Consider the following 287764-nt stretch of genomic DNA (forward strand, 5'->3'; position numbering starts at 1 on the left):
CAAAAAGGAGAAGGCAATGGCACCCCACTCCAGTACTCTTACCTGGAAAATCCTATAGACAGAGGAGCCTGGTGGGCTGCAGTCCATGGGGTCGATAAGAGTCGGACACGACTGAGGGACTTCACTTTCACTTTTCACTTTCATGCATTGGAGAAGGAAGTGGCAACCCACTCCAGTGTTCTTGCCTGGAGAATCCCAGGGATGGGGGAGCCTGGTGGGCTGCTGTCTATGGGGTCGCACAGAGTCAGACATGACTGAAGCGACTTAGCAGCAGCAGCATCCAAAAATCTTGATGTGGGGCTTCCCTGGTAGTCCAATAGCTAAGATTTGGGCTCCTTATCAGTTCATCTATTCACTCATTCAAAAATATTATTAAGTCTCTACTCTGAGCCAGACACTGGCTTTTGAATTTATTCACTCAAAAAATATTTATTAAATCTCTACTCTGAGCCAGTGAGGTGCTGGTCATAGACCATGAACAAGATGTATATAGTCCCTGCCATAATGGAATCTACAGTCTAGTGGGGGAATCTTTATTAAGCAAACATGCGTGCCTGCTAAGTCACTTCAGTCGTGTCTGACTGTTTGCGACCCCATAGACTATAGCCCACCAAGCTTCTCTGTCCATGGGGATTCTCCAGGCAAGAATACTGGAGTAGATTTCCATGCCCTCCTCCAGGGGATCTTCCAGACCCAGCGATCAAACCTGGGTTTCTTAGGTCTCCTGCATTGACAGGCAGGTTCTTTACCACTAGCGCCACCTGGGAAGCCCTTATTAAGCAAGAAAACAAGTCAAATAACTCCCAAAACTGATGTGTGCCTGAAAAAAAACTAACAGGGCACAATGATGGAAAACAGCAAGGAGGACCTATTGGAGAGTGGTCAAGGGAAGGGATATATTCAAACTAAGATGTAAAAGTTAACAAGGATCAAATAATGCTGAGAGGAAACAGCCTGTGCCAAGGATCTGAGGTATGAAAGACCTTGGCTTCTTTGGGTGGTTGTAGTTTAATGGCCAAGGGAGAAAGTGCAGAGAGGTCATGGGAGCCAGATAATGCAGACTCCATGAGGCAAGGAAGGCATCCAGAGTATTCCAAGCTGTCAGGCACTGGAGGGTTTTTGTAGAGAACTAACATGGTTTGCTTTATGGAGTTACCCTTTATTTTTATTAAGTATTTAAAATATTTAGGGGGGGACTTCCTTAGTGGTCCAGTGGTTAAAAATCTGCCTTCCAGTGCAGGGGACCCCAGGTTTGATCCCTGGAGGGGGAACTAAGTTTCACATGCTGCAGGGCAACTAAGCCCGTGTGCTACAACTACTGAGCCCCTGCACTCTAGAGCCTGGACTCTGCAACAGGAGAAGTCCCCGAGCACAGCAACAAAGAGCCCATCAGCCAAACTAAAATATATACATACACATTTATAAAAAATTTAAATATTTAGGAGAATTCCTTGATGATCCAGTGGTTAGGACTCTGCTCTCTCGCTGCCAAAGGCCTGGGTTCAATCCCTGGTCAGGGAATTAAAATCCCCCAAGTCAGACAGCGTGGCCAAAAACTAAAAATAAATAAACTAATAATTAATTAAACATTTAAAATAATGGAGACATCTAGCTAATGTGTAAAGAATAAGAAAACAAGGACTTCCCAGGTGGCTCAGTGGTAAAGAATCCACCTGCCAATGCAGGAAGATGTGGGAGACTCAGGTTTGATCCCTGGTCCAGGAAGATCCCACATGCTGCAGAGCAACTAAGCCCCTTCCCCACAACTATTGAGCCTGTGCTCTCGGGCCCAGGAGCCGCAACTGCTGAAGTCCCCACACCCTAGAGCCCATGCTCTGCAAAGAGAAGCCACTGCAACAGTTAGAGAGAGTGGCCTGGGCTCATTACAACTAGAGAAAAAAGCACAGCAGTGAAAATTTTGAAAATTAAAAAAAAAATTTTTTTAATAAGAAAATAATCATGTAAATAGCACCCAGTTTAAAGAATAGAACATAATCAAACCACCTGTGATAAGCACCCCCCTCCTTTATCACATTCCCACATCCAGAGACGATTTGCTCTAATCATGCCCTTATATTTTGTTACAGTGTTAATGTATATGTATGAATCCTAAAAAATCTATTGTTTTACTTTTTTTCTTTTTTTGCCTGTGCTCCTAGCTTGTTGGATCTTGGTTACCTGACCAGGGATTGAACCCAGGCCCTGGAAATGAAAGCACCAAGTCCTAACCACTGAATCACCAGGGAATTCCCTATTTTTTAAACATCTTACAAATGAACATTTCTCCTTCTATTATTTAGAAGTTATATCATCTAATTGTATTCACTCCAATCTCTGATCTTCAGTTACTCTCTTTCAAAGTATTTGCTGAGTTTGTTTAGTGTTTTAATGCTCGTTCTTTCTTAATCCCGCAAATTACATACCATGGTCACTTTATACAGTCAGTGTCTATTCAGCAGTACATACATGTTCACCATTTTCTTTACTCTTCACTCTTTCTTGCGTCAAAATTTTCTTTTGGGACTGTTTTCTTTTTTTCCGATTCCAAAGAAAATCTTTGAGAATTTCCCTTAGTGAGAGAGAGAGTATGCTAATGGTAAACTCTCTGTTTTCCTTTACCTGAAAATATTTTTATTTTATGCTTTTATTGAAAGAGAGCTTCATTGAGTAGAAATTCTAGGTTGGCAGGTTTTCCCCCTAGCATTAAGGATACTCCGTCCCTGGTCTTCTGGCTTCCACTGAAGCTATTGAGAAGTCAGCTGTCAATCAAATACTTCTTTCTGTACATAATCTGTCTTTGGGGCTTCCTTTCAAAAACCAGCAACCCAAATTTAATCATGAGAAAAACATCAGACAAATCCCTATGGAGAGACATTCTACAAAATAGCTGACCAGTTCTCAAAACTGTCAAGGTCATCAAAAATAAGGAAAGTCTGAGAAACTGTCAAGAGGCAGGGATCAAGATGATCCCCAAGGAAAAGAAATGCAAAAAGGCAAAATGGTTGTCTGAGGAAGCCTTACAAATAGCTGTGAATAGAAGAGAAGCGGAAGGCAAAGGAAAAAAGGAAAGATATACCCATTTGAATGCAGAGTTCCAAAGAATAGCAAGGAGAGATAAGAAAGCCTTCCTCAGCAATCAATGCAAAGAAATAGAGGGAAATGATAGAATGGGAAAGACTAGAGATCTTTTCAAGAAAATTAGAGATACCCAAGGGAATATTTCATGCAAAGATGAGCACAATAAAGGACAGAAATGGTATGGACTTAACAGAAGCAGAAGATATTAAGAAGAGATGGCAAGAACACAAAAAAGAACTATACAAAAAAGATCTTCATGACTCAGATAATCATGATGGTTTGATCACCAGCCTAGAGCCAGACATCCTGGAATGTGAAGTCAAGTGGGCATTAGGAAGCATCACTACGAACAAAGCTAGTGAGGGTGATGGAATTCCAGTTGAGCTATTCCAAATCCTGAAAGATGATGCTGTGAAAGTGTTGCACTCAATATGCCAGCAAATTTGGAAAACTCAGCAGTGGCCACAGGACTGGAAAAGGTCAGTTTTCATTCCAATCCCAAAGAAAGGCAATGCCAAAGAATGCTCAAACTACCGCACAATTGCACTCATCTCACACGCTAGTAAAGTAATGCTCAAAATTCTCCAAGCCAGGCTTCAGCAATATGTGAACCGTGAACTTCCTGTTGTTCAAGCTGGTTTTAGAAAAGGCAGAGGAACTAGAGATTGAATTGCCAACATCCGCTGGATCATGGAAAAAGCAAGAGAGTTCCAGAAAAAATCTATTTCTGCTTTATTGACTATGCCAAAGCCTTTGACTGTGTGGATCACAATAAACTGTGGAAAATTCTGAAAGAGATGGGAATACCAGACCACCTGATCTGCCTCTTGAGAAATCTGTATGCAGGTCAGGAAGCAACAGTTAGAACTGGACATGAAACAACAGACTGGTTCCAAATAGGAAAAGGAGTACATCAAGGCTGTATATTGTCACCCTTCTTATTTAACTTATATGCAGAGTACATCATGAGAAACTCTGGGCTGGATGAAGCACAAGCTGGACCCAAGATTTTCAGGCAGTCAGTTCAGTTCAGTCGCTCAGTCATGTCTGACTCCTTGAACACCCCATGAATCGCAGCACACCAGGCCTCCCTGTCCATCACCAACTCCCAGAGTTTACCCAAACTCATGTCCATTGAGTCAGTGATGCCATCCAGGCATCTCATCCTCTGTTGTCCCCTTCTCCTCCTGCCCCCAATCCCTCCCAACATCAGGGTCTTTTCCAATGAGTCAATTCTTTGCATGAGGTGGCTGGTAGAAATATCAGTAACCTCAGATATGCAGATGATACTACCCTTATAACAGAAAGCCAAGAGGAACTAAAGAGCCTCTTGATGAAAGTGAAAGAGGAGAGTAAAAAAGTTGGCTTAAAACTCAACATTCAGAAACCTAAGATCATGGCATCTGGTCCCATAACTCCATGGCAGATAGATGGGGAAACACTGGAAACAGTAACAGACTTTATTTTGGGGGGGCTCAAAAATCACTGCAGATGGTGACAGCAGCCATGAAATTAAAAGACGATTGCTCCTTGGAAGAAAAGTTATGACCAACCTAGACAGCATATTAAAAAGCAGAGACATTGCTTTGCCAACAAAGGTCCATCTAGTCAAAGCTACAGTTTTTCCAGTAGTCATGTATGGATATGAGAGTTGGACTATAAAGAAACCTGAGTGCCAAAGAATTAATGCTTTTGAACTATGGTGTTGGAGAAGACTCTTGAGAGTCCCTTGGACTGCAAGGAGATCCAAGCAGTCCATCCTAAAGGAAATCAGTCCTGAATATTCATTGGAAGGACTGATGCTAAAGCTGAAACTCTAATACTTTGGCTATCTGATGGGAAGAACTGGCTTATTTGAAAAGACCCTGATAATGGGAAAGATTAAAGGCAGGAGGAGAAGGGGATAACAGAGGATGAGGCGGCTGGATGGCATCACTAACTCAATGGACATGAGTTTGGGTAAACTCCCGGAGTTGGAGATGGACAGGGAGGCCTGGTGTGCTGCGATTCATGGGGTCGCAAAGAGTCAGACACAACTGAGCGACTGATCTGAACTGAGAAACTGTCAGAGCTAAGAGGAGCCTAAGGAGACAGGACATCTAAAGGAAATGTGGCATCCTGGATGGGATCCTGGAACAGAAAAAAGACATTAGGCAATAAAAACAAAAGTTTTTTAATTAAAAAAAAAAAATGAACTTCCCTAGTGGTCCAGTCGTTAACACTATGCTCCCGATGTAGGGGGCACAGGTTTAATCCCTGTTCAGGGAACTAAGATCATGCCATGAGGCAGGGTCGAAAAAGAAAACAAAAACCAAAAACAAGGGGGCTTCCCTGGTGGCTCAGTGGGAAAGAATCTACCTCCCAACGCAGGCGACATGGGCTTGATCCCTGATCCAGATCCCACACACCTCAGAGCAGCCAAGCCCATGGGCCACATATGGAGTTATGCTGTAGAGCCCAGGAGCCACAAGCACTGAGTCACCACACTGAGACTCCTGAAGCCCGTGGGCCCTAGAGACGGTACTCTGAAACAAGAGAAGCCGCTGTGATGAAAAGCCCGCACACTGCAGCTAGAGTAGCCCCTGCTGCCTCGACTAGAGAAAGTCCAGGCACAGCCAAGATGACTCAGCACAGCCAAAAACAAGCAAATACAATTATTAAAAAATAAAAATCAAGAAAACCTCTAGCCGATGTCAACATCAAAGAAAACAGTCAAAGTATCCAACAAATGTGTGTGAAGGTCTACTCTTAATTGGTCAAGGAACTGCACCCTCAGATCACAAGACAGAAAAAGGTAAAACCTATATTTTTTTAAAAGTTAAGAGGTTGTTTAACAAAATAATTCCAGGGACTTCCCTGGTGGTCCAGTGGTTAAGAGCATGCCTGCCAACGCAGGGAATATGGGTTCGATTCCTCCAGGAAGATCCCACATGCCGAGGGGCAGCTGAGCCCGTGCTCCACAACTGCTGAGCCCACATGCTGCCGAAGCCCATGCACCCTAGAGTCCGTGCTCTGCAACAAGAAAAGCCACCGCGGTGAGACGCCCACACACCACCGCTGGAGAGTAGCCCTCGCTTGCTGCAAAGAGAGAGAGCTCACTGGCAACAACGAAGACCAAGTGCAGCCAAAAGTAAACTAAGTAAATAAACGTAAAAAAATAAAAACAATTTCAGTTTTAGGGTTAGGCAGTTCCTTAAATGTTATAAAGCATAGTTATCATATGATCCAGCAATTCTATTCTTAGGTATATGCCTGAGAGACATGAAACCAACTGATGAGTGGATAAACAATGTGATATATTCATACAGTAGATTGCTATCAAGCAATAAAAAAAAAAATACTGATACAGGATACAACAAGAAAGAACCTCAAAAACATTGTACTAAGTGAAAGTCTCTCAATCGTGTCCGACTCTTTGCGACCCCATGGAATTCTCCAGGGCCGGAATACTGGGGTGGGTAGCCTTTCCCTTCTCCAGGGGATCTTTCCAACCCAGGGATCGAACTCAGGTTTCCCATATTGCAGGTGGTTTCTTTACAAGCTGAGTCATAAGGGAAGCCCAAGAATACTGGAGTGAGTAGGCTATCCCTTCTTCAGGGGATCTTCATGACCCAGGAATCAAATCAAAAGACCCTGCATTGCAAGGTCTCCTGCAATGCAGGCAGATTCTTTACCAACTAGCTATCAGGGAAACCCAAGTGAAAGAAGCCGGTCACAAAAGACCGCATACTGAATGATTCCATTTATGTGGAAGGAATAGGCAAATCTATATCACTAGGCAAATTTTTAGAGACTGAAAATAGATGGGCAGCTGCCTAGGCTCGGATTGGGAGAAGAGAGTCTATCAAGGGGTGAAAGGGTTCTTTCTTTCTTTAACTGGGGTGTAGTTGCTTTACAATGTTGTGTTAGTTTCTGCTGTGCAATGAAGTGAGTCAGCTGTATGTATACATATATCCCCTCCCTCTTGGGCCTCTCCCCCTCCCCACCCATCTAGGTCACCGCAGAGCACTGAACTGAGCTCCCTGTGCTATACAGCAGCTTCCCACTAGCTATTTTGCACATGGCAGTGCACACACATCAATTCAAATCTCCCAGTTCATCCCACCCGCTCCCCTCCTCATGTCCATGTCCATCCTCTAGTCTGTGCATATTGGGTCATCTGTACTATATTAGCAGATTCCACGTATAATGTGTTAATATACGGTATCTGTTTTTCTCTTTCTGACTTACCTCACTTAGTATGACAGACTCTAGGTCCATCCATGTCTACAAATGATCTAGCTTCATTCCTTTTTATAGCTAAGTAACACTATGTGATAAAAATGTAATGAAAATCCATTTAAAGTATGGTGATCATCACACAACTCTGTAAATATAATAAAAATGATTGAGTTATACATGAGTGAACTTTATGGTAGATGAATTGTATCTTGGGCTTTCCAGGTGGTGCTAGTGGTAAAGAACCCACCTGTCAATGCAGGAGATGTATGAGACACAGATTCGATCCCTGGGTCGGGAAGATCCCCTGGAGGAGGGCATGGCAATCCGTTCCTGTATTCTTGCCTAGAGAATCTCATGGACAGAGGAGCCTGGCGGGCTACAGTCCATGGGGTCCCAAAGAGTTGGACACAACTGAAGTGACTTAGCATGCATGCAAATTGGGTCTCAGTCAAACTGTCTATCCATAGAGTTTCAGTTTAACTACAATTAAAAATTTACAATTTTCAGAACCAAAGATTCTACTGTCATACTTGACTCATATTCTCCAATATGATAGAAAAGGTCTAAAATGGATAATACAATAACTCTTTCCAAAAATGTTTGAGATTTACATGTAACCATCCTTCATGAGTTGATTTTCATGAGTTGATTTATTTTCATAAGTTGTATGACTCAGATGTTGCAGAAATACTTGTGCATGAAAATAGTTTTTGCTCTACCCCTTTCATTCTTAGCTGCTCATAGTGTATTTTTAGGTTTTACCCAGCACTTTTAGATTTTTTTGAGCAAAAGAGTTGTTCAGAAAAAAAAAAAAAGAAATAGAGTTGTTCAGAGTTATCTAATCCACTAAACTGCTGGCTGATTTATGCTTTTAAAATAACTCTCTGGCCACCAAATAGAATATGGACAATATGGGGGGAGGGGGGGTGGATTAGAAACAAGGAGAGTATTTCGGGAGGGAGGCCCTAAAGAGCCTCACTAGCCCTGTTTCCGGAGCCCAGTATGGGTCACTCACAAAGGACACTGTCAACAAGCAGGAGCCAGGCTGATGCTGGGGGTCATACGGATTCCACAGCCTAGTGGCACATCTGGCAGGTGCCAGCAGAGGGCAGCAGAGAGCCAGGGCTGCAGAGTCTGCAGGCTGGCCATCCAGCTCTGGCACAACAGAGGGAAATCTAGGAGAGGGTGGGAGGCAGGCATCCTTGAGGTTGCCACTTCTGAAACATTTTCTTCTCTTCTGCAGATCAGAATTACAAATTCACTTCACAGATGGTGGTAATTATTATTGTAACCATATTATACCAGTCACCATTTGTTGAACCCAACCCAACGGCACACTCTCAACCCCCCTCAGTGGAAAGAGAACCCATTTGGGTGTCAGACTGACTTGGCCTCAACCCTGGCTCTTCCATTAACATCGAATGTGCGTGTTAAGTCGCTGCAGTCATGTTCCACTCTTTGCGACCCTATGGACTATAGGCTCCTCTGCCCATGGGATTCTCCAGGCAAGAATACTCGAGTGGGTTGCCATGCCCTCCTCCAGGGGATCTAACTGACCCAGGGATTGAACTCACATCTCTTAACATCTCCTGCATTGGCAGTCGAGTTCTTTACCACTGGTGCCCCACTAACATCATACGACCTCTAATAGCTTTCTCTTTGGAGAAGGCAATGGCACCCCACTCCAGTACTCTTGCCTGGAAAATCCCATGGATGGAGGAGCCTGGTAGGCTGCAGTCCATGGGGTCGCTAGGAGTCAGACACGACTGAGCGACTTCACTTTCACTTTTCACTTTCATGCATTGGAGAAGGAAGTGGCAACCCACTCCGGTGTTCTTGCCTGGAAAATCCCATGGATGGAGGAGCCTGGTAGGCTGCAGTCCATGGGGTCGCTAGGAGTCAGACACGACTGAGCGACTTCACTTTCACTTTTCACTTTCATGCATTGGAGAAGGAAGTGGCAACCCACTCCGGTGTTCTTGCCTGGAGAATCCCAGGGACGGGGGAGCGTGGAGGGCTGCTGTCTATGGGGTCGCCCAGAGTCGGACACGACTGAAGCGACTTAACACCAGCAGCAGCAGCAGCTTTCTCTTTGAGTCTACTTTCCTTGTCTATAAAATGAAGATAATAAAACAAAACGTTGGAGGGCTCTGAGAGAATTAAATGGGCTCTGTGTAGGTGCCTAGCACATGGGAGGAACTCCATAAATTTCAATCCCTTCTCTGGCTTCTATAGATTATTTTATTTAGATGAACGTTATTGATGTTACTCAATGGACATTCTCTTGGTGCATACTCTATGCCTAGATCTATCCTGGGTACTTGGGGACACATGGGTGGATCTCCCGGATTGGCAGAAGCCAGGAAAGCACCCACGAAGACTATCTGATTAAAAGTCAGGGTTCCAAATACCTGTTGCCTTGCATTAAATTTATGTTGCACCCCTCAGTTTATGACCTTGGGCAGGTGATCCTATCTCTCTGAGCCTCAGTTGTATCATCTATAAAATGAGGATAGTTGCAGTACCTAGAGGATCAAGGTGACAATTAAGTGTACAATGTACAGCAAATGCACAAAGTAAGTGCTCAGTAAATTTAAAAACAAAACAGTGTCAGGAATTCCCTGGTGATCCAGTGGTCAGGACTCAGTGCTTTCACTTCTGGTGGCCTGGGTTTGATCTTTGGTTGGGGAACTAAGATTCCTCACGCGGTGGGGAAAGAAGCAAAAACAAAAATTAAAAAACAGAGTTAGCCTCCCTTAAAGTTTCCTCTCCTTTTACTGCTCACTTTGGCCACCAAACACCTCCTCAGATTTACCAAAGCAGGATGGCATAAGAGAGGGAAAAAAACCCAGCATCTGAAGACTCATTCTATCACCGACCCACTGTGTGACCTTGCACATTCATTTGGCCTCTCTGTTCTTCAGTTTCCTATCCAAAAATTGGGGTCATAACAGTAGATACCTGTTAGGGTTTTGTGAGGGTTAAATGAAGATAATACTTAGAAATTCTTAACACAGTGTCAGACAGAGTAAGTGCACAATACATGTTCAGTTGCTAGTATTATTATTATCAATATTATTATTGTTACTACTACTATCCTACCATGCTATCTTCCACATCCACTCTGGCATCAACTCCTATGGTTCAGCTTCCTCAAAGCCTCTCAAAGCAGTCTCCATCCTCAATTCCTGAGCCTAGCCCTGTCTATCATTTCAGGCCTCTATTAGGGGCTTATTAAAACACCAATTGCTGAGCCCCATTCAGCCATTAATAAACCCAGAGTTTTGATTCAGTGGGTCTGCCATAGACTCATTTGCATTTTTAGCAAGTTCCCAGATGACAATGATGCTGTGGTCCAAGAATTATCCGTGGACAACCTTGACTTCTGAGCTCTTCTCAGCTTCTCTGATTCAGGAGTCTCCCACCCAACCCTTCTCCGGCCAGTGGTCCCAGAACTGGGGTGACTTGGGGGTGGAGATCTTTCAATGAGGGTCAGAGGTTACAGACTAGGCTATGAAAAGGGGATTGGCCTCTGGTTCCCCCATTTGTTCTTCACCCAGCCCCCTCCCCAACACACACACACACACACACACACACACACACACACACACAGCTCTTCTCTGCCCCTCCTGAGGAATATGTATACATACAGCTCTTCTTCACCCACTCCAAGAAGAGTTCCAAGCTGTGGAGGGAGCCCCCCTGGGCTCAGAGCTCACCCGTCCTTGTGCTGTGTCCAGAATAACCCTTCCTTCCTCTCCACACAGATGTTTCATTCTCCCTCCTCTCTGGTCTGAAATTCCCTCAAAAGCACTCACTAGTAATTTTTCCGAATCACAGTAATTACCTCATTACTTTGATATTAATAGACTTCACTTGGCATCAAGGAGCCAGTTGAAACATGCCCAGACCCTGTGTGGGGAGATGGATTCCTGGAGGCAGGACCTCAGGAGGGCCGGCCTGACTGCAGTCCCATGGCTCAGCTCCGCTTACCTCCCTCCCCACTGCCTTCTCCCTTCATGCTCTTGCCCACATCAGAGACTATTCTGGAACCACAGACTTATGAGAAACAGCAGAGGCCAAACCATCCACTCCCCAGAGGCCTAGAGTCTCCCAGCAAAATAGTGGTGCATCCAGAGGAAACCCAGGGCTCTTGATCATCCAGAGCAGCCTGTTCCCTTCCTTCCCTCAGCTACGCCGAAGATCTGACTTGGAGACCCTCTGAAACCCAGCCTGGGTGAGGAGGCAGGGGTGACTCCTAACCTCCTAATAGTAGTGATGAATACTTACTGAATATGGTTCATAAACCTTCCAGGTGATAGCTTATTTCATCCTCATAGCCTCCTAGGAGATAACAGTTCTCATTTAACCCATTTTACAGATAAAGAAACAGAGTCACAGCCAAAAAAAAGGTTGCGCAAGTGTAATTGGGGGCGTCCTTGGGGAGGACTCCAGGACTGAATCAATCACCTACAGATGCTCTGGGATCCTCCTCTCCCCACCCTGAGGCTTTCTCGTCTCTAGCAGCACCTTCAACCTCTTCCTCGTTTCCAGGGACAACAGTGAGATTTAGTTCATATGTATTGAGGACCAACTCTGTACCAGATGCTTTCCTTGCCTTGTCTTCCCTCTCCCTCAGGACTGTTCTCTATGATAAAGATTTAATTAGCCCCATTTCGGATGAGGAATGAGAGTTTAGGTGATCTGCCCAAGGACTCACTCTCAGTAATAGATCTGGATTAATTCAGGTAGGCCTGACTCCCAAGCTTATTCTTCTATCCATGAGACTCTCCTGCAAGCACCCTCCTCTGTAGGCTTCGGCTTCCCCACCTGCAGTAATCAGAGGGGCCATCAGTGAGGGCCTCCTGAGGGCCAGGCACTGGTTTGCCACAATCCCTCCATGGCCCGTTGCACTTGATCTTCTTAGTATATTTGAATTGGTGACCTGTTATAAAAACAGAGCCATACTCAGTCACATCTCCCCACCCTCAGATGGATGGTAAGTGGGTTTCCAAGTTCAAGGCTCTCCAGGAACACTGCTTGGGAAACTTCCTCCACAAATAGCACATGGGGGAGGGACAGTTTCAGCAGAAAAGCTATGCAGGGCAAGGCAGGCCAAGGCTGAGAATGACTGGGCAGCCAGAGACTAGACTAGCCAAGCTGGTCAGGGAGAGGGGGGGCAGGGAGGCAGTACAGAGGATCCTTTGTCAGACCAGAAGCTACAAGGCTGCCCCATCCCCACCATCTGGCTCCAGCTCCAACCCAGTGATGCATGATGGGGGAAATGGGGGTGGGGTGCTGGGGGCTGCCCACCTGCTCTGCCTCCTGGGATAAACCCAACCCAAGACCTCCCAGGCCCATCTGGCCAACATATCCCCGAGCCCTGACTACCCCTGGGGACTCCTTTCGACAGGCTGGAATTGGCCGGGAGTGTGGCCAGCCTGTCAGGGTCACAGGTCACTGTTAATCTGCTAGAACAAGGGAGGGCAGGCAGGCAGGTGGGCAGGCAGCCAGTGTGGGCAAAGCCCTGGCAGTTCCTGCCTTCTGCTCTGGTGGTCTCGGAGGGAGATTTTCCTCTTCTGAAGTCAGGGAGGTGGGTTAGAAAGAACACAGACTCTAGGAAAGTTGCAAACGCTCATATCTAGCTACCTAGCAATTCCTCTTCTAGGTAAGGACTCCAGAGAAACTCTCACCCGTATGCTCAAGATGTCATTGCAACACCATGTGTAATAGCTGAACACTGGCAATAACCCAAACACCCATCAATAGGTTCTGGTAAGTCCCCCACATATGAACCTTCAAGTTTCGAACTTTCAAAGATAGCAAATGTGCATTGCATCAACGTCAGGCGTGAGTGAAACTGCAGGTTGCCCTCTGTCTCCTATTGTTGATGACCCTTCCATTCTAACATCTCCCACCTCCTCTCCATCCTCCAGTCAGTCACTCTTCTTGCCTGCTCACTCGATGCCAGCCCTGATATGCTAGCTGTTGTTCGGTACTACTGTACTTTTCAAGATACTGTACTATAAGATTTAAAATGTTTATTTGTGTGTGTGTGTTGGTTTGTTAGATATTATTTGTGTAAAAAGTATTATAAACCTATTACAGAGTAGTACTATATAACCAATGGCGTTAGTTGGGTACCTAGGCTAACTCTGTTGGACTGACAAATTGGACTCATGAATGTGCTTCCTGAAAGGAACTTGTTCTTAGGTAGGAGACTTAGTGTATAAGAACCTAGATCATTTCCTCACTGTTACTCAGTTATTGGGTCTGAGAACTGAGGTCCCCCTATGTCAACAGGACTTGACCATTTGTTCCAGGAAATTCTTGCCCAGAAAGATAAGACTGTAAACCAGTAAATAACTTTGCTATTTGCCTCAGGAAATTCTTGCTAACCAGTTTGTTTGGGCAAAGTTTGCTCACCTTGGCAAATACCTCTCTTATCAGACGTCAGTTCATTTGTCGAAGTTTCAAGAACCTCTTCTCAGGTGTCCACCAACTCCAAACTGTTTTGTCACAAACTTTGCACAATCGCAGCCAGTTTTCTGCTTTAAAAGACTTCTACTTGGGAATTCCCTGGTGGTCCAATGGTTAGGACTCCTTGCTCTCACTGCTGAGGGCTGAGATTCAATCCCTAGTCAGGAAACTAAAATCACATAAGCTATAAATAACCCTATAAGTGTTCTTCCCTGATCACCCTTTTTTTGAGGCACTAAGACTCCCTGGAGATACTGCTCCCCCTTACTGTTATTTAGTCACTAAGTCGTGTTCAGCTCCTTTGCAACCCCGTGGACTGTAGCCCACCAGGCTCCTCTGACCATGGGATTTTCCAGGCAAGAACACTGTGGTGGGTTACCATTTCCTTCTTCAGGAGATCTTCCAACCCAGGGATGGAACCTGAGTCTCCTGCATTGGCAGGCATATTCTTGACTGCTGAGCCCACGGGAAACTCACTGCCCTTGCTGCAACAGATTTCATTAACTCAATTTTACCTAAGAGCAACAGATTTTCCTGGTGGTCTTTCTAGAGAAGTTGACAATAGACAAATAAAATGTGGTCTCTTTATATGACACAATTACTACAGGTAAAGAAATTGAACTAGAAATGGATGGATCTTGAAAAAGATAAGGTGAAAAATTCAAGTTGCAGCAAGATGTGGCAAACAATGTGACAAATTACATAACACTTTTAAAACACACAAATAATATTGTGTATGATTTGAGGACAACTCATAAAAAGGAGTACAATTATAAACAATGCATGGTGCTTGTGGAAACCCAGACTCAAGGCATTTATGAAAACCAAACTCCCCCGTGGAGGGCAGGAAGGGCAGTGGGATAGAGGAGTAGAGGAATGCAATGGAATGGAAGCTCTACTGTTTTATCACTTCTGTAAAAAACGAAAATAAAAAAATTTGAAAAAACTTGTTTAAAATGGTAGTACTTGATTATTTGGGGAAATAGGTACTCATGTGATCATTTCATTTCCAAAAATTGTTCTTTTTTTTTTTTAACTGTCTACTGGTCAAAAGCTTACTCTTTAAAAAAATTCTAGTAAAACATATAAAACATGAAATTTACCAATTTAATAATTTTCAGTTGTAGAGGTGTGTGGCTCTTTTTTCCTTTTTTGAGAATAATTGCTTTACAATGTTGTGTTATTTTCTGCTGTACAATGAAGTGAATCAGTTATATGTATACACATATCCCCTCCCTCTTGGACCTTTCTCCCACTCCCCCCACCTCCCATCCCACCCATCTACGTCATCATAGAGCACCAAGCTGAGCTTCCTGTGCTATACAGGGGGTTCCCACCAGTTATCAATTTTATGCATGGTGGTGTATATATGTCAATCCTAACCTCTCAATGCGTCCCGACCTCCCCTTCCCCTGCTGTGTCCACATGTCTGTTCTGTAGGTCTGCTTCTCTATTCCAGTTCATTCACATTGTTATGCAAACAGCACCACTATCCATCTCCAGAACTTTTGCATCTTTCCAAATTGAAACTCCATACCTATTAAATAATAACTTCCCATTCTTCCCTCCCCCATCCCTGGCAACCACTATTCTACTTTCCATCTCTATGAATTTGACTACTCTAGGGACCTCATATAAGTGATATTATACCATATTCGTCCTCTGTGACTGGCTTATTTCACTTTGCATAATGTCTTCAAGATTCATCCATGTTGTGGCATGGGCTAGAATTTCCTTCCTTTCCAAGGCTGAATAATCAGTTCAGTTCAGTTGCTCAGTCATGTCTGACTATTTCTGACCCCATGGACTGCAGCACACACTGTCCATCACATACTCCCGGAGCTTGTTCAAACTCACGTCCATTGAGTCGGTGATGCCCTCCATTGTATTTATAGACCACATTGTGTTTATACATTCATCCATCAATGGACACTCGGCTTGCTTCCACTTTTTCACTCTACTGAATGATGCTGCTATGAACATGGGCGTACAAATACTGTTTGAGATCTTGTTTTCAGTACTTTTAAGTATATACCCAGAAGTGAAATTGCTGTATCATTGGTAATTCTATGTTTGATTTTTCAAGAAATTACCATGCCATTTTCTGTAGCAGCTGCACCATTTTCCATTCCCACCAGCAGCAAGTGCACAAAGGTTTGAATTCCACATCCTCACCAGCCCTTGTTGTTCTCTGTTACTTAACAACAGCCATCTTAGCGGGTGTCTGGGGCTTCCCAGGTAGCTCAGTGGGTAAAGAATATGCCTGCAGTGCAGGAGACACAACAGACACAGATTCCATCCCTGGGTCGAGAAGATCTCCTGGAGAAGAGTATGGCAACTCACGCCAATATTTTTGCCTGGAGAATCCCATGGACCGAGGAGCCTGGTGGGCTAAGTCTATAGGGTTGCAAAGAGTTGAACACGACTGAAGCGACTGAGCACAGCACATTGGGTGTCTGAAGTGGGCTTTTTTTTAAGTGCAAATAATCTTATATGCTTTTCTATATTGAAAAAAAGGCGGGGGGAGAAAGTAAAAAGGAAAGAAAGAAAAAGTAAAAAAGAAAGAAAACATTTCCAAAGTTAAAGAAAGGAGGACAGGTTGGCTCAAATCCATAATCAGTAGTTAGATGAACAGCAATGAACAAACACCACTTCACCTCTCTGAGCCCCAATTCTGTTACCTAGGAAAATGGAGGACTAGTAATCCCACTTCTAGAATTAAGGAAGTAACAGTTGTGCGGATATTCATGCAAAGAACGGAATCTGGCCAGAAAACCAGTACATCTCCCTGCAAAAGTCGGGAACCAGGATCTGCGTGAAGGAAATGGAACCTCACTAGCCCCTTACTGAGGGCCAGGCACTTCCAAACTTTAAAGTTCTCCCCATTGTTCAGAAAAGAAAGTGAAGGTGCAGAGGGTCCAGGGACCTGCCCATAGTCACATATGGCAGAGTGGGGACCTGACCCCAGACTGAAACTCTCAGCCCCTGCTTTGTATGTGACCTGATCCTAATCCCAAGTGTTCACTGGAATAGGGCCCTGTAGATCAGAAAGTTTGAGTACCTCCATAACTGTAACTAATATTTAAAGAGCACTAGTCCTATGCTGGCGGAGAAGGCAATGGCACCCCACTCCAGTACTCTTGCCTGGCAAATCCCATGGACGGAGGAGCCTGGTGGGCTGCAGTCCATGGGATCGCTAAGAGTCGGACACGACTGAGCGACTTCACTCTCGTTTTTCACTTTCATGCACTGGAGAAGGAAATGGCAACCCACTCCAATGTTCTTGCCTGGAGAATCCCAGGGACAGGGGAGCCTGGTGGGCTGCCGTCTATGGGGTCACCCACAGTCAGACACGACTGAAGTGACTTAGAGGCAGCAGCAGTCCTATGCTAGGGCTTCCCGGGTAGCTCAGCTGGTAAAGAATCCAGCCACAATTCAGGAGAGCCCAGTTCGATTCCTGGGTCAGGAAGATCCCCTAAAGAAGGGATAGACAACCCATTCCAGTGTTCTTGGTCTTCTCTCGTGGCTCAGATGGTAAATAATCTGCCTGCAAAGCGGGAGACCTGGGTTCAATCCCCTGAGAGGGGCATGGCAACCCACTCTAGTATTCTTCCCTGGAGAATCCTCATGGACAGAGGAGCCTGGAGGGCTACAGTCCATGGGGTCACAAAGAGTCGGACACAACTGAGCCACTAAACACAGCACAGCAGTCCTGTGCCAAGCACCACTCCAAGCTCTGAATCCTCACAATCACCTTGAGTAAGTGTACTTCCTGATCACTTATTTGGAAATGGAGTCTCAGATAAGTCAGAAGATTTGCCCAAAGTCACACAGCTAATAATAGTGTCTGGTCTATATGGCTGTAAAGCCACAACTGCCCCACTAAGTGGAAGACTCAGTATTTGAACTCAGAACACATCAGGACTCTAAGCCAGTGCACATTCTTGGTACCCTCTGTCTCCCAGGGAATGAAGTGGCCTCACCTTGCTCCCAGTCCTGGGCAGAATGCAGGGAGAGGCTTCTCCTTCAACTTGGAGGCTGGACCTGCCATAGGTGCTTTTTAGGCCACAAACCATTTTTTCTTTTTTTGGCCACCCCATGTGGCATGTGAGCTCTTACAGAGATCGAACTCACCTCCTCTGCAGTGGGAGTGCAGAGTCTTAACCACTGGATCGCCAGGGAAGTCCCAAGAAACCATTCTTTGAAAGCAGGGGAAAGAGTGCTAGGCTAGAAAGATTATGAATAATTATTAATACAGTCTAAATAAGTAAATATTAAAATAAGAAAACAATAATAGCTGACCTTGAGAAGTTATCTATGTACTAAGCACACATTGTCTCACTTAATCATTTAATTCTGTCAAGAATGCTATTGAGAAAAGAAAAAAAAAAAAGAATGCTATGAGGTAAGGTTGCTCTGTTTGCATTTTGAAGAAGTAAAAACCAAGCTCAGAGCGGGTAGGTACCTTGCCTGACATCACACAGATGTCAGGTGGTAAAGTCTAAAGAGGCCTGGTGACCTAAACCTTACCCTCCCTGATGCTTCCTGGGGGACGTTGGGAAAGTTAAACGCACTCAGAGCCTCAGTTTGCCCAGATGCGGACAGGGAGAAAAGACAGAGAGGACAGGACCATAGAAGCATGGCGCCATGCAGTTCGGTGGACTGGGGCAGAGGGAAGCAGTATGCTAAAGACTGTGAGCGGAATCTACTTAAGCCTAGAGGTAGGAACTTTTCTTAGTCGCATTTCACAGATGAGGACTTAGAGGCACAGAGAGGTTACATAAATGCCCAGTGCCACATAGCTATTGGACACAGATTTGTCAGACTCAAAAGGCCTCACTTTGTGACTGCTAGACCGGAAGTCCGTCAGCACTTTCCTTATCCAAAACCAAAGACCTTAAATGCTGTGTGAGGTTTGGACTTTTTCTCTCAAGATCTGCACTATCCAGTACAGTAACCATTAGCCACCTATGAAGGTGAAGGTGCTTGTCACTCAGTCGTGCCCAACGCTGTGCAACCCCATGGACTGTAGCCCACCAGGCTCCTCTGCCTATGGGATTTTCCAGGCAAGAATATTGGAGTGGGTTGCTATTTCTTTCTCCAGGGGATTTTCCTGACCCAGGGATCAAATCCAGGTCTCCTGCATTGTGGGTAGGCTCCTTACCATCTGAGCCACGAGGGAAGCCTATATAAGCCACAGGTACTTATTTATAATTAAATAAAACTAACAATTCAGTTCCAGTGTTGCATTTGCCATGTTTCAGGTGCCCCGTCTCCATATGTGGCTACTGACTATATAGACCATTCCTGGCAACCCACTCCAGTATTCTTGCTTGGAGAATCCCAGGGACGGTGGAGCCTGGTGGGTTGCCGTCTATGGGGTCGCACAGAGTCGGACACGACTAAAACGACTTAGCAGCAGCAGCAGCAGCATCCAAGAAACCTCTGTTGGCAAGTGGTGATCTAGATGTTGCGGAGGGAAGGCATCAACCAGTAGCCGCAGCAGGAATGTCACCAGGGTAGGTCTTTGTGCTGCAACCATCACTAAGGAGTCAGGAAGGGAAACAGGCAGGTACCCAGGAGGTGACAGTGACCAGGTTATGGTGAAGAGCCTGAACCCAGACGGCAGCGGGGATAGAGAAGTGGACGCCAGGAGGGAGAAGGGAGATATTCCCAAGAGTTCAGCTTTCCTGGAATACCCTCCCTGTTACTTGCTGTGTGGCTTTGGGCACTGTGTGCATGCCACTTCTCTGAGCCTCAGTTTCTTCAACTATAAAATGAAAATAATTAAAGTACAAGCTGGGAATTCCCTGGCAATCCAGTGGTTAGGGGCTTCCCAGGTAGCTCAGTAGTAAAGAATCTGCCTGCCAATGCAAGAGACATAGAAGACACGGGTTCAATCCCTGGGTTGGGAAGATCCCCTGAAGGAGGAAATGACAGCCCACTCCAGTATTCTTGCCTGGAGAATCCCATGGACAGAGGAGTCTGACAGGCTACAGTCCATGGGGTTGCAAAAGAGTCAGACGTGACTGAGTGACTGAGCATTCTCACACCAATAGTTAGGACTCCACACATCTACTGCAGGGGGCACGGGTTTGATCCCTGTTCAGGAAACTAAGATCCCTATGAGCCACATGGCACAGCAAAAAAAAAAAAAATGTACCAGCTGCACAAGGGTTGTTGTGAATTTTGAATGGCTGATGTGAATAAAGCAGAGCTTTTCCTATCTATAATAAGGGACCAGCTTACTGTTTCCAATCCACCTGTGGACTGACATTTTATAAAATACAATGAAAATGAATTATTTGAAAAATAATCACATGCTCGAATGTCAGAGCAATGTCAAATTGCCATAAAACTTCTAGACATTCTTTTCTTACTCATTGTGCAGTAACAAACAGTTTAGGGACTTACAGTAGCAGTGATTATAGATCACTTGGTTTCAAGACTGGCACGGTTAATGGCAGCCATTGCTATCATTAATAATAATACTGATGGAGCAATGAATAATTGTGGGGATGGGGAGAAGAAGGGGTCTTGGATGATACCCTATTGTGGCTAATACTCACAAGGGGGAAGGGCAGGACCGAAGCCCAGATACAAGTCACTCCAGAGTTCTCTCATTCAATGCAGTAGGGAGAAGACTACAGAGGCCACAGGACTGACTGTAGGTGATGTTGTCTTGTCATTCAGTCGCTAAGTCATGTCTGACTCATTGTGACCCCATGAACTGCAGCATGCCAGGCTTCCCTGTCCTTCACTATCTCCCCGAGTTTGCTCAAACTCATGTCCATTGATTCAGTGATGCCATCCAACCATCTCATCCTCTGTTGCCCCCTCCTCCTGCCCTCAATCTTTCCCAGTGTCAGGATCTTCTCCAATGGGTTGGCTCTTCATATCAAGTGGCCAGAGTATTGGAGCTTCAATTTCAGCATCAATCCTTACAATGAATATTCAGGGTTGATTTCCTTTAAGATTGTCTGGTTGGATCTCCTTGCTGTCCAAGGAACTCTTTAAGAGTCTTCTCCAGCACCACAGTTCAAAAGCAATTGATGCTTTGGCACTCAGCCTTCTTTACGATCCAACTCTCACATCCATACATGACTACTGGAAAAACCATAGCTTTGATTATAGGACTTTTGTAAAGTGATGTCTCTGTTTTTTAATACATTGTCTAGGTTTGTCAGAGCTTTTCTTCCAAGGAGCAAGCATCTTTTAACTTCATGACTTCAGCTACTGTCTGCAGTGATTTTGGAGCCCAAGAAAATAAAGGTAGATGTGGAATTGGGGCCTGGCTCATCGAGAGGTATACCTCTGGGCTTGTTATTTTTACCAGCCTTGCTGCAGATGAAACTCAGGTGTTACGACTCAAAGGTGGAGAAATGGATCCTTTTGCGATAGTCTTTTCAACTGAATGCCTGGGTGAGGGGCAGGTTCCAGATCCCAGCTTTTCCACCTTCCTGGCACAAGACCTTGGTACATGCTGTGCGTCCCCTCCCCCTGAGCATTTTTCCTCCTTTCCCCTGGTTACTCCCACTGATCACTAAGGTTTTGCCACGCCCCCTCCATAGCTGGTTTTACAGGGAGGTTAGGAAATGGCAACCCACTCCAATATTCTTGCCTGGAAAATCCCATGGACGGAGGGATCTGGTAGGCTACAGTCCATGGGGTCGCAAAGAGTCAGACACGACTGAGCGACATTTACTTTTACTTCCCAATTGATAAGAATTTCAGATTCAGAGTTCTATGAGTTAGAATTTCACAACCAGAGAATTTTATTGACTGGAATTTTATGGCACCAGAAAAGTATTGATTAGCATTCCATGGTTCCAGAATTCTATTACTTAGAATTTCATGACTTAAGAATACCATTGATTCGAATTTCATGGTTAGTGTTCCGGTAATGAATACTTCCCCCAGATACCAACACAGACTGCTCAGCCCTCTGCTCAAACTGTCACCTGTCACCTTCTCAGGAGGGGCCTTCCTTTACCTCCTTATTTCAGATTGTCTGTCTGCCACTTGCTCTGTTTTATTTTTCTGCATGGTGGTGATCACCGCTCAACAGACCAAACGCGTTACTTTCTGCCCCCTGTAATAGAATGTGAGAAGATCCACTGGACAGGGATTTTTGATCTGGTTCACTGCAGTATTCCCAGGGCCTAGACCAGTGCCTGATGCCCATTAAATGCTCAATTAATATTTGTTGAATGTTTATAAATGAATCAACTGCAGAATTAATAAACTGTTTTAATTATTACACAGTTATCATATAATAATTTTTAAAAGCGTGACTGCCCATTTATCCACCTTCCTCCTTCAGCATGCTGCCTCTCACTCATTGCCTCAACTTACAATGGAGAGGAGAATGCCTCTCCTTTATCTGTATCTCACTGCCTAAGACAGGGTTCTCATTTGAATCAAGATCTATAGGCTTCAAGGAGAGGGGAAGGAATTGAAATGAAGGACAGACAGAGATGAGTCAAAAAGGAGATGTCCTAACATCTGCTGCTGCTGCTAAGTCGCTTCAGTCGTGTCCGACTCTGTGCGACCCCATAGACGGCAGCCCACCAGGCTCCTCTGTCCCTGGGATTCTCCAGGCAAGAATACTGGAGTGGGTTGCCATTTCCTTCTCCAATGCATGAAAGTGAAAAGTGAAAGTGAAGTCGCTCAGTCATGTCCGACTCTTAGCGACCCCATGGACTGCAGGCTACCAGGCTCCTCATTCCATGGGATTCTCCAGGCAAGAGTACTGGAGTGGGGTGCTATTGCCTTCTCCAATATCAGATCAGATCAGATCAGATCAGTCGCTCAGTCATGTCCGACTCTTTGCGACCCCATGAATCGCAGCACGCCAGGCCTCCCTGTCCATCACCAATTCCCGGAGTTCACTCAGACTCACGTCCATCGAGTCAGTGATGCCATCCAGCCATCTCATCCTCTGTTGTCCCCTTCTCCTCTTGCCCCCAATCCCTCCCAGCGTCAGAGTCTTTTCCAATGAGTCAACTCTTCGCATGAGGTGGCCAAAGTACTGGAGTTTCAGCTTTAGCATCATTCCTCCCAAAGAAATCCCAGGGCTGATCTCCTTTAGAATGGACTGGTTGGATCTCCTTGTAGTCCAAGGGACTCTCAAGAGTCTTCTCCAACACCACAGTTCAAAAGCATCAATTCTTCAGCGCTCAGCCTTCTTCACAGTCCAACTCTCACATCCATATGTGACCACAGGAAAAACCATAGCCTTGACTAGACGAACCTTTGTTGGCAAAGTAATGTCTCTGCTTTTGAATATGCTATCTAGGTTGGTCATAACTTTCCTTCCAAGGAGTAAGCGTCTTTTAATTTCATGGCTGCAGTCACCATCTGTAGTGATTTTGGAGCCCAGAAAAATAAAGTCTGACACTGTTTCCACTGTTTCCCCATCTATTTCCCATGAAGTGATGGGACCGGATGCCATGATCTTCTTTTTCTGAATGTTGAGCTTTAAGCCAGCTTTTTCACTCTCCACTTTCACTTTCATCAAGAGGCTTTTTAGTTCCTCTTCACTTTCTGCCATAAGGGTGGTGTCATCTGCATATCTGAGGTCATTGATATTTCTCCTGGCGATCTTGATTCCAGCTTGTGCTTCTTCCAGTCCAGCATTTCTCATGATATAAGTTAAATATAAGTTTAACTTATATTTAATTTATAACTATAACTTTATATATTTAACTTATAAATATTTCTCTGCATATAAGTTAAATAAGCAGGGTGACAATATACAGCCTTGATGTACTCCTTTGCCTATTTGAAACCAGTCTGTTGTTCCATGTCCAGTTCTAACTGTTGCTTCCTGACCTGCATACAAATTTCTCAAGAGGCAGATCAGGTGTTTTGGTATTCCCATCTCTTTCAGAATTTTCCACAGTTTATTGTGATCCACACAGTCCAAGGCTTTGGCATAGTCAATAAAGCAGAAATAGATGTTTTTCTGGAACTCTCTTGCTTTTTCCATGATCCAGCGGATGTTGGCAATTCAATTTCTAGTTCCTCTGCCTTTTCTAAAACCAGCTTGAACAACAGGAAGTTCACGGTTCACATATTGCTGAAGCCTGGCTTGGAGAATTTTGAGCATTACTTTACTAGCGTGTGAGATGAGTGCAATCGTGCGGTAGTTTGAGCATTCTTTGGCATTGCCTTTCTTTGGGATTGGAATGAAAACTGACATTTTCCAGTCCTGTGGCCACTGCTGAGTTTTCCAAATTTGCTGGCATATTGAGTGCAACACTTTCACAGCATCATCTTTCAGGATTTGGAATAGCTCAACTGGAATTCTATCACCTCCACTACATCAGGAACCACTAATTTTTTAGGCCTCGAATGTTACCATCACCTCCTCCAGGAAGTTCTCCCTGATGGCCAAATTAACTTGGCTCACCTGTCAAATGCTCTTCAACTTTCATGCACCTTGTCCACAGCACTCTGTACTTAATTTGTATTTCGAGATGTGCTGTGTGATTGATATCTGCAGATAAGGACCACATCTGTTTTTTTACCTCATGCGAGGACCAGTGCATAGCACACAGAAGGTGCTTCAACATACTTGTGAAATGAATGTATGAACACCGTATCACACTCCTGCTGGCAGAATGAAAAGTGACATGCTAGGGTCAATAGCTGTCAAGGGTCAGGGGATGTCAGAGGAAGAAAGACCCTCAGGAGACCAAAGCTCCCTCTGGAGTTATCTATAGGGTTAAGGGGAGGATAGGGTAAGAAACTTTTCATATGTCAATGGACAGATAGTAAAACATAGCCTGCCTGCTGTTGTAGCAATCAGCCATAAACAATATGTAAACAGTAAGCATGGATGTGTTTCCAAAAACTTTACTTAAGGATGCTATTATATAATATACAATAGAATTTATAAAGCAGACGCTTTACCATCTGAGCCACCGGAGAAGTCAGAATTTATAAACTTCATATAAATCTCAAGTGTCAAAGTAACATCTGACTTTGGTCTGTTCAACAGTTAAAAGGTATAAACAGTACAATACAGCAAGCAGCTATAACATTAAAGTTTTAAGTGGAAAAGGTGGGAGATGGAAGTGAAGAAGGGGCATTTTTGTTTAAATTTGCAAGGTTGAGCAAGTCACTTAACCACTCGCAGCCTCCTGTTCCTCCTTTGGAAAAGGGTGATAATGAAGTCCTTAGTTCCCAAAGCAGTTCTGAGGATTAACTGAGATAACGCCTTCAACCCAGCCAGGCGGGCTCAGCATGAGCCACTGGGCTGCTATTGTTAATAATAATCATTATTATTATTACCAGGGGGACTTTGGGAGGAGCCAACGGAAGGACATATGCAAATCCCACAGCACAAAGTCTGGCACCCAGAAGACCTCCATAGAAGATCCTAACCTCCCCTGGCCTCTACCCCGCCTCCACCCAGCCTAGGTCACTGGAGATAGACCTCCCTAGCATCCTCCACCAGCCTCCCAGGCTCTCCTGCTCCCCACAGGCCACTTTGGAGACAGAGAAGGTACCCACGGCAGCTGGCAGGGTGCGGGGAGGAGGGTTCTGACTAGGCCCCCCGCGTATTGTCTGAGCCCGCCGCCCGCCAGCCAGCTGATGTCCTGAGTCCCGACACCAGCTGGCCCGCCCCACCCCCATCCAGTACTCCTTCCTCCCAGGTCCCTCCTTGTCACTCAGCCTCCATCCCCACCCACCCGCAGCCTCGAGTCAGGGTGTGACCAGAGGGTCTGAGCTTTTGTCCCCTAGACCATAGGCTGATTTGCATTCCTGTAGCAATTTGCACACCCTATTCTTTTGTAGAGGCTAGACAACTGCAAAGCCAGCAGGGTCCTTGGGTTTATTTTATTTGCGAGGGGTTTTGAGAGCTGACTTTGGGTGTTCCCTTTCAGCATTTAGCACTTTCTCGTTCTGGGACCTTGGCCACTCAGATCCTTAGTTTCCTCATCTGTAAAATGGGTACAATAACGCCTTTCTTATTGAGTGGTTGTGGGGAGTAAATAGGGGCTTCCCAGGTGGCTCCGTGGTAAAGAATCTGCCTGCCACGCAGAAGAGGCAGGTTCAATCCCTGGGTCAGGAAGAGAAGGAAATGGCAGCGCACTCCAGTATCCCATGACAGAGGAACCTGGTAGGTATAGTCTATGGGGTTGCAAAAGAGTCAGACACAACCGAGCAACTAAACAGCAGAGGAGTAAGTAAGGGAATGCATGCAGTGTGCCTGGCATAAAGTATGTGCTCAACATATGACAGTTTTTTAAATATTTATTTATTTGGCTGCATCGAGTTTTAGTTGCTGCCTGGGTTAGGATGCATGGACACTCTAGTTGTGGCACATGGGCTCCTGAGTGCACAGGCTCTGTGGTGCATAGGGTCTTAGTTATCCAACCAGGGATCGAACCTACATCTCCTACATTATAGGGTGGATTCTTAACCAGTAGACCACTAGGGAAGGCCCAACTGTTACTACTTAAACAGAGTAGCACCCTCATGTCTTAAGAGCCAACTGTTAAAACTGGTGCCGTTCCATAAGACAGCCACTAGGCATGTGTGGCTATTTAAAGTTAAACAAGCAGTAAAGAATCTACCTGCAATGCAGGAGACATAAGAGATGCTTGTTCAATCCCTGGGTCGGGAAGATCCCCTGGAGAAGAGAAAGGCAACCCACTCCAGTATTCTTGCCTGGAGAATGCCATGGATAGAGGAGCCTGACGGGCTACAGTCCATGGGGTCCCAAAGAGTCAGACAGGACTGAGCAACTTAACACAATTAAATTATAATTACAGGTAAACTGAAGACCAGAGAAGGGGACAACAGAGGATGAGATGGTTGGATGGCATCTCTGATTCAATGGCCATGACTTTGAACAAACTTCGGGAGATTGTAGAGGACAGGGAAGACTGACGTGCTGCAGTTCATGAGGTTGCAAAGAGTTGTACACGACTGAGTGACTGAACAACAATTAAATTAAATTGGAACTTTAGTTCCTCAGTCTCACTAGCCTTGTGTTCTGGTGGCTGTCGTCTTGAGCAGCACAGATATTAAACATCCCCATTAGCAAAGAAAGGTTAGACTGTGTTGATTCAGGCCCTCTAACTCCCCTGAGCTTTTCTCGCTTTCCCCAAGGGGGCTCTCTCTTCTGCAGTCTTTCTCCCTGCCCCCATCAAGGTAATGACCTTGGTGAGTGGGTGTTCTATTGTTCTCAGCACCTGGGATAGAGGGTGGAGAACAGGTGTGGAGCTGTGCCCTGGAGCACCGAGGGGGTGGGCGCAAACTGTCCTTGTGCTAAAGCAAACAGCTGCACCCAGCTCTGTGCTGGCCACCAGCAGGAGCCTCCACGAGCCCGGATGTCGGTGAGGGAGGGGAGGTTCCGGGTTTCCATCCTCACCATCACCCAGAGGTGGTTTAAGGTCACACAACAGATCAGCGCCTCAGATGAGCAGCTTCCAGCGCAGCTGACACCTGAGGAAGGTGTGCCAGATGGGAGGCCTGGAGTGCAGGGGGAGGGGAAGATTAGCAACCTCTCCAAGCCACGGCTCAGCTGCACCAGAGATTGAAAGGCGGAAATAGGTCACATTCAGACTATTTCAAACCAGGTGGTCCCTGGGGTTTAACAACCATAGCAAGAAATGTACTCAGTTCAGTTCAGTTCAGTCACTCAGTCATGTCCAGCTCTTTGCGACCCCATGAACCGCAGCACACCAGGCCTCCCTGTCCATCACCAACTCCCAGAGTCTACCCAAACCCATGTCCATTGAGTCGGTGATGCCATCCAGCCATCTCATCCTCTGTCGTCCCCTTCTCCTCCTGCCCCCAATCCCTCCCAGCATCAGGGTCTTTTCCAATGAGTCAACTCTTCACATGAGGTGCCCAAAGTATTGGAGTTTCAGCTTCAACATCAGTCCTTCCAATGAACACCCAGGACTGATCTCCTTTAGGATGGACTGGTTGGATCTCTTTGTAGTCCAAGGGACTCTCAAGAGTCTTCTCCAACACCACAGTTCAAAAGCATCAATTCTTCAGCACTCAGCTTTCTTCACAGTCCAACTCTCACATCCATACATGACCACTGGAAAAAGCATAGCCTTGACTAGACGGACCTTTGTTGACAAAGTAATTTCTCTGCTTTTCAATATGCTATCTAGGTTGGTCATAACTTTCCTTCCAAGGAGTAAGCGTCTTTTAATTTCATGGCTGCAATCACCATCTGCAGTGATTTTGGAGCCCAAAAAGATAAAGTCTGACACTGTTTCCACTGTTTCCCCATCTATTTCCCATGAAGTGATGGGACCGGATGCCATGATCTTCATTTTCTGAATGTTGAACTTTAAGCCAACGTTTTCACTTTTCTCTTTCACTTTCATCAAGAGGCTTTTTAGTTCCTCTTCACCTTCTGCCATAAGGGTGGTGTCGTCTGTATATCTGAGGTTATTGATATTTCTCCCAGCAACCTTGATTCCAGCTTTTGCTTCTTCCAGCCCAGCGTTTCTCATGATGTACTCTGTATATAAGTTAAATAAGCAGGGTGACAATATACAGCCTTCACATACTCCTTTTCCTATTTGGAAATGTATTGGGTTGGCCCAAAAGCTCGTTTGGGTTTCCATCCCGGCTTACTGAAAAACCCAAACGAACTTCTGGGCCAGCCAGATAAATCTTGATGTGACTGTCAATTGTCATCTCCAAATCAACATCCCTAAAACTGAACTCACCCTTGTCTCCAGGAGGCATCTGTTCATTTTATAGTTGTCTCCAGCTTAGGCAATGGCTGCCCCATCCTTTCAGCTGTCCCAGCCCAAACCTTCAGATCAACCTTGATCCTTCTCTTTCCGCCACCCTACAAAGGAGCCCTGGCTTCCCAGGAGATACCAAGCTGATCCCTGGGTTGGGAAAAACCCCTGAGAAGGAAATGGCAACCCACTCCAGTTCATGCTTGAGAAATCCCATGGACAGAGGAACCTGGTGGGCTACAGTCCATGGGATCGCAAAAGAGCTGAACACAATGACTGACTAATCACACACACAAAGAAGCCATCAGCCAATACTGTTGGCTCTGCTTTCAAAATATACCTTGAATCTGACTCCTTCTCACCTTCTCTGTCTTCTTCGCTGCAGTAACCCCAGTGCTCAGGACAATGCTTGGCACAAAGTCAATGTTCAGTGTATGAAAGAAGGAAACACAGGCTCTGGGCTAGAAACCATGCTAATGCAGTGTGCATTTCTATAGGTATGATGCAGTTCATAATAAAATGTCTAAAAAGAGACCAAAATAAATAAAGAAGTGATGAGAGGACTTTCTGGTAGTCCAACGATTAAGAATCCACCCACCAGTGCAGGGAATGTGGGTTCAAGCCCTGGTCCAGGAAGATGCCACATGCAACAGGGCAATTAAGCCCAGGCAACACAACTATTGAGCCCGACTGAGGTCTGGAGCCCCTAAGCCATAAGAGAAGCACAGCAATGAGAAGTCCATGGACAGCAATGAAGACCTAGCACAAAGTGAAACTGAAGTCGCTCAGTCGTGTCCAACTCTTTGCGACCCCATGGACTGTAGCCTACCATGCTCCTCCATCCGTGGGATTCTCCAGGCAAGAATACTGGAGTGGGTTGCCATTTCCTTCTCCAGGAGGTCTTCCCAACACAGGGATCAAACCCGGGTCTCCCACATTGCAGGCAGACGCTTTACCACCTGAGCCACCAGGGAAGCTCGACCTAGCACAACCAAAAGTAAATAATAAAAACTTAAAAAAAAAAAAAAAAGAAGTTTTCCACTGTCCACCCTGGACAGTGGAAGCAAGTATAAAGAGGAAGCCATGGACTCAGGGGCATTTACTGGTGATGTCAATGGAATGGTGATTGGTTGTGGACGTTGACAGGAGCAAGCCTTTCTCTCATTGCCTGTCAGGCAGGAGGTGCACTGGTTTGGGGTAGCATCTACTTCTATTGGGCACTTCTGAGTCTTGGGGATTTACTCACTCTCGGGAATGGATATTGGCCATTAGCAATTGTCCACAGTTTCATCTACAAATTCGGAAATGCTGTAAAATAATTGTAATACCCATTGTTGGATGAGCATGCTCAAACCCTACAGGTGGAAAAAATGATTTGTTAAAATTGAAAATCCTGCTATTATTTGATCCAATACTTCCACTCTGAAAAACCTACTTTAAGAATCAAAAAAGAGGAAAAGCTAATGCACAGTGGTGTTCAATAAGGCATAATTTGTCATTGAAAAAATTGGATTCTACCACAAGAAGAATATTATGAGACCAACAAAGAATGTTAATGAGTAGTTTCTAGTGACATGAAAAAACGCTGATAGTGACATGAAAAAATACAGATAGAAAAAAAAAGATAATAGTGAAAAAAAGCTGGATGCAGAACACATTAACAGCATGGTCTGAGAAGACTGTACAGTGAAATGGTGAGAAAAATTTAATTCTCAGTGTTGAGAATTGAGTGGTTTTCCTTTTCTTCCAGACCGTGTTATGTAGTATTCAAATTCCTCACCTTGAGTTTGCTCACTTCCTCCTCAATCATAAACAATAGTGAATTTTAATGATATAACTTGCCTTGTTCATCTCTCCCTCAGGGAACTCTTGGGCTCTTCAGCCTCCAATGGAGAAAAAACTTTGCTTATTAGAAAACTCCCAGCCATACCAGGTATTTCTCTGGTGTATAGATAGGCTTTCTAAAGCACCATGAGCATTTCAGACTCCTGTTTACCCAACAAGGATCATATACCTTTAAATTGCTTCCCCTCGTTGACTGTCATCTGGCCAGGCCTTGTGTTTATCCTATGTTAGTGGAAGGGCATGGTCAGGGCAGATGGCAGGCAGCGAATATTTCTCTCTGCCACCCATCTTCATCTTCCTTGTCACCAATTAAAGAAGAATAATTCATTTGGTTTGGACAAGAAATAGGGTCCCCAGCAATTCTTTAGGTTTACTGAGTCTACCATTATATTTACTACTGTGAGCAGGAATCCCTTAGAAGAAATGGAGTAGCCATCATGGTCAACAAAAGAGTCTGAAATGCAGTACTTGGATGTAATCTCAAAAATGACAGAATGATCTCTGTTTGTTTCCAAGTCAAACCATTCAATATCACAGTAATCCAAGTCTATGCCCCAACCAGTAACGCTGAAGAAGCGGAAATTGAATGGTTCTATGAAGACCTACAAGACCTTTTAGAACTAACACCCAAAAAAGATGTCCTTTTCATTATAGGGGACTGGAATGCAAAAGCAGGAAGTCAGGAAACACGTAGAGTAAATTTGGCCCTGGAGTACAGAATGAAGGACGGCAAAGGCTAATAGAGTTTTGCCAAGAGAACGCACTGGTCATAGTAAACACCCTCTTCTAAGAACACAAGAGAAGACTCTACACGTAGACATCATCAGATGCTCAACACCGAAATCAGATTGATTATATTCTTTGCAGCCAAAGATGGAGAAGCTCATACAGTCAGCAAAAACAAGATCGGGAGCTGACTGTGGCTCAGATCATGAACTCCTTATTGCCAAATTCAGACTTAAATTGAAGAAAGTAGGGAAAACTACTAGACCATTCAGGTATGACCTAAATCAAATCCCTTATGATTATACAGTGGAAGTGAGAAATAGATTTAAGGGACTAGATCTGATAGACAGAGTGCCTGATGAACTATGGATGGAGGTTCGTGACATTGTACAGGAGACAGGGATCAAGACCATCCCCGTGGAAAAGAAATGCAGAAAAGCAAAATGGGTGTCTGGGGAGGTCTTACAAATAGCTGTGAAAAGAGAAGCAAAAAGCAAAGGAGAAAAGGAAAGATATAAGCATCTGAATGCAGAGTTCCAAAGAATAGCAAGAAGAGATAAGAAAGCCTTCCTCAGTGATCAATGCAAAGAAATAGAGGAAAACAACAGAATGGGAAAGACTAGAGATCTCTTCAAGAAAATCAGAGATACTAAGGGAACATTTCATACAAAGATGGGCTTGATAAAGGACAGAAATGGTATGGACCTAACAGAAGCAGAAGATATTAAGAAGAGGTAGCAAGAATACACAGAAGAACTGTACAAAAAAGATCTTCATGACCCAGATAATCACGATGGTGTGATCACTCACCTAGAGCCAGATATCTTGGAATGTGAAGTCAAGTGGGCCTTAGGAAGCATCACTACAAACAAAGCTAGTGGAGGTGATGGAATTCCAGTTGAGCTATTTCAAATCCTGAAAGATGATGCTGTGAAAGTGCTGCACTCAATATGCCAGCAAATATGGAAAACTCAGCAGTGGCCACAGGACCAGGAAAGGTCAGTTTTCATTCCAATCCCAAAGAAAGGCAATGTCAAAGAATGCTCAAACACACAATTGCACTCATCTCACATGCTAGTAAAGTAATGCTCAAAATTCTCCAAGCCAGGCTTCAGCAATATGTGAACCGTGAACTTCCTGTTGTTCAAGCTGGTTTTAGAAAAGGCAGAGAAACTAGAGATTGAATTGCCAACATCCGCTGGATCTTGGAAAAAGCAAGAGAGTTCCAGAAAAACATCTATTTCTACTTTATTGACTATGCCAAAGCCTTTGACTGTGTGGATCACAATAAACGGTGGAAAATTTTGAAAGAGATGGGAATACCAGACCACTTGACTTGTCTCTTGAGAAACCTGTATGCAGGTCAGGAAGCAACAGTTAGAACTGGACATGGAACAACAGACTGGTTCCAAATAGGAAAAGGAGTACGTCAAGACTGTATATTGTCACCCTGCTTATTCAACTTCCATGCAGAGTACATCATGAGAAACGCTGGACTGGAAGAAGCACAAGCTGGAATCAAGATTGCCGGGAGAAATATCAATAACCTCAGATATGCAGATGACACCACCCTTATGGCAGAAAGTGAAGAGGAACTAAAAAGCCTCTTGATGAAAGTGAAGGAGGAGAGTGAAAAAGTTGGCTTAAAGTTCAACATTCAGAAAATGAAGATCATGGCATCTGGTCCCATCACTTCATGGGAAATAGATGGGGAAACAGTGGAAACAGTGTCAGACTTTATTTTTCTGGGCTCCAAATCACTGCAGATGGTGATTGCAGCCATGAAATTAAGAGACACTTACTCCTTGGAAGGAAAGTTATGACCAACCTAAATAGCATATTGAAAAGCAGAGACATTACTTTTCTGACAAAGGTCCGTCTAGTCAAAGCTATAGTTTTTTTCAGTAGTCACATATGGATGTGAGAATTGGACTGTGAAGAAAGCTGAGTGCTGAAGAATTGATGCTTTTGAACTGTGGTGTTGGAGAAGACTCTTGAGAGTCCCTTGGATTGCAAGGAGATTTGGTTCTCATGATCTTAGTTCCCTGGCCAGGGATTGGACTCCTGCACCCTGAAATGGAAGCAGTCTTAACGACTGAACCGCCAGAGAAGTCCCAGAAAGTTGATTTTTTTTTTAAATTCATTTGGCTGTGGCAGGTCTTATTACAGTATATGGAATCTTCATTGTCTTTTGTGGGATCTCTCCTTGCTGCTCATGGGCTCTTTAGTTGCAGCTTGTGGGCTCAGTTGCTCAGCAGCATGTGGAATCCTAGTTCCTGATCAGTGATTGATCCTGTGTCCCCTGCATTGCAAGGCAGATTCTAGACATTGGACCACCAGGGAAGTCCCCCAGAAAGTTGATTTTTTAAAAGCGCAATCATAAGATCTGGAGAGTGCAGGATGGGAAGTGACTGCTATTAAGTATGGGGGCATGTCTCTTTGAGGTAATGAAAATGTTCAAAGCTAGGTACTGGTGATGGTTGTACAACTCTGTGAGTATACTGAAACCATTGAATTATGCCATTTAAATGGGTGAATGTAGGGTATATGAATTATATCTCAATAAAGCTGTTAAGAAACAATCATATAGCTAAAGTGATAGAACAGTGATGATCTCTGGGTGGAGTATTAACTGAAAAGGGACAGTACAGAGCCTTCTAGCGTGGTAGAAATGAACTTTATCTTGGTATAAGTAGTGGTTACAGGGTGTTAAGCCTAAAACAATTCATCAACGTGTATGCTTGAGATTTGTGCATATTGGTGTGTATGTACCTTGCACTTCAATGGTTTCACTTTTATTTTTTAACATTTTTTATTTGGCTATGCTAGGCCTTTGTTTTAGCACATGGAATCTTAGATCTTCAATCTTTTTTTGCAGCATACAGGATCTTTGTTCCCTAACCAGGAATGGAATTCGTGACCCCTTCAGTGGAAGCGTGGATCACCAGACCACAAGGAAAGTCCCTATACAATTTTTTAATATTCTTCTCCATTATGGTTTATCAAAGAATATTGAATAGTTCCCTGTACTATACAGTAGGACTTTGTTTATCCATTCTATACGTAACAGTTTGCATCTACTAACCCTGAACACTCAGTCCATCCCTCCACTACCGTCATTCACGCTGCTGTGCCTACCAGAAATGTGTCCCTTTTTAATGCTGAATAATGTTTGCTTGAATGATGATTGTACCATAGTTTATCCATTCACTAGGTGAGGAACACTTAGATTTCCAATTTTTAGTAATTTTGAATAAAACTGCTATTTACAACCATGCACAAGTTTTTGTGTGAACATAAGTTTTTAAATCAGCTTCGAATTTCCAGGATAATCCCAATTTGACCATGGTATATTATCCTTTTTGTATGTTGTAGAATAAAATTTGTTAATATCTGGTTGAGGATTTTTGCATTGTAAATACTTATTAATTTTCCTGTGACTTCTTCTTTGACCCACTGGTTATTTAGAAATACTATATATTTTAGTTTTCAAGTGGTTGGGAATTTTCCATATGTCTTCTCTTTTATAAATATTTATTTAGTGAATGCATTGATTCTCTCCTTTCCTAACGATGCTTGTATGACTCCCAAGGGCATGTGTTGGGGAAGGGTGTTAAGGGGGCTGACTAGAAAGGCTCTTTGTACTCTCACAGATGCCTGTGCCTACTTCCACTTTAATATTTCCCTTATTTATTTAACAGGTGTTTACGGTGGGCCATCTCTGTCCTAGACACTGGAGACATAGTGGAAAACAACAAAAAGGAAATTTTTATGGAGCTTGAGGTCTATAGAGGAAGATGGATAGTAATCCAAGAACGGGAAAAATACATGCAAAATGACAAATGGATTCTGTGCTACAAAGAAGAGCTGCATAGTACTACAGGAGTGGACACTAGGAGGTCTGACGGGTCTGGAGGGTTTCTCTGAGGAAGTACTAGATGAGATGATGCCTAACGGGTGTATAGGTGTGAAGTGGGGGCTGGTAGTGTGGAGGGAAGAAGGGGCTCCCAGAGGCGACGTGAGGCTAGAGACCTGGTACACAATGGGAATCACATCCTGTCTGACCAGCCTGAGAGCAATGGAGAGGCTGCCATAGAAGTAAGCCAGATTTGACTTGGCAACGACAGACAAGACTTTGGGAAGAGTTGAAAGTTTCTCAGTTGCGTCTGACTCTTTGTGACCCCATGGACTGTACAGTTCATGGAATTCTCCAGGCCAGAATACTGGAGTGGGTAGCCTTTCTGTTCTCCAGGGTATCTTCCCAACCCAGGGATCAAACCCAGGTCTCCTGCATTGCAGGTGGCTTCTTTACCAGCTGAGCCACAAGGGAAGCCCAAGAATACTGCAGTGGGTAGCCTTGGAAAGAAGTGGAAGCCCCTTTCCTTTCCTTCTACCTCTGGAGGGGAGCTCTTGTGGTTCCAGACCTGGGGGCTTTCCTGATCAGCAGGGCCTGTGAATGTGTGTTTCTAAATCAGTTTCTCATTTCCAAATGACATTGACAGTAGCCCACTTTGAGAACCACTGAGTTACGGGCTAGTTTCTCACTACATGTTTAGTAAATAAATTCATACTTATCAGCTTGAATGTGATATTGTGGCAGAAAATTCTGTTTAGCCTCTTTGACCAGGCAACCGCTTCATAGTATGTGGTCTTAGGCAAGTTAATTATTGTCCCTACTTCCTTCCTTCCTTCTGCTGAATTTTCCTTTAATTCAGCAAAAATTTCTTAAATATCTACATCATAAAAATACTTCAACTGTTGCTCAATTATTATATCCAAATAGCTAAGTGCCAAGACAAGGCAAGGCAGTATACAGCAGGATTCAAACGGTAATAGAATGCATTAGCAAGACTTTTTTTGAGCACCTACTTTGTGTTAACAACTTCCAGGCATGAAGGGTAGAGGCTCAGTACTGGGAGGGAAAAGAGATTAACAACAACAAAAAAGAAAGTGCCTATAATAATAAGTATAACATTTAAAAAATGTACCAGGCATTGTACTTTTCATGCAACATCTTTCAAGCTAGGTACTATTGTGAACTACTTGCCTAGGCTTAGAAATGTAGGATGACTTGTCCAGGGCTGTATAGCTGGTAAGTATGGAGCTATAATTTATATCCACTTTGTCTGGCTCTGGCATGTGGGCTTAGATTTAGCACAATTTTAGAGTGTACATAGTATGTAGGTGTTAAGAAAAATTATCCATTTATCCAAAACTTGGAAGTAAAGCAAAAGAATAACTATATGGAACTTGAATTTGCTTTTTCAGTTAACAAGTATGTCTTGGCAACCTTTTATTACAAGTAGATTTACCTACTTTTTAAATGTTGCATATTAGTCTCCATAGTTTGTTTTACTAGTTTTCCACATTGGACATTCTAGTCAATTCCACTTTTTGTTGTTGTAAATAATTCTGGCATAACCTTCTTTCCTACACAATTTTTTGTGCACATGAGCTAGTATTTCTTTGGGATGGAGACCCACAGTGGAATTTACAATCTATTGCATGAAATATGGCAACTCATTGTTTGGTGTTGTCCTGATTATTAGAAAGACTGAGCAGCTTTTAAAAATGTTTATTAGCTATTCAGATTTTATTTTCTGTGCATTGTCTATTTATTGTTTGTCCATTTTTCTATTAAATTGTCTTACTTTTCTTATTGGTTTTAAGAAGCTCTTTATTTATTTTGAATATTGATTTTTTGTTGAGTATGTTGCAACTATTTTATCTCAGTCTTTTGCTTGCAAAAGACAAGTCTAACTAAAAGAACTTTGCTTTTGGTATCTTTGTATATAGAAGAGTTTGGAAATTTTAATCTCTTGTTTTAATTTAGAGACTTTGGGAGGCAGAATACTTCAGAGTAGTTCAAAGTACTGGGTCTTAAGTCACAAGTTCCTAGCTTCCAATCCCATCTCTGCTATTTGTTAACTGTACCCAGTGAGCAACCTGGTTGGTGGGAAAGCCCTATTCGCTTGTATAGAAGAGGGGGAATAATAATACTTCTCTTGCTCATTGTAAGGATTAACGGGATGGAGTGTATAAAAATAGCTCGGTAATAATAATGACAGCTAACAGTTATTAACATTATGATCATGACATTTTAAATGCTTGGAACACTTTCGGGGGAAGTGAGTTGCCTAAAGACAGGCGCAAAGGCGAAAGGACCTTAACCTGGAGAACTCAGGTGAGGCAATTCGCCCTCCCCCCCTAAGCTCCGCCCCCTAGGGCTCCGCCTCTGGGTTCTGGCAGTTGCCTTGGCCACAGCTGGAATCCCTAAGCCTGAAGAGTGGAACTTGCACGTGATGGGCGCGCGTGACGCAAGGGGGCCGGGACTGAGAAGCAGGGTGCTCCGGGATAGGGTAGTAGGTTCGCGCGGAAGGGGCGGAGCAGGTCAGGAGGCGAGGTTTAGCGGGAGTCGGTCTAGGGGCCAGGCTTCCGCGTGCGTTGGTCTGGCGAGCGAGAACGCGCGGCGGGGGCGTGCCCGGCTGGCGGGGCGGGGCCAACTAGGGGGCGGGGCGGCGCGCGGCCTAACGGCGGCGGCGGCGGTGGCGGCAGCAGAGTCTCTGGGGTCGGCTAGCTTGGCGGCTACAGGTCCCGCAGCGGGGCCTGCGGGGGACCCGGGCCGCGAGTGGAGGCGGAGGTGCGCGGCAGCGGCGCTGGGCGATGGTGGGCGTCCCTGGAGCGGCCGCCTTCCAGCGTAAGCGGGGCGGGAAAGCGGGCGGCTGAGGGGGGCGTGTGAAGGCCTGCAGCTCCACAGGCGCGAGCCGGCGCGAGGCCAGGCTGGTAAACTGAGGCCCCAAGAAGGGCGGCAGATCCAAGGTCACCCGGCAGGCCGGGCCTTCCCGGGCTCCTAGGGCCGCCCAGGAGCCTCCTGCACCGCTCGAGAGCTCGGAGCTCGTGGTGTGCGCGAGTCTCTGGGCACCGCGGCCTCGGAGACCCGGCCGGGCCGGCGTCCATCTAACTTGCCGGCGGACAAGGATTGTTTTGTTCTCCTGGCGCCGGGGCCACTAAGTCCGGCCCTAGAGAAATATTACACACATCCAATTTCGAGGGATGTGTGGCGGATGGTGGAAGAGGCGAGGATGGCCCCTCTGAGGGGCCTGTTGAGTGCAGGCTCAGGGGTCTGACTGCCGGGGTTCACATTGCGGCTCCTCCGCTTACAGACGGTGACCTTGGGTCTCTCTGAGCCTCAGTTCCCCCTTCTGCAAAATGAAGGCGAGAAGAACATCTCCAGCCCTTCCCCACCCCGGTTCAGGGTTTTGTGAGGCCAAATAGGAGGCTTGATACGGACTCTGGCACATACAGGCGTGTAAACTGTCATTATTGTAATCGCTGTTAAACCTCATCCAGGGTGAACCTCACTCGGGAAAGCTCGAAATTCAGCTCTGATTGTGTATTTATTTGAGATTTTAATTTTATTTTAGGTTAGTCCTGCTTTATGATCCAGTTGTTTTTCTTACCTTCATTTCTCCTTTTCAGCATTTATTAACTGTACCTCCTAGAAATGTGAGATCTTTGGAGGAGGTGTGGGTCTCTTAATAAAATTTTCATTGTTTCTTGTTAGCAATAATAGCCATAATAGCCAACATTTTTTGAGCAACAGGCAGTTTGCATTCTATTCATTTGGTACTTACTAAATCATTTATTAAATAAAAAGAACCATTTTGGCCCTGGGAATATAGCAGCAAACTAGATAAACCAGACTCAAGATTTGAGTTTTAGCTGGGGGAAGGGAGAGAGACACGTTCAATGAGGAAACAGATAAATCCGTTTTGCATGTTTTCTGTCATTTAATCCTGGTAACATAGATAAGAATTAAGTATTTGTATATGCCCATTGTGCAGAGGATGAAGCTGAGGACGGGAGGAACCTTGTGGATTTAGCCTCAGAGCTCAGGTTCTTCCACCCATAAAAGGGGGGCTTTACACAGCCTCTCTTCTTTGTTTGATGCCCATTAAATGTTGGATTGAAGAAATGCAGAGTAGGTAGGTGGACCCAGCTAATGCCTCTTCATAGTCAAGTCTGCAGTTGCTGCTTTGGAAAGTTTAATCTATTCCTCTTGGAGTTTAACTCAGCAGAGACTAGCAGAGGTGACCTTTAGGTCTGACAAAGTTACACTATCTCTGTATAGTGGAAGGACCTTTAATATGAACTTAGATTTTTTTTTAATGCCCACATCCCTTTTATGCAGTTTTCTGTTTAAGCTCTAAAGTACAATTTTTTGGTTCTATTATGTAACTAAGGTTTGTTTTTTGTTTGTTTGTTTATAGTCTTCCTAAGAGAATTCTATATAACATTTCTAGGCAATGTGCTTAGTATGTTTTTTTTTTTTTAATCCGGAAGTATTTATAAGTTGCATTAAAATGTTGAGAGACTTTGTTTTTTTCCTGAAGAGAATTTTTTAAAATGAGGTTCTCATGATACAGTTAGGTTCTCATGATACAATGTATCTCATGATACATTGACCATCTGCTAAGCACCGGGACCTTGAGCTGATGTAGGGCTTCCAAATATAAATAAGAGCAAACTCTTACCTCTCTGAAGTTCACCTATAATCTTGATTGGCTAGTGTTTTTTAACTAAAGTGCTAGGCAGAGAGAATGGAGGAATTGAGTCCCTGGAGGAAATAGTCTAGAATAGTGGCCTCAAATGGTTTTAATGTTCTTTGTATCAGTAAATATGGTTGAGTATGCACACACATTATGTGTGTTTAAGTTACTATTACAGTGTTGACTGTACTGTCTATTATGTACATTTTATAACATGTGCAAAAATAGACGTTTTACAAAAGGATGAACTGAAACAAATATAAGTAGAAGTTCCAGTGTTTGGCTTTCCACACCCCAGTGTGTGAATAGTAACTGTGCTCCCTGTGGTGGAGACCACTGATCTTGTAGTTCGACCTTCCCCTCAACCCATGATGTCTGTTGAAATTCAGTTCTGAAGTTGTGCCTAGATTGAAATCCTGGGGTCTAGTCCTTACTAGCTTTGAGACTTTCAGCACTACTTAACCTTCCTGTGCACTTAATTTTCCTCTCTTGTAAAATTGAGAAGAGAGTTCCTGTCATCTCCTTTTCAGTTTTACTGTGATGACTTACTGTGATGTACATATTAGTAGAATGTATGTGTTAATATATGTAGAATACTTACACTGGGCCTGGCATACTGTTTTGAGTGCTATTAGTGGCTAAGGATACAGATGACTTGGAATCTCACAATCTAGTAGAAGTGAAGTGAAGTGAAAGTCGCTCAGTCGTGTCCGACTCTTTGCGACCCCAGTCCATGGAATTCTCCAGGCCAGTATACTGGAGTGAGTAGCTTTTCCCTTCTCCAGAGGATCTTCCCAACCCAGGGATTGAACCCAGGTCTCGCACATTGCAGGCAGATTCTTTACCATCTGAGCCACCAGGGAAGCCCCAATCTAATAGAGGTCCCGTACAAATACATGGATAATGATAAAGTTCTTTAAGTTCTCAAAGTAAAGGCTTTTGGGAATGCAGAGTAGGCACATTGTAATTGTTCTTTGAGGGTCCAAGTAAGGTTCAGGTAAGGAGGTGACATTTGGAAGGAGAGGGACTTCTTCCAGGAGAATGAGGCATGAACCTTTTTGGCTGAGGGTGTAGAGTGGAAACTGGGGGCTCTTGAGGGCTTGGTGAGTGGTTCTCCAGATCTGGACCTGTGGGAAACCTTGTTAATAGATAACAGTGAGTTCTGGCTGAAGTTATGCCTGCCAGGGGCTGGATGGCAACGAAACCTGTCCTCGAACTTTTCATAGCACAACAGCTCTTTCCTCTGGTGGCACTCATTCTGTCTTCTTACCATATCTTAAGATATGAGTGCAAACTCCTAAGTATTAAGTTCCTTGAGGGTTGTGATAGTATCTGCATTATTGTGATTTAATTTGCCTAGTAGGTAAGTGCAAAATCCACAAATGTGGAGAAAGATACGTAAATTCTTGAACCTAAAAGACTTCTGAACAGTTACAAGTGGGATGATAAATGACCATACTCAATTAGTGAAAAACTCACCCATAAATATTTTATGGTAGATAAGCAGTACTCTTCAAAAGGGGTGAGAACTGTCCCATTCAGTAACTCTTTCCTTATCTGGCACTTAGCCATTAGGATGAAAGAAGAGATGTGAAAGTGCACCAGGAAGACTCTCTGAGGTAGAATTAGGTCCCTTCTGTTGGCTCCTCCAGGTCCACTCTCCATCCTTTGCCACCCTGGGAAGCTGACTTACTTAGACTACATCAGCTGGCTTTCTTCCCATCTGAGGATATGGAATTTAATTATCCTGCTCCCTTCCTATGAGTGTTGTCTGTGTCTAGCTGTGTCCCTTGTTATTCTTCTGAAGGTAGTTCTCCCTACATGCATGACTCGCTCCTTCTGGTTTGGAAAGTTGGTATTTCCTTTGTTCTTCAGGCTTAGAGGTACCCTCACTAGTCCTAGGGTACTTATTCGAGCCCAGATCATAGCAGATTTAAAAGCAGCAAATGCACTTGGAGAGGAGAGAGGCTATTCCAGGTAAGAATACTGACAAGGAGAAACTGGGTCTCGTCTTTTCCCCTGGGTCATCACCTGCTGTGGCACACTGGTGTGTTCAGTCAGTTTTCCTCCCAGACTATCATGATATGAAAAGAAAAAATGGAATAAGATTAAAAACATCCATAACCTGTGACCACACAATAAAGACTAGTAAATTGCAGTTAGTAGCCTGTTTAAAACGACAGGGATAGACATGAGATAGGGCTTCCCTGAGAGCTCAGTTGGTAAAGAATTCGCCTGCAATGCTGGAGACCCCGGTTTCATTCCTGGATTGGGAAGATCCGCTGGAGAAGGGATAGGCTACCCACTCCAGTATTCTGGGGCTTCCCTTGTGGCTCAGCTGGTAAAGAATCTGCCTGCAATGCAGGAGACCTGGGTTCAATCCGTGGGTTGGGAAGATGCCTTGGAGAAGGGTACCCACTCCACAATTCGGGCCTGGAGAATTCTATGGATTGTATAGGCCATGGGGTCCCAAAGAGTTGAACACAACTGAGCGACTTTCACTTTCATACATGAGATAGATTGTTTGGCATAATGGAAAAAGCAGAATTTGGGTTTGAGGTTCCATTCTACTGGGAAGTTACTCTACCTCTGAGACCCAGTTGTTTGTTTATTTGATCTATAAATGAGGTTAACCCTTGCCTCATAATAATGATGACTAATATTGAATGTTTATTTTGGGCCACCTTTTGCCTTTTAATACTTTTATTTATATATCCTGTTTTACAAACTAGGAAATTGACTCAGATCTCACCTGTGCATGCTAAGTCTATTCAGTCATGTCCGACTCTGTGCAGCCCTGTGAACTAGCCTGCCAAGCTCCTCTGTCCATGGGATTCTCTAGGCAAGAATACTGGAGTGGGTTGCCTTTTCTTCCTCCAGGGGATCTTCCTTACCCAGAGATCGAACCCGCATCCCTTACATCTATCTGCATTGGCAGGTGGGTTCTTTACCACTGGTGCCACCTGGAAATACATAGAGCTAATAAATGAACAGTTTAAAATCTAGATCTTTTGTGACCACAGAGCCTGACTTCTTAACATTAAGGTAGCTGCTGAAAGCTTTTAGACTGGAAAGTGAAAGAAAGTGAAGTCGCTCAGTCGTGTCCGACTCTTTGTAGCCCACCAGGCTCCTCCGTCCATGGGATTCTCCAGGCAAGAATTCTGGAGTGGGTTGCCATTTCCTTCTCCAGGGCATCTTCCCGACCCAGGGATCGAACCCAGGTCTCCTGCATTGCAAGCAGACACTTTAACCTCTGAGCCATCAGGGAAGCCTTTAAACCAGAAAGGTGGTTTAAATAAGAGTACAGTGGATGCGTGTAGCACTAGGATAAAGATGAGTTAATTCCCTGAGTTCATACTTCCTCCAGGGTAAGGAAAACAGGAGGAAAGATGAGGAAGTAAAATTTCTTACTGCTGGTTTTAGCCTCAATTCTTAATTTTAGGGTATTGTTTTGAACTTCATAGAAAGTGATCATTCAGTTGTAAAGATTTACTTAAGATCCCTGAAAGTTTAAAGGCTGAGGGAGACTCTCTCCCCTAGTTATCGTTTCTGCTTTAGTAAAATTACAAAGAGGAGGGGTCTTTCTGGCGCTGTATTGACTGGCCCCATGTGCAATATGAGCTAGTATATTTACATGTGACAGAGTCTGTCTCTGGGTTTTATTATGGCTGGTTAAGTAACTTTTGCCTCTGTCTCTGGTTTTTGTCTCAGGCCTCTCCAAGGCCTTGAGGCTATCTGAAATTATAGCAGTTGGGGTATCATAAATTAAACTTGTAAAATGAGTCTATAGCAGATATGTCAACTGAATCTGACTTTAAGTCCAGTTGAATTCTTTAACAAAAAAGTCTTTGCTAGATTTTCTGCTGGGGGGCACTTTTCATATATGTTGTACTCAGTTGTGTCCAACTCTTTTTGAACCCATGGACTGTAGCCCGCCAGACTCCTCTGTCCATGGAATTTTCTATGGCAAGAATACTAGAGCGGGTTGCCATTTCCTACTCCAGGTGATTTTCCCAACACAGGATCAGACCCAAACCACTTATGTCACCTGCATTGGCAGGCCAATCTTTACCACTATGCCACCTGGGAACCTCCTTTCATGTATGTTATCTCTGTAATTCTTAAAACATCCTTGAGAGGGAGTTAGTATCTCTGTTTTACAGATGAGAAAATAAGTCTCAGAGAAGTTAAATAAATTCCCCTAGGTCACAGAGTTAACCAGTAGCAGACACACTATTCACACTTCGTTCAGTCCTGATAACTGAATTCACTGAGATCTGAGTCCAAAACCCACGTTTTTCACTCTCTGCCATGTGGCTGCTTCTTTTCACTAGCTAAACTATACGTTTTTAGACATATGTTCCCAAGGATCCCAGTGTTCCCTGAAGATACTTGATTTCCCGTCATTTTTCTTCAACACCTTTCTTTCCCTAACATCTTTTCTTATTTAAAAATATCCTGGGAATGGATATGGTTTAAAGAGTGCTGTATTAGATCTTGGTCTTGTTTAGAGGTATTCTGAATTGGCCTTAGCCCTGAATTAAAAACAGAAAACAAAAAGGCAGCAGAAACTCTCAGCAGCCTTTACCAATTCATCCCATATGTTTCCTGATTTTAGCAGTGAAGCACATGATGGCAGTGAACATCAAAAGCCCAAGAAATGTCCATGCTAATTTTGCATGGCCCTGTGAGGATCTGTCAAATATGGATCATCAAATATAGTATATGGACTATACAGTGAACCTTTACTTTGGAATGTGGCTCTTTAAAATATGGTTCTGCCCCTCTATTTTATATTCCTGTAATTAAATGCAGAAATCAAAGTAAAACTCAGAGGTACTCGAAGCTAGGTATCCTTCTGTCTGAATTGATAGCTTTGGAGTTGGCTAGACCTTTCAATTAAATTAGCTGATGGCGACAAATATGTAATCTGACCTCTCCAGCAATTCAAGTGAAATGTTAATACCAGGCATAGCAGAGTTCCCTTGACACACTGCTTTGACCTTTTCCTCTCATACAGATGTTTCCCTTATTCCTTTGTTAACTTAGCCATCTCAATGCAAAGGTCCTGCCTGCTTTTAATTTTTTGAAGCCACATGAGAACAGACATTCAGATAGCACAGATTTATTCATTGTTACCTTATATCCCTAGAGGTTCACTAATCAAAATCACCATTTCCTCTATTTCACATAGTTTTTAGCTGGTTTACTGTCTCCTTACCACTATCCTCTCCCTCTCCCATCCCCCATAGAAGTTAAAACACTAGTGATATTTTTTTCCACCAAAAATCTGGCAGTATTTCTTTGTCCTTAATATTGAGAAAGTGATTATGATTCATTTTGTTTCTCTCTTGAGAAGTTGCATCAACCTTACAGGGCAGAAGCTGGCAGAAAGCAAGTCTTAATGGCCTAAATTAAAAGTAGCAGTGGCTTAGAAGAGGCAGGTTCTGAGGTGGGGAAGAGGAGATGATGGTCTTAGCTCCTCTGGCATTCATTCACTAGCTGCCTGGAGCTGCTAGGAGCTTAGGAGTTCAAGTTTTCATAAGCTCCTCCTTAAGGGCTTTTCTTTAGTTGTGGCTCATGGGCTCAGCAGTTGTTCTTGGGCTCAGCAGTTGCGCCTTAGGGGCTCAGTGGCCCCAAAGCATGTGGGATCTTAGTTCCCTCACCAGGCATTGAACCACCATCCCCTGCACTGGAAGCTGGATTCTTAACCACTGGACCACCAGGGAGGTCCCTATATTCTTTTTACCTATGCATATTAATTTTTGAAACTAGAGTAAGTTACAAATATGATACTTCTTTACCCTAAATATGATAATGTATATTTTCAGTAAACTAAGACATTCTCTTATGTAACCACAACAATGTTCTTTCCAAAATCAGGAAATACAGATTGGTTATAATATTATTATCTAATATACTGACTTTATTCAAATTTTGCCATTTGTTTCAGTGTTTTTTATAGGGAAAATTTTTTCTAATCTAGGATCCAATCCAGGATCTGCATAAAATATTTGTTTAATCTCCAGTCTACTTAGTTTGAAAGAACCCTTCAGACTTATCTTTCATGATCTTGTCTTTTTTGAATGGTATAGGCTGTTTATTTCAAAGAGTGTCTCTCAATTTGAATTTGCCTTCCTTATGAATAGATTCAGATTATGCATTTTGATGGGAATATTGCAGAGTAATGTTATATCCTTCCCATTGCATCATATCAGGAAGCATTTGATATCCATTTGTTCAGTACTGATGATGTTAACTTTGATCACTTATTTAAGATGATGTCTGTCAGGTTTTTCCACTATAGAGTTTAATGTTTTCCTTTTTAGTTAGTAATGTTATGGGAGATGGTGAGTCCATGTAAATACCTTGATTTCATCAAACTTTTATCCAGTAGTTGTAACATCTGTTGATGTTTGCCTGAGTCAGTTATTACTATGATGGTTGTGCTTTCATATTACAGAACTGTGCTTTCAGTTTTTATTTTTTGCTTTTCAGCTTATCAGTTTTATTCTTTGCTTATTGGTTAATATTCTGCTGGAGAGCATTTTCTTACCTTTATTTGTATGTATTAATATGGATTCATATTTTATGCAGTAGGTCATAATCTGTTACTGTCATTATTTTTTGTGGTTTTCACATTGTCCCAGATTCGGCAGTGGGAACCCCTTCAAGCTAGCTTTTGACAAGTTCCTAACATTCTTGAACCAGTTCCTTTTTGGCACAAAAAAGATGTTCCAAGCTTATCTTCCTACCTGAACTTTGGAATCAGCTATTTCTCTAAAGTGTTTCTCTCCTAATTTCTGTTAGTGGATAAAATTATTTAGAAATCAAGATCTAGTTCCTATGTATGCTCATTGCTATAGGTTGTCATTGCTTTCAGATCCTTTCAATGGGCAGAGCTAAGAAATCTATGTCTATATATACACACATATATATATACACACACATATACACATACATATATATACACATATATCTAAGTTTATTTTTATTTTTATCTAAATATAATAAAAACTGAAACTGAGCAGAGAGCTCCTATGCCTGCAGTACTGAAAGCCAAACTCTGACAATAGGAGTTTGCAGCAAAGTATGGATTTCAAACCCACCTGGTCTTTGAGTTAGGGTTATGTTTTAGAGGAAGAACAAAGAGGCTGGGACTAATTGTTATGTGGCATTACTGTGACATTTCTTATTTGTAGTTTTGGGAAGTCAGGATGTCTCTGGTTTATGATTCTCCAGCCAAAGTGGTCCATGGCTCTGGGACCATTCATCTTGTACTGGAGAAGCAACCTGAGTTTGTACGTTAATGATGATGTTCATAATAGCAATTTTAGTTGCTTAATGATGTTGTCAGTAATAGCAGTTTTAGTCATCTGACTTTTGTTGATTAGTGTTCAGTTAGCACAAGCTTGAGTACTACAAGAGAGGGAATCAAATTTTGGATAGAGAGATTGATCATAAACTTGATAAGGAAACTTGGTTTCAGAATTGTGTGTTCATACTAACACCTCCAATACCACAGAGTTTATTTAGCCTTTATCTTATTTTTCCTGTATTTTTAAGCCCCTTCTCTTACCTAGGGATTGTAAACCTGACTCACATAATCCATAATGTATTTATTTGTCCAAACCTAGAATATACTGAAAATAGCTCCAAGATTGCTAACCCATGTTACTATGAAATTCAGTTTATAAACCTCTTTGTTTATAGTTTTTTTGTCTTTAGTCTAAGGGTATGTGGTCAGTATATTGAACTCAGAAGTTACTTTGGGATAACTTCTCAGTGATTTAAGAGCATTGAAACATGTATACTATCATATGTGAAACAGATCACCAGTCCAGGTTCGATGCATGAGACAGGGTGCTCAGGGCTGGTGCACTGGGATGACCCAGAGGGATGGGATGAGGAGGGAGTTGGGAGGAGGGTTCAAGATGAGGAACACATGTATACCCATGGCTGATTCATGTCAATGTATGGCAAAAACCACTACAATATTGTAAAGTAATTAGCCTCCAATTGAAATAAATTAAAAAAAAAATTAAATGTAACAAACATACTAAAAAATAGATGTAACTCAACTTATAGAAATTTGATGTATCAATTCAGTCCTCAGTCGTGTCGGACTCTGTGACCCCATGAACTGCAGCACGCCAGGCCTCCCTGTCCAACACCAACTCCCGGAGTCTACCCAAACCCATGTCCATCGAGTTGATGATGCCATCCAACCATCTCATCCTCTGTCGTCCCCTTCTCCTCCTGCCCTCAATCTGTCCCAGCATCAGGGTCTTTTCAAATGAGAAGTCAGCTCTTCGCATCAGGTGGCCAGAGTATTGGAGTTTCAGCCTCAACATCAGTCCTTCCAATGAACTCCCAGGACTGATCTCCTTTAGGATGGACTGGTTGGATCTCCTTGCAGTCCAAGGGACTCTCAAGAGTCTTCTTCAACACGACAGTTCAAAAGCATCAATTCTTAGGCGCTCAGCCTTCTTCACAGTCCAACTCTCACATCCATACATGACCACTGGAAAAACCATAGCCTTGACTAGACGGACCTTTGTTGGCAAAGTAATGTCTCTGCTTTTGAATATGCTCTCTAGGTTGGTCATAACTTTCCTTCTAAGGAGTAAGCATCTTTTAATTTCATGGCTGCAATCACCATCTGCAGTGATTTTGGAGCCCAGGAAAATAAAGTCAGCCGCTGTTTCCCTGTCTGTCTGCCATGAAGTGATGGGACCAGATGCCATGATCTTCGTTTTCTGAATGTTGAGCTTTAAGCCAACTTTTTCACTCTCCTCTTTCACTTTCATCAAGAGGCTTTTTAGTTCTTCTTCACTTTCTGCCATAAGGGTGGTGTCATCTGCATATCTGAGGTTATTGATATTTCTCCTGGCAATCTTGATTCCAGCTTGTGCTTTCTCCAGCCCAGTGTTTCTCATGATGTACTTTGCATATAAGTTAAATAAGCAGGGTGACAATATACAGCTTTGACGTACTCCTTTTCCTATTTGGAACCAGTCTGTTGTTCCATGTCCAGGTCTGACTGTTGCTTCCTGACCTGCATACAGGTTTCTCAAGAGACAGGTCAGGTGGTCTGGTATTCTCATCTCTTGAAGAATTTTCCACAGTTTATTGTGATTCACACAGTCAAAGGCTTTGGCATAGTCAATAAAGCAGAAATAGATGTTTTTCTGGAACTCTCTTGCTTTTTTGATCCAGCAGATGTTGGCAATTTGATCTCTGGTTCCTCTGCCTTTTCTAAAACCAGCTTGAACATCTGGAAGTTCACGGTTCACGTATTGCTGAAGCCTGGCTTGGAGAATTTTAAGCATTACTTTACTAGTGTGTGAGATGAGTGCAATTGTGAGGTCGTTTGAGCATTCTTTGACATTGCCTTTCTTTGGGATTGGAATGAAAACTGACCTTTTCCAGTCCTGTGGCCACTGCTGAGTTTTCCAAATTTGCTGGCATATTGAGTGCAGCACTTTCACAGCATCATCTTTCAGGATTTGAAATAGCTCAACTGGAATTCCATCACCTCCACTAGCTTTTTTTGTAGTGATGCTTCCTAAGGCCCACTTGACTTCACACTCCAGGATGTCTGGCTCTAGGTGAGTGATCACACCATCGTGATTATCTGGGTCATGAAGATCTTTTTTTGTATAGTTCTTCTGTGTATTCTTGCCACCTCTTCTTAATATCTTCTGCTTCTGTTAGGACCATACCATTTCTGTCCTTTATTGAGCCCATCTTTGCATGAAATGTTCCCTTGGTATCTCTAATTTTCTTGAAGAGATCTCTAGTCTTTCCCATTCTGTTGTTTTCCTCTATTTCTTTGCATTGCTGAGGAAGGCTTTCTTATCTCTCCTTGCTATTCTTTGGAACTCTGCATTCAAATGAGTATATCTTTCCTTTACTCCTTTGCTTTTTGCTTCCCGTCTTTTGACAGCTATTTGTGTCTGTATATATATATATATATATATATATATATATATATATATATACGTATGTTGGAGAAGGCAATGGCAACCCGTTGGAGAAGGCAACGGCACCCCACTCCATTACTCTTGCCTGGAAAATCCCATGGATGGAGGAGCCTAGTAGGCTGCAGTCCATGGGGTCGCTAGGAGTTGGACGCAACTGAGCGGCTTCCCTTTCACTTTTCACTTCCATGCACTGGAGAAGGAAATGGCAACGAACTCCGGTGTTCTTGCCTGGAGAATCCCAGGGACGGGGGAGCCTGGTGGGCTGCCGTCTATGGGGTCGCATGGAGTCGGACACGACTGAAGCGACTTAGCAGCAGCATATATATATGTGACTGGTTGGTTTTGGCACATAGTGAAATTTAAATATTTTTGTCTTGTGAAAAAGGCAGAGTGATTTGCTGTTGAGTGGTTGGCCTTTGAAATTCCAAGTAAGGAATTTAAGAGTGCTCATTTCTCAGATACATTTGTAGGTGAGAACTGTAGGTTGCCTTTTTTGGAGTTTTGGAATGGGGAGAGCATTGGAAGGAAGTAGGTGGCTGTGAATGAAAGTCAAGTAGTAGTGACTGCTGGAGTGAGCACTGTCAAAATAATGAAACTAGTGATTAAAGAGAGAGAATGGTTTCTCTGAAAACAGGGTATCCCTGTAAAGCCTCCTCAGAGAGGTTTAACCCAGCAGTTGTTAGGTGGTTTAGCTAAAATTTCTTAAGCAAATACTGAACCAAACTGAGCATAAATATTGTGATAATTAACTATTCCTTTTTCCCCCAGATGTGTAAACGGAGTAGTTTAGTTTTTCTTTCTCTTTTAGTCATGTTTTTGAGGTATAATTTACATATAGTAAACTTTATTCTTTTTTAAGGGTACAGTTCTGTGAGTTTTGACAAATAGATGCAATTGTAATCATCACACCAACCAAGATATAGATTATTTCCATCATCCCCAATAGTTACCTCATGCTCCTTTCCCTTCATTTGGCAGCCCCTACTAACTACTATAGGAGAAGGCAGTGGCACCCCACTCCAGTACTGTTGCCTGGAAAATCCCATGGACGGAGGAGCCTGGTAGGCTGCAGTCTATGGGGTCTCGAAGAGTCGGACACAACTGAGCAACTTCACTTTCACTTTTCACTTCCATGCATTGGAGAAGGAAATGGCAACCCACTCCAGTGTTCTTGCCTGGAGAATCCCAGGGACGGGGGAGCCCGGTGGGCTTCCGTTATGGGGTCACACGGAGTCGGACATGACTGAAGCGACTTAGCAGCAGCAGCAGCAGCAGCTAACTACTATACTAGTTTTTGCCCCTCTAGTGGTTTCTATCTTTCTCTCTAGTTTTTTGCCTTTTCCATGTCATATGAATGAAACTGTACGATATGTAGCCTTTGTATCTGATATCTTTCACTTACTATAATTGTTTGAAAATCATCCATGTTGTATATATCTGTAGTTCCCTTTTATTGCTGAGAAGCATTCCACTGTATGGATATATTGTAATTTTTTAAATCAGTCTGTCTACTAGTTAATGGACATTTGTGTTGTTTCCTGTTTTGATGATATGAATGAAACTCTAAACATTTATGTCTTTTGCACACATGTCTTCATTTCTCTTGGGTAAATACTTAGGAGTGGGTTTGCTGGGTTCTAGGTAATTTCGTGTTTAACATCTTAAGAAATGCCCAAAGTATTTTTTGAAGTGGCTGCACTGTACCATTTTGCATTTTTACTAGAGATCTATGAGAGTTCCATTTGCTGGTTGGGTGTTTTACTTTTAGAATTAGTTGTTAAAGAAACAGTGTATTTGGGTAAAATCAATTTTGGTTGTCTTGTTTCTACTTAAAGGCATATTCTCTTTTATAATATAGAGTCTGTCTTCTGTTGGAGTCAACACAGTCATTTCTTATTTACATATCATTAACAGAAATAATAGCAACTACCACTTAAATGTCAGAATAGTTTTCACACATCTGATTTTTACAGCAATCAGTGAGTAGTAGTATTCTCATCCTCTTATTTCATATAAAGTTCAGGAGTAAGGTGATTTGGTCACTATCACACAGATAGAATGCAAGGGTGTAGGTTTTTGGGAGTTGAATCTGTGAGGGGACGTTGTTTTCTTTTTGGTTAGATGTGTAATAAGTGAAAACATGGGTATCATCCCAGTGCTTCCTTTTATCTTCAGCTCACAAGCAGTGCAACCTTGGACAATTCATATTTGGATTTTGAATGGCTTTTATCATCTGTGAAAAATGGACAGCTATACCATCCCTGTCTACCTGACAAGATGAGAATCAATTGAGGAATTGTAAAAGCATGTTCTAGACACTATTTGTTATTAGATCAATGATTTTGTAATGCATGAATATATTTTAGATGTTTAAACAATACAGATAAAGTAAAAATCCCCTTTATAGTCTTAAGTGAAGCTGTTCATGTAACAACTATATTGTGGAGCCGTTAGCCGCAGGGATGGTTCTAGGTGCTGATGGTTCTAGGGGCTTCCCAGGTGGATAAAATTCAGTCCCTGTCTTCAAAGATCTTCCAAAAAAAAAAATAATAAAAAAAAAAAGATCTTCCAGTTTGTCTTGCCCTGTATGTCCTAACATAGATTTTTGTTGATTGCTCTTGTAGTGAAAGCTTTGACAACTGGGTTTTAATTAAGTTCAGACAGTGATTGTCCATCTTTTTCTCTTATAACTGATGCTGTTGGGGAGAGTTGTATTGGGAAATACTGAAGCAAAGATTCTGGTTCAATTGATGGAGGTAGTGAACTTCTTGGGGAGGAGATGGGATGCCAGACATGCCTCCGAGCCACTGAGCACATTAACTGTAGTCATGGATACCAATGCTTGAATTGTTCTGAGCGTCCTATAGGTCTCTAAATAGTCCATGCTAATTTTGTGGCTGTTGGACTCTAAGGAATGATTAGATAAATAAGGAGAGTTTCCATTAAAGCCATGGTTTTTAAATAGAAATTTGAAATCCTAGAATCAATTGTTGATTATCTTTTTCTTGAGTCTCTTGGTTCTCTTTATTCTGCTAATTGAGTTCAATAAATCATTTATTTCAGGGGCCGAAATGGCAACCCACTCCAGTATTCTTCCCTGGAGAATCCCATGGACAGAGGAGCCTGATAGGCTACAGTCCACGGGGTCGAAAAGAGTCGGACACGACTAAGCGACTTCACTTTCACTAATATCTGTATTCTACTGTGACCCAAGCTAGTTACACTAGAAGGTGAACTTTTTTTAAAAAGATATTTTGTTTATTTAGTGGTGGCATGTGGAATCTAGTTCCCTGACCAGGGGAACGTTTATTAAGCCCCTAGTACAGGACGCTGGCAGATATAAAGAGAATTCTAAAGTGCCAGAGAAGTTTAAAAGTTGTTCAGTGGTGGAGGGAGGAACAGATTGATGTTTCATTATCAATGGTAAGCAGTAATAATAGCATGATAAGAACCACCACCGATAGGCATCTGACCTAACGTATGTGCATGTATGTATGGGTGTGTTTCAGAAAAGGCTTCTCCAACAACTGTTTAAAAAATATCAGGTTTTGGTCTGGTAGTATATTTACATAATTCAACAATTAAAAGGTACAAAGGTTATTTAGTGAACTGTCTCCTTCACCTCTGTGCTCCAGCCAACACTTGCCTTCCTTGGAGGCAGCTAGCATTACTAGTCTCTACTGTATCCTTGCAGATATATTCTTGTAGGCCGTATAATACCATAGATAAAAGAACTTCCTCTTTCTGCATTGTATTTCATTGTATGGATGCATAATACTTTTTTTTCTACAGTCCACTACTGATGAACATTTTACATGCCAATCTTTTGCTGTTAGAAACAGTGCTGCATAGCTTTGTAAAAGATGCCATTTCATAAATCTGCTGACTAGATTCCTAGAAGTAGAACTGCTTGGACAAAGGGTACAATTTGTATAATTTTGATAGATGTTGCCAAATTACTCTCCATAGATGATATATCAATTGTTTTTACTTCTAACAACAAAGTGTGTGACCCAAGTAAAGAAAGGGTAAGAGATGGGAAAGCTGAGTCTGGACCAGGTTTTGGGGGAGGGATTGAAAATATGTTATTTAAAGTATAAAGTGCTAGGTGAAGAAGGGTAGAAGAAGATGAGAGTAGAGAACCAGGCAGGGAACAGGTTTATGCTTGGATTTTATTCCGTAGCTAATGGAGAACAACAGAAAGGATGAGGGAATGACGTCGTTACAATTGTATTCTAAGTAGAGCACCCTGGTGGCTCTGTGAAGTTGCATTTGAACGGGCAAGACAGAAGCAGTTAAAATAATTTTGGTTAATGCAATAGCTTTGTCAGACCATGTGTTTCAGTTTGGGGTTTGGAAACTAGAAGGGATATAGTGTGCTAAGGGAGATAGAGGATATGGATTTAAAAGAGGAAGAGTGTATCTCACTGAAAGTAGCAAGAAAGGCTTCACTGAATATTACTTAGTTGCATTTTGATGGGTGGGTCCATCTTGGATTGGTAAATACAAAGAGGGAGAAATGGAATAAAGAAAATCATGCCAGGGCCTGATACTGGAATAAGCCAGCAATAGGCAAACTTTTTCTATAAAGAGCTTAATAGTAGATATTTTAGGCTTTATGGAACACATAATGGATTCTGTCACATATTCTCCTCCTCTTTTTTTTTTAAACAACTTTAAAAATATAGAAATTGCTAGCCTATAGCCATTACTGAAATAGGCCATGGGCAAGGTTTGTATAAGAGTGGGATGGGAAATGGCCTTAGTTACTAACTCTTGGTCTGGAAGGTACAGGATGTACTAATAAAAGCAAGAGTAAAGGCAGGTTGAGGCAGAACTGTGGGACACTTTGAATATCAAGCTAAAGAATTTGTTCCTAGGTTAGACTCACTGAGGAATCATCTATCATATTGACTCTGAGATGGTGACATTTTGCCTGGTACTGTAAGCTTACTGTATTATCAGCTGTAAAAAGCCTGGCTGGGAGAGCTGTCTTGTGTAGACATTTGTGTTGCATGCATATACTGCTGATGAATTGCCCGATATTAGCATGAAGTACTGAGTGAGGTCTTACCCACTTACCGGGGCTTTCCTGGTGGCTTAGTGGTAGAGAATCTCTCTGCCAATGCAGGAGACATGGGTTCAGTTCCTGGGTCAGGAAGATCCCCTGGAGAAGGAAATGGTAACCCACTCCAGTCTTCTTGCTGGGAAATCCCATGAACAGAGGAGCCTGGTGGGCTGCAGTCCATGGGGGGGGGTCACAAGGAGTTGGACATGACTCAGTGACTAAACAACAACATCTCATTTTATGAAACTGCTTTTATCAGCACAAAGACCAAGACTAGGTACTCTGCTCTTGCTGCCTCTAAGTCCTTGAACTCATTTTGAGCACCTTATGTGTACATAGTGGGTGTGCAGGTTTTTGTTGAGGCAAAAGAATGCTCTAAATATAGGAAATTCAACAGATAAAGGATCTCTGAGATTCTTCTCATTCCACAGTCTTGTGTGTCCATGAATTCAAAGGCAATAAATCCTGAGGAAACCCTCAACATAAAATCCTCAGACCATCCACCAGACATGGTATCTGACAACCTTTAACAACTGCTTCTTTATTCCTTTTGGTGGCCAAAGTGAATAGGATAACTATGCAGACTATTAGGGCATGCAAAGTTTGGAGACAACAATTTATCCGTCATGTTTTTTTTTCTCTAGCTTCATTCACTTTATTCTTCTCATATAAAATTATGTGGTAGCTACAGCTGGAGCCTGGGTCCTCTGCACAGAGACTCTTTACAAGATGGGCAGTGAATTCTGATACAGAGACTTAGCGAATACTGTCTCTTTCTGGAGATCAGGGATGAGGTAACTGTGAGTCTTGGAAATGGTGTCAAAAATGGCCTTGGTGAAGTTGCCCAAGGTGGCAGTGCAGCCGCTGGCAGAGGAGGAGTCATCAATGCCAGCCATCATCAGGAGCTTGGGCACAGGGGCTGAGACAGTACCAGTGCCCCTGGGGGCAGGGATGAGGTGCACCAGCAGAGAGCCACAGCGGCCAGTCACCCTGCAAGGGACCATGTGGGGCTCCAATCTTTTTCCCCCAGTAGCCGTCTCATCACACAGGGATGATGGAGAGCTTGGCCAGGATGATGGCTACCTCCATAGAGTACTTGATGCCCAAACTGACATGCCCTTGAGTAACTCCCGACGGTGACAGATGCCTTGAACCTGGTCTGCTGGTCAGTACAGGTCTGCTTAATTAAGGGATGCTCCCAGGAAAAAGTGAGCGATCTCAGATTCCTTGATAGCAGAGAGAAGAAATAGATCTCCTCCAGGGACTTGATCTTCATTTCTTTGACCAGGCAGCCCAGCTTGGTAATGGGGAGCCACTTGTCCTCTCGGCCTTGCCTCTGCGAGGTCCACGTTCTCTGCCTTGGCCTCAACCCTGGCCCCAGATGCCACTGCCAAAGCCTCCGCAGAAGCTACCATGGCCTCCCATTCCAGGGCCCCCGGGGGCCTCCTCCGGGCCCTCCCACAGCACCAGCGTCATCTGCCATTTGGTGTTTTTACAGAGCAGTGCCATCTTTTCTAATTAAGGCTGTTATTTCCATTTTGAAGCAATTGAAATTTCCCAGTTTTTTAAAGCACATGTTGGTTGTGGCAGTGAAAGCTGTAAATGCAGTAATCAAAGCTTTTTTGATTGTAGCACATTTTCAGATTTGGAACTAAGTCTAACAGGGTTATATGGATGGTTGATAAAGATTATAAACTTAGAAGGATCTATTAAGACTTCTTTCAGAAATAAGAAATTGGGATCCCATTAGGGCTTAATTGGTTTCACTTCAGTTTTTACTTGGAGGCTGCTGAAGAGTTAATTTATTGTGCAAGGGTTTGGCCGTGTGTGGAGCACAGATTTATTTTAAGGAAAGGATCTCTTTGTATGTTTATGCATTTGTGAGATCAGTCCTGTTTACATATGAACCTGCTTCTCAATTATAGGGAAAACAGGCAGACAGTTGATGCCAATTAAATATTAGAACATGACACTGATTTTGGTTCCACACATTAAGGGGGAAAACAGGGCTAAAGGTTTTACTAAACTTACCCTGAATGCTGACATTCGAAAATAGAAACCATTGGGGAAAGGTCTGTCAGTAACAGATGAGTAAATTTTTCTCATTTGAATAGGTCCTTGTATCTAGTTAGATATTAACAGTATTGTGTAGTGAGAAAGGATCTTTAGGTTGATTTTCTTAACACTTAGGGGCTTCCCTGGAAGCTTCACGTTCTAGGAATTCTGGTTCTAGGTGAGTGATCACACCACTGTGATTATCTAGGTCGTGAAGATCTTTTTTGTATAGTTCTTCTGTGTATTCTTGCCACCTCTTCTTAATATCTTCTGCTTCTGTTAGGGCCGTACCATTTCTGTCCTTTATTGAGCCCATCTTTGCGTGAAATGTTCCATTGGTATCTCTCATTTTCTTGAAGAGATCTCTAGTCTTTCCCATTCTATTGTTTTCCTCTTATTCTTTGCGCTGATTGCTGATTAATTGATTAATATATTCAGGTGGTGATTAACTAAGTATTAACTAAGTGTGTTAGCTAGAGAGAAGAGGGTGGTGGGGAGTGCAGTTAGATGCAATGGTTAGGAAAGACTTCTGTGATCAAATGCTATTTGAGCAAAGACCTGGAGAAAATAGGCTGCTGCTGCTGCTGCTAAGTCACTTCAGTCGTGTCCAACTCTCTGGCAACCCACCAGGCTCCCCCGTCCCTGGGATTCTCCAGGCAAGAACACTGGAGCGGGTTGCCATTTCCTCCTCCAATATGAAAGTGAAAATAGGCTAGCTATGTGGATATCTGGAAGAGGAGCAGTCAGCAAAGGGAAGCAAGTGTCTAAAGCTCTGAGGAGGGGTATGCTCGATAAGTTCATGAAGCAGCAAGGAGGCTGGTTTGCCCAACAAACTGGAAACACTGTAGGGGCCATAGAGGTAGAATGTCAGAAGGTAAAGCGGAATCAGAGCGTGTGGGGTCTGAAGAGTCAGGGAAGGATTTTGGATTTTCTAAATGAGGTAGGAGACTGTTGGAGGGTTTTGAGTAGGGGGAGACTTGATCTCCTTTATCTATCTTTTAAAGAGTTCACTCTGCTCTTGGAGAAAATACTAATGGCAATGGTGGAAGCAGGAATGTAAATTCAAACTATTGTAAATATAAGAACAAGAAAAATTATTGCTATGGGCCAAGAGAGAGAAGTTGATTTGGATCAGAATATTTATTAATGGGGGAGGTAAGGAGAAATCGTTGAATTCAGGATATTTTGAAGGTGCAGCTGATAGAATTTGCCCCAGTGGCTTGGCTAGAATTTGCCTCAGTGGGTGATTGTGTGTCAAGGATGACTCCAAGATTATTGACTTAAACTGCATCTTTACTGATTTGAGAAAAACGAGTGTTGAGAAAGACTGGGGAGATGGTTGAAGCCCCAGGTAAGTTTAGGCTGGGATGGGGAACCAAGAATTTGAAATGGGACATTTTGTATATGGAGAAGGCAACGGCACCCCACTCCACTACTCTTGCCTGGAAAATCCCACGGACGGAGGAGCCTGGAAGGCTGCAGTCCATGGGATCTCGAAGATTTGGATACGACTGAGTGACTTCACTTTCACTTTTCACTTTCATGCATTGGAGAAGGAAATGGCAACCCACTCCAGTGTTCTTGCCTGGAGAATCCCAGGGACGGGGGAGCCTGGTGGGCTGCCGTCTATGGGGTCGCACAGAGTCGGACACAACTGAAGCGACTGAGCAGCAGCAGCAGCATTTTGTATATGAGGTATCTGTTAAATATCCAACTGGAGATGTTGAGTAGACAGCAGGCTATGTGAATAAGATGATGGGGAATTCCCTGGCAGTCTAGTGGATAGGACTCTGTGCTTTTACTGCCCGGGCAGGTTCATTCCCTGGTTGAAGAACTAAGATCCTGCAAGCCACACAGCTCAGTTTAAAAAAATGGTGAATGAAAATAGAGACTGGACCTAACAAGACCTTTGCAGTGAACAGATGAATTCTCTTTATCATATGAATGTTTGTAAAACAAATTATTTGGAATTTAGATTATGCAGACTTTTCTGGTGTTTTTGTGAGAGCTATTTGACAATGAAGTAATATATTAGGAATTTATTGAGAAAGTTCCTGGGTTGTTCTTTGCAAAATCTGTGGCCGAAATTTATTAGACTTTGTATATATTTAATTGGCAATTCCCAGGTGGCGTCAGTGGGAAAGAATCCACCTGCCATTGCAGGAGATGCAAGAGATATGGGTTTGATCCCTAGGTCTGGAAGATCATCTGGAGGAGGAAATGGCAACCCATTCCAGTTTTCTTGCCTGGAAAATTCCATGGACAGAGGAGCCTGACGGGCTACAATTCGTAGGATCACAAAGAATTGGACACATTTGAGCACGGACTCATTGTAGATTTAATCTACTCTACCATAGTTTATATTGTCGGTTATTCCATGTAAAATGATCATAGTGACCTTAGAAGATCTGTATGATTATTAAGTATATTGTGAATTATTTGAAGGAAGAAAGCTTTAACCATAAACATAAAGCTTTATGTTTTATCACATATTTGTAATTTGTACCTACATTGAAAAATAGTGGTTTACATGAGGATTTCATATAGATTATTTTATTCAATGCTCACAACAGGCTGATTTGTACTGTTGCCATATCCCACTTTATAGTTGAGAAAACAGAGGCTGCATGGATAATGAACTGACACTCAGGGCATGTCTCTCTGTTTAGGTAGTAGAGACAGGACCTGAACTCCTCAGAATTATATAGACTAACTCTGTTAGCTACCATGTTCCATTTCTCTGCTATGCTGAATCTGTGATAATTTATTATAATAAACTATAATTTATTATAATAAATTTTAATTTATTATAATTATATAATTTTTGAAAGATAGTTTACAAAAGTAACTTGACAGTCTCATAAAAAATTTATAGCAAATTGTAGTCAAAAGTAAAAATACCATTTCACCTCATCACTGAAAGTTTGTATTTCCAGACTTTTTGGAATACCTTTACAGACATCTGTAAAACATATGAATGTATAATTTATTTTATAAATGGAATCATAATATTTTGTGGAGTCTTTCTAATTTCCAGTCAGATGAGCAGTCCACAAAACCATTCTGTCAGACCTTTGCTTTAAACAAGAGCAAAGACATTTATCTCTTCTGCTATCTTAAGTACCTTGGAACATATTTTTATGAATGACTGCAGCTTTCAGTATTGATTTGTTCAGTGTTAGTAGTGAGATGTCTTCAAAGTGATCATACCTTTCATCTCAGAGAACTTTCCAAATGCTCTGTGAAAAAGGCAAATATATGACCAATTGCTTCTTGAGGTTGCCAAGAACCGTTCAAATCCTTTTCCCTTTCTCAGAAAGTGCAGGCTGGTCCACTTCGGAGCAGCTGGCTCTTGCAGATGCGCCTGTTACCTGTAGTTGTAGGAGATGATGTCTCTCCATGTGTCTGGTAGTAGAAAAAGGAATTAATGAACTTGTAACTAAAATAGAACAGTGCCAGAAGTGAAAATAGGTCCTTTCTGCTATTGATGACGTAGAGAAGGAAAGCTTCAGGTGGATCAAACTCTCCAGGCCAGTCACAGGAATCTTGCCATTTTTAGCTCATTAATGCCATAAAGGTATTTTGGTGATTATTTTCACCAATGTAAACTAATACATGTGACAGATCATGCATTTTGCTTTTTATTTATTTATTGTTTTTTTAACAAATACAGTTGATTTACAATGTTGTGTTAGTTTCTTATGTAAAGTGATTCAGCTATACATATATTCTTTTTCATTATAGTTTTTTACGAGATAATGAATGTAGCCTTCTCTGCTGACAGTAGGATCTTGTTGTTTGTCTGTTTTATGTATAGTAGTTTGTATCTGCTGACCCCAGACTCCCGATTTATCCTACTGCCACCTTTAAGGCTTCCCAGGTGGAGCTAATGATAAAGAACCCAACTGCCAGTGCAGGAGACATAAGAGACGGGGGTTTGATCCCTGGGTTGGGAAGATCCCCTGGAGGGAGGGCATAGCAACCCACTCCAGTATTCCTGCCTGGAGAATCCCATGGATAGAGGAGCCTGGCAGGCTACAGTCCATAGGGCTGCAAAGAATTGGACACGACTGAAACTGTTGTAGGAAAGGGGACCCCTTCCAGGGCCTGAAACTGGGCTCTTGTCTAACACTCAGAAATGAATTGTCCGAGAAGACGCGTGTGCTGACAAAGCAAGAGATTTTATTGGGAAAGGGTGCCCGGGTGGAGAGCAGGAGGGTAAGGGAACCCAGGAGAACTGCTCTGTCACATGGCTTGCAGTCTTGGTTTTATGGTGATGGGATTAGTTTCTGGGTTGTCCTTAGGCAATCATTCTGACTCAGAGTCCTTCCTGGTGGTGCACGCCTTGTTCAGCCAAGGTAGATGCCAGAGAAGGATTCTGGGAGGTGGTTGGACAGGTGGTGTCTCTTTTTGACCTTTCCCAAACTCTTCTGGTTGATGGAGGCTTATTAGTTCCCTGTTCCTTACCAGGACCTCCTGTCGTAAAACAACTCATGCAGATGGTTACTATAGTGCCTGGCCAGGGTGGGCGGTTTCAGTCACCATACTTCCCCTAACAAAACAACTTAGCACTCACACATGAGATCTGAGTCAATTTCCTAGTTTGTAAAAGAGGATATATATCGAACTTCAAAGGGAAGGACTAAAGGCAAAAGGTGGATATGATGCTTGTCACGGTTCACTTCAGTTCAACTCAGTCTCTCAGTTGTGTCTGACTCTTTGCGAGCCCATGGACTGCAGCACGCCAGGCCTCCCTGTCCATCACCAACTCCTGGAGTTTACTCAGACTCATGTCCATTGAGTCAGTGATGCCATCCAACCATCTCATCCTCTCTTGTCCCCTTCTCCTGCCTTCCATCTTTCCTAGTATCAGGGTCTTTTCGGATGAGTCAGTTCTTCGCTTCAGGTGGTCAAAGTATTGGAGTTTCAGCTTCAGCATCAGCCCTTCCAATGAATCATGGTATCTGCCCCAAAATTAACATTTCAAATAACTAGTAAATATAGGCTTACTAAAATAATGATTAAGGAGGAAAAAATAACTACGTGCCACGTACGCTTTCGTGTGCATCCCAGGCATCTGGGAAGCTTGTTAAATACAGCTTCTGGGACTTCACCTTCCAGAAATTTAAATTCCAGAATTTAGGATCAGGTCAAGAATCTGCGTTTTTTCATCAAACTTCCTAAGTTCTTTTAGGTGGTCTAAAGACTACTTTCAGAAATACTGATTTAGAGTATCTAAACCTGATAAAGACCATCCAAATCTAAATGGAGAAAGCATTAGGGGGAGGAAAAATTATTTTGATATAGGACATTGAAGTAGAGTTAAAGTGAAAGTTGCTCAGCTGTGTCCGACTCTTTGCAACCCCATGGACAGTCCGGTTACAGTCCGTGGGATCACAGAGCTGGACATGACTGACTGGCTGAGCACATCCACACCTAATTTAAAGTCCCACGGGGAGAATAAAAAAATCTCAATTGTAAAGTTTCTTAAGTGTAAAATCAGGAAGAAACTCTCATTTTTCACATGTTTATTTGGCGTTATTTCTTAATTGAGTACATTTACTAGTATTGATACTGCCATTCTTAATATAATGCACTGACTGCTGGGAGATAATGAGCTCATTTTACTAGGATTATCTTCCTTTAAATGCTCTGAATTAAGTAGTTTGTGAAGTGGTTAATGATAACCAAATTTGTAATCTAGGATTTCACACTTTATAACAATTCTTTAGCATTATTACTCTAACTTCTTTGACATTGTTGTATTTGTGTTTTGGATATGAAAAATATATTTTAACATCTTATAGTTAAGATGACGTTGGTCTTTACTTTTGGCAATAAGATGAAAATGCTGCCCTGGGCTTGCCTGATTGGTGACTAGGGTCCTAGCACGCTGCATGTAATGGGTGTGCAGAACCAGGTGTTTCACTCTAAGTGCAGCTGTGCCGTCTGTGGGAGCAGGTGGACAGAGTCTGTGTCATCAGGAAAACACAGCTGGTGAGACTTATGAGACGAGGTAATTGACTGCTTTTCCTCAGCTATAGCTCTCTCCAGTCACCTACACTTAAGCACAGCTTTTACCTGTGCACAGATGTTGCCTTTGGTCAGGAAAACAGCAACAACCCAAGTGAACAAAAAAGTGTACATTTGGCTGCTTGTATATTTTGGGGATTGGCACTGAGAAGGATAATTTAAGGTTTTATTTTTTTACTTTTTATTTTTGTTTTTACTTACATGAGAGTATTTCCAGTTTATCATATTAACTTCTCTGAGAGTTCCTTGTAAGGATAGTTAAATATAGTAATGTCTATATATAGTTTATGCAGGCTCCTTTCTCTGGAGAACTGGGAAGTAAGCAAAATAAAGCAAAATGTCATAGATCTCAAACACTAAATATTGGAAGGGAAATAAAAAGCTCTAGAGTCATAGATTCTTAGAATAGACTTACAAGGAATTATTTCTGTTTCACATGTAACAAAACTATGACTAAGAGAAAATAATTCCTCAGTACCAGAGCCTGATTCCTTAGAGAACTGGATTAAAATTCAAAGTAACTTGTAATTCTGAAAAAGTGGATCAAATCCAGTGGTATTTTACAAAGAGATAGCAAAGTGAATGAGCCAACTGAATATAGGGAGCAACTAGTTATGTACATAATTTCAGTTCATCTGAGACTGCAGTCTAAAAATGAGCTTATATTGGTGTTGTTTCGGAAAGAATCATCCCACTGGGTTGCATGAAGGGAGCCAGGACTTTGCTCCTTCCTACCTAAGGTTTAACTTAATATTTATGTACCTCAGTTTAAGAGATCTATGTGAACAGCATTTGAGAGATTCAAAGAAGATCCCTAAATGTGATTAAGAAAAAGAAACTCCGATTGATGAAGAGCATGCATGGTGGATTGATAGGCCTTTTGCAGAAGCTGGCTGGCTGTATGCCTCTTCACTTCAGACAAGATGGTCAGGCAACATCAACTTTACCTTAGCCATGAGAAAAGTAAATACACGTTGTCTGTGCTGAGGCTAGCAGCATCATTGTCACCTGGGAGCTTTTTAAAAATGTAGAATCTCAGGCTGTGTCACACATCTAGTGAATTTGCACTTAATAAGATTTCCCCAAGTAATTCGTATGTACTTAAATATTTGAGATGTACTGGGTTAGTTCAGTTCAGTTCAGTCGCTCAGTCGTGTCCGACTCTTTGCGACCCCATAAATCGCAGCACGCCAGGCCTCCCTGTCCATCACCAACTCCTGGAGTTCACTCAGACTCACGTCCATCGAGTCAGTGATGCCATCCAGCCATCTCATCCTCTGTCGCCCCCTTCTCTTCCTGCCCCCAATCCCTCCCAGCATCAGAGTCTTTTCCAATGAGTCAGCTCTTCGCATGAGGTGGCCAAAGTACTGGAGTTTCAGCTTTAGCATCATTCCTTCCAAAGAACAGCCAGGACTGATCTCCTTTAGAATGGACTGTTTGGATCTCCTTGCAGTCCAAGGGACTCTCAAGAGTCTTCTCCAACACCACAGTTCAAAAGCATCAATTCTTCGGTGCTCAGCCTTCTTCACAGTCCAACTCTCACATCCATACATGACCACAGGAAAACCCATAGTGGAGTCTAGGTAGACAAGGTGACTTTTAGATGACTTTTTAAAAATGTTCCTTCTTTTCTCCTTTTCATAATACTGTGACTTCCTGGAATTCAGAATCAGGGTTTGAACAGAGAAGTGAGTTACTCTGTTGCTTATGTTAACCATCTACATGGATTGGCTTTGGAATATCTAAGGGGTTTTCAGACTGAGTTCTTGAGTAATCGGTAACATTTCTCTCCCTTTGTTGTTGTTTCTTCTGGAACTTGTTTTAGATGGATGTGCTACAAACATGCAAATGTTCTCATTTTCAAATAAAACACTTTTGTTGCAAACTCATTTTTAGGTTTTTTCCCTCTCATCCATAGGCAATGGCCAAAAAAGAGAACAAACAAAAATACCCCAAGGCTCTATCTTAATAGGAAAGAAGTGTGTGCTTAGAGAAGGGCCAGTTTTAGGCTTGCTTTGCTAGAAGTGAACTGGTTAAGTTATACCCAAGTAATTGTATGATAAGGCACAATTTTTCTTTTGGTATTAATTTGAGAAGCAGGTCATAAGCATATTGCTATGCATAAGTCAGAAAATAATACAGGGAATAGTGTTTTTTCATTAACAGCTTTATAATAGATGTAATTCACATACTATACTCTTTTAAAGTGTACAGTGTAATGAATTTTAGTATGTATACAAGGTTGTGCAGCTGTTGCCATTGAATACCGGGACATTTTCATAATCCCCAGAAGAAACTCCATACCCATTAACAATCACTCTGCATTTTCCCCCTTTCCCATCCCTTAATCTATTTTCTGTCACTGGATTTGCCTGTGTGAACATTGCATATAAAGTGTTAGAAACATTCTTTGGCTTGTATTATAACTCTTTTCTGAATTACTTGTCAATATTTAGGATGGGGAAAACTACAGTATTTTGTGACTGTCAGTTTTTTGTGACTGACTGCTTTCACTTAGCATGATGTTTTTTGTTTTTCCATGTTGTAGTGCATGTTAGCACTTCATTCCTTTTTATGACTGAATAATATTAATTGTATGATACGCAGTCAGTCCTCATCAATCACAGATTCTGTATGTGTGAAACTGTATACCTGATAAAATGTTTGTATCCAAAAATCAATATGAGGTGGTCATTTTGGGACATGAACAGTGAAAAATTTTGAGTTGACCAGCACTCACATTCCCAGTTGAACTTGAACATGCATGATAACACTCTGCCTTCTTTCTTGCTTTAGTTCTCATACTGCAAACAAGTTGTTTTTTTTTTTGTTTTTTTTTACCCAAACAAGTTCTTTTTGTGGTCTATTTAGTGCCACATTTTTCACATTTTTCTGCTGTTGGTAATTTTTCTGTTTAAAATGGCCCCCAAGTGCTGTCTGGTGTTCCTAAGGAAGACTGTGATATGCCTTAAGGGAAATATATGTATGTTAAATAAGCTTTGTTCAGGCATGAGTTATATTGCTGTTGGGAATGAATTCAGTGTTAGTGAATCAACAATATATTAAATCAGATGGCTTTAAACAGAAACACATAAAACAAGGCTATATATTGATCCATTGATGGAAGTGTTTTGACCAGAGACTCGAAGGAACCTAACCCTGTGTTTATTTCCCCTGGGAGCAGTGGTTTGGTATTTGGTAATTCAATGTTTGCAGTAGCTTTACAGAACACAACTACTGTGAAAATGAGTATATGCTGTGTCTCATTTTTACTTAAATCTTTATCAGTTGATGGAATTTGGCTTGTTTCAACTTTCTGGCTAATAAGAATTGAGTTGTTATAAACATTTGTATATGAGTTTTTATATGGACACACATTCTCTGTTCTTTTGGGTATATACCTAGGAGTGAAATTACTGGGTTATATGGTAATTCTGTGTTTAACTTTTTGAGGAACTGCCAGGTCCCTTTGGAAGAGTAGCCAACTATTTTACATTCCCTTTAGCAGTATATTTGGATTCCAGTTTCTCCACATCCTCCCCAATGCTTGTTATTATCTGTCTTTTTCTTTATTATAGGCATCTAATGGGTTGGAAGTGGTGTCACATTGTCATTTTAACTTGCATTTCCCTAATGGCTAACAGTGTTGAGCATCCTTTCATGTGTTTATTCATACATCTTCTTTGAAGAAATTTCTAGTCTTTGCCCCAAAGATAGCTTTTTTGGAGGAGGGGGAATATCCAGGATTCTTGCTTGGAGAATTCCATGGACAGAGAAGCCTGGCAGGCTACAGTTCATGGGGTCATAAAGAGTTGGACAGGACTGAGTGACTAACACACACACAAAATATATATATATATATTTGGTTATGCCGACACATCTTGCAGGATCTCAGTTCCCCAACGAGGGATCAGACCCAGGTCATGGCAGTGACAGTGCCAATCGTAACCACTGGGCCACGTGGGACTCCTAAAGATAACTTTTTAATGAAATCAAAACATCTGTTTGATGAATAAATTTATGTCAAAACTGAAAATTTTAAATTGTCAACAACCCAAATTCAGAGTTATAAATTAGCTTTTTGCAAGATATTGATAGATTATTGATTAAAAATTTCTAATTGATTGTAATATAGGAAGTATACCTCTTAAAGCCGTATTTCCATGTGAAAGAGGACTGTGTTTTCAGTATGGTTTTGAGAGGAATTTAGCCCAGTCTGCTTCTTTGTGGTTGGAAGACTTAGAAAGTTCTCCATTTTGCTTTTCTAGCTTGCATTGCAATATTTAGGGTCAGAGTTGGGCCACAGAGCCACATACTCAAGGGAGTACAGATGTGTATTTGAATGGTACACAACTCCACACTTGAATAAGGCAGATTTCCACACTTGCCATATCTGAGTGTGTAATCACCCCAGCGTTTCCTAATTTTGTAAGATCAGTTGGTAGTAAGCTGCTTTCTTGTTCAGGTCTTCAGCTGTGTTATTATTACAAGACTTATGGGACCTTGTTGAGCCACTACCTCTTTGTATGTATATTTGGTAAAGTTTGCTAAATCCAGGAGCCTTTTGAAATTATTCTCCTTTATCTCCTACCTACAGTTATTATAGATCATTTACTTTGTGTGTTTTATAATTGTGTGTTTACTGGTTATTTAAATTTTATTTCTGAGTTTGGGATATTTGTGAGTTGTCCAGATTTTAAAAAGCAAACAAAATATATGTAGCATAGTTTTCATGAAAAGCAGAGAGCTAGGAGTTCTTCAGAAGACAAGCTTTTCAGGTCTTAAGAAACTTGATGCCTTGTGAGAGGTGTATGGCCTGTACACTTAAGTAAATAAGTGCGGTTCAGATGAGGACACATGAATGGAATAAAAGAGATAATCAGTAAAAGTTGCATGTGGAAGATGTCATCTGAATCAGATCTTGAAGGATAGCTTTCAAAGAGCAGATCATGAGTGGAATCCAGGCTTTTGGATTGGCTTGATTTGTTCAGTTGGCTGCTTTTCCTTCTGCTTTGAATCAGAGGATTCCCAGATGAGGCCTTTATCAACCTTTGATGCAAGTATTAAGTTTTATTTTTGCCCCCAATACTTGTGTGTAGAATTAAGACTTTATGACTTATAAGTTGCTTCTTAAGTGGTTCTTACACCTTTTTGCCAGTATTTTGTATATAACTAAGTTCAGTCTTCCTGAACATGTCCACTCTTGAGGAATTTGCTCAAGAACCAAACTTAATTAGCCCGTATTCAATACCAAGGTATTATCCATATCTAGGCTCATGGTGCCACCAGTTGACTGGTGTGAGGAAATGTTTTAATCTTTCTCCCCACCCCCACCCCTGCCCCCTCCACCGCTAACTTGCACTGCCCATGGCCTAGTTATTTTCAGATTATAACATTTCTCTCATATTCATGCTCTTTTTAGTAATCTTCCATTCCTCTGGAAACTCTAGTTTTATTACTGTAGGACATCTTCCCATCTCCCCTGTTTACTTTGTTCTCGTTGCGAGTTAAAAAAAAGTAAAAGAAAAAAACTAGGCATAAGATTACTGCCACTATCTTTGTATCAAGAAAGAAGAAAGCAGTCATATTAAGGGAGAATGTTAGCAAAGGCTCAGAGGTAGGAAAGCACAAGATATGTGCTTTCTGTACAGAATGACAGAAGCTCTAATTTAGGCCAACATGTATCTCATATACTACCTAGACATATTGTTATTGTATAGCCTCCTGATCTTGTGTCTGGGGATTTCGAAAATGCATTTTCGTTGGATTATTGCCCCACTAGGAAAAAATTTCAGTCTGTTGCAGTTCCACATTTGAACTGCTTCATTCTGGATTCCTCATCCTTGGACCTTTCTAATAATTTCTGTGGTCACACTGGATCTGATCTGTTCCTGTGCTAAGTGAAAGCACACAAGCTGTGTAGGCATAAATGAGAGGCATATGGGAGTGGTGTAAGAGGAACTCTAGGAGTCTTCATATGCCTGGGTGGGCAGGCTAAACTAATAGCTCCCAGCAGTTCTTCTGAATCAGACATTGTGGAGCCAAGAGTCTAGCATTTGGAATTCCACTGCCTGTGCAAAGGGTCTGTCTTTTATCTTCCAAACCAACATTTGTTAAATGGCTAATGACCCAGTGGACCTGTTGACAACAGAGGAAGGAGGCTGGCAAAGATCATATTTAAAGGAAAAAAGAAAGTTCAAAGGTACGAAAGTAAGAGCAAAAAGGATTTGATCCTATCTTCACCTACTCTTTATTATTATTTTTTAACAATGTATTGTGCAGAATTTTGAACATACATAGAGTAGATAGAATAGTGTAATGAACCTCCATGTACCTTACCCCTCAGCCCCAGTAAGCTGCAATTACCACACTTAATGAGCGGAAACCAGAAAGAACTCTGCTGAGTCTTGGGTTTGGTTTTCAGGCCTCTTTAGGTCTTGTCACCTTTAGCCTTAAGCCATCAAACTCCTCTTTTCTCTGTTTTAGCACCTACTCTGTATAGAACACTGAGGAGTAGGGCAGTACTTAATCTCTAATAGCTCAAGGAACTAAGTACTGCTGTTTAAGTATAGTTATGAGGGCAGAATAGTGTGATTAATTCTGTCAAGGGAGGACACTGTGGAGAGGGCTTAGAAAGGCTTTATTGAGAAAGTGGCATTTTGAATTTACTGTAGAAGGTTGAGGCATGGGAGTATGGACTGGATTCCTGATCCCAGATAGCAGTGTAAGCAGTCTATTAGTTCTTTTCACTGGACTGTTCAGAACATGACATTTTTGTTTTATTTCTAACACAAGATATATTTTAGATGAGCTTTTCCTCCTGCTTTAAGCAATTTAGAAATATAAGTCAGTTTCAGATATTTTTTTGATAAACTGTCTGTCTTCTTGAATGCATATTAAGATAAATTATTTAAGGTATGTTAGATTCTTTTGAGAAATACCATTCAAGCAAGCTGAGCCAAGTTGATTGTCTGGACAGGACTTGTGAGAGGATGTGGGCTTTGTCGGGATCTCTTGTTTCAGTTGTATTTATCAGTGAAATAAGCCAGGAGAGCAGTCTGACTTTTGCATTTTGGAAAGCTGACAGGCCAAGGGGAGTGCACCGTAAACAGCGTGTTATAGATGAATGAGGTATGGAGCTAGCCCAGCACCTTCTGCCTTGTGCTCTGTCCTCTGTTGTTTCTCAAGGAATGACTCCTCTTTGTGTTTCATATCCATGTTACTCTCTGCTTGCAGAAGATGTTTGGCTTGTTTCACTGTCTTCTCATATCCAGCTGTTTCTAACTGCATGGAATCCTCAGGGATCTACTCACTCCCTCCTGAACAAACAGTGCTTCTTCCTGACTCTTTTTAAAACTTTTTATTGCTTTTTTCCTTCAGTTCAGTTCAGTCGCTCAGTTGTGTCCGACTCTTTGCGACCCCGTGGACTTTTTTTCTTACATATACCTTGTTTTGTTCTTTTACTTTTTAAGAAGTGGAGGTATAATGAACATACAGTCACCAAACATGTTTAAAGTGTACTGTTTGAGTTTTCTTATAGTTACACGTGTGAAACCATCACCACAATCAAGATAGTGAACATATCAGTCACTGTCAAAACTTTTCTTGTGCCTCTTTGTTGAACAGTAGCTCCTCCTCTAGGCAAATCTGCTTATAGATTAGTTTGCATTTTCTAAAATTTTACATATATTTATACTTTATATAAATGAAATAATACTGCGTATCTTCTCTCTCTCCCTCCTTTTCCTTTCTTTCTTCCTTGTCTGGCTTCATTCATTCAGCATAACTATCTTAATATATTGTTTTATGTATCCGTAGTTTATTTCTTTTTATTGTTTTAGTATTCACTTGTATGGATATATCATTTGTTTGTTTATTCACCTCTTAATAGATGCTTGAATTGTTCCCAGTTTTTGGCTATTGTAAGTAAGTAAGGCTACCTTTGTAAATACATAGGAATGGCATGGCTGGATCGTGTGATAGTTGTCTAACTATTCAAGAAATGGCCCAAACTGTTTTTTCAAAATTTTTTCATGTACATTTACCATCCATATTTTTTCCATGGTGAAACGTCTATTTAAATCTTTTACCCATTTTAACAAATTGAGTTGTTTATTTTCTTATTGAGTTTTGAGTTATTTATGCTGGGTGAAAGTCCTTTATCAGATATATGGTTTGCAGATACTTTCTCCCAGTCCGTAGCTTGTCTTTTTGTTCTCTTGGTAGTGGTATTTAGTTGCTAAGTAGTGTTCAACTCTTTACAACCCCATAGACTATAGCCCTCCAGGCTTCTCTGTCCATGGGATTTCCCAGGGAAGATGACTGGAGTGGGTTGCCATTCCCTTCCCCAAATTCCTGTGGATCTTCCTGACCCAGGGATTGAACCCAAGTCTGTGCATTGGCACACAGATTCTTTACCACTGAGGCATCAGGGAAGCCTTAGTGATTTTTTTTTTTGGAAGAGTAGAAGCTTAGAAATTATTTGAAGTGCAGTTTGTCAGTTTTTTCTTTTATGGACTGGGCAATACTTTTGTTGTCATATTTAAGAAATATTTGCCTAACTCAAGATTGCAAAGATTTTCTTTTATGCTTTCTCCTAGCAGTTGTGTAGTTTTGGTTTTCCATCTGGGTCTGTTAATCCTTTTTTAGCTCATTTTTCATATGGTGTGAGGTATACATCAAAGGTCAGTTTTTTGCAGTGAATGTGTAGTTTCAGTGGCAGTTTTGTGAAAAGGCTGAACTTGCTGTGCTGGATTGCCCTTACTCTTCTGTCAAAAATTGTTGTCCAGGGACTTCCCTGGTGGTCCAGTAGCTAAGACTCCGTGCTCCCAGTGATCAGCTGTCCATGTATGTGTGGGTCTATTTCTGGACTCTCTTTATTTATGGCTGCCCTGAGTCTTTGTTGCTGTGCATGGGCTTCTTCTAGTTACAGAGTGCAGGGGCTTCTCCTTGTGGTGGCTTCTCTTGTTGCAGAGCACAAGGCAGTAGGGCATGTGGGCTTCCGTAGTTGCAGCTCTCAGGCTCTAGAGCGCTGGTTCAGTAGTTGTGGTCCAGGGGTTTAGTTGCTCTGCAGCATGTGGAATCTTCCTGGACCAGGGATGGAACCCATGTCCCCCTGCCATGTGGGCAAATTCTTAACCACTGGATCCACCAAGGAAGTCCTCTGTTCTGTTCTACTGATATGCTTGTCTTTATGCCTCTTCCATGGGATTTGATTTACCATAATTTAAAATCAAGTAGTGTTAGTCCTCCAACTGTATTTTTCTTTTTCAAAATTGTTTTGGCTGTTCTAGGTCCTTTGCATTTCCAAATAAATTTCAGGATCAATGTCAGTTTCCACACACACACACAAAAAAAAGCATGCTGCGATTTTGCTTGGGATTACATTGAATTTTTGGGTGGGGAGGGAGGAGAATTGACATCTTAACAATATTGAGTCTTCTCATCTGTGAACATAGTATTTAGGTTCTTTTATTTAGGTCTTTGTTAATTTTTCTTAGCAATGTTTTCAAATTTCAAAGTATAGGTCTTACACATCTTTGTCATTTATTGAGTATTTTACAATTTTTGAGACCATTTTTTAAATTTCCGCTTTTGATTGCTCATTGCTACTATGCACAAATTTTTGTATATTGATTTTTGTATATTGATCTTGCATCCTACAACTTTAATAAATAAATTCACTTACTATAATAGCATTTTTGTAGATTTCATTGGCTTGTCTATACCATCTGCAGCTAAAGAGTTTTGTTCTTAAGTATCATTTGATTGATGACTTGCTTGATTGTTGTATTCTGTACTGTTGTTAATGTTGTTCTCCCATCTCAGGGTACCCCTATAGGTTTTCAGGTCCTCTGAATCCTTCCTCATTTTTCAGGGTCAATTAAGTTTGCTTTAGTTACTCATTTCCCTCTGGTCTTTACATCCCTGTTAAGTTGACTTCTTCCTGAACTTAAGGACTGGGACTCTTTTTGAGCATCTTTGTATTCCTCAAAATGCCTTGCTCAGATGTATCATAGGTGCTAAAATGATTAGTTGATTATATGGTTAATTCAGCAATACCTGAACCGTGAACTTCCACATGTTCAAGCTGGTTTTAGAAAAGGCAGAGGAACCAGAGACTGAATTGCCAACATCCGCTGGATCATCGAAAAAGCAAGAGAGTTCCAGAAAAACATCTATTTCTGCTTTATTGACTATGCCAAAGCCTTTGACTGTGTGGATCACAATAAACTGTGGAAAATTCTGAAAGAGATGGGAATCCCAGACCACCTGACCTGCCTCTTGAGAAACCTATATGCAGGTCAGGAAGCAACAGTTAGAACTGGACATGGAACAACAGACTGGTTCCAAATAGGAAAAGAAGTACATCAAGGCTGTATATTGTCACCCTGCTTATTTAACTTATATGCAGAGTACATCATGAGAAATGCTGGGCTGGAAGAAGCACAAGCTGGAATCAAGATTGCCGGGAGAAATATCAATAACCTCAGATATGCAGATGACACCACCGTTAATGGCAGAAAGTAAAGAGGAACTAAAAAAAAAGCCTGTTGATGAAAGTGAAAGAGGAGAGTGAAAAAGTTGGCTTAAAGTTCAACATTCAGAAAATGAAGATCATGGCATCCGGTCCCATCACTTCATGGGAAATAGATGGGGAAACAGTGGAAACAGTGTCAGACTTTATTTTTCTGGGCTCCAAAATCACAGCAGATGGTGATTGCAGCCATGAAATTAAAAGGAGGGTTATGACCAACCTAGAGAGCATATTGAAAATCAGAGACATTACTTTGCCAGCAAAGGTCCATCTAGTCAAGGCTATGGTTTTTCCAGTGGTCATGTATGGATGTGAGAGTTGGACTGTAAAGAAAGCTGAGTGCAGAAGAATTGATGCTTTTGAACTGTGGTGTTGGGGAAGACTCTTGAGCGTCCCATGGACTACAAGGAGATCCAACCAGTCCATTCTAAAGGAGATCAGTCCTGGCTGATCTTTGGAAGGAATGATGCTACAGCTGAAACTCCAGTACTTTGGCCACCTCATGCGAAGAGTTGACTGATTGGAAAAGACTCTGATGCTGGGAGGGATTGGGGGCAAGAGGAGAAGGGGGCGACAGAGGATGAGATGGCTGGATGGCCATGAGTGAACTCCGGGAGTTGGTGATGGACAGGGAGGCCTGGCGTGCTGCGATTCATGGTGTCACAGAGTCGGACACGACTGAGCGACTGAACTGAACTGAAGGATGATGATGAGTTTCTGCTCCTGCCCATTGCTCAAGCAGTGATTTGACTGGTAGACAGTATGGCCTGTACATTCTAGTGTAGGCTTATGCCCAACCATTTTGATATATTCACTGCATGAAACCCCCGGCTTTCCCCTAGCCTTAGTTTTTTCCACTCCCCTTGGATATAGATGCATTTCTCCCTACTTAACTGAACTCAGGACCCATCTTTCGTCTCCATGAAGCACTACTTGCTTTTTGCTAGTTGGAACAGACTTTTCTTGTCATTTTTGGTGATTTTTATTTTATATCTCAGATTATTATATCTGGTGCTATATGTATATTTATTCCCTATTATCTTATAGTCATATTGAAGGCAGGGATTTGCCTTAACTATTTTTGCATCTTAGTGCCATGATTTTCTCAAATTTTAGTGTATAGAGGAATTGTCTTGAGAACTTATTAAAGTTTGGATTCTTGACCTGCTCTTCCCCATTCTGATTCATTGGATTTAATGTGGGACTGGGAACATGCATATTAACAGACTCCTTGAGAGAGTTTAGTTAGGCAGGTGGGCTAGGGTCCCCTATGGTTTACAGCATCTGTCAAGCTCAGTACCTTGTCTTGTTCTTCAGAGCATATAATATGATCTGTTGATTGAGTAACTAAATCAGTGGTCAGTCAAAACCAATAATCTACTCATTGGTATGTCTACTAGAAGTGATCTTAAAATCTGTCAAGATTTATTTTATTCCTGGCTACCTAATATTCTATAGATTTTGGTGAGTTGTATGAACTCTTTGGACCCTCAAAGTGCCCTTTGACTTATTTTTTTAAATTTCTAATTAGTCACTCAATTTTCCTATGCTGAAAGCTGATCATAGACATATATGCATTTGAGTTTTGTTTTTAATCTATGTCTTCTAAAAATAAGCTGTCTTTAGCATAGCTTTTTTACAGAAAACAATACTTTCAGACTTTGTAGGAACTAATAGAAGTCTTTATAATTCTTAACTTGCCTAATTAAATAATTTCTATGGATACAATGTGGTATTAGTTATTGGAAAACAAGTATAATTTAAGATTTTTCTGGTGCACTGTGGGTGCTTAAGGTAAACATTAAATTAGCAAAGGGAACACGTAAGGCAGTATGTGATGTGGGACCAAATGAATTGTCCATGTATAATAGAGGTAAGTAATTACTGGAGTTCAGAGAAGAGAGAGAACCTGGAAAGAGACTTGAGAACCTGAGAAGGTAACAGGAGCTGAACCTGAAGAATTCTGGAATTTGATCAGAGGAGTAGGGCATCCTAAGAGGGAAAAACATACAAAGATTCATTTTTTAGATGAAAAAAAATGGAGGCCCAGAAAAGGAAGTGTCAGGTGAGATACTGGTCTCCCCACCCCACCCCCTACTCTTTCTGTTTGTTCAGCATTGGGATGTTTCCAGTGTTACCAAGTAAAAGACAGGTAGTGTTACGGTAACCAGGTGTCAAAGCACTGAAAGTTCCCAGTTTTAACTGTGATAATCTGAAAGTTTAAAACCAAATTTTTTTTGTAAAAGAATTATTAATTTGACAGAGTTGATGTTTCATTAGTACATATTTAGTTTGCATTTTCAACAGTACATTTTCAGAAGTAAAAGAGAAGTTGGAATAATAATTAAATATAATAATTTTGTATTGTATATTCCTTGAAACCATATTTATTGTGATGAGTACATGTCTGAGGATATCTAGTAGTCAATTCTTAGTTCTCATCTTACTAGAAGAATTGACTCAATTGATCATACTATTTGTTTAGTTTCTAGAGTACCACCATACTGTTATTTTTCCTCCTATCTCACTGGGAAACTATTTCTTCTCAGTTTCCCTTGATGGTTCCTTCTTTTCTTCCTGATCTCTTTATGGGCTCCTAGAACCCGGTGCTCAGTCCTTGAATTTCATGTGTTTATCTATATTTATTCCCTTCATGAACTCATGGCTTTAAATACTATGCTGACAATTCCCAGATTTATATATTGAGCCCAGATCCCTTCCCAGAACTCTTGATTGGTTTGTCCACTTGTCTTCATGACATCTCTACTTGGATATCTTATAGCTGTCTCAAACTAAAAAATATCTAAATCTGAACTTCTGACCTTCCTCCTCAAATCACATCTTCCTTCCATCTTCCCTGGCCTTTAATCAGAAACCTTGGAGTTATCTCTGATTTTTAGTATATGTATTAAAATACATTTAACATAAAATTTACCATCTTAACCATTTTTTTTTAAATTGGAGTATCAAAGAAGGCTGGGCACTGAAGAATTGACACTTTCGAATTGTGCTGGAGAAAACTCTTGAGAGTCCCTTGGACAGCAAGGAGATCAAACCAGTCAATCTTAAATAAAATCAGTCCTGAATGTTCATTGGAAGGACTGCTGCTGAAGCTGATGCTCCAGTAGTTTGGCCACTTGATGGGAAGAGCTCACTTATTGGAAAAGACACTGATGCTGGGAAAAATCGAAGGCAAAAGGAGAAGGAGGCAGTAGAGGATGATATGGTTATATACCATCACCAACTCAATGGGCATGAATTTGAGCCAACTCTGGAAGATAGTAGAGGACAGAGGAGCCTGGCATGCTGCAGTCCATGGGGTCGCAGGCTTAGTGACTAAACAACAGCAGCAGTAATTACTTTACAATGATGTGTTAGTTTCTGCTGTTTAACAACATGAATCAGCTATATCCCTTCCCTCCCCCTCATCCCACCATCTTAAGCATTTTTAAGCTCGATGTGTTAAATACTTTCACATTGTTGGGCTGCAGTCACCACCATCCAGCCACATAACACTTTTCATCTTGTAAACTGAAACTCTGTACCTTTTAAGCAGTAACTTCCCATTCTCCCCATCCCCTAACTCCTGGCAACTATAATTATACTTTTTGTCTCTAATTTTAACTACTGTTAAGTACCCCATGTTGGAGAAGGCAATGGCACCCCACTCCAGTACTCTTGCCTGGAAAATCCCATGGACGGAGGAGCCTGGTAGGCTGCAATCCATGGGGTTGCTAAGAGTTGGACACGACTGAGCGACTTCACTTTGACTTTTCACTTTCATGCACTGGAGGAGGAAATGGCAACCCACTCCAGTGTTCTTGCCTGGAGAATCCCGTGGACAGAGGAGCCTGGTGGGCTGCCGTCTATGGGGTCGCACAGAGTCGGACACGACTGAAGCGACTTAGCAGCAGTGGCAGCAGCAAGTACTCCATATAAGTGAAATGCATAGTGTTTGTCTTTTTGTGAGTTCCTTACTTCTCTTACCATAAAGTCCTTAAGGTTCTTCCATGCTGTAGCATATCACAGAATTTTCTTCCTTTTAAAGGCTGAATGGTATTCCATTGCATGGGTGTACCACATTTTGCTTATCCATTTGTCAGTGGACATTTGGATTGCTTCTGTGTTTTTTAGCTCTTGTGAATAATGCTATTATAAACATACGATACACGTATCTTTTCAAGACTCTGCTTTCAATTCTTTTGGGTATATACTCCAAAGTGGAATTAATTGTGGGTTCAAATGGTAATTCTCTTTAATTTTTTAGGAACCTTTACTGTTCTCCACAGTACCATTTCACATTCCCACCCACAGTATATCCTCTTTGGAGAAATGTCAGTTCAAGTCCTTTGCCCATTTTTCAATTGGGTCATTTGTTTTGTTGTTGTTGTTAGGAGTCCTATATATTAATCTGGGTAGTAATCTCTTATCACATATATAATTTGCATACTCCCATGCTGTGGGTTGCCTTTTTACTCTGTGGATAGTGTATTATGTACAAAGTTTTTAATTTTTTATGTTTTTTTGTTACCTAGCTTTTAAACAAAAATGTTCAATTTTCTGTGTAACTTTTATTTTCATTACCCACATTGACTCAGGAGATCATGTTTGCTTCACCTTGAGAATATACACAGAATCTAAATAACAACTTCAGTCCTGCCATTCTGGTCCAAACCACAAACACATCTGACTTGGCTTAGTAGAGTTGCATGCTAGTTGTTTTCCCTGCTTCCATTCTTGCCCCTCGATAGGTTTTGAACATGGCAGCCAGAGTGATTCAGTTTAGTCAGGTCTTAAAAATTCTCTGCTTAGACCCCTGTTAATGACTCCCATTTTACTCAAAATAAAACAAGAGTTTTAAAAAAGACTTTCAAGGACTTCCCTGGTGGCCCAGTGGATACGACTCAGTGCATCTACTCCAGGGGACATGGCTTCAATCTGTGCTTGGGAAGCTAAGATCCCACAGGCTGTGTGGTGTGGCCAGAAGCAGAGACTTCCAAGCTTTCTGTGTTCTACACCCATGTGTTACTCCCCCTTGATCTCTAGACTCATACCCTACTGTTGATACTTTTCCAGCTCCAGCCACATATCTTCTTGCAGTTCCCTTTTCAATACTCTAGTCCTTGTCTTGTGTTAGGACCTTTACCTAGATTGCGTTTTGTTCACCTGCCCTGTGGTTCATTTCTTCACTTCTGTTCTCAATGAGGCCAACCAAGCTACCCTATTTTAAATTGTATGCCCTTCCCCATGGCCAGCTTATCACTTTCTATGTATTTTACTTATTTTGTTTATTGTCTGTATCCCCTTTCTAGAACGTAAGTTCCAAAGGGGACAGGGATTTTGTCTGTTTTATTTATTGATATATTTCCATTGCCTAGAACATTGTCAGGCGCATGGGAGGTGTTCGGTAAATATTTGTTGAATGAATGAATGGAAGAGGAAGCAGCGTAGCCGTGTGATCCTTGCTTTCATGCAGTTTTCAGTTTGTGGTTTGCTTTCTCTAAATGAAGTTGACTACATTTTCCTTACTTTTTGGTTTGGCTTAAGTATGTGTAATTCAGAATCTTTGTGAAATTATAGGCATTTAAGCTTTGGGAAGCAGTGTTTGTTAAAGACAATGCTATCTTGAGTTATGTTTTGAATGAAAGGAAAACTGTAAAATATTTAAAAAGTCATGTGCATGCATGTGCCAGGAAAGGTGATGATATGACCAGTTTTTGAAAAATACTGTTAGGTCACTTTGGGTCTTAAATCATTGCTATGGAACTCTTTAATTACATAATGTTTCATTTCCTTGAAGTAAAAAGCAAATTCTTTGGCTTATAAAGTGGACTCACAAACCAGATTATTTTAGCTCTCATTAAGATTATTTATCTTCTTGTAATCTACCATAAAAAAATCTTAAATTTCATTGAAACCCAGAATTCTGTGGTAGAAATCACATATGGAAGACTTTTGAACAAATATCCAGTGTTTAAGCAAACGTAAATAGTAGATATCATATTGATGCCAACTGAGGAAATATGATTAGACTTAGTCAATAAATAAATCTGTTAACATAATCTGCCATGTGCCAAATGAAATAATGAAAGTATTACTGTAGGAGGATGCTTTGTTAAATGTCCTACAAAGGCCTGTGTCTTCTCTGCAAACCTACCATGTGATAAACACTTAATAATGATTGGGAAATAATAATAAGACCAAATTTTCTATCACTTAAATTGTTTATCTGAGGGAGGGGGTATTTACTTATACATAAAACTTTAATAAGATGGCTAATATATCTTGTCTGTTAGTGGCTGATACTTTTTCTTTTCTTTTTCCTGAATATTTCCAGTGATTCCATAATAGAACATTTATATTTTGATGGTTTTTTTACTTAAAACTTTAAAAGAAATAGCCATACGCTAAAGGAAAAGGAATTTTCAATTGATATGAATTTTGCATTTCTGTTGGTTTACTCTAGAAAACTAGCTCATTGCTGTATTTTCTTTGCAATTAAAAGTTTACAACTTGTAATAGCAGAGGAAAATAAGTTTACATATCTCTCTTTAGTTTCATTTCAGAGCTAGAATTTGTTAAAGATATGAAATACCAGGACTTATTAAGAGAGTTTTCAGGGAATGTGATAAAAGTAAAATTTTCAATGAAAATGCAAGAGAAAAATGGGATGAACTGAAGAATTTGTAAGGTTTTCCAGCAGAATGTATGAATTATATATTTATCTGTAGATTCTGTAGTTACTTTATAAAAGTAGAAAGCTATCATTAACCTTAGTATTTTGTGTCTCCAACTGAAATATTGATTGTGTGCTTGAAATACCGAATGATTTAAGTTTTCTTATGTTTCATGCTTCCTAAGTTATCAAAAGATAGAAAAAAAAAGACTACCTGGCAGAAATTCAACTTAGGTGTATATAAAAATCTGTTATGGTCACTCCCACATTTGAGCAAAAGAATTTGAACAGAACTAGTTGTAAAAAATTTCTCTGAAGTGACTATTTTCTGACTAACTTTTGGTATAAAACCAGAAACACTTTCCTGAAGGGTAAAAAGAAATAATCCCAATGTATCAAGTGGGAAATGATAAGGAAAGTAGCATCTTTGTATTATTCCCGTTGTTGTATAAGTGCTAGACCAGTTGTGAGTTTTAATCTGTACCTTATGTTCACTTTTACCTTGAGAACTGGGAATTTAGATCTCTCTAACTGCTTGTGTGGTTTTTGGACATTAGTTTCCTCTAGGTAGTAATAGGGGCTTCCCTGGTCATGGTAGTTGTAAAGAACCTACCTGCCAGTGTAGGAGACATAGAGATACAGGTTCAATCCCTGGGTTGGAAGATCCCCTGGAGGAGGGCATGGCAGCCCACTCCAGTATTCTTTGCTGGAGAATCCGAGGGACAGAGGAGCCAGAGGAACCCTATAGTCCCTAGGGTTGCAAAGAGTCAGACATGACTAAAGCGGCTCAGTACATGTACAGGTAATAATAGACAGGCTTCAGCAATAGGTACTTGTCTTAATACTAATAAAACTCATATTTTAGGCTTTTCAACCTCAAATTTGAGTACCTGAAGAATATATAGATGTATTTTTTTAAATCTTTCTAAGTGAAGTGAAAGTCGCTCAGTCGTGTCCAAACCTTTGTGACTCGATGGACTCTACAGTCACAAAGAGTGATTCCATGTACAGTCCATGGAATTCTCCAGGCCAGAATATTGGGGTGGGTAGCTTTTCCCTTCTCCAGGGGATCTTACCAACCCAGGACTTGAACCCAGGTCTCCCACATTAAACATGACATCAAAATCAGGCAAACTTCTTGTAAGAGCATAATCGCCTCAAAATAATCAAGAGAAATTACCATGATATATTTTTAAAAACCTGTTTAAGGGTGAAACTTCCTGAATGGTGGAGTAAGGGGCTTGGCAAATTCCTTCCTCTCAAATTTTTGCAGTTAAATCTGGGCAGAATTGTTAAAAGCAGCCATTCTAAAACTTGTCCTGGCTTGTTCCCAGCAGCATTACTCAACAACCAAAAGCTGGAAATAGTCCAAATATCTATCAGCTAGTAAATATAAAGAATGTGGTACATCCACCAATAGAATACCACTCTGCAGTAAAAAGTAATGAATATTGATACTTGGATGAACCTCAGAAGCATTGTATTTGAGTTACGGTAGTCAGATACAAAAGACAACATATTATGATTCCATTTATTTGAAATGTCCAGGAATGGTTAATTTATAGGAGCAGAGTAAGCAGATTAGTGGTTTCCTAGAACTGTGGGTATAAATGGGATTTCATGTAAAGGACCATAAAGGATCTCTGGGGAGCAATTGAAATGTTCTAAAATGAGATCGTGGTGATGGTTATACAGCTTTATAAATTTACTAAAAATCATTGAATTATACATTTTATGGTATATTTTATGGTAAGTATGCTATGCCTTGGACTTCCCAGATAGTGCAGTGGTAAAGAGTTCACCTGTCAGGCAGGAGACTTTGATCCCTGGGTCGGGAAGATCCTCTGGAGAAGGAAGTGGCAACCCACTCTGGTATTCTTGCCTGGGAAATCCCATGGACAAAGGAGCCTGGTGGACTGCAGTCCATGGGATGGCAGTGTTGAACTCAACTTAGCAACTCAGCAGCAGCAGCAGCATGCTATACCTCAATAAAACTCTTACATTGGGTTCCCCCTACCTCCACCATTCTAAAGGAGTGGCCCAAGTATAGCACATTTCTGCAAAAGGGTTGACTTAAATGGCTTTTTTTCGGCCTATTCAATTCAGGTATTCTGAGAGCTTGAGGCCAGCAGGAGATAGAGCACTGGCTTTGTTTGATCTTAGGCACCTCAGTGACACTAACATTGTATGTTTTTAAATTTACAAAATAGGATTCAGTAAATACCCAACTTTAAAAAACCTGACAAGAATTTGGACATTGAGTTTTGTCATTCACATAAAGTCTTCTGAAAGATAGAGCTGTAGATTGTAGTAACTTGACAACTCTTGCACCTTCTTGCTAGGTATTCACCCCTGGGATGAATGATACCTTATCTGGGACAAGGCAAGGGTAGCAAAAATGGTCAAAATGTTTGGAGAAACCAATTCTAAGCTAGTAGTTTTTCGTAGTTATTAACAAAGTAGTCTTGAAATTATTAAAAGTTTTTGCCATTTCAAAACAGTAGCTTTCCCATAAAAATTCTTGGAGAGAACATAACTTGATTTGACCACAGCATATTTAATAGGAATTTAATCCAACTTTTCAGAACTTATCCTCTCCTTGCTCTATTTTTTAAAACTTTTTTTTTTTTTTTAATTAATTTTTGGCTGTGCTGGTCTTCATTGCTACAGGGGCTTTCTCTAGTTGCAGCAAGTGAGGCTACTCTTCGTTGCAGTGGACAGGCTTCTCATTGCACTGGCTTCTCTTGTTAGGCAGCACAGGCTCTAGGCACGCGGGCTTCAGTAGTTGTGGCACACAGGCTCAGTAGTTTTGGCTCTCGGGAACTGTGTCCCCTCCGTTGACATGTGGTTTCTTATCCACTGCACCACCAGGGAGTCGCCCTTGCTCTATTTTAGTTAAATGAACGAGTTGGATTTTTGTTTTGTTTTGCTATTTCTTTTTGGCCACATCATGCAGCTTGTGGGATCTTAGTTCTCGGGATTGAACCCAGGCCCACAGCAGTGAAAGCACCACGTCCTTACCAGCAGACCACGCAGGGACTCCCAAAGTGGCAATTGGATTAGATTCTTTCTAACATTGATATTCTGTGGTTCAATCCTGTTAAATTATTTTTGAAGCAATGAGGAAATTTCAGTTTATCTAACAAATAAACATTGAGTATGTTGATCAAAATATACCAGTTGTCCTCAGAGAATAGTAATAGAGACTCAGGTCAACAAAAAACGGAAAATCTTAAGTACAAGTGTGGTATTATGTTAGGCTTCTTGGACAGCACTGTGAGGGGCCGATTGTCAACTCTGCTTGCTTTGAGAATCATCTCTCCATAAGGGAAGGCCTCTAAGATAAGTCTTTAAAAGATAAATCCTTTCCCAGGTATGTAGAGAAGAGCTTATTTGACATGCTCTTAGTGAAGGAAAATGGTTGGTACTCTGATTTGAGTAGAATACCTGTGTATCATCCCTCGTGCCTTAAAATACAGGGTAATGTGTTGGTTTATTCTAGCAAATGAAAATTCCTGTTTCATTTATTTTCTGTTCCTCTGATCCATCAACTTTAAAAAAATCTACTATCACAATCACATTGAATTCTTGATTTTAAATAATGATCCACAGCTTGTTACAGTCTGATTTGGTCCCATAAGGGTCGATGACTCAAACATCAAGAGAATTGTTTCAGCTTTGTTTTCAAGATCTCTTGTAAATTTGATTGCTCCTCTGTTTTTTCTTTTAAAGTTGACACAAAATTCTTATAAGCTTTGTAATGGTAACTATGTAAAGCAAATAATCAGGAAATTATGAGATTTTTAATAATAGTAAAACAGGAACCTATACGTAGTCACATAAACTGGAAAGTTAGAATATCTTGTTTCTGGAGAACCTCCAAACATCTCTTTCATTTTCAGGCTGTTTTCAGGTTACTAGACTACATGGAAAATAAATTTAAATAAGACATAGAAACAAAGAAGTTTAAGCAAGAAGCAAAGCTATGAGACCTCCTAACACCTAGTTTGATATCTGATTTGACAGATGGAGAGGGTTAATGATTTAGATAATATACTTAGTAGCTGAATTGGCACAGGTACTCCAGGCTATTTTTATAGAATTGTGAGAGAAAATTAGTATCTCTTAAAATGGTTGTAAATAACCTAAAAAAGAGGACACTCCATAGTCAGATCAGCTGTATATTTCTTTTTTTTTTTTTTCAGCTGTACATTTCAAACTTTAAACATCTGTTGTCTCGTCCCATGGAACTGAAGATGAGAGAGACAGCTTTTGTCCATTGAGGTTTTTGCAGGATTGTCTGACATGGAAAAGCTGAGACAAACTGGCCTGTGTTATCTTCTTATTACACCCAATAAAGCTCTGTGTGGTCTAACCCCTTGCTTGTCACACAACTTCAGTCTCCTCCTGCAGATTTAATGCTGTCTAGTCATGCCAACCTCCTTCCACTTCTTCAAACTAGCCATGCATCAGGTTCAGTTCACTCAGTCATGTCCAACTCTGTGACCCCACGGACTGCAACACAGCAGGCTTCCCTCTCCATCACCAACTCCTGGAGCTTAGTCAAACTGATGTCCATCGAGTCGGTAATGCCATCCAACCGTCTCATCCTCTGTCGTCCCCTTCTCCTCCTTCCTTGAATCTTGCCCAGCATCAGGGTCTTTTCAAATGAGTCAGTTCTTCATATCAGGTGGCCAAAGTATTGGAGTTTCAGCTTCAGCATCAGTTCCTTCCAATGAATATTCAGGGTTGATTTCCTTTAGGACTGACTGGTTTTATCTCCTTGCAGTCCAAGAGACTCTCAAGAGTCTTCTCCAGCACCACAGTTCAAAAGCATCAATTCTTTGGTGCTCAGCTTTCTTTATAGTCCAACTCTCATATCCATACATGACTACTGGAAAAACTATAGCTTTGACTAGGTGGACCTTTGTCAGCAAACTAATATCTCTGCTTTTAATGTGCTTTCTTCCAAGGAGCAAGCATCTTTTAATTTCATGGCTGTAGTCACCATCTGCAGTGATTTTGGAGCCCCCCAAAATTAAGTCTGTCATTGTTTCCATTGTTTCCCCACTTATTTGCCATGAAGTGATGGGACAAGATGCCATGATCTTAGTTTTCTGAATGTTGAGTTTTAAGCCAACTTTTTCACTCTCCTCTTTCACTTTCATCAGAAGCTCTTTAGTTCATTGCTTTTTGCCAAAAGTGTGGTGTCGTCTACATATCTGAGGTTATTGATATTTCTCCTGGCAATCTTGATTCCAGCTTGTGCTTCATCCAGCCTGGCATTTCACATGATGTACTCTGCATAGAAGTTAAATAAGCTGGCTGACAATATACAGCCTTGATGTACTCCTTTACCAATTTGAAACCAGTCTGTTGTTCCATGTCTGGTTCTAATTGTTGCTTCTTGACCTGCATACATATTTCTCAAGAGGCAGGTCAGGTGGTCTGGTATTCCCATCTCTTGAAGAATTTTCCACAGTTTGTTGTGATCCACCAGTCAAAGGCTTTGGCATAGTCAATAAAGCAGAGGTAGACGCTTTTCTGGAACTCTGCTTTTTCGGTGATCCACCAGATGTTGGCAATTTGATGTCTGGTTCCTCTTCCTTTTCAAAATCCAGCTTGAACACCTGGAATTTCTTGGTTCACATACTGTTGAAGCCTGGCTTGGAGAAGTTTGGTCATTACTTTGCTAGTGTGTGAGATGAGGGCAATTGTGTGGTAGTTTAAACATCCTTTGGCATTATCTTTTTTGGGATTGGAATGAAAACTGACCTTTGCTGGTCCTGGGGCCACTGCTGAGTGTTCCAAATTTGCTGGCATATTGAGTGCAGCACTTTCACAGCACCATCTTTTACAATTTGAAATAGCTCAACTGGAGTTCCATCACCTCCACTAGCTTTGTTCGTAGTGATGCTTCTTAAGGCCCACTTGACTTCACATTCCAGGATGTCTGGCTCTACGTGAGTGATCATACCATCGTGATTATCTGGGTCGTGAAGATCTTTTTTGTACAGTTCTCTGTGTATTCTTGCTACCTCTTCTTAATATCTTCTGCTTCTGTTAGTCCATACCATTTCTGTCCTTTATTGAGCCCATCTTTGCATAAAATGTTCCCGTCAGATCAGATCAGTCGCTCAGTCGTGTCCGACTCTTTGCGACCCCATGAATCGCAGCACGCCAGGCCTCCCTGTCCATCATCAACTCCCGGAGTTCACTGAGACTCACGTCCATCGAGTCAGTGATGCCATCCAACCATCTCATCCTCTGTCGTCCCCTTCTCCTCCTGCCCCCAATCCCTCCCAGCATCAGAGTCGTTTCCAATGAGTCAACTCTTCTCATGAGGTGGCCAAAGTACTGGAGTTTCAGCTTTAGCATCATTCCTTCCAAAGAAATCCCAGGACTGATCTCCTTCAGAATGGACTGGTTGGATCTCCTTGTAGTCCAAGGGACTCTCAAGAGTCTTCTCCAACACCAAAGTTTAAAAGCATCAATTCTTTGGCACTCAGCCTTCTTCATAGTCCAACTCTCACATCCATACGTGACCACAGGAAAAACCATAGCCTTGACTAGATGAACCTTTGTTGGCAAAGTAATGTCTCTGCTTTTGAATATGCTATCTAGGTTGGTCATAACTTTCCTTCCAAGGAGTTAGCGTCTTTTAATTTCATGACTGTAGTCACCATCTCCCGTAATTTTGGAGTCCAGAAAAATAAAGTCTGATACTGTTTCCACTGTTTCCCCATCTATTTCCCATGAAGTGGTGGGACCGGATGCCATGATCTTCGTTTTCTGAATGTTGAGCTTTAAGCCAACTTTTTCACTCTCCACTTTCACCTTCATCAAGAGGCTTTTTAGTTCCTCTTCACTTTCTGCCATAAGGGTGGTGTCATCTGCATATCTGAGGTTATTGATATTTCTCCCGGCAATCTTGATTCCAGCTTGTGTTTCTTCCAGTCCAGCGTTTCTCATGATGTACTCTGTATAGAGGTTAAATGAACAGGGTGACAATATACAGCCTTGATGAACTCCTTAATGTTCCCTTGGTATCTCTTAATTTTCCTGAAGAGATCTCTAGCCTTTCCCATTCTATTGTTTTCCTCTGTTTCTTTGCATTGATCAAGAGGAAGGCTTTCTTATCTCTCCTTGCTATTTGGAACTCTGCATTCAAATGGGTATATCTTTTTTTTTTCACCTTTGCCTTTTGCTTCTGTTCTTTTCTCAGCTATTTGTAAGGCCTCCTCAGACAGCCATTTTGCCTTTTTGTATTTCTTTTTCTTGGAGATGGTCTTGATTGATCACTGCCTCCTGTACAGTGTCACGAACCTCCCTCCATAGTTCTTGAGGGCACCCTATCAGATCTAATCCCTTGAATCTGTTTGTCATGCCATGCGTGCCTCTTCGCATATATCCCATCCCCTCTGCCTGAAACACTCGAAATACTCTTCATCTCCTTTTGAAAAAGAAGCCTAGTTCACTTCATATCTTTTAATTATTCACTTTATCAGAGAATTCTCACTTCCCTCACTAACTCTCACTTCATCCCCTGATGGGAGGTCCATAGTTCCAGTCTTTTTCTAATTTTTTCCCCTTTATGTTAATAACAGTGGTTCCCACCTTTTTTTGCACCAGGGACAGGTTTTATGAAAGACAGCGTGCCCATGAGTCAGAGCTGGGGGATGCTTTCAGGATGATTCAGGTATATTACATTTGTTGATCAGCACCGCATCAGCTCCGCCTCAGATCATCAGGCATTAGATTCTCGTAAGGACCATGCTATCTATATCCAAATGTCACTGCTGATCTGACAGGAGGTAGAGCTCAGGCCGGAGAAGGCAATGGCACCCCACTCCAGTACTCTTGCCTGGAAAATCCCATGGATGGAGGAGCCTGGTAGGCTGCAGTCCATGGGGTCGCTAAGAGTCGGACACGACTGAGCGACTTCACTTTCATGCATTGGAGAAGGAAATGGCAACCCACTCTCAGTGTTCTTGCCTGGAGAACCCCAGGGATGGGGAGCCTGGTGGCTGCTGTCTATGGGGTGGCACAGAGTTGGACATGACTGAAGTGACTTAGCAGTAGCAGAGCTCAGGCAGTAATGAGAGCAATGGCTGTAAAGACAGAAGAAGCTTCCCTTGTTCGCCGCTCATCTCCTGCTCTTTGGCCTGGTACCTAATAGGCCATGGACTGGTCCTGATCCAATGGCCCAGGGGTTGGGGACTCCTGCTTTATTTACTGTTTATTATATATTTATGTGTATGATAATTAGAATACTTTTCCCTCCAACAGACTGCAAGCTCTTTGTGGACAGAGACTATATTTTTGTTCACTGTTATATCTCCAACATATAGCATAATGCCTGGCCCAAGTAGGTGTCTGAGTCTTTCTAAATCTACTCTGTTGCAATGAGACCATAGAAGCATAGTTTTATGTATAGAGCCAGATAGTAAACATTTTTGGCTTTATGGGCTAATACAATCTCTGTCTCAACTCTGTTGTTGTCATGGAAAACCAGTTATAGATCGATAATACATAGACAAATGAGCTATATAAGTTTTAGTAAAACTTTATTTGCCAAAGGAATAAAGAATTTACCAAAACTATAGTCTGCTGATCCCCACTCCGAATAGTCATCTTCTAAATTATTTTTGTGGACCTGAAAGTTCTCTCATTATGCAGTCTTGCAAACTTTCCCGAAAGGTTTTTTAGATGATTTCATTTTTGTATAGTACATGTTAGAGCAGTGATTTTTTAAAAGACTGGTGTTAAAATATTTTTTCTTTCAAAATATAATCTTTAAGATTTGTATTTTCTTATTATTTACTTGTATTATATTTTTTTGCTTTCCCCAATTTAGCAAGTATACTTGTACATTTAATTTTACATTTCTGTTTAAGTAAAACATTATTCTTTATATTAATTTAAAAATAAAAAACTGGGGGAACTTCCTTGACAATTCAGTGGTTAAGACTCTGCTTGCGCTTCAGGGGCACAGGTTTGAACCCTGGTCAGGGATCTAAGATCTCACATGCTGTGCAGCAAAGTAGAATAGAAGAAAGTATTTGGTTTTGGGGTAAAGTGTAGTTTGAAATTTTATAATGTGTTAAATTAAAAAAAATATATAATCTGATGTTTGAGATGAAATATAATATTGTTTTTAAATGACAAAGAAGATTCCAAATATGCAAGTAAATATGATCCACAGTGGGGAATTCCCTGACAGTCTAGTGATAGGACTCCGTGCTTTCACTGCTAATCCCTGCTCAGGGAAATAAAATCCCACAAACTTCATGGTATGGCCAAAAAAAAAAAAAAGAAGACCATCCACAATGAAAATATAGTTGACTGTAAGCATCAGTCTTTATTGTTATTTTTTGACACCATTGTTTTGAGGATCTAGAGTCATCTTTATGTGCTGGATGAGAGATAGTTTTAATCTAATGAGTCCAACTCAAAGGTCTGGATTACAAGCGTATTTGTAGTATCATTTTTAGGCTTCTCAATTTTATGTTATATATTTTTTAAAAAACAATTTTAAAATTTACTTATTTCTGTGTGTGCTGGCTCTTCGTTGTGCGGGCTGTCTCTAGCTGTGGCAGGCAGGCTGCTCTAGTTGCGGTGTGCTGACTTCTCATTGCCGTGGCTTCTCTTGTTGCAGAGCAGGGGCTCTAGAGCACGGATTTCAGTAGTTGTCACAGGGACTTTGTTGCCCCTCAGCAAGCGGGATCCTCCCAGACCAGGAATTGAACCCATGTCCCCTGCATTAGCAGGCAGACTCCTAACCACTGGACCACTCGGGAAATCCCTATTTTGTCTTTCAGCAGTGGCCCATTATAGATATGAAATGAACATTATTACTGATACATCACTAAAAATAACAATTTAAAATAAGTTACTGTTCAGTACCACCACCATGGCAGTAGTTGTGATCAGAGTAAGAAACCAAAGGAGAGACTGTCATGAGCATCTTCCTTAGAACCCCGTGGACTGCTGCACATGTTCACTTAATACCCCAGAGTTTTCAAACTGTTTTGTTGTCAGTGGGGACTTTTTTCCTTTTTGATAAGTGCTTATTTGGTGTTATAGAACATTTATAGTAAGTTGCAAGAATCACAAAACAGACCCTTGTTCACCACTTGTTAACATTTGTCCCATTTGCTTTATCATCATTGTGTGTGTATTAGGTATATATAATTTTTAAAACCACTCTGAGAATATGTGAAACAATGTCCCTCTTGCCTCCAATACTTAAATGAGACAGTGTCTAGATAATCCTGTTTTTCATCAAGTTTCTATTCACTCGTCTACCATGGTGATTTTCTGCTCCCATCATCCTTTCTGTTTTTATAGGTTGACATCTGCTAGAAGGGATTGCTTTCTTTTCTTCCTTATATATTGATGGATTTTTAAAATTCAATTTTTATTTCACATGTTATGCTTTAATCTATTATTGCCATTTATTTTGATGCTCAGATTGTCTCACAGTTGACCACAGTAGCCCTTTCTAACTGGCATCAGTATCTTTTTGACATGCCCTCATCATTTCTGAGTAGTCTTTTATTTTCTTACATAAGATGTTGCCTGCTTATTTTGTATTTTCCTGCCCAATCCTGGATCAGCCATTCCTCCAGGGAGCTCTGGTTTTACTAGAAAATGTGGTTTAGATATCAGGATCTGGATTTAAGATATGTTCATCGCTACAAGGTGTCATTGCTTCTAGACTCTGAGTGAACAGGTAGGAAGTATATGTATGAATGTGTTTGTGTGTGTATTCCTATGTCTATATGTTTTTATTATAAAAATTTGTAATATAGTGTGATATATAATATAATAGCCATGTGTTCATATTGATACCTCCAATTCAAATCTAATATCCAGGGGCATATTCTAATTTTCCTATAGGAGGACATTAAAAAAAATGTTTGTTCCTCCCCAAGTTTTTGGTTGCCCTGTGTGGCATTCAGGATCTTAGTTTCCACCACCCACCAGGGATTGAACCCATGTACCCTGCAGTGGAGGCACAGAGTGCTAACCACTGGACAGCCAGGGAAGTCTTGGGAGGACATAAAAAAAATCCTTTGAAAATTTCATTGTAAAGCAACCAACTAGCACCTGTGTTCACTATTCCTGATAGATTGCACTATCCTCCTTTATTTTTAAAAGCTGATGACATATCAACTCATGATGTAGTCAGTGAAGTAAATGTTAAACCTCATGTCAGACTTCAATTCATTTTGTCTGAGTTGCTTTAAAAAACTGTCTCTAGACATGGATACCAAGGGGGAAGGTCAGGGGAAAGTGGGATAGGATGAATTGGGAGATGGGGATTGACATACACACACTGTTGATACTAAGTATAAAACAGATAACTAATGAGAACCTACTGTATTGTACAGGGAACTCTACTCACTGCTCTGTGGTGACCTAAATGGGAAGGAATTTTTTAAAAATGGGGATATCTGTATACATATAGCTGATTCACTTTGCCATACAGTAGAAACTAACACAGCATTGTACAGCAAGCATGCTCCAGTATAACTGTTCAAATCAGCCTGCCCATTTCACCCATAATTGGGCACACTTTAAAAAAAATGCTGTCTTTATTTTTTACTTTGTGTTATGGAAAATATCAAACAGACCTAAAAATGGACCCTCATGTAAGTAAACACCATGCTGCAGTAGTCACCAACTCAGCTTCTCTTGAAGGAAATCTTAGATAGCGTATAAATTTATCAATAACAATTTCTGTAAAACAAAACAAAATTTCTGTATATCTCTTATGAAATACTTTTCTTAAAAATATAAATAATAAAAAATTTAAAACAATTCTTTAGTATAATTAAATTTCAAGTGAGTCTTACAAATTTCCCAGTCATAGGTTATTTTTTATGGTTCTTTCAAGTCGGAAGCCACATAAAGTCCACATAGTGCGTTTAAGTCTTTTATTTCTCTTTATTTATAGGTTTCTCCTCCAGTTCCCTTCCTCTGTCTCACCCTTTTTTCTATAAATCTAGGTTGTTTGCACTATAGATTTCTTCACATTCTGGACTTTGCTAATTGTACTTACATGCTGTCATTAACACGTTCCTATATTCTCTCAATGTCCAGCAAATCTGTTGTTAGATCCAAAGGCTTAATCAGCTTCAGACTTACTTTTTTTCTTTGGCTGCGCTGGGTCTTCGTTGTTGCGTGCAAGCTTTCTTTAGTTGTGGCGAGCGGGAGCTACTCCATTTGCGGTGCGTTTTCTTCTCGTTCCAGTGGCTTTTCTTGTTGTGGAGCACAGGCTCTAGTCTGGGTGGGCTTCAGTAGTTGTGGGCACAGGCTTCTTTGCTCCATGGCATGTGGGATCTTCCCAGACCATCTGTCGGTCAAACCCATGTCCCTGGCGTTGGCAGGTGGGTTCTTAACCACTGAACCACTAGGGAAGTCCCTGTATTTACTTTTTTTTTTAATCATGAATGCTTCACAGGTGATGGTATACTTCCTCTAGGAAGTATTAATGGACCATCAATGTCCATATATCTCTCATCTCATATGAGTGGCAATTGATTTATTACCTAGATTAATTTTTTTCAACACGGATTTGCAAAATGATTGTATTGTAAGTACATACGTACCTCAGAGATAATTTCGGTTCAGTTCTAGACCACTCCCATAAAGTGAGTATCACAATAAAGTGACTCACATGAATTTTTTAGTTCCTTAGTGCATATTAATGTTTACACTAAACAGTAGTCTATTTAAAGTGTGGAGTATCAGGCCTAAAAAATGTACATACCTTAATTAAAAAATAGTTTACACATGTTCCCCATCCTGAACCCCCCCTCCCACCCATGGCAGATTTATGTTGATGTATGGCAAAACAAATACAATATTGTAATTAGCCTCCAATTAAAATAAATAAATTTAAATTAAAAAAAAAAGAGCAGATATAAGTTAAAAAAAATAGTTTATTGCTAAAAATGCTAACATCACCTGACAATGTAAGATTGCCGGTCATTCACTTTGTTTAAAAAAAAAGAGTAGTATATGTAAAGTGCAATAAAATGAGTTATGCCTGTATATAATTTTTTCATTTTAATTGGACTATTTCAATAGGGATCAGCTTTCATTTCCTAGAGGTACAGCTCATATAGGAAAGCAGGTAAAATGCTTGATATATACTGGTTTCAGAATAATGAATTGGTTCCCTAGTATCCTCAAAAAGGTGAAAAATCACTTTTTTTCTAAGTTCTATTCTAAAGTCATGAATGTAAGTATTTTGCTTTGTTTCAATCCATTGCAGTTATTATTACTATTTTACTGATGCCCAAATTATCACATTTTAGTTAGTGGGAGTCTCTTCAGGTTGGCTTCTAAGTCCCTTGGACCTAACTCCAAAAGACTTGGATAGCTTAATTGATTTCTGATATGACAAGTTTTGTACATTTCCTGCCCTATACCTGGAGTCAACTGTTTTTCTAAAGAGCTCTGCTTCCTTTTAGTGGGAAATGGTATTTAGGAACTGTAGTCTGGGTGCTAGAAGTGAAAGAACCATCTTTTTTTCCTTTTTAAAATAATACTAGATTTATTTATTCTTTCCTGCACTTATTATAGGTCAAAATTCCAAGGTATTTTAATTGGGTGATTGTGGTTAGTTATATGAACAAGTTAATGCTGGCGTTGGCAAGAGATTTCAGTTCTTTACCATATAGACATCTTAGGGCTGCTGAAGTTTTTATGACGTGGTGGCTGGCTTCTCCCAGAGCTAGTGATCCAGGACAGCCAGTGCCATCTTTTGATTCATTTTTCTACTGGGCAATAGGCTATAGTTTTCTGGCTGTGAATCCAGACTACTTGGTGCTGACACTCGCTTTGTGGGCTAAATAACCAAGTTATGTAACTCTTTGTGCCTTATTTTCCTTAGCTATAACTTTGCGATAATGATAATATTTAGAAACTTTATAATATAGGGTCTTTGTAAAGATTCAGACAATTAAAACTGTCTCTGGCATTTAATACGCATGGTAAGCACTCAGCCGGCTGCTGTTGCTTCTATTACCACCCCCACTGGGATGGAACTACAGACATGAAACCTAGTCAGTAAGTTGCCCTTGACAGAAATAGTCTTTCTTCTTCTTTGCCCAAAATTGCCATGACTGAAAAATTGTTTACAGATTGCAGATATTCCAAGTATGATAGAAAAGGGTTAGAGAATCATAGCCACACCTGTTTTGATTATGTACATGGAGGATCTTTCATTCTTAATCTGTGTTCATGGAGACTTTAGTGCAGATACGTGTTGATGTAATGTGACCAGGAATCAGCCAAACATTCCCCCTGGTAACTTTTTGTTTTAAAATACTGATTTTCAGGGAGTTTTAAAAAAATGAAAAGGAGGTCCCGTGGACCTTTCACCCAGTTTACCTCAATGGTAATATTTTGTGTGTCAAGTACAATGTCAGTTTTTGATGATCAATTTTCATTTAGCAATAATTGACTAAGCAGCTGTTATATGCTAAGTATTTGGAGGTATAAGTGATTAAACTCTGACCTTGAGCAGCTCAGTCCTTCTCTTTGGGTTCTCATTGTTAATATTTCTAAATGTATGTTTTGTCTTTTCATTGTTGAAGCTTGCATAAGCGGCTCCTTAGTGTTAAGCATTATGTTATTTCTCACATTCATATTTGCCTTGTTTTAAAACAATTTTTTGAATTGTGTCTCCGTCTTTCATTTATAATCTTTACAGCATCAGAACCATGTTGCCTGCATTGTCTTATTTTAATCACGTGCCAGTTTTGCAGTGCTACCAAGTCTGGATCTGAGAGGCGGCTTGTGTGATTCATTTACATATATTCCTGTTAATATAGCTCCCCAAATTAATTTTCAACTTTGCATTTTACATCCAATTACATGTTCGTTTTAAGAAGGAATTTTTCATATGTAGAATTTTAAAACTGGTTCAAAGAGCAGAAGCTATTAAACAATAGCAGAAACCAGACAATATGTAGGACTTTAAATAGTAATTGTTAAACATTTGAATGTTCCCAAAAATATGAGTCTCTGTGTCAGTGTGTGTTTCTACATGTTATTCCACTAGGGACTTGCACAGATAGGTTTTGCATAATATCCTTGCTGTTATTGTCAGCCATAAACAAATTACACGTATTTAACAAGTTAATGTCAGATTGGCCAGGAGCCACTGGGAGGTGTGTACTTAGTGACATCAGCTGGCAAAGAGCCCTGGTAACAGGGAGGGTTGGAAGGGTAGTGGAGGGAGAGGAAGCAGGAGGGAGGGAGAAAAGGAGAGAGACAGAGAGACTGACTGTATCTGGGGATTCTGGCAAGGTGAAGAGGTGGTCTGTTTGGCAGGACCTTCCCATCTGGGATCCATCTGTGTTTCCCTGGAATGGGACAGGCAGCTCTAGTCAGTGAGAAATCGCAGATGTGAGAGAGCTGACACATGTCCAGCTAATGAAAGAAGGAAGAAGGCTGGTCTCACATTGGGCTTTGAAGATTAGGAGGAGAAAAAGAGGAGCTTTTCTGTATCTATCTCAAATAAATTTGGTATATTTTAAGACTCTGGATTGTTACAACCTGGGCATTTGGGGTAAGTACACTCTAGTTTTGGGGGCTAACATGGGCAATTATTTATTTCAGATTATGATGATATGAATCTTTTGATATTTGATGAGAGTTTAGCCTTTAGCTACTGTTATTTTGATACTTCATTTAGTTCATATTTTTACTGTATCATTTTTCACTTCCACCTTTATATTTGAATGCCATGCTTTCTTGAATGGAAACTTTAATCAGATGTTACATATGAATTCTATGGCTAGATATAGTCCCACAAATATTTCTTTAAGGTATTCTACATTGAGTCTTTCTGTGATATTTTGAGGGAAATTTTTTTCTCCTTTAGTATGCATAATACGAATAGTGTTAAAAAAAATGACTCATAAAATACTTTCTTATTATCACATTTTATTTCAACATATTTGGGTGAATTACAGCTAAAAGATAATTTTAATGTATTTAGCTCTTTGTTTTCCTCTCATAATTTCTTCCTATCTTGTTTTCTTCTGCTTACTTCCTACATGCAAAATAAATAACATCGACAAACCTGATTTGAATTGTAAGTTTGGAGTAGTTTTGTGATGCAGTAAATTCATGTGTAGTTAGCTACTGTGTTCTGTAGTCCTTTTTAGTTTGTGATCCATAATTTAATTTTTTTTTGGCTATTTCTGTACATTGTATTCATGTTTTTCCAGGCCCCCTAATTTGGACAACTATGAGAAGAGCATGGGTTTGGGAATTAGACATACTGTACAGCTCTTATTTGCTAGTTCTCTAATCTCAAGCAAGCTACTTATTCTCTTTGAGTCTGTTTTCTGAAATTCCTGCCTTATGTCATTATTGGCGAGATTTGTCTGGCACATAGAAGGCATACAAGTTAGTTTCAGAACTTTCTCGATGTTCATTATTTTGCTGTGATTGTCTCCTAAATCTTCTGCATTTTTAACTTCAGGCTCTTAGACTAAGAATAGATCTTATTTGTGTAGTTTTCAGGGTACTTTCCTCTCACTTTACTTACCTTCCAGATCATTTGTTTCTGTTACAAATGTTGTATGCCATCTTTTTTTCTCACTGTGATTATAAATGATTTGGAAAGTATTCTAAATATTGTAATGCAAATGAACCTGTTTTATTATATCAGAACAAAACTTTAAATTGTATTTCTTTTCTTTCAAAATGCAAATAGGAACTTAAAAAAGCACTTTATTCCTTAAAAATTCTTCAGTCTTCACTTACGTTAGTTGGGTAATTATTTTAAGAGCACAGTATTAGTACAATACTGTTCATTTTCTTCTTTCAGTTTTGCAGTCAGATTTCTTTAGCTGGGGGGAGACTTTGTAAATGAACTTTTAAAATGCATATTCTCTTACACCCAGTTGATTAAATGATTTAGTAACAAATTTCGAGTTTCTTTTTTTGATAGGTTCCGGTGTTCAGAATCTTTGGAGACTTGTTTGAATATTTGAGAGGGTATAGGATTTATATTGAATTTAATTGATACTCTTTCAGTGAGCAAGCTCTTTTCATTGTACTCTAAATGACGTGCTCCTAGGTTGAGTGGAGAGAAAAAGACTTAATGCTGAAGTGTAGTACAGGTTAGGGTCTACTGTGAAGTCATTCTCATACTGCCGCATGTCCTTACCAGGGATGCTTTTGATGCTAGAGTTTCAAGAAGCATATGAAACGATAAATAATATGCATTTTAATATGTGGAGTTACTCTGACTGCAAATAAGGGTGGCTTATTAAATACCCTGCTAGGGCCAACACAGTTCAGGAGGATAGCTGCTTCTTACTAAGGCAATAACCAATATTTTTGACTTGAATATTAGAGAAAATTATAGTATTGGGTTGGCCAAAAAGCTCATTTGGGTTTTTCGGTAACATCTTATGGAAGATGTTCATCTTTCTGAAGACTGTGAAAGCTTTCAAGAAACTTTCTTACTGTAAAAAGAGGAAACCACCTAAATTGGCTTCCAGGAATGACCCAAAAGAAAGAAAGAAAGAACACATGTACACCCGTGGTAGATTCATGTTGATGTATGGCAAAACCAATACAATATTGTAAAGTAATTAGCCTCTAATTAAAATAAATAAATTTAAATTAAAAAATATATATATATTGAAAAAAAAAAAGTGAAGTCACTCAGTCATGTCCGACTCTTTGCGACCCTGTGGACTGGAGCCCGCCAGGCTCCTCTGTCCATGGGATTCTCCAGGCAAGAGTACTGGAGTGGGTTGCCATTTCCTTCTCCAGGGGATCTTCCCAACCCAGGGATCGAACCTGGGTCTCCTGCATTGCAGGCAGACGCTTTATCCTCTGAGCCACCAGGGAAGCCCCGGGAATGACCCAACCAAGGCTTATTTTATAGCAAGGGGCCATGTTGGGTTGAAGGTATTTACAACAATAATGTCAGTAAACTAGAGAAGAAGATAATGACATTTAAATTGCATCTTTGGAACATAAAGGAAGAGTGCTTTTAAGTTTGAATGAGTATACTTTATACGTAACTGGAAAAATTCAAGTTGATCTGAAAGTCTAGTTGGATCATGCATTGAAGGTTTTTTAAGGCCAGTAATGTTCATAAGTCCCCAGTGAATACCTATTGAGAATGCTAGGACTGAAAGGGATCTTAAGGATAATCTAGTCAGTTGCATTATTTTATAGATAAGGCAAGTTGAGGAAGGGTGATAGAGTGGTAAAAAGTCAGCCTGGCCCAGCGTTTATTACCCTGGTTGGTAACTGAGCTTGGACTGGCATCGTATCCTGAGTTTCCAGGACATTGATTTTACAGTTTTTCATTGCCCATTGTGTGTGATAATATGGTAAGAGATAAAAAGTCTTCTAGAGGAAGTAAAATGAACTCAAATGAGTAAGTCCTGGAAATTACTGCCAACTCAGGCAATCAAGAGAATCTTCAAGAAGAGTTAGCGTTTGATTAGAATTTAGAAGGACAGGAAGAACTTGGACTCCTCATTTTTTTTTTTTGGAAGAAGCACAGTGGATAGATGAAAAAGTTCACCTTTCATTAGCTCCAAGTGCATTAACTCAGACTTTGTCAGATACATAACTACACAGTGTTAATTTCTACTGTGTTTTCAATTTGCCTAGCTGTTGTTGCTGCCTTTCCAAATCCAAGAGTAATTGTTTTTTTCTGAGATAATTATCTATATACATGATACCCCCTACCCCCTTTTTAAACTTAAGATTTATACAAGAACTCTATAATTTAAAAGGTTTCTACTTAGGTGGACTGTGTGAGTTGTTTAATTTTCCCTCCAAGTTCAAGTCAATAAATACAGGAATTAGGAGTGGCTGTGTCTTGCAGAAAAACAACCCACTATAACTGGGTTTTTATATTCTCACTGGTTGATGGGCTTTCCAAACAGTGTTTACCTTTTAAGATCTATGTGGCGTCATATTTATGCTGGGAAACTTAAAATGCATATGGATTTACTTTTCTCAAGCATGCCAAAACTTGCAAAAGCCACTCTTTGTGCTTTGTTTAAAGCAATGGCTAGCAGAAATCCTGTTATCATTCAGTCTTGAGCAGCTTGTTAGAGACGCCTGGCAAGGTGGAGTGCAGGTCTATATGGAATATATATGTGCATATGTCTGCAGTTGCTTCTCATAGCTGAAGTTCTGGAGTAATTAGGGTATGTATTTTCATTTGGTTATGCTAGTTAGGAGAGGTGGGGGAAAGTCAGTGAAAAGATATGTAGGCTTTGGCATTAGACTGTGTAACCATGAGCAAATTTAACCATCACTACTGACCCCCAGTTTTTTGCCTTGTAAAATGGGAATAAAGGTAGCTATTATTGTGGGCTGTAAGAATTAAGTTAGAAAGTAGCAAGCATGATACTAGCAGCATAAATACTCAATCAGATTTACCTTACCATGTGATTTTTCTCAGTTCCCCTAACATCGAAGTTGCAGTTAAAATGTGTTTCTTGCATTTTTAATAAGCCTCGCTTCAAGCTGACAGGGAGCCAGCCCTGCTTCCTTAACTAATTCTTAGTCATGGGAGAAGGGTGTGTAGAGAGAATGCATCAGCCTTAACTCAAACCTGTTGCTGTGTGGCAAGCTGTTAGTGCTTAGGGACCTTGGTTACTTGCCCTGCTGGAAGAGCTGGGGGATGGGCCTCTTTGAGGGTGACAGATGTGCCCTCTGCTGCCGGCGGGCGCGTGCCGGCTCTGTCCCTCTGCTCCCAACACCAGGTGCAGCCATTGTTCTGGCTGGTCTCTCTTCATCCGGCCTCGTCTGTTACTCTGCTCTTTCTAGCTCATTGTTTCTGTAGGAAATTAGCATTAAAAACCCATCTGAAACCCCCATGTCCCTCAACTGCAGGTGACTGTTATTGGCCCCAGCTGCCACCCTTGCGCTTGATTACTTCCATATGGGTCTGTGCAAAGAAGTAGTAGCCATTTATTGATTTCCACCACAACCCCCACCTCTATTACTCAAAGTGTAATACCCTGAAATCTATTAGACCCCCAATAGGCTGTATAGCTCAGTTGGCACTACAACTGTGATGAACGTTTTACAAGCAAAACTAATTATGCCCTCTTTCTCCCCCTTTACCACCTCCTACGTAAATATTAAATGTAAAAAACCAGAATGTCATTGTGGAATAGTAAATCTTTTAAATGTCTGGAGAAGAATCTTTCTGAGTAGGAAAGCTTTTAGATTTTGGATGGGCTTTTATGGAAAATTTTAGTCATTGCTTTAAATATTTCATACCACACCCATAACATTCAAGCAAACCATGGCCCAGTAGGCCCCTAGGGTGGGGGTGGGGGGACACAAACATTTTGGTCATCTGCTCTTTGGTTTATTAAATTTAGTCAGGGCAGGCAGGATGTTAGTAAAGGGACCTAGTTTTAAATAATAATATATTTTGTGGAAAACTGCACACATTTAGAACTAGCTAAGTCCTCTAATTTTGTATCATTTTGTTGTTTGCCCCACTATGTTTGCACAAATTTTTATTCCAGTTTATTTACTCCAATAAATACCACAGAGGGGAGATTGGCTTCCTGGGCTTTTCTTCCTTCATCAATAAATTAAGTGTTCTATTTTGGTTATTGGACTAAATCAAGATTATAATGTATAACAAGTTACCAGACTTAAAACCCTAAATCAAAATTGTTACATGGACAAAGTCACTACCCTTATCAGTAAAGAGAATCTGGTCCTGGTGGCCTTTACAAGTAAACAACTCAGAAAAATCAAGGCGGGGATAATTGACTAAGGTATTTTGACTGCTGATTATTTAGATGTGTCAACTCAGTCTTAAGGTAAACTCTTGAGTTTATAATATTTCAAATTAAGTTATTTAATCTGATATATAAAGTACCAATTTCAGTGTTTCAAATTTAGCTTTGTGGTGCTTATAACATAAGTAATTACAGAACATAAAGCCATTTCTGTTGGAGAAGTGTCCTTTTGCATTTCTTCCTTTTTTCCTTTTCCTTTCTCTTCAGGAATTTGGAGCTTGAAAAGTTCCTGGAGGCCCTGGCAGCCAACATTTTACCGGATAGCTCCTTTGGAGGCAAGGCTCCAAGTCAAGCTGTATGATTGTGTTTAGAATGGTTTATGATTTGTCATTTTTGAAGAGTCTCTGGAGCGCGTTTAGATTTGTCCCTCACTTAAGGAATGAAGAAATAGAAGGTTAGAGAGATCAAGAAAGGAGAGGATTGAGGTTTGAAACTGAGTCTTCTGACTCCAAATTAAGTGTGGGGCTAGTAAAAGTTAAGGCTGATTGTAAGCATGGCAGATGTTACTGTCTTGGAGTGTGCGTATGTATTCTTAGTTTTTCTTCCTTTATTAGTTTTTCTTCTTGATGCTCTGGAAGAACAGAATTTTCCTTTAGTGGCCTTTCTGAAGAGAGAAATATGATTCTTCTTCTACTGTCTTAGAGATATGTAAAATAGATAGCCAGCTGGAATTTGCTATATCGCTCAGGAAACTCAAACAGGATCTCTGTATCAACCTGGAGGGGTGGGATGGAGAGGGAGATGGGAAGGAGGTTCAAAAGGGAAGGGATATATGCGTACCTATGGCTGATTCATGTTGAGGTTTGACAGAAAACAACAAAATTCTGTAAAGCAATTATCCTTCAATAAAAAAATAAAAGAGATTTGCCATCTAGTATGAGATAAATTTTCTGTTCATCCCTTTTAATGATGTAAATTGTCCTATACCATTCACGGGTCCAATGCCATGATGAAGCTGGCACTGGCTTTGTTTTTGAATGAGAACTGTGATTTCAAAAGCAGTGTTCTTGGGTTGCCCCAAGTAGAAAAGCATGGCAAGTGACCATGTATGCTTGTATTGCTCAGATCACATTTATGATAGAGATTCTTCAACAGGACTGGGATTGGGGTAAGGCAACTGAGATGCCTAGGTGAAGAATATGAGGCACTCTCTAAGGGAGGCACTCAGCTAAGGGAACAAACTCTTACACCTAATTTTTAAAAAATGTATCAGGGACTTCCCTGATGGTACAGTGGATAGGAATACACCTGCCAAAGCAGGAGACATGGGTTCGATCCCTGGTCCAGAAGATTCCACATGCCACGGAACAACTAGACCCATGTGCCGCAACTCCTGAGCCCAAGTTCTGCAACTGTTGAAGCCTGGGCTGCCTAGAGCCTGTGCACTGCAACAAGAGAAGCCACTGCAATGAGACACCTGTGCACCAAAGTGAAGAGTAGCCCCCGCTTGCCATAGCTAGAGAAAGCCCTCACACAGCACCGAAAATCAGTGCAACCAGAATCTTTTTTTTTTTTTTTTTTTTAAAGGTGTATCTGGAAGGGGGGCAAGAGAACCTGTGATTGGCCTTGGGAACTTTAATTTTGGGAGTCTGTTTTAAACACTTTCGTGCACGTTTTTGAAGGTCGTTCAGCTTTCTTGGTTTGTTACATTTTAATGTACCACTTAATTTTTTCCCCTCATATTTTGCATACACAATATATACAGTTAATAGGATAACTGTAATTATGGGCAGTGTGAGGACAGACATGAGAGAATATCCCACACTGCATATTTCCTGCCTTTTTGAGGGTGATTGTTTAATATCCTTTAACTGCATCCTTCTATGTCATCTTCCTGTAGCTTTACTCCCATCTATATGCTGATGACTCCTAAAGTTACACTTTAAGTCATGTTTGTCTTTTGAACTCCAGGATCCTCTCATCTTGCTGCCTCATGACTGTTTCCACATGGCAGACTTGCTGACTGTGTTGCTCAAGTATACTGCAGCTGTAGTAATTTCCCAATTTTATTAGTTTTTAGAAAGATGTGTTAACACTTTCCACTGTGTTTTCAGTTTCTCTTTGCAGTTCTGTCAGATTTTGTTTTTGAACCTGTGTTGTTGTGTACATACTTTGTCCAGGATCATCATATTTTCCTTAGGACTCATTTCTTTATCATTTAGATAATGATCTTTTTTGTCCCCAATAGTGCTTTTTTATTAAAATCTGTTTTCTCCAGTATTAATATTGCTAATTCATTTGTCTTTGTTTAATGATTTTTTCTTAACCTTTCAGTATTATTATGGTTTTAACATGACTCTTATGAAATATGCAGATTTTGTTTGAATTCAATCTGAAAATATTCTCTTACTTTGTAACGTTGTTCAGTTGCTCGGTTGTGTCTGACTCTTTGGGAGCCCATGGACTGCAACACACCAGGCTTCCTTGTCCCTCACTATTTCCTGAAGTTGGCTCAAACTGACGTCCATTGAATCGGTGATGCCATCCAACCATCTCATCTTCTGTCATCCCCTTCTCCTCCTGCCTTCAATCTATCACCAGCATCAGGGTGTTTTCCAGCGAGTTAACTCTTAGTGAATGAGTTTGATACGTTTAAAGAGTAGAAAAGTGGCCAGTGTAGTTAAAATGGAGTAGATGATAAGAAGGGCTTCCCTAGATGGCTTAGCAATAAAGAATCCGCCTGCAATGCAAGAGACACATGAGACATGGGTTTGGTTTCCGAGTTGAAAGGATCCCCTGGAGAAGGAAATGGCAACCTACTCCGGCATTCTTGCCTGAAAAATCCCATGGACAGAGGAGCCCAGCGGGCTGTAGTCCTTAGGGTTGCAAAGAGTTGGACACAACTGAGCTACTTACTGAGCATGCATGCACAGATGAAGAGAAAAGGATAAAGAAGTTAGAGAAATAGGGAGACAGCTCCTGTAGAACTTTGTAAATCAGGGTGAGGAATTTGGATCTTGTTCGTAATAGTGAAAGGGCTATCAGTGGGGTTGTAATGTGGTCTGATTTATACTTTATGAGGGTTATTCTTCCTGTGATAAGGAGAAGGAGCTATCTGGGGGGGATGACTGAAAGCAACAAGGCCAGAAGTAAAAAATAAGTTTGGATTATGTTCATGACTTGGGAGATAGACAGGAGATGATTTGATTATGATTTGGATGTAAATTGAGTTTTCTGAATTTGTCAGTGTATTGAATTTTGAGAGAAGAGTGCTTTCAAATAATTGTCACATTTGTTCTCCTTGTTATTCATCCATTCATTTAAATACTTATTAAGTACCCATCGTGTGCCCAGGGACTCTTCTAGGCATTAAAGTTATATCAGTGAATGAAGCAAAGACCCTGCCCTTGTGGAAATTAAATTCTACTGGGAGAGACAAATGGTAAAGTTGTTTAATAAGTAATATATGTGACCTCAACTATATATGTTGTATATATTTAAAATGTCTGAAATATATGTTACAAAAATGGGAAGTGCTAAGGAATAAGGGAAAGAGTTTAAGAAGATCCAGGCTAAGTTGAGGCAGGTGTGTGTGTGTGTGTCAAGGGTAGTTAAGGAGAGTGGGTGTGGGTGTGTGTGTAAAGGGTAGTTAAGGAAGGTCCCTGCTGAGAAGGTAATGGTTTTGAGAATGCAAAGGTAATAAATATAAAAGTTCAGCATTTTTTTGCGGCACGTTGTGCCTCTCACTTTTTGAGTACTTATTATCATGAAGATTGAAGATGATAGTTGTTTATGGAGTACAGTCTTGACTCTGTGAAGTTGTGTTCATCTTTTTGAGCATAGGCAAGGACTCATCAACGGAGAAGGCAACGGCACCCCACTCCAGTACTCTTGCCTGGAAAATCCCATGGACAGAGGAGCCTGGTAGGCTGCAGTCCATGGGGTCGCTAAGAGTCGGACACGACTGAGTGATTTCACTTTCACTTTTTACTTTCATGCATTGGAGAAGAAAATGGCAACCCACTCCAGTATTCTTGCCTGGAGAATCGCAGGGACAGAGGAGCCTAGTGCGCTGCCATCTATGGGGTCGCAGAGAGTCGGACACGACTGAAGCGACTTAGCAGCAGCAGCAGCAAGGACTCACCAAATAAGAGCCTAAAGTATTTGGAGTGAGCCTTTAAGAAGTATAGGTCTTGGTGCGTGTGAAACATTCATAAATAGTTGGGGAGTAATTTAATAACAGAAATATACTCTTCTTTAGAAACAACTTGCAATGTCTTTTTGCTTTGACATTCATGTATATCCAAATGGGGTTTGAAGTGGCATACAATGAAAGATTAAAAAGAAGGCAGATTAAGAGCCAAGGATTTTGGACAAGTATCCTAAGTGGAATTAAGTTCTTGCCGCTCAGCGCTGCATTAAACGTTTAGCTAAAACGAAAAGGAAAACCCCTAGGTGTTGACTTCTCATCATCTGGATAGAGGATACATGCTTAGGAGAGCCTTTTATCCTGGCTTAGTGAATCTGGGAAGGTGTGTCATGAAAAGATGATACCCAGGTCACTTCTTTTGGAAAAGGTGAAGAGTCCCAGTAAACTTAGAGTTCAGAAGTATATAAGACTGATGTCTAGATTATACAACATAATCTGTAGAAAATGAGATTAAGATTCCTTTAAAAAAATTTTAAAGCAGGAAAGTATAACTTGTTTGTCATTTTTGATGATGGAGACTTCTGGGCAAAAGGTGAATTTCATGAGGGTAATCTTAGGGTTGAGAAGACCATTTTGAGATGATGGGTGTAGTATAGGCAAGAGATGATGAAGGTCTGTATTTTGTTTGTTGTAGACGGAGTAGAGAGGGCCAGAGGATTTGAACTTGGCAGGGAGTGGGTGGAGGATGCAAAGTAATGATTGGTTTTAAAATATAAATGAAAAGACTGAGCCAATCAGTTGTTGTTTTAAATGCAGCCTATGAAGGGTTTTATGAAAAAGGGAGGTTAGAGTCGCCAGTCCAGGTTCCATGCAGGATACTGGATGCTTGGGGCTGGTGCACTGGGACAACCCAGAGGGAGGGTATGGGGAGGGAGGAGGGAGGAGGGAGGAGGGTTCAGGATGGGGAACACAGGTATACCTGTGGTGGATTCATTTTGATATTTGGCAAAACTAATACAATATTGTAAAGTTTAAAAATAAAATAAAATAAATAAAAATTTTTTAAAAAAAGGAGGTTTAAAAGGGTGAATAAACCTTCGGTACTGTATGTATTTTGTTAGATATTTGGGGGTGGCAAAATAATTTCTAAATATTTCTAGCAACTTTATTTTCAGTTTTTTCCTGCAAGATGAAAAAGTAAATCCTAGAGTTCTTTTTGATTGAATTAGCAGACCATATGGTGTTTACACAGACTGACTGCTACACAAGGTAGCTGCGTTATTTTTCTCTTTCAGGATATAATACTTAACCTGATGCCATGTTCTGAAACATTTATTTTCTAGTGAACAGTATGTGAAGCAATTACTCTAGTAATTGTATTTTTTCTTGATGTCTCAGTTGATGTTACTCTTTGTGTAATGTTTAACCCTACTTGTTTACTTAATCTTTTTAAAAATTAAATCTTTAATCTGTATAGTGCTTTCTAACCTTTTCACATCATAGCACACAGAGAAACTGATCAATTCTGATTGGCCATCCCAGGCTGAGTAAATCATACCTCAGTACACTCATGACCATTCATACCTCTCCAGTGTGCCTTGCCACACAGCTGGGGAAACTGCCTTATAGAAAGATTCTTATACTGCTTTTCTTTCTTTCTTTTTTTGGCTGCTCTGTGTGGCTTGCAGGATCTCAGTTCCCCAACCAGAAATTAAACCCAGGCCATGCCATGGCAGTGAAAACCCAGGATCCTAGGCACCAGGGAACCCTCCTCCCCACCCCCCCGCCAACGCTGCATTTTAGTTAGCTGAAGTTAGGAAAGAGTTATGGTCTATAGCGTGTATCAGATATGACAATGAAGAGCTCAAAAGAACTCACATGGGCTAGTGGAGAGAGATGGGCACACAAAAAAAAGTTAGGTGGTACAGTACAACAAATGACATCTTATCAGTGTTTATAAGGAGTCGTGAGAGTGCAGCTGTGGGAAAGTTTAATTCTGTCAAGTTGCAGTTGAGGAGTATCTGGGAGGACAGAGTTCCTGAGAACAGGGAAGACAGGGCAGTTTAGGGAGAGAGGACAGCCTGTTTGCAGCCTTTATGCATCTTCAATTTCTGTCAGAGATCTTGCTCCTCTTACTGTATAAGAAGATTTTGAAACGTAAGAAGTTTGCTCTAATGGCAGATACAGTTATCTGCCCTGCCAAAATGCCCATTTACTTTCCATTTATGTTGTTTGGATTCAGTCCCTACTCTAATCCAGACTTATATTTGTGTTGTGCTTTTAATTTTCAAAGCTTTTTATCCCCCCATAACAGCTCCCCAGGGGCAGGAAATAAAAAACAGGTGGTAGTCTTTTTATTTTTATGGAGGAGAAAGCTGAGACATCATCATCATATCAGCATTTTTGTTTTCCAGGTCATTAAGAAGCAGGAATAGAATCCTGAAGAGAAATCCCTCTGTGATGACTGTCAGTTCCTAGATACAGTTTTTGTTCTTTGCTTAATTACAGAGGGTGCTGTCCAAGAGGAAGAACCTCTGGGCACAGCTGGAGTGCGGACTGCTAGGGCAGTGACCAGGGGGGAGTCAGCAAAGCAGACGGCATGGTTGCCGATCCCAGAGCTAACAGTCTGACATCTGCAAGCTGCAGCTCTAGTCATTGGTCACAGTGTATTTACGTACCTGCTCACACTTGGTGAGGAATCACTGAGTCTGGAGGAGAAATGGGACTATATAAGTATATACAAGAATATGTCACTAGGACTTCTACTCTGTGTTAGGTAGAGTTGTCCATGAGATTCCATAGTTGGTAGTTGTCCCAGTTCATTTATTGCTATGTTTATTCCATCTTCCTTGTACCAATTTTAGTTTAATGCCAGAATAAGATTGAGCTATCTTAACAGATGAGTAGGTGCTAATTGCATCACTGTGATACTTGCCAAAGAGATTTTGTTTTCTAGTTGCTTTTGATCTGTTCTATCTTTCAGACTCTCTTGGAAAACACAATACTTGGTTATGTTTTAGGGTATCATTGATAAAAGAGTCATTTCAATGAGTGGTAATGGCTGTTGACCCTTTATATTTCTATCTGAACATTGTATTTATCCATTTTTGTAAAGGTACTTGAAATTTGGGCTTCCCTAGTAGCTCAGATGGTAAAAGCACCCACCTGCAATGCAGGAGACCCAGGTTCGATCCCTGGGATGGGAAGAACCCCTGACGATGGAAATGGCAACCCACTCCAGTATTCTTGCCTGGAAAATCCCATGGACGGAGAAGCCTGGCAGGCTCCAGTCCATGGGGTTGCAAAGAGTCATATAAGACAGAGATTCACACACACACACACACACTTGAATATTTTAGAAAATAGTGAAGAAAAGGGCTTATTGGATTGTTAGTTTTGAGGAGTTGTTTTAGGAGGAAAAGGATGATCTTGGTGTGGAGTTAACAGTTTCAAAATCCTGAAAAAAAATTTTTTTAATGAGATAATCAGTGCATATGTTTTAATCTGCTAAATTTGTGGTAATTTGTTACATGGAAATAAAACAGTTTCTTTCCTGTTTTATCATGAGTAGATGTCAGGTAGTACATGAGGGTCTAGGACATTTATTTTTTCTTAATTCTTTGAGCTCTTTTTTTTTGGGTGGGGGGTCGTCTTTTATCAGAAGCCTCTCTGATTTTGGCTGAAGACGTAAATGGGTTCCTACATAATAACTTTTACTTTTCAGTCTCACTTCCCCAGGACCCACTTCAGCTACAGATGCTTTATAGTTACCATCATATAATTGTGAGGATGTCAAGTACTCTAGAAGAATATGAAGTCTGTGTGCTGTGATGAGTGTTCATTTATTGTATTCAATACTTTGTTACAGTGTGCAAAATTCATTGAGCCTTTTAATAATTCGTTCTTCTAGCATCTTTCAGTTTAGATTTCTTATGTTATAGTTATGGTCTCTGGAGTCCAGCAGAGCTATGGTTTCTTTTGGGGTAGGGAGTGGGTAGTGTTCTTGACACACAGCTTGTACGACTTCAATTCCCCAACCAGGGATTGAACCCAGGCCACAGTCGTGAAAGCCCAGAGTCCTAACCACTAGGCCAGCAGGGAACTCCCAAGCTGTCACTTCCTAACTACTGTATATGGCATTGAGCATAGTGTAACTTCCCCAGAGCCTTAGTTTCTATTGAGTAATGATGATGGTTTTTCCTGTCATTTTGGTGGTGTTGCATAAAGAAAATATTTATAGAATGCTCAGTACAATTCTTTGCACATAATAAATATTATGTTGTCATTTACAAATGAAAATAGAGGGTAATGGGAGATATTATTGTTGCCAAAATTTGCTTCCTGACTTCTCCTTTCGAGCAAGAAAGCCTGGCTGAACTCAATATATTGGATAAATTGGAAACCTGATTCCTTATCAGTATGAATTAAGAAATCAGATGCCCATGAACATGGGCATCTGAAGGCTTTTAAATCAGTTTTCCTTTGTTATCAGTTGCTTATGTTTATATCCATTGTTAAAGTGGATGGCTGCATGATACAGATAACATCAAAATATCACAAGTTAATGTAAGAATAATGCAAACTGTTACAGAAAAAACAAGGTAAGATCAAAAGTACATGACCTCTCTCCTGCCCCACTCCTTTCCTTTATAGCTGACTACTTTGGTGTTCGTACACCTAATTCAGGTTTTTCCACACCTCTAAAACTGTAATGTTTTCAAAGCAGTTTATGTGATTGAATTTACTTAAGAGTATTGCTTTCCTTGGAAATAATTAGTTTTTAAAAATAGATCCTAGGAGAGTAGTAAAGAATTGAGAAGTCACATCTAAGAATAGATAACTGGGGCCTAAGTTGAATTGGAAATGAGATAAACAACAACTATTTACTTGTTAAAAGAACCATAGGGGAATTTTATTAAATGAACTTCTGTGTGCACCCATTTGTTAGTTTCCCTTTGAGCTTTCAGCACTTTATCCATATTGCAAGGCTGTGGAGTTGCTATATTCTGCAGCATCACAAGGCTGGCATAGCAACTCTCTGCTTGCATTGCCTACAGCTATCATCCAAAGGGGCCAAACACATGGCATTGTAGTGTTATTTCCAGATGTCATTTGATGACTTAGAGTTTAAAGAAAGGTATTTGCTCTTGAACAGGAGAAAAAATTGTTACTTTGGCATAAGGTCTATCTTGGCACCATTCCCACATCTGTTATTGATTAGGAGTGAATGCTGGTCAGTCAGAATGCAAGAGTGGCAGCCGATTATCAGGCTCACTCTTCAGGGTGACATACTTAAGGAAATTGCAAGGGTGTCATAAGCTGGCTGAGCAAAAGATGTGAAAGACCCTCTGATAGATGTACAGAGACTTGATGTACAGAGACAGTCTGAGTGGTTTCCACATGCCAAGAAGATATCATAACATCTGCATGCAGAACCTGTCCTTAGAGTGGGCAGTGGAATAGGTAGTAGGATCCTTTCTTGCTGATTTTAAAATAGATTTGATTAACATAAAATGTGCAGATACTGTGTTCAGTCCATTGAGTTTTTAATAGTTGTCTACTCTTGTGTAACTATGCTGCTGCTGCTGCTAAGTCGCTTCAGTCGTATCCAACTCTGTGCGACTCCATAGATGGCAGCCCACCAGGCTCCTCTGTCCCTGGGATTCTCCAGGCAAGAACACTGGAGTGGATTGCCATTTCCTTCTCTAATGTATGCATGCATGCTAAGTCGCTCCAGTCGTGTCCAACTCTGTGCAACCCTGTGGACTGCAGCCCACCAGGCTCTTCTGACCACGGGATTCTCTTGGCAAGAATACTGGAGCGGGTTGACATTTCCTTCTCCATTGTGGAACTATAGTCTTCAATTTTAGAACATTTTAATTTACCAGAAAATTTCTATGTATCTCCTATAACCAGTATCTCACTTCTTCTCTTGTATTTCCATTAAATGGAGTCATGCAGTGTGTATTCTTCTATGTCTGATTATTCTGGTTTTGAGTTTCATACATGTAATTGCATAAATCAATGGATCATTTGTTTTTAATGTTTAATGTAGTATTCCGTTGGGTAGATTTCAATTAGTTACCTATTGATGGACATTTGAGTTGTCTCCAGTTCTGGCTCCTATAAATGTCTATATAATTTTGTAAATATACTCTTGAGTAGATGTATGCATGTTTGTTGTTGTTTAGTCGCTCAGTCCTGTCTGACTCTTTTGTGACGTCGTGGACTGTAGCCCACAAGGCTCCTCTGTCCATGGGGTTTCCCAGGTGAGAATACTGGAATGCGTTGCCATTTCCTTTTCCAGGGGATCTTCCCAACTCAGGGATCTAACCTGCATTGCAGGCAGATTACCACTGAGCCATCAGGGAAGCCCATTTAACATTATAGGAAACTGCTAAATAGTTCTTTAGTAGTCCAAAGTGGTTGTACCATTTACACTTCGCCCAGCAATTTGTGAGAATTTCATATGGTTCATATCCTTACCATTTCATCTTTTTTAGCAATTTTAGTGAGTTTATTTTTGGTAGCTCCTTGTGATTTTAATGTGCTTTTCCTTGATTAATGATGTTGGCCACATGTATATATTGGACTTTGCTACGTCTCCCTTTGTGAAGATATATTAATCTATTCCATTTGCACAATCTATATTCAAATCCCATTGTCAAAATGTAGATTATTTGTGTCTTTATTGTTAATTTGTCAGAGTTCTGTGTGCATTCTAGATATGAGTCCCTTGTTAGATATGTGAGCTTTAAATAGTTTGTGTTATGCATGGCCCATCTGTCCATTATCTTAATGATGTCTTTTTAAAAAATTCCCTGTTTTTGGTGGTGCTAGGTCTTTGTTGCTGCATTTTGGCTTTCTCTGCTTGCAGAGAACAGAGGCTATTCTTTACTTGCGGTGCATGGGCTTCAGTAGTTGTGGCGCACGGGCATAGTCGTCCGTCACCCAGCATGTGGCATGCATTGCAAGGCAAATTCTTAACCACTGGACCATCAGTGAAACCCTTAATGACATCTTTTGATGAATAGAAAACCTTGACTTCGTAAAGTCTAATTTATCAATTAAATATTTTTTAATAGTTTTTTTATAGTTTGTGCTTTTTTTCTTTTGTGACCTGCCTAAGGATTCTTTGCTTACCGTATGGTCACCGAGATATTCTTCTGTTCTTTTTCTAGGAACTTTGTGACCCTGGGTGTTAGTCTGAGCTCCATGTTGCACTTGTGTTTGTGAATGGACTGACATAAAATGGAGATTTTATTTTTTTTCCTACTTGGGTGTCCCCCACTGAATTGATTTGGTACCTTTTCTAACAGCCACTTGCCTTTGAGTAGTTTGTCCTCTAACCTTTTTTTTTTTTTGAGGTTGTTTTGACTGTTCTAAATGCATAACATATCATGTAAATAAGTTCTTAGTGTCTATCCCTCTTGTCTTTGTTTTTTAATGCAGAGATATTCTTAAATTTCTAAAACTTAAAAAATTGAGAATATACTTTTTATGTGGTTGTAATGAAAAGTTGTAGAGTAATGAATGCTGTTGCACAGTATAATTTCTTTTGTGCTTAAAATATAAAGGCATATGACAAATTATTTTAAAATAGAAGAGTGTTTTGAGTTATCTCCCATTATAAGCAAAGCTAACATTTACCTTGTTTTTATTTGGATTTAAATCCAAGTTGAAAAGTTTGGGTTCTAATTTCCCATCCTGATTTATTTTTTTAACCTAATTGTTCCATTATTAGGAAAATTCAATAATTCTTTGTAACCCACTAACAAATGCCTGAGAGTTGACTTAAACAGGTTTTTAAAAGTTAAATAAGCAAGTGTGTACTGGACTTGGCACTGGGAATATAGCAGTAATTGAGACAGCCATGGGCCCCAACTTTCAAGGGGCTTACTGTATAAGAGACAGAGGCTGGCCTCTTCGGGGGGGGGGGGGGGGAGACAAATTATGCATTTGGGGACTGTGTGACTGTGAACAGAAGTTTTTTGATGTTCTTTGTTTCAGGCAGCTGATAGAAACATCAAAACCATCACCTAAGGAAGTGATTTTTTTTTTTTTTTTTTTGCCATTTGGGTAGAACAATATCCAGCATAGATAACATTGCAGTGTTTTTGTTTTGTTTTTTAATGAAAATAAGGCCTGAAGCCATGGTATACAGCATGAACATTGGAATGAGTGGGTGTGTATGTCTACAATTTTCTTTGTCTATTATGTAGTTACTTAGTGTTTTGCACTTTCTAAATTCTCTTTACAAAGACTTGTTTTATACTGTGATTGGTATTGTATCTCAGGTTCTTTGTTTTTGTTTTTTTTAATTTTGGTTTTGTTTTGTTTTAATCCAGAGGAACCAGAGGTGTTAGCCTGTGTTTTAAAACTCACATTTGATAGTGGTACAAACAGCTGTCACACTGAATAATTGTCAAGTCATTCTGAGGGTTTCTTTTGCTCACTAATCTGTAGGTATAAATCTGGGTTTTAACCACATGTGATTGGTAAAAATTAGTTCTTGGGAGAGTTTATGCTGTGTGAGCCATCTGTTCCCTGTTCTCAAACACTGAATGAAGTTAGCCTTAAGATTTTCAAACCATTGAACTAAGATGTATATTAGGAAGGTAGGCTGAATGAAATCTCTAGAAGAGACACTTGTAATTTGGGATCTATATGTGGACACCACTGGATTTGGTTGTAGAAGCATTAATATATGTGTATATACTCTAAATTTGGTGGACAGAAGTCTTCATTTTTAGCTGATTCTCAGTGGTGACCATGAGCCAAAACAGGATCTTAAGCTGATAGTACAATATGATTTGTGTTTATAAGATTCAGCTAAATCTTCCTTTTTGTGTACATCCCCACTCCATCTTGGACTTCCCTGGTAGCTCAGTCGGTAAAGAATCTGCCTGCAGTGCAGGAGACCCAGGTTTGATCCCTGGCTCAGGAAGATCCCCTGGAGAAGGAAATGGCAACCCATTCAGTATTCTTGCTTGGAAATTCCTTTGGACAGAGGAGCCTGGTGGGCTGTAGTCCAAAGGGTCGCAAAGAGTCCGGCGTGACTTAGCAACTAAACCACCACCCACTCTCTTTCTATTTGAGGTTCCCTCCTTTGATTCTTGTCATCCATGTACACCATGGACTCTTTCTGGGTTAGAAGTGTGACTTCATTTTGTATTCTGAGCACTTAGTACAGTACTTGGGTCATGTTAGCCTTTAGCAGTGATGGATAAGATGAATCATCATGGTAACCTCTTGCTTTAAAAATGGCAGTACTACCTTCAGTTCAGTTCAGTTCAGTTGCTCAGTTGTGTCCAACTCTTTGCGACCCCATGAATTGCAGCACGCCAGGCCTCCCTGTCCATCACCAACTCCCGGAGTTCACTCAAACTCATGTCCATCGAGTCGGTGATGCCATCCAGCCATCTCAACCTCTGTCGTCCCCTTCTCCTCCTGCCCCCAATCCCTCCCAGCATCAGAGTCTTTTCCAATGAGTCAGCTCTTCGCATGAGGTGGTCAAAGTATTGGAGTTTCAGCTTTAGCATCAGTCTTTCCAAAGAACACCCAGGGCTGATCTCCTTCAGAATGGACTGGTTGGATCTCCTTGCAGTCCAAGGGACTCTCAAGAGTCTTCTCCAACACCACAGTTCAAAAGCACCAATTCTTCAGCGCTCAGCTTTCTTCACAGTCCAACTCTCACATCCATACATGACAACAGGAAAAACCATAGCCTTGACTAGACGGACCTTTGTTGACAAGGTAATGTCTCTGCCTTTGAATATGCTATATAGGTTGATCATAACTTTCCAAGGAGTAAGCGTCTTTTAATTTCATGGCTGCAGTCACCATCTGCAGTGATTTTGGAGCCCAGAAAAATAAAGTCTGACACTGTTTCGACTGTTTCCCCATCTATTTCCCATGAAGTGATGGGACCAGATGCCATGATCTTCATTTTCTGAATGTTGAGCTTTAAGCCAACTTTTTCACTCTCCTCTTTCACTTTCATCAAGAGGCTTTTGAGTTCGTCTTCACTTTCTGCCATAAGGGTGGTGTCATCTGCATATCTGAGGTTATTGATATTTCTCCTGGCAATCTTGATTCCAGCTTGTGCTTCTTCCAGCCCAGCATTACCTTTTATTAAAAACAAGTTCTGTTTTTTCCACATTTTCTTCCAGTTTTGCCTACAATTGTATTTATGTTTTTTTAAGTTTATGTTACTTCCATAAATACATTATATATTCTCTTTTCCTTTACCTTAAGGCCTTACTATGTTGTCATTATTTCAGTAGAAAAGTATACTCATAATGTGCCTTGTTTTTATCACATATCATTATTTCCATGAAATCTTGTTGCCATTTACCAGTCTTTTATACAAGAATACTATGGTAGTAATTTGAGAAGTCTTTTGTTTCAGTTCATTCATTACCATAAAGTTGTTCTAGCCACGTGGTAATAGGCTTTTCCCAGGGTCAGAGCCACAAGCTCCAAAGTCTTGTCTGGGCCTCATTTTCTTTGTCTGGAAGCCTGCCTATATGGCTTTTTAGCTTAAATTCCTTTAGTTCTGTACACCTTATTTTGGGAGGGGTAACTATTTTATTGTTGTTGTTTTAGTTGCTAAGTCTTGTCCACCCCCATGGACTGTAGCCCACCAGGCTTCTCTGTCTATGGGATTTCCAAGGTAAGAATACTGGAGTGGATTACCACCTCCTTCTCCCCGGGATCTTCACAACCCAGAGGTGAAACCCATGGCTTCTGCATTGCAGGTGAATTCTTTACTGCTGAGCCAAGTCAAGTATAAGAACTATTTTTATGAATCAATAATTTGAATACAATGTTTAATAAGGTTTTAGGATACTTCTTTTTGAGTTGAGTATGTTTATACAATGTCTTCATATTTTATGTTTCATAAAGCATAGTAAATATTTTGAAATCACCTTGTTTCTAAAAAAAGATAAAATTACATATAATTAAGAATGAATTATTTGTTGGATTTAAATAATGAATCATAGAGGGATGTTGATTGGATATATTTAAAGCCCTAAGTCACCTTCTTTGGATTTGGGTGGCAACCAAGTGTTCCCCAGCAATGCATTTTGAAACCATTTCATCAGATGTGTTCTTTCTGCAGGAAGTTCTGCTGTAGTATGCATTTATTTCCACCTGCAGAGGACAACTGTGAAAAATGCTATAAGCACTTTCCTGTACTCCTTCCACCAGCCATACCATGCGTTAGTTATGAACTTTCTATTTCCCCTTCTTGATTGTGTACTCTAGTCTTAGTTGTTGTTGTTGTTTTTTGAGGGGAGAGGTGTTTAAGTATCATTTTTGGATTAGAAGATTTCTTCTCAACCCATTAGGTAAACTGTAGCCAGCTTCTTCAGCTGGCTTCTTGGTAGGAACAGTAGAGTTAGTAACAACAATAACAGTGGATGATATTGATGATGACAGTGTTGGTGTTTTTGTAAAATGGTTTGCAATTTAGAACAGGACTACTCACTTCATTGCCTGATGACAAAACAGGTTGTAGAGAGGGGCAGATGTCATTGTCGGTTTTACGTAGACAGTGAACTACTGTTTTAGGTGTGCTTATTTGTTTAAGCGGTTACTGTGTACAGGAAAATGGTACCCTGTAAACCCACAGTGAAGTTTTGACAGGTTAACTGGCATGCCTTTGGTCATACAACCAAATTACTGGGATTATAACCTAGGGCAGTTGGTCTGAATTAAGAACCTATTTTTACCCATCTGTGCTGCTCATGTGGAGAAGGACTGGGATCTAGGGCTTCTGACTTTGAAGTCTTGGTTTTCCTGTCATGCTTCCTATTTCAGGTAATCTGTCCCATTGTTCCCTGACCCTAAGTGTTTGTCAAAATTTTTGTTTCTGTAATTAGGTCACTGTAACTAGATCATACTGCTTGTGTGTAAAAGAAGACTTAATATGTTAGGAATGCTTGGCAGCTCATTGGGTATCTTATGATTCCTCTGTAGAAAAGAAAATCTAGTGAGGAGAGTAAATGAAAATATTTCATAAGCAGTGTTCCAAAAGAATTCAAGAAATTGGTATTTACTTGCTGTGCCTGCTATATCCTCTGTTTCATTTTCATGCTCCTTTACATACTCTGTGTCCATGTGAATCAATTTTTAAAACAAATAATTGTAATCATACCGCATATATAACTTTATAGAAGGCTTCCCCCTCCATAGTTTTATTTTGTACTCATGTTCCAAGTGTTGAATGATCTTTATAATTATAATTTGTAATGGCTTCATAATTCACATTGTTTAATTAACCATTCCTCTGTGGCATAGATTGTTTTATCCCTTGAGTTATTTTCTTAACAAATTCCCAGGAGTGGGGTCACACAGTCAAATGGTATGAACATTTTTCTGGTAAAGAAATCATTTTTTAACCCCAGTAGCTGAAGTGGTACTTGGAAATATGTTTATTTCTGTGTTTTTTCTTTCTAGTACATTACTAATCAGATACTGGAACTAGAGGAAGATAACAAGCATATAGATAGTCCAGAAAGCCTTACAGTATGAGCTGGAAATATATCAGTATTTTCTCCCAGCATCACTAGCCATTTTCTTACACTTTGGCAGAGTGATGGAGGACTGGCTGACTGAGGAAATGTGGAAAATTGGCATTAAAACCTTGCCTGTGGCAAATTGAAAGTTAACTTTAGAAGAAAAGCTTAACAATAGAAGAAAGGCATGATTACTCTTCATGGTTAATTATGAAATACAGATTTAATCCTTTCGTCCTTCGTTGCGTGTAAGACTCTATTTGACTATTTGCCCCCTTTCCCTAAAAAGGTCGATATTAATGGGTATCTTACTTTACCATGTGCAGACAGACTGCAGGTATATATACACACACACGCTCATGTAATCCTATCAACACTGCAGTTAAGTATTATTATTTTTGTACATATTTTAGAGTAAACTGAGGTTCCTATTGGTATTGGTTCTTTGCCCAAAACAGTGAAAAAATGCTCATCATATCTTTCTCTGAAGGTTTTAAGCAGACACTGGACTCATGAAAGTCATTCATATCTTACAGCAGATCCTTTCATTGGGCATGGATTCAAAATTGTTAAAATCTTAAGATCCTTCATAGTCAGGAGTTTCTAAAATCAAAAGTACTTTGCCATAGGGACTGATATAGAGAAGGAGAAATAGAAAAGATGCTCTGAGTCAGGAAAAAGTCCCCACAGAGTCCTGTCCTGTCCCCACAATGGTATGTATTTTGACTCTTTAAAGTTTTCTTTTCCTTAGAATATTCATAATTAGAGCACAGAAATTTAGGATTATCTCAGTGTGGAAGCTGTGTACTTGATTGCTAGCTTCGTAAAAGTATATGGGATAGTCTCATAGAATTGTCTCTACCTAAGTCTAAACTTCACTACTAAACTGTGATTAATACTCTTTGCCTTTGTTGACTGGAATTAGTTTTAATTACATTCTCTTAAGTGGAACTTGTATGGAAAATATCTTAGATGTTTCCAAGACCTAAAGTTGAATTGTTTTACATGTATTTCATTTTAACTTGTTATGTCTGGGCTGTTTTGGCATTTAAAGCCATTAATCTTAACATTTGTATCCCAAGGCAAATGAGAGGCAGATGCTCACATCTGGACCATTTGTTCCAAACATTGTTTCATTCATGTAGGTTAAATTACACTAGAAATTTTTATAGTAATGAAGTTAGGAATTTAGAGTGAACCATTTTTTCTCATTGAAAGGGAGTGTTGTCTGTAATTTCAATAGAAATCTAGGTGTGAATAAATAGACACACACATATTTTTAAAATATTACCATTGTCATTCAGCTCATATTTCTTTATTGTTCCTTTTTTCTGGCCTGTTTGAAAGGCTTATACTGCCTGATCTTTTTCTTTATTCCTCAGTTTATTATTAAGAACAACACTGTGTTTAAGAGTAATAATAGTACACCCTAATCAAGCAAAGTGATTGCATCATGCAGGGATGGTTCGACATTAAGGCCTTCAAGGAGGGAAAAAAATTCTATAAATAGATCCCTTCCCCACATAAAAAAAAGTGTTCGATTAAACTGAAGACCTATTTCTAATAGAAACAAATAAAAAGGAAATTTGTTGTTGATAGAAACTTAAAGGGTGTAAATGTATAATGTATGGCTTTAACTAGAACTGAAACTTAATGATGGTGAAGACAAACATAGGACAGTTTGGGGCCATGGGAAACACACAAATGAATACTGATGTAGAACTTCAGGGTTAGAAGTCAAATGCCCAGACACAAATATCACGAGGAGGCTGAGGAAATACCCCCTTTAGTCTTTATCCTTTGTGGGGCTATTAGTCTTGATTCTGTTTCTGCCAGATGCGTTGTAATAAAGCATCTTGTTTATATATATATATATATCTTATTGCATTTTTTTAAGATTTAGGCCCATAAAATGATCAGTTAATATAAATTCTTTTCATTTTGAGCTTAAAGGAACTAAGAAGGAACAATAAATCAAAACTATCCCCCCTGCTTTTTTTTTTTTTGGCCACGCTGTGTGGCATGCGGGCTGGAATTGTAGTTCTCCAACCAGGGATCGAACCAGGGAATTCCCAAAACTATCCTGCCCTTAACTGATCAGCCCAAACAGTGCTAGGTCATTATTGTTCAGATTTCTCTCTAATTGAGTTTCTTTTTGTGGCATGCAGTTTGTGCTAGATTTTTCTATTTTTATTTCATTTTCGCTTGTCAGTGGCAGCCCAGCAGCTGGACAGTATTGACAGCATTTTATAAACAAGGAAACGGAGACTTTACAGGAAGAACTATTCCTACTATTAAAGAGTTAGAAAAGTAACAGAACCTCAGTTTGAATATGAATCTGTCTGAATCCACAGACCATGTTTGTTTTTTCTTGGTGTGTCATATTTCTACATCAGAGCTGTCCAGTTGAAATACAATGCACGCCATGTAGGCTTATAATAGGGGGCACATAATGTAAAATTTTCTGGTAACTTCATTAAAAAAAAACATTAAATTTATTTAGTTTCATTTTTTCTTTTTTAAATTATGAGATTATCATAATTATCATATTTTTTAAATATGATAACACATTTACAGGAGACTTGGAAAGTATAGAACAATGTTACATGTAGTTCTACTATATATTACAATTATTTTTTTAAGTAGATAAATGAAGACTTTTAGTTTGAGCTTCAATATCAAACTCTCAAAAATTAATAGAATGAGTATACAGAGAAGTAGAAGGATATAGTAGACCTGAAGAGCACTATGAACCAATTTAGCGTAATTAAGATTTATACAATTTTCATGCAACAGTAGGATACAAGTTCTATTCAAGTTCTCATAGACTATAAACTCAGAGACACTTGAACATACCCAGGGACATAAAACAAGGTGCAAAAATTTTCTGGTCTAAAGGTATTAAAATCATTCAGTGTCTGTTCTCATATCACTGTGGGATTATGTTAGAAATCAATATCAAAATGTATTTGAACAGAACCCACATACTTGCAAGTGCAATGTAACATTTACCAAGAAAGATCTTTGACTTAGCCAATTCGAAAGCATCGATTCCTCAGCACTCAGCTTTCGTTATGGTCCAACTCTCACATCCATACATGATTACTAGAAAAACCAGAGCTTTGATCAGATGGACCTTTGTTGGCAAAGTGATGTCTCTGCTTTTTAATATGCTGTCTAGATTTGTCATAGCTTTTCTTCCAAGGAGAAAGTGTCTTTTAATTTCATGGCTGCAGTCACTGTCCATAGTCATTTTGGAGCCCAGGAAACTAAAATCTGTCACTTTTTCCATTTTTCCCCATCTACTTGCCATGAAGTGATGGGACTGGATGCCATGATCTTAGCTTTTTGAATATTGAGTTTTAAGCCAGCCTTTCACTGTCCTCTTTCACCTTCATCAAGATGCTCTTTAGTTCCTCTTTGCTTTCTTCCATTAGGGTGGTGTCATCTGCATATCTGAGGTTATTAAAATTTCTCCCAAGCAATCTTGATTCCAGCTTGAGAGGTTGAGTTTTAGATTGTATATAGTAGGGGTAACCTTCACCTCAAGGCGTGATGCTGATCAAATGTAATTTTAAGTCATTCTGTTCATGTGAAAAATATTAACTTGATCGAGACTTGAAACAGATGGTGTGCCGTTGAAATAGATAACTTTATTATTCCAAATAAACATTTGTGGAGGCTGAGAAGCAACAATCCATATTTCACTTTTCCTTATTTACATTATCAAGTCAGCTGTGTTGCTGCTACTTTTAACTTGCATTAAGGTTATCAACACAGTTTTGATGTTGGCAGGCAATTAAAACATATCCTTAAATTTTTTAAATCAGTAGCATTGGAAGAGACCCTTCAGTTACTTTCAACATGTAGTGGTATAATGATTGTTAATACATTGCTGATGGATAGCTGTCTAATGATATCTCATACATGAGTCATGTAACGGAGCACTTTCTTAGTTGTTACTTCTTTGGCTTTTCGACACCTCCCTCCCATGTTACAGATGAGGAAAACCAGATTCTGGAGTGAATTGTACAAGGTCCCATGGCTGATAAATTGGCAGAACAATTAGGATTCAAAGCCACATCTTGTAGTTTCATGCCCAGTCTTCTTTCTGCTACAATAGCCTGCTTTTGACTCTACAAAGACTTAAATCTCCAGCTGGTTTGAAATTTGGTCCGTTTGTCAGACTGTCCTTTTCTTCCTACCTTTGCTGCAAACTAGCCTTTTTGTCTTTGTTATATATTCTGATTCAACTAAGAGTCTTAATTTGCGAGAGGAAGGAAGATTATATATTAACTGTTTGATATGGCCTAAAGCACTAACCATTGTGCTTGACTTGTTCCAGTTAAGTTTTGAAATGAGATTTATGTACAGTCTGTTAAATGCCTTTGTATCTTTGCTACAAATACTACATTAGTTTTAGGCTTCTTTGTAATTTTTTCTTGTTTGTTGATGGTTTGACAAAAGGCGAAGTTTTTAAATACTCGGTTTTGAAAGGTGTTTTTTTATTTTTTATTTAAGTGTATTTGAATTATAATGTATTAGTTGCTGCTGTACAGCCAAGTGGCATGTTGATATGTACATGCTTTTTCATATTCTTTCCCAGTATGGTTTATCACAGGATAGCGACTGTAGTTCCCGGTGCTATAGGAGGACCTGATTGTTGTCTATTCTGTACCACTTTGCATCTGCGAATCCCAAACTCCCGATGCAAACCTCTCCCACACCCCTCCCTCTTGGCAACCACCAGTCTACTCTTTATGTCCCCATTTCTATTTCTTAGATTCCACATTTAAGTGCTATCGTATAGTACTTGACTTTCTCTTTCTGACTTACTCCACTTTAATGTGAGAGTCTGTAGTTGCATCCATGTTGCTGTGAATGGCATTATTTGGTTCTTTTTTATGAATGAGTAGTATTCCATTGTATATATACACCACATCTTCTTTATCCATTCATCTATCACTGAACATTTAGGTTGCTTCCTTGCTTCAGTGGACACAGAGGTGCATGTGTCTTTTTGAATTATAGTTTCGTTTGGATATATGCCTAGGAATGGGATTGCTGTATCATATGGTATTTCTGCTCTTAGTTTTCTGAGGAAGCTCCATACTGTTTTTGCACAGCATCTTACATTTGAACTTACATTCCCACCAACAATGTAGAATTCCCTTTTCTCTACACCGTCTCCAGCATTTGTTATTTGTAGACTTGTTAATGAGGGCTCTCTGACTGGAATGAGGTGGCACCTCATTGTAGTTGTGACTTGCATTTCTCTAATAATTAGTTGAGCATCTTTTCATGTGCCTATTGGCCATCTGTGTATTTCTTCTTTGGAGAAATGTCTCTGTAGGTCTTCTGCCCATTTTTCAGTTAGGTTGTTCTTTTGTTGTCAGATTGTATAAACTGTCTGTATATTTTTGAAATTAATCCCTTATCAGTTTCATTGTTTGCATATATTTTCTTCCATTCTTTGGTTGTGTTTTCAGTTTGCTTAAGTTTTCCTTTGCTATGTATGAGTTTTTAAGTTTGATTAGGGCCCTCTTGTTTATTAAAAGAATATATTCCTACATGAGTATTTGTATATTTAATTTTGAAACTCACAATGTCTACAGTTTGAAAGATTATAGTCTTTACTTGGCTTCTGTGTTTTTCCCATTTCCCTGGCTGCTCATTTTCTTTTTTCTTTTTTTTTCTTAATTTTCTTTTCATTTTTATTGAAATATAATCAACATGCAGTTCTGTATAAGTTTAAGGTGTTCTGCAAAATGACAACACAGTGCTGCTCATTTTCTGTCTCCTTTTTTAGTTTCTTCTCATCTTGCATGATCCCCCAAATTAGAATACCTAAAAATCAGTCCTTGAACCTCTGTTCTTTACTCACTCACTCTAATATAACGTTTCAAGCTTTAAACAGCATCTGTGTATCATCATTTGACAACATTTAATCACGAGCTCACACTTTCCCACTTCATTTTCAGACTTTTATATCCACCTGCCTGTACAGCATCCCCATTTGAATATCTACTAGGCATGTCTAAGTTAGTTATGATCTCAAACTATACCTCCCACCCCGTCTTCTTTTCACATTTTCCCCCTTCTCAGAAAATAGCAACTCCATTCTTCCAGTTGCACAGGCTAAAAATCTCAAAATTGTTCCTTGAGCTTTGTCCTCAGCAGTAGGATACTTTGTGGATAGATACTCACCTATTTTCAAATGAATGAATGAGAGAACACTAAAATTCAGATCAGGAAAAGTTGCTCAACCTCCTCCACTATTAAAGGGCTGAACTGTAAAAATGTATTTGTTGGAGTCCAGACCCCGAGTACTTCAGAACGTGACTGAATTTGGAGGTAGGGTCTTTAAGGAGGTAATTGAGTTAAAATGAGACTATTAAGGTTGTCCCTAATCCAATATGACTGCTCTCCTTATAAGAAGGGAATTCAGAAACACAGATGTCTTCAGAAAGAACATGTGAAGACACATGGAGAAGAAAGATACAAAGGAGGGGGGCTTCAGAAAAAAACAACCCTGACAAAACCTCAAACTTCTGGCTTCCTGAATTGTGAGAAAAGAAAAATCTCTGTTGTTAAAGCTACCCAGTCTGTGATACTGTGTTATGACAGCCAAACTAACATGCCAAAAAGAACAGTTCCATAAAATTCAGCTATACACTTTTTTTAGGGTCGCACAGAGCCAGACACAACTGAAGTGGCCTAACACACATGCATACGCTTTTTTTTAATATTCCAATGTAGGGAAATAACACCTTTCTTACCACGTCCTTTTTTCTGCCCTCCTTTGTTGTCTTATTCATATTTCCCCTGAGAATCGATTTGCACTGAAAAGGCTTTGGTAAATAGAAGATGGACATGGGTGACTAATCGTGGCTGTCCAGAACTGGGAGCTGAAAATATCACCAGAGAAATGCAAAGTAGAATGTTCTGTGAAACAGTATGGACAAATTGCAGAACGTGGGAAATGGTGAGAGTGAGGAGCTTGTAAACATGCTATAAACCTTTGACTTTATGACTAATCCAAAGAAACTGATTAGTAACTTGAAGAAGAGGATGTGCGTAAACTATTAAAGTATGAATGAGTATATAGTGTATAAATAGTCACTGTCCTGTTTTTAAATTTATTTTTCACTGAAGTATAGGTGATTTATATTGGAGAAGGCAATGGCACCCCACTCCAGTACTTTTGCCTGGAGAATCCCATGGATGGAGGAGCCTGGTAGGCTGCAGTCCATGGGGTCGCTAAGAGTTGGACACGACTGAGCGACTTCACTTTGACTTTTCACTTTCATGCACTGGAGAAGGAAATGGCAACGCACTCCAGGGTTCTTGCCTGGAGAATCTCGGGGACGGGGGAGCCTGGTGGGCTGCCGTCTATGGGGTCGCACAGAGTCAGACACAACTGAAGCGACTTAGTAGTATAGGTGATTTATAGTGTTGTGTTAGTTTTTGCTATGTAACAGAATGATTCAGTTTTACACATAAATATTTTTTCGTATTCTTATTACAGGATATTGAATATAGTTCCTTGTGCTATACAGTATGACCTTGTTGTGTATCCATTCTCTGTACCGTGGTCTGCCAAACTCCCCATCCACCCCTCCCCTGTATTTCCTCCCTCTTGGCCCCAAGTCTGTGGACTGTGTCTCTGAGTCTGTTTCTGTTTCATAAAAGAGTTCATTTGTGCCATATTTTAGATTCCACGTATAAGTGCTGTCATATGATACTTGTCTAAACAGTCAACAAATCTTATTTATTGTAACTAAATAGTTTTTAAATCCATCCCCATTTTTCCATTCCTACTGCTGCTCCTATCCAAGGCTACAGTCGTCTCCCACTATAATAACCTTGTAAGTTAGTCTCTTCCTGTATCATGATCTCACCATTTCCCCAACTGTAGCTAGTGATCTTTCTTTTCTTAGGACATATTTCAAGTTTACAAAATAGGAAAAAAACAGTATAACAAACACCCATGTACCCACTGTTTGTCAGATTTTAATGTTTTGTCTTATAATTTGCTTCAGATCTTTTAAAGAAGTGAAATGTTAGAACTACAGCTTGTGACTGTACCTGATTCCATACCTTTCCTCCCTTTGCAGTAATCATTATCTTGAATTTGATGTTTATTATTCTCTTGGCTTAAAAAAGTACTTTACTACATATACATATGTAAATGTAAATCAATCCCTTATCACATAATTTTAAATGGTTTTTATAGAAGTATCCTACTATCCCTATTTCGTACAACATACTCTTTAGCAAGTATGGCTACACTGTTTGGGGATTTAACTTTTCAATACACAGAGCTTTAATTAGTTCACTTATTTTAACAGTCTTCACTGTTTTTTATGAATAAGCTACAATTGTCTATTCTCTGTTGCTGGACATTTATGTATGTAAATTTTGTATATTTTAGTAATTGCTCATCAGGTTACACCAAAAGTCTTGCGGGCATGTAGTAAGATTTACGTTGAATTTATTAATTAAAGTGAAGTGAAAATATTAGTGAGTTTTCCACCCATAAGTACGACAGATCTTTCCGATTATTTGTCTCCTTTCATGTCTTTCAGTCTACTTATATTCTTTATAAAGATTTTATGTATCTTGAGTTATGTTTATTTCTAAGTGGTTTATAATTGTTGTGTATTTGTATCTTTTTGAAATTACTGTTTATTTGCTGGTACATAGGAATGTAATTTTTAAAGCTGTTCATTTATTTTTGGCTGTTCTGGGTCATCTTCGCTGCACAGTTTTCTCTAGTTGGAGTGAGCGGGGGCTACTCTTGGTTACGGCGCAAAGGCTTCTCGTTGCAGACTCTGGGTTCTCGGGCATGCTGGCTTTTGGTAGTTGTAGCATGTGGCTGCAGTAGTTGCGATTCCCAGGCTCCAGAGCACAGGCTCAACAGTTGTGGCATACGAACTTGGTTGCTCTGTTGCACGTGGGATCTTCCTGGTCCAGGGATCAAACCTGTGTTTCTTGCATTGGCAGGCGGATTCTTTACCACTGAGCCACCAGGGAAGCCCAGAAATGCAATTAATTTTTAAAATACTAGGCTTTTATCTAGCACCCTTGCTAAACCTGCATTTTTTTTTTCTAATACTGGGTGGTAGAGTCTCTTGGGTCGACATAGAAAGTTATCTTGTGTGTGCAAAAGGATCATTTTATTTACTTCTTTCCAGTCCTTATACCTGTTACGGTTGGCTAACAGTCCTGCTGCCATGACTTGTGGTGGTGGTGTTTTAGTCACTAAGTCATGTATGACTCTTTCGACCCCATGGACTGTAGGCTGCCAGGCTCCTCTATCCATGGGATTTCCCAGGCAAGAATACCAGAGTGGGTTACCATTTCCATTTCCAAGGGATCTTCCTGACCCAGGAATTGAACCCACTTCTCCTGCATGGCAGGTGGCCTCCTGCATTGCAAGTGGATTCTTTACTGCTGAGCCACCAGGGATTCCTACTATGGCTTAACTCTTGAGTAAATATTGAAAAGAAGCATTGATAATGGACATCTTTTTCTTTGAGAGTTGAAAGGTGATGCTTATATTTCACCAATAAGTATATGGGTTTTTAGAGGAGACCCTTTATCAAGTTAAGGAATTGATCTTCTATTTCTAGTTTTATTCATGTTTATAAATGGAATTGGGTTTTATTGACTGGTTTTCTATAATTGTAGAGAGATCTTAAGGTGGATTTATTAAAAGTGATTTTTATTGGAGTATAGTTGATGTATACAGTTGTGTTAGTTTCTGCTATACAGCAGAAAAAATCAGTTACATTTATACATCCACTCTTTTTTAGATTCTCTTCCCATCTAGGTTATTACAGAGTATTGAGTAGTTTCCTGTGCTATACTGTAGGTTCCTGTTAGTCATCTGTTTTATGTTTGCTACTGCTAAGTCGCTTCAGTCATGTCCGACTCTGTGCGACCCCATAGACGGCAGCCCACCAGGCTCCGCCGTCCCTGGGATTCTCCAGGCAAGAATACTGGAGTGGGTTGCCATTTCCTTCTCCAGTGCACAAAAGTGAAAACTGAAAGTGAAGTCGCTTAGTCGTGTCCGACCTCAGCAACCCCATAGACCGCAGCCCACCAGGCTCCACCGTCCCTGGGATTCTCCAGGCAAGAACACTGGAGTGGGTTGCCATTTCCTTCTCCAGTGCATGAAAGTGAAAAGTGAAAGTGAAGTCGCTCAGTCGTGTCCGACTCTTAGCGACCCCATGGACTGCAGCCAACCAGGCTCCTCCATCCATGGGATTTTCCAGGCAAGAGTACTGGAGTGGGGTGCCATTGTTTTATGTTTAGTAGTGTGTATATGTCAGTTCCAGTATCCCAATTTACCCCATTCCCCCTTGGATACCATAAGTTTGTTTTCTACATCAGTGACTATTTCTATTTTGTAAATATGATCATTTGTGTCATTTTTTAGATTCCACATATAAGTGATATCATGATATTTGACTTCAGTACTGTGACATAGGTCTATCCATGTCACTGCAAATTGCATTATTTCATTCTTTTTAAGGTGTTTTTCAAAAATCTGTTAATGTGGTGAATTATTGGACTTTCTAATATTAAATTATCCTTACATTCTTAGATAAACTCAGCTTGATTGTAATTTTTAAAAAATACGTTACTGGATTTGGTTTACTAATTTTCTTAGCTTTATTGTGAGATAATTTATATATAATAAAATACACTCATTTAATATAAAAAATTTGAGTTTTAGCTATTGTATGTAGTTATTTTAACATTGTTACCATCAAGATGTGGAATATTTCCATCACCATAAAAAGATTTATCATGCCTCCTAATGTGCCCCTTGTGGTCAGTTTCTTCCCATCGGTACCAGGCACTGATCTGTTTTTTGTCACTCGTTCTGTCTTGTCTAAAGTTTCATATAACTAGGATACTCTAGTATATAGTTTTGTTGTGTGTCTGGCATCTTTCACTTAGCCTAATGCTTCTGGCATTCGGCCATGTTGTTGGATGGTAGTATGTTCCTTTTCGTTGATGTGTTACACTTTGTGTTTCTTTGATGGCTAGTATGTCTTACACCTTTTTATGTCCTCACCAGCCATTTATATATCTTATTTGAGAATTGTTCCTTCACATCTTTTTGTGCATTCTTAAAATTGGGTTGTTTGTTATCATCAAGTTGTTAGAGTTATTTATATGTTCTGGGTTATCTTTGTTTCTGGTGTCAGATGACACTAGTTGAAGACAGGGAAAGGTGGGATGACTAAGAGGGAAATGAGCATAGTCATGAAGCAAGTGGTCCTTCACAGGTATGCTGGTCATCTTTGAGGTTCTCCATTTAGATCTGTCTGAATTTTGGAAGAACATCAGATAACTAGCCTCCTTTTTGCAGCTCTTCAGCTTCATGTTGTTAGTGTTTTGTCTTTAAATAATTTTTTTTCTGTTTTAAAATAATTTTTATATGTTATTTTCTTTCACTGTCAATAGTAGAAGTCTCTTCACATCCAGGCTTTAGAAAATAAAACATTATTCAGATGAGCCACTTTGGTGGATGTGGTTTTTTACAAAAAGGTTTATAGGCATAAAATAAAAAATAAACTAAGAATTAGGCATTTGAATTTTTCCAGTTTTTTAATCAACCATAGTAGAGATCAGTAAACTGTGGCCCACTGCCTGGTTTTGCAAATAAAGTTTTATTGGAACACAGCCCAGTTCTTTGTATACTGTCTACTGTGCCACCACAGCAGAGTTGAATAGTTGTGACAGAGAGCATATGGCCCAAAATGCCAAAAATATTTACTGTCTTGCCCTTTACAGAAAAAGTTTGCTGATCCCTAACTGTAGAAATGTATTAAATTAATTTTTCAATGTATTTATGAATGTGGAATGGAAACATCTGTTTTTTTCAATCCTTATCATTAGTATATGGTAAAGCATTTATTTTGTTTCAGTTGGGTTCTGTTTTCAAAGTCCCTTGTAAAATACTTTCTAGTAGTTTCTTCACCTGAATACTTATGCCTCTGTTTTTGTTGAATAATAAATTATCTCTCATTGTAAACAATTATTCCTGGCTATCACTGCATATGAAGCCTGCATGTTGTTAGAAAGTTGAATATGTTGTCAGGTTTGTGGCAGAGCTACAAGAACGGGAAATGCTTATCCTTATAAAGCCTATAAGTGCGACAGTAATTTTGATGTTCTTTCCATGATCTTTAAAAGATTAAAATAGTCAGTTTTGGAGATGCTTCTTACCTGATGGTTACACATTTAGAACATTTACCTATCCTTGACAATTGTTAAAGAGAAATTGTGGTCAAGAAAATCTTTTTCCTGATTTTTCCTTGGTCTGATACCCACTTTTGGGACAGCATTCAAACCGTACACTTCATGCTTTTTGTCCAGATGTGCTGCAGGACAGCCCATGTAGCCTTCCCAGTAAACTACCTAATGGTCTATAAAGACTTCGCTGGCCTTCATGAATTAAGTAATGCTTCTACTTCTTTATTTTCTTAGTATTTTGTACACATTTAAATGTATCTGTCTTTCCTGTGACTCAGGGTCCTGTCTTCTTTCTCTCTCTCCCAGAGTCTTGCAGATACAGGGCAGTTGGTATTGTGGAAACTAGAGCACCTCAAAATTCAGCTACAAATGATTGCAAATAGTTCAGTTATATATCAGTCGAGAATTGTTTCAATACAAATGTACTGTGGTACACTCCCACAATGAACTGTCATGAATTGATTTTTTTTTAATTACAGTATAGTTGACTTACAGTGTTGTGTTTCTGTTGTACAGCGAAGTGAATAAGTATACCTATACTTATATACAGTCTTTTTTAGATTCTGTTCCCATATAGATCATTACAGAGTATTGGGTAGAGTTCCTTGTGCTATATATAGTAGGTTCTTATTAGTTATACAGTATATATTTATACTATGCTATATATGTTTACCGGAGAAGGCAATGGCACCCCACTCCAGTACTATTGCCTGGAAAATCCCACGGATGGAGGAGTCTGGAAGGCTGCAGTCCATGGGGTCGCTGAGGGTCGAACATGACTGAGCGACTTCACTTTCACTTTTCACTTTCATGCATTGGAGAAGGAAATGGCAACCCACTCCAGTGTTCTTGCCTGGAGAATCCCAGGGATGGGGAAGCCTGGTGGGCTGCCGTCTATGGGGTCACACAGAGTCGGACACGACTGAAGCGACTTAGCAATATATATTTACTATATACCATAGATATTTAAATATACTATATATATTTATATATAGTAGTGTGTATATGTCAATCCCAATTTCCTAGCTTACCCCTCCCCCACCCATCATTCATTTGTTTATTTAAAAAAAAAAGTTGTGGAATTAGAACTTTCAGGACATGCTGTTAAATTAGAAAATGAAACAAAAAAACAAGGAGCAATACAGTTTGTATGTGGTATAGATCAGTTGCCTGTTGTTTTATGCTACAACAAACCATGCTAAACCTTAGTGGCTTATAAATCCATGAGACAAGAGGTTCTGTTCTTGCTCGTGCTCATTTATTCATATGTCTGCAAGCAGTTAACTACAGATCATACTCATTAGGTTAGGCTCTTAGATGTTTGGGGATCAGCTCATTTGTAGAGAGAAAGAATGGGTGGATATACAAGAAACAGATTTAAGTGGTTTTGAGTGAGATGTGGGGTATATAGGGACAGGAGCAGGGAGTATTTCTTTTTATATCATATATTAATTTTTGAACAATACAAATATATGCTTATTCATACAAAAAAGAAAATTATCTACCTAACCTCTGCCCACCCCACCCCACCCCCATAGTTCTGTTTAAACTATGACAGTTGTTTCTTAGGAATCTGATTTGTTTTAAAGAACTGGTAATGACTTCCTTGGTTCACCCTGTTTGGAATGATCAGTATTCCTGTGCTATTCATCTGAAAGATCTATCAGTTCAGTTCAGTTCAGTTGCTCAGTCGTGTCCAACTCTTTGCGACTCCATGGACTGCAGCATGCCAGGCCTCCCTGTCCATCACCAACATCATGAGTTTACTCAAGCTCATGTCCATTGAGTTGGTGATGGCATCCAACCGTTTCATCATCTGTCGTCCCCTTCTCCTGCCTTCAATCATTCCTAGCATCAGGGTCTTTTCAAATGAGTCAGCTCTTCACATCAGGTAGCCAAAGTATTGGAGTTTCAGCTTCAGCATCAGTCCTTCCAATGAATATTCAGGACTGATTTCCTTTAGGATGGACTGGTTGGATCTCCTTGCAGTCCAAGAGACTCGCAAGAATCTTATCGATCACCACAGTTCAAAAGCATCAATTCTTTGGTGCTCAGCTTTCTTTATGGTAAGAAAGTATAACTATAGTATAGTAAGATCTATATTCAGCTTATTTTTCTCAGAGATGATAATCAGGAGCACTTGATCATATCTTCTTCTCTCTAGAACTTAGCATAGATTAACATCTCAATGGCCAAGTAAAATCATTAACAGGGTTATTGGGAGGGTATATGTCAGAAACCATAGTCACACAGCAAGTAAGTGATAGAGCATCCTTCATATCAAGCTCACCTTCTTTCAGCTAAAGTTCATTCCCCTTTGCAGCTCTGGGGTTTCCACCTCTTTCCAGTTGTTTGTGGGCACTCCTTCCCCTCGCATAGTTGGCATTTGTCTTCTCTCTTATTTATACTTCTTGTATTTGTTGCTCCTTCATCAACCTGAAAGTAATTTTTTTTAAACTGTAATAAAAAAAAAACTAACGGAAAAGCAGTTTATAATGACTTGTAAATGCCCTCATTTGTGGGCAGTTTATCATACAAGATTCTTCCCAAGTAGGACTTGGTTACACAAGATGTTTATGTTTGTGTTTAGCATTACTTTCTCTTAAAGCTACAGAATACTTCTGCCCTTTAGTTTCATGTTTGATTCTTCAGCCTCTTATGTGGGGGATATCACAGTACCCTCACCCAGAGAACTGTTCATCATTTTTTCTTTCTGTCAGTTTTCTGTTTTCGTGACTCGCTTAGCACCTTTCACAGTGGAGGGGTAAAATCATTACCCATACATAGTTTCCCGTGTTTGTCCTTCTTCTTTAGCTTAAGTTGTTTGGCGTTATGTTGTTAGGTGGTGAACCATCAGTGGTTTTGCAAATTCATGTGATCACATTTCCAATATATCCAGATATTTTAAATAGTCAAAGCACAAACTCATAGAGTGACTGAATAATTACTTTGAACTTTAGAATCTGTGTTTTAAGATCTAGTTGAACCTTTCTGATAAAACTAAGGGTTAATTTAATTTTCTAGGACTGAATACTTTGTCTCTTTAATGGTTCAGGCAGTGGTGTTTATGGGCTCAAGTCACGCTTAAGAAAATAGAATTTCTTCTGTTTGAACTTTAACGTTCTCTGGAATTGAAAAGAGCTCAAAATATGGTTGATTCTTTCAAGGGATCCAGCTAGATGTTTTATAAAACATCAGTTTTAAAAAAATTCAGAAATGATGTCATTCTAAAAGCGATTGGCCACCAAGCAGAGGGTTAAAGTGCCTACTTTGGAATATACTCCTTATCCACCATCTGAACAACTGTTGCATTTATCAGATTATGAACCAGGATAGAACTCTCATGTTATCAGGTGCAGTCTTGCTGCCCAGCTTCCAACACAATATCATCTTACATTATACTTGGTACTTTTGCAGCTGTTAATTCTTAGATTTTTTTTCCATACAATATCACTGAGGTCGCATGGACTGTTGATCGTATGCTCATTTTCTGTGGGGAACAAATGTCAATATTAACTTGGACATAGTCACAAGACGAGTTAAGTGATAAAATCAGGCACTAGTCTTCATGTTTTCTAATCATTATTAGTATTCTTTCTTAAAATAGCTTCTTTATATCCAGCACTAGCATTATCTCTAATCCTTACAACAGAATGAGGCCCAGAAAAGTGAAGTGATTTAATAAAATTCACGCAGGCTGTTAGAATGACGGTTCACACCAGACCTTTCCGTCTCTGTACCCACACTCTTCCGACTAGACAGTGTTGTTGCTTGAAACCTGAGGCGTATCACTAGTGTGGCAGGTTTGGGAGTAGTGATGTGAATAAAGGGTAGGTAGTTTTAACCTATAAACAGTACTCTGGAGTTTGGGTTTTTCCCATTGTCTAAGCTTTCACTTGGTATATAATTCAGTGTTCTGCAGTTGGGCTGCTCTGAGTTTTTCGTTCTGCCAAGTGCTTAGTGCTAAAACACATCTCACTGCTAAGCCCTCCTCGGGCCTTTGGCGCCCTTGCTGTAGAGGCAGGTGGTTTGAAGAAAGGCTCCCTCTAGGTTGTTGCACATTGTACACAACACACAACAGTGCGAGACAACTGTCAGCTCCTCCCTTCTTCTCTCCTCTCACCCTCCAGAAAGCTGGACCCAGATGGAAGAGCTGGAAGCATGTCAACTGCGCTCTGAAGGGCATTGAGAAAATACTGTCAGGAAGAAAAAGGCAAACGTGATAGCTAATTAGTCCACTCATCAGACAGGACTACCATCAATTTCATCGTGAAAGTGTCCCGGACAGAGAGATGGAAGGGCTGGCAGAGTGTTGCCCACATGGCTCTCAAAGAGGATTTTTTTTTGTCAGGGGATTTGTAACTTGGGATTGCTACCCTGATTGACTGTACATACTCATTTTCTCTCTCCCCAAAATGTGGCCACTGCAAACTAAAGTAGAAAAATTCTTTGGAGGGATATTTTCCTCATGAGAACGTGCCCTTCAGTGTACAAAGATTTGCCTTTTTGCCAGGGTCATGAATGCTTTTAGATATACTGTATTTATAACTATGATCTCAGTGAAGGAAAACTTTGATGTAATATTCTCATTTTTCTATTTCTTGTACTTTGAATTTAGCAGTTATTGGAGAATAAGTGCATGGTACTTAAGTGAAAAGCTTGGAATGGCTGAGAGGAACATAGCTCAACTTAAAGGATATTATGGTAGCCCTGACCCTATTTTAACCAAGTAGGTAACAAGTTTCCTTTAATGGGAAAAATAACCCTCTGAAGGTATTAGAACATTACTCTTCAAGTCCTATTCATATTAGCTCAGACCTAATTCTAATGTCAAGTTTAATCTACCCAATCTGATTTTCTGGGATTTGTTGCCATCGAGTATTGTCAAACAGCTATAAATTGTCCTTATGGATGAAGTAGCCTGTGTTTAGGATCACCTCTACTTTTATTTTGGAGAAGGCAATGTCACCTCACTCCAGTACTCTTGCCTGGAAAATCCCATGGACAGAGGAGCCTGGTAGGCTACAATCCATGGGGTCGTGAAGAGTCGGACACGACTGAGCGACTTCCCTTTCATGTTTCACTTTCCTGCATTGGAGAAGGAAATGGCAACCCACTCCAGTGTTCTTGCCTGGAAAATCCAAGGGATGGGGGAGCCTGGTAGGCTGCCATCTATGGGGTCACACAGAGTTGGACACGACTGAAGTGACTTAGCAGCAGCAGCAGCTACTTTTATTTTATTTTTTGGACACTCATCATAAATGACATGCCTGGTATCAGAGATGTTGTCTGAGACATTGGAGTGGAGACAACATCTCCACTCTTTTTTCATATTTAGAATAGTTGATATATATAAACATGTATTTCATCATCCATAGTAATTTATATAGTCGACTATGATTCTGTTTCCATTCTATTGCAATTGATGTTCACTTGTCTGCATAGTCCCAAATTAGCTATCCACTCCCCACTACTTTGATTAATTTATTAGAAGTCAAGAAAGAATGCAGTTGAGATAAGCTGAATTCATAAGCTGGTTTCTTTCTTTCCCAGCCACTGTTCTCACTGTTAACCCTTGTGTCACATAATCCCTTGACCTCGCTGCCTTGTCTTAGATTCCTAGGATTGCCATAACAAAGTACCACAAACTGAGTGACTTAAAACAACACTATTCTCTTACAGTTCAAGAGGCCAGATGTCCAAAATCAAGGTATCAGCAGGGTTGATTCATTCGTGGCCTCAGAGAAAGAATCTTTTTTATCCTTGTCTTCTGATTTTAGGTAGTTACTGACAATTCTTGGCATTCCTTAGCTTGCAGATGGCACTGTTCCAATCTCTGCCTCCATTGTCACATGGTGTTCTCTCTGTGAGCCTAGGTCTGTCTTCAGGTAGACTTCCCTCTGTCTGTCTTTTCCCTCCTCTTATAAGGACATGGGATTTAGAAACTACTCAGATAATCCAGGATAATCTCCTTCCCTCAAGATCCTTAATTATGTCTTCAAGGACCCTTTTTTCCAAATAAGGAAACATTCACAGTCAAGGAATTAAGAGGTGAACATATTTTGGGCAACCACCATTCAGCCTATTGTACTAAGTAATCATCTTCATAACTTCTTAGTCCTCTAGGTAGATATCTTGGTATTAGGTTGGCACAAAAGTAAGTACAGATTCAGAACATGAATTATAAATTATTGTAACCAGGCTCAAACACATCTTTATTAATCAAAATAGGAACCATTACAATCAGCACATACTTGCCAAAGAGAAAGAAGTTTGTTTACTCCTGTAGCCGAAAAACCCGTGCTTCGGAATTTGACCAACTCTTGGAAAGCATTTTCTACCTCCTGCTGATTGTGAAAGCATTTTCCCTGCAAAAAGTTGTCGATGTTTGAAGTGGTGTTTGGTTGACAAGAGGTCAGTGGAGGATGAGGCAAAACTTTATATCCCAATTCATTCAACTTTTGAAGCACTGGTTGTACAACGTACAGTCGGAAGTTGTAGAGAATTGGGCCCTTTCTGTTGACCAATGCCAGCTGTAGGCATTGCAGTTTTCGGTGCATCTCATCGATTTGTTAATGGTTTGGCTGGGATTCAGGAAGCTGTAATGGATCAGACGGGCAGCAGACCACCAAACAGTGACTATGACATTTTTTGGTGCAAGTTTGGCTTTGAGAAGTGCTTTGGAGCTTCTTGGTCCAACCACTGAGCTGCTCATCACCAGCTGTCATATAAAATCCTCTTTTCGTCACATGTCATAATCCAATCAAGAAATGGTTCATTGTTATTGTGTGGAATAAGAGAAGACAACACTTCAAAAAATGACGATTTTTTTGGACTTGGAGTCAGCTCATGAGGAACCTGCTTATCAAGCTTTTTCACCTTTCCAATTTGCTTCAAATGCCAAATGACCATAGAATGGTCGACGTTGAGTTCTTGGGCAACTTCTCATGTAGTTGCAAGAGGATCAGCTTCACTGATTGCTCTCGGTTGTTGTTGTCAGCTTCCAGTGGCTGGCCACTGCACTCCTCATCTTCAAGGCTTTCGTCTGCTTTGCAAAACTTGATCCACCCCCGCACTGTGTGTTCATTAATTTAAGAATGTATTCCACTGCTGCTGCTGCTAAGTTACTTCAGTCATGTCCGACTCTTTGTGACCCCATAGACGGCAGCCCATCAGGCTCCTCCCCCGTCCCTGGGATTCTTCAGGCAAGAACACTGGAGTGGGTTGCCATTTCCTTCTCCAATGCATGAAAGTGAGAAGTGAAAGTGAAGTCGCTCAGTCGTGTCTGACTCTCAGCGACCCCATGGACTGCAGCCAACCAGGCTCCTCCATCCATGGGATTTTCCAGGCAAGAGTACTGGAGTGGGGTGCCATTGTATTCCACTATCAAACAGCAAATTTCAACAATGCAAAAATGGCAATTACATTTGCACCAACATAATATTTCAGATTGTTGTCACTGTTTTTATTATTTTATAGAAAATTCTGACTTCCATTCCTTTTATTCTTTACAGTGGGTGCTGACAAAAGGGTGCCAGCGATGCCTGGATCTCCTGTGGAAGTGAAGATACAGTCAAGATCCTCCCCTCCCACCATGCCGCCCCTTCCACCAATAAATCCCGGAGGACCCAGGCCTGTGTCGTTCACTCCTACAGCACGTGAGACCTCTTAGTTGCTTGGGTTTGTGGTTTACAGTGACGTTTGGATCTAAATGAATGTCATTAAGTCTTCTATATTCACTGCTCAACATTTTCTTAATGGCTATTAACAATACACACATATATTTGGTTGTTTCTTTTTCCCTCAGAGAATAGTACATAACTCTTTCAGGTACTTGGAAATTTAGTAGTATAAATATTTTGTTTTCATATTTTTGACTTAAAAGTATCTATTTTAATTTCTTTGACTCTAAAAGGATGAATTTTCAATTATTATACTGGTTCATAGGATTCAAAGTAAATTTTATAAAATTATTGAACTACTCCACGAGTGTCATGGTAAGGTTTTTTTACAAAAGAAAATGATTGTTTTATTAGTTTAGTAGGGCTGCTTTAACAAAATTCCAAAGACTGGGTGATTTAAACGACAGAAACTTATTTTTTCACAGGTCTGGAGGTTAGAGGTCTAAGATCAAGATGTCAGCAGATTGGTTTTTTCAGAGGCTCTCTCTCTCTGTCTTGAAGAGAGCTGCCTTCTTGCTCTGTCATCTCCTACCCTTTCCTTGTGCGTGTGCATCCTTGATGCTTCTTCCTCTTCTTACAAGTACAATAGTCATGTTTGATTACGACCTAGGTTCATGACGTCATTTAACCTTTAAGGTCCCTGTCTCCAAATACAGTCACGTTCTAAGGTACTCTGGTGATCAGAACTTCAACACAGGAATTTGAGAGGGTGATATAATTTAGTCCATAACAATCCTATTAAGACAATAAATGTATAATAAGTTGCTCAGCCTTATTAGTCAAAAAGGAACTAAAACCAATGTAGTATTGTGTACACCCAAGAATGTTCAGAATGAAATAGAACATCAAGTCTTGGTGAGAGTATGTGTGAAGCAACTTGAACAAGAACGTTTTTTGGTACTATCTACTAAAGCTGAATTTCCCCAAACCCTGTAACAAATTTAGCCCTAAAACCTCAATTTTAAAAAGAAGATTTAATTATTTATAGTCCCAAAACATTTGAAGTTAAGTAACTGGCAACTGGAGCAATTTGAGCCAGAATTTATGATATGAAGTTTGGTATCTTTTCCCCTTAATTTCTGTAATTTTATCTCACAGTTAAACAGCCTTAGATAAAGGTAGTGTCTTTGAAGTGAAGCAGATTTAAATCTAGACTATCATTCAGATTTCAAGATACACACTGTAGAATTCTATGTGTATCTGTATGTGTAACTAAATTGAGCCCTTTTGACCTCCATACTTGACTGTTTAGGGGTGAATATGTGTTATTTCAGAAAATGTGATCATGCCAAGTAAGTATCAGAGTGGCCAAAAGCATGGTAATGTATTATATTTATGAGTTGCTTCAAAAGAGGGCAGCTCTCCAGTAGCAGTGGGCCTTTCTGTGAACACCTTTGCAGCTAATTTTCTGAATTGCTGAGGTTGAGTGTTAAACCTTCCTTGCCAGTAGTAGCTCTAATGTCCTTTCCTGGAAGACAGTAGGAAGATCACCATCTTTTTTCTCAGCCTGTTAACCCTCTATGCAGTGAGCGTTTTAGCAACATTTTAATATATGCTTTGATAGCTAATTATGATATACACAGATGTATATTTATCAAGAATTGGACAGTCTTTCAAGGCAGTGCAAATATAGCAAGAACTAAGTATAATTTGGTAAGTAAAATAAGGGGCACATGTACATAGCACAGAAAAGTTATGAAATCTAGTAGGAGCAACATGCATGCGTGCTGAGTCGCTTTTGTTATGTCCAGCTCTTTGCAACCTCATGGACTGTAGCCTGCCAGGCTCCTCTGTCACACAGTCTGTCAAATAATGCTTCTTAATACAGGTGATGTGTTTTTAGACATTGTTTTCTTTTGCTAAATTTTCAGGCCTGGAAATGACTAAATAAAAATCTATTGACACTTAGGCATATTTATTTCATTCATCAGGGAAGAAGGGACTTTGCCTCCAAGACCATAGCTCTAGAGCTGTGTTCCAGATTAAAACTACAAGAAATCAGTGTTCAGAACAATGGGCAAATAGGAAAACTAATTAATCACATATATTATCATTAGAGCAGAAATATAGAATGGAAGTATCCCATATGGTATCTAGAAGACGCTTGGCACTATCAAGGCAGAGAAAAACAGATTTTGATGAACGTGAATATTCTGAATGGTCAAAGAGATACATATATATCTCATTGTAGGAATAAATCAATAAACCTATGGGGTAGGAAAAAAAATATCATATTAACGCAACTCTCTGCTTTCTGATAATCTTGTTCAAATGCTATATATTTAATTGACCGCTTTGCTTCTTTGGGAGTCTGAAGTTGGGATCAATGTCCTGTTGGAAATAGATTCTACCAGATTCTGCTCATGCAACCCACTGCAAGAAGTCTTAAAAGCTACCCTTCCTCCCCACCCCCAACACCTGCAGAAGTTAGATGTCCCTTCTCTTTGCTCTTGTGGCTCTCAACACTCCTCTCAACATGTCTATGTTACTCTGTTAACCGTTTTTTATCAGGCAGTCTGTCTCATTGTAAAGCAGTGTTGTTGAGGGCTGAATCAGTGTCTTCTATATGCTTTTATCATGTGAATTACAAAATTCAAATCAATAAATGAAAGAGAATGCAAAAATAAGAAATTAACAGGGATCATTGTGATTTGCACTTAAACCAAGTTTTTCTTTTAGTGAGCAATGGCATCAACCATTCTCCTCCTACCCTTAACGGCGCCCCATCACCACCACAAAGATTCAGCAATGGTCCTGCCTCTTCCACATCATCTGCACTAACTAACCAACAGTTGCCAGCCACTTGTGGTGCTCGGCAGCTCAGCAAGTTGAAACGCTTCCTCACCACTCTGCAGCAGTTTGGCAATGACATCTCACCTGAGATTGGGGAGAAGGTGCGGACTCTTGTTCTAGCGCTGGTGGTAAGTACGGCATCACTGTCAATGACTGCTTTGAGTATGTGGCTCAGAACTGAAGCCAGCAGAGAAATTTGCGCATACTTCTCCTCATTCCCAAACTTGTAGCAGTGTGGTAAATTCTACAGTCTAGATTAATTTGTAGAATAGTATTGAATCATGGATTTCAGTTGTGGATAATGTTTATCAATTTAATTCCTTTAAGCAACTTTGAATTTGTCTTAAAACTAAGTTTCAAGAGATCCACTGAGGTTCCACTAAGTTTTGTTACTTAATAATATATTCAGTGCCTGGTGCATTGTTTCCTCATACAAATACAGTTTCTTTAGGATTTTCAAGGTACACATAATTTTTTTTTTGCCTATACTGAGGGACGAATCCATACTATAAGTTAGAGATTTTCTTACATTGACACCTGGGAGGGTTCAACTCTCAGTATATGTAAGAGAAGAGCTACCAGTTCTTAATGTTTGTAAATTGAATTCCTCAAGATTTACCTCAACTAAAAGCACACTGTGCTCCTGCATATTAGCCTCTTATGTAATAAAGATGATTCACACAACTTGGCAGTTCTCAAAGTGTAATTAGTGAGCCCTTGGATTTCTCAAGACCCTTTCAGGGAGCCCAGGAGGTCAAAAGCATTTTCATAATAATATTAAAGTATTACTTACGTTTCGACTCTTAATTCTCTCATGACTGTTCAATGAAATTTTCTAGAGATTATATGATGTAGGATATTGCAACACATTAAATGCGGAAGAATCCAGCTCTCTTTTATTAAGTTATGTAGCAGAGAGGTTTGTATATCTGTATTATACATAATAGTGTGTATCTGTAAACCCCAAATTCTTAATCTGTCCCTCTCCCACTTTCCTCTTTGGTAGACATAGTTTTTAATCATAAACAGATATTGGATTTTATCAGAAGCTTTTTCTGAGTCTATTGAGATGATAATATGGTTTTTATTCTTAAGTTTGTTAATGTCATGTATTACATTGATTGATTTCTGATTATTCATGGTGTATAATCCTTTTAAAGTATTGTTGGAATTGGTTTGCTAGTATTGTTGAGGATTTTTCCATCTATGTTCATCAGTGGTATTAACCTGTAGTTTTCTTTTTTTGTAATATCTTTATCAGGGTGATTGTCACCTAATAGAATGAGTTTGGAAGTATTCGCCCCTCTGCAAGTTTTTGAATAGTTTCAGGAGGATATGTGTTAACTCTTCTCTAAATGTTTGGTATAATTCACCTGTGAAGCCACCTGGTCCTGAACTTTTGTTTGTTGGGAGTTTTTTAATTACGTATTTAATTTCATTACTGGTAATTGGCCCACTCATATTTTCTATTTCTCCATAGTTCACATGGCAGATTGTATGTTTCTAAGAGTTTGTCCATTTCTTCTAGGTTGTCCCTTTTGTTGGCATATAGTTGCTCCTAATAGTCTCTTACAGCCTTTCATTTTTCTGTGGTATTGGTTGTAACTTCTGCTTTTTCATTTCTTATTTTATTGATTTGTGCCACCTCTTTTTTTATTAATCTGACTAAAGGTTTATCAGTTTTATTTATCTTTTCAAAGAACCAGTTCTTAGTTTCATTGATCATTTTTTAAAATCTCCACTTCATTTATTTCTGCTCTGATCTTTATGCTATTTTCCTTCTGCTAGCTTTGGGATTTGTTTTTTCTTCATTCTCTAGCTGCTTTAGGTGTAAGCTTAGGTTGTTTATTTGAGATTTTTCATATTACCTGAGGTAAATTAGTATCACTGTAAACTTCCCTCTTAGAACTGCTTTTGCTGCAACCCATAGGTTTTGGGGTGTCATATTTTTATTTGTCTCCAGGTATTTTTTTTTAATTTCCTCTTCGATTTCTTCAGTGATCCATTGGTTGTTTAGTAGCATATTGTTTAACCTCTGTGTGTTTGTGTTTTAAAAGATACTTGATATGATTTCAGTTTTCTGATGCTTTAATTGCCCAGCATGTGATCTGTCCTGCAGAATGTTCCATTAGCACTTGAAAAGAGTGAGTATCCTGCTGCTTTCAGATGGAATGCCCTATAAATATCAATTAAGTCCATCTGGTATAATTTGTCACTTAAGACCTGTATTTCCTTATTGATTTTCTGTCTGGGTGATATGTTCATTGATTAAACAGAGTATTAAGGTTCTTTGTGTCTGTTAACATTTGCCTTTATATTGCTCCTGTGTTGGGTGCATATATATATTACAATTGTTCTGTCTTCTTGGGTTGATTCTTTGATCATTATATTTGGTGGGTTTTTTTTTTGGTCGGGGGGAGAGAGGTTCGGCCATGCCACTCAGCTTGTGGAATCTTAGTTCCCCGCCCAGAAATTGAACCTGAGCCCTCGACAGTGAGAGCATGGTATCCTAACCACTGGACCACTAGGTAATTCCCAGTCACAGTCTTTAAAGTCTATTTTGTCTGATACGAGTATTGCCACTCTGACTTTATTTTGATTTCTATTTGCTTGGAATACCTTTTCCCATCTCCTCTCCTTCAGTCTGTATGTGTCTCGAGATCTGACACATACCTCATGCTCAGTCACTTAGTCCTATCTGACTGTACGCAACCCTTTGGACTGTAGCCCGCCAGGCTTAGGCAGCATATATATGGGTCCTGTTTTTGTGTCCATTCAGCCAGTCTGTCCTTTGGTTGGAGCACTTAGTTCATTTACATTTAAGGTAATTATCAGTATATATGCTTATATTGCCATTTTGTTCATTGTTTTTTGGATTTGTATTTTAGGTCCTTTTTTTCCTTTCTTCTTTTGTTCTCTTCTGTGATTTGATGACTATCTTTGCTGTTGTGTTTGAATTCCTTTTTTGTGTGTAGATATATTACAGATTTTTGTTTTGCAGTTACCATTAGGTTTTTGTATAGTGGTCTCTCTCTCTCTCTCTCTCTCTCTCTCTCTATATATGCACATGCTTGTTGTAAGTTGCTGATTTCTTTCAGAAGAGTTTTAGATACTCTGCATTTTGTACTCTGCTCCCCTCATGATTACTGTTTTGGGTTTTATATTTTACATCTAATTGTTTTATGTGTCCCTTAACTGCTTATTGTGGATATGGAAATGTTGCTACTTTAGTCTGCCCCACCCTCCAGGAGCTTTGTATATGGATGATTTCTTGCCTTTATTTATATTTGCCTTTACCAGTAAGCTTTTCCATTTCCTAATTTTTTCATCACTTTAAGTGTATTGTGCCACTCCTCTTTTTTTAGCAGTTTTTGCTAAAAAATCAGCTGATAGGATAGCCTTACTGGAGTTCCTTTGTATGTTATTTGTTACTTTTCCCTTATTGCTTTTAATATTCTCTGTTTATCTTTAATTTTTGTCATTTTGTTTACAAATGTGTCTTGGTGTGTTTTTCTGTAGATTAATCCTGTATAGGACAGTGCTTCCTGGGCTTCCAGGTTAAAGAAGTTTCCAGCTATCAACTCTTAATATTTTCTCAGTCTCTTTCTCTTTCTTCTCCTTCGGTGTCCCCTATAATGCAAACGTTACCGCACTTGATGTTGTTCTAGAGGTCTCTTACACTGTCTCCATTTCTGTTCATTCTTTTTTCTGTTTGGTAGCAGTGATTTCCATACTTTGTCATTCAGCTCATTTATCGATAATTCTACCTCATTTAGTCTACTATTGATTCCTTTTAGTGAATTTTTCATTTCAGTTATTGTATTCTTCACCTCTTTTGGGTTGTTTTTTATTATTTTCTAATTGTTTCTTGAAAAGTTCTGCTTTATTCTTCTGTGTATCCATTTTCCTCCCAAATTCTTTGATCATCTTTACAGTCATTATTCTGAACTCTTTCTTGGGTGGATTGCCTATCTCTACATCACCTGTTCTCCTGGGGTTTTATTTTGTTCCTTTGTCTGAAACATTCTTCTGTTGCCTCATTTTGTCTGCGTTTCTATTTGTATTTTTTTGTATGTGGTAGGTTAGTTACATTTCCTGATTCTGGAGAAGTAGCTCTCTGTAGGAGATATCCTATGCATCCCAGGAGTGCACTCCCCTCTCGTCATCCAAGGAACAGGGGCCAACTGTTCTACAGTAGTGTCTGGCATGCATTTGCAGACTTGGTTTTTATTCCCTTACAAAAGTTTGTATCCATAACAATTGTTTTTACTTCTCAGTTTTATTTTCAGAGATAGTGATTATTGATAGATGTAACCCACAATAATTAGAGGGTTTACAAGACTATAAAAGTTTATGAACTGCTGCTTTAAAACATTACTCAGTATTGTGTAGAAGAAACCACTTTCATACAAGGCAAAATGTAATAAATGACTTCTTTATCATGCGAGATTCTGTCCCTGTTGTTTTGTACAACTGTGGTTATTAGTGGTGGTTCATTATCATTGCTGTATAATGTTTCATTGTAGAAATATACCACAATTTATACTGTATAAAAATATTTATTTGGGGCTGTGTCGGGTTGTCGTTACTGCACAAGGACTTCTTTAGTTTCAGCAGGTGGAGACTACTCTGTATCTGCAATTCATGGGCTTCTCATTGCTGTGATTTCTCTTGTTGCAGAACATGGGGTCTAGAGCAAGGCTTTCAGTGGTTGTCTTGCACAGGCTTAGTTGCTCTGCAGCATGTAGAATCTTCCTGGACCATGAATCGAACCTGTGTCCCCTGCATTGGCAGCTTAACCACAGTTTATAGTTTTCAATGGACATTTGAGTTTTTTACATTTTGAGGCAGCATCGTAGGTCCCCCAACACCACTCCCACGTTTTGAGATTTGCTAGAATTCTCGGGATTTGGCATATTGTTGTGCCCAGAGCTGAGATTTAATACAGAAATATAATAAGAATACGCAGCTGGATCAGAAAGGTGAGACACAGTCAGGATCTGGAGGAATCCATGTGTAGGCTTCCTTTTTCCCCTGTATCCCATCTGTGAAGATAACAGCAGCATATGTGTGATGTTTCTACCCAAGGAACCCCATTAAACACTCGATGAGTGGGCACATAGGCACTCTGTGCAGCATGTATGAAACTCCAGACTCCTAGAAGGAAAGTTAGTGTTGAGCATAAATCAGAGCTTGTAAAAATAGTACTGTCATCCATTGAGGGAAGGTGTTTTTGTTTCTTTGTTTGGGGTGACAGGGGGTCTGTTTATTGGTCAGATTTTAGAGTACCATGGAAAAGTCTTTCTGACTCTAGACTAATAAAATTTACCTTAAATGTCAAAATGAGTTTGAACATAATTGGAAGCAAAGTAGACATCAGAATTTGTCTGATGCCATTTCCAGCAGCAAATTACTTTAAGTAGCATCTGCTTAATTTCAAGAGTAAAAGGAAAAAATGACAGCTCATTTGCACATGCATGCACACACAAAACGAATTTTTTCCAGCTATGAGCTATGAAAATATACGTTTTGTTTGTTTGTTTGGAGTCTCTATCTCAAGGAGAGCAGAGAAGACTTGAAGAGAAAACATCTTGAGGATACAGTGGAGTGGTTTGCTAGTCCTCGACAGTGAAAGTGTTAGTTGCTCAGTCATGTCCGAATTTGCAAATCTATCAACTGCAGCCTGCCAAGCTCCTCTGTTCATGGGATTCTCCAGGCAAGAGTACTGGCGTAGGGTGCCATTCCCTTCTCTAGGGGATCTTCCCGACACAGAGATCGAAACTAGGTCTCCTGAATTGCGGGTAGATTCTTTACCATCTGAGCCAATTGTCTCTTTTAAATGGTTGTGCTTGGGTTAAAGTTTCGTTTTTTTTCTCTTTCAGATTTTTTAATTGTTTGATCATGAGGTGGTAAGATACACATAGCACAAAATTTACCACCTTAACTGTTTTTTTCATCTTAACCATTTTTAAGTGCACAGTTCACTGGTACTAAATATACTCATTGTTGTGCAACATCAACCACCATCTACCTTCAGAAGTTTTTTTATCTTTTGGAACTGTAACTTGTGCCCTTAAGCAATGATTCCCTGTTTCATTCTTTCCTCAGCTCTGTCAGCCATCATTCTACTTGACTACTCTAGGTACCTCATATTAGTGAAAGCACAGTATTTATCTTTTTGTGGCCGGCTTATTTCAGTTATATAATATTGTCAAGGTTCACCCTATTAGTCTAGAGTCATGTTGTAGCATGTCTTACAATTTTCTCCCTGTTATGAGTTAATACTTCATTATACACACACTCACACACATACACACACTGTTTTGCTTATGCCTTCATCCATTGATGAATACTTGAGATGCTTTCACTTTTTCAGTTATGAAAAGTTTTGTATCAGTGTAGGAAATTATAAGTTCCTAGACACCAGTCAGTGCCCCAACATTGCAAGCAGGCTTTCCTAAGGTTAGCAATTGTTGACCAACTATATTGTTTATTCTGTACAAAGGCCATTGTAAATAATGAGCATTTTTATGTATAGTACATGTATGCAAGCATTGCACTGAACAGTGGAATTGTGATTTCATAGGCTATGCTAAGTCACTCCAGTGACTTAGCCCACTCTGTGCGACCCCATAGACGGCAGCCCAACAGGCTCCCCCGTCCCTGGGATTCTCCAGGCAAGAACACTGGAGTGGGTTGCCATTTCCTTCTCCAATGCATGGAAGTAAAAAGTGAAAGGGAAGTCGCTCAGTTGTGTCCAACTCTTAGCAACCCCATAGACTGCAGCCTACCAGGCTCCTCCATCCAAGGGATTTTCCAGGCAAGAATCATAGGGTATACATGTATGTAAATTTAGTATATAAGGCCAAATTGTTTTTCCAAGTTTATGCCAGTTTATATTCTCACATATTGAGATTTTCACTGAGATCAACATCTCGGGGCTTCCCTGGTGGCTCAGTGGTAAAGAATCTACCTGCCCAGTGTAGGAGAGTCGGGTTCAATCCCTAATCTGGGACAGTCCCACACACTGCAGAGCAGTTAAGCCCATGTGTCACAACTATTGCACATATGCCTTGGAGCCTGGGAGCCACAACGTGGCACCCACGTACCACAGCAGCTGAAGCTGGTACATCCTAGAGCCTGTGCTCCACAAGAGAAGCCACTGCAATGAGAAGCCTGTGTACTGCAACTAGAGAATAGCCCCCACTCGCTGCAACCGGAGAAAAGCCCACACAGCAACAAAGACCCAGAATAGCCAAAACTAGATAGATAGATAAATAAAAATAAATAAGCTTATTTAAAAAAAAAAAAAGATCAGCATTTTATGCAGACATAGGCAAATGGATTTGTGGACACAGTGGGGGAAGAAGAGGGTGGGACAAATTTAGTAGCATCGAAATACATACGTTACCATGTGTAAAATAGATAGCTAGTGGGATATTGCTGTATAACACAGGGTGCTCAGCCTGCTGCTCTGTGAAAACCTAGAGGGGTAGGATGGCGGGGGTGGGGAGAGAGCCTCAAGGGTTAGAGGATATATATCTGCTTATGGCTGATTCACATTGTTGGACATTAGAAACCAATACAAGATTATAATGCAGTTATCCTCTAATTAAAATAGATTTTTAAAAAGATGAGTGTCTTAGTCCTTTTGGGCTTTTATAATAGAGTATTAAAGAATAGGTGGCTTATAAACAACAAATATTCATTTCTCACAGCTCTCAAGGTTGGTAAGTTCAAGATCAAAGTTCAGCATATTAGGTGTCTGGTGAGAGCCCACTTCCTGGTTCATAGATGGTCTTCTCACTGTGTCCTCACAGGGCGGAAGAGGCAAGAGAGCTTTCTGGGATCTTTTTTATAAGAGCTCTAATGCCATTCATTAGGGTTCTGTCCTCCTGACCTAGTCATCTCCCAAAGGCTGTGCTTCCAAATATTGGAAATGAAGTTTCGGTGTAGAAATTTTGAGGGCTTACGGAAACATGTAATCTATAGTAATTGGTATTGAAACTATATTTGGAGACAAATGTTTGTTAAATTTAATATCTATTTGTTGTTAAAAAATGCACACCTAGCAGGAATTTCCTTAATCTGATGACAGTTGTATGTATAAACCGAAAACCTTCAGCAGACCTCTGCTTAATGGTGAAATTTCAAAAGCTTTCCCTCAGATAATAGGAACCAGATAGAAAGTCTATTCTCTGTAAACCTGAACATTATAGCCTAGTAAATAAGATATAAGGATTGGAAAAAGATAAACAAAACTGTCATTATTTGTAAATAAAATGATTGTCTTATGTATGTTGCATTTGAGCTTACCAGTCTGTTCTTTTTCCTGTCTTTTTTTTCCTTTTTCCCTTTTCTTTTTCTTTTTTTCTACCCTCTTGGTGAAAACTTGTCTAATTTGGTAGAAAATTAACACCTTTAGATTATTATATTTCCCCAATCCGTGAAAGCCTTATTTGATCTTCTATTTACGTAAGGAATGGTTAAGATTTTGGCAAGCATATATAAATGCACAGTCATTCCATGTGGAGAAAGCTTGCTTAGCACAGTCAGAAAAGATCACATAGGTAGCATAGCCAGAGTTTAGTTCACCTGTGTGCATTTGGTATTTCTGTTGTGTAAGAGGTAAGGTCCTGGTTGTCCTTAACTATACCAGGAAGCAAGGGTGGCAATTTCCACTGCAAGGTAAAGATAAATGTTTTCTACTCTGGCTACTTATCTGGAAAATACACATTCTGGAAGGTAGTTTATGCCTTAAACTAGACAGTTCCTTTGACTTCCCAGTATTTCTCCTTGACATTCATCCTAAGAAAATGACAACCAATGTGCACTAACAGTATTTATAAGGCCAAAAAAAATTAGAACCAGCTAAATGTTCTATAAATGCCTGAGTAAATGACAGTACCTCAGTTTAATGGAATATGATATGGTCATGTCCAGTCTGATTCAGAGATGTAAAAAAAAAGGTGTGTGTAAGTCACTCTGGTTGAGTCCGACTCTGCGAGTCGAACCTGGCTGCTCTGTCCGTGGAATTCTCCAGGCAAGAACTCTGGAGTATGTTGTCATTCCCTTCTCCAAGGGATCTTCCCAACCCAGGGATCAAACCCAGGTCTCCCACATTAGCAGGCAGATCCTTTACCATCTGAGCCACCAGGGAAGCTCCAACAGAAAGGTAAAGTATACCTATTCTTCCTGACAAATACAGCAAAAAAAAAAAAAAGAACAGTTACATAAAGCAAAATTAAGACTCTTGAAGATAGAAGAAAGCAGATTGGCTAGTGACCTTGAGACCCAAGGAAATACATAGCAGTGAGTTCCCTTGGTTTTATGCTTTCATCATATATCCTGGACTGTGGTCTGGAGAAATCAGTAACAAGGAAATGCTGATGAGCACAGACAAAAGCAAACCAAAAACCACCACCACAACAAACCCACCTTTTTCTAGCCAAAGGACTAGGAAAGGATCTTCCAAGTAAGGTAGAAAACTTTTAGAAAAAAATCACTCTATTGTAGTCGACCAGCTCAGGAAAAAAAAAATAATAATGTACAACCTTCCCTCTCCCATAAGAGACCTAGTGGGGAGTCTGAGCTCCCACCACTGCCCATCAGTAAGGAACCCCTCCTTCCTCTTCTGATCAACAGGTTGAGTGGGAAACTTGGGATTATACCGCAGCTGGCAGTTTCAGAGATTCTCCTGTTCTCAACGGCACAGTGATGGAGGATGCCTCAAAAACAGTTTTTTGACAGGGGTTTTGAGTCAGCCATCATAAAAATGCTTCAGTGAGCAGTTACACAAATGAAGAAATACAAAGGTCTCAGCAAGGACATAGAAGGTATAAAGTAGAACTAAATGCAAATTGGAGAACTGACAAATATAACGAAATTATAAAAATTCAGTGATGGACTCAACAATAGACTGGAAAGAATCAGTAAACTTGAAGCTAGAGCACTTGAAAAAACTACCCAGTCTATACAACATAGAGAAGTTAAAAAAAAATGAATAGAACCTTGGAGATTCGAAAGAGGTCTGAGTCATAGTAGGAGGAAAGAAAGAATGTGGGGCTAAAATAAAGGCTGAAAATATAACAAAAGACCTGTATCTATAGATTCAACAGCTGAGCAGACCTCAAACGAGACATCACATCTGAGGAATTCCCTCGTGGTCCAGTGGTTAGGAGTCCATGCTGTCACTGCTGAGCACCCTGGTTCAGTTCCTGGCTGGGGAACTAGAAAACCCCACAAGCTGCATGTCCTGTTCTTTGTGCCCCATGGACTGTAGCCCGCCAGGCTGCTCTGTCCATGGAATTCTCCAGGCAAGAACACTGGAGTGTGTTGCCATTTCCTTCTCCAGGGGACCTTCCTGACCCAGGGATTGAACATGGGTCTCACATATTGCAAGCAGATTCTTTACTGTCTGAGCCACCGGGGAGGCCCTTCTCTTATACTTAATTTTTGTTCCCTGATTGTCAGTAGATTTGGTTGCATTATATACCTGTCATTTACAAAATCAGGCACTCAGGTTTAAAAGGAATTTTTTTATATGAAATGGGATAAACTGTTCAAACATTTTCATTTAACCTGGTTAAATTTGATACATTCTTTTTTCTAAAGAAATATTTTAGTTTTTACTCAATATTGTATGCTATATTTGGAAAATCAAACATAATTTCACATCTAGAAATAACTACTGTTGTAATTTTCCTTCCAGATACTTAAAATATTATATAAATGTGTGTTTTTTTCAAAAATGTATTATTAGAATATACCTCTATGTTACTGGTTTTTCACTTAGTATATTATAGGTATCTTGCTTCATTTATGCATACAAATCTACCACCCTAAGTATTCTAATGTATTATGCATTATAATAATGCATTATTAATAATTAATAATAAATGCATTATAATTTTTAATGCAGTATTGTGTTGGTGGACCTATATATTTTCCATCTCTTATTAAGAAGCAATACTTTGCTGATGAATAATTTGTGCGGTACATGTTACGTCTTTGAACACTTGATGATTTTATATAAATAAATCCTTGAAGTTGTCATTGTTCTTTTAGGCAAGCAAGAATTCAGATTAATGTTTTGTTTTTAACTTAGTATGCTGTGTTTTAAGGAATTGAAGTAAAAATAAAAATGGTTTGTGAACTTTGAAGAAAATATTTGTATTGTTATATTCCTCTTAGAGAAGCTGAGAATCCTAGTTTAAAGAAAGACTTGAAAAAATACTGGGGAAATGCTGAAAAGTTTCCTGGGAATACTAAAATTTAGCTAGTGGAAGTCTGCTCACTTGGAGGTACTCTGATTTGTAAACTGACCACTTGAAGAGCACCTATTTTTGTTATTAACTTCCAGCTTAGAAGATTTAGGGAACTGATGCTAGGAGGTAGGCAGAACCAATGAAGAAATGAACTGAAGAAATGAGGCTCCAAGTCATTAAGTTGGTACTGTGGACTAATTTGGGAACTGTTCAACTGGAAACACTGTACCCTTGGTTACTTGTACCTAAGGTGACTTGTGATGAGCCCCTCAAGACAGGGGACCTCAGTGCCATTCTTCACGGGAGGAATGCAATGCCCTATTTTGCCTAGGCTGCTGAACCTTACGGGGAACTTACTAGATTTGGGACAGTTGAGAAGAAAATCAAAGAGGCTGGATTTCTTTCATAAAGGAAACAGAATCTGGTTAACTTTTGAGAGGGATCTGGGTTCACAATAGTGCTCTTGGAATTATCCTCATTATTTCAAAGGGCTCAGCACTGTCAGATTTATGTTAGGATAACACTGTCCAGTTTTTGAAGTTGAACAGTGTTATTTTCTTTTTTCAGAACTCAACAGTAACAATTGAAGAATTCCATTGCAAGCTCCAGGAGGCTACAAACTTTCCTCTTCGTCCTTTTGTTATTCCATTCCTCAAGGTAATTTTTATAACTACTGATTGTAAATTATCTTCAGCATTTCTTCAAAGCTGCTACTGATCCCTCTTCTACGATCTCCATCAGGGCAGCTTGCCACATTTTCATGTCTTTGTTTTATTGGAGGCTGCTAGAGAAAATGTGAGTGCCGTTTTCAGATAAGGTTCATGTTTGGTGAGATGAGAGTTGCAAAAGCCTTGAGTTGTGGTTTATATGCAGACACTGTTGATGACACACAGAAGGAGCAGGTGGGAGGTGGGGAACAGGAGTGGGTGGGCTAGAGGTGTATGCATGACACGGTGGTTGGGCTCTTGGCAGAAGAAGTAACTGAACACTCTCTTGGTTGTGGCCACCGGGTAAAGAGTGTGTGTTATCAGTGGAGGCTGTCAAAACAGAGGCCTTTGCAGTTAGGACTAATCCTGAGGGTATGTGGAAGAGCATGTGGGAAGTCATTATTTGCTTCTCTCTTCCCCCCATTTAGTCTAGTTTCTAATTATGTCCTCTGAAATTAATTGTCCTCTGGAACATACCTTTTGGGGACATTGTTTAAAATTATTGTGCATCCCTGATATGTGAGTCCGGGTTAAATTTACATATAAAAGATGACAATTTTATTTTGAATTAATTTTGTGCTCACAAAAAAGTTTTAAGATGGTACAGTAAAATTCAGATTCTCTGAATGTTAATATTTTATCACATCATTATTATTCTATAATTTTTTCCACAGAAATGTTTTGGAATAAGCTGCAAGCATGATACATATGAATACTTTAGTATAATTATCGAATCTAGAAAGTAACATTGATACAGTATTATCTATAGATCTTATTCATATTCACCAGATGTCCCACAAATGTCCTTTTTAGCAAAATGTCCTGATTTTTGGTCCCGCATCTAATTCAGGATCACATGTTGGATTACACTGTCATGTCTCCCTTCAGTTCATTTTAATCAGGAACAGCTTCTCAGTCTCTTATGATCTGGATTTTAAAGAGTGTGTGATTTTATAGCATATACTTCAATTTGGGTTTTTCTGATGGTGCTTTATGATTACAACAAGGTTATGCATTTATCACTGCATGCTGTCAGGAGACATAGATGTTCATTTGTCTCGTAATTGGTGGTGTTGATTTTGATTAGTTGGTAAAGGTGCTGTGCCACTGGTGCTATTTTTCCCTATTAAACAGTAATTTTTAAAAACAAGAGACACATTAATGCATATACATGTATTGATGAACCTGTTTGTAGAGAAGGAATGGAGGTGCACACGTAGAGAACACACTTGTGGACACAGTTGAAGGGAGAGAGTGGGACAAATGGAAAGAGTAGTGTTGATATATATACACTATCATGTTCAAAATAGATAGATGGTGGAGAGTTGCTGTATATCACAGGGCGCCAAGCCTGATGCTCTGATGACCTCGAATTACAGCTGATTAGAGTGGTTATATAGCAGAAACCAGCACAACATGGTAAAGCAGTTTTCTTCCAATTAAATAATAAATTAAAAAAAGAACAAGTGATACTATAACTCATAAAGATGTTTAAAAACTGAACCTGTGTCTGTGACACAATTTGAATTGTATTTAATTCAACTCATTATTAATGAGGGAATCTATAAAGTGTTATAACCTGTTCAGGAGAGAAGCCAAAGAATATACATTATAGATCAGGATTGTTGCTAAGAATATGCAAACAGGGAATTCCCTGGCCGTCCAGTGGTTAGAGCTCTGCCCTTCCACACTGCAGGGGGCACAGTTTCGGTCCCTGGTCCAGAAATTATGATTCTGCATGCCACAAGGTGTGGCCAAAATAAAAAATGCAAACAAAAGTAAAATTGGCTGCTTCTACAGTGGGGCAAGGGAAAAGTCCCTAGAACCTTTGCTGCATGTAATTTTATGCACGTTCACAGACAGCAAGTTTTTGCATTGCCATCGAAAGGTTAAGTTGACAGTGTTATAAAATAGGTCAAAGGCAATGAAAGGCTAGGGTCAGACACCATTGTATTCTAGACCATGCACAGTTTGGAAACTAATGACCCGTATCCAGCCCACTACATGGTTTTACCAAGCGCTAGAAAGAAGAATGATTTTTACAGATGAACATTGGGATCGGTTTGATGATAGGAAATACTTATTTTCAACCCCAAATAAGCTAAAAATGTTATCCTCAGTCCGTCGCTAGCAAATGAATTTCATTCTTTTCATTAATAGTAGACTATTAACAAACAAAAAAAAACTGAACTCAAATTTTTTATATTTTGACTTTTGTCAATACAGTATTTGTGGAAATTTAATTTCTCCTTTATCACAATGTGAGTACTCACATAATATCAGTTCTTGTCTCGACAAAATAAATATGCCCCTGTACCTTCTTTATTTCCTAAGAAAATGTAATAGCATCAAAAGGTTGAGTCAACTTACTGAAGTACTGATTCTAGTGTTTGGGGTTTTTTAAATGAGAACGTTAGAGACACGCAAGGAAATGCACAGGTCTCCATGCACAGCCTGTGTTGGGCTCTTTTCTGATGGCATTGACGCCTTGGGCTCTCAGAGCCGTCTGGGATGCCTTTTTCAGCCTTGAAACAGCTGTGTGAGTTCTATCTTGGTCTCTTTTCTGTATATCAGAGCCAGTAGATAATTATTTCCCCCAAGACTCCAGAATCAGAGAGATTTGGGAAATTTGTGTTAATAGGAAACAATTAACATTTTAAAAAATTCATTAAAGGGCACATGTCATAAGCGTAGAGATCTAACATTGTATATTTTCCAGTTAAGTTTTTACAGTTGCTACAAGATTGAAGTTATAAAATAGAAAACTTTAAAAGTGTTTTATATCATCAAATTCTCTATTCTTAACTAGTTATTTTGGAAAACAGCATGAGGTAGGTTGTTCTGGCAGCTTTTTGGCTAGCATTTGGGTTTTTGTCAATTTATTTCTGCTTTAAAACAGTCACTAATTATGGTGCTTGCTAAATTAACTGTTGGTAAAGGGATGAGTACTTGCATGTATTAAACTCTCCTTTCACTTGCTCGTCTGTTTCCCTTGGGATAAAGGCTTATTATGAGCTCAGTCTGAGTTGTTTTAAAATTTGAGGGAAAATATAATTATTTTTTTAATTAAGTATGGGGAAAGTATATTTTATACATGAAGGACTTATAGTTAAGTTTAAAGGTGCACAGGGTTTTTTGTATGATTTGTCTCATTAGAGGTTTAAGTGTGAGGAGAAGGAAAAATAATCAGTACATCAAGAATTATCCTTTTACAAAATAAGGGAATGTGCTCAATGGAGCAGCACAGTAAGAAATAGATTCTGCCCGTGGGACACCTGTGTATACTCAGATACTACACTAGTCTAAGGCTTGTTGCCCCGTTCCTATCACTCCTGTTACTTTTTTCAAGACCCCATGTTCCAACTAAGCCAGAATAATTGCTGTTTACAGAATTCCATGGCAGCTCTAAGAGAGAACGGGAAGGGAAGGTTTTTGTGCTATCAGAATGTCCTAGGATTCAGAAAAGAGTGAAGTGAAGTCCCTAAGTTGTGTCCAACTTTTTGCGACCCCATGGACTGTAGCCTACCAGGCTCCTTGGTCCATGGGATTTTCCAGGCAAGAGTACTGGAGTGGGTTGCCATTTCCTTCTCTAGGGGATCGTCCCAACCCAGGGATCAAACCTGGGTCTCCTGCATTGTAGGAACCAGGACTTAAAATGAGAAAGGAAAGAGTGAGTGCCTCCTATTCCCGTGTATATGCTATGTATATGCTAAGTCACTTCAGTCGTGTCCGACTCTGTGTGATCCCATAGATGGCAGCCCACCAGGCTCCCCTGTCCCCGGGATTCTCCAGGCAAGAACACTGGAGTGGGTTGCCATCTCCTTCTCCAATGCATGAAAGTAAAAAGTGAAAGTGAAGTCACTCAGTCGTGTCCGACCCTCAGCGACCCCATGGACTGCAGCCTTCCAGGCTCCTCCATCCATGGGATTTTCCAGGCAGGAGTACTGGAGTGGGGTGCCATTGCCTTCTCCATGTAGGCATTACTAATTCTCTAACTGGTCAAAGTGTTCAAAAATGTTTAAGTTTTGCAACTATTATGTTCAACAAACCTTTATTGAGCTTTGACTCTGTACTGGGGCCACAAAGATAAATAAAGCACAGTTTCTTGCTTAAAGGGATTTAGATCTTGTGGGGACAGTAGACAAGTTAATAATTTAAGCTCAGTATAATGGATGTCATATGGAAATTGGACTAACAAGGAGAGAAGGGCTTTTGTTTTGTGTCATCCTGTTTGTGAAAGCCTTTGGAGGTGCAGAGGCCTGTGTGTAGGGCCCAACACTGGGAAAACTGCCTTCCAGCCCCTGCCTCTTCTTTTCAAGGCCAACCTGCCTCTGCTGCAGCGAGAACTGCTGCACTGTGCTCGGGCCGCCAAGCAGACCCCATCCCAGTACCTGGCTCAGCACGAACACCTTCTGCTCAACACAAGTATTGCGTCTCCTGCTGACTCTTCTGAGCTGCTCATGGAAGTGCATGGAAATGGAAAAAGGCCCAGTCCAGAAAGGTAAGCCAAGAAGAGCTGCTTTGTCCTTGATTTTCTGGAACGGCTCTGAGCTTTCCCTTTCTTGTGAAAGAAAAAGAACTGGATGACTGTGGTTATATATAGGTATGGACTCAGAATTTCTAAGGCTAGTTTTGCTTTGTCACAGCATCAGGCAGCAGAATGCTTTTCAACTCTTCAAATGACTCTGTACACCCCTGCTGATAAATTCTGCTCTCAAGTATTCTGTGTGTCCACTGCTCCAAAACCATAGAAAATATAATCTTGTTTAAGGCATTTTTTTCTGATGTAAAGTCTTATAAACGTGTAATCACTTTACTTTGAAAATTGAAATTATATTAATTTAATTTATCCTGGAAATTTATGTATGAGTATCTAACACTATTTTCTATGGTTTGTTGAGGAAGCAACATTTTAATAACAGTGGAAATTTTGCTACAATTGAAGCAAATGACTAAAAATCCTACCAAATCACAAGTATATTAATTATGTGAGCTTTTTTCCTCCTATGTGGAGAATTGTCTCTTTCCAATACTGACCTCCACAGTAGCAAATTTGACATTGAACAGCATTTCTAAACATAGTTGAACCCATAATCTTCGATAGTCCTGTCAAGTAAGAAAATGTGTCATCTCCTTAATTTCTCCTTTGCTTCATGAGGTTGAGATGTTTCTGCTTGGTGTGGATGGGTTTGACCTCTCCTCTTATGCTGGGATAAATCAGTGGTTGCCTTTATCTGCCTGGCCCCTGAAGACATTTCAGTTCATGCCTCATCTCACACTGTTCTTAACATCTTCCTGTTTGTGAAAATGCACGATACATAGCACACAGTAGGTGCCTAGGAAATGTTTGCGCCAACACTCGCTGACAGGCTCAGACGTGTACTTGCCCGTTCTTCTACAGGCGGGAAGAGAGCAGTTTTGAAAGAGACGCAATTGCTCCTGAGCCTCCTGCCAAGAGAGTGTGTACCATTAGCCCTGCTCCCCGGCACAGTCCTGCCCTCACTGTGCCCCTCATGAATCCTGGGGGCCAGTTCCATCCTACTCCTCCGCCTCTTCAGCACTACACCTTAGAAGATATCGCAACTTCCCACCTATATCGTGAGCCCAGCAAGATGATAGAACATCGAGAAGTTCGTGATAGACACCACAATCTTAGTAAGTGGCATAAACAGCACGATAATGATTTAAATTCAGATTGAATTCGTGGTTTTCTTTCCTTCTTAGTGATAAAATACTATCATCATTGCTTTTTTTCCCACTGATAAAACAATATCATACATGAAAAGAATGTTAGAATTACAGTATTCTCATTTGAAATTTATCTCAATTCATACTTTGTTTCTATTATCATTATAGGGTGGAAGTGGGCTAAACATATTTTAGGAAATACACAATGAAAAGCATTTAAAAATAAAGGGGTATTATTTATTCTGATACATTTCAGAAGGGAAATGGAGAATGGCAAAGTGAGATAAAATTACATTTAGGAAATCTGGGTGAAGGGTATATGAGAATTCTTTACTCTTGCAACATTTCTGTAGGTCTGAGTTTATTACAGAGTGAAATGTTTTAGAAGTTAAACAACAAAGATGTAAAACGTGGTGAAAGGTACAGAGACATTTAGGTCAGAGGTGAGGCATACCTGAAATTAAATCTTGATTCTGCATTATAACTAGCTGTGTGATCTGATGCAAGTTGCATAGGCTTTCTGTGCCTCGGCTTACTCATTTCTAAAATGGAGAGAAAACCACCCCCTGTGCTGGGTCATTGTCATGTGCCAGGAATGCCTGGCATATGCGTCCTCAGCAACCATTAAATTTAAGAAAAAAACAAAAAGTCCCCTAGCAAACCTCACCTGAGATCAGTTTTGGTTTTTTTTTTTTTTTTTAATTAAATTTTTTTTTCAATTATGAAAGTATGATAACATTTACAAGAGACTCAGAAAATGCAGAGTGAGATCAGTTTTGAACAAAGCTCTTTGTCATGTACTCATGTAACTTTACTGCAGAAGGTTCTTTGCAGTTGTTCTGCTGAGGTGTGTCAGAGCAGAGAACCAGAGGGCTACTAGCTTCCAGGATTGCCCATGCATTTCCATTTGTGGGTTGCCCTGTGGAGTAAAAAGCTGCGAAACATTTGCCTGTCCCCCTCTGACTTAGACTCACTGTCATCTTTCAGAGACTTGAACCACAGTAGGGCTCTGGCTTCATGCAGTGGTAGCTGAATGGTGAGGGCCGTGACAGCAGTGATGTTCTCAGCCGCCAACATTTACTGAGTCTTAAGTACTTAGATTGTGGTATATGTCGGTTGTCTCAGTTAATCCTCACACATGGGGCTCCATGGAGTTTACATCTTTTTATACATGAAAATAGACAGAACTGTGGCCAGAATCACATAGCTAGAAAGTAGCAAAAACAAGATTCTGACCCCAGTTGTCTGATGCTGAGAGCTTGGCTATATTCCCAGTATGCTATGATGCCTCCCTTCGCAGCTGTTCTGTATGTTTCATTTTGTTAAAAATGAGACTTCCTATTGATTTCTTCTATATTCATACAAGTTTTTTTGCCATTTGAATCCATTAGAGAGAAGTATGCCACAAACTAGCTATAAGTGCATTTTGGTCAGGTTTTCCTTATATTTCTACCAGTTTTAGAAAGAGGTTTTTTTTTTTTCATCTTGAAGTGTTCTGCTCGAAAGATCTTTTAATCCTCTACCTTGATGGTTCTGTTTTACAATCAGCCATTTGTCTTCCAATCTGGATATCAGATCAGTCGCTCAGTTGTGTCCAACTCTTTGCAACCCCATGAATCACAGCATGCCAGGCCTCCCTGTCCATCACCAACTCCCGGAGTTCACTGAGACTCACGTCCATCGAGTCAGTGATGCCATCCAGCCATCTCATCCTCTGTCGTCCCCTTCTCCTCTTGCCCCCAATCCCTCCCAGCATCAGAGTCTTTTCCAATGAGTCAACTCTTCCCATGAGGTGGCCAAAGTACTGGAGTTTCAGCTTTAGCATCATTCCTTCCAAAGAAATCCCAGGGCTGATCTCCTTCAGAATGGACTGGTTGGATCTCCTTGCAGTCCAAGGGACTCTCAAGAGTCTTCTCCAACACCACAGTTCAAAGGCATCAATTCTCCGGCGCTCAGCCTTCTTCACAGTCCAACTCTCACATCCATACGTGACCACAGGAAAAACCATAGCCTTGACTAGACGAACCTTTGTTGGCAAAGTAATGTCTCTGCTTTTGAATATGCTATCTAGGTTGGTCATAACTTTCCTTCCAAGGAGTAAGCGTCTTTTAATTTCATGGCTGCAGTCACCATCTGTAGTGATTTTGGAGCCCAGAAAAATAAAGTCTGACACTGTTTCCACTATTTCCCCATCTATTTCCCATGAAGTGATGGGACCAGATGCCATGATCTTCATTTTCTGAATGTTGAGCTTTAAGCCAGCTTTTTCACTCTCCACTTTCACTTTCATCAAGAGGCTTTTGAGTTCCTCTTCACTTTCTGCCATAAGGGTGGTGTCATCTGCATATCTGAGGTTATTGATATTTCTCCCGGCAATCTTGATTCCAGCTTGTGTTTCTTCCGGTCCAGCGTTTCTCATGATGTACTCTGCATATAATGTAAACAAACAGGGTGACAATATACAGCCTTGACGTACTCCTTTTCCTCTTTGGAACCAGGCTGTTGGTCCATGTCCAGTTCTAACTGTTGCTTCCTGACCTGCATACAAATTTCTCAAGAGGCAGATCAGGTGATCTGGTATTCCCATCTCTTTCAGAATTTTCCACAGTTTATTGTGATCCACACAGTCAAAGGCTTTGGCATAGTCAATAAAGCAGAAATAGATGCTTTTCTGGAACTCTCTTGCTTTTTCCATGATCCAGCGGTTCTTGGCAATTTGATCTCTGGTTCCTCTGCCTTTTCTAAAACCAGCTTGAACATCAGGAAGTTCACGGTTCACATATTGCTGAAGCCTGGCTTGGAGAATTTTGAGCATTACTTTACTAGCGTGTGAGATGAGTGCAATTGTGCGGTAGTTTGAGCATTCTTTGGCATTGCCTTTCTTTGGGATTGGAATGAAAACTGACCTTTTCCAGTCCTGTGGCAGATTCTGTAATTTTCTCCAGTCCTCTTTTGAAAACATATGCCATAATAAAATAGTTCGTACCTAATCATTTCCCACCCCTCATTTTTAAACAAATAAACTGTAACACTCCCCTAATTTATTCTCCTAAAATAAAATTTATGGATACTATCCTATGGACAGAGGAGCCTAGCAGGCTACAGTCCCATGGGGTAGCAAGAGACAGACACAACTGCACCACTACTACTACATAGCCTGCCTTAGTGCCATAATTTTAGGATCAGTATTCTAAAGTAGGATATTAATATGTAACAGAGTATTTTATAATATGTTAGTGCTCAGGCATGACTTCACAGAAAGATATGATGAAGTCAGCAGATGGTTGCACAAATGCAGATTCACTATGAACACAACGCCTGTAAATTCAGACTGATGACAGGTCACAAAGTGTTGGGCACACGTGAAGTGACTTAGCACGCACACAGTTGTGCTACATTGATGATTCAGAGACCAGGAGTAGTGGTGACATAGATGACATGATTTTTCAAAATAGTGGATAATTCAGTATACCCTTGATTCACACAGTCATGGCGTTCTTGCAAAACCATGCGACAAATAATACTTGGTACAGCACCAACTCTGTTCATGGCGACTAAGTGTATTGTGCCGCAACCTTGCCAGTACTTAGTATGGATGACGATTTTTCCAATAGAGATGTCAAATTATCTTCGTGAACATTTTATTTACACTATGTGACTACTACTGTTTGAATATCTTTTCATATGTTTATAAATCATCTCTGCTTTTTTTGTCTGGGACGTAACCATTTATTTCTTTTAACTACTTTTCTTCTGGCCTACTTGTCCTTCATAATTGATTTGTAGGAGTTTTTAATACACTCTGTGTAGTGATTTCTTGTTGGTTTTATGTCATTTTGTGGTTTTAAGTCATCTCTGCTTTTTTTGTCTGGGACGTACCATTTCTTTCTTTTACCTACTTTTCTTTTGGCCTACTTGTCCTTCATAATTGATTTGTAGGAGTTTTTAATATACTCTGCATAGTGATTTCTTGTTGGTTTTATGTCATTTTGTGGTTTTAAGTCATTGTGAATCATTTGCCTTAACAGTGTGCTCATAGCTAGTATGAATCAATGTATTTACTTGGTAGAATTCTGTTTACTGTATTCTTCTCTGTATCTTCTAATTTAATTTCTAATAGGTCTAAATGGAGGCTATCAAGATGAGTTGGTAGACCACCGTTTGACAGAAAGGGAATGGGCTGATGAATGGAAACATCTTGATCATGTAAGAATTCTACAGTGTATAATTTTCCTAACTACTTACTACTTTTCATCCTAAATATTACTGAGAGTAAGAGTGTATATGCTTGAAGTGAACTTAACCAGAGCTCCAATGTCTTTGCAATAGTAGCTGATTTATCTCCTACTCCCCAAGCTAAAGTGTGAAGAATAAGTCCCAAATCTTTGTGGTGGGTTTTCATTTTAGGTCATAACCAAGTGAAACTCTGTAGTATAATGGTAAAAAATATAGGTTTATGAGTGTTAGGTCCCAGCTTTGCCACATCCTACCTTGGCAATGGTAGGAAGATAGAAAAATTAAGTCTAAAAATGGTGAAGGAACTTGCCCATTACCATTTTTAGGCTTAATTTTTATATATTAAAAAAACTAATGCTATGTTTGAATTTACAGGGGAGTTAGAATGATATACAAGGTGCTTGTCACAGGGCCTGGTATAGTAAATGGAGCTTTTCTAAATACAAATGAGAATTAGTACACTGGCACAGAATGTAAACCTAAATTCTCTGCTCCCCTGGAAAAGAGAGTTTCCCCTCTCACTTAAAAGTGAAGAGAGGATGTAATAGTTCCTTAAAATATACATACAGTAGCTTCTCCTTTCTGAGTGATGTTGTCTCTGAACCTAATTTCTCTGATTGCTTTCTTACATAAAGCTGCTCTGGGCAAAGATTATACTGTGCTTTCACCATACTCTGAAGAATCATATTATAGTGAGACTGGCTGCTTCAACCATGAAGAATAAAAAAAATACTAGTTTGAAATCTTAAAAAAAAGAAAAGTATGTGTATATATTTAGAGAGAAACAGTCAGATAGGCTTTCCAATGTAAACTCTGTTGCTAAATCCGTAAGATTCTCAAGCCTTTACTCTGTGTATTTTGTTTACCTCTCCTCGATATTCAATGTTGATTGTCTGGATGTCCTTCTTCTGTGGCTCCACCTGACCTCCTGCCTGGCTCAGGCCCTCAACTGCATTATGGAAATGGTAGAGAAAACAAGGCGCTCCATGGCAGTCCTGCGGCGCTGTCAAGAATCTGACCGTGAAGAACTCAACTACTGGAAAAGACGATTCAACGAAAACACAGAGATGAGGAAAACAGGGAGTGAGTTGGTCTCCAGGCAGCACAGTCCTGGGAGCGCAGATTCTCTCAGCAATGGTAAGGGGAGAGTCTTTTTAGTTGGCAAGGGAGGCTTTTTATATGTATCTTTTGTTCTTGTTGCTATTTTTTATATTTGAGGCTTTTTATATTTTTCTTTAAAAGGAAGATGGTACTTGATTGTGGAATTATAAAGACCTTGGGAATCATGAACAGTAAATCACAAAATATGTCACGAACTTGGTTAGTATCTGATATGTTCAAGAAATGTTGTCTTCCCCACATAGAATGATTTTATTCTGTTTTCAACTCTATACTGTATATAAGTATGGGGTGATGTTCAGAGAGTGTTTGAACGTTAAATTAAGCCTGCTGCTAAGTCGCTTCAGTCGTGTCTGACTGTGCGACACCATAGACGGCAGCCCACCAGGCTCCCGTCCCTGGGATTCTCCAGGCAAGAACACTGGAGTGGGTTGCCATTTCCTTCTCCAAAGCATGAAAGTGAAAAGTGAAAGTGAAGTCGCTCAGTCGTGTCCGACCCTTCGCGACCCCATGGACTGCAGCCTACCAGGGTCCTCCACCCATGGGATTTTCCAGGCAAGAATACTTACTAGCTGAATGTATTTGGGACATCTCATGTATATCACATTCATTCATTCCTTATAGTAGCCCTCAAAATATTCACCTCAGCTTCCGTCTGCTTTTCCCCATTCCCTGTCTAGAAAAATAGCATTTATCAACCTCTGCCTGGACAAAAAACCAAGTAGTTTTACTGTACCAAGCTGGGTCGTCCCTTCCTGCCTTTTCCCATACTCCTGAAGCAGTAGAGATGAAAATTGTTGAGCTCTCAATCCAGGATATATCCAGGATACCACCTGAAACTATTCCTCCAAAAATGTTCCCTTGCATTCACCTAGTGGCTGAAAAAGTGTCCTGTCCAAAGGCATGGCTAAATGAGGGGCCACCTGTGATCAGACTGTTTCACCTAGAATTCTAACAAAACAATTGTTAGATTAATAACCCACGATTTAGAGGTGAGGGGGGAATCACCTCCCATATGCCTTCATTGTGGTATCTGCCACATCTGGGTAGGATGTGCCTTTAGGCATATGTGTCCTAACACAGGAAATAAACCATAAAGTGGAAAGACATGGAGGAAGGGAATCCCTGGGCTACTTGGGAGGATCCCAAACAACAGTGGGACTTTCCAGGCTGAAATAGCCTGGAAAGTAGCCAGTTCAGACTAGACTAGCCCAGAAGCTGGCTGGAGATTTCTTCAAGAAAAGGGAATTTATAATGTATTGACACCACAGGAATAGAGTTTGAGATTGAATTTGAAATAATTACAAATTCAATTATAATTATTGATGTAACAGAATTTGAGTATATTTATTTGGGGGAGGGGAAGAAGGAAATTTTTATTATGTCTGGTGGGCTGAAAAAAGAATGAAATTCCTTCCCACTGAAAAGTTTAATCAATTAATAATGCTTGCAACTGAAAGATCAAGGTGTACCAATATTGAAAGAATCAGCTGAAAAGGACTTTACCATTGTTACAGCAGAAAGTATATATATGTGTACATACATGACCTACAGAGAGGTGATGCTCCTAGTGCGGTTTGGGAGACCTTAACTGTGAACAGTGGGTTCTAGGCCAGGCACTTCTCTTCAGTCATTAATCCTGGATGCCCCTCAAAACCCATCTAAGGACCTTTGGAAAACTCCCGATGCCATGGCCCCAGCTCCAGAGGTTCTGATTTAATTTGGCTGAGATGGGACCTGGTCTCCCACAGTGGAGAACCATTTCTTTTTGTTTGGAGCAACCTCATGAAGTTGTTTTGTTTTTTGTTTTTTAACAGTCAAACTGTATGGCTCATTGTAGAAAATACAGAAACATATAAAGAATTTACTAGTTCATCATCCCACACTGAAGAGCTTTGGAATGTATCTGAGAATTCTGTATTACAACTTTCTGTTGATTTCTTTGAAAACATAACTGCGTATTAAACATGTTTCTCATATTGAAGATTTTATAAACAACATTTTAATGACTACTACAATATTCCACCATGTAAATATACTATTATTTTTTTAAGCCATTCTTATTGTTGAACTAAAGGTTTTTTGCTTATTTTTTGTTTTATGGTAAGTGATATAATATATAAAATCTTTATAGGTGGGAATTTTTCCTTCAGGGTACCCTTAGCTGTAAATTAGTGAGTTATGGATACAGGCGTTTTGTTTTGTTCACTTGATCTTGTTTTGTTTAATGGATGAGATAGTTAATATGGGGTCAAATCTAACATTTTATTTGTAGTTTTTCCTTGAACTTGATCCCTTCCCAGGGCACAATAAATTTCATCTATATTCAACTTTTATGTGTTTGTATATTAGCTATCCAACTTTAAATTCTCCAAATAGTTTAAATTTTCCTACCATCAATTGATACCCATCCTTTACCTGTTAAAATGAAATAACTATCATATGATAATTTTGTTAATACTTAAATATTATACTCTTAGGTATTATAGTCTTTCTGACTATGCTAGTTATCACTTTTGGTAATAATAGTTGTATGGACTCTTACTGTGTTCCTGCCAGTGCTAATAAGCCTTTTATATGTGTTTTCAAGCCTGCCCATGGAGATAATAGGAACTGCCATTAGATTCATCTACAGATGGCAAAACTGAGGCTTAAATAAGTTAGAAACTTGGCATAAATAGTCCTACAGCTTATTAAGTTTATTCCAGACCAGCATACATGCTTAGCAATTAGGATAGCTTCCCAGTGTAATATCAAACTTAATTATTATAGCTTCAGAATGTGTTTTAATATCTGGTAATACTAGATCCCCTTCATTTTCTTGGGTGTATCATTTCTTTTTTTTTTTTAATGGAATTTAAAAGAATGAACTGCGTTGCAAAAATGTCAAGCAGTACAGAAACATATAGAAAGAATGTGGAAGTCTTCCCTATCCCACTTTTTACCTCCTCCACTTATTAGCAAATTAGTGTTCCTAAGAAATTTTGTATGCCTATGCTTAACGATAATTTGTTTCTCAATTTTTTGTTTTGAAGTTTTTTAAACACGTAGAAGTACTAAGAGAGCAACAGCACAGTGACCAGGCACGTGCCCTGTGCCTCAGTTCACCATTAGTTCACGTTGGCCGTGTTGGCTTTCTCAAGTGCTTCATTCTGTTTCTCCTAAGAACTAGAGCATCCTCTTACAGAACCACAGTTCTTTCTGTCCCGCACTTCTGATCCAAATACTTGCATTCTCTGTCTGACCTTTGATTAATAGCTTCTGAAACTCTAGTTTTCTTAGTAAATGAGCTGAAAATTTTGACTTCTGGAAATACCATGAAGATACCACATATTTATCCATTCATATGTTGATGGACACTTAGGTTGCTTCCATATCTTGGCTATTGTAAATAATGCTGCTATGAACGTTGGGGTGCTTATATCTTTTTGAGTTACTGTATTCATTTTCTTCAGATATGTACCCAGGCATGGAGTAGCTGGATCATATGGCAGTTTTTAGGTTTTTGAGGAACTGCCATACTGTTTCCTATAATGTCTGTACCAATTTACATTCCCCCCAACAGTGTACAAGGATTCCCTTTTTCCTCACACCTTCACCAACATTTGTTATTTGTAGTCTTTTTGATGATAGCCATTCTGATAGGTGTGAGGTGACATATCATGGTTTCAATTTGCTTTTCTCCAATGATTAGCAAGTGAGCATTTAAAATTTAAGTGTACTATTATAACCTGATTTTATTTCTTGTCAGAATATTTTTTCCAGTAAATGAGTGTATATGTTTGAATCTTTCTAAGTGGTAAATGAGAGTTTTCCACAAAAGTAAAACATGCCAATTATAGACAGTTCTGCGCTATGCTGTTTCTCTCTCTCTCTGTAGATTCTCAGCGGGAATTCAACAGTAGGCCGGGAACAGGATATGTACCTGTGGAGTTTTGGAAAAAGACTGGTATGTCTGTCTGCTTAGGGGTCACATGTACTCACTGATTTGAGTGTAGAGTACATATTTGTGAAAAGGTGATTTTCTCATAACTCCCTCTGCAAAAAGCTCTAGGCCCCTGCTTCTCCCCCTTTAGGTGTCCCCACTTCTGGACTGCCTGTTGTGTTCCTTGCTGGTTGAGAATTTGTAGTGACTCTGTACAGTCCACCCAAGTCCTTTTCACCGCTTCTTCTGGGAGGCATTAAGTAACCGACTCTTCCCTATTTATATGCCCCATTTCTGGAAGTATAGCTTAATTCATTTCTGCCTGTCCTCATCACTGTCTTCTCACATTCCCACATTTGGTTCAGTCTGCTCTTCCTTTCACCTTCACTGTCTCTAGCTTCATCAAGACTGTTCTTGCTAGGTGTCATTTTCTACAAGAATAAGGGAGGGTAGCAACTGCTTGTTGTGGAAGGACGGGGATTATGCTAACCTCCTATTACCTTATCCAAATACTAGTCTTTTTTTCCTTCTTGCCTCCCTTTCTCAGTGAAATTAATAGTTTTGGGGTTTCTCCCTAAGAAAAAATTTATTTCTACAAAAAGATTAATACCCACTTAATTTTAAGACCATAATATAAACAAATGGACAGACACATCACATTATGAGAAATACAGATAACTCTATTGCAAAATGTTTATTTTCACTGACAGTCAAGAAAGTACAAGATAATGCAACCCTGACCAATTAGCCCCCAAAGTCTTTAACACCTAATTATTGACAAAATTTTAGAGGACCCTGTTAATTTCACTAAATAATTCTTAATGGATTAATGATTAAAAATTAATGAATAATAATACTTAATGAATTATTAAGTATTACCACCTGTGAACACATGGGTATTTTGAAATCATTTCTCACTTGCATGCTTTTGACTCTTTCCTTTTAGAAGGAAATGATCCGGGGACTTCCCTGGTGGTCCAGTGGTTAAGACTCAGAGCTTCCAGTGCAGGGAGAAGAGCTTTGATCCCTGGTTGGGGAACTAAGATTGCACATGCCGCATGGCACAGCCAAAAGAATTAAAACGAATTTAAAAATGATCGTAAAAAGGAGACTGACTTGTTTAGCGGTTGAGAAGCGGCCTACCAATCCAAGAGACATGTGTTTGATCCCTGGTCTAGGAAGGTTCCACATGCGGTGGGGGCAGCTAAGTCCGCAGATGGCAACTACGGAGCCCACACACACCCCTGAGCCCATGCTCCACAGCAAGAGAAGTCACTGCAGTCAAAAGCCTACCCACCACAACTGGAGAAAGCCCGTGCACAGCAGCGAAGACCGAGTGCAACCAGAGATAAATAAATAAGTTTTTAAATAACAGTAACAATATGGAATGACTCCCTACAATCCATGGTTGTAAGGAATGATCCAGATTTAGACACAAATTGTTAAAGAAGCAGTGATATAAAAAAGGGCTACACCAAAGCCTTTGACTGTGTGGATCACAACAAACTGTGGAAAATTCTTCAAGAGATGGGAATACCAGACCACCTGACCTACCTCCTGTGAAATCCGTATGCAGGTCAAGAAGCAACAGTTAGATCTGGATATGGAACAACAGACTGGTTCCAAATAGGAAAAGAAGTACGTCAAGGCTGTTTATGGTCACCCTGCTTATTTAACTTATAGGCAGAGTACATCATGTGAAATGCTGGGCTGAATGAAGCACAAGCTGGAATCAAGATTGCTGGGAGAAGTATCAATAACCTCAGATATGCAGATGACACCACCCTTATGGCAGAAAGCGAAGGAGAACTTGATGAAAGTGAAGGAGAACTTCATGAAAGTGAAAGAAGAGAGTGAAAAGGTTGGCTTAAAACTCAACATTCAGAAAACAAAGATCAGGGCATCTCATCCCATCACTTCAATGCAAATAGATGGGGAAACAATGGAAACAGTGAGAGACTTTTGGGCTCCAAAATCACTGCACTGCAGATGGTGACTACAGCCATGAAATTAAAAAACGCTTGCTCCTTGGAAGAAAAGCTGTGACCAACCTAGACAGCGTATTAAAAAGCAGAGACATTACTTTTCCGACAACGGTCCGTCTAGTCAAAGCTATGGTTTTTCCAGTAGTCACATATGGATATGAGAGTTGGACTATAAAGAAAGCTGAGTGCCGAAGAATTGATGCTTCTGAACTGTGGTGTTGGAGAAGACTCTTGAGAGTCCCTTGGACTGCAAGGAGATCCAAGCAGTCCATCCTAAAGGAAATCAGTCCTGAATATTCATTGAAAGGACTGATGCTGAGGCTGAAACTCCAATGCTTTGGCCACCTGATGCGAAGAACTGACTCATTGAAAATCAAGACCCTGATGTTGGGAAAGATTGAAGGCAAGAGGAGAAGGAGACCACAGAGGATAAGATGGTTGGATGGCATCACTGACGCAATGAACATGAGTTTGAGTAGGCTCCAGGAGTTGGTGATGGACAGGGAAGCCTGGCATGCTACAGTCCATGGGGTCACAGAGTCGGACACAGCTGAGCGACTGAACTGAACTGGAGCAAGGGAAAGGCAACCTAGGAAATGCCCACCTGTCAATGAATGATTATGTGAATTTACAGTGTGGCACCACGGAATATTATCTTACCATTAAAACTAATTTGGAAAACTACATAGCACTTCAGAAAAATCTTTGCAGTTGGCAGTGGGGAGGTGTATATTATATTACCAAGACATAAAGTAGAATTATGGGAAATGAAAATAGTTATCAGCATCACCCTTGACATTTGGGGTGAAAGCTTTTCTTGGCTGGAGCAATATGATGGAAAGTTCTAGGTTGGCAGCCTAGAACACTGTGTGAACCCCCTTTGAGCCTCGGCCATGTGCAAGAACCAAGCAGTAAGGGAGTTTCCTTAGGCTTCACGGTTGTCCAGTCTTGTGGACTCGGAAGGAACATCATTCACGCTGGGACCCAGGACTGAGGCTCAGGTGCATACCGTATGTCACCTGGAGTATACTTCCTGTGTAAACTAAGCAGGATTTGATGGGAAGAACTGATCAGGATCCAGCTGGGGTAATGGCAGCTGGGGTTTTTGTAGCCCAGAGCACCTAGCAACCTTCCCAGAACTATATCTTCAGGCAACATTTCTCCACTGAGTTCAGTCTTCTGTACCTAACTGCCTCCTGGTGATTGGTACCTGGATGCACCTCAGCCTTCTTGCTTACCTCCACACCAGCATTTTGCTCATTATCTGTTTCAATGCACAGCACTTCCATCTTCACCTCCAGACCCTTAGGTGCACCAGCCTCATTCTGTCTCACCCCCTCCTCTGTGTTACTTGCTCCCACCTACATTCAGAATCTCTACTTATCAGCCAGATTATTGACCAGCTTCTCAGTTGGTGTCTCTGCCCTCACTCTTTTCATTGTGTGTAGATCCCTTTAGGGTTTCACATTTTCTTTAGAAGAAGGGCCAAATTCCTTAGCGTGAAATGCAAGACTAGAAGATTCCTTTCCACCAACCATCTTAACCATGACACATTTTCCTGATCCTCCTCTGCCACCTACAGACCTGACCACCTTTCCCCTTGGAATTCTTGTCCCTGATAATGACAAGTATCATATCCCCTCAGCCACACTTACACTTGATCACGGTTGTGAAAATATGTTACATCTCAGTCGCCAAGGTCTCCTCAGCACCTTGCACAGTGCTGACAAGTGATTGGGTCTGCAGACCCAACAAATGATCGCATGAATAGACAAGTGAAGATAAAAATAAAAGTGAATGCCATTGTCATAAGTATTTTTAGAAGAAAAATCATGGTTCACCTCTGTCCCTTCTTTGAAATGATGTGGAGTAGGAGGGGAGAGATTTCTCGGCCAGTTGATTTTACTGTCACTTTCTTCCAGAAGAAGCTGTGAATAAGGTGAAAATTCAGGCCATGTCAGAAGTACAGAAAGCTGTTGCTGAGGCAGAGCAAAAAGCCTTTGAAGTGATTGCAACCGAGAGAGCTCGAATGGAGCAGACAATAGCGGACGTCAAGCGGCAGGCTGCAGAGGACGCCTTTCTCGTCATAAACGAGCAGGAAGAGTCAACAGAGGTCAGAGCGCTGGGGGCTGGGGCTGAGGGGACCAAGCCTTTCCTCTCAGGTGCTGGGCAGTAAGAGCCAGCAGTCCTCTCTTGAACTAGAGAATTATAATTTTTATTCAGTTCCAGAGAGGTTTGTTTCTCAATTATTATATTCTTACATATTGGCTCATTATATGGGTTTAAGTTACGAGAAGTCTCTCTCAAGTTTGGGGAACTACGTGACAACAGTGACCACCACTGCCTGGGTGGTGCCACACACAGAGCTCAGCGTGTGTGTGGTCTCTCTGATCCTCACAGGGGGATGTGGGTGTTGTTGGAATCCGGCTTTACCAGTGAGGAAACTGTGATTTTGGGAATTTAACTGACCTAATCCCACATCTCTGAAACCAGAGAAAGGCAGTGCAGGGTCCTGCAGTATCCAGTCTGTTTACAAAGAGGCTAGTTATTTCATGGATTGAGGGGATAGATCCCGAAGGCCTGCCTGACTGCCCTGGGACATGGTGGTGCTTTGTACTACTATGAGGAAAAAAATAATTAAAAGGCACATGACAGAAACATCCTAACAGCCCTTTCAAATGTAATGAAATTTTTCTGTAACTTTGATTTCAGTTACTTTTCAGGTTTAAGGCAAACTTTTAAGTCCTGAAACAAGCCTGTTTCTATAAGTAGGTAAACCCCATGTACTCTCTGGGATATTCCTAAGGTTATAAAGAACTGAGCTTTTTTGTTGGTGGTGGTTTGTTTTTTAAACGACAGAAATTTTATTGTCTCATCCTCCTTAAATCTTTTTCAAAGAACAGTGTTAAGCATGATGATGTGAAGATGAACATGCCTATCATGTGGCCGTTGAGAAAGGATGTGGGCAAGTCCTGTTGCAGCCTTTCCAGCTGAATTGGAAGAAAGTAGTTCCTCTGACTCTCCCCTTTCCCTTCTCCTCTCCTATTTGTTTCTGTTGTGTATTGGATTCATTATAGCCACCCATATCAATATCTATATTCAGGGCACAAAGTGACTTGCAGGTGAGGCACACATTGGCATCCATCCCTGCAAACTTTCCTTCCAAAACAAGGCAGGATAGCAGGGCGTATGCTCTGAGTGAGTTTATGTTGGACCAAGAGGGCTGGTTTCCTCCAGTTCACTCAGAAAGTTCTGCTTGATATCTAGAGGTAACCCCTGGAGTTTTTCGTTCATCCTGTGAGAGGTAGTTCGGTAGAGCAGAAGGAGCCCAGGAGCCCTGAGCACTCGTCCCAGTTCCCCTCACACTAGCAGCGTTCCCTTCAGGGGTCAGCTCCCTCTCTGTATAGTGGGTGGGTAGCAGCCCCTATCCTGCTGGGCTCATACTTTTTAAGGAAGATACAATTAGATCACAGTTGTGGAAGTGTTTTTAAACTGCAGTGCACTGTTCAGACAGAAAGGATTTTCTTAACGTTGTTAACACCATCGGTGTGGCAGCTCCTACTCTTGCAGAGCAGCTGCCTCCTCTGAGGCCAGACCCAAGCATCTCCCTTGGAATGACATCTCAGGTAGAGGTCCCCTTCTGTCCCCAGCCTAGATTTCCTGGCAAACGTGATGGGCTAGCAGTTGAGTGTAAGATAAGAATCATTTCTCCTTGGAGCCAGGTTTGAAATAAGGTCAGGAAACTTTGGGATGGGCTCTGGGTCATTCTGATACAGGTGTTCCCCAGGCTACACGTGGAGTAGTAACTGACATAAACTGATGGCCCCTGCTTGTCAAAGGATATTCTGGAATACCATCTCTGACTTCCCTGGCCAGTAACTCAGAAGATTTATAACCTTCCCCCATAAATTATAAGGCCTGTTTGGCCATGTACTTTGCTCCATCTTTGAGGAATGCTGATTTGAAGGGTGATGACCACAGTAAACCTTTCATCATGTTTCTTGGCAAAGCCTTTTGGTAAAGTCAGGGCAAAGCCACAGAGACAGGGAATGCAAATTGTCCTTTTCACCCTGGCTTCTCAGTGGTGGTCAAGGTGAAAGCACCATTGCTTTAATCTTCTGGCCCAGTATGAGATGTTCTTGCAGACTTGGACAGAGGAAGTAGAGGCCTATGTTTCCACAGCAGCTCCATGAAACACATTCCCCACAAACAATACTGTTTGACCAAAGCATTGTCTGGAGTCAACCTACCAGAGTGTGAAATTTTCAGGAATACAGCTTGCTTAAGAATCTGTGAAGATCCTAAGAATGACTTCTGTCCCTGATTCTGGTTCTGCAGTGTTGGTGTTAGCAAGGTTGGGAAAGTCCCTGGAGTGTATTTCCTGAGAAGCCTGTGGTGTTGGAAGGGATCTTCAGTCCTTTCTGTTGCTCTTTGAAACTAAGTGTGTCCCTTGAGAATAGTAGAGCCAGGAGGCCCAGGTCCCAGGCTTTGCATAGCCACGTGATCATTTTACAAGCTCAGACAAGTCCTGCCCACTGGCCCTCAGTGTCCCGTCTATCTATACAGTGCAAAAGGTGGGGGACCTCAAGGTCCTTGTTTGCTCTTATCATTTGTTTGTTGTTGTTGTTGTTGTTTGTTAGTTGTTTTTACACTTGAGGAAGAGACAGCATCTTCCTTGATCATCAGGCCAGGCCTCATAATTGGCTTCTGCCATCCTGCAGAGCCTGCAGGGGAGGGCGCAGCTGGCTGATCAGATCCATAAGTGGGTCGTGGAGACCTTCGGTGTAAAACACTCGTGTGTCAGGGAGGAGAGTACCCAGGGGCAGGTGTGGGAGCAAAAAATAGGAAGAAAACTCCCTGACATAGACCTTGGGGCCTTAGGTTCTGAGGTATTACAGGGGCTCCTGTAAACAGACCGGAAGTAGTCCCATGATCCCCAGCCCACCTCTGATGGGATGTATCACTGAACGGAAAATGGGCACAGCGAGTAGCACAGCTTCCCACACTCATGGTCACCCAGCCTAGTACCCACGCAGGTGACCTTTTTTTTTTTTTAAAGATTTCAGGTGTTGTCAGTGAACACAGTCAAGATCATTTCTGCATTGCAAAGGGTAAGAAGGAAAACTGTCCAAGCACATTTGTGGTCTTGGAATAGCTAGCTATGATGTGGGAGCCTGGTTTGGTTTGGTCATTGAGGATTAAAATATGAGTCAAAACGAGGAGTTGTTGCCTCCAGCAGGACTTGCTCCTGCCCTACAGTGCTGTGTGCACATGTCTTCACATCCCCTCATGTCGCTGTCCCCGCAGCCCAGGGCAGGTGGTCTTCCTGTAACACAGAAGAAGTAAACAGCAGCAGCAGCATGGCAGGCAGCACAGGCACAGGTGTGCGCAGCTCCAGAGCCCACACCCTCCCCACACGGCCCCGCCGCCTCTCCTGCAGAGGAGCTGGCACGTGATGACAGGTGTGCCCCCCAGGATCCCAGCAGCTGACCGATGCCTGTGTCTTGCAGAACTGCTGGAACTGTGGCCGCAAAGCCAGTGAAACCTGCAGTGGCTGCAACATCGCACGATACTGCGGCTCTTTCTGCCAGCATAAGGATTGGGAGCGGCACCACCGCCTCTGTGGCCAGAACCTGCACGGCCAGAGTCCCCACAGCCAAAGCCGGCCCCTGCTTCCTGGAGGGAGGGGCTCCTCAGCCCGGTCCGCCGACTGCAGCGTCCCCAGTCCAGCCCTGGACAAGACCTCGGCAACCACCTCACGCTCCTCCACACCAGCGTCTGTGACAGCCATCGACACCAACGGACTCTGAGCCCCAGACTCACTTCCCCCGGCAACCTCAGAGCGTGACAGAACTCCGCACGGAAGGCTGGCTATGTGAAGCAGTGCCAGTCGCTGTTGGGTCATCATCCAGAAGAGAAGTGGAGGCAGGCAGACTTGAAGCCCCAGCCTGTCCACACACTTGTCCATTTCCCACCTGTGTGTGCACGGCCGCTGGCTGGACCTGACTCCTCCATAGCTTCCAAGCTTGTTCTTCTCCCAGCTAAAGCTGGCACGGCCAGCCACTTTTCCATGTAGACCGCCAGCTCCTCCCTGCCTTGTGAGCAAGCCGACTGTCAGGTGTGCCCAGTCAGGCTGGAAGCAGCTCACCCCTTCACCGTCTGCTGCTCCAACGTCCTCCCGCAACAGAGGCCTAGAGACTGATAGCAAGCTGGGAAGGAGGGCTCTCTCCCACAGGGAGTGGCTCCTCTTGCCCCTGAACAGTTCCCTGAGCCCATTTCCACCCTCAGCAGGTGCCACTGATTAGTCCCTGGGGACTTGGGCACGCAGAAAGCAGCACTCAGGACACCCTCGTCGGCCCTGCCGTTCAGACGTAAGATTTTCAGAAACCACAGGAAGAAGTCACCATTTCAGTAAAAACACCCATAATAAAAAATAAAACTTCCACCAAGCATCACAGATCATGTTGGACAAGATTGTCCAGCCTGGCTGGCTGTTTTAGTTTGGGACCCATTTTTTTTCTCTCTCTCTTTTTTGATTTTGCTTATGCAGAAAATAGTTTTCAGCGCATGGATTGGTCTGAGGGAGAATGAGACTCAATTATGGATTGTCTCTTCTCTCTGAGCATGTTGGCCAAACTAGTGTCATCACATTATTGAATGGATCATCTGTTGGAAATGCAGAAACTTTTGTCACCACTTGGCTCTTTGCACAGTCGTCTTGTTCCCTGTCCTTTTATTCTCAGACCACGCATGTCCAGATCACTGGGTGGATCTTCTTCCCGTGGTCTCTGTCTGGCGCCTCTGAAGCCATAGTTGACCCATAGGATGTGATGTGGTGTGGCTGTGACTTGCCTCACCAGTCAAGGCCTGGTCACTTCTGAGCGAACCTTTTGGACCTGAAAGAATTCTTCAGACTTTGTCATTATGTGTCCTATGTCAGTTTATTATTGGGCATACAATCCTGTTTCCCTTCTCTAATTCTGTTGATACCTACCCTCTTTGAGCTAAGAAAAGTTTCCTGAAATGTGACAACCATTTGTGAGAGCCTGACCAATTTTTCTTCCTGTCTTCAGGGAGTTTTTCCAGCTGCTTACCTGATTCTCCAAACATGACACCACCTGTACTCCCTTTAAAATGTTAGGAATTGCCACACACGTTCTTCCTTGCCATTCAAGTTCTATTGGGAGCCCAAGGACCCTGACCCTCCCCCTGTCCAACTCCAAGCCTTTAGCACCCACTTGCACCAAGGAATGAGTTGGTTGGCCCTGCTCCTGCCGACCCTTGAAAGCTCAGCTTTAGATGGCCATTTTCTGCACATTGCCCAGAGTGAATCGAAGGCTCCCAGTAAGGTATCAGCATAGGTACCGTTATCCTTACGTACAGGTATGTCTTACTTTAAACACTAAGTCCCAGGACCTCCCTAGTGGTCTAGTGGCTATGCTTCTGTGCTCCCAATGCAGAGAGCCAGGGTTCAATCCCCGGTCAGGGAACTAGATCCCACAAGCTACAACTAAGACCCAGAGCAGCCAAGTAAATAAATAAATAAAAACGGTAAGTCCCTAATTTATCTTACTCAAGGATTTTCTGTCTTAAACTCAGTATGAGGCACCATTAAAATACCCAGACTTCTGCTGTGTAAAGTAAGGTATACCCAGAGAAAGAATAACAGAATAGTTGCTTTATTGTTCAGCTTTCCTTTAGTTGCAGCAGTCGAGGTATCCTGCCTAACAGATGAAATCAGAACCTCAGACAGGAGTTGCCTGCGTTTCCCTGAGAAGAGATGTCCCATGAGAGGCGGTCACTGAGCCTATAAATCTGGTGGCAGCAAGAGGGTGTCTCACAGTGTCCACTGGGTCTGACCTCAGCTCCCTTTTTCGTCAGCAAGTTAGATGAACACCTAGGTGTGTCCTGTAAGTCTTCAGTGGCTGAGCCAGGGTAGCTCAGGTTTTTTCGGGTTGGAATAAAGAGCCAAAGCCAACCGAATACTGTTTGTCAGACTGGATGTCAGTCTCTACAGCTGTGGTTTAGGTTTAGTGTGCAGGTAGGTCCTAGCTGACTTTTGTGGACTGTGGATCCAACGACAGCTTTATTTTCAGAATTTCTGTAATGCTGTTCTAAACTGCTTTAGAACAGCTCACGTGCCACCCAGAGGCCAAGCTAAAGATTTCCGCAGTGTTCCACATTGTGGTTCAGATCTCAGGCCTGGTGCTGTATTCATTTTGGTCAGTTTCACACGTCGGTTGCTAGGGCATCTGTCCAGAACTTCCTATTTATATGTAAAGAATCCCTTTCTCCAGCTGCCTCTCTTCTGAAAGTCTCAGCTCTGGTTGGAGTTGGGAGGAGAAGGGACACTGTCTTGGAATGCAGTGAGGGGACTGGAGGGCCAGGGCTGAGTCCAGGTTCCCCACTTGTTTTCCGTGTCTGCTGATAACCATATTGATGGTGCAAATTCAGGCTCCCCCTTTCATCTAGTTAGACTTAAAGTATCTTACTGTAATCAGACTGCTTAGAGGACCAACCTTTATAGTTTAAGGGGACAAAGACAAGACATAGTGGTGGTCCTGAAGGTCTTGCCCGAGTGGTCCTGGGCTCTTCGTGTTATCCTAGGGATCGAAGGCAAGTGTGACAAGCGGTGGCACATCACTCTCCTCTGCCTAGTGAGGAATGGCTGCAGGAGCCAGAGAAGACCGGAAGTAGCCAGCATGGGAGCTGTTTTAAATGTTCTGAGGGAAGCTTTAGGGCCGGATCCTCAGAGCTTCAATCATCCTCTGGGCCCCCACTGCCTGCTCCACCCAGTGGTGAAAACAGACTCAGGTTCATTCCACCTGCTCGGAAGTGAGCAGCCCTCCTCCTGAATATGAGAGCTTCCCCTGGGGGCGTCCTTGCAGCTCTCAGGATGGGGCTCAGTCATGCCACCCTGAGGTCACAGAGCAAATGCACCTTCTCTTGGACAGTGCTGAGTCCTGTGTGTGTCTCAGTGGATTTTAGTCTGGAAACAAGACCCATCACCCTGGCAAAGGTCCATGCCTGGCGCTGGCTGCTGCGGGCCCTCTGCCGTGTAGATGACTTTTGCACATCTGGACCAGTGGCTCCACCTGGAGCTCCTCACTTGTTGGTGTCAACGTGAGCATCTTCAGCTTCTAGACAGAAAATCTACACTTCACTTTGTACAGCCTTGTCCCAAAGTCAGATGGATCCCCAGTGCTGTCTGTCACCTGCTTGCAAAGGGCAGACCTTGTGGGCAGTTCCAGAAGAGATCTCAGCAAGTGGGCTTGAAGTTCCAACAACACAATTAAAATTGTGTGGTCATGAGTTCTTCAGGATGAAAGCATGAATAATGACCACATGGCTGTTTGTCCTGGAAACTGTAGATGAGATTATGGATTGAGTAAATCATTTAAAATAGAACTCATCTTCGAGGCTTTCTTCAGAACTGATTTCCAGGCTCCCAGGACAATAGACTAAGCCAGATTTCTTAGATTTTTTTTTTTTCCTTAATCAATTTACAGAGAACTGGGTGGTAGCAGTAAGAAAAACCAAATGTAAGAAAAACCAGAGAGAAATGGACTGTTCCAGCATGGGCCAACCAGCCAGCTGTTGGGACTCCGTCTGGGGTGGGGTGGGGGGTTACTGGGCAAGCTGTTGAATAGGGCCCTTTCCAACTCTGCGTGTCTGTAGTTCTTGTGAAACCAAAATGTTGACTACCTGCCTCTTTGCCCACGTGCATTGACGTGCTCAATTCCAAAGACGATGGTGCAGGCAACCTTTTCCATCATGAGCCAGGAGAAGGTTGAGGCCTGAGGGCAGCCTTTGCCTCCCCGCTTTGCCTCCATAGCCCCAGAGATGGCGCTTCCCCTGCTACCCCATCTGGTCAGACCCACAACTGCCCAGTGTACACTCATTGATGCTTATACCAAATAGGGCATGTGCGGCTGGCGGCTGGCAGGGACAGCCCCGGGCCTGCGTTGGAGTTGGCAGAGAGAAGCGGCAATAAGCATTAGGCGGATGGCTGAAAGTGCTGTTTGGCTCAGAGGCCTTCAGTCCACTTTCACAGCTTTCCAAGTTCCTGATGAGGCTACAAAAGCTCCATCCACAGAGAAAGCCAATAATGTAAATAAATCCAAAACTGAGCTTCCAAGCGTGGTTTTTTTAAGGGGGATGATGAATGTGAAACCACCCACAGGATGCGGTAGAGTTGATTTTTTTCTGTGCTTTGTCATTTTACTCTGATAGGAACTTTTGTTACTTAACTCTGTGCATAACTTATTTAAGGTACTGTATAAATGAACCAAAACTGTTAAATATGTATTTAGTTTGTTCTACTTCAAGTAGTCAATAAAAAGGCTATATTCCTTTTCTGACTCAAGCTGGAATGGGATTAAGAGGGAAGGTGGTGCGTGGACTTGTGTAAGACATCCTGCCCGCAGGTTTCTACATCCCCTCTGCCTTGTTCCTCGATCTGCTAGGAGGTGGTTCCGGCTGCTGGAACTGTGGGAAGCCAAGTGCCAACAACAGCACACAGATCTCCCAGCTCCGTGTCAGCCCTTCACCATTAAGTGATCTTTCAATGAGGAAAATAACCAGAGAACGTTTGAAGAGTAGGATAGTGGCTCTGTAGGTCCTTTTTCTTTTCCAATAACTTTCCTTAAACTTTTTTTTTTTTACTTTTATTTGCACTTATTTTTTGCGGCATTTATTCCCGGGCCATAAGAGTTTCTTCAGTTTCTCCTGGGATAGCTTTTTCTTTGTGCAACCTCCTCTTCTGGTTTAGGAACAATCTGTTCTTTTTCAATAAGGATCATCTCAATGTGGCAGGGAGAGCTCATGTAGGGGTTGATCCGACCGTGAGCTCTGCAAGTCCTGAGCCACATCTTGGGGGCTTTGTTCACCTGGATGTGCTCAATGACCAGAGAATCTACATCTAAGCCCGTGAGTTCAGCATTACTCTGCATTTTTGAGTACGTGCAGTAAAAATTCAGCACTCTTTTTGGGTCACCGACCCTGCGTCCAGCCCCACTGTTTGGCCTGTGCACACCTACCAGCTGCACCGTTGTAATGACGGAATGGCACACATTGCTTCTTTAAAGTGACATCCTTCAGATACTTGGTAGCTTTTCGGATATGCATACCCTTTATGGCCTGGGCAGTTTCACGAGTGTTCTTAAAGTGAACACGAAGATTTGAACCTCTTGATTTGCATGATTTTGTGGGATTTTCTGGGTCAAGTGAATAGCGCACCATTTTTAGGGGTCACCTCAGGCCGCTTACTGGAAAAGCTCCTTAAACATTTTTTAACATACCTGGATTTGGGAATATTCCTTTTTACACTGATGTTAAATCATAAATAAGTTCACTGTTGCCTTCATGTTTATTTGCTTACTAGTTGTATGATCTAATCAAGGCCGTGTTTTTGTTTGTCTGATTTGGCCACACCACGCGGCTCACGGAGGATCTGAGTTGTACCCGGGACTGAACCCCGGTGCTCATCTGTGAGCATGGAGTCCTAACCCCCAGACTGCCAGAGAGTTCCCTCAGGGTCATGGTTGTCCTTAATGCCTCACCTCCTGTGGGGCAGTTGGGTTGCTTTCAGGTTTTCCCTCACGTACTAAAGTGAACATTTCCTAAGCATGATTTCCTTCTTTGGGGTAATTTTCCAGTGGGATTTCTGGAACTGGACATTTCTTGGGTGTTTGACTCTGTGTCCAGACTGCTTCCCCTGAAAGCTCACCAGCTTGCTGTGCCTCCAACAGGTCCGATGGCTCTGAGGTGACCTGACTAGCTGAGCCATGAAGGTTGCTGCAGGCACACCTGTGCATGTGAGGTCTTGGGCTGTCCGGTTTCCTGGCCAGAGACCATTTCCCATGGGCCCGACTGGCCCCAGCCTCACTCCTGTCACCCAGATATCCATTTCTGGAAAGTAAGTAGCCCTAGAACTCCTACTGAGCAGCCTCGCCCTAGAGGCTTGTTGGCGCCATCAGCTTCATGGGCCCCCGAAATGCAAAGGGAGGAGTTGGTTACTAGATCTCAGGGTTGGGAAAAGGATTGTCTTGGCCCTAGAAGGCAAGATGGGGGCTTAACTGTATGATCTTTCATGCAGATGGTGCCAACTGCCAGTCTTTCTCATCAGCTGCCCAGCACTGTCCTCCACCACCCAGGGGATCTCAAGCCTGTGACTGTTAAGTTAAAACCACAGTAGTAATTCAGTAGAGGAAAACTGCTCCATGAGGGCAAAAGAAATTCCAAAAAGTCAGAAGTTTAAGGGACTGTGGCACTCGGCTTTGAGTCTGTACAAAATGAAACAAAACCACCGGGACCTCTCCGTGAAGCCAGGGCGCTGGCTTTGGCCTCAGTGAGAAGGCGAGCAGGGGAAACTGATCAGAGCCTCTAATGTCTGCTATCTCCTGGGGCTAAGGTCAGATTCTCCTTACTCCAGAGGTCAAAGAATACCTGGACTGAAGAATTAAGATGATTCCAGGTTTGTATTTCCTGGGATCTGGCAGAAGCAAAAATGCAAATCCTGTAGAGAAGAATATTAAAACTACAATCATATTATTACATATCAACCAAGTGTAAGTTGTCCATGAACTAAAGTTCGTATCCAAGCAAATGAGCTGTTACGAGCAATAGCAGCACGAACAATAAACTGAGTGCTCACCCCAGGTGGTGCTAGTGGTAACGAAACCGCCTGCCAATGTAGGAGATGGAGACGTGGGTTCGATCCCTGGGTTGAAACCGCCTGCCAATGTAGGAGATGGAGACGTGGGTTCGATCCCTGGGTTGGGAAGACCCCCTGGAGGTGGGTCTGGCAACCCACTTCCTGCCTGGAGAATCCCATGGACAGAGGAGCCTGGTGGGCTACAGCCCATGGGGTTGCAAAGAGTCGGACATGACTAAAGTGACTTAGCACACACGCACACAACTTGGGTTTGACCCAGAGGTGCCCGGGAGAGGACAGCCACCCCAGCAGTGTCTGGACTCTCCTGGCAGGGGCGATGCTCCAGGACATCTGTGCTGAGGCCATTCGTCAAGCTTGTGAGGCCACCTGCTCAGATGTATGGTGTCGAAGGTCACTGCGCCACTGCTGTTTATTCTGCTGCGTGTAAACAATAAATCAGAGTGAGTAGCAAAAGAATTGTTGAGATTGTCACAAACCTTGAAGGAACCTGAAAAGGCTGCTTCTATTATGAATCCTTATGTAAAGCGTTACATTAAGGTAAAAAGCCTAAGTGATGCTATAGCAAAAAAGGTTTTCTCCCCTCTCAACCAGTTGGGTCAACTTGCTTGCAGTAAAGGCTTGAACAATCCTCCCTGGAGCCATTGCTACTATGATGAGTCTCCACTGCAGAGAAGGACCTTATACAGTTTCCACTGCAACTCCTTTAGATGAAGCTGCTGCTGCTGCTGCTAAGTCGCTTCAGTCGTGTCCGACTCTTGTGTGACCCCATAGAGGGCAGCCCACCAGGCTCCCCCGTCCCTGGGATTCTCCAGGCAAGAACACTGGAGTGGGTTGCCATTTCCTTCTCCAATGCATGAAAGGGAAAAGTGAACGTGAAGTTGCTCAGTCATATCCGACCCTCAGCGACCCCATGGACTGCAGCCCACCAGGCCCCTCCGTCCATGGGATTTTCTAGGCAAGAGTACTGGAGTGGGGTGCCGTTGCCTTAGATGAAGCTACTCTTACTGAATTAAAACCTGTCCTAGGGACTTCCCTAGTGGTCGAGTGCCTAGGAATCTACCTGCCAACTCAGGGGACATGGGTTCCATCCCTGGTTCGGGAAGATTCCTCACGCTTAGGTGCAGCTAGGCATGTGAACCACAACTACTGAGCTGCAACCCCTGAAGCCTGCACACCACCCTCTGCAACAAGAGAAGCCACCGCAGTGAGAAGCCTGCACACCGCTAGAGAGTAGCCCCTGCTCGCTGCAACTAGAGAAAGCCCATGCACAGCAATGAAGACCCAACGTCAGTTCAGTTCAGTCGCTCAGTCGTGTCCGACTCTTTGCAACCCCATGAATCACAGCACGCCAGGCCTCCCTGTCCATCACCAACTCCCGGAGTTCACCCAGACTCAGGTCCATTGAGTCAGTGATGCCATCCAGCCATCTCATCCTCTGTCATCTCCTTCTCCTCCTGCCCCCAATCCCTCCCAGCATCAGAGTCTTTTCCAATGAGTCAACTCTTCACATGAGGTGGCCAAAGTACTGGAGTTTCAGCTTTAGCATTACTCCTTCCAAAGAACACCCAGGACTGATCTCCTTCAGAATGGACTGGTTGGATCTCCTTGCAGTCCAGGGGACTCTCAAGAGTCTTCTCCAACACCACAGTTCAAAGGAAAGCATCAATTCTTGGGCGCTCAGCTTTCTTCACAGTCCAACTTCCACATCCATACATGACTACTGGAAAAACCATAGACCCAACATAGCCTAAATTTAAAAAAAGAAGGAAAGGTCCTGAAGAGCTTTCTAAGTAAAGGCCAAGTATTGAAACTGGAAGTTAAGACTGATCCGTCAGTCGTGGGTGGAATGATTGGAGAGAAATATGTCTGCAAAAGTCAACATTCAGAAGTTGAGCAAAGCAATGCAGATTTTCTGTCAGTGGAAATTCTTTTTTTTTTTTTAATTCTTAATCTTGGAGAAACAATAAAGTGCTTCCTGAACAGAAAAAAAAATTTTTTTATTTAGACCCCTGGGATCTGGGACTTCAGATACTGTTATTATCAGATACAGAATATAAAATAACTATGGAACCTTAAGATCGTGCTGGGAAAAAAATAGCAGAAAGTAAGAGACTGACTAGGTAGATTTGAAGATCAGTTCAGTTCAGTTCAGTCGCTCAGTCGTGTCTGACTCTTTGCAACCCCATGAATCACAGCACACCAGGCCTCCCTGTCCATCACCAATTCCCGGAGTTCACTCAGACTCACGTCCATCAAGTCAGTAGTCTTCTCCAACACCACAGTTCAAAAGCATCAATTCTCCGGCGCTCAACCTTCTTCACAGTCCAACTCTCACATCCATACATGACCACAGGAAAAACCATAGCCTTGACTAGACAGACCTTTGTTGGCAAAGTAATGTCTCTGCTTTTCAATATGCTATCTAGGTTGGTCATAACTTTTCTTCTAAGGAGTAAGTGTCTTTTAATTTCATGGCTTTGAAGATAGGGGAATACAATCATTGAAATAAATACTCTGTGCACTATTGAACAGCAGATTAAATGAATCAAAATGAGTGAAGCATTGCTGTACGTGTCCTTGACAGAGAGAGACAAGGAGATGGAAAAAAGAGTTGTTCCCCTTTTGGAAGGTAGGTTTCAAGGAAACAGCCCTTCCAAATTTTACCAAGAATGCAGCCAAGAACCCTACTGCCTCAGTATAAAGGGAAATAACTGGCCTGAGATGATCCAGTCTCAGAATGAGCAGACATGCATTGATCTAAACCATCCTGTTCGTCTGTGCTTGTTCCTGATGCTGGAATTTCATGGTACTGAGTTGGATGTATCCCCTCCTCCACATCCTCCCTCCCAAGACCGTTGGGGAACCAGCAACAAACCACCCCCACCTTCTCCGGAGCAGCTTCATTGCCTGGTGCCAGGCGCCCCCTTGTGGCTAGAGTCAGATCTGCTACCTCCCTCCACAAGCCGGCCTCCTTTCCAGGGAGCGGATCCCTGCACCCTTCCCCTTCCCCGTTCGCACAAGCCTTTTCTGAGGCTGCCTATCTGCCCCATGAATTCAGCTGACTTTCTCTGGGCACCGCCTAGAGAGTTCCAGAAATGATCAGGACTCGGCACCCCCACCTTCCAAGGGCTGAACTCTGAAAAACCCACATCAGATGCCCCCTCCACCTCGCGCGATATGCTTCCATGGATCTTGCCGTCTCCTCTGCTGTCCTGCAGCCCCAGGGCTTGGCCTCGCTTCCTCCTCAAAGCTGCCACTGTCCTCCAGCCCCAGCCTGATTTCCGTTACCAGAGAAAGTGGGAGATTTCACTCAGCTCAGCGATGTTCACGTTTGACAGCAAGCAGCTCTCCGTGCCAGGGAGCAGACCCAGCTGTGTGACTCACAGCAGGCACTTGCTTGCTCAGCTTCTGGTTCTTCCCGTGTAAATCGGGGAAGCTAATGGTGCCTTCGCCACCAGGCTGTTGTGAGGTGAAATGTGATCAAATGGGAGTCACCCCCAGCTCTCGAAGTTCGTCAGTAAAGAATCTGCAATGCAGGAGACCTGGGTTCTGTTCCTGGGTTGGGAAGATCCCTTGGAGAAGGAAATGGCAACCCACTCCAGCATGCTTGCCTGGAGAATTCCATGGACAGAGGAGTCCACCAGGCTACAGTCCATGGAGTCACAAGTTAGACACAACTTAGTGACTACACCACCACTACCCAGCACAAGGCCCACCACCCAGGAAGCCCCTGTGAATGCTGGCTGCCATCACAACCTGCTCTCTCTGCCAATATGTGACATCCTTGAGGATTCACCTTTGTCCCAGTATCCCTCTTGAAGGCTGATGTCTTCCTCAAGACATCCTTTCAGTGATAGCATTTTTTGGCCACGCCTCGAGGCATGCAAAGAAATCTTAGTTCCTCGACCAGGGATGGAACCCATGCCCCCTGCAGTGGAAGTACAGGGTCCTAACCACTGGGCAGCCAGGGAATTCCTTCTTGAAGGCCTTTTGTTGTGAGCCATCCGAGTCTTTGTTAAGGGGACTTGGTGTGCATGTTTCTCTCTGAAAGCTGGAGGGGATTGGAAGCCACCCAGACTGCTGCTGTCTCGCCAGCACCTGGCCTGGCCCCGAGCCAGGCCCCAGGTTTTGGTGTGTGAAGGTGAGTCACCACAGGTGGGAGGAAGGTGAGGAGGCAGGTGCAGGGAGTGGGTGAAAGGGTGGGTGTGGCAGCTGGCAGGAGGAGCTGGGATCTCCCAGCTTCACTGCTCTGCCCGCTCTTGCCCCGGGTGCTGTCACCAGCCTCGGACATTTCACCATCCCCAAAGCAGGGGCCGAGTGGTTGTTGAAATGAGCTGAAGAGCCAACGAGAGTGGGGCACTGAGGGCCAGGAGTGGGAAAGCAGGTCAGACCTGATGGCTTTGACCTGCTGCTCCAAGGCTAAGGAGGCAGTGGACGGGTAGGGGAGTGGGAGGGAGCAAAGGCCTTGAGGGGAGTGGCCGAGGTTGCAGACAGCCCAGCTCAGCTGGAGTGTTTTAGGGAGAGGAGGCTGCACGTAACGGGAGTGGGTGTTGATTGCTAAGAGCCTTGAATGCCAAGTCGAGACATCAGACTTGATCTGATGCTAAAAGCACTGAAAGGTCTTAGCCAGAAGGGTGTGGTCACCACGGCAATGTCTGAAAACACTTCCCCCCACCCGTCTGTTCCTTTCTGGGGAAGGAACTGCAGAAGGGAAACCCGGAGAAAAACCTGCCACAGTCATCCCAACCAGAGATGAAGGTGGTCAAGACCTGGGGGCCTAGAGGGAGGGCAGGATGGAAATGAATGTGGCCTTTTGAGAGTTCAGTAGACACACGAGAAGGCCTGGGGCCCTCCGTGCCCCCACAGCCCCCGCTCAGAACTTCATTCTCCCTGTAGCTGGAATTCCCAACTCCTCCTGTCCAGCTCCACCCTGCCCACAGCACTCCCCTGTCTGGTGACGCCCAGCTCCCCATTCCCTGAGACTGATCATTCGGAGTCCCCCCAGCCTGGTCTCCCTGCCCACCTCCCATCCCTGCTAACCTGGTCTCCCTGCCTGCCCCCCATCCCTGCTAACCTGGTCTCCCTGCCCCCCCCACCATCCCTCCTAACCTTGTCTCCCTGCCCCCTCCCATCTCTGCTAACCTGGTCTCCCTGCCCCCCTCCCATCCCTGCTAACCTGGTCTCCCTGCCCCCCTCCCATCCCTGCTAACCTGGTCTCCCTGCCCCCCTCCCATCCCTGCTAACCTGGTCTCCCTGCCCCCCTCCCATCCCTGCTAACCTGGTCTCCCTGCCCCCCTCCATTCCTGCTAACCTGGTCTCCCTGACCCCCTCCATCCCTGCTAACCTGGTCTCCCTGCCCCCCTCCATCCCTGCTAACCTGGTCTCCCTGCCCCCCTCCATCCCTGCTAACCTGTTCTCCCTGCCCCCCCCATCCCTGCTAACCTGGTCTCCCTGCCTGCCCCCCATCCCTGCTAACCTGGTCTCCCTGCCCCCCTCCTATCCCTTGCACTCCACTGTTCCTCCTCCTGCTCCCTTTGTCTGGAACATTCTCCCTGCCTGTCTACCCCTCACCTCTGTCTGGAGACCCATACTCATCTTTCACCGCTCTAACCCAACATCACCATTTCCAAGTGGCCTTAGACCCTGCAGGACTGACCCTCCCCTCCCCCGCCAGGACCCTCCCCGCTCCAAACGTTCAGCCAGGGAGGAAGGATGCAACCCATCTTTTTCTTGTTTTTAAATAAAAAAGGTGTTAACTTCCGAACTCCATCACAGGGTGAAACAGGCACCCGCTTGAGATGTCAGCCTGAGCTGAAGAATTTCAGCATTCTGGTTCAAAGGCAATGGGAAGTTTTTTAGTGTTGAGGGTTTGCTGTTGGTGCCATTTTCGTGGAGGAAACAGAAGGAATCAGAACTGGGCAGACAGCCAGATTACTTCCTCCTAGATGGGCTTCTCTAACAAGATAGACCCTGACTCTCCTCCAGCCACCCAGACCTGAGTGACTCAGGTGCTGGCAGCACTTTCTAGGAACTGCCAGGAGTCCAGGAAGTGTGGGAGCCTGCTGGCCAGGGGCCCCCAGAGACCCCTGTGCTGGTTCCTGGCCTGGGCAGCTAGGCCAGTGGGAGCAGCTGTCTGTCCCTGCAAGTCTGAACTCCTACAGGGATCCCTGGAGAGAAACCTCCCACCCTAGGGCATCTATCCTGAGCTGGCACCGTCCAAACCGCCTTCCTGGCCGTGCCTCAGTGCCCAGCCACGACTGGCACCAGCAGGGCAGCTAGGTGCCTTGGTGAAATGGCACTCAGCCCACTGGCCAGCCACCCCTTAAAGCCTACCACAGCTTCCGCAAGATGCAGTGCTTTTGAGGCCCGGCTGCCTCCCTGCCTTGGCCTTGACCTCAGCCCACCTCTGGGTTCCCTTCCGTTCAATGAGGCAAGCTCTCCCCAGTCTCTGAACCTCAACTTGTACATTTCTTCTGCCTAAATGCTCCTGACCCCACACCCTCCAGACCAGGTCAAGAGGCCAACCTGTGCTCTTGTGCGGCCATGTGCCTCCCCGCTAGAGCCCACGACCTGGATAGCCCTCTCCCACCCCTCTTCATGTCAGTCACCTCCCTCCATGCCCCAAGTCCCTTCCCTCAGGACGGCTGGAAGGAGGTCCACGTCGCTGGAGGACTGACTCATCCAGTATTCTCCCGGAACTGCCCTCTGGCGCTGTCAGGCAGCAGGGCTGGTGACAAGTCCAGCCGGGAAGGGTGGGGGTGGGGGGGGTTCTGTCTGGGGACAGGCCTTCTCACAGGGACCAGCCGTGCTCTTTGGGCCTTGAGAGGGCTCTGTGGTCTGTCCCCACCTTCATACCACACCTTGCTGGTAAAGGAAGGGGGTGAAGCTAGAACCCCCAGGATTTTAGGGGGGTTATGGCAGAGCCCATGTCCACTCTCCTTTCCCAGGAAAGATTTCAGAGCTAGGCTTTGTGGAGTGAGAAGGTCCTGAATTGAGGGAACCCGGACTGGCCATGATTAAGCTCCCACTATCCACGGGCACGGGGACCAGGCCGCCTTGCTGAGAGAGAGAGAATGGAAGCAATGCCAGAGGTGACCACTGCCTTTATTGCCTCTGGGCTGGGGTTCAGAGGTATCTGGGGGCAGCAGGTGACTCTGGGCCCAAATTATTGCTACCTAGCAAGGTCACCCTGGGGCTTCCCATAGTGCCCTGAGTAAGGGTGGGAATAAGCATGCAAATAATATGCAAATAACATGCAAACCAATCCAGGATCCTCTGGAGGGCTCTGGTGCAGCCACGGGTGCTGAAAGCGTCAGGAGCTTGCCGGCCCGGGAAGGGGGTGGGGACCCCCAGGTCCTTTGCCCACACAGCAGACTGATCCACAGCCCAGTCTTGGGGATCGAGGTCGGGGGCGGGGTGGAGGACAGTTCCTGAGCATCAGCCCTGGCTCTGCTGCTGGCTGGGGAAGAGCAGAAGCCTAGTCCCAAAACAGCAAGAAGAAAGCAGGCACCCACTAGGTAGCCAGACAGCCCCAGGCCAGCTCAGAGAGGGAAGGGACCTGCCCTGGTCACACAGCAAGGCAGGGGCATAGGGGACCAGAATCCAGGCCTCCTGAGGCCAGAGTATCTCAGAGGCCGAAGCTATAAGCAATAAAACACACTGTTAAAGAAAGAGGAAGCAAGCAGCCCAGTCTCTGATCCCTGGGCTGTGAGACTCTCCACCAGCTGGCTCTGGGAGGCTCTGAGAGCCAGGCCCCAATTATGGAGGTGGCAGCATCCTGGTCTTGAGCTGAGTGGAGCTGACCAGTCCAGAAGCTCCAGGAGGAGGCAGGCAGGGCTCTGGGGTCCTTGGCTTGTGCAGATCAGGCTCAGTTGTTATTCATAATCCACCAGGAGGCTGCGGGTCAGAGGTTGGGAGTCAGAGGCCATCAGGTGCCCACTGCCCTTCCTCAGAGGGTTGGTGGCCACTGCCCACCTGGGAAGAACACAGTGGTGAGGGTGTCTGGAGCCCGCAGATGGTCAATGAGGATGCGCTGGAAGGCCTTACTGCAAGCGGACTGCTGGTGCCTGGGGAGGGCCGCAGAGGGGACCAAGGCCGGAGCTGGTCCCAGTGACCGGGACCACGTGGTTAGAAGCGCCCCACTCCCGCCCGGCCCTGCTGCCTGGTTTCAGATCTCGGTCCATCCTCGTAGTGGCTCTGAGCCTCAGTTTTCTCCTCCGTGAAATGGGGTGCAGTGTCCACTCATACCATGAGGATTACATGCAGTCACACACAAGGCACGTGGCGTGGGGTGTGGCGTGGTGGGAGCTGTGTGTATGCACCGAGCACCTACCTGGCACCGGGTACTGTGTTCAGTTCTTTACATGCCAGCTCGTAAGGGTGACAAGAGGATGGACTTAGCATCGCTCCCATTTTCAAAAGGAGGCCACTGGGGCTCAGAGGGCTTAGGTAGCTCTCCTGACGTCACAGAGCCAGTGACTAGGAGAGGACTTGAACCCAGGCGTGGTTCACTCGAGGTCCCACAATAAACGTCAGACCACCGCTCCTACCTTCTCCAGGAAGCCTCGTCCTGCCAGAACTCGTACAGGGTGAAGGAAGCCTTGTCCAGCATCTTCTGGGCAGACACACTGCAGGGCCAAAGAGACGGCCAGGCCAGGCCAGGCCTGGGCTGCCACCACCCCTACCCGCCTCACCAGGGGTGTCTAATGAGAGCCCTGGCCCAGGACACCCAGCCCAGCATTCCTCCCTGCCCGTCCACCCCCCACCTTGGCTGGCCACCACCCAGCTGAGGACTCACTGCAGGCAGTGGCTCTGGGACCCCGTGAAGTCCACGTAGCAGCACAGGGCATGGTGGAAGTCCTGCAGGGCTTCCTCTGCCACCTGCACCTGCCTCTGGGCCACGAGGATGTGCTGGCAAGAAAAGCAGCCTGGTCAGCTGGGGTGGGGCAGGGCAGTGGGTGAGGGCCTGCTGTGGCCTTCAGGAGGGCCCTGCCCTTCTTGGCTTGCACCAGACCCAGCCAGCCCTGAGGTCGGGCTCCTGCCCCCACGCAACCCCCAGCATTCCTGGCTCCATCCTCCTCCTGTTGCCAAGGTTACTGCCTCGCTCCAGCCACTGGCCGGCTCTCCTGCAGCACCGCACCGCTTCCAACTGCCCCCTTCAGTTTCTGTCCACACTGCTCCACACACCCAGCTTTCAGAACTGTAGGCAAGGGATGCTGATGCCCATGGAGGGACAGAGTGCTGCAGAGTCACGAAGCAACAACCAGAACCCCACACCTGCCCGCCAGGCCTGGGGAACAAAGGCTGGGCCAAGCCTGGAGAAGGGGCTGTATGTACAAGACAGAGGCCAGGGGTGGGTAGCCCCATGAACCTCCTTGCTTCACGGCCTCCTCCCAGCCCCACACCAGCTGCCTGCCCCTCCCAGACTCACCGAGCTGGGCCCCTTGGTCAGCTCCTCTTCATGCAGGGGTTCCAGCCGGGGGGCCTGTGAGGGATGCAGAGCGTGGGCCGGGTCCCCTGTGTGAGCCTGCCTTGTGTGGGTTCCAGACAGTTCCCCCACCACAGGGTGGTAGCCGCACAGCGCTCACCTTGCACTCCAGCTGGTCGATGAGCTCCTGGAGGCGGTTGATCTGGAGCCGCCATTGCATCTCAGCCTCGGAGCTCTGCCCTGGGGGTCGGGCACGAGCCCCTCAGGCTGGGGGCTTCTCGGGATGGATTGAGGGCGAGTGGAGGAGCAAACGCTGGGGCCCCGGGGGATACCGTGCCCTCCCACCCCGCCGCAGACACACCTGTGTTGGAGGAGCCAGGAGACCAGGTGGACGACCGACTGACACTCCGCAGGGCCCTGCGCCCTGCCCGCCGGCTGCCTCGGGGCCGGCTTGGCACCTCCACTCTCTCTTCATCTGATCTGAGGGGAGTGGAGGGTCAATCCACTGCTCCCAGACCCATGGGACCAAGCACTGGGGCCCCAGAACAGGCCTGGCCCCAAGCTTCAGGACACTGAGGTCCAGCTGCAAAGCCAGCCACGCCTTCTCGCCCTCTCCTGACCTCCTTCCCTAAGAACAAGAACTTGGGCTCCGGGATGCCAGAACTGTGGAATGTGATGGGAGCTGAGGGACCCGATACATGGAGATAACGGACATTCATGAACTGGACCCGCAGGTCCAGGTGCAGGCGGCCGAGCGCCTCACGTACCGCGGGCCCTGGGCCTGGGCCTCCAAAGTGTCTGACGCCCCCTCCAGCGAGCTCTGCAGGGCCTGGAGCTGGCTCACCGTCTCCCGCAGTAGGAAGCGTGTCACAAACTGGTCTACCTTGGAGGCCCGCTCATACTCCTGGGGAAGAGGGCGGCATAGTTGGCATTTCCTGGCTCCAAGCATGTATTTCTGAATGGGGAGCTGACCTCTGCGCCCCACCCCCTACCCATCAGAGCACCAGTAGCAACGTAAAGAGCAGAGGCCTGCAGACTTGGCATTAACAGGGCCCGGAGACTCCGGGGGGCAAGCAAACCCCAGACCCCGTCCTTGTCTGGGCCCGGCCTCTCACTAGGAGGGATGAGGCCAATGCCCAGAGAAGCGTGTCCCATTCTCTGGGCCTCAAGGCCCCATCCCTGTTGGGGCCACCACTTTCAGCCAGTAAGGCCCCAGGCATAGCTAGACGGGGTGTGGGTAGGGGCTGGGCCAAGGCAATTTTGACACATGAGGCAAAACGGTGTGATATGGCCCCAGACTCACCAGCTGGCCCCAAGCTCACAACCTTGGCATTCATCCATTCATTCAATCACTCACCCACGCACCCCACATTTACTGAGCACTTCTTACAAGAAGCTGTAGATACAAGACAGCGGGTCACATACCCCAGCGCTGATCCCTGTCTACACTGCCATTTCCCCTAGCCTTTGCCCAGGCAGGCAGAGACAAGGAGGCCGAGCATTGCCAGGCCCTGTGCTGCCCACTCGGAATGCCCAGACTCCCCAGCTACCTTCATCTCCTCGTGCCTTCCTCGCCTATAAAACAGGGGTGGTAACAGCCGTCTCACTGAGCTGCTGAGAGGCTCCAATGAGTTATTTCCTACATAGGGCTCAGCCTGCTATCTGGTACATAAGTTCTTAATAAAGAACTGCTGTCACGGGACTTCCTGGTGGTCCAGTGATTAAGAAGCCCTGGTCAGTCGGGGAACTAAGACCCCACATGCCACACTGCCATTGTTTTTAGTCAAACGTAATACTAACAAGAAACCTGCCCACTTGTACATCTAACAGTCATAGATTTCCTGAGGGTCTCCTCACCAACACCTCCCTCAGCCCCATATACACACTCGGTCCAGGGTGGGAGTCCCAGGGAGCTGAGGTGACCCCTCCCCAAGGGGCCTCAGAGGCAGCTTTGTCTCCCGCCTGTGACCTGCCTCAGTTCAGCCGTCAGACGGGCAGACAGAGTGGCGGCAGGGACCTCTCATTCTCACACGGGTCAGTGGTTTCTCCGAGCGACTGGACTTCCTGGCCATTTTTTGAGCTTCCTGAAATCCGTCCGATAAATTCCCTTTCTAGTGCTTACGGTGACTGATCAGTCTCTGTTGCTTACAAAGACCCTGGCTGACACTAGCACCATTGCGTGCCAGGCCCTGTTTCCAAGCAGCTTCATTTAATCCTCATAGTAATTTACAGGAACCATCACTGACCCCATTTTGCAGATGAGAAGACTGAGGCCTACAGAAGTCGATTACCTTGGCCACGGTCACACGAGTGTCAGAGTACAACTCAGGTCACAGAAATTCCTCTCTCCTCACCACGAAGCCTTTTCATACTGTTCACAGGGTTCTCAAAGGGAGAATACAAGAGCAGGTTGGCCTTCTCTTCTCCAGTGGACCATGTTTTGTCACAGTGTTATTGAGTTACGCAAGTCCCTTTGCCACGGCAAGGCTGTGATCCATGTGATCATTTTAGTTAGCTTTCTGTGATTGTGGTTTTCGTCCTGGAGGATGTGGGACTGTAGCTCTTGCTTATTCTGTCTGCCAGACATCCTGGAGTGTGAAGTCAAGTGGGCCTTAGGAAGCATTAGTACAAACAAAGCTTGTGGAGGTGATGGAATTCCAGCTGAGCTATTTCAAATCCTAAAAGATGATACTGTTAAAGAGCTGCTGCACTCAACATGCCAGCAAATTTGTAAAACTCGGCAGTGGCCACAGGACTAGAAAAAGTCCAGTTTTCATTCCAATCCCAAAGAAAAGCAATGCCAAAGAATGTTAAAACTACCATACAATCGCACTCATTTCACATGCTAGCAAGGTAATGCTCAAAATCCTTCAAGCTAGGCTTCAACAGTAGATGAGTCAAGAACTTCCAGATGCTGAATTTAGAAAAGGCAGAGGAATAAGAGATCTAATTGCCAACATCCATTGGGTCATAGAAAAACCAAGAGAATTCCAGAAAATTTTCTGCCTCATTGACTACACTGAAGCCTTTGACTGTATGGGTCACAACAAACTGGAAAATTCTTAAAGAGATGGGAATCCAGACCACCTGACCTGTCTCTTGAGAAACCTGTATGAAGGTCAAGAAGCAACAGTTAGAACCAGACATGGAACAACAGACTGGTTCAAAACTGGAAAAGGAGAATGACAAGGCTGTATATTATCATCCTGGTTATTTAACTTATACACAGAATACATCACGTGAAATGCTGGACTGGATGACTCACAAGCTGGAACCAAGATTGCCGGGAGAAATATCAATAACCTCAGATTATACCAATCTAATGGCAGAAAGTGAAGAAGAACTAAAGAGCCTCTTGATGAGGGTGAAAGAGGAGTCTGAAAAAGCTGGCTTAAAACATTCAAAAAACTAAGATCGTGGCATCCAATCCCATCACTTTGTGGCACAGATGGGGAAACAGTGACATTTTATTTTCTTGGGTTCCAAAATCACTGTGGACAGTGACTGCAGCCATGAAATTAAAAGATGCTTGCCCCTTGGAAGAAAAGCTATGACCAACATAGAGAGCACATTAAAAATGAGAGACTTCACTTTACTGACAAAGGTCTGTATGTCAAAGCTATGTTTTTTTTCCAATAGTCATGTATAGATATATAAGAGTTGGACCATAAAGAAGGCTAAGCACCAAAGAACTGATGCTTAGAATTGTGGTGCTGGAGAAGACTCTTGAGAGTCCCTTGGACAACAAGATCAAACCAGTCCATCCTAAAGGAAATCAACCCTTAATATTCATTGGAACAACAGATGCTGAAGCTCCGATACTTTGGTCACCTGATGGGAAGAACTTACTCATTGGAAAAGACCCTGATGCTGGGAAAGATTGAAGGCAGGAGGAGAAGGGGGAGACAGAGGATGAGATGGTTGGATGGCATCACTGACTCGATGGACATGAGTTTGAGCAAGCTCTGGGAGATAGTGATGGACAAGGAAGCCTGGCATGCTGCAGTCCATGGGGTTGCAAAGAGTCGGACATGACTAGTGACTGAACACCACCATCACTAAGCACCTTACCAGCCATCACCTCACTAATCTTTAGCCCAGTTTTACACTGAGAAACCAAGGCCGGAAGTCACAGACAGAGTAAATGGAGTCAAGATTCATCTGTGGGTTCTGGCAGGAGCAGCTCGGAGCCTGGAGCTGATGAGGTCAACCCATGAGGTCACAATGTGGTCCCTGGGACAGAGCCAGGGCAGGGGGCCCCCAGCCAGAGGGCAGGGCAGAGGCAGCACGTGCTGGGGTCCCCAGTGGTGACCAGCCCTGCCATGGGAAACAACAGTTCCCACAAGAGAACCAAAGTGCCCAAGCAGGCCCGCAAGGAGAAGCCACCTGACATGGACAAGGCCCGGCGCAAACGGCAGTTCTTCAACCACCTCAAGTGGAAGAAGCCCAGTGTGAGTCCAGGGAACAAGGGGCAGGGGGGTTTGGCGGACCTGGACAGGTAGGTGGGCAGGAGCAGATGCTGGGGGTCTAGCCACGTAGGGAATTGAAGGGGTTGCATGTGTGTGCTAAGTGGCTTCAGTTGTCTGACTGGTTGCAACCCCACGGACTGTAGCCCACTAGGCTCTTCTGACCATGGGATTTCTTCCCAACCCAGGAATGGAACCCACATCTCTTCTGTCTCCTGCGTTGGCAGGCGGGTTATTTACCACTAGCGCCACCTGGGAGGCCCCTATGGAAGGCATTAGAGAACCCCTGTTGAGGCCGAGGTCTCAGGAACCCACGTGGGTGTGGATGGGGTCCTAATAACCCAGAAGGGAGAACAGGTATCCCAGAAACCAGGAAGTGGATGAGACTTGGGAGCCTAGGAGGGTGTGCAGGAGACGGTTCTCCCAACCCGGGACAGATGGGGGGAAGTCCCAGCATGGTGAATCAGCCCTAGCGGCTGCCACTGGGGCTATGGGCACAGGGAGTTCCCTTATCCCCCGCTTTCCATTCCCCAGCTTCAAAACGTGTTACTTTCCCCTCTCTTCAACTAGGCATGAGGCCCTGGGGTGGGTGAAGGGTCCCAGCATCAAGGCTGGAAGGGCAGACAAGGGAATCTCATAAACTTGATCGGAGTCAGATCTCAGGAAGCCAGCCTGGGGGTGGGTGAGGGTTTCCAGGGCGGGAGGCAGGGGTCTTGGGAGATGGAGAAGGGTGCCTGCCTCCCCCACCTCCCCCTACCCAGGCTGGGAGGACAGCGGGTACCCAGGAAACGAGAGAAGGCGGGCTTCTGGGAGACAGGACCCGGGTGGGTGAGGGTCCTCGGGAGACAGGCGGGCGGAGCTCGTTCCCCTCACGCCCCTGCCCTACCCCCAGACCAAGATCGTGCTGCTCTTCCCCCTGGACAAGCGGCAGCAACTAGCCGAGGCGACGGCGGGGCCCGGAGCGCGGCCCGAGCGGGCGAGCGAGGCTGCAGCGGACACCCCCACGGGGCCCCCGGCGACGGCACCCATGTTGCGAGGAGCTGGCGACGGCGCTGAGCGGCGCGAGAGCGCGCGCGCGCGCGAGATGAAGAAGATCCTCGTCCTGCTGCTGCTGCTGGACGCGCGGCTGCAGGAGGAGGGACGCCGCGCGGCGGGCGGCCCCGGGGGCGGGGCCAAGGCGGCGCAGGGCTGGCAGCGGCTCTACACGCGCCTGCTGACCGAGAGCGAGACCGACTGCGAGGCCGAGGCCGCCGAGGAGCAGCCGCGCAAGCGGCGCCGCTGTCCCCGCCCGCGGCCCTGAGTGCCTGGCCCGGACCCCCGTACCCTGGTCCGGCCCAATAAAGAGCGCATAGCAACGCTGGCGTCTGTAACCCAGTCTGAGGCGTCGGGGCGTCGAGACAGGGTCGGGGAAACTGAGGCCCAGAGCAAGACAGGGAAGAAAGGCGAATGGGGGGCGTTGGGGGGGTGGGGCGGGGCGCAGAGCCATGGCCGTGGCCTGGGGCCAAGGCTGGTTTTGCTTTCTTCTTTCTTCTGACCCAAGTGTCAGAGCCCCTGTGCCGCCCTGGAGAGGGAGCACCCTACCACAGTGGAGCGAGGGTTCCCCTCTCCCTGCGACTCCTGGCCGGGGTCAGATCCCGCCACCAGGCCTGCAGATCCGACGGAAGAGAGCTTGGGCAAAGTTAGGCCTGGCCACGCTAGGAGGAGGAGGGGCCTGCTTCCAGCAGAGGCCAGGCAAGTCCAAGAGTCTCCAGCACTCAAATCTTTCCTAACTGAGGGAAAGTCCCAGGCAAAAAGCCACCACCGTGGGGAAGAACTGAGAAGGTCCAGAGTCAGCACAGTTTGAGCCTTAGACTCACATCCTGCCTGTGTGAGCACCCAGGAGGAGAGACGGGTCCCTGGTCCTCTGACCCCTCAATCCTACCCCACTGTGCTTGATGAACCCCAAGGCACCTCAATCACCAATCTCCCCACCTACCCCACCCCATCCTCTTCCCCACACTGCAGCCAAAGAGGCTTCTTCCAAACCACTTATCTATAGGGCAATTCACACTTCTGCTCATAAGCTCACACTGGCTCTCCACTGCCCACAGAGAAACACCCAAACTTATTATTAGAATGTACAGGCCCAGATCCCCATCCCCAGTCTTCCCCTCTGGGGCTTCTTAATGACTTCCACTCTCACTCCTGCTCTGGCCATACTGCCACTTGTGGTCTTTGATTCAAGGTTCACCTCCCTAGTTCATCCACAAGAGGCCCGGCACGCTTTCTGTGGGCAGGACCCAGCTGCTTCTCACACTCCTGGGTCCCAAACCCAGCACCAGACCCTAGTCATCCTTGTCCCGTCCAGCCATGCCAAACCTGCAGCCTGCTTTCCGCTGGCGATCAATCTCAAAATGCCCCTTTGGGGAGGGGGGCGCGATGCAGAGGGGTGAAGGTCCCAGCTCACTAAAACCACAGGTACAACTTCTCCTGAAGGTACACTTTTGTCAGTGTCAACACCACATCGCCTGCATCAGGCTGGAGGTCGCACTACCCATCACATCTCCCCCGCTGCTCTGTGAGAACTGACCCTTTCCTACCATCCACATGGTTGCAATCAAGGTAACCACCTTCTTCAATGTGGCCACATCTCCTGGCATAAGCAACAGGCCCAAGCCCAGTCCTATCAGTTCCTTCCCTGGGTCTGTAATTCAGGAACTGTTGTTCAGTCGCTCAGTCATGTCCAACTCTTTGCAACCCCATGGGCTGCAGCATGCCAGGTTTACCTGTCCTTCACTGTCTCCTGGAGTTTGCTCAAACTCATGTCCATTAAGCCAAGGATGCCATCCAACCATCTCTCACCCTCTGTTGTCCCCTTCTCCTCCTCAGGAAATGTAGGAGACAATTTTTTCTACAGGAACATGCACAGGCTGAAGCCAGTCTTGAGAAGAATATAAACACAATGCAGAGCCCAATGCACCTCTGAGTCCCCCACAGCCTGGCAGCCAGACCCTGCTTCCAGTCTTTCCCTAAAACCTGCTTTCAGTCTTGCCCTTAGTAGATATAAAACATACAAGGCTCTTGTGATAAAATCCGTATTTTAACTTAAGCTCACCTGAATAGGTCTTCAACTTGCAACCATAATGGTCCTAAAGAGAAAAAAGAGACTCTGCAGAGACATGACATGGCCTGTTTCCTGTGTTGGGGGATGACCGCCTTTTAGAGGAAGTAACTGAGCCCAGGGTGAGATTCGGACTCAGTACACAGTGAAGGCAGCCTCAGAATTGAGTCACAAACTCAGACCCATGTTTGTAAGCCCCGAAGGTAGGATCCCTTTGTGGGCTACCTGGGCCCTTGAAAGCTAAGCTCACAGAGATCTTCAGAGTGGCTGGAGATCCATGATTAAGAGCTTGCTCTTGGAGAGAGGCTGCACGTTTGTCCAGAGGTCATCAAAGTGGTTTGGGGAAGCAATTAAATTGGTTGTGCTGGCCCCAGGTGGCTCAGTGGTAAAGTATCCACCTGAGAACGCTGGAAACTCAAGAGATGCAGGTTCAATCCCTGGGTTGGGAAGATCCCCTGGAGTAGGAAATGGCAACCCACTCCAGTATTCTTCCATGGAAAATTCCACGGACACAAGGGCTTGGCAGGCTACAATCCATGAGGTCGCAAAGAGCCGGACACGACTGAGCATAAACACTGAGCACAGCTGGGTGGCTGAGGCCATATCCCTTAATGTCAAAATCATTACCATTGGCCCTGTCCCAGGAGACAGGCTGGGTCTGGGCGTTTTCATCTGGGTAGAGGGTATGGAAGCACAGCAGATGCTGAGAACTGAGGTCACAATGAATCCAATCCAAGTTCTTTTCCTTGCTTCTTTGACCACCCCCTCCCACCTCCACTAGGAACCACAGTACTTCAGTCATGCCCAGTTGAGAAGTGCCAGGAGACTGCTGGAGGCGCAAGGGTCGGGCTGGACTCCTGGGTTCCCAAGGGGAAAAGATGTCTGGATAATATTGCCACAAAGGCCTTTTATTCCCAGAGCTGCTCCTGGAGGCTTCTCAAATCTCTTCAAGGATTTGGCCCACCCCTCTCATCATCCGTCTAAGCAAGGGCTTAGGGGGCGGAGCCGCACCCTGAGGCGGGTCCTCAGAGAAAGGGTGGGGCCTTGAGCCGGAAGAGGGGGAAGACGGCCTGAGGCCGCTAGGGCCCAGCGAGGGCGGAATCTGACTCTTGAACCAGAGGCCGGCCCTCAGGCCCAGGGGCGGAGCCAAGTCAAGGGCTGAAGAGACCTCAGGCCAGAAGAGTGGGACCTCGGGACCAGAGGAACTGAGCCCAGAAAGGCGGGGGACGTGGGCCCAGGAGGTAGAGCTGCGAGCTGAAAGGCGGGCCTCCATCGAGGCCAGCTGAGACTCGGTTCTCAGGCCGAGGGCGGGTCCGAGCCTTCGGGGCCGAAGTTTTGACTTCACGGCTTGCCGGCCGGAAGATGGCTTCGCTGTCCAATAGTCGCCGAGTCCGCCGGCTGTCCTCGCTGGGCCACGTCGCGGTGGTCGTGGACCAGGGTTCCGGCTTCACCAAGGCGGGTTTCGCGGGAGAGGAGCAGCCACGCCTGGTACTCAAGAGCTCCAGCCTGGTGCCCAGCTGGGACCGGCCCGTGCTGCCCGGGGCGCCGGGCTGCGAGCTGGCGGGCGGCGTGGCGCGGGCACACCCCATCAAGCACGGCGTGGTGGTGGACTGGGAGGCGTTGGAGGGGTTGTGGGAGCGCCTGCTGGTGGGCGGCCTGCGGGTGTGCCCGGAGGAGTGGCCGGTGCTCGTGAGCGACTCCCCATCGGCGCCGCCCGTGGGCCGCGAGAGGGTGGCCGAGCTGCTGTTCGAGGCCCTGGCAGTGCCCGCGTGCCACCTGGCCAGCACCGCCTTGTTGGCGCTCTGCTCCGTCGGCGCGTTCAGCGGGCTGGCCTTGGAGGCGGGCGCGGGCGTGTGCCATGCCACGCCCGTCTATGCAGGCCACTCGTGGCACAAGGCCACCTTCCGGCTGGATGTGGCTGGCAGCACCCTGTCGCGCTACCTGCGGGACCTGCTGGTGGCAGCAGGGCCTGATCACCGACTGCAGGCCCTGCCCCACAAGATCATCACACAGCTCAAGAAGCGCTGCTGCTACGTGTCGCTAGACTTTGAGGGTGACCTCTGTAATCCTGCCCGCCACCACCCAGTCAGTTTCTCCTTAGGCAGTGGGTGCTCTGTCTGCCTTGGCCGCGAGCGCTTCTGCTGCCCAGAACCCCTCTTCCAGCCGGGTCTGCTAGGCCAGGCTGAGCCGGGACTGCCCATCCTGGCCTTCCGAGCACTGCAGAGGGTGCCCGCGACACTACAGACACGGCTGGCCAACACCATGGTGCTGGCCGGTGGCTCCACGCTTTTCCCTGGCTTCCCTGAGCGCCTGGAGCTGGAGCTGGAGGCCCAATGCCAGCGGCACGGCTGTGGGACACTGCAGCCGCACCTGGTGGCCAAGCCTGGGCGCGGGACAGCGGTATGGACGGGCGGCTCCATGGTAGCCTCACTGCGCACCTTCCAGTGCCGCTGGATGACCCGGGCCATGTACCAGGAATGTGGATCCAGGCTGGTGCACGAAGTGTTCCACTGAGTCCTGCTGGACTGGAAGGGGTGGTGCCATAAAAGGGGGCGTTGCAGAGGCAGACGCTGGGCAGGCTGAGCACAGCTGTCCGAGGCATCGAGTGGCAGATAAAAACCTCAGTGATTACAGCTGGCAGAGTCGTGTGGTGATGGGTCACCTTCTACCCCTTTCTGTGCCAGGAAGGGGTGGTCAGGAACCCTGGGGCTCTTACTTTGAGCTGCAGTGTGAATTCCCACTAACCACTGCCAGTTCAGAGAATGCCAGTAGAGCTGCCCACCCCCAGGCCCTGTTTCCATGGCAACAAGGAAGGTGCTGCCCCTACTGGTGTCCAGGCCACAGATATGGAAGTCATCATAGCATACCAACCCCCCATCATGTAGCATTCGGATCCCTATCCTGTGCCAGGCCCCAAAGGTGACCCTTAGAAAACCTACTCGACCCTATGTGAAAGCAACCAGAAGGGGAAGCCCTGTCCTCAGCTGATCATTAACTCACAAAGAGCCTCAGTTTCTCCTTCTGTAGAAATGAGGTCAGACACAATCCCAAGCCTGCTCACGGCTCCCTCCTCACCCCCTCACTCAGAGCTACGGGACAAAGAGAGGTGGAGACACCTCTTACAAGGAACACAGAAAGGGAAGGGTAGCTTTCGGTGTTTTTAAAAATACCATCCAAGGGCCTGGAGCCCTGGCTGTGAGCACTGTTTATTCTGTGCACGTGTCCATACTGTACACAAACATGGTGCACACATGCCCGTCTGCTCACGCATGCCCTCAGGCTGTCCCCCACCCCCTGCCACCAAGCTCTACACACCGGCATGGGCCTGGGGATGTGTGTGAGCATGCCCTACCCCCAGCCCATCCCTGTTGGGAGCTGGGCTTGACACCCCACAACAATCAGGTCTGGTCAGTAATAAAAGCAGCAGCAGCTCCACATATGAAGTGACTATTGTGAGCCAGACAGAGAGAGAGCAAGACAGACACAACTCTCTGCCTTCATTCTACTTTAATTGTCACAACGAATGTCTGGACGTGGGTTCTATTAATATGCCCAGTTTACAGATGAGGAAACTGAGACCCAGAGAGGTAAAGATGCACAGCCAGAAAGTGGAAGCCAGGCCTCCAGCCCCACAGCCCTGAGTCCAATGATGGAGGCTCCCACAGCACAGCAGACACCCCCAGCCCTCATCCTGCCGCCCCCCCGCAATCATCAGCCCCTCCACTCACCAGCTTGGTGGTGTCCATGGCAGTGAGCACAGCACAGTTGAGCGACTCCAGCGCCGCCAGCACAGGCCGGTAGACGCCCAGGTGTTCAGAGAAGTAGTCTGAGGGCAGAGGAGATACTCAAAGCTTCCTGGGGTACATCCCCCCATTTACAACCTAGAATTCCCCAGCAGCCAACCAGGCCTTATGCTCTGAGCCCAGCCCAGTCTGCTCCATCAGAACACCAGCAACACCCACCTGCCCAGGAGACAAACACCCCCATGGGCCTACTCACCGCACAGTTTCTCCGTCTCCAAATTGCTGCAGGGAAAAGAAAAGGCGTCCTTCAGACCCTGCTGGTAAACTAGGACTGACTTTGAAGCCAGCGGTCCTTTCCTCTCCCTCCCCAGCTCAGCCTGACACGGAGGCGACTTCTGACTCCACCCCACGTTATGCTGCTCAGTGGACAGAGACAGGGTACTACCAGCCTATCAAACAGTGTCTAAGGAGGAAAATTCAGTCCCACTCTCAACCTCCAAGCGGATTTCAGGCTGGGGGAGACAGATGTAGACACAGGCCAAAGAGGAGTGGTTAGATCTGGGAAGGAGAAGTCAGGTCTGTGGAAGCACAGAAAAGGCATGGAGCATCTGTAGGTCAGGGAGGGCTTCCTGGAAGAGAGGCTCCCTGAGCTAGGCTTTGAAGGACAAGGAATTTGACTGGCGTATCTGGTGGTGGTAAGGTAGCAGCAGTGCAGACAAAGGTCTGGCCCAAGCCTCAGAAAATGGGAGTGCATGGGAGCCTAGAATTTCTTTTAAGGAGAGGGGAGTAGGGGGAAGGGAGAGGGAGGGATAGCTGCACACACGTGTGCACCCACGTGAGGAAGCAGGAGAAGGCAAGCAAATTTGCACGAAGGCCTGGACATGTGGGAGCACCTGCATCCATGGGTGGGAGCAGGCAGGGCCCAGCTGTCCCCAGGCATCCGCTGGTCGCTCAGCAGGAAGCGGGAGTATTGGGGGGGGTGCCTGTGGGCTGAACCATAGGTGGTGATTCAGGCCTGGCTATTTTGGGGTCCCAGCTGGAAGCAGTGTGATGGGCAGGACTGGAGCCAAGGAAGGGGTAGGTAGGCGGGTAAAGCTGGCACTTAGCCCTGGCACTCCTTTCCCCGTGCTCCCCCAATCCTCCATAAGGAACCCAAGCAAGAAGGGGACACAGTGGGGCAGGGACAGCCTGGGCTCACATCTACACGCGGCATGTGCACCCCAACCCCCATACTCACTCAGCAGGATGCCCATCAACACCACTGAACAGCTCTCGCAGCTCCCCGGGACTGAGAACCCCATCGGCAAAGTAATTCTGGAATTCTTCAAATGAGAGCTTCCCGTCATCTGAGGGGTGGGGGTGGGCACAGGGAGCAGAGTCAGTATCTCTGTGCCCTGGCTGCACCCCTGCCACCCAGTGGAGGCCCCCTGAAGGCTTCGCAGTATCTCATAACCACCCAGCCAAGTGAAATGGGATTCTGGGCTGGAAAGAAGGCCTGGCCGTTGGGGACCAAAGGGTTGGGGCCCCCAGAGGTGCCCACTTCAAGCAACAGGGCCCACTCTGCAGGCACCCAAGGGACAAGGCAGTGCATATGTGGCACTCGGCAGGGACTCAATGTTTGCCAAATGGAGAAATAAATGAACAACAGCCTGGGGCACAGTCAGATCATGGCAGGGCCTAGATGTCACTTGGAGGAACCAGGACTGGGTCTTTGCCCGCATGGCTCCTGGGTGGAGGGGACCTCCGTGCTCTGGACCCAGGCCCTTCACAGAGAAGCCGCAGGGAGTCAGATGAGATCTTCCTAAGAGCAGAGCCCCAGTAAGAAGCAGCAGATTGGCTCGGGAGGGAAAGACCTCCCCATCACAGAGGCTGCCTCCCCATCACCGAGGCTGAGAGCATAAGAGCACTGGCCAGAGGCACCGGGGATTTGGCCTGTGAGGTCTCTAAGCAGATGGAGTGGGAAAGTGGAGCCTGAGCCTCCCCCCCCCAGACGGAATGCTGTGAGCCAAATGAGACCACGTGCCCTGCTCAACCAGCTGAAACAAATTTGAGGAGATCCATGGAGAAGAAGCAAGAGTTGGGGACCCAGTCCTCTCTCAAGGAGGCCAGGTGAAGGTGAGGTCAAAGCTGACAGGTGGTCTCAGCTCAGACCCTCCACTGGCCCATCAGGGCACCGTGGGCTGCTCTGAGTCATCTGTGGGCAGCAACCTGTCTGCAAGGTCCCCTGATGGCTCATGCTTTAGCTTTCCAGATTTTGCCAGGCCAGCATCTGAGACTGCCCAGGACTCAGGGCATCGGGGGAGCTGACTCCCTGGACCTAGCTCTGTCCCGCCCACGCCCTCCCTGCAACCAGGTGGTTGGTAATATGGAAAGTTACTGAGCTCTCTAAGAATCTACGATAAAATCCCCCACGGCCCTGGCTCCGTGACCACACCCTTCCAAGCCCCTCACAGAGGAAGCCTGGAACCAGGCATCGCATAGACCCGGGTTCAAGGCCCAGCACCTCCAGCAGCCTGCTGTACCTCTCTGGGCCTCGGCTCCTTTGTCTGTGAAATGGGGTGAAGACTTTGGCAGTGGTGAGGAAAACAGGAGGTCACGCAGGCCAGGACACTGCGTGAAAGTCAGCCCCCACTTCCAGCCTCTGGCTAAACCACATTTCCTCCACTCTCCCTCCTGCCAAACTGGATTCAAACAAAAATTTCCTCTGAGAAGGACACCTGGGTTGATTCTTCTGATTCGGGTCCTCTCAAGATTTCTCTCCATTCTCAACTGTGCCCCAAACCCTCCCCGGAGCCTCTCTGATGCCCCTCAACCCCCAGCATGGGACTCAGGGGAAGCCACACTCACCATTCTTGTCTGCTCGGCGGAAAACCTAGAGGACAAAAGGGCAGAGCTGGGAGCTGGGAGCCCAGAACCGCCCCCCAGCTCCACAGAGCCGCAGCTGGCCAGCCTGCCCCCTGCATCTCCCTTCCTCCTGCCCAGCTTGGTCCCAGCCCCCTGCCCAGCTCAGCCCTACAGGGCCTTTTCCAACAAGGGGAAGAGCACACAGCAGGCCCCGCGGCTTGCTCCCTTCTCCCGCCGGGCCTGGCCTTGTGGGGGGTGCTCCAAGCTGGCTCTCCGCACCTTCACCTCCCACACCCCCGAGTCGATCCTGAGTTCTTTCTGATACATCAGCCCTTGGAACGGTCCCAGCTTGAGGCAGGTGGGGAGACGGGCCAAGATGCGGCCGGAAGATCCCGGGCACCCATCCCAGACCTGAACCCCAACTCTGCATGGTTCGTCCCAGACTCTGCCCACTCCAGGCTGGTGGTGGCTAGCCCTTCCTTTGTGGGTGCCTGTTTACTCAGTAACATATCGGGGAACAGCCCAGGGTTAACCCTTCCAGGGCTGGGTCTTCCTATGAGGCCGACTCAGTACAAGGGTCTTGGGCAGGCCCACGTGCATGTGTGTGTTGTACATGCGAGGGGAGTAAGAGGCACAGAAAGCAAGGGCGGACAGATGGTATTTATGGAGAAACAGACAGGAAAGACAACAGAGGTAGCAAAGTGGAGTCCAGACATGGTCCCCGTCTCCCCTAGGGACCAGAGACTCCCTGGTCACCCAACACAACCCAGCAAAGGGCACCAGCAGGTCTGGCAAGGAGGGGCAGGCCAAAGCCTGGACAGAGAGCCCTGGTCTGCTCCAGATTCAGAGTGCTCCTCCCCTCGGGCTGCTTTCTCGGGGATGAATGTACTCCCTGGCCTGAAGCCTGACTCACAGAAGGCTGCCACCAGCTCACTCGGGATCACAGAGCCACCCAGGGTGGACTGGCCGGGACAGACATACTGGGGGTGGGGGTGGGGGCTGAGAGAGAGGGAGGGGTTCTAAGTGAACACTGAGGACATCAAGGGCCACACCCTAGTGCACCCCTGCCTCCATGTGTGAGCTGGAACACATCCCTAACCCTCCAGGCCTTGGTTTTTCCATCTGGGAAATGGAAGGGTCAGGTCCCTTCCAGCTGAGAGGGCTCTGGCCAAGGTGCTGAGTCACTAGGGACAGTGGGGAGGGGGCAGGAGAACAGCCTTTCCCACCGGAAAGGGACCTCTGGGAGTGGGGACGCAAGAGGAACAGGACAGGCTGTGCACAGGGGTGAAAGGTGGGGAAGGGGTGCAGGTGAGTGACCCAGGCCAGGCCAGGGAGCTCCAGGTAGGTGCTCATAGGGGCTGCAGGGCCACCTGCCAGGCAAGGGGAGGGTGTACAGACCACAAAGGGTGAGTGTGGGCAGCGCCAACCAACTCTGGGATCCCATAGCCCTTGGGTGGGATCTGAGGGGGTCCGGGTCAGCACTAGGTCAGGAGTCAGGGGTGGGGGGCTGCTTCCTCTCCCAGGCCCCCTTGCCTGGTCAGTCCAGCCTGGGGCTGCCAGAGACGGGCAACGTGGCCACTCCCGTGACCAAGAGTTGACAGCCCCCACCCGGCCAGACACATACATGGGGTGGTTTGGGGTCGGGGGGGCCGCGGGGGCAGTGGCACTGAACCAGAGGCAAGGAGATATAAGCAGAGAAAAGAGTGAGAGCCAGAAGACAGGACACAAAGGCAGCGAGATAAAGATAAGGGAGACACACGGAAACAGAGAGCAAGAGAGAAATCGTGAGAGACCCAGAGGCCGAGGCAGAGACCCCAACAAACCTGGAGGGAGACACATGGACATGGGGACGGGGAAAATCAGAATGAGCGAGGGCAAGGAGAGACAGTGAGAGGCTGTCCACAGAGACCGGGAGCGACCCCGCGGGAGAATGACCACCCCCAGGGCCACAGCGCCGGCACCCCCGGCCGGCTCCCCACTCACGTCCTGGAAAAGCGCGTGTCCGGCGGGCCCGGCGGCTGGCGCGGGCGCGGGGGGTCGCGGGGGCTCGGGCGCGGGCGGCCGGATCAGGCACACGGTGAGCAGCCCCGCGCACGCCATGGTGCCGCCACCCGCTTGGCTCCGGCTCGGCTGCGGCTCCGAGCTCTGGACGCCGCCGCCACCGCCGCCGCCGCGGACTTGGGGGGACGCGCAGGGGGGGCGCCCGCCCATCGGCGCCGGCGCGGAGGCTGAGGGCCCCGCCCCCCGCAGCTCCGCCCCCGCCGGGCGGGCCGCCGACGGCCCCCTCCCCGCCCAGCTCCGGCCAGCGCTAGAGCTCGGCCCTCCGCCCGCCCGCCTCCAAGGCCTCAGCTTCCCCGTCTGGAAAAGGGGAGCAAACTCCAGCCTTTAGGGCGGCAAAAGCCGCGCGATGCAGAACCCCAACACAATGCACCTCTGCGACTCCCCATTCTCCGGGGGTGGCAGCCACTGGGGAGAAGTCACCCAAGGGGTCACTCCCTCCTGGGGACGGGCTGAGCGAATGATGGTCGGTGTGGAATATTACACAGCTACGAACAGGACGGGAAGGGGCTGCGCGTGCCCGCTGAGGGCGGGTCCCCACATCTTTACGGGGTCCAGTGAACTGCGGAAGCACCGGTGCGCCACCTGGTGGGCAAAACCCGCAAGCACCTTCCCCTGTGAGTGTATCTTCTGCAAAATGGGAGTAAGGGAAGACATTGTTGTGGGCACTGACAGTGAGGGCTTAAAAAAGGGGTTGGCTCAGAGAAAGCCCACCTAAGAGCATGCTAAATAGATCCGTGTGGACAGTCTGCCAGTCACCCCCCACTCTCAAGCTCAACTTAGACTTCCCTCCCCCACCATGGGGCCCCCTCTTCAATCTACCATCCCCCGCTGCAGCCAGAGGAAGCTTTTAAAATATAAAAAGGGAGCATCACTCCTCTCACACTCACCAGTTCTTTCCCCCTGAATAAAACCCAAGACTGACTGTCTCTCCACTCTGGCCCTCACCTCAGGGCTCCAGCCACCCTGGTTTCTCTCAGGTCCTGGGCCCATATTGCCTTCTCCTGCTTGGTGTATTCTTCTGCTTCCTTCTTAATTTCTACTATCCTACAGCTCTAGGTCAGACACCACCTTTTCCAGGAAGCTCTCCCTGATTTTCTCATTTGAGTTTCCTCCAGCAGATTCTGAGAGGTCCACAAAGGGAGGGAACACATGTCCCCAGAATCTGACACAGAATCAGCTGGTTGTAATTATCTGCTGCCTGTTTACAAATGTCCAGAAACATCTGGAAGGAGCATAGCCAACTGATCAGGGTGGCCTCTCTGTGGCTGGAAAAAAGGGAATTCATTGCTTACTTTACTGGACCAGTTTTTTAATTAGGGTAAAAAAAAAGGTGATGAAACCGATCATTCTTGGGGCTGTGAGGCTCAAATAAAATGAAGCCAGGCAGGGACAGGGAAACGGAAAGTAGGGAACGGTCATCACGCCAGCAACCTTGACCTCTCCCCGCCACAGACCTGCTCCCAGTACACAGTCCCCAAACTGGGCCCAAACACCATCAATATATTTATTAAAACCAAAGCAGAGGGAACAGAGCTATTAGGAAGGCAAATCAAAGTGCAGATTGGAGGGTGGGGCAGAGCAAGAAGTGGGGTGGAGGGGGCACTTCAAATGCCACAGGAAGGGCCCCTGTGGTCTGGGCTGGGGGGGGGAGGCCCTTCACCCCACCCCTCCCGCCCACCCTGTCAGTGAAGGTCCCCCACTCACCTCTCCCATCTCACATCCATCCTGGGGGCAGCTGGGGCCCTGCAGTGACCCCATGGGGAGGGACCACCCCCTCAATCCACCCATGGCTGTCAGTCAGTCAGTCTGTGTCTCCCTCCCTCACTTTCCGAATAAATAAACCACTCAGGCCTCAGCTCCTTCCGAGTGGGGCAAAAAACAGCTCAAGGACCCCTGCCCTCGCTCAGGGGTAAGGGAGTCGCGGCACCAGTCCCACATCCCTCCTACCCTTTGCTGATGCCCCAAGCTTGCCAAAAAGGCCTTGATAAATAAATAACGCTCCATTAAAGCTTCAATCAGAAAAACCTTTAAGACGATAGAAGTGCTCTCGCTGTCCTGCCAACAAGCAGGCCAAGGCCTCGCCACCTGGCCTGGTCAGCAGACAGGATTCTGGGGGCAGGTGGCCACCCTGGGCCTCGTGGGGCCCCTGGAGCAAGAAGACCAAAAGTGCAGTTAGAGCCCCCACCACGCGCACACATGGACTCATGCACACACACGTGGACACACTGGGGCGTGTTTTCAGTGCACGCACAGATGTGTTCACCTTCATTCCCCGGGACATGCACACACACATGCTCACACACCACTCACCCCGTGGACACACACGTCGGGGGTTGGGTGCATGCACAAACACACCACAAACAGAATTCCCTTCCTGGCTTGCTCAGCCTCCTGGCAGGAGCCAGACTCCAGAGCTAGAAGCCACTGGAGGTAGGAGAGAGGGGCATAAATTAAACGTTTCCAATTAGGCTAGGACGGCCAGGGGCGGGGGGCTCCAGGGCTGCAGAGACGGGGTGGGCATCTCAGGAGGCCCTGGTCCCCCTGAGCCCCGTCAGAAATCCAGGGGAGTGAGGTCCCCAAAGTCACAGTCGAAGAGGTCTCTGATGCCCTCACCCTCCTCGAGGCCAAAGTGGTAGTCGAGGGCCTCGTGGGGGGGGGACAGGGTGATGAACTCCTCGGGGAGGAGGCTGGAGAAGTCCTCCTTCACGTGCTCCAGGAGTGAGTCGGCCGCCACGAGCGGGGATAGGCGGTCCTCGTCCACGGGGGCCCGCAGGCCGCCCATCCGGGAAAGCAGAGGTTCTGGGGAGACGGGTGAGCATCACAGGCCGGGGACACCCCCGGCGGGGAGGGGCTGACACACCTGCCCACCCACCCGGGAGAGGGGCCCAGCCTACCCCGCCCACCCAGCCTTCACCAACCTTGCTCCAGGCTGAGCAGGGACTGACTGGGATCTGTGGCAGGGGATGAGCGGGGTGATGATGGTGGTGGTGGCACCGCAGTGGCAAGGTCAGCTGTCCTGTCCTCCTCCCCCGAAGCTGCCCCCTGGGACGGGGTCTTTCCAGGGCTGGTTCCACCCACACTCTCCTCAGGGCACAGGAAAACGTCGATGGGGCCTTGTTTGCTCTTAAGGGAGATCTGAAAGTTCTGGGTGGAGGTAGCAGGCAGGGTAAACTGAGGCTCAGCTGGACTACCAGCCCAGCTCAGTCCACCCTGGTCCAGTCTAGACTCCCAGGTCTCACCTCCGAGGAGTCCACGGCTTGGAGCTGGGTCTCAGGGGGGGCCTTGATCACCATGACCATCTGCTCTGCAGGGTCTGCGATGCTACGAAGGTCCTGGCAGGTCACATAGGCCAGGGTTGGTGGAGTCAAGGACCATATGATCTTTGGCCTTTGGGGGCCACCCACCCAGACACCTCAGAAGGCAGAGCCCATCCCTGCCTAGTCACTCCTGTCCTCTGCATCGCCCACTCCAGGGCCTGGCACATGGTCTCAAGCAGATCTCATGCCCTTGAGCCTGCTTCTACATCTGTACAATGAGATCACTCTACCTATTGAATCTCAAGGTAATGATAGCTGCCTATAATCATTTCATAAAAATTACTTAAATCCAGGCATAGTCCTAAGAATTTATTCAGACCCATGACCTTGATGTCAATTAGTGTGTGTGTGTGTGTGTGTGTGTGTGTGTGTGTGTGTGTGTGTGTGTTAAGTTGCTCAGTCATGTTCGATTCTGTGACCCCATGGACTATAGCCCACCAGGCTCCTCTCTCCATGGAATTCTCCAGGGAAGAATACTGGAATGGGTTGCCATTCTCTTCTCCAGGGGATCCTCCTGATCCAGGGATGGAACCCGGGTCTCCCACACTGCAGGCAGATTCTTTACCGTCTGAGCTGTTATCTCCAAAATGTATAAACATAACTTCTTTCAAAATAAAGTTTCTATTTTTGCAAATAAAAGCAACTCTAACCTTGAAGCTACAACTAGGTACTGAATCCCTGTATTAAATGTTATCCCTGTTAAATAAATCAGTTATTACTGATACTAGCTTTTCTGGTTTTAATCTGTACAGCTTTGAAATAGGATTGTTTTTCCCCTTTTCCAGAGGAAGCTGAGACTCAGAGAGGTTAAATAACTTGTCCAGTGTCACACCGTGAGTGAATGCTGAGCCAGGACCAGTATCCAAAGCCAGAACCCTCTCCTAAATCCAGGGCCCAGGGTAAGGCCCTCCACTCCCACTTGGATGGGGCCCTGATGACCCTCCAGGCAGTTCAAGGATATCGCTGGCTGTCAGCGTCCTCCGAGAGCAGACGCAGCTGGGTGCTGCAGGTGTGGAGCAGGTGATCCAGCTGCTGCTCACTCTCCTGCAGCTGCTGGAGGTCCTGGGTCAATCCTTCAAGCCGCCCGCTGATCCCCACCGTTGCATGGCTGCCTCTGCCGGGAGGCAACAGGAGGGGTCAGCAGCTCCCAGCCCCTCTTCCCTGGAGCTGTGACCCTCAGCAACCAGTCTGCTGCTGCCCCCTGCCCCTCACGGCCTGGCTCCTCAGCCAGGCTTCCAAGGCAGACTGGCTGGGTTCAGAGTTGGGCCTGAATGTCTGTGAACACCCACGTGGCCCTTGTAGGGGGCTGGGTAAGTACACAAGGATAAGACATGCCGTGGAACACTCTGTAGTTGTGCAAAAAGACATGGATGCGTTAGATACAAAAATGGAAGCATTTGTAAGACATATCAAGTGAGAAGAAAATAAATAAATAAATCGATGTAGAATGGAATATTTACCCAAAACTGAAAACGCAGACGTGTCAGAGTGGAGTAAGATGACCGGGGAAAGAGGTGAAAACGGGAAAAAAAAAAAAACAGCTGTGTTAGCCAAGCTCATCAACGGCAACAGAAGCCAGAGCAGTGGTCACCTGGGTGGTATGAGGAAGGGACAGTGTCTGGGAAGAGGCACAGGGGAAGTTTCTGGGGTGCTGGAAATGTTCCTTATCCTTATCCAGATGGTGGTTACCCAGGTGAAGAAATGGAAAGTTGAGCTGCGCTAGATATGTAAGATTTGTGTTCTTTCCTGCATCCATCACCTCACGGAAGCCAGCTCTCCTCTCTAAACCTCGGTTTGCCCAGCTGTTAAGATGGGGACGCAGGCAGCCACAGCAGGTATGGCTCTCAGCTCCTCTGGCCCGGCCCACCCTGGGCCTCCGCCTACCCTCCTGTCCGGCCGGTACCTACAGCCACTGGATGTGGTTCTTGGACTTCTTCGCGATGAGGTGGATGCCCTCCAGGACGTTGGTGATGTCGTAGATGCGCCGTTTCTGCACCTTCAGCACCTCTGCCGCCCAGTTCAAGTCGACCACTCCATCAGCCGAGCGGCTCAGTAATTCCAAGAAGCGTTTGGTGGTCAGGTTCAATGATGTTTCGTAGCGTGACTTCTCCCCTGGGGACTTCACACCTGGAGGCCAGGCAGGACAAGGTCCCTTAGCACCACCCCCAGCCACACTGGGCTCCCTGGCAACGGCAGGGCAGGAGGATGGTAGGGTGGGGGTGGGAGGGGGCAGATGGTTCCTTCCCTTTGGTGAGGCCAAGCAGGGAGGCCCCATGACTGCTGCCTGCCAATCACAGAATTCCTCTTCCGGCTGGGGAACTTCCCACCCGCTAGGGCTTGGGGAAGCCATGCCAGGCGGCCACTCCAGCTGCCCCTTGGGGCCCCCTGAGGCCTGGATCAGACCCAGGCCTGACAGACCAGAGCTTACTCTGCAAGCATGCCTGTCTGTCCACGCCCCCTCAATGTGGGTCTGGCCAGGGGGCCTGCCCGAGCCCAAGCCCTGGGGGTACCTTTTCCTGGGTGGCGGCCTCTGCCCCGAGCTGGCCCGCTGCTCTCAGCCAGGTATTGATGGTCAGTTTCCAGGTTCAGCCTCCGCTTCACCTATGGCAAAAACAATGGGAGGATGCCCAGTAACCAGGAGAGTGGGGCCACAAGAGACCTGGCTGAAGACCAGGTGCTTCTGGGCAGCCCCCTGCCCCAGTCACTCTACCAGGATGCCCAAGAGTATGAGTGAGGGGGAGGTCCCAGGCAGCATGATCCTACCCCGCAGGACAGAACACTCAACTGGAAGGCAGAAGTTCAAGCCCCAGTTCCGCCACTACCTCCCTGGGGGACCTATGGTAGTCTGCAAACTCTTTTGCTTCTCCTCTTTTCCACAGATGGAGCCTAACGTTCCCTTAAGCATGGGCCCGATCTGGTGACTCGCTTCTAATGGACAGAATGTGGTGGAAGTGACGGTATGTCACTTCTGAGACAGGGTCACACAGGCACTAAAGCTTCCTCCTTGCTCTTTATTTGATCCCTCCCTCGTGGTTGGAGCTAGCGGCCATGTCACGTAGGCACTCAGATAGCCCTAAGGAGGCCCAAGTGGCAAGAAACTAAAGCCCTGCCCCCAACAGCAACACGGGCAGGCTTAGAAGCATATCCTCCAACCCTGGTCATGCCTTCTGATGACTGCAGCCAGGCCAACATTTGGCATTAACCTCAGAAGAGGTCCTCAGCCAGAAGCACCCAGCTAAGTCACGGCTGAATTTCCCACCCTCAGAAACCATATAACAAATGTCTGATGTTTTAAGCCATTGGGATACTGATCCCCTGAGTGAGTAACTACCTCTCTCTGGTTTCTGATTTGTCTGTGAATAAGGCAGCAGAATCATGGCCCCATCTTACAGGTAGGACAACTGAAGCCCAGAAAGACTCAAGGTGATACAGGCAGGAAGTGCCAGAGCCAGGATTCCCGCACGAGAATGGAGACTGCCCTGGGGATTTCACAGGCATCTCTCTCATATCCTGACCCAAACCAGCTATACCTGCCCCTCTGCCACCCACAGGGTTTCCTGAGCTAGAACCTGGTTCAGGCCCACCCACTGCCCTCATCGCATCTAGCTGCCAAAATTCCCGTCACCACAGCCACTGGCACCTCCTATCTGGACCACCCGGCTTGTCTTCCCGCTGGTCTCCCTGCCTCCGTCTGTCCCCTCCACCTTAGTCTCCTCATCTGCCACCACTTCTCCCACAGGAAGTTCTGCTGAGCTTCTGAGTTTCTTCACAGCCCTGCACCGCCAAGCCTTAGCCCATGCTCGTCCCTCCCTGGCTGGCCCTCGCCTCCCTCCCTCCGAGTTCACGCCAACGCTTCCCCCTCCAGAGAGGCACCTTACCCATCACCTCAGTCTTTCCAATCAATCGCGCAATAGAAACTGAGCCTCGCAACCGTTTCCCACATGGTCTCTCGCCAGAAATTTCTGCAGGTGTTTGTCTCACCCAGAGGCCAGGGAGCCCCTCAGAGGCAGGCACTGGGTCTGAATAATCTCTGCACGTAAGGTCTGGGCATCAGCATGTTTGCTGAATGAACCGCCCCACATGCTGCCGGACTCAGACACACCCTCTCACGCAGGCACCCATAGATTTTCTCAGGTATCTGCCAATATCAGAGCTAATGCATGCTGAGTGCTTCCTGTGTCCTGAGCACTGCTAGGTAACTGCTTCACCTGCGTGTGATCACCCACAACCTCCAGCCGCCTTGCAGCAGGGGTTCTGATGACTTCCACTTCCTCAGGAGTCTGCACCTCGCAAAGGTCACACAGTGAGAGGTGGAGTCAGGATTCGAACCTTAGTGGGCTGGGCAGAGGCTCATCCGGAAGCCAGGCTCCCACAAGCCAAACCACAATGTACCCGCTCTCCAGCCTCGCCCCAAAGCCCTGAACCCTAGCATGCTCCAGCCAACCGCACCCTTTGCCTCCTTCCTGCTCCCTCAAAAGGGTGCCCAAGCTGAAGGTGGATCCATGCCACACTCAGGCAGACGGATGCCCATCTCTGCTGCTGTTCTTCAGAGATGCGGGCACAGGGACCCAAAAAGCAGGGATGAAAGAAATCCAGATGACTCAAATACCTATCCATGGGAGAGGCCACAAAAACTGGTTCATCCAGCCCTTGGAATACCACACTGCTGTCAAGAAGGATGGGGGCAGGTTGATACAAAACTCTCCCAAAGACATATTGACAAGAAAAACACGGTTATGAAGCAATGCATTTATGTGATCCCTTTTGGGGATTAAAAAGCTCATGAAACCATTTTCTCGGCTTCAGATTGTATTATTATAGAATCCATTTCAGTAGTAACCTTGGTATCAGGGCGAGGACCACGAGGAATTGCTGCCTTGTCTCTAAAGCGGGGATGATGCGCTATTGGCACACAGAAGTAAAGGAAAAACTTCAATTTCTAAAACTTTAGAAAGATGTCATAACCACCTTAAAAAAAGAAAAAAAGCAGACTCTGGAAGAGAAAAAAGGAAAAATGAATGGGGCTGGGGATCTTGTCCCCCTCAACTTTCTCATCTCTTCTTCTATAGTAAATATGTATTATATTCAGTTTGTTTTTAAGAGCCATGACAACGGGGGAGACGTGGACAGAAAGAGCCGGGAGTAATGGGTGAATTGCACAGAGCCTTGAAGGCAGGAGGTACTCAATGAATGCTCACTGTGCAGAAGCTGAGCCTGCAGCTTGTTTCAAGGACTGCCCCCAAACAGATGCTAGTGCAGAGGGAGAGTGGAGGCCACGGCTCAGATAGCCAGCGGCTACTCACAGGCACGTTAGGGGGTGTTGGACAGCAAAAGCTGAGCCCATGTTTCTGAACAGCAGCAAGGTGGTACCAGGCCCTAGCCCTGCTCACGGCAGAAGACACGTACTAGCCCTTAAGTACTGTGATGGCAGAGGCTCTTTACGTGCCTCTGTGCCTAGAACCTCAGAGGCACTCAATAACAACTGCTGAATGAATGGAATGCTCAGACCCAATGAGGCTGCACCTGACACCCCGGGTGTGGAGCAGAGGGCAAACCTCCTGATCCCAGTCCCTGGCTGTCCCTCTAAGCCTGAAGCTCCATTGCCCAAGGGCAGGGCAGCCCTAGGCCTAAGCACCTGTCAATCAGCTAAATAGAGGCTACTGGATCAGGCTCCAAGCTGGTACCTGGAGGGACAGGTTGCTGGGGTATAGGAGACCAATCAGGGGACTGACCCTGTGCAACTTCCCTCCCTCTCACTTATTAGGAGGAAGGGACCCTGGGCTTCCTTCATCTCTAGTAGCATCTCCAGGAAGTAAGGCATGCCAGCAGTTAACCACTCAGGAAATCTGGACTGGTCCCACCACTCATGAGCTGACTCACCAGGGAAGGTTCTAACATCTCTAAGCCTCAGCTTCCCTATCTGTAAAACGGGAAAGTTGTTGACAGGGTTAAACGAGTTAATTGGGTAAAGTGCTTGGCACATGGCCGAACTCACAAAACAGTCTCAAAACAATGGTGCCTCCTATTGTTATTATTAGCATCTCAGTGATTCCGGAAGGACGGACATACTGGGCAGGGGGCCAAAGGGGTCGGGGGAACCTTGTTGGGATGTCTCAGGGACCAGCTGCTACCCAGGCCTCCGTCAGCAGTTGGGCTTCCACCTCCTTGCCCTGGGCCCTGCCTCCCGCCTCAACTTGCTCAGCCAACTGTGCTGAGACCCCATCCTGCCTGCCCATCCATGCCCTAACTCTACCCACAGGCTGCACCAGTCAAACTGGTCTCCACACCCTGTCCTGCAGCCCACAGGACCAAGCTCTAGGCCTCCGCCCCCGCCTTCCCCCCTCCCCCTAATTCAGACACCTCTCTGGGCCCCCTAGTCTCAACTGTCTTTAGCCTCTTGCTGTGCAGGGAGCACTTTATCAAGGGATCTCCCTGGAGCATTTACTCTCTCCTGGCACTGGGGGCCTCCTCTCCAGCTCCCAGAGGCCTAGCCCACCCAGGACTTCCACTGGGGCCCGGGGGTCTGCCTGCCTGATTAATGAGGTTCCATGGCAACCAGGGCCTGGGAGGGTGGAGGGTGGCAGATGGAAGGACAGGCAGAGGGAGGGGATCAGCAGCTGGCCCAGTCACCCCCGCCCCTGCAGAGAAGGCCTCCCAGCCAGGCAGCCTGTCCCCAGAGGCCCAGAGGGCCAGGCCTGCACCTGGCAGTCCCAGAGGCAGGAAGGAGGGTCTCCTCAATGGTTCTTCTATGGTCTGGTCCCAGAACACCCCCCTTTGACCTCCCCAAGCAGCCATGCCCACCACCCAGCCACAAGTTCTGGTCTGAAGCCAGCAGGCCTCAGTTTAAATCCCACTTGCAGCCCTGTGACCAGGGGGCAAGCCACTTCCCCTCTCTGGGCACAGTTCAGATGGGCACAGTGACAACACCGAGCTCACAGCATGGATGTGAGTTTTAGCTGCCTTGAAGTCAGCCAGAGGCCTGGCATGCAGTCAGCGACAGCTGAATACACGTGGACCATTATTATCATTGAGTCTGCTCCGGCGAGGAAGCTGAGGCCCAGAGCACAGAGCAGCAAACAAGGACTGGCCCGAGGTCACCCCGCACCCCAGGGCGGAGCCCTGAGGCCCAACCCAGGCTCGGCACCGCCCAGCCTGGGCGCTTCAGCCCACCCTCCCCCGCCCCCGCTGCCGCCGGGCCAAACATCGTGCCCCGCCCGGGTCTGCGCGGGGGTCCAAGGCATGCACTCGGCCCAGTGTCCCTGGTGTCCGTACCGGCGGGCGGCCGAGCGCGGGGCGCGGCGCGCTGGGTGTGGGCCGGGGCGCCTGCGGCGTGGCGAAGAGCAGCAGGTCAGGGTCCCGGGGGCCGGCGGCGGGTGCGGCGGGGCCGGCGGGGGCCGGCGGGGCGCTGGCGTCCTGCGCGGTGGAGATGATGACGATCTGCGAGGAGTCGAGCAGCCGCAGCGCGCCGGCCCCGAGCAGGGCCTCCAGCGCCGGCGCGCAAGAGCCGCCCGCGGGGGCCCCGGCCACGGCCATGGCGCTCACGGCCCGCGCGGCGCGGGTGGCAGTCGGCGGCGGCGGCGCGGGCCCATGGCGGCAGGTCGAGGCGAGGGCTAGATCCCGCTCCGGATCCCGCTCCGCCCCCGGCCGCCGCTGCCTGCAAAGTCCCGGCCACTTTTACGCGCCAAATCCTTTTTGCCGCGAAAGAGCCACGAGCCGCCGAGCGCTACCACCATTGGCTGCTCGGGCTGTGACGGAGGCGACGGCGACGGTGCCCATTGGCTGCAGCGCACCGTGCCGGCGGCGGAGGGCGGGACGGGGCGGCGGCGCGAGGCAGCACGGCCAATCGGGGGTCGGGGCGCGCGCAAGCTTTGTCGGGGCGGTGCCAGGCGCGTTTGCACTCCCCGCCCTCAGAGGGGACGGCCCCTGTCCGAGGCGTGGTGGCCCCACCTCCTCCCCGACGCACCCCCATCTGCCCGATGCCTCTAAGTGGAGACACTGAGGACAGAATGTGCATTAAGCATATCAACGTCAGCAGACCCCACGTGACTCCGAGAACTCTCACCTGTGGCCCCAACACCCTCGGCCAGATCTCTAGAAACTGCCCCTCCTCTCTTCTGGGTTCTCAGGCCCACCTCCAAGCTCCGGCCCATCTCCCTCAACTTCCTCACCAAAGCCGTTCACTTTCAAATCGTGTGGCCACCCTATTCCTCTCACCCAGAGCCCAAGCAGAAGGGAGCTGTCAGAAAATGGGGAGGAATGTCTGGCCTACTACAGCTCTGGGCTTTTCTACAAGCCCTCCTATAGCTGGAAACTCCAGTACCCTATGCACAATTTCTGCTTGAACTGATCCACTCATTCAACAAACGTTTTGAGAGCCGGCTCTAAGCCCCATTCTTGACTCCTGGCGCTAAGGAACTCACAGTATAGGGAAAAAGGGAAGAGGGAAACAGGTACAAGCATTTACAACATGATGTGGAATTTTCACTATTAATTCCATGTTAGATCTCACAAAGGGAGGAGGTGAGTATGCTGAGCATGAAAATGCATTTAATCCGGAGGCCCTGGGACCTCTCCATCAGCCATTTCTCATTGCTCAGATCAGCTGATTTGAGCAATACTGTCCTCTCCTCTATGCCAGGCTCTGTGCCAGCACTGAGGGCAGAGATGTAAAAGGCTTGATGATTTCTATGAACTTGCCTGCCATCTGGTGGGGACTGACCCATCAGGGGAAAAAAAAAGAAAGCTAAGACGCAATCAAGAATGAGATTCCTAGGCCCCATATAAATATCACTTCTTCCAGGGAGCACTCAGGTATTGAAGTTACTGGCTTCCTCCATTGTCCACCCCAACCTCTGTTCCAGCACTGAGCGGGCACACTGGATCTCTTTATCTGCCTTCCTTATCAGACTGGGAGCTCCAATAGGGCCTCTTCCCAACACTGGCCTGGTCCACAGGAGGTGCTGAGAAGGGCTGTAAAAAGAAACAAGCTCACACTGGAGGCTACCTGGAATGTCCCAGGTTTCAGAATCACCTGGGTGCTTGTTAACTATGGGCCCACCCCATCCCTGCCAATTTAGAATCTAAGCGCCCAGGAGTCATTTTCACAAGCAAACTTCTACCCTCATGCCAGGTGGTTTTCATGTACATTCACACTGGAGAACAAATCAGTGTACTTGTATAACCAAAATGTGTGGGGCAGCCTCAAATAACAGCACCTTGCAGACACTTCATAGCCTCAGTTTCCTCATCTATAAAATGGGCTCACTGCCATTCCCCCACCTCACCTTCCAGGGTTGCCATGTGGATGAAAAGTACAAGGGATCTGAAAGTGTTTCAAAAACCATTAAGATGAGGTGGTTTAGGAACACACCAGGAGTTTCTTAAGCAGTTTGTGAAATTACTCATCGCAAATCCCAGACTATATGAGCACTAGAAGAGATCAGAGAGACTAAATAAGCTTCTTACAGTACAGAAGGGAAAACTGAAGCCCATTCAGGAGTGATACCAGCCAGTGACACAATCTGGCAGGCAATGGATTTCCAGCCCCAGGGTTGGCCTGTCCCCCTCCTCCCTCCTCAGTTCGAGAAGCTCCCACTAGAATGGTAGGTCTCACTCTAAATAGCCAAGCCAGATCCTGACAAGAGGGTGAGAGAAGCCAGCAACATTCCCACTCCAGAGGGAATTCACTTCCTTCACACATTCCCAAAGGGGCTCAACAACAGTAGCATTCATTCTGTGAAGCTCTTTCATCCCCAACAGTCATTCAGCAAACATTTATCAGGTACCTATTATATACCAAGCACTGTACTGGTTGCTGGTGAAGGAAGACAGATACCATTATTATTGCCCCATTTTAGGATGAGGAAACTGAGACCTAAAGGGCATGAGCTTATCTAGCCAATGAAAAAGCTTATTATTCAGACTTAATAAGACCAAAGCCTGGGGATTTTCAACACCCTGCCCTCCCTAAAGTATTCCAGTACACAATCTCCTAGGTCAAAGCAGGTGCCCTCCTTCCCACAAGCTCTCCTGTCCTCCTGTAGCAAAAGGGAGTAAAGAGCAGAATTTCCAGTGTGAACTCAGAGATAAGGGCCTTCTGCATCTATTAATACCCACTTGAAAGCCGCAAAGGCTTTCTAAGATAGAGCCTCTTAGCCCCAAGCCCGAGGTATCCTGATAAGCCTGTTCTCAACAGTTCTCAGGCTTCAAAAAAAAATCCACAATTACTGGGCAGCCATTTCCACTGATGATCTCCTTTCGACCTGATAAATAAGTGAAGCTCATTTATCTACATGGCTCAGGAAGGAGGCTCAGAGAGGGGCACTCGCTGCTCAAGGTCACACAGCAAAATAGAAGTCTTCCTCTGTAAAACCCAGGGCCTGCCCTTCATGTACAACCCCTCTGTAAATACCTCAGGGTCAGCCTCAGGGCTGTTAAGAGTACAATGTGTGGTTTCCAAAAGGTATTATGTGGATAGTGGCTTAATTAACAGGGGCTCACTGTCCATCTCCACCTTTCTCAAGTCCTAACTCAAGAGAAGTCCAAAGGGGTAGAAGCTCCTGGAGCCACGATCCTTTGCCTGAAGATCTCTTTCCTAGAGGCAGGCTGGTGGAGGAGTGATAGCCTGGGTTTCTAAATCAGGTGGATGTAAACGAGAATCCGAGTCTGTGACCTTGGACAAGTCAATTCACTTCCTCTGAGCCTCACTCATTCATCCACTCCCCAGTCTCCATTCAATATTTACTGAGCCCCTGCTATGTATCCGACATTGTGCCAGGTGCTTGGGGGACAGCTGAAAGCAAAACACTCATCTCTGACTCCTGGAGCTCACCCTCCAATGGGAGAGTCAGATTTCTTTGTATCTGCACAATATGCTCATTAAGAAGTTTGACAAGCGACACAAATAGTTCAAAGCTATTTATTCCGCATACACCAACTCCCCTAAACGTACATTCATAGCTTAAAAAAAAAATCTCCAGACATGAACATCCCATTATTATAAGGAATACATAATTGGGAGAAATGATTCTGTGGGGACTTCATTTTATTAAGAGGCACAGAGACATCCATTGTTGAGTTCTGGCAGAAGGAGGTGGGGAGTTTTATGTCTGCAACATTACATTCGTCTCGAATGATCCCTTGTCACTACGCTGAATGGTTTGACTGACGGTTTACTGTCTCTGGAGATGTTCTGTCACGGTGCCAGTCCTGGCTGTGTCTGAACACAGGCCTCTCACCCATTCGGGAGGCTGTCTCACATAGGAGCAAGCCTTGGGAGTTGGGCAGACCCCTACTGTGTGGCTTGGCCAGATGGGTAAGTGATTTACCCCCATGAAGAGCTCTGATTGCCTCCTTGGTAGAACAAGGGGCAGGGGCTCCTCAACAGAATGGGTGTCCGGGTTCAATGAGAAAACAAGACAAGCAGAGTTTGCAAACTGGCCCGCAGGCCGGATTTAATTTGCTCAGGGTATTCTTCCCCTGAATTATGAATTAGTTTTTAAAACAAATTTTAAATTGGGACATGCTATAGAAAATTTTCACTTTTCACTTTCTTGTATTGGAGAAGGAAATGGCAACCCACTCCAGTGTTCTTGCCTGGAGAATCCCGGGGATGGGGGAGCCTGTTGAGCTGCCGTCTATGGGGTCGCACAGAGTCGGACACGATTGAAGCGACTTAGCAGCAGCAGCAGCATAGAAAATTTTAAATATTTGGATTTTTAAAAATTTTTGGCTGTGTTGCATGGCTTGCAGGATGTTAATTCCCTGACACCTGGAATCCTAACCATTCGATTACAAGGGAACGCCCAAATGTTTGGCTTTAAAAAAAAGTAATATCTGGCAATGCCAGGTAGGCCATCAGGGTACTGAGCAAGTGCTGTCCCCCATTTAGCCAGAGCCTTGGCCCTCCAGGCAACCAGTGTCCCTGCCTGGCTTGCCTCTCATGATGACCTTATTTGCCCTGCCACTCTGAGTTTGCAATCCCTAATGCCTGTGCCCGGCACTGAGTAAGCATCCAATAAATGTTAACTACTCTTAGGAACATTACTAGAGCACCAGCACAGCTCCTCTTTGCGGAAGACGTGGATGTGGAAGGGAAGGGGAGTGGGTGTTCATGGGGGTGTTCGTGCCAGCCAGCAGTTGCCTGACTATGTGGCCTTGGCTCAGTCTTTGGTCATCAGCCAGTCCAAATGTCCAGCCGGAGGGTCCAAGGTCAGTGGAAGTGGCTAGGCTTCTAGTCCATAAGTGAGCCTCCCTTCCCTTGCACCCCCATTATTCCATGAGCTCCAGCTCTGGGGACCCCCTCTCCTCTCCAAGGCCCACCCAGTGCCTCTTCCTTTCTCTGTATCACGCCAGCCTCTGCAGTGGGATTATGCTTTTCCAAGCAGAAGGAAGAAAACCTGACAGGGTGGCCATGCCTGCCCTGACCAGTGCTGCAGTGAGGGGCTGCGGAGCCCTCAAAGCAGAAGGGCTCTGTTTTCTCACCTGTAAAATGGGGATGGTAATAATAACGATCACAGTGTTCACTTTATAGGCCTGTTGGGACATTAACTGAGTTATGAAAGCGCTTAGGGCAGTAGTTGGCGCGTAGAGAGCCCTCAATAAATGTCAGCAGTTACTAAGAATGAAGGCTGAATTAAGGGAGCAGCTTGCCTACATCTCCTCCTAATTTTTCCAAATGAGAAAAGAAAAAAACTTCTTGTTAGGCTGCAGAACGAGTTTTCAAGCAGCAATCCATGCACTGCTTCCCAAATTTTATTAGGCTCAGAGACAAGGAGAAAAACACACTTGGACAGCAATGAAGTGTGTAGATGAGACAATCCTATATTCCACTGATTCTCAGACCATTTTCTAAAAATTGATTAATATTTTTTTTGGCTGCACCAGGGGGCAGGTGGGAATCTTAGTTCCCTGACCAGGGATTGAACCCGTGCCTTCTGCAGTGGAAGCACAGAGTCTTAACCACTGGACCGCCAGGGAAGTCCTCTCTCAAACTTTCTTTTTTCGTATTTAACAGCTCTGAAAGTGAGGTGCAGCATACAATCAATGGCATGCCCATTTTTAGTCAGCAGCTCTTCTCCTTCCTAGGGGCTCAAGATAAAACGTTGTGCCTCATTTTGGAGGGTGTCTTGGAAGTTGGAGATAAGGTGGCTGAAAAGCACGGGCCCCGGGGCCTGCCCCCTCAGAGGCCTCATTGTTCTCATCACCTCCAGCCTCCCCAGCACATTTGAGGCCGGCCACGGTGGAGCAAGTCGCTTTTCTCTCATTTTGCTCGTTTTCTTTTCTGACACCTGCTGACCTGCATTTGGTCCCGGGGTTGACAGCACATGGCAAATGCGGTCAGGGAGGGGAGTAGCGAGAGCTCACGAAGAGAAGAGAAAGGCTTTTCATAATATATTAAGATATTCAGAAAGGAGGAGCCTGAGATATTCTCCCTCCCTCTCCTCTTTTTTTTTTTTTTTTTGAACAACAACAAAAAAATCCCTGCTGGAAGCCAGAGTTATATATATGCCAAACAGGCCAGGAAACCCAGCAGGCCTCCTGGAGCTGGCAATGAACCGAAACAGGGGCATTGTGTCCAGGCCACTGGCTGGCTGAGGGGCATTGTTAGGGCCTGGCCCTGTCTGGGAAGAGGGGGGCACAGGGGGCAGGGGGAGTGTGTTCCCATGACTCCCTGGGGAGTGACAACAATCAAGGCCAGCTGCGAAGCTCGCATGCCAGGGGCCTGTGGGCGGGTGGCTGGCCCCAGAGGGGCCGTGGAGGGCTGCAGGGGGCTGAAGAGGCGAGGGGAGGCGGCAAGATCCAGGTCTGTTTCTCAGCTGGGCGGGGGTGGGGGGGGTCATTTGCTATACCCGTCTCTCTCATCCCCACCTCCAGAAAGTCCCGGGCCACTGAGCCACTTTGCAAATGATACCCCAGATCTGCCCACTTCTCTCCACCCCAAGGCCCCACCCTGATCCAGGCTGCCATGGTCTCTCACTGGGACCCCTGCCTGGCCTCCTCACTGGATCCTGGTGCCAGCCTGGCTCTCTACGTTCTGTTCCCCACACAGAGCTAGAAGGATCTTTCCAAAATGTAAATCACATCACAGCCACATCACTCTCCTGATTAAACCTGCCAAAGGCTGCCTGTCAAACTGAGAAGAAAACCCAAACCCCTCACTCTGGCCCACAAAGCCGGCCTGATGGGCCCAGCCAGCCTCTGGGACTCCATCTCCGACACTCCAGGAAGCCCCCACCTGCCACTCTGTCCCAGTCTCGCAGACCTCCTGCAGGCCCTGGAATGCTGTCAGCTGTTTCCTCCTTAGGGCCTGCGCACTTTGCAGCTCCTATGCCAGGAACAGCCTTCCTCTACCTCTCAGCATGGCTTGATCCCAGAGCGAACAACACCTCCTCAGAGAGGCCTTCCCTGGAAAACAGACCTTGCTGCTCTCTACTGCACTGCCTTCCTGGCACCTACCACTGAACTGTATATTCGTTAGTCTTCCCTCCCTGGGTGGTAAACCCCAGGTGAGCAGGAACTGGTTTTTTCATCGCTAAACCCTAGCCTCCCATATCACCAGGTACATAGTACCTAGCAAGAACTCAGCCAATATTGATTGTTGTTGTTCAGTTGCTAAGTTGTATCCAAGTCTTTGTGACCCCATGGACTGCAGCATGCCAGGCTTCCCTGTTATTCACTATCTCCCAGAGTTTGCTCAGATTCATGTCCATTGAGTCGGTGATGCTATCCAACCATCTTATCCTCTGTCACCCCCTTCTTCTCTTGTCCTCAATCTTTCCCAGCACCAGGGTCTTTTCCAATGAGTCAGCTTTTCGCATCAGGTGGCAAAGTATTGAAACTTCAGCATCAGTCTTTCCAATGAATATTCAGAGTTGATTCCCTTTAGGACTGACTGGTTTGATCTCCTTGAAGTCTAAGGGAGTCTCAAGAGTCTTCTCCAGCACTACAGTTTGAAAGCATCAATTCTTCAGCGCTCAGTTTTCTTTATGGTCCAGTTCTCACACCCATACATGACCACTGGAAAAACCATAGCTTTGCCTATACGGACCTTTGTCGGCAAAGTGATGTCTCTGCTTTTTAATACGTTGTCTAAGTTTGTCATAGCTTTTCAGCCACCCTCAAGCAGTCCTGAAACTGTGATGCATGAACCCAAGTTCCATGAACTTGGACAGGAAAAAAAATTACACCTATATTTTCACTAGTCTCTAACTGAAATGTAACATTTCCTTCCATTTTAAATGTAGGCAACAATCCAGAGGCCAATTAGCAGCAACTTGGGACTTTATCACCAAGAGAAATCACAGCTAGTTCCTTATCACAGCTGCCCCAGGGATCCTAAGATACTGTTCATGCTTATGACACCTGTGACATCCTGGTAGCTTTGGACCTGCCACTCCATCTTTTTATCTGATGTGTTTAAAAAAGAACACACAGGGCTTCCCTGGTGCCCTGTACTCTTTCAGTAGTAAAGAGTCTACCTGCCAGTGCAGGAGATACAAGTTGGAGCCCTGACCTGGGAAGATCCCACATGCCTCAGAGCAACTAAGCTATTGTGCCACAATTATTGAGCCTGTGCTCGAGAGTCTGGGCGCCGCAACTACTGAAGCCCGCGCACCGTAGAGCCCATGCTCTGCAACGAGAGAAGCCACCGCGATGAGAAGCCTGCGTGCTGCACCTAGAGAGTAGCCCCCGCTTGCCACAGCTAGAGAAAAGCCCGAGCAGCAGTGAAGACCCAGCACAGCCATAAAAAATATTTCTAAGTCACAAATATAAAAAATATTATTATTTCAATATTCAATATAATTATTGTCTTTTATAATTCTATTTATGGTTTTAAAAACGGCATTCTTAAAAAAAAAAGAAAGAATTCTTGAGAAGGGTCTAGAGGCTTCACCAGATGCCAAAAGGGTTCATGACACACATAAAAAAGACACCCTAAAAAGGAGTGTCGTGAAAGAGCTGATGTAGGGAGTTCCCTGGCAGTCCAGTGGTTAGGACTCTAAACTTCCGCTGCAGGGGGCCCAGGTTCAACTCCTTGTTAGGCAACTAAGATCCCACAAGCTGGGGAGCGTGGGTAAAAAAAAAAGAGCTGATGACGTATGACTTTGATCTCTCTCAGCTGACATCCAGCCCATGAGACGCTGAAGGGAGAGCTCAGAAAAGCAGGAGAGCAAGGCTTCCAACAGGAACCTCATGACCTGCATTTCACTGCTGCCTGGTCCTGTCTTGTTCATGAAATCATGAACACACAGCCCTGCAACAGAAAGCAGGAAGCCCTCTTGAAAATCAGTACTCAGAGGGGAGCCCAGCTGTCCCTCTGTCCTCTAGCTGGGCCCCTGTGGCCTCCAGTCCCAAGAGTGAGTTCTGCAGGAGGCCTCTGGTTAAACTTAACACACTCTCATCCAAAATGTGGGCTTTCCCCATGGCTCAGTGGTAAAAAATCCACCTGCAACGCAGGAGCCACAGGTTCAATCCCTGGGTCAGGAAGATTCCCTGGAGGAGGGCATGGCAAACCACTCCAGTATTCTTGCCTAGAGAATCCCATGGAGAGGGAAGCCTGGTGGGCTACAGCCCATAGGGTCACACAGAGCTGGACATGACTCAGCACGCACGCACCCAAAATGCTTTTCAAGACTGAAAAAGACCCTCTCTATCCCTATGAATCTGCAACAAGATAAGGGAAGGAAAACAATATTTTATAAATACCCTCATAGAAAGCAACCCACCTGCAGTCACAGATTGGTTCCAAGAGGTGGACACAGCATGACGTGCTGGTTTAGGAGAGTGTCAGGTTTAAAGTCTGATTCTCACAAACCCAACACACACTCATGAGAGTGGGAGAAGCGAACAGTGTGGACAGAAACACCATCTCCAGGATCCTTTCTGGAGCCTGCCGTGAGGAAGGCGGCAGTCGTGAGAAGCCGAGGAGGCAGCTTCTTGGAGCCTGGGTTTGTGAATCATCACTCTCACGTGGGTTCCCCGAACAACCTCTAATTTGGGAGAGGAGCAGCAGAAGGGCCCCAAATTCACTTCAACTTTGTCCTTCCCCTTTCAGTTGGAGTTCCGTGGGCATTCATGTTGGGTGTCATCTACGACAAGACTCAGGACATCTAGGATGATTCATCTTCATGCTGATCTGCCCGAGATATTTGGGGACTTGGGGGTGGGGTTGAGGGGGACAGGAACTGCCTCAAAGAAAGGACTCCCTTTTTAAAAAAAAAAAATAATACTAACACTGACTTTTTTTTTTGGTCACGCCCCATGGCTTGCAGGATCTTAGGTTTCTGACTAGGGATTGAACCCGTGCCCTTGGCAATGAAAGCACCAAGCCTAACTACTGGACCGCCAGGGAATTCCAGGACTCACTTTTGTATCAGATTATTGATCAAAGAGAAACCAAACATGCAGAGAACAAGGAAGGAGTGTCCAAGAGTTCTTGAGATGACAGTGCAATGTAAAAGCTTCTTAGAGGACAGAGATGGGTGGTTGTGCAGAGAATTTCTCAGGAAGGGTGCACTAGAATGGATGGGGGCGCCCCTGGCTGGGGAGGCGGTGGGTAGGTGGAGCTGAGGTTCAGGGGGAACTTGACTCTTCCTTATTATACCTTTGTGTACCCATTTACATTTTGCACTATTGTGTATGCATTATTGCTTAAAAATTTTTGTTTACAGCTTTGCAAGTTAGAGACCTCATAGGAAAGTAGCAGGTGCTTAATTGACACATATTAAAACACTGCTATTTCAGGAACTAGCATTTATGGAGCGCCTACTGTGGGCCAAGGGCCTCTGGCAATCCCAGTTTTCCAGGTCTTACAGACACGGAGGCTGGGCCAGGAGGGAGCTGAGTGGGAACTCCTCCCAGGAGCCGGGGCTCTAGTCCTGCCTGAGGACCACACCACCTCCCTCCCTGGAGTGAGCAGTTGGAGGCACCAGATGCTTTGGCAGGATCCAGAGAGATGCCATCTGTGAGGGGAACCTATTCTTAGAGAGCAGAGACAGTGGGTGGGGGAGCCAGCCAACCCCCAGCGGCAGTTGGGGGACGTCGGGAGGAATGGGGGGCAGGCAGCCAAGGCTTTTACCTTCAGCTGAGGGGTGGGGCAGGCCAGGTTCAAAGCAGAGTGTCCGTAGTCTTTGGGGCCAAGCTTCCTTTTACATTTGGAAGATACATTGGAAACAGCAGCAGGCATTTATCGAGTGCTTACTTTATATGCTGTCGTATCATTTAATCCTCCACACCACCCTCCAAGGCATGTGCCGTGAGAATGGCTGTTTAACAGATGACAAGTCGGAGGCCCTGAATGGTTAAGTCACTTACAAGGAACCAGCGGAGCCAGAACTGAGCCCAGACACTCTGGGTTCCAAAGCTGATAGCCTTAACCACCAAGCTCTGCTGCCCCTCAACTCGCTGCACCGGGGGCAGTTTTAGTTTGGGTTCCCCCAAGAGCAGACCCCAAGATGAGGATGTTGAGTGCAAGCAGTTTCTGTGGGAAGTGGTCCCGGGAAGCAGTGGTAGGGGCACGAGGAAGGAGACAAGGGAGGAGGTGTTATCACAAGAGTGACCGCTGTGGGCGGCCGGAGCTCAGGCTTGCCGGGTGCTCTGGAGCCAGCGTGGAGCAGGCACCTGGGAGTTATCCTACCCAGGGGCAATCGGAGTGCAGGAGTGGGGGTCTCCACCCGTCCCTAGTTGATAGCTGCTCCCAGGATGTATTCATCTCCAGCACTGCAGGTCTGCGGCAGGCTGACAGAGCAGGTGCCGAGAGCAAGGGAAGAGCCCTCAGGCAGAAAGACTCAGGGTGGCAGGAGGGTGGCTGGTGTGCACTGAAGTGGTAAGTTAGACAGGATATGGGTGGGGCACTCCAGCATCTGCTTTAAAACCCACTTGCTGTTCGCTACCCTCTCCCCTCCCCATAACCTCAGGGCCTCATTCAGCCTCCACAGAATGAACTAAGGGAACTTCAAGACTACCTTCTCTAAGCTGGCAGTACAACATCGTGCCTGAGAATACACCGTTTAGACTCAGACCCAGTCCCACCTTCATGACCTAACAGTTCTGTGACATAGCTTCCTCATTCGTCACATGGACTACTGGCTGGACCCTGTCATTCCCTACCACCTTGTTACTCAAGCTCAGAACAGCAGCAGCCATCACCCAGGAGCCGTGAGAAACCCAGAATCTCAGGCCCCACCCCAAACCCACTGAATCAGAATCTGCATTTTAATAAGATCTCCAGTGACTCATGTGGATATTTCTACTAGTAATTTTAAAAATATAAAAAGAAATTGAAGTATGCCTACTCCAACGTGTTTGATTTGTTCAGCTTGGTGGTTTAAAAAAAAAAAAATCAGTTCTGGCACACACACAAGTCTCCAGTTCACCAGGTCCCCATCCCTCCCGACTGCATAGCACCCAGAACATCATCATTTATGCCTCTTCCCAGGCCCCTATAGGCATTTGAGTGTGCACCCCAATAACTAGCTAATTTTGCATAGCATAGTTTAGGTTTCTAAATTTAAGGCACTGAAAAAAAAAAAAAGAGCTTTGAAATAGCATAGATCTGGTTTGGTTGTCACACGAGTTGTATTGCCTTTGGCAAGTTACTTCTCCGATCCTCAGTTTCCACATCTGTAAAATGGAGATCAAAATATGTACCTGCAAGGTCATTGTATGGGTTAAAAATAATAATGTGCAAAGCACCCAGGAAGGAGGAAGGAGGAGTTCACCAGGTGGATGTCATTAGTAGCTGAAGCAGCCGTCATAGTTACACAAGTCCAATGTAGACACCAGGTATTACTATGATTATCCTCACTTTAGTAGAAACTGAGCCTCTGAGAAGAACCTTCCCCAAGGTTACACAGCAGTCCAGTGGGGACTCAAACCCAGGTCCTCAAGCTCTGTATCTGCACTGTCCACTAGAATTTTCTGCGAGGATAGAACGTTCTAATCTGTGCAGCCACATGTGGCTGCTGAGCACTTGAAATGTGACTGGTCCAAATTGAAAAATGCTGAAAGTGTAAAACACACACCTGATTCTGATGACTTAGTATAAGAAAAATAGAATGTAAAATATCTTATTAATTTTTATATTTAATACACATTAAAATGATAACATTTGAGAAATACTGGGTTCAAAGATATAATTAAGGTTAATCTCTGCTTCTTTCTCTCCCCACATTTTTTTTTTTGGCCATACCTCGGGGCATGTGGGATCTTAGCTTCCCAACCAGGGATAGAACCCATGCCCTTGGCAGTGACAGCGGAGTCCTAACCACTGGACCACCAGGAATTCCCTCCACTTTTTAAAAACTGTGGCTGCTAAAAAAAAGCTCAGTCACATATGTCTCACACTGTGTTTCTGTTGGACAGTGGAAACACTGGAGCTTCTACAATAGAACACCCAAGGCAAGGAACTGAGTATTGTCTAAAAATGCATTTTTGCAACCCACTGCCCATCAGCCAGAAGCCCTCTTTTACAGAAGAATGGTCAGAGAACATACCCACCAGAAAGAGACTTCAGTGCCCTCGTCTGGGCTCGATGATCCCTGAGGCCCAGGGTGGGGTGTGGCCTTCCCTGGTCTCTCAAGAGTCAGCAGCCATCACCGTGCCCAAGGCTCCTCAGCCTGATTCGGTGGCTCGTTTCACTATTCAAGAGTACCTAATGAGAACTGATAATCAGTGCTTCCATTTTGCCAAATGGAGCCCTGGGCTAACAAAAGTTAGTCTGAGACCCCAGATCTTGAAGAGGTAGGAGCCTCTGGGATGGTTAGCAGGTGGAGCCAATCTCAAACCGCGGCTGGATACCTCCGTCACCCGACTGGGGTGCAGGAGCCTTCCTGAGCACCTGGGGGCCCTGTTACTTGGAGGGTTGGCTCTTGTTGTAGATAAAGAAGTCCGAGAGGTCGTGCCACACGTTGCTGTCCTCGTACAGGTAGGTCATGGACGACTGCAGCGAGGGCTGCAGGGTTGGCCGGTGGTACTCGAAGAGCCACAGCACCAGCCCCCACACCAGCCCTGAGAACCATGGAAACGGGTCCAACCTGGGTTCAGGGATGAAGCCCTTCTCCACGCCCAGGCGGCACAGGGCAAATAGGACGCGGGATAGCAGGTACATGCTGATCTGTGGGAGGGAAGGACGGGGTTAGAAGTGGGCCCAGCCACTGGGAACCTTCCACCCACCCCACACCACCCCACCCCATCCCTTCCCCTTTTCCCCCCATTCTCCTCCCCGACCCTGCCCCACCCTGGAGTGCTGCCTGTGCACTGGATCAGGGTTTTGCAGAGTATGAGCAAGGTGATTTGAAGTGGTTTGCAGCAGGCATTTGAACATTACTGTTTATGTCTTTTTTTGTTAGCAGTATTGCATGGCAAAAAGGATCTTATTTCTTCAACCAGGGATTCAAACTATATCCCCTGCAATGAAAGCACCCAGTTTAAACCTCTGGACTGCCAGGGAAGTCCCACTATTTATGTCTTTTATTATTCTTTTTAATTAAAAATTTTGAACAATGAATATATTTACATGGCTCAAAACTAAAAGGTAGCTTAATGACAAAAAACACAGTCCACAAATGAAAAAAAATTAATAAACTGGATTTCAACAAAATGCAAAATTTTTCAGTTGTCAAAGTCCATGTGAAGAGGTTGAAAAGAAAAGCTACAGACTGAGAGAAAATATTTACAAATACATATCTGACAAAGACTCATGTCTGGAAAATATTTTTAGAAACTCTCAAAACACAACAGTGAAAAAAAAAAGACAATCCAGTTAGAAAATAGGCAAAAGACACAAACAGATATTTCACTGAAGAGGTTAACACAAAAAGAAAATAGACACATGTAAAAAGGTTCAGCTTCATTAGCCATTAGGGAAATGCAAATTAAAACCACAATGAGAGGGACTTCCTGGCAGCCAGTGGTTAAGACTCTAATCATCCCATGCAGGGGGCCCAGGTTCCATCCCTGGTTGGGAAATTAGATCCTGCATGGCACAGCTAAGACCTGGAACAGTAAAATAAATAAATAACTTTTTAAAAACCACAATAAGCACTACACACCTATCAAAATTTCAAAAATCTGAAATGTAACAAACCACATGCCAGCTTGAAGGTGAAGCAACTGGATCACACATATATTCCTGATAGGAATGTAAGATAGGACAATCACTCTGGAAAATACTTCGTCAGTCTCCTCTAAAACTAAATATATATGTACCGTGTGTATGTGCTCAGACCCTGAGTCGTGTCTGACCCTTTACAACCCTTTGGACTGTAGCCCGCCAGGCTCCTCTGTCCATGAGATTCTCCAGGCAAGAATACTAGAGTGGGTAGCCATTTCCTCCTCCAGGGGATCTTCCCAACCCAGGGATCAAACCCATGTCTCCTACATTGCAGGCAGATGCTTTATCTCTGAGACATCCGTAAAACCCTTTATGTATCATATGACCCAGGAATTGCACTCCAGGTATTTATCACAGAAGTGAAAACTTAAGTTCACCAAATACATATACAAGAAGGTTCTGAGCAGCTGCATGCCTAATAGCCAAGAGCTAGAAACAACCCAGATGTCCTTCCATAGGTACATCCATACCATGGAACACTACTCAGCAGTGAAAAGGAATGAACAGCTGATACAATAACTTGAAAGAATTGCCAGGAAATTATGCTGAGTGAAAAAAGCCAACCCTCAAAGATTACATACTATAATGACTCCATTTACATAATATTTTTTTTAATTGAAGTATAGTTATTTACAATGTTGTGCTTCAGGTGCATAGCAAAGTGATTAAGCTATACACACACATATATGTACGTATATTCTTTTTCAGATTATAAAAATTTTATATTATAAAGTATAAAATATTGAATATACTTCCCTTACTAATTATTGTTTATCTATTTTATATATAGTAGTATGTGTTAATTCCAAACTCCTAATTTATGCCTCCCACTTTGGTAACCATAAGTTTGTTTTCTATGTCTGTGAGTCTATTTCTGTTTCATAAATAAGTTCATTTGTATCATCTTTTCTAGATTCCACATGTAAGTGATATATTTGCCTTTTTCTGTCTGATTTCACTTAGTATGATAATTTCTAGGTTCGTCCATGTTGCTGCAAACGGCATTATTTCATTCTTTTTTATGGTTGAATAATATTCCTGTGTGTGTGTGTGTGTGTGTGTGTGTGTGTGTGTGTACACTACATCATCTTTATCTGTTCATCTGTCGATGGTTGCTTCCATGCTTGTAAATAGTGCTGCCATGAACACTGGGGTATATGTATCTTTTTGAATTAAGAGTTTTTGTCTTTTCCATATATATGCCTAGGACTGAGATTGCTGGATTGTATGATGACTCTAGTTTTAGTTTTTTAAGGAATCTCGATACTGGTCTCCACAGTGACTGCACCAATTTATATTCCCACCAACAGTACATGAGTATTCCGTTTTCTCCACACCCTCTCCAGCATTTATTATTTGTAGACTTTTTGATGATGGCCATTCTGACTGGTGTGAGGTGACATTTCACTATAGTTCTGATTTCCATTTCTCTAACAATTAGTGAAACTGACCATCTTTTCATGTTCCTTTTCCTGTGCCTGTTGGCCATCTGTATGTCCATCATGTAACATTTTTGAATGGAGATCAGAGCAGCTGTTGCCAGGGGTCAGGGAAAGGAGGGAAGGGGGAAGGAAATGGGTGTATCCAGGATTCCTAGAATTTGGAAGTTCATAGACAAGTGAAATTTCTATCAAAAAAAAACTGGGGAAACTTTCCCAAAATACAAAATGCTCATATCCACAGACTCTTCCACTCCATGTCTAGGAACTTACAAACAGACCGACACAAGTGCAGGAAGGTGTCTCAACAAAGATGTAGACTACAGTGGATGTGTGAGGTCAAACGCTGAAGAGCCCCTAAACGTCCATCCAGAGGACACTGTGAAATCAAGGCTGGTCCATGCCATCAGCAGAGAGCTCTGCTCACGTCATAAAGGATGAGGCACTGACAAGAGAGGCCCCTAAGATACACGGTTACATGAAAAAAAAGGAAAAACGTACTATGATCTCGTTGGTGGAAAACTGCTGCTATGACCACTGATACAAGCACAGACAAGTTCTGAAAGGCTATACAAAACACAGTTAAAATGACCATCTCTATACATGTACACCTGATTCACTTTGCTGCATTGCAGAAACTAACACAACACTGTAAATCGACTATTCTCCAATTGTATGTATGTGTGTGTGTGTGCTCAGTCATGTCCAACTCTTTTCGACCCTATGGACTGTAGCCCTCCAGGCTCCTCCGTCCATGGGGTATTCAGGCAAGAATACTGGAGTGGGTTGCCATGCCATCCTCCTCCACGGAACCTTCCTGACCCAGGGATCAAACCCACATCTCCTGCATCTTCCTGAATTGGCAGGCAGATTCTTTACCACTGAGCCACCTGGGAAGCCCAATACTGCAATAAAAATTATTAAAAAAAAAAAAAAGTGTTTCTGGGCAGTGGCTGGACAGTTAGAGGGGGAGAGAGACTCTTTTTCAATTTATTTTCTAATTGCATCATGTATCCTAAGCATCCAGAAGTGTGCCAGGCACACAATGAGTGCTTAGTTTGCATTACTTAAAATGTGAAAATAAAACAATTATTTTTATAATTTAAGACTATTTAAGAAATTTGAGGGAGGCAAATTAGAAAGACTGCCAACTTTTCATATAGCTCAAGAAGGATGCTAAAACAGCAGCAGCAGCAACAGTTAGCATTTTATCATTATCTCATTAAAAAATGGAATTTTTAACCAAGAAAAAGGGCAAGTTGCAGAATAAGAGATAATTCTTCAAATGTAGTAAGTTTCATTTTATGAAAATCTTACTCGTTTTTTTTTTCTCATTTCACTGCAGAGTAGTGTTTGGGGGCGTGTTTTGTTTTATATTTTTAAATCTTTGCCCCAGAGAGCTGCATGGTACTCCAGCAAGGTACCTGGTTAACAGAGGGGGAAGTTGAGGGGGAAGTGACCTTCCCAAGGTCACACAGGGATTGGTGAACTACAGACCCTCAGATATGGCAGGGAGCCACGAGCTCGTCGTCTTTGACTCCCATCCCCAACTCTATACCTGAATCCTGCCCCATCCCTCAGCCCTCTCCCCGGCCCCCATTCTGGGAAGACCTTTACCTGGCTGTTGATGTTATTGTTGTTTCCAAACACCAGCAAGCCCCCGATGAAGGCAGACACGAATGAGTGTGCCTGGTAGGTCTTGCCCTGGACGTGGGACTGCAGGGCACAGAGTCCCTTGTAGAGGAACACAAACCTGGCTAGGTTCCAGGAGTGGGTGTACGTGGCCTGCAGGATGGCACGCAGCTTCTCCCGGAGGCTGCACAGACACAAGGAGCCACCGTGAGTGCAGGCCCAGCCGCTCCGGGGCATCTACCCACCTGGCATGCAAAACTGGCCCAGGCAAGGAGCCCACGGGCCCACGCTCATTCAACCCCGGGCCTCTGCCCTCCATGCCCTTAGGGCTGCTCCCTCCCTGGATACAGGCTTTGACTTCACGCCATCTCCTTGAAGAGGTCTTCCCTGACTACCCCGCCACCTTTTTCAAGAGGTCTTCCCTGACTACTCCACGTATAAGAATGCCCACTGTATTCTGTTCCTTTATCCAACTTTTCTTTTCCTTCAGAGCTCATATCACCACCTGACATTTACATACTTGTTTATTACCTCCCCCCACTCCCACCTCATCCCAGTGGAAGCTCCCAGAGAGTGGTGTCTATACCTCACTCACTCATCCTCAGTGCGCAGAGCAAGGCCTGGCACATAGCGGATGCTTAATACATTTGTTTCTGGAGTAAACATGTGAAGGAATGAATGAGTGAATGAATGACTACATACTATGTGCTGGATCTGAGGATGTGAGTCTGAGAAAAAGTAGATCTGCTTGCTGCCCTCACAAGGTTTATGATCTAGTGGGAGAGGGAATTACGAAATGAATACTCATAAAACAAAGGTCAAACTTTGCCCTGACAAGCAATGATGCCAGGACGTGAAGGAAGACGTCAAGAGGGGAGAGGAGTTGTACTGGGATCAACACGAGCAGAGGTCCCGAGGAGGGACAGAGAGTGGGGAGTAAAGGAACAAAGACAGGTCATTAAGCCCTGAGCAGAAAATGTGTAAGGCAAAGGCTGTGAGGGAGAGGTGGGACCATGGTAAGATGCGTCTTTAAAAAAAAAAATTTATTTATTTATTTTTGGCTGGACTGGGTCTTTGTTGCTGCTCGAGGGCTTTCTCTAGTTGCAGAGAGCCAGGGCTGCTCTCTAGTTGCAGTGGCTTCTCTTGCTGGGGAGCATGTGCTCTAGGTGTGTGGGCTCAGTAGTTCCTGCACACGGGCTTAGTTGCTCCAAGGCATGTGGAGTCTTCCCAGAGCAGGGACTGAACCCATTGGCAGGCAAATTCTTTTCAAACACCAGGCTGCCAGGGAAGTCCTACGCTTTGTCTTTATCTTGAGAGAAGTGAACCTTTAGTAAGGCACGTGGTTTGACTTATCTTTTCACAATCGCTAGGGGGCAGTGAGGAGAGCCAAGGAGAGGAACCAGGAGACCAATTCAGGCCCAGCAACCACATGTGCCCTCGAGGCCTGAGGAGGGCCTTGAAGTGTGTCAGCTGGGGCCTGGGAAGTCTGCCAGGCAAGGGGGGACAGCTAGGAGTCAGCGAGCTCTCACCCCACGGGGACATGGGCCTACCACTGCCAGTTCTAAGGCAAGCTGCATTTCCTACTTTCCAAGCGTAGGCACTAATACTGCCTTGAAAATGTTTCTAGAATCTGAACACTTCTCACCTCTATGCCACCATCAAGGTCTGGGCCACCAGAGTTGCTCAGCTGGATTATTGCCACTGCCTCCTACTTTACACCTATTTCTGCCCTTGACCCCTAGCAGCAAACACTTCACTTTCTCACTATTAAATTTAAGTCAAATAGTGGCATGTCCACAAACAGATTCTTACGACAATTTCCTATTCCATTTAGAGGAAATGCCACAGGGGTAGGAGGAAGGTTCAAGAGGGAGGGGAGACAGATATATATATACACACACACATACATATATATATATATACACACACACAAATATATAGTATATGCTCAATAAATCTAAGTATATATACATACATACATATACTTATGGCTAATTAGCATTGTTGTGTGGTAGAAACCACCAGAACATTGTAAAGCAATTATCTTCCAATTAAAAATTTAGAAAATTAAACAAAAAGAAGAGGAAAAGGCAAACTCTTCTCTTTGACCTAATGCTGAACAGGATGGGCCCCGGTTCAGTTCAGTTCAGTCACTCAGTCGTGTCCGACTCTCTGCGACCCCATGAATCGCAGCACACCAGGCCTCCCTGTCCATCACCAACTCCCAGAGTTCATTGAGACTCATGTCCATCGAGTCAGTGATGCCATCCAGCCATCTCATCCTCTGTCGTCCCTTTCTCCTCTTGCCCCCAATCCCTCCCAGCATCAGAGTCTTTTCCAATGAGTCAACTCTTCGCATGAGGTGGCCAAAGTACTGGAGTTTCAGCTTTAGCATCATTCCTTCCAAAGAAATCCCAGGGCTGATCTCCTTCAAAATGGACTGGTTGGATCTCCTTGCAGTCCAAGGGACTCTCAAGAGTCTTCTCCAACACCACAGTTCAAAAGCATCAATTCTCCGGCACTCAGACTTCTTCACAGTCCAACTCTCACATCCATACATGACCACAGGAAAAACCATAGCCTTGACTAGACGGACCTTTGTTGGCAAAGTAATGTCTCTGCTTTTGAATATGCTATCTAGCTTGGTCATAACCTTCCTTCCAAGGAGTAAGCGTATTTTCATTTCATGGCTGCAGTCACCATCTGCAGTGATTTTGGAGCCCAAAAAAATAAAGTCTGACACTGTTTCCACTATTTCCCCATCTATTTCCCATGAAGTGATGGGACCAGATGCCATGATCTTCGTTTTCTGAATGTTGAGCTTTAAGCCAACTTTTTCACTCTCCACTTTCACTTTCATCAAGAGGCTTTTTAGTTCCTCTTCACTTTCTGCCATAAGGGTGGTGTCATCTGCATATCTGAGGTTATTGATATTTCTCCCGGCAATCTTGAGTCCAGCTTGTGTTTCTTCCAGTCCAGCGTTTCTGATGATGTACTCTGCATATAAGTTAAATAAGCAGGATGACAATATACAGCTTCTTTTCCTATTTGGAACCAGTCTGTTGGTCCATGTCCAGTTCTAACTGTTGCTTCCTGACCTGCATACAAATTTCTCAAGAGGCAGATCAGGTGGTCTGGGATTCCCATCTCTTTCAGAATTTTCCACAGTTTATTGTGATCCACACAGTCAAAGGCTTTGGCATAGTCAATAAAGCAGAAATAGATGCTTTTCTGGAACTCTCTTGCTTTTTTCATGATCCAGCGGATGTTGGCAATTTGATCTCTGGTTCCTCTGCCTTTTATAAAACCAGCTTGAACATCAGGAAGTTCACGGTTCACATATTGCTGAAGCCTGGCTTGGAGAATTTTGAGCATTACTTTACTAGCGTGTGAGATGAGTGCAATTGTGCAGTAGTTTGAGCATTCTTTGGCATTGCCTTTCTTTGGGATTGGAATGAAAACTGACCTTTTCCAGTCCTGTGGCCACTGCTGAGTTTTCCAAATTTGCTGGCATATTGAGTGCAGCACTTTCACAGCATCATCTTTCAGGATTTGAAAGAGCTCAACTGGAATTCCATCACCTCCACCAGCTTTGTTCGTAGTGATGCTTTCTAAGGCCCACTTGACTTCACATTCCAGGATGTCTGGCTCTAGGTCAGTGATCACACCATCGTGATTATCTGGGTCGTGAAGATCTTTTTTGTACAGTTCTTCTGTGTATTCTTGCCATCTCTTCTTAATATCTTCTGCTTCTGTTAGGTCCATACCATTTCTGTCCTTTATCAAGCCCATCTTTGCATGAAATGTTCCCTTGGTATCTCTAATTTTCTTGAAGAGATCCCTAGTCTTTCCCATTCTGTTGTTTTCCTCTATTTCTTTGCATTGATCGCTGAAGAACGCTTTCTTATCTCTTCTCTCTATTCTTTGGAACTCTGCATTCAGATGCTTATATCTTTCCTTTTCTCCTTAGCTTTTTGCTTCTCTTCTTTTTACAGCTATTTGTAAGGCCTCCTCAGACAGCCATTTTGCTTTTCTGCATTTCTTTTCCATGGGGATGGTCTTGATCCCTGTCTCCTGTACAATGTCACGAACCTCCATCCATAGTTCATCAGGCACTCTGTCTATCAGATCTAGTCCCTTAAATCTATTTCTCACTTCCACTGTATAATCATAAGGGATTTGATTTAGGTCATACCTGAATGGTCTAGTGGTTTTCCCTGCTTTCTTCAATTTAAGTCTGAATTTGGCAATAAGGAGTTCATAGTCTGAGCCACAGTCAGCCCCTGGCCTTGTTTTTGCCGACTGTATAGAGCTTCTCCATCTTTGGCTGCAAAGAATATAATCAATCTGATTTCGGTGTTGACCATCTGGTGATGTCCATGTGTAGAGTCTTCCTTGTGTTGTTGGAAGAGGGTGTTTGTTATGACCAGTGCATTTTCTTGGCAAAACTCTATTAGTCTTTGCCTTGCTTCATTCCGTATTCCAAGGCCAAATTTGCCTGTTATTCCCGGTGTTTCTTGACTTCCTACTTTTGCATTTCAGTCCCCTATAATGAAAAGGACATCTTTTTTGGGTGTTAGTTCTAAAAGGTCTTGTAGGTCTTTGTAGAACCGTTCAACTTCAGCTTCTTCAGCGTTACTGGCTGGGGCATAGACCTGGATTACTGTGATATTGAATGGTTTGCCTTGGAAACGAACAGAGATCATTCTGTCGTTTTTGAGATTGCATCCAAGTACTGCATTTCGGACTCTTTTGTTGACCATGATGGCTACTCCATTTCTTCTGAGGGATTCCTGCCCGCAGTAGTAGATATAATGGTCATCTGAGTTAAATTCACCCATTCCAGTCACTGGTTCCTAGAATGTCGACATTCACTCTTGCCATCTCTTGTTTGACCACTTCCAACCGGTTACCCCCACAATATTCCTCTCTTTGTTCTCTCCCCTGCAATCCCTCTGCTCCAGCCTCCTCAAACTCACCAGGTATGATCAGCCCTCAGGGCCTTTGCACAGGCTGTTCCGTTGGTATGAAACACTCCTTCCCTTGTTACCCACGTGGCCAACTTTTCCAGCTCCTTCAAGTCTCTACTTAAAATGTCACTTTCTCAATGAGCCCTTCCCTATTTAGCTCTGCAGCCTGCCCTCCCCCCAGCACTCTGGATCCCCTTTCCCTGCTTTACATTTTCTTTCCTACAGCCCATATAATATTCTAACATACCACATACTTTTTAAATTTATTATGTTTATTTTCTGCTACGCCTTTCTGCTAAACTGTCAGCTGTACGAGGGAAGGGATCATTCTCTGTTTTATTCACTGCTGTATCCCCAGCACCTAAAGACAGTGTCTGGCACATATTAGATGCTCAATAAATATTTACTGAAGGAATGAATGAGTTTAATTGAAAAAAAAAAATTTGGAGGACAAAAACTAAAACAAAAATAAATTTAAAAAAGAAAAATACATAAAGAAAGCAATCTTCACGACCTGGATTTGAGCAGCAGGCAGTCCATGTGTGATTCTTATAAACTCCAGGTGAAGTTAGATACATTAAAAACTAAAACACAAGTTGGTTTTTGAGAAGCTCCTTGTGGGAAGTTATGGAAGATCAGAGAAAGGCCAAGAAGTTTGAACAAGGAAAGAAAGTAGGTCATGGTGAGTTTTCCTGAGAAAGTGATCCTCAGAGAACTGGTATGGGTTGCTAGGAAGGCATAAAGATGGGGTAGAAGAGGAAAGGGGATTCCTGGTGTGTGTGTGGTGGGTACTCATGAGAAATGTAAAGAGGTGGAACCACCTGTTGCACATGAATGAATGGCAGCGAGTCTTGGTGCCAAGGGCTCCCCATGCTGGGGGTTGGAGAGAGGGGGGAATGTCCCTGAGGTCAGACTGCAGGGGGACTTGAATGCCACACCTGGAAGCTGGCTTCTCTGGAGAACATCAAGGAGCCAGGAGCTGGCGAATTTTCAAGATGGGATAGTAGAATCAGACTTGTGCTCTAGGAGATGGTGGTGTGGGCAGGTTGGACCCAACCTGGAGGCTACTGGGCAAGTCCTGGCACGATCTTGCCCAGTTTGAAGGGTGTGCAGAGGGGACAGGTACCTGCCACTCCGGAAAAGAAAGGTCATGACCAGCGCGTGAGGGGCCCGGATTTTGGCTCCATAGCTGTAGAAACAAAAGAAAATGGTTAAGGCACCACTGCACCACTGTTTCTTTCTGAGCTCTCTCTTTGACTCCCTGTGCCCCCTCCTCCCCTTCCCTAATCCTAATATCATTTTGGGAGGGAAACTAACCCTGGCTTTTGAGTTAGATCTGGGTTCCAAGTGGGTCATACAAAGTAAACAGTATCTGGTACCAAAGCCTTGCCCTGTTTGGCTCTATGCTGCTACTGCTAAGTCGATTCAGTTGTGTCCGACTCTGTGCGACCCCATAGACAGCAGCCCACCAGGCTCCCCCGTCCCTGGGATTCTCCAGGCAAGAACACTGGAGTGGGTTGCCATTTCCTTCTCCAATGCATGAAAGTGAAAAGTGAAAGTGAAGTCACTCAGTCGTGTCCAACTCTCAGCGACCCCATGGACTGCAGCCTACCAGGCTCTTCCGTCCATGGGATTTTCCAGGCAAGAGTACTGGAGTGGGTTGCCATTGTCTTCTCTGGTTTTGCTCTATAAACTTGGGTAAGTCATTGAATGTCTGAGTCTCCCTTCTTCCTTTAGTAAAAAGTATTGCCTGTTTCAGAGTTGTTTCTGGCAGTTAAGGACCTAGCACATGTAAAAGTTCCTCATTCAACCAGTACTAATGTCGCTACCTTTCTTTTTTTTTCTTTATTGGACTTGCCCTCGTTCCACCAAGTTCTCCAGCTGTCTGGCCCTGACCTTTCCAGGCTACGAGGTCTAACAATCTTTGACAGTCTCCCTCAGACAATGGTCATGAGCCCCATATTGTTGTCATATGAGTATCTGTGAGGCTTGTTTCCCACCGCCCCCCCCAAAGTATTTATTCATTTTGGCTGCACTAGGTTGTAGTTGCAGCATGTGGAGTCTAGTTCCCAGACCAAGGGTCAAACCTGGGCCCCCTGCATTGGGAGCATGCAGTCTTAACCACTGGACTGCTAGGCAGGTCCTTGTGAGGCTTGTTGGAAGCAGCAAAAGACTGGGAGGAAGCCTGTGTCCATCCACAGGGGGCTACTAGGTAAACACATAATGGACCCATGGCAACCAGTGGCATACACAGAGCTGTACGTGAACCAGGAAGCTCTAGATATGCTGTAGGCTTGGTTAAAGCAAGGTGTGTAAACTTCTAAAAAGCTCTAACTTTTTATGCCTTTTGTGAATATGCTACCTAATTTTGTAAAAAATCAAATAAAAAGTGTGATCAAATGACAGCAGTGTTACTGCATGTGGTGGCCAGGCTGAACGGCTTATTTCCTCACTGCCTAGCGGTGGGTGGGCAGGGCCCTCCTCTGGCCCCCAGCAAGTTTTCTGCCCTGCCTTCTCCAAAGGCATGTCTTCTTACCCTGAATAAAGAGGCCATTGGCCTCCTCCAGCTGGCCAAGGTGAACAGGACCCTGCCTTATACCTCAGACACAAATGGAGCAATGCCCCCAACTGCCTACATGTGCCTGGCCCCCTTCCCAAACTACTCAGACTCTGGTGGGAGCCAGCTACTGCCACTCACAAGATCTCTCTGTGTCCTGAAACACGGAATGCTCTGGATTAAAAAGGACTGAAAGGACATGATAGGGACTTCCCCAGCAGTCCGGTGGTTAAGACTCTGTGCTTCCACTGCAGGAGGTGAGGGTTCGACCCCTGGTTGGAAAACTAAGATCACATGTGCCGTGTGGTGTGGCAAAAACAAAACAAAACAAAATGGTCATGACCAAGGAAACGTCAGAGCAGCTCTGAATACAGACCTTCAGTCCTCTTCCATATAAAAGAGAAGTAAATGAAGGACCATGGCAGATGCAGTATGATATCCTGGAAGATCCCTATCTAGACTATCTTCCTGTAGAGGACATTTAGGGGACAACTGGGACCATCTGCCTATTAACTAGACAGCAGTCAACATTATAGGATTATGATTCATTTCTTTTTTAATCAAAAAAATTGTATACACCTACATTTTTGTACTTTAAAAAAAGTTTTTAAAAAAATTTATTTTTGGCTGTGCTGGGTCTTTGTTGCTGCGTGGGCTTCTCATTGCAGTGGCTTCTCCTGTTGCAGAGCATGGTCTTTTGGGCATATGGGCTCAGTAGTTATATTTCCTGGTTCTAGAGCACAGGCTCAATGGCTGTGGCTCATGGGCTTAGTTACACCACAATATGTGGGATCTTCCCAGACTAGGAATCGCACCTGTGTCTGATGCATTGGCAGGTGGATTCGTTACCACTGAGCTATGAATTTTCCTCTCTGAGCCACAGTCTTCTCATCCAGAAAATGGGTACAGTGGCAATTCCTCCCTTATACGCTTATTCATTCAGTTAATATTTAAAAGCCTACTTATACTAAGGAACAAAACAGATAAAAACTTCTGTCCCCATGAAGCTCATTTTCTAGTGAGAGAGTAGAAAATGCGTAAGTGATGCATAAGGGATGCGTAAGTGAATACTTAAGTGTCAGGTGGTGATAAGGTCTATGGAGGCAAAGTCAGTAGGGAAGGAGGTGGAAGTTCAGAGATTGCCTCATTGAGGAGGTAACAATCAGAAGCCTGAAGGTGAAGGAGTGAGCCAGGCAGATATTCACGCCAGTACAACCATGATTACAGCAGCCAACAGTTATATACATACCAGGCACTATGCTGAGCATTTCACAATACCAGACTACCTGATCTGCCTCTTGAGAAATTTGTATGCAGGTCAGGAAGCAACAGGTAGAACTGGACATGGAACAACAGACTGGTTTCAAATAGGAAAAGGAGTACATCAAGGCTGTATATTGTCACCCTGCTTATTTAACTTATATGCAGAGTACATCATGAGAAACACTGGACTGGAAGAAACACAAGCTGGACTCAAGATTGCCGGGAGAAATATCAATAACCTCAGATATGCAGATGACACCACCCTATGGCAGAAAGTGAAGAGGAACTAAAAAGCCTCTTGATGAAAGTGAAAGTGGAGAGTGAAAAAGTTGGCTTAAAGCTCAACATTCAGAAAACGAAGATCATGGCATCTGGTCCCATCACTTCATGGGAAATAGATGGGGAAATAGTGGAAACAGTGTCAGACTTTATTTTTCTGGGCTCCAAAATCACTGCAGATGGTGACTGCAGCCATGAAATGAAAAGACGCTTACTCCTTGGAAGGAAAGTTATGACCAACCTAGATAGCATATTCAAAAGCAGAGACATTACTTTGCCAACAAAGGTCCGTCTAGTCAAGGCTATGGTTTTTCCTGTGGTCATGTATGGATGTGAGAGTTGGACTGTGAAGAAGGCTGAGCGCCGAAGAATTGATGCTTTTGAACTGTGGTGTTGGAGAAGACTCTTGAGAGTCCCTTGGACTGCAAGGAGATCCAACCAGTCCATTTTGAAGGAGATCAGCCCTGGGATTTCTTTGGAAGGAATGATGCTAAAGCTGAAACTCCAGTACTTTGGCCACCTCATGCGAAGAGTTGACTCATGGGAAAAGACTCTGATGCTGGGAGGGATTGGGGGCAAGAGGAGAAGAGGACGACAGAGGATGAGATGACTGGATGGCATCACTGACTCTATGGACGTCAGTCTCAGTGAACTCCAGGAGTTGGTGATGGACAGGGAGGCCTGGTGTGCTGCGATTCATGGGGTCGCAGAGAGTCGGACACGACTGAGTGACTGAACTGATCTGATCACACATATTGACTCAATTCTCTCGACAGTATGATGGAAGTCAAAGTGTTCGTTGTTTAGTCTGTCCAATTCTGTGAGCCCATAGACTGTAGCCCTCCAGGCTCCTCCGTCCATGGTATTATCCAGGCAACAATAATGAAGTGGGTTGCCATTTCCTTCTCCAGGGGATATTCCCAACCCAGGGATCGCACCTGGGTCTCCTGCATTGCACGCAGATTCTTTACCTTCTGAGCCACCAGGAAAGCCCAACAGTATATTGAGAGGGTAACAGGCAGGAAGGCCAGGGGTCCCCAAATGGAGGAGACAGACTACAAGTGTCAGACATTTTAAACTATCTTTTAAGTGGCAGGAGGAAACAAACAAGTGTTAGATTTCTTCCCCTCCTCTATACAAATTTTAAAAGGTTTCTTTTAGAATTCTGTGTTGCCATGACAACACCTGGTTCCACCAGAACTTAACTTTTCTCAAACCTAGATCTAACCGATCCGGTTTTTCTTATGGAAATCTTTGCCTTAAGCTATGTTAATGAACTACGTATCTACCCTAGACTCTGTCTTCCTTGTAGAAGGAAATGGCAACCCACTCCAGTGTTCTTGCCTGGAGAATCCCAGGGACCGGGGAGCCTGGTGGGCTGCCATCTATGGGGTCGCACAGCGTCGGACACGACTGAATCGACTTAGCAGCAGCAGCAGTAGCTACATAACATCCAACTAAAGACTAGCAGGGAGCACTCCTGATGATGATGTCTATGTCAGAAGCTTTCTCTAATTCTTTTATACTTTAAAAAAGCTTTATTACACAAAAGCTCTGAGTGATCAAGCCTCGTCACTGGCCCCGGATTGAATTCCTCTCCTCCGGAGGCCAAGAATCCTGGCGTCTTTCATGGCTCAGCAACAACCTTTCAATATAAGTACTATTATCAGCCCCATTTTATAAATATTGAGGCTTAGAGAGCCTAAATGAGTTGCACAAGATCATGCAGGTAAGGGGCACCAGTACTCAAACTGAGGTGATCACATCCACACCGCCACGCCATGCTGCCACTAAAATGCCAAGTCCAAGGACATGCAGATTTTTGTTCCCTTTGTTCTTTGATGCTTCCCCAGTTCTGGCATTGTAGGCTCTCAATAAATGATAGCGTTTATGCATAAAGTTTAAAGGAAAATGAGCTCCAGTCCTGGCGCCAACCAGAGGAAATGACCTCCTCTTCTGCAGGTCTGATGACCAAATTGTAATCAGTTTGCTTGGCAAATACTTGCAGCTTCAGTTACACTGGTCACACCTGCGGCTTATCAGAAGAGGACTTAGCAGTAGAATCTTTTTTTTTTTTTTTTTTTAGCAGTAGAATCTTACAAAAGAATGAGAAGCGGGATGAAAGTCCAGGGCAGCTTAGTGAGGGGAGCATAGAGAGGCAGAGCCGCAAGTCTTGCTAGAAGGCAGAGTCCAGCTTCCCACTGTCCAGATGGAGCCACGGAAGCCAGATAGGCCCAAGGGCACACAGCAGCGGGAGGGGGAAACTGGACCCAAATGAAGGGATACAGGGGCTGGCATGGGAAATAGTCAAGACAATAGGGCCAGGCTGCAAAGCACGGAGTGCCTAGAAAAAGCGTAGTTAGACCCCCGGCTCAGAAGGCGCACAGAACCCAAAATCCAGCGCCCACTGCGCCGACAGTGGACGCCAAGACCTAGAGACACACTAGGGCTGCTCAAGGGCGCACAGCGCAGCGGCGCCGGTCCCAGAGGCAGCTTCTCCAACCCCACCAGATCGATCCTTCAGCCCCTGCCCAGCCCGATGACCCCACTCACACTGCCCCGTTCCGGAAGCCCTTAAGCATGGCCAGTGCTGCGTGGTAGCGGCGCTTGCTCAATAGTGCGTTGATCGCAAAGAGCAGAGCCCGCAGCTGCGGTGGGGCGACCATAATGCAGGCGTCGCTGAGGGTGGTAGACACGGAGCAGGACTCACGCCCTGACAGCCGGGGTTGCTATTGCACAACCCTCAGTAGGGCTGGAGGTGCCGGATGGTGCCGGACATTGCAGCCGCGTCTTTGAGCCCATAGGATGTGTCTGCTGTCACTCATACGAGCAGGGCCGATCACAGAGCTCACTCAACTCACGAGGGGAATGGGACGCAAGCACTCTCCCGAAGAGCGGTCTGATTGGAAGAGAGGGAAAGCTCGTAGCCAATTACAATGGGCTCCGTCCAATTCGACCGCAAAAAGGTTAGAAACGTATTCCTGGATTTGTCCAATCAGAAAGCAGTTTCCCTGGGACTTAGAAGAGGTGTGTCACCTGTGAGCTTGGAAGTTTTTTGAAAGAGGAGCCACCCTCGGGAGAGTAGGGATGGTGACACGGGGAGGAGCCAGGCCTTAACTGTACACAGGACAATTCTGATTGGTTAACATGGACTACCAATCTTCTCAGACCACAAATGACTTGGCACCTTTACCTTTTTGGTTTCCGTATGTTCTTAAAAACCAAACATTTTCTCATGGTCCGCAGAAGACTGTATGATCTGGCCCCTGTTTTCCTCTCTAATCTCACACCTCCAATCTCCTTTTGTCCCTCTCAGTCACTTCTCTTCGGCCAAACTAGCCTCCTTGCTGTTCCTTGAGCTTGACGCTCCTGCCTGAGCGCTTTTGCCTTTCTTTATCTCCCTGTTTCCTATGCATCACCCCAAGTTCTTCCCATAGCTAACTCCTTCTCGACGTTCAGGCTTCAGCTCAAATGCCATCTCCTCAGAGAGATCTTCCTAGATATCTCAGAACATTGAGGGGTGACATTTATGTATGATGTCACTGTGTGGAGATGTCATTGGATAGCGGTTACACATGGAGTGGTAGCTGTGACTTGTGAGGGTTTCCCCGGGTACTTGGGCCATCTGGTATTTATCTGTGACATTATTGCCTAGGTCAGTGTCAGAGGATGATGTCAGAGGTCAGTGAGAAGGAACTATGCTGGCCCTATTTTACCATTGGGGTTTCCCCTGTGGGTCAGCAGTAAAGAATCTGCCTGTAAAGCAGGAGACAGGTGATGCAGGTTCGATCAGGGAATGTCAACCCACTCCAGTATTCTTGCTGGAAAAATCCCATGGACAGAGGAGCCTGGCAGGCTACAGTACATAGGGATGCAAAGAGTCAGACATGACTGAGCATGCATGCATGCATATTTTATCACTACAACTGGAGTTTCTTTTTGGATGGGGAGGGGGGGAATGGTGGGCTAATTTATTCAATTAATTTTCCCTCTGAAAATAGCGACATTGGATAAAATATAAAAAAATATGCTCTGAGAAACACCAAATCTGAAAAACCTGGGGGAACTTCTAGGCCAATTATTACGTGAAAGCTGGTAACCAGATATTTAACAGGAAGATTGGAATATTGGAGCACCAAAGCTATTATGACTTGAGGGTTTTTGCCAATGTTGAACCTGTGGATTTCAGTTCTCTAGCCACATAGGGCAAGAGGGACAAAAATAAAAGTCCAGGGCCTATCCGAAGTGGGGAGCCTAACAGAAGACTCTCCTCACATTAGGCTTAAGGGTTTCACCCTTGTGTTTGTGAACATGCTACACATCCTACACCTCCAACCTGAAGGGAGTTAAGAAAAGGTTCCCTTGATACTGAGCAGAACAGGTTTAATTTTTAATATTAATTATTTTCACTTATTTTGGCTGTGCCAGGCTTACTTGCAGCACACAGGATCATCAGTCTTCATTGCAGCTTGTAGAATCTTTTAGTTGTGACTTGCAGGATCTTTAGCAATTGCAGCATGCAAACTCTTAGTTGTGGCATGTGGGAACTAGTTCCCCAAAGACTGGGCCCCCTACAATAGGAGTGCAGAGTCTTAGCCACCAGACCACCAGAGAAGTCCCTAAGCAGAACAGTTGAAGGAAAAGGAGCAGGGAATATTTTAAAAACCCTTCTTTAGGGAGTTGAAAACATTGATGAGTACTTTTGTGTCCCAAGGAATAGAGTCTGGTAGCCCAAGAATTCTCAAGCCATGAACTGGGAAATCAGTTTGAAGGGATAACTGGATTGCCCCTAATTATCACTGGAAGTGATTGGTAATGCCCCCAAACCTTGGACAAAAACAAATGGGAAGTCTTTCTGAAGAGGGCACATTTATCTTTGCCTTCAGGGAAGCACCACAAATAATTTTTCAAGGTGACACCAGCACACAGTCAGAGATAACCAGGAACCCAAGACTTCATGAAGAAAAATACAAATACAACATATGGGAGGAACAGGTCAACACAAACTTCAGTATTATAATTCACAGACAGGTTTTAAAAACTTTTGCACACAAGACTTAAAGTTAGATAATAGCTACAGGAAGCAGAAAATTAATTTTTTAAAAAACATAGAAAATTTGGAAAGGAACCAAACAGGACTTCTGGAAATATCACCTGCTATTTCCATGAAGAATCAGCCACTGATCTCTGACACATGGCCCGGCAACAGGAGATGCTATTTGGTTGGCAAACTGTTTGGTCCAGCAAATAGACCTTTCTCACAGAGATTAGTAAGTTTCTGCCATCAGGGAGCCTGGGGTAAAGAGTTGCCATATGAGGACACTTATCGTTGCCCAGTGACACTTTTTTGGTACGTAACTCTGAGTTCCTCAGGGTTTGTCCTATTTCTTCACCTTTGCTCTGTGAAACTGAATTTATTTAATGAGCACCTGCAGATTATTTGCTGTATGTTAGGAGGTATTTCCTAATGGCTTTATTAACCAATTCATTCTCATCTAATTATGGGAACTGAAACAGAGAAACAAAGTAACTTGCTTAAAATGATTTAGCTAATAAATGATTGGAATCCAGCCCCTTATTCCATTTTTTGATCTTACCTGCTGTATTAGTTTGCTAGGGCTTCCATAACAAAATACCATGAACTGGGTGACTTCAACAAGAGACATTTATTTTCTCACAAATTTGGAGGCTGCAAGTCCAAGATCAAGGTGTCTTTAGATTTCCTTTCTTTCAAGGCCTCTTTCCTTTCCTGAATTCAGTATGCCAGCAAATTTGGAAAACTCAGCAGTGGCCACAGGACTGGAAAAGGTCAGTTTTCATTCCAATCCCAAAGAAAAGCAATGCCAAAGAATGTTCAAACTACTGCACAATTGCACTCATCTCACATGATAGCAAAGTAATGCTCAAAATTCTTGTTGAAGCCAGTCTTCAACAGTATGTGAACCATGCACTTCCAGAAGTTCAAGCTGGATTTAGAAAAGGCAGAGGAATCAGAGATCAAATTGCCAACATCCGTTGGATCATCAAAAAAGCAAGAGAATTCCAGAAAAACATCTACTTCTGCTTTATTGATTATGCCAAAGCCCTTAACTGTGTACATCACAACAAATTGTGGAAAATTCTTCAAGAGATGGGAATACCAGACCACCTCACTCTTGAGAAACCTGTATGCAGGTCAAGAAGCAACAGTTAGAACCAGACATGGAACAACAGACTGGTTCCAAATCGGGAAAGGAGTACATCAAAGCTGTATACTGTCACCCTGCTGATTTAACTTATATGCAGAGTACATCATGAGAAACGCTGGGCTGGAAGAAGCACAAGCTGGAATCAAGATTGCCAGAAGAAATATCAATAACCTCAGATAGGCAGATGACACCATCCTTATGGCAGAAAACGAAGAAGAACTAAAGAGCCTCTTGATGAAAGTAAAAGAGGAGAGTGAAAATGCTTAAAATGCAACATTCAAAAAACTGGGATCATGGCATCCAGTCCCATCACTTCATGGCAAACAAATGGGGAAACAATGGAAACAGTGGCTGACTTTATTTGGGGGGCTCCAAAATCACTGCAGATGGTGACTGCCACCATGAAATTAAAAGACACTTGCTGCTTGGAAGAAAAGCCACGACAACCTAGACAGCATATTAAAAAGCACAGACATTACATTGCTGACAAAGTTCTAGTCAAAGCTATGGTTTTTCCAGTAGTCATGTATGGATGTGAGAGTTGGACTATAAAGAGAGCTGAGCACTGAAGAATTGATGCTTTTGAACTGTGGTGTTGGAGAAGACTCTTGAGAATCCCTTGGACTGCAAGAAGGTCCAACCAGTCCATCCTAAATGAGATCAGTCCTGGGTGTTCATTGGAAGGACTGATGCTGAAGCTGAAACTCCAATACTTAAGCCACCTGATGTAAAGAACCAACTCGTTGGAAAAGACCCTGATGCTGGGTCTTTTCTGGCAATTTGATCTCTGGTTCCTCTGCCTTTTCTAAAACCAGCTTGAACATCGGGAAGTTCACGGTTCATGTACTGTTGAAGCCAAGATTGGAGAATTTTGAGCATTACTTTACTAGTGTGTGAGATGAGTGCAATTGTGCGGTAGTTTGAGCATTCTTTGGCATTGCCTTTCTTTGGGATTGGAATGAAAACTGACCTTTTCCAGTCCTGTGGCCACTGCTGAGTTTTCCAAATTTGCTGGCATATTGAGTGCAGCACTTTCACAGCATCATCTTTCAGGATTTGAAATAGCTCAACTGGAATTCCATCACCTCCACTAGCTTTAAGGAAGTCAACCCTGAATATTCATTGGAAGGATTGATACTGAAGCTGAAGCTCCTATACTTTGGCCACCCGACGCAAAGAACTGACACATTGGAAAAGACCCTGAACCTGGGAAAGACTGAAGGCAGGAGAAGAAGAGGGCGACAGAGGATGAGATGGTTGGATGGCATCACTGACTTAATGGACATGAGTTGAGCAAACGCCAGGAGATAGTGAAGGACAGGGAAGTCTGGCATGCTGCAGTCCATGGGGTTGCAAAGAATCAGACATGACTTAGGAACTGAACAACAATATTTAGTGAATATAAGAAAATGAAAACTGTGATTTTTGTGATGATTGCTTTGGATGAGGCTAACATAGGTATTTAAGAAAAAACAAGGAGAATATTTAAAGTGAAATCTATGGTAGTCCACTTGTAGGAACATATGACCATGTTCATGGGAGAGATCGTTTTTTAAATTAATTTTTGGCTGTTCTGGGGCTTTGTTGCTATGTGTGGGCTTTCTGCAGTTGCGGTGAGCGGGGATTACTCTCTACCTGTCCCGCGAGGGCTTCTCATTGTGGTGTCTTGTTGCACAGCACAGGCTCTAGGGAGAGGGGGCTCAGTAGCTGTGGCTCACAGGCTCCAGAGCACAGGCTCAGCAGTTGTGGCGCAGGCTCTTAGTTGCTCCTTGGTATGTAGAATCTTCCTAAACCAGGGATTGAACCTGTGTTCCCCTCATTGGCAGGTGGATTCTTAACCTCTAGACCACCAGGGAAATCCCATGGGAGAGAGATCATGATTCTTGGCCACCTCCATGGTTCGCCTCTCCCTCCCAAGCACATCCCAACTCTTTATTGTGACCCAAGTATACTTCTTTGAAACATCATACCTTGTAATTAAATAATCTTTTAAAAGATTTAATGTCTGTTTGCACCCCCTCCACCAACTTAAGGGAAAGGACCACTGTATTCCCCGAGCAATTATAGAACTTCAGTTCAGTTCACTTCAGTTCAGTTGCTCAGTCGTGTCTGACTCTTTGCCACCCCATGGACTGCAGCACGCCAGGCCTCCCTGTCCATCACCAACTCCGGGAGTTTACTCAAACTATGTCCATTGAGTCGGTGATGGCATCCAACCATCTCATCCTCTGTCGTCCCCTTCTTCTCTCGCCGTCAATCTTTCCCAGAATCAGGGTCTTTTCCAATGAGTCAGTTCTTCGCATCAGGTGGCCAAAGTATTGGAGAACTTGGTACATAATAAGTCTCCAAGGAGGGGCTGATGGAACACAAAGGAAGATGATAGAGAGGTCTGTGTGTGTGATGGGGGATCCAAAGGAGGCAGGAGGATCCCTGGGAGACCAGGATGGGTTTCCTGTGAGGTTGGGCTGGGAGGGTTGCTGAGGTGGGTATTGGGGATTTCTATAACAGAAATGGGATCCTCCAGAGCCAGGGATGTAGGCCTGTGTGAAGAGAAAATGGAGGTTCCCAAAAAGTGGAAGCAGGGGTTTATGTATCAGCCAAGGGGAATCTCTGAGATGATGGGGGCTTAAGACCAGGCAGAGAGGAGATTCATGTGGGGAGAGGCCAGTGGCTCCCAATACGTAGAGATGGTGGTTAATGTGGGAAGGGGAATGAGAAGTCTATGACAAGGGACGGGACTCCATGTTGCACAGTTGGCCAGTAGTCCTGTATTAGGTGGAGATGGGGGTCCTTGCAACCAAGTTGGGTGGTCCAGATGGGATAGGAATAGGGGTTGGTGTTGCAAAGGTGGGGATACCGTGTACTATGCAAGTGTTCGGTCCATGTTGCAGAGTTGTGAGGTGGCACGCAGTGGGACAGAGGTCTGTGTCATGAGAGCTGGGAGTCAGTCCAGTGAGGGGGACAGGGGTCTAGAAAACAAGGTTTGGTGGCGCCTCTCTGCGGCAGAGATGGGATTGGGGGGGATCAAGTGAGGCCGGGAGAGAAGTCCATGTGCACCGCTGACAGGGTCATCAAGGCGCGGCTGGGAGAGTCCTGGTATCCTGGGGGTCCCACGGGTCATTCCCGGCTTTCCGGGATGGTGAGGGGGCTCGGCGGCGGCTACCGGGCGCCCCCTGGCGGATCCGATCCCGCCGCCGCCGCTCCCACAATGCTTGCGTAGCCCGGCTTCGGGCTTCAGCAGCAGCGGCGGCTCCAAAATGGCGCAGACTATCTTCGAGGCCCTGGAGGGTGAGCGGCGGCGGGGCCGGGGGAGGCGGCTGTTCCGCGTTGTGCCCCCTCCCGCCGCGAACCCGCCGCGCCGGGCCCAGGGCGCGTGGCGGCCGCGGGGCGGAGGGCATCGGGACCGGAACAGCCGCGGAGCGGGAGGGGCAGGGACGGGAACAGCCGCGGGAGCCGAGGCCCGGCGCGGGTGGGGGACCGAGGGGCCTGAACAGCCGCGGAATTGAGGCTCAGTGGGGCGGGAGGGGGGGGGCGTCTCGGGAATGGAACAGCCGCGGGAGCCGAGGCCCAGCGGAGTGGGGGGCCACGGGACAAGAACAGCGGGAGAGGGAAGGCCGGGGGGGGGGGGGTGGGCACCGAGACCGGAACAGCCTGGGAGGGCTGGAGCCGCGGGGAGGGGCGGCCCGGACCGGAACAGCTGCAGCCGCCAGGTCCCCGGCGAGCTGGGCGCGGGGAGCAGTGTCCTGGAGGGAACAGCCGGGGGTGGGGTGCAACCAGGCCTGGAACTGTGTGGGGTGAGCTAGGCTGCCCCGTGGATGCGAGGCTTGGGAAGGGCTGCACCCAGTGGGAACATGGGGATTTTCCAGGCAAGAATACTGGAGTGCGTGACTAACACCCTTCTCCGGGGGATCTTCCCCACCCAGGGATCTAATCTGGGTCGCAGAGATTGTGGGCAGATTCTTTACCGACTGAGCCATTAGGGAAGCACCTGAAGAACTTGCGTTGAGCACCAACTGTGTGCTTTGTGCTTTGGCATAGTGTCTCTAATTCGGGCCAGAAAAGGATTGGTGCCACCCGAAAGCAGCAAACATTGGGTGCCTACTTTGTGTACCTTTCTGGGGTGCAGGGTCTTAAAAACCCACATCAAGAAAGGATGGATGCCAACGGTGTGGTTGGCCGGGTTACTGAGTTCCCAGACCCAAACCAGCAAACACTGGGCACCTGCTGGTTATCCTGTGCTCTGTCAGATCCTAGCATGTGAATGACCCTCAGGCTCTGGGAATTGTGAGCTTTGGAGCCAGGCAAAGGCAGAGGTCTCAGACCATAAAGAATCCGCTTGCAAGGCGGGAGACCTGGGTTCACTCCCTAGGCTGGGAAGATCCCCTGGAGGAAAACATGGCAACACATTCTGGTATTCTTGCTTGGAGACTCCCCATGGACAGAGGAGCCTTGGCGGGCTACAGTCCATGGGGTTGCAAAAAATCAGACAGGACTGAGCAACTCCACACAGCACAAAGGTAAAGGACCTCCATGTGCACTTGCTGGGAGCTGGAAAGGAAGTCTTGCGGAACTCAGAGCCGGGCACAGAGTTGATGCAGGGGCGATACAGATCCAAGAATGCTCTTAGAGGAATGGGATGAGCACACACGTAATCAGAGTGCAAACTGAAAGTAGGCTGGACTCGTGGTGTGTGGCTGAGGCTTTGAGTCCTACAACTCCTCAGGAAGTCTCAGTCGCGTGTCTTTTAACTTTTGGAGGATCAGAATTCTTTCCCCGAAACCTCCCTAAAAGTTAAGTTTTAGGAATACTCATTGGTGAGGGACCCAGAAATTATATAATTATAGAAAAGATAATCAGTAAAAGAGGACAACCTCAGCTGACCTTCAGTGCTGTGATGGGAGGACCAAGTCAGTGGATGAGAGGCCAGTAGGATGAGGTGAGGTCTACTTCCTCTTTAGGTTCAGGGACTCCCTCAGTGTTTGAATTTTCACTATAAGAATGTGTATATTTTTGTGTGTGTTTTTAAAAAAACAATTTTGCTTTTGGCTTTGTTATTTATTACTTTACCTTTGCGCTGGGTCTTTGTTGCTGCACAGGCTTTCTCCCGTTGCAGCAAGCAGGGGCCACTCTAGCTGTGGTGCACATGCTTCTCATTGCCGTGGCTTCTCTTGTTGCAGAGCACAGGCTCTAGAGTGTTCAGGCTTCAGGAGTTGCAGCTCTAGGGCTCAGTAGCATGTCCCCTGCATTGGCAGGTGGATTTTAACCACTGGACCACCAGGGAAGTCCTGTTTGTGTGTGTGTACTGAGTAATAAAGAAAATAAAGGAAAAATCAGTTCCTTGGACTGTGTGATTATGCTGGGGTTGGAGAAGGGGAGCAGAACTGTGGGGATCCAGAAGTGACCCAGGCAGTGGGAGCTGCAAGTCCAAAACGCCTTGGGGTAAGAGAGGTCTGGGGTTCACAGGTTCATGTGAGCAGCTGGAGATGATGCTTCTGAACTTTATCTTGGCGTCAGTATGGAGCTAAGAAGGAGTTTTCAGCAGGGGGGCTGCACAAGCTAATGTATGTTTTATAAAGTTCACCCTGGCTGCCCTGAGAACAGACAGAAGGGGCCAGAGTGGCAGCAGGGAGCTGAGACCACGGCAGCCGTCCTGCTGAGAACTAATGGTGGCCTGGGCCCCGAGGACAGCTGGGGGATGGAGAGAAAGTGGATCTGAGAGATCTTTGGGAGACAGACTAGGCTAGACTTCCTGAAGGGCTAGAAATCAAGGTGGGAAGGGAAATAGGTTAAGGAAAGAATCAGGGGTTGTCCCAGGGGCTTTGACAGGGTGGGCGGTGGTACCCTATTCTTACTGATGAGGATTACTAGGAGAGGAACAGACTTAGGGGTGAGGAACCACACATTTAGTTTGAGTTTTAGATTTGTTATTCTTCAGTTGCTAAGTTGTGTCGGACTCTTTGCAACCCCATGGACTGCAGCATACCAGGCTTCCATCTCTTTCAGTATCTTCTGAAGTTTGTTTAAACTCATGTCCATTAAGTCAGTAATGCCATCCAACCAGCTCATCCTCTGCCCTCTTCCTCTCCTGCCCTCAATCTTTCCCAGCATCAGGGTCTTTTCTAATGAGTCAGCTCTTCGCACCAAGTGGCCATAGTATTGGAACTTCAGCTTCAGCATCAGTCCTTCCAATGAATATTCAGGGTTGATTTCCTTTAAGATGGACTCATTTGATCTCCTCGTTGTCCAAGGGAATCTGAAGAGTCTTCTCCAGCACGGTAGTTCGAAAGCATGAGTTATAGAGGCATAGGTAGGCAGCATTTTTATCAAGCACTTTATTTTTTTAGGGCACTTTTAGGTTTACACAGTTGAGAGGAAGATGCAGAGACTTCTTTGATCTTACACATTCATAACTTCCCCTTTAATCAACATAACTCACCAGAGTGGTACAGTTGTTACCAAGAGTGAACCTGCACTGATACATCGTAAGCACTCAAAGTCCATCATTTATCTTTTTTTTAAAAAAATTATTTATTTTTGGTTCTGCTGGGTCTTCATTGCTGCACGTGGGCTTTCTCTAGTTGCGGCGAGTGGGGGCTGCTCTTCGTTGTGGTGTACAGGCTTCTTATCGTGTTGGCTTCTCTTGTTGCCAGCACAGGCTCTAGGCTCTCAGGCTTCAGTAGTTGTGGGTCATGGCCTCTAGAGCTCCGGCTCAGTAGTTGTGGCCCACAGGCTTGATTTCCCCTTGGCTTGTGGGATCTTCCCGGACCAGGGATTAAACCCATGTCTCCTACATTGGCAGAGTCTTACCCACTGGACCACCAGGGAAGTTCCCATCATTTATCTTGAGTTTCACTCTTCGTGTTGTACATTATACTGCACAACTGTATAATGACATATCTACCATTGTTCTATTAGCATATAGAATATTTTCACTGCACTAAAAATTCTCTGTATTCTGCCTGTTCATCAGTCCCCCCACCACCGCAACCACTGATCTTTTTATTGTCTCCACAGTTTTGACAGGCAGTATTTTTCATTTAATTTTTTAAATTTTGGCTACACGGATCTTCATTGCAATGTGTGGGCTCCTCTAGTTGCCGCCTGTGGGATGTTAGTTCCCCAACCAGGGATTGAACCCACATCCCCTGCATTGGAAGAGGGATTCTTAACCTCTGGTCCACCAGAGACATCCCAGGCAGTACTTTTTTAAATTAAACTTTTTATTTTGAAATCTTTTTGTTTCTGTAGCTTCACATGCAGATGTAGAAATAATACCGGAGATTCTGTTTATCCTTTACTTGGTTTCCCCCAATGTAACATCCTGGAAAGCTATCCTATAATATTACAACCAGTGGCTCTACAGAACCATCCTTTCACTGCAAGATGTTGCTCTTTTTGTAGCCACATCCACCTCTTCCCCTGCTCCCCATCCCCCACGTCTGGCACCCTGATCTGTTGTTCTCTGTTCTCCATTTCTTTCTTTTTTAAATTGGGGGAAAATTGCTTTACAATGTTGCGTTGGTTTCTGCCCTGTGACAACACAAATCAGCCATGATTATACATATATCTCCGTTTCTAAAATACTATCATTTCAAGAGTGTCATGTAATTAAAATCATAAAGTATATAACCTCTGAGAATGGCTTTTTTCACACATTGTAATTCCCTGGGATTCACCCAAGTTGTGTCTTATATCAATAGTTTGGCCCTTTTTACTGAGCGAGGCTCTGTGGTGTGGATGAACTGCAGTTGGTTTAACTATTCACCCCCTGAAGGACATCTGACTTGTTTCCAGTTTTTTACTGTTATGAATAAAACCGCTATAAACGTTCAGGTACAGGTTTGCACACAAATGCTGATGTGCAATTTCGCATCATGATCGAAGATTTGATTCCCCAAAATGGTTTGACACTCAAGATAATAGGGAGAACTAGATGAGGGTGAGTGAGGATTCTCAGGGAGAGTGGAAGAGTGAGAGGCGAGAGAGAGCCAGACAGAAGGAACCCTTCAAAACAGAAATATGTAGGAGACAGACAGGAGAAGAAAGTGAAGGAGGCAGGGAAGTAGCAAGTGGAAAGATGGGCGAAGACCCAGGAAGCTGGCGCCCTGGAGCCTTGGAAGAGGGTGTTTCAAGAAGGAATGTCTAGTGCTGCCGGCTGCTCTTTGGTGATTCTGGTGGACTGTTGGGGGCTTAAGCCCCGCCTGGAGTGGGTGGAGGAGGATTGCAAAGTGGCCAGAGAAGATGGAGGGTGTAGACAACTCTCAGTGGATGCTTGATGTTGAAGGGAAGAGAGATGAGAACATGGGTTCGATGGAGTCTGTCTAGAGAGACCTGAATGTGTGTAGCCGCTGATGAGAAGGAGAGGTTGTGGGCACAGTGTGAGAGGGGCCAGCTGGTGGAGAGTGGCTTCTGCAGGAGCCGGAGAGGATGGAGAGAAGGCTGGCCTCAGGAGGTGCACAGCCCGTACCGTCACAGGGAGAAGTATGGATTCAGTCTGACCGCAGGATCAAATGGTTTTCAGTGAGGGGCTGGGGTAGGTGTCCAGGTCAGAGCTGAGAGGTTGACTGTGAGGATGGAGAGAAAGAGGCAGCCCTCTGGGTTATTTGGGAGGGAGGTAGTATGCCTTGGGGGCCACTTAGGTGTGAGGGGGCCTGTCCTCCAGCTTGTGACTTGGCTGGACAGCGTACTACTGAGAATCGCAACAGTGACAGCTGATTGGAAAACGTAAGTGTAGTCAACTTCTCAAGAACTGCCCCCAACCCCTGACTCAAACCCAGATTGCGCTGTTTATTGAGGACCTGAAAAAATAAGCACACATTAGAAAACAGGAGAAGCCCAAGTACAAACAGACTTGTGGCATTGTGGGGTGTGGTTGGGGAAGACTCAGTAACATGATTTCCAGAGGGGTTATTGCCCTTTGGATTAGATTCATCCATGAGTAAGAGAGAAGCCCAACCTAGCACTGGCTTAAACAGGCTAGAAGTTTATTTCTCTCGTGTGGGAGTCCAGAAAAAGGCCCCCTACAGCTGCGACAGTGGCCGTGTTCTACCAGTCCCCAGAGGCCCAGGATCTAGCCAGTTTTTTGCCCTGCAATGGCTAGGGCCTGGCCCTTGTCCTCATGATCTGGGATGGCGGCTGGACTTCCCACCATCATCTTCTTGTTCTAGGAAGCAGGATGGAGGATCAGACAAAGAAGGAGGTCTCCTACCAGGTCGTTTTTAAGAAAACTTCCCCAAAACTCCTATTGGCCAGAACTTAGACATTCTCCAGCTGCAAGAGTGGCTGGGAAATGTAATCTTTCTTTTGGGGCCATGTTTCTAGCCCCAAATATTGGGTTCTGTTATAGTAGAAGCAGGAGAGAATGCATATCAGGGCATGGCCAACCACTTTTGCCATCGGAGCCTTGCAGCGGGTCTGGCTTTTAAGGGTGAAGTCACAGCAGGATGCTGGGTTCACCTTCCAAAAAGACTGCTTTTCTTTCTTCAGGAATGGACAATCAGACTGTCTTGGCCGTCCAGTCATTGTTGGATGGCCAAGGAGCAGTTCCTGATCCAACTGGCCAGAGTGTCAGTGCACCCCCTGCTATCCAGCCACTGGGTAAGTATCTGCTCAGGTTCATCAGTGGGAAGGGTAAGGGGCTTCCTGTGGAAAACAGGTGGGGCTGATGGGGGGTGTGGGAGTGAACTGCCCACTGTGGTCCCCAGGTTGTCCTCCGATGTCTGAACCCTCTCCCTTTCCTCCCAGCCTGGATCTTCAGGCTCAGACCTTTCTCTGCTTAGCTCTGAGGCCACTGGTCCTCAATCCCTTAGTAAGTGTGGGGATCATGACAGAGAATGACTAGGAGCCCTGATGTTTGTGCCTTTGACCCAAAGTAGTTCCTCAGCCTCCTCACTATGACACTAAACATGAGTCTCTCCAATTTACAACTCAGGCTCTTGAGGCAAGAAGAGGGCTTTTGTTAGAGCCCTGTATGAGTCTGTGTGTTCATCTATTCATGCTACAAAGATTTTTGAGTACTTGGGAACCATGCTGGGGAAAGAGAGAGATGCACCTAGTTTGAATCCATGCTCCTGAAGTTTGGCTCTGTGACCAAAATGAGTTAACCTCTCTGAGCCTCAGTTTCCACGTATGTACAATGAGGATGGTAGTCCACCTCATAGTAATCTTGTGAGGGTACTTGGGATTTGGTTTTAGCTGTTGTAAATAAGAAATGCAAGTTTCTTGTAATTTGTGCACGATTAACGTTTCTCTGTGGTATGAAGTCCCAGTGACTCAGACCCCTTCTTCTGTATGGCTCTGCTGCTCTCAGCATGGGATCCAAGATGGCTGCTCCAACCTCCCACTTTCATTTCCACACTCCAGCCAATAGGAAGGGAGGAAAGAAGGACGTGGAAGTCACACCCCTTCCTTTTAAGAGAAAATTGTAGGGACAGAATACTTCTTCTCTTATCCTATTGGTCGGAGTTTAGTCACATGATATGTCTAGCTGCAAAGAAGTCTAGGAAATAAGTTCTTTAACTAGATGGCCATGTTTCTCACTAAAATTTATATTGTTTAAGAAGGAAGAGTGAATACTGAAAATTTTGGCACAGTACATAGCCTGTAGTGGGCCTTCTGTTATGGGTGGTGTTAACTGTAGCTAATCTTTCATTTAGTTTTGCATGCATTCAACAGACATCCACTGAAGTCTTCCTATGTGCCCAGAAAATATTGTAGTAATGGTGGTAAATAAGACATATTGCCTTCCCTTGCAAAATATGGTGGTGATGGGGAAAATGTGATGAGAGGTTTGCTCAGAGGAAGGAACTGTGAACATTGCTTTAGGAGGGCTGCCTGGAGGAGGTGACATCTAGGCTGAGCCTTGCAGAATGAGTCATTCTGGGAGAGGCAGCTTGGCAGGGGGAGCAGGGGATACAGAGGCACCCAGGAGTGTGATCATGCAGCCCATTTGGGGACTGGTGAATAAATAAATTCAGGCAGGATAAAGATTCTGACTGTCTCAACCTTGAAGCGAAGCCACCTTACTATTTCCTGATTTCTCATTTTTTTGATACCTGTGTGAACCTGGCTGGATATTCCTGAAGGTGCTGATGTGATTTGAAAGCTCATGGGAAGCACAGAGTTGATGCTTGACCCTCAAGCACTGAGTGATGGAATGCCGTTAGTTTGCCTTTCTCATGGTCCAGCCATGGGCCTCCCATTTCTCACTGACGCCCTCTCCTTTTTTGTTGCTTTTTTCCGTTATTTCTCTCCTTCTGCTACTCTGCGGGTGTGATCCTTAGATGATGAGGATGTCTTTCTCTGCGGGAAGTGTAAGAAGCAGTTCAACTCGCTTCCAGCATTTATGACCCACAAGAGGGAACAGTGCCAAGGGAGTGCCCTGCCCCTGGCCACAGTCTCACTGGCCACCAACAGCATCTACACACCTTCGGCAGCACCCTCAGCCATCCAGCAGGCCCCGCCTCCTCCCAATCGCCAGGTATTCATTCATTCGTTTCGTTCATTCAGCTTTCAAGTCTTTTTTGAGCACCCACTGTGTGTCATGCTCTTTGTGGGCACCAGGGGTACAGGAGTGGACAGAGAGACCAGGTCACTGCTGCCGTGGCAAAAGGTAAGATAGACACCACCCAAAACACATGTGGAGATGGACTTCTCCCAGGACAAGTGCAGAGGGGGGATACCAGGACAGGGCTGGGAGGTTTTGCCCTTTTGTCTGTGATGCTCAATGGGATGAGCTCTGAGAAAAGGTGACATTTGTGCAGAGACCTTGGGAGGTGAGAAATAGTCATGCAGCATCTTGGGGAAAGAGTGTTCTGGGGGCAGATCAGCAAGTGCAAAAGCCCTGAGGCGGGAGTGTGCTGGATTTATTCCAGGAACAGCAAGGAGGTGAGAGGGGCTGGAGCTGAGTGAGTGAGGAGGAGGGTAAGAAGTGATATGGTCAAAGAGGCAAGAGGGAGACCCTGGCAAATCGTGTGGCTTTTACTCTGCATGAGATCCGAGCCATGGGAGGGTTTTGAGCAGGAGAGGGATATAGTCTGATTTACGGAGAAGGAAATGGCAACCCAGTTCAGTATTCTTGCCTGGAGAATCCCATGGACAGAGGAACCTGGCAGACTACAGTCCATGGGGTCACAAGGAGTCGGACACGACTGAGCGACTGACAACAACAGCAACAAATACTTCAGTTAGATCACTGCAGCTGCTGTAGAGACCAGATTTTTTTTGTTGTTCAGGAAATAACTTTTTATTTTATATTGGAGTCCAGTTGATTAACAACATTGTGTTACTTTCAATACAGCAAAGTGATTCAGTTTTACATATACATTTATCTATTCTTTTTCAAATTCTTTCCCCATTTAGGCTGTTACGTAGTACTGAGCAGAGTTCCCTGTGCTATAGGATAGGTCCTTTTTGGTTATCCATTTTAAATATAGCAGTGTGTACATGTCAATCCCAAACTCCTTAACTGTCCCCAACCCTTACCCCAACAGATTTTGATGAGAGTCAAGAGAAAAGTCCAGAGACCCATTGGGAGACTACTGTATAAATCCAGCAGTGGGCGGTGGTGGGTGGCTTGACCAGGATAGTAGCAGTGGAGTGGAGAGAAGGGATGAGACTTTAGAAATATTTTGAAAGTGGAACTGGCCGAGGCAGTGGCTGGATTGGATGTAGGGTGTGAGATTAAGAGGAGGCAAGTGTGCCCAGAGTTGGAGTTGCCATTAACTGAAGTGGGGAGAACGTGGAGGAGATTTGGAGTTCAGCTGCTCATGTTGAATTTGAGATGCCCACTGGACCTTTAAGTAGAGGCGATGAAAATGCAGACAGATAGACAAATCTAGAGGTCAGGTAACCACACTGGGGGTATCTGGAGAAGCTTCCAGAGTCCTCAGTCAGGAACACAGTTCTAGAGCAAAGACACCATGGATGGGAGCTCAGAGGGAGTAAAGAATCCCCATAAAGGAGGCTGGGCTTGTCCCAGGATGCCAGGTCATGGGGTTAGATTTCCCTTTAACTTCCTCTTATCTCTTTCTCCTCTAAAATGAGGGGTCTCCAACTTCCGGGATCTAATGCCTGATGATCTGATTAATAATAATAGAAATAAAGTGCACAATAAATTTAAGGCTCTTGAATCATCCGAAACCACCCCCCTGCTCTGTACCTAGTCTGTGGAAAAATTGTCTTCCATGAAACTGGTCCCTAGTGCCAAAAAGGTTGGGGACTGCTGCTCTAAAACATTAATCTTTCCCCCGTGGTTGTATACACATAATTCTTGCCATCAGGATAAACACTCTCACCCCTAGATCCCTAGGACAGTGTGCACTGAAACTTTTCAAGTTACCACAGATGCTTTCTAACACAGAACATAGTCGTTTTTCTCACTTCTTGATTATGAGTTTCATTTAGTAGATGTTCCTTCTTTCCTGACTCCCTTTCTATTTTCAATAGAAGAGAGGGAAATTCTTCCAGTCCTGGGCAAGGAGAAAACCTTTGCACACAATCAATTGGTTAGGGGCAAACCCAAATCCCTCTGCCTAAGTGAGCTGGATGGACATGGAAATGATTTACCTTTTTTTTTTTTTTGTCTCAGGCTAATGCATATAGCATTGTAAAAATATGTGTCACTGTCTTTCCTGGCGGTGACATGGGGTGCGTCCCTAACCTGCCCAGGCTGTCCTTGCTTGGTTGAGGGCAAGGACTTCTGTTGGAATTGGGGACTCATTTGCTGCTGTCCCCAGGGGTCCTATAGACAGGTGACTTAAGAAGACGCCAGAAAAGAATGGCAACAAATAAACACAACACCCTTTGCATTTACAACGGGAAAGTCACTGCATGTTTGACACCCTCTTGTAAGGTCTGCCATTCATCTTTGCTGTTAGCCTGAGAGCGTATTAATATATTTTCACATACTTACTGAAGTACCCACAGGAGTTACATAGTAGTATTGTTTGGATTTTTAAAGATGAGAATATATAATGTACCTATTATTATAAAATTTAATTTTCCATGTAGTACCTCTTACTTGCCTTCTGTAGTATTCTATCCATGACTATATTACATGTTTTTAAATCTAGCCTCCTATTGATGGACATCAAGGTTATTTCCAATTTTTCACTATTAGAAAAAAGGCTGTGCAGGGTACTCTTTTTTGTGTGGACTCCTTGTGGACAGGTATGAATGTTTCTCTAGGACAGAGGTCAGGAAAGATTGTTGCTGGATCATAGGTTATAGACGTTGCAGGGAGGTGTAATTTATTCTCCTCGTTTGATAGATGAGGAAATGCAGATTGAGAGAGGTGGTGTGACTTTCCCAGGGTCATGTGACAGGGAGCAGTAGCAGAGGTGGAGATGGAATCTAGGTCTGTGGGACTCCAGACCCAGATCTTTTCTACCATGCCGTCTGCTTCCTTCCAGAACGTCAGACATGTTCTTTCCGTGTCTCTCTCACTGTCCAGATCTCCACGTACATCACAGTGCCCCCGTCCCCGCTGATCCAGACCCTGGTGCAGGGGAACATCTTGGTAAGCGATGACGTGCTCATGTCCGCCATGTCAGCCTTCACGTCCCTGGACCAGCCCATGCCCCAAGGCCCCCAGCCTGTGCAGGTAAGGAGGTGGCCAGTTTCTCACAGGATCTTGATTTTTGGTCAGCAGGTTGATTCCTGCAGATTCAGACTCTCATAGAAAGAAAGGGGCTTGACCCCAGCTCTTCTTCAAGCTAAGGAGGACTGTCTGCTCTCCCTTGGCCAGCCCTTCTGTGGATGGGGAAGCTGATGTGTTCAGCTGGGACCCACAGCCTGACTTTGGGGTTTCATAGCCATAGTCCAGTTCTTTTGACTCGTACTTTTATTCTTTTTTTTAAAAATTACTATATTTTTAAAAATTTTGTCTGTGTTGGGTCTTCATTGTTGTGCGCACAGGCTTTTCTCCAGTTTGGGAGATTGGGGGCTACTCTTTAGTTGCTGTGTACAGGCTTCTCATTGCAGTGTCTTCTCTTGCTGAAGAGCACAGGCTCTAGGGTGAGCAGGTTTCAGTAGATGTGGCTCGAGGACTCAGTAGTCAAGGCTCCTGGGCTCTAGAGCACAGGCTCAATAATTGGGGCACATGGGTTTAGTTGCTAAGCGGTATGTAAGATCTCCCTGGATAAGGGATCAAACCCGTGTCCCCTGCGTTAGCAGGTGGATTCTTTACCACTGAGCTACTAGGGAAGCCCTTCTATTTTTATTCTTTGTGGACGTGTTCCATGTCCATTAGAAAAACACTAGAAAGTACACAAAAGAAAAGTTTTTTTTTTTTTAAGTTTATTCTTAATATCGAAAGAGACAGGGCAACCGACTGAATTTGCAATTCTTGGTTGGATTCTAGATAAGGTGTGGGGGTTTGCAGTGAGGGAAGCCTTAAAGGCCTTACTGGGACACTTAGGGAGATTAGAATATGGAGGAATTTGAATATTTTAGATAATAGTATTATATCTGTTCAATTTCCTGTGTGTGTTCATCAAATTGTTACATAGGAGGATGTCCTTGTTCTTAGGAGATGCATCTGAGTAGTTTTAAGGAATCAAGTGTCATGATGTTTGTAGCTAACTTTCAGGGGGCTTAACAGAACGCAGGAATATATGTGTGTATATGTACACACACATGTGTACTGCAGATGCGGCAAGATGGTAACAACTGGTGACTTAAATGAGGTAGAAAGAGCATTCATTGTATTCTGTTTGCAGCCTTTCTGTAGGTTTGAAATTCTACAGAATAAAAATTGGAAAGTCAAACAAGCACTCTTACTCCCTCCACTGAGAGAAAACACTACCAAAATTTTGGTGTCTGGATTTCCTGACCTTCGAATGCAAATAGAGATAGAAATAGCTTTTTATATAAATATGTTTAAAATATACCCATCTATATAAATGGATTTATATGCACTGTTCTGGAACTTGCTTTTCTTACTTTGTTTGTGCACTCAGTTGTATCTGACTCTTTGTGATCCCATGGACTGTAGCCCACCAAGCGCCTCTGTCCATGGAATTTTTCCAGGCAAGAATACTGGAGCCGGTCGCCACTTTCTACTCCAGGAGGTCTTCCTGGCCCAGTGATTGAACCTGAGTCTCTTCTATCTCTTGCGTTAGCAGGCGGATTCTTTACCACTGCACCACCTGGGAAGCCCTTTCTTACTTTGCTTTTTGTTTAACATCATTTTCTATCTATGCCTACAACCCTGCATCAGTATTTACTGAGGTGTTCCTCGGAACAGTGGCTCCCTGGGATTTTCCAGTAGAAAAAGGATCATTGGTCCAAGCAGCCTGAGGTGGAAGCATTGCACTTCTTCCCTTGCTGTGTCCCTGGGTTTTTCCTTCAGTAAATACTTCAGAAATACTTTTGATTTTGTCAACCCTGATTTTTCCTCCGACATATTTGACCATGGAACCCAAGGAACAGCAATTAAGAGAAGCACCCTTTATTGAATACTGATCAGCACCATCACTGTAACAGCCACAAAGGATTCTGTTCCATTCCAGGTGGGTGGACCATCCTGTCTTTAGCCAAACTTCCAGTGGGAGGACATGTAGTCGTTGCCAGTTTTTGCTATTATAAAAATGACAAGTAACATCTGTGTATGGTTATCTTTGCCTACCTGGTTGATTTTTTTTGTAGAATCAATTGCTAGAAGTCAGTGGCTGTGTTTCAAGGATCCACAGCCACCCACACATTTCGTGACTCTCTAGAAAGACTCCCAGGACTCAGGATGCTTGTGCTCTTGGCTGGTTTAATGTAGAAGGATACATAGCAGGACCAGCAAGGAAGAAAGACCCAGCAACTGGAGTCTGCAGGAAATCAGCATTCTTCCAAGTCTCCAGCTTTCTTTGCCTCAGGAAAGTGGGGAGAGGCTGCTCGGGGGCATACGGCATCCTCCAGCTGTCAAGAGTGCCCAGAGTTTCTGCCAGGAAAGAACACCTCTGACTCTAAGGCCAGGGCTTCTGTTGAGGATGTCATGTAGGCTTCCAGCCACAGAGCACAATTCCAGATACCCAGGTGGGAAGGAGCTGTTCACCATAAATCACATTGTTGTGCAAACTGTCTAGGTAGTTGGACACTAGGGCCAGTGCCCCAGGTGGGCAGAACAGCCTTAGCAACATAGGGAACCTGCAGGACTTCCCTACAGTCCAGTGAGTAAGACTCCGAACTTCCAAGACAGGGAGCGTGGGTTTAATCCCTGGTCCACATGACGCACAGTGCAGCAAAACAAACAAACAAACAAAAAACCGGGGAACCTTCTACAAGGCAGGTTCTCAGATGCCAGTTCAGAGCCAGACCTACAAGCAAGCCCTTCTAAAGACAGCAACATTAGGCCCGCTCTATGAACTCATTTCTGTACTAGCTGGGCCATTTTTGCTGACTTTCATAGAGAAAAAAGACAGCAATACCAGACTGATGGCTCCTTGGAATTCTCCCATGATTTGGTTTCCATGCCTGCTCTCTGCCTTTTCCTCTCTTCTTCCCACATGGCTGGCTAAGGCAAGTGTCCTTCCCTGCTGATAAATCAGATAGCTGGTATCAGGAGGCTGTGACAATTTAATTTTCTCTTGTGATTTCAGAGTAACCTGAATATGCATCCTGCACCAAACTACCTGGCCCAGCCTCCACCTCCTCCTCCGCCCCCTCCACCGCTGCCTCCGCCCCCACCCCCTCAACCCCCACCACCCCCACCCCAGAGCCTGGGCCCCGCTGGGCGTCCCAACCCTGGCGGGAATGGCGTCGTGGAGGTGTACAACGCCACAGCACCCCTCACCGGGAGTGGAACGGTAGAGATCCAAGCACTGGGAATGCAGCCCTACCCACCCCTGGAGGTGAGCAGACGCTGGGGCTCAGGGTGAAGAGGGGAAAGCTGGTCATAGTCGTCACGGATAACCTGAGCCTTTTCTGATGCCAGAGATACTGTGGGGACAAAACCAGCTCAAGCTATCATACGTGTAAAAGTAAAAAGCACCCCATGAGAAGGTGGAATGAAGCAGGGGTTGTAGCAGAAATACAAGCTGCCCTCGGGGAGCTCAGGACAGTCAAGAAAATACCTGCCTTTGGGGAAAGGATTCCAAAATTATATATGTGAGTGTCTCATATGTTTTAGCAAGCTAGGTGTATCAGTTAGCTATGGCTGTGTAAGAAATACAGTATATGGGGAAAGGTGTTTATTGTTCTCACGTCTATGGTGGTCAGCTTGGCAACTGCTGATCTTGGCCGGGTGCTCCCACACGTCTGGAGGTTGGCTGACTGGCTGCTGCTCTAGAGTGGCCTGCTGCTGCTGCTAAGTCACTTCAGTCGTGTCTGACTCTGCGCAACCCCATAGACGGCAGCCCACCAGGCTCCCACATCCCTGGGATTCTCCAGGCAAGAACACTGGAGTGGGTTGCCATTTCCTTCTCCAATGCATGAAAGTGAAAAGTGAAAGTGAAGTCGCTCAGTCGTGTCCAACTCTCAGCGACCTCATGGACTACAGCCTACCAGGTTCCTCCATCCATGGGATTTTCCAGGCAAGAGTACTGGAGTGAAGTGCCATTGCCTTCTCCACTAGAGTGGCCTAGGGTGGAATAATCAGGTGGGGTGACCCAGCTCTCCTCCATGCATCTTTCCTTCTCAAGCAGGTTCCCCAGGCATAGTCTCACCACAGTGGTGGACATGCAGTAATGCAAGCAGAAATGCTCAAGACTTCTTGAGGCTTAGGCTTGTAAGTGACACAGTGTCACTTCTGCTGGTGAAAGCAGGTCACAAGGTCAGCTTAGGTTGAAGGAGTACGGAAATAGATGCCACCTCTCAATGGGAAAAACTGCAGGTCACACTGGAAAGGGCCTGGGTACCAGAAGAAGTAAAGAGTCGAGGCCATTCAGTCAGTGTACAGGATACCTTGCTTCATTGCACTTTGCAGATGTTGTGTTTTTCGTCGAGCAAGTCTACCAGTTCCCTTTGTGTCTCTGTGTCAAAATTTTGGTAATCTTTACAACATTTCAACCTTTTTCATTGTTATTGTATTTGTCATGATGATCTGTGATTTTTGATGTTATTACTATTACTTGCTGAAGGCTCAGATGTGGTGGGCATTTTTTTGGCAATAAAGTCAAAAAATTTTTCTTTAATTAAGATACATACATTTTTTTAGGATGTAATGCTATTGCATACTTAACAGATTACAAGATAGAGTAAACATAACCTTTTTTTGTAAACAACTTTTTTTCATAAACATAACTTTTTTATGCACTGGAAAATAAAAAAAAAAACCTTGTGTGACTTGCTTTATTGTGATATTCACTTTATTGCAGTGGTCTATAACTGAACCCACAATATCTTCAAGGTGTGCCTGTGTCATATATACTATATTAATTCCCAGCTGAAGAGTTTCGAACTATAAGCAGTGTACTCTCAAGGCACTGAGACTTCAGAACCATGCCACGCTCAAGTGCTAGGGGGCATGGTTATGACAGAAGGAGCCTGCCTGCACCTGAGGTCACATTATCTCAGACTCACTCTAGAATCCAGTCGTACAGACATTCTGTTAGGTAGTCTCTCTGAAAAGAGAACTAGACTGGAGGAAAATTCCACCACCAGCCCTGTAATGTTATACCCTGCAGGAGGATTTTCCCTACCCTGGGAGAATAAAGCAAGGACTTGGCTGAATTTTTAAAAAATTAATATATGTGAATGTATGGCTGAGTCCCTTTGCTGTTCACCTGAAACCCTCACAACATTGTTTGTTGATCAGCTATACCCAAATACAAAATAAAAAGTTAAGAATCTAATTGAGTCACCAATTGATCAGTAAAAATGACTTGTAAATTTTGTATTTAAATATTTAAATAAATATTATTTTAAAATTTAAAAATAATTTAGCTAATGAGATGCTGCAAGGGTGACGGTGGCCTCATAGACAGAGGGGCCAGCATAGGGATAGCTGCTGTTACTGATTTTTCATGTAGACAAAAAGTGCTCTCTGAAAACAGCCTAAATCGTCTTTGATTTTGCATCCTTGGCACCTAGCAGAGACCTGGCCTGTGGGACACCCACAGTTGGTATCTGAAACACAGTGCTTTGACCTCAGTTTCAGAGAAGAGACTCTAGAATGGGAACTCCACTTGTAGAGCTGTGAGGATAATGAGAACTAACCCAGTGGCAGTCATATCATTGCTCAGGAATGACCTGGATGGTGGATGAATTCATTCACTGTGACAAATATTGAGTGCTGTATTGGTCAGGAAAATTGAAACCACTCTAGGTATTTCTTTTTTTTTTTTTTTTTTTCACTCTAGGTATTTCTAACAGAGGGATTTCATACAGGAAGTTAAATCTGTAGGGCTGATGGAAGGGCTGGAGGAGTAAAAGGCAGGGTTGGCAAGAACCACTCGTTTTCAGGGTCACTGTTGTGGCTTGGCCCTTGTAACCAGGACACTGTACTTGGTGAGAAAACTGTAGGATTCTGTTGCTGAGGTTTCAGCTGCCCTGCCGTCCTCGGGGCTGGTAATCAGGAGGGGAATGTAGGGTTCAGCTTGCCACTCCAAAACTCATGACTGCTAACCTGCCTGTCTCCCAGCATGGCTGCCAAGGAGAACAGTTTCTACCTCCCTTCCGCCTTCAAATCTCATGCAGATGCTTCTCATGGGCAGAACTTAATTTGTGTTCAGAACTGTGCTGGCAGGAGTACTTGAGAATGTGGTTTCAAGCTTGCCACCTCTGCATTTCAGGGGAGAGCACAGGTGGGTGTAGGAAGTGCCAGGGGCCAACAGGCAAGACCTGGCAGAAGCACCTAGTGGTGCTGTATTAGATGCCTGAGACCTCCAAAATTGAATTCATTCATTCAGCAAGTGTTTATTGAGTGCCTGGGAATAGAGGAAGAAACAAAAGCAGAGCAGAAGTCCCTGCCTGCATGAAACTAGGCAGATAATAGGGTAAGTAAGTAAAATGCATATTTTATTAGATAATGATGCATCTAAGGAGGAAAATGAAACAGAGGAGAGGAAGGGAATTTTGGGTAGAGCAGCCCAGGAAGACCAATGAATGATAAGTAGATGAAGGAATAAGTGAATTCTTTACAATACCCAGTGTCATGATGTGAGCTTAGTGGTCACTGAATTTGGGTGGCTCAGAATTCCTTTGGTAATTTCTCATGGCTTCAGTGTCGATTCCTAGTCAAGGGATGCCTGCTGGTGTGGCATCAGGCAGAGTTGGTTAAGAAGTGGAGTTGCTGGTGAGGGCATAGACCCTTCTGACTTCCTAGTTCTCCTGTGCAAGAAGTCTACTACTAACAACAATAATAATGGCTGTCACAACAGCTGATGTTGATTGGGTACTTACTACTTGCCAGGCCCTCTTCTAAGCTCTATCCTCATACGGGGTTGCTATAATTAGCAACCCATTTTACAGATGCAGAAACTGAAACAAGTTAAAAGACTTGCCCAAGGTCACTTAAATGATAAGTGGCAGAATCAGGATTTGAACCCAAGCAGCTGGCTCCAAAGCTGCATCTGGCCTGCTGGCTTCATGCAGTTCTATTCAAAGGGGTCTTGGGAGTGACTGGGGGGACTGAGTGAGGTGGAGGAGTTAGGGTGGTGATGTAGCTGTGGTGGCTGAGATCAGCCAGGGCCACAGTGAAGGTCCCACTACCTGGGGCAGCTCTTCCCCTCCCTTCCCAGGGCACTCTCCCTGACTCTGCTGTCCTTGTAGGTGCCAAACCAGTGTGTGGAGGCTCCAGTATACCCCACACCCCAGGTGTACAGTCCTGGCAAACAAGGATTCAAACCAAAAGGACCAAACCCTGCTGCCCCTATGACCAGCGCCACCGGGGGCACAGTGGCCAGCTTTGACTCCCCACCATCACTGAAGACCCGACGGACCAAAGGTCCCAGTGGACTCCCAGAAGGTGGGCACACAGCCCGTCGTGGCATCTCTCCTCAGCATGGATGTACCTGTCCACAGGCTGCTTAGTTCCAGTCTTCCGTTTTGTGAGAGTTAGGATTAAGTTTGGTTGCATGTAGTGGAAAATCCAGAATAGGAATGACTCCAAAATGGTAGAATTTTGTTGTTCTGTGCAAAACAAGTCCAGAGACAGGCAATCTGGAGTTTGTATGCCTATGTAATCACCAGGCACCCACATTTCTTCTATTTTTCTGCTCCATCATTCCTAAAACATGACTTTTGTTCTTAGGTGCCTCATTGTGTAAGATGGCTGCTGAAGCTCCAGTCATCAAATTTCATATTCCAAGCATCTGGAAGAAAGATAAAAGAAGCATCTCCCAGCTCCCAGAAGTTCTAAGCATGATGCTTTTGCTTACATTTCATTACATTTCACATGACCATATCTATCTCCAAAGGAAGCTGGGAAATGTCTCTTTTAGCCAGGAACATTGATGCTCCCATTACGTAGGGGATTTGTGAAGAAAGAAAAAGGGAAGAGTGGGTATTAGGCAGGCAAGCAGCGATGTCTGCCACCCTGTTAGAGATGCTAAGTATATGGTTGGGGACAATGTCAGAAAGTAGTGGTAGTAGGGAAAGGCAGAAGAATTGAGAGTTTTCAGGGGCTTCCAGCCCCTTCCTTCCTTTCGCAAATGTGTTGAGCATCTGTGTGCCAGGCTTGGTGTCAGAACTGGAAATCTAGCATCTTGGGTCATGATTTCCTTACCCTTAATTACTCACAGTTTAATGGGAGAGACAGGGAATAAATAAATATTTATGGGTCACTCTAGAAAGGAGATTAACAGAGTACTGTGATTGAGAATACTGGATAGAGACTGGAAAATGCTGCTGCCTATCTGTCTGGGGATGAGAAGGAAATGGTCTCGTGACTGTCTGAGGGACAAGCATTTTAGGCAAGGAGGACAGCAGGTGCAAAGGCCCTGAGGTGGGACCATGTTTGAGGTCTTTCGAGGTTAGCCAGGAGACCACTGCAACTAGATCATAAGAATAATAGGGATGGTAGGAAGTAGAGGATGCAGAGCCCCATAGGCCACGGCAGAGAGGGTGGATTTTATCCTCCGGCAGAAGGGAGTCTTTGAGGGATTTGCCCTGCTTTCCCAGCCAGAGCATGTCCTGGAATTTCTTTTCCCAGGCCCTGCGAGAGACTGACCTGTGCTTCTTCCCCAGCAGGCCCATGGATGTAGACCTCCTAGGATCTGGGCTGTCTGGCCCTGGGTCTAGGGCTGGAAGTTGCCATTGGTGCCTACAGTTGTGTCGCCAGCCTCACCGTCCCCTTCTTTGTCTTTTTCTGTGTGTGTGTCTTTTTTAATTTTTCATCAGCTGCAGGGAAGCCAAAGGCTCAGAAACTCAAGTGCTCATATTGTGACAAGTCATTCACCAAAAACTTTGACCTGCAGCAGCACATCCGAAGGTAACTGGGCGTGGTGGGGCAGGTGGCCCCTGGGCAGCCCTGGTGGGGAGGTGGGATGGGGAGTCCACAGTGGAAGCAGTGCTCCTTTCCCCTCCCCCTTCGCCTGGTGGTGACCAAGGCCCCAACTGGTCTGTCATGGTTCCTCTGTCCAGCTCAGGATGATTTTGCCCTTTGCTTCCTCAGTGGGAAGGATCTGTGGAGCCTGCCTGCCCTGATGAGGAAGGTCCAAGGTGGGAATGGAGGAGGCGGAGTTGACTTGAATGGCTAGGGGGAGGGCTTTATTGGTGGGAGGCGTGCCTCAGCGCTCACTTCTGTAGAAAGGCCTGACCTCGGGGTTAGTGATGCTCTATGAACGTGCCTCTGCAAGTTCTCTGCTCGCTCAGTACTAACCATGACACCCCTTGTCCCAAGAACATGCAAGGAGCCCCTCTGGGCCTCAGGTTTTCCATTGTGAAGTGGAGGGGTGGTCTCGTTCGATGTTTCTCATAGAGTGGAACACTGGGACATAAGATGATTTTAGGTGGTTTGTAAATATGGCTATTGAAGATTTCTGAAAGATAGAGTGAGAAAATTTTTTTCAATTTCTTTCAGTCAGAGGAGAAAGCCTCAATTAGGTGTGGTCTGTCTTTAACACCTCGCACAGTTTTGCTCATCTTTTATTACAGAGAGAGAGGGGGGAAGGGAGGGAGAGATAGTGCCCAAGATTCCAGCCATGGCAGGCAATAGCTTCTCTGTAGACCAGGGTCTTCCAGCCTATTGAGATTCTCTGTGGGGGCTGCCCTGTGCCTAGAAGAATGTTCAGCAGTATCCCTGACCTCTAACCACTAGATGCCAATAGCCCCTCCTCACTCCTCAGCTGTGACATCCCAAAATGTCTCCAAACATTTCCAGATGTCCCAGGAGGGAAAATCGATCTCTGTTGAAAACCACTGGTCTACAACCAGTGCTTGTCAGTAGAACTTTCTGCAAAGATGGGGAGACCCCAATAGGCGCTGTCCACAGGGCAGTGGACATATGGCTGTTGAGTACTCGAAATGTGACTGGTATGACTGAGAAACTGCATTTTGGTAACTTGATTTATTTTTGGCCGTGCTGGGTTTTGTTGCTGCGCAGGTGCACTGGCTTCTCCTTGCAGTGGTTTCTCTTGTTGCAGAGCACAGGCTCTCTAGGGTACCCGGGGTTCGGTAGTTGCAGCTCCCGAGCTCTAGAGCGCAGGCTCAATAGCTGTGGCACCCAGGCTTGGTTGTTCCGCAGCATGTGGGATCCTCCTAGATCGGGGATCAAACCCGTGTCTCTTGCACTGGCGGGCAGTTCTTTACTACTGAGCCACCAGGAAAGCCTGAGAAACTGAGTTTTTAACTTGATTTTATTTTAATGAATTTAAATTTAAATAGTCCCACGTGGTTTATGTCTGCCATAAGGATGATGCATCTATAGATCTTAATAAGATTGTTTTATGAATAATTGTGTTTTTTGTTACTTGTGTTTACGACAAGCAGTTTTGCATATATAATAACAACAGGAAGCTTCATTTTTAATTATTTTCAGTTCTTAAAAAGTGCATTGATTTGAAGGAAAGTTTTAAATAGTTATACAAGTGCTGTGCTGTGACGGCTAGGACATTTTCTCCTTCAAGTAACAGAAAATTCTCCACTTAAACAATTGTTGTTGTTCAGTCTCTCAGTTGTGTCGAACTCTTTGTAACCCCATGGACTGCAGAACGCCAGGCTTTCCTGTCCTTCACCATCTCCCAGAGTTTGCTCAAACTCATGTTCACTGAGTTAATGATGCCATCCAACCATCTCATCTTCTATCGTCCCCTTCTCCTTCTGCTGTCAGTCTTTCCCAGCATCAGGGTCTTTTCGCATCAGGTGGCCAAAGTATTGGAGATTCAGCTTCAGCATCAGTCCTTCCAATGAATATTCAGAGTTGATTTCCTTTAGGATTGACTGGTTTGGTCTCCTTGCTGTCCAAGGAACTCTCAAGAGTCTTTTCTAGCACCACAGTTCGAAAGCATCAATTCTTTGAAACTGTTTTATCTCACAGCTTGAGATGGCCACAGAGAAGGTCTGCTCCAGGGCTGGTTGATTCAGCCACTCAGTCTTGTCACCAGAAGCCCGGGGTGTGTCTGTGCTTGCCTGCCTCAGTAAGAGGGCTTGTCCTCACGGTCTCAGGATGGTGGCCCACAGCCTCCAGATGCTCTGCCTGGGCCTTCCTGGTGGTTCTGAGCTCCTGAACTGAGGTCACAGTCCCTACACGCGGGTGCTGACAAGCCTTGTTTTCCGCAGCCACACTGGTGAGAAGCCCTTCCAGTGCATTGCATGTGGCCGTGCCTTTGCCCAGAAGTCTAACGTCAAGAAACACATGCAAACCCACAAGGTGTGGCCCCCAGGACGCAGCGGTGGCACCGTCTCTCGCAACTCTGTGACGGTGCAGGTCATGGCTCTGAACCCCAGCAGACAGGAGGACGAGGATAACACAGGTGGGTAGAGGTGACCACTGTACTGGGCAGCGTCTGGCTGGAGCCTCCCTGTGCAGCCCTGGGGATGAGCAGAGCTGGCCACAGGCAGCTCATGGAGGGGGTGTTCTGTGCAAGCAACATATGCCCACTTTTCTCTGGCCTGCCAGTGGGAACTGGCCCTACTGTGTTGAGCTATTCTGTGCGTGCCTTCTGAACTCTTGTGAGCTCTGGAGAAGAACCCATTTCTTTCAAAACTCTTGTAGTGCCTAGCACCTAGTGTTCAACCATTGAGCAAACATTTATGGAGGCTTACTGTGTGCCAGAGTTCTTCCCAGGTGGCTCAATGGTAAAGAATCTGCCTGCCAAGCAGGGGACTCAGGTTCGATCCCTGAGTTGGGAAGATCCCCTGGAGAAGGAAATGGCAACCCACTCCAGTATTCTTGCCTGAGAAATCCCATGAACAGAGGAGCCTGGTGGGCTACAGTCTGTGGGATCACAAAGAGTTGGATACGTCTTAGCGACTAAACCAGCACGACCACCGTGTGCCAGGCCCCTGGGCCTACAAACCTGAGGTCAGAGGCCCCTGTCCTCGGGGAGAGTGAGGGAGGAACAGCTAAACACATGATTGTACAAGGAGCTGGGAGGCATCGTGAGTTCAGCTGGGGTTGGCAGTCAGGGTCGTTAACAACCGCAGAGCGGTCTAGCGTGTCTGAAGGGAAGGCCTGCAAGGGGAGACTCGATGCAGGGGCTCTTCATCCATCAGAATGTCAGTGTTCAGTAGTTTGGCCCCTGGAATGGCTGTGTCCCTGTGCCCCAGCTGAGCGTGAGTGCAGAGCCTCGGTACCACGTCCCACACTGAGCCCATGGTTGGTGGCGGGTGAATACAGCACAGCACGGGGAGGTGTCCTGGGCATCTTTCCCGGGTGGCGTGGCCCTCTGCCCTGACCCTTCCTCTGTCTTTCTCAGTGACTTTCCTCCCTGGCTTTCTCCACAGGGTTGGGCCAGACCCTGTCTAGTGCCCCGCAGCCCCAGGCCTTGCCCACAGCCGGCGAAGGGGAGGGGGACAAGCTGGAGGCCAAGCAGGTGGTCCTCATCGATAGCTCCTACCTGTGCCAGTTCTGCCCCAGCAAGTTCAGTACCTACTTCCAGCTCAAGTCCCACATGACCCAGCACAAGAATGAGCAGGTAGGTGAGGGGGCGGGAGCCGGGGTGGGGCACAACCACCCAAGTCATGAGCCTTGGCTGATGCTGGGGTCTTGAACACGGCCTAGAAGGGGACAGGAGTGGGCCTCGGTTGCTCTGAGCGTCCATGTGACCATGATGGGCTAAGCTTCCCCCTCTGTCCTCCCTGGGTGGTGCCAGCTTTTTGGGCCATTACGGTGCTTGCCTGAGGGAGGAAGTCCACCTCTCAAGGGTCATATAATGAAGGAATCAGACACAGGAAGAATTCTTGCCACTTTGAGAAGATCTAGTATGTAAAAACCCGCCTATGGGGATTTGAGACTACAGCCTATTTTTTATTTTTTTCCATTGAGGTGTGATTTACATACCATAAAATTCACCTGTTTTAAAGTGTATGCTTCAGTAGTTTTTAATCTATTCATAATGTTATACAGCCATCACCCCTGTATTTCTAGAACATTTTTTTTTCCAAAACATTTTTATCACCCCAGAAACTTTATACCCATTAGTGTTCACTCGCCCCTACTCCCAGACTCAGGCAACCACTAACCTGTTTTCTGTCTCTATCGATTTGCCTATTCTGGACATTTAATATTGGAATCATCTAGTATGTGGCCTTTTGAGATAATATTTGCATTCATGTTATAACATGTATCAGTACTTTATTCCTTTTTATTTTTGAATCTTTTTATCAGTTGATAGACATTTAGGTTCTTTCTACTTTTTAGCTATTATGAATAATACTTTAGTGATCATTGTGTACAAGTTTCTGTATGAACATGTGTTTTCAGTTCTCTTGGGTATAAACCTAGGAGTGGAATTACTAGGTTATATGGTAACTCTATTCCAGTGTTTATTTTTTAAAAGTAATTTTTGTTAGTTATTTTTTCTCCCTATTAAAGTATCATATACCCAATATAGAAATCGGAAATTCAGAAAAGTCCGAAAAATATATAGATTCACATTTACTATTTATTATATGCTAAGTACCCTGCTAGAGGGCTTCCCTGGTGGCTCAATAGTACAGAACCTGCCTGCAATGCAGGAGATGCTGGTTGGATTCCTGGGTCAGGAAGATCCCTGGAAAAGGAAATAGCAATCCTCTGTAGTCTTCTTGCCTGGGAAATCCCATGGACAGAGGGGCCTGGTGGGCTACAGTCTATGGGGTGGCAGAGTCAGACGCAACTTAGGACCGAGTAACAACCCTACTAAGGTTCCTTGCATTCAGTACTTTACTTACTTCTTACAGCAACCTTAGAGATAGGCATTTTCAGTGTATCCAGATGAAGAAACTAAGGCTGAGAGAGATGAGCGATCCATCCAGAGTCACGATGCCAGTTAAGTAACTGAGGCAGGATTCAAAGCCAGTTCATTTGACTCCAAACCCCTTGTCATAACCAGATTACAATATGTCGTCCCAGGAATCCAGCACTCAATGCAGTACGTTTTGTAGATTTCCTTTCCTTCCTTCTCTTTTTTGACTGTGCCACATGGCTTGTGTGTTGTTAGTTCTCTGACCAGGGATCAAACTCGTGCCCCTTGCAGTGGAAGCATAGAGTCCCATCACTGAACCACCAGAGAAGTCCCAATGGCTGGATTCTTTAAATCCCCTATTATTGAACAGTTAGGTTATTTCCTGAGTTTTGCTATTATAAACAAAACCATGATGAATATTGTTGTAATCAAATCTTTGTCCACATTTCTGATTTTTTCCTTATTATAGATTCTTAGCAGAGAGATTGATGGAGTTAAGTTAGACTATCCTTGGGGGGAAAAATCACCAAAAACTTTTACTCACACTCGCTTAAACAATTAGGAAGTTTGTTATCTCACTAAAACCCAAGATAGGGCAACTCAGGCCTGAGACAGTCAGTTGACTCAACCCCGCATCAAGGGCCCTATGTCTTTCTAACTCTTGTCTCGACAGGGCATGGCCCTGTCCTCTGCTCGTGGTTCACCTGTGGTCCTGTGATGGTGGTCACTTTTTCTAGGCAAAAGACCAGACACAGTATTATCCATGAGCATAAAGGGGTTATATTAATAATACCTTCTGTGTCTTCTTTAGGAGCAAGGAAACCTTGCCCAGAAGCCTTCTGTAGCGCTCTCATTGGTCAGAGCCCATGCACCTGCTCTGTCATTTAGAAATGCATGGTTAGGCTGCAAATAATAGATAACTGGCTTACTGGTTAGGATTTCTTTTCTCTCTCACATCATAAGAGGTCCATAAGTAGGTAGTACTGGGCTTATCTAGTAGGATTCTCCTGGCTTTCTGCTCTGCTGTCTTTAGCATGTGGCTTTCATCCTCAAGGTTGCGGAATGGCTGTCACACCTTCAGTCATCACATCTGTATTCCAATTAGGATAAATGCAAAGAACAGAGGGAACTTCTCCTAGGAAGCTTTTGCCTTTGTGTCCAGGGAATGATGCCCTCCCCAAAGATTACTGCCTACATACCATTGGCAAGAAATGGTCGCATGACTGACATTCGATGTAAGGGAGCCAGGGGATCAGCTGGGCATCTTCCCACTCTGAGCAAATCAGAGTTCACTTTGTTAGGAAGAAGAAGCCTTCTTCCTGCTTTGTCAGGAAGAAGGGTTGGAATTTATAGGCAGCCCTGAGTGTGTCATGCCACTGTGACTGTTTCACAACCCTATGAGGAAGAGTGTGTGAGTGCATATGTGCTAAGTCACCTCAGTCATGTCCAACTCTTTGCGACCCTGTGGACTGTAGCCTGCCAGGCTTCCTGTCCATGGGATTCTCCAGGCAAGAATATTGGAGTGGGTTGCAATGCCCTCCTCCAAGGGGATCTCCCAACCCAGGGATCAAACGCGCATCTCTTACATCTCCTGCTTTGGCAGACGGCTTCTTTACCACTAGTACCACCTGGGAAGCCCCATGAGGAGTGTGTACTACTTATTAATGTATACCTTTTAAAATGTTAAAAGCATATCTTTCATACAAATAACTTAGTGAACTTGAATCAGAATTTTGCTTAATTCATTAATGGCGGAACTGGAAAAATGACAAAGCCGGTCAAAAGATGGTGCGGAACACTAATACCTATATCTCTGTGTAACTGTGTCAGTAAAAAAAAGGAATCCTGAAATAAATTACTAAGTTAGATACAAATCTGGTTTATGTCCTTCAGGGCAATAAAACCTCTGGAGTTTAAAAAAAAAAAAAACCCTCTGGAGTTATCTTTTCTACATGACAAAAATAATTTACATTGGATCAGTTTTCAAGTTAACATTTAACTTTAGAGAGTCTAGGTTCTGATCAGTAATAAACAGTCAAAACAAGTGATATCACCCAGAGAGTGAGGTGACCCTTAGCAGCTTAACTGTCTTCACCTAACTGCTTGCCAGACAGCACTTCTCAAAGTGAGGTCCCCAGCCCAGTAGCTTCAGTGTCACCTGGGTGCTTGGCAGGAATGCACGTGTTCAGGCCACCCAGACCTGCTGCGTCAGATTCCCTGGAAGTGGCCAGTCTGCTACTGTGATGCAGGCTCCAGTTGGAGAGCCACCATTCTCGCATAACATTGAAAGGATGGGATGCCATCTTTTCACATCTTTTCAAGATGTTATCATTCCAAGTTTTGGATAATTTTTCTTAAATATGCCCAGTACATACAGTATAAGAGGGTTCCCTTTTCTCCACACCTTTTCCAGAATTTGTTTGTATATTTTTTTGATGATAGCCATTCTGACCAGTGTGAAGTGGTACTTCATTGTGGTTTTAATTTGTGTTTCTTGGAATCTAGAAAAATGGTGCAGATGAACTTATTTGCAGGGCAGAATATAGACGCAAATGTAGAGAATGGGCTTGTAGACACAGCAGGGGAAGAGGAGGGTAGGACAAATCGAGAAGGTAGCACTGACATGTATATGCTGCCGTGTGTGAAATAGACAGCTAGTGGGAAGCACAGGGAGCTCAGCTCGGTGCTCTGTGGTGACTTAGGGGTATGGGGGTGGGGTGGGAGGGAGGCTTAAGAGGGAGGGAACACATGGATATATACATGATGACTTAAAAAGAAATGCACAGTTTGAGAGTTAAGTTTTATTAGGGGCAAAACGAGGGCAGTCCGGGAGGCAGCACCTCACATAGCTTTGAGAAACTGCTCCAAAGAGGCAGGGAGGGAAAGGTCGGTATATATGAGATTTTGGTGAAGAGAGAGTACATGCAGTCAAGCACATATTTTTTCCCAGAAGGTTTCTGCTAGGCTTGTGAAGCTTTTGCTAGTCACGAGGAATAGTCATCACCATGAAGGATTTTAGTGCTTTTCTAGATATAGGGAGATACAAGAATTAGGCTCATAAAATCAGCTCCTAAAAATACCTGAAGACTGTCCTACTAGTTTTTCCTCGAGCATAAAGTGCCTCATTTCTGCTTTCCACCCTGAACTCCTTTCAGGGGGTGGGTCAGCTGTAGCAGCACATGATTTAATCCTTATTAGAAGTAGATGGCAAGTGCCCGTGGCAAGTGCCAATTTGTGGTTGACATACATATAGCCGATTCACATTGTTGTACAGCAGAAATGAACACAGCATTGTAGCAATTATGCTCCAGTTAAACAATAACTAAATTAAAAAAAAATAATATGTATGGTAGAAGCCAACACAATATTGTAATTATCCTTCAATTAAAAATAAATGAATGAAGAAAAAATAATAATAAATCCAGGGCTCCCGCAGCAGGGGAGCAGGGGAACAGCAGTTGAGTCTTCTATGAGCAGTGTTGGAGGTGGATACCGCAGGGCAGGGGACCACAGTGGAGGTGGCTCTCCAGCCTGCCCTCACCTGCCCTGCCTCTTCCCCCAAGGTGTACAAATGTGTGGTCAAGAGCTGTGCGCAGACCTTCCCGAAGCTGGACACGTTCCTGGAGCACATCAAGAGCCACCAGGAGGAGCTGAGCTACCGCTGCCACCTCTGTGGCAAGGACTTCCCCTCGCTGTACGACCTGGGCGTGCATCAGTACTCGCACAGCCTCCTGTCACAGAACAGCCCCAAGAAGGACAGCGCCGTCTACAAGTACATGATCCCCCTTCCCTCTCCCCGCAGGAAGCCCAGGGGTCCATTCCCTTGGTGGTTCCAACTGCTCAGGTCCAGTGGGACATCTCAAAGGGGAATCTGAGGCTTCAGGGCCCAGCCTGGGGGAGTGGGTTCTGTGCTTTGGCACTGAGGGGGGAGAAAAGGTGGGCCCTCCTTGTATCATTCTTCAACTTGGCAGACATGCAACCTAAAAAAACAAAATCTTAAAAAAGGGAAGCCAATTTTTCCTTGTTCATAGTGGAAAAAAGATTTGTTTTTCCCTAAAGTAAAATATTATGAAAATAGTATTTTGTCTGATAATCTACACAATTTAGATTACATGTAGAACGGTACACTGATTTTTTTTTTTGGCTGCACCTGGTCTTGGTTGCTGAGCACAGGCTTTCTCCAGCTGTGGCAAATGGGGGCTACTCTCTAGTTGCGGTGTTCAGGCTTCTCATTGTGGTGGTTTTTCTTGTTGCAGAGCATGGGCTCTGGGGTGCGGGCTTCAGTAGTCGTGGCTCGTGGGCTTAGTTGTCCCACGGCATGTGGGATCTTCCTGGACCAAGAATTGAACCTGAGTCCCTGCATTCATTGGCAGATGGATTCTTAACCACAAGACCGTCAGGGAAATGCTACATCGATTCTTAAATGAAAAAATGCACAAGTGTGTATTTGAAAGCAAAAATCATAAAAATAAGATTGGTATGTTTTATAATTATAAAATTTAGGTTAAAGTTGGAGCTATATGCTGATTCTTAGAATGGGACAAGGAATGAATTAAATGTGTATTTTATTGGGGGTAATTTTTCTGACAACCCTTTACATGGCTGTAGTCTTCTGTTTCAGTCATAAAGAAGGTCCCTTTAGCAGAAATGATGAAGGGCTCCCTCTGTTTTGCCATATGCTTTTAGTCCTTAGAACTTCCGATCATTCTCTTTGGATCCATTGATCATGTAATTGTCCTTGTCATTCTTGTTGGAGCTACTGAGCCTGTGTTCATCCTTGTGGAGTTTCCCTTCCTCAAGAGCTTTCTGGCTCCTCCTCCAGAATCCCATTTGCTGATGGTATTGTCCAGCATCACTTCCATGACTTGGAGGAACCCCTCACTGTTGCTCTCCATTCATTTTGCTGTGCATTAGCCTTATGTCATTTGGGAGCAGCTGCCTCACAAAATCTAGCACATGGGGATAGGTATTAGTGGGGGAAAAAAAAAATAGGAGTTTTTGTCCAGGGACTTCCAGTTCATTAGTGAATATTTTCATGTTAGAATGGTTTTGCTTCTCTGTTCAGACTTGTATCTGCAGGGAGTTGGCTGATGACCTCTGTTAATGCATGCCCCCCACCCCAACCCTGCCCCACCTCTAGCTCTTGGGGGAGGCTTCTGGGGTTCAGAAATAAGTAAATACAGACTTTGAGTCTAGAATGCATGGACTGCTTAGGGAGACAGGAGTGTATATATTCTTACTATATGCTGTGATAAAATGCTGTCATAGACATATATACCCACGGTGAGAAGTAGGGCAAGGGACAGGATCCCAGGAGCAATGATATCTGAACTGGGTTTTGAAGGATGAGTAGGAGTTTGCAACTGTAAAGATGGGAAATAAAATAGCAAGTGGTTTAGAATAACTGTTCTATAGAATGGAAGTAGGAGGAGATGTTTAGATGGGGCCTGGGAGAGAAAGTGGGGGCCGGGGCCTGAGGATCTTGTAGAAGCCACAGGAGCTTTGAGAAGCTGGCAGGGGAACTGGGCTCAAGAAGTGGGGTAGAGGGCATCCAACCCTGGGGGAGATTGGGAAATGGGACCCCAGGGGCAGGAAAGCCAGGTGAACTCTGACCAGCTAAGGGGTGATTTCTGGATAACGATGCATAATTCCCATTTGTAGAGAGCATTTGCTTTTGCCCTTCCAATCTGTGGAATTTCTAGGAGTCCCTGTAGCTGTGTGGCTCTCTGGAGCGAGATGCCAAGTAAAAAGAAGTGAGTTACCTGCAAGGTGGCTTGACCTGACTTAGTGACATTGAGTCCTGCCTTCCTGGGAGGTAGGTGGCATCAGTCAGTTCAGGTGGCTGTAACAAAATATTATAGACACATGAGAGAGAGAGGGTGCCCTTTCTCTCTGGTCTTTTGTTTTCTTTCTTTCCTTCTTTAGCTGCAGTGGGTCCTGGTTGTGGCATCAGAATCTTCTGTTGCAGCTTGAGGGTTCTTCATGGTGCCATGTAGGCCTCTCTCTAGTGGCGTGGACCTCTCTCTAGCTGTGGCAGGTGGGCTCCAGAGCACGGGGGCTCAGTAGTTGCAGGGCGTGGGCTTAGTTACCCCTCAGCATGTGGGATCTTAGTTCCCTGACCAGGGACTGAACCCACATTCCCCGCGTTGGAAGGCAGATTCTTAACCACTGGACCACCAAGGAAGTCCCTGCTCTTTTCTTATAAGGGCACTAATCTCATCTGGAGGCTCCCACTCTCATGATCTCAGCTAGACCTAAGCACCTCCCAGAGGCTCCATCTGCAAATACCATTACATTGGGGATCAGGGCTTCACCATATGGATTTTGGAGGAACCTAGTTCAGCTCATAGCTGTGGTATTCTCCCCATTGCAAAGATGAGGACATTGAGGCTCAGAGAGGAGACATTAGCATTCCATTATACATGGATAGGCTGTAATTTATTTAACATGTCCCGTACTACAGGTTAATTGGGTTATTTCCAGTTTGTCATTATTATAAACAACATTACAGGGAACAACTTTGGACCTGTATCTTTGCTCATTTGTAAATAAGTTCCTAGAAGTAATTTTGCAGGTCAGAGATCAAAGAAGGGTTTACAAAAGATTAATTACTACCTGAAAAAATAAATTTATGTGCATACAATGCAGTATTTTAAAACTACAGAAGTGCATAGAATGAAAAGGAATTCCCTATCCATCCTGACCTACTTCCGCATCCCACAGGCAATCACTTTCACGAAGTGTTTCTTTTAAACTTACTTTGAGGGACTTCCCTGGTGTTCCAGTGGCTCAAAGTCCAAGCTCCCAATGCAAGGGCTCCAATCCTTGGTCAGGGAACTAGATCCTATATGCCATAACTAGAGATCCCGCATGCTGCGACTAAGACCTTTTGCGGCCAAATAAATAATATTAAAAAAACCCCTTACTTCGACATAATCTCAGACTTCTAAGAAAGTTATATGACTAGTACAAAGAATTCCCATACATATCCTTCACCCACGTTTCCCAGGTATTATAATACTAACCACACTGGCTGTATCACTTTCTGAGCTTTTTGAGAATAATTTGCAGACACCGTGCTCCTTACCTTTTCTCTTTCATGTGTATTTTCTAAAAACAAGGATAACCTCTTCCATAAAAGCATAGTGTAGTTATCAAAATCAGGAAGTTAAATCAATACAATTCTATTATCGCATTTATAGACCTTATGCAGAAATTTCCAATGGTTCCAATAGCATCTTTTATAGATGAAGAAAAAACTTTAAAAAAAAAAAAAAACTTTTTTCTGGTCCCAGGGTCCAATCCAGGATCACACGTTGCATTCGGTTGTCCTTGTCTCTTCAGTCCCCTTTTTGCTGAAACAGTCTTTCTGTCTTTGTCTTTATGACCTTAATATTTTGAGAGAGTAGAAGCCAGGTATTTTGTAGAATGTGCTCAGTTTGGATTTGTCTGATTTGACCTCAGGGTTGGTCCAGGATCGACACTTTTGGCAGGAGCATCACGAAGCGATGTTGTGTCTTTCTCAGCACATTGTATCAGGAGACACATGACATGGGTTTGCCCTATTGCTGGGCGTGTTACCTTGCATGACTTAGTTAGGGTGGCATTTCTGGCAGGGAGCTTTCATTTTAATGGTCTTGCGAAACTGCCTCCCCAGCAAACCTGTGCCTCCTGCCACCAGAGCCTGAGCCATTCCCATCTTTCTCCCACCAGCTCACAAAGTCTCTGCCCTCCTGGTCGCACGGCTCCCACCCCACCCCTTCCTTCTTTCTTGCCATCTGCAGGCATTTAGCTTGTGGTTTTCAGGCCGTGGCCCGAGGGGGAGTCCCCTGGGCCCACCACAGGTGCAGCCTGCCTGTGGGTTTCCCACATGGCCCTGGTGTACAGATGGCAGGGCCCACAGTTCCGTTTTTAGCGTGAATTGCCCACCTGCCTCTAGCTTTGCTCATTGGTACTGCACTGTAAATGGGCCCATTTGCTGGCCAATGTTTTCATGGTGGGAAGACAGTGGGGTCTTTTCTTTAGTGTGGCTTGTGGCCTGAAACTGCTGTTTTGCGGGTATGTTAACCAGTGATGGTGGAGGAGGGGTGTGGCTGGTTACCTCCAGCCCCGTGCAAGCTCTCTCACCTCTCCGCTCCTCCCCTTTTAGGTGTGTCAAATGCGTCAACAAGTACTCCACACCTGAAGCGCTGGACCATCACCTGCAGACCGCCACTCACAACTTCCCCTGCCCGCACTGCCAAAAGGTGGGGACCCCTGCCCTTTCTGGCGAGATGAAAGTAGGGGGCAAGAGGTGGTGGAGCGAAGACCCCACTGTCTCCTCCTC

At 44.2% G+C, this 287764-nt stretch overlaps 7 protein-coding genes, 2 non-coding genes and 2 pseudogenes across 16 annotated transcripts in view; 5 read left to right on the forward strand and 6 right to left on the reverse strand.

Moving 5' to 3' along the window:
• The first annotated feature begins 37630 nt into the window (after positions 1 to 37630).
• CBFA2T2 (CBFA2/RUNX1 partner transcriptional co-repressor 2) lies at positions 37631 to 181669 on the forward strand. Of its 4 annotated transcripts, XR_003037873.2 has the most exons (12): positions 37631 to 37776; positions 137219 to 137362; positions 140066 to 140307; positions 152014 to 152103; positions 156473 to 156654; positions 157555 to 157808; positions 161962 to 162047; positions 163019 to 163214; positions 167077 to 167145; positions 171029 to 171219; positions 180857 to 181023; positions 181204 to 181669. XR_003037873.2 is itself a non-coding variant. In XM_002692301.7 (11 exons), exons 1-11 carry the CDS (start codon positions 37743 to 37745, stop codon positions 174914 to 174916), a joined length of 1788 nt encoding a protein of 595 aa, XP_002692347.3. In that variant the 5' UTR covers positions 37631 to 37742; the 3' UTR covers positions 174917 to 179467. The 4 variants fall into 4 exon arrangements, 3 of the variants coding, with proteins under 3 accessions (XP_002692347.3, XP_010809966.2, XP_015329759.1); XM_002692301.7 differs by lacking the exons at positions 180857 to 181023; positions 181204 to 181669 and adding an exon at positions 174617 to 179467; XM_010811664.4 differs by lacking the exons at positions 180857 to 181023; positions 181204 to 181669 and adding an exon at positions 174617 to 179467 and having other exon boundaries at positions 171032 to 171219.
• Positions 55260 to 56332, reverse strand: LOC101901940 (small ribosomal subunit protein uS5-like; annotated as a pseudogene).
• Positions 97804 to 97875, reverse strand: TRNAC-GCA (transfer RNA cysteine (anticodon GCA)). The gene has a single exon. It is a non-coding gene; the product is annotated as a tRNA-Cys (tRNA).
• Positions 179810 to 180372, reverse strand: LOC785968 (large ribosomal subunit protein uL22-like; annotated as a pseudogene).
• A 7200-nt stretch (positions 181670 to 188869) lies between the features above and the next one.
• On the reverse strand, positions 188870 to 207513 carry NECAB3 (N-terminal EF-hand calcium binding protein 3). The gene is given in 13 exon segments (NM_001081589.2): positions 188870 to 189678; positions 189757 to 189848; positions 190332 to 190409; positions 190580 to 190692; positions 191213 to 191266; positions 191370 to 191449; positions 191571 to 191689; positions 191977 to 192113; positions 202504 to 202601; positions 202775 to 202800; positions 203756 to 203864; positions 205366 to 205390; positions 207346 to 207513. Coding segments are annotated over 13 exon segments (1077 nt in total). The 5' UTR covers positions 207463 to 207513; the 3' UTR covers positions 188870 to 189649.
• C13H20orf144 (chromosome 13 C20orf144 homolog) lies at positions 193757 to 197030 on the forward strand. Its single transcript, XM_005214990.5, has 2 exons — positions 193757 to 195660; positions 196568 to 197030. The coding sequence occupies exons 1-2, from the start codon at positions 195532 to 195534 to the stop codon at positions 196973 to 196975; spliced, it is 537 nt and encodes a 178-aa protein (XP_005215047.1). The 5' UTR covers positions 193757 to 195531; the 3' UTR covers positions 196976 to 197030.
• Positions 199558 to 201537, forward strand: ACTL10 (actin like 10). The gene has a single exon (XM_059893021.1). The coding sequence runs from the start codon at positions 200138 to 200140 to the stop codon at positions 201287 to 201289; it is 1152 nt and encodes a 383-aa protein (XP_059749004.1). The 5' UTR covers positions 199558 to 200137; the 3' UTR covers positions 201290 to 201537.
• A 1568-nt stretch (positions 207514 to 209081) lies between the features above and the next one.
• E2F1 (E2F transcription factor 1) lies at positions 209082 to 218273 on the reverse strand. The gene is made up of 7 exons (NM_001206079.1): positions 218013 to 218273; positions 213251 to 213341; positions 212648 to 212867; positions 211702 to 211854; positions 210663 to 210777; positions 210342 to 210567; positions 209082 to 210222 (listed from the first exon to the last, which is right to left on the reverse strand). Exons 1-7 carry the CDS (start codon positions 218271 to 218273, stop codon positions 209975 to 209977), a joined length of 1314 nt encoding a protein of 437 aa, NP_001193008.1. The 3' UTR covers positions 209082 to 209974.
• Positions 218274 to 221642: 3369 nt separating this feature from the next.
• PXMP4 (peroxisomal membrane protein 4) lies at positions 221643 to 247752 on the reverse strand. 2 transcript variants are annotated; one of them, NM_001099163.1, is made up of 4 exons: positions 247548 to 247752; positions 242022 to 242084; positions 235911 to 236109; positions 230808 to 231855 (listed from the first exon to the last, which is right to left on the reverse strand). In NM_001099163.1, exons 1-4 carry the CDS (start codon positions 247658 to 247660, stop codon positions 231592 to 231594), a joined length of 639 nt encoding a protein of 212 aa, NP_001092633.1. In that variant the 5' UTR covers positions 247661 to 247752; the 3' UTR covers positions 230808 to 231591. The 2 variants fall into 2 exon arrangements, with proteins under 2 accessions (XP_059748747.1, NP_001092633.1); XM_059892764.1 differs by lacking the exon at positions 242022 to 242084 and having other exon boundaries at positions 221643 to 231855; positions 247548 to 247748.
• Positions 247753 to 254363: 6611 nt separating this feature from the next.
• ZNF341 (zinc finger protein 341) overlaps positions 254364 to 287764 on the forward strand; it is a 40056-nt gene continuing 6655 nt past the window's right edge. The window contains exons 1-11 of one of the 4 annotated variants that reach the window (NM_001192576.2): positions 254364 to 254470; positions 260669 to 260779; positions 262465 to 262661; positions 265635 to 265784; positions 268771 to 269022; positions 272882 to 273077; positions 274451 to 274541; positions 276830 to 277023; positions 277997 to 278187; positions 283002 to 283210; positions 287588 to 287684. In NM_001192576.2, coding sequence (NP_001179505.2) covers positions 254440 to 254470; positions 260669 to 260779; positions 262465 to 262661; positions 265635 to 265784; positions 268771 to 269022; positions 272882 to 273077; positions 274451 to 274541; positions 276830 to 277023; positions 277997 to 278187; positions 283002 to 283210; positions 287588 to 287684 — 1719 coding nt within the window. In that variant the 5' untranslated portion in view covers positions 254364 to 254439. Of the gene's footprint in view, positions 259907 to 260668; positions 260780 to 262464; positions 262662 to 265634; positions 265785 to 265859; positions 267694 to 268770; positions 269023 to 272881; positions 273078 to 274450; positions 274542 to 276829; positions 277024 to 277996; positions 278188 to 283001; positions 283211 to 287587; positions 287685 to 287764 lie in introns of those variants that run through there. The other 3 variants (XM_059892612.1, XM_010811472.1, XM_015474154.3) reach the window with 3 other exon arrangements.
• TRNAG-GCC (transfer RNA glycine (anticodon GCC)) lies at positions 277332 to 277402 on the forward strand. Its single transcript has one exon. It is a non-coding gene; the product is annotated as a tRNA-Gly (tRNA).

The sequence above is a fragment of the Bos taurus genome, chromosome 13, assembly GCF_002263795.3.
Source record: "Bos taurus isolate L1 Dominette 01449 registration number 42190680 breed Hereford chromosome 13, ARS-UCD2.0, whole genome shotgun sequence".
In the NCBI taxonomy this organism is placed as follows: domain Eukaryota; kingdom Metazoa; phylum Chordata; class Mammalia; order Artiodactyla; family Bovidae; genus Bos; species Bos taurus.

Bases quoted from the DNA above. Each gene is read 5' to 3' on its own strand.
- E2F1 (NM_001206079.1), bottom strand. From the start codon at position 218,273: ATGGCCGTGGCCGGGGCCCCCGCGGGCGGCTCTTGCGCGCCGGCGCTG. The intron at 213,342-218,012 runs GTACGGACACCA...TTTTTGCCATAG, and splicing joins CCGCGCTCGGCCGCCCGCCG to GTGAAGCGGAGGCTGAACCT. The intron at 210,778-211,701 runs ATATCCTTGAAC...GACTCCACCAAC, and splicing joins GAGGACGCTGACAGCCAGCG to CCTGGCCTATGTGACCTGCC.
- CBFA2T2 (XM_002692301.7), top strand. From the start codon at position 37,743: ATGGTGGGCGTCCCTGGAGCGGCCGCCTTCCAGC. The intron at 137,363-140,065 runs GTGAGACCTCTT...TTTTTCTTTTAG, and splicing joins GTCGTTCACTCCTACAGCAC to TGAGCAATGGCATCAACCAT. The intron at 167,146-171,028 runs GTATGTCTGTCT...ACTTTCTTCCAG, and splicing joins GGAGTTTTGGAAAAAGACTG to AAGAAGCTGTGAATAAGGTG.
- PXMP4 (NM_001099163.1), bottom strand. From the start codon at position 247,660: ATGGTCGCCCCACCGCAGCTGCGGGCTCTGCTCTTTGCGATCAACGCA. The intron at 236,110-242,021 runs GTACCTGTCCCC...GTGTCTGTGCAG, and splicing joins TTTCTTTTCCGGAGTGGCAG to CCTCCGGGAGAAGCTGCGTG. The intron at 231,856-235,910 runs GTAAAGGTCTTC...TCCCTCCCACAG, and splicing joins ACAATAACATCAACAGCCAG to ATCAGCATGTACCTGCTATC.
- C13H20orf144 (XM_005214990.5), top strand. From the start codon at position 195,532: ATGGGAAACAACAGTTCCCACAAGAGAACCAAAGTGCCCAAGCAGGCC. The intron at 195,661-196,567 runs GTGAGTCCAGGG...CCCTACCCCCAG, and splicing joins TCAAGTGGAAGAAGCCCAGT to ACCAAGATCGTGCTGCTCTT.
- ACTL10 (XM_059893021.1), top strand. From the start codon at position 200,138: ATGGCTTCGCTGTCCAATAGTCGCCGAGTCCGCCGGCTGTCCTCGCTG.